Source organism: Brassica napus, chromosome C8, assembly GCF_020379485.1.
Source record: "Brassica napus cultivar Da-Ae chromosome C8, Da-Ae, whole genome shotgun sequence".
NCBI classification, from domain to species: Eukaryota; Viridiplantae; Streptophyta; class Magnoliopsida; order Brassicales; family Brassicaceae; genus Brassica; species Brassica napus.
In genome coordinates this window covers 45623289-45887907 of record NC_063451.1, presented here as the reverse complement: position 1 = coordinate 45887907, position 264619 = coordinate 45623289, and the positions used below count along the sequence as shown (strand labels likewise).

General features: G+C 35.5%; 48 protein-coding genes, 4 long non-coding RNA genes, 1 other non-coding gene and 3 pseudogenes across 86 annotated transcripts; 22 read left to right on the top strand and 34 right to left on the bottom strand.

The window, feature by feature from the left end:
• Positions 1 to 1866: 1866 nt before the first annotated feature.
• Positions 1867 to 3344, top strand: LOC106413895. Its single transcript, XM_013854630.3, has 5 exons — positions 1867 to 2017; positions 2226 to 2410; positions 2503 to 2554; positions 2703 to 2789; positions 2967 to 3344. The coding sequence occupies exons 1-5, from the start codon at positions 1939 to 1941 to the stop codon at positions 3236 to 3238; spliced, it is 675 nt and encodes a 224-aa protein (XP_013710084.1). The 5' UTR covers positions 1867 to 1938; the 3' UTR covers positions 3239 to 3344.
• A 2383-nt stretch (positions 3345 to 5727) lies between these two features.
• Positions 5728 to 7508, top strand: LOC106413851. 2 transcript variants are annotated; one of them, XR_001282687.3, is made up of 4 exons: positions 5728 to 5817; positions 5906 to 6059; positions 6229 to 6284; positions 6993 to 7508. It is a non-coding gene; the product is annotated as an uncharacterized LOC106413851 (long non-coding RNA). The 2 variants fall into 2 exon arrangements; XR_001282686.3 differs by having other exon boundaries at positions 5796 to 6059.
• Positions 7509 to 10227: 2719 nt separating this feature from the next.
• Positions 10228 to 13107, top strand: LOC106411706 (transmembrane 9 superfamily member 2). Its single transcript, XM_013852513.3, has 7 exons — positions 10228 to 10485; positions 10673 to 10713; positions 10937 to 11522; positions 11592 to 11729; positions 11814 to 11970; positions 12052 to 12536; positions 12620 to 13107. Exons 1-7 carry the CDS (start codon positions 10343 to 10345, stop codon positions 12837 to 12839), a joined length of 1770 nt encoding a protein of 589 aa, XP_013707967.1. The 5' UTR covers positions 10228 to 10342; the 3' UTR covers positions 12840 to 13107.
• Positions 13108 to 13261: 154 nt separating this feature from the next.
• LOC106411707 (WEB family protein At5g16730, chloroplastic-like) lies at positions 13262 to 13975 on the top strand. Its single transcript, XM_013852514.2, has one exon. It carries the CDS (start codon positions 13262 to 13264, stop codon positions 13973 to 13975), a length of 714 nt encoding a protein of 237 aa, XP_013707968.1.
• A 602-nt stretch (positions 13976 to 14577) lies between these two features.
• On the top strand, positions 14578 to 16266 carry LOC106411648 (protein BASIC PENTACYSTEINE2-like). 3 transcript variants are annotated; one of them, XM_048765268.1, is made up of 3 exons: positions 14748 to 14880; positions 15201 to 16053; positions 16087 to 16266. In XM_048765268.1, the coding sequence occupies exons 1-2, from the start codon at positions 14866 to 14868 to the stop codon at positions 16047 to 16049; spliced, it is 864 nt and encodes a 287-aa protein (XP_048621225.1). In that variant the 5' UTR covers positions 14748 to 14865; the 3' UTR covers positions 16050 to 16053; positions 16087 to 16266. The 3 variants fall into 3 exon arrangements, with proteins under 3 accessions (XP_013707903.1, XP_048621225.1, XP_013707901.1); XM_013852449.3 differs by having other exon boundaries at positions 14578 to 14803; positions 15201 to 16266; XM_013852447.3 differs by having other exon boundaries at positions 15201 to 16266.
• A 1069-nt stretch (positions 16267 to 17335) lies between these two features.
• Positions 17336 to 18359, top strand: LOC106413975 (zinc-finger homeodomain protein 14). The gene has a single exon (XM_013854693.3). The coding sequence runs from the start codon at positions 17714 to 17716 to the stop codon at positions 18230 to 18232; it is 519 nt and encodes a 172-aa protein (XP_013710147.1). The 5' UTR covers positions 17336 to 17713; the 3' UTR covers positions 18233 to 18359.
• Positions 18360 to 19059: 700 nt separating this feature from the next.
• LOC106416126 (65-kDa microtubule-associated protein 7-like) lies at positions 19060 to 22688 on the bottom strand. 5 transcript variants are annotated; one of them, XM_013856962.3, is made up of 12 exons: positions 22494 to 22688; positions 22224 to 22398; positions 21570 to 21800; positions 21233 to 21493; positions 20942 to 21157; positions 20718 to 20873; positions 20488 to 20647; positions 20257 to 20408; positions 20097 to 20184; positions 19951 to 20024; positions 19792 to 19866; positions 19060 to 19714 (listed from the first exon to the last, which is right to left on the bottom strand). In XM_013856962.3, the coding sequence occupies exons 2-12, from the start codon at positions 22299 to 22301 to the stop codon at positions 19382 to 19384; spliced, it is 1824 nt and encodes a 607-aa protein (XP_013712416.1). In that variant the 5' UTR covers positions 22302 to 22398; positions 22494 to 22688; the 3' UTR covers positions 19060 to 19381. The 5 variants fall into 5 exon arrangements, with proteins under 5 accessions (XP_013712416.1, XP_022564095.1, XP_013712415.1 ...); XM_022708374.2 differs by having other exon boundaries at positions 21597 to 21800; XM_013856961.3 differs by having other exon boundaries at positions 22224 to 22401; positions 22494 to 22652.
• Positions 22689 to 25781: 3093 nt separating this feature from the next.
• LOC106412302 (RNA demethylase ALKBH10B-like) lies at positions 25782 to 28484 on the bottom strand. 6 transcript variants are annotated; one of them, XM_022707483.2, is made up of 8 exons: positions 28357 to 28484; positions 27530 to 28085; positions 27269 to 27372; positions 27071 to 27188; positions 26877 to 26994; positions 26697 to 26811; positions 26469 to 26623; positions 25782 to 26389 (listed from the first exon to the last, which is right to left on the bottom strand). In XM_022707483.2, exons 2-8 carry the CDS (start codon positions 27996 to 27998, stop codon positions 25984 to 25986), a joined length of 1485 nt encoding a protein of 494 aa, XP_022563204.1. In that variant the 5' UTR covers positions 27999 to 28085; positions 28357 to 28484; the 3' UTR covers positions 25782 to 25983. The 6 variants fall into 6 exon arrangements, with proteins under 6 accessions (XP_022563204.1, XP_022563202.1, XP_013708673.1 ...); XM_022707481.2 differs by having other exon boundaries at positions 28277 to 28472; XM_013853219.3 differs by having other exon boundaries at positions 26697 to 26809; positions 26881 to 26994; positions 28277 to 28472.
• A 1749-nt stretch (positions 28485 to 30233) lies between these two features.
• Positions 30234 to 32249, bottom strand: LOC106411770 (probable xyloglucan endotransglucosylase/hydrolase protein 28). The gene is made up of 4 exons (XM_013852589.3): positions 31890 to 32249; positions 31691 to 31791; positions 31329 to 31537; positions 30234 to 30891 (listed from the first exon to the last, which is right to left on the bottom strand). Exons 1-4 carry the CDS (start codon positions 32071 to 32073, stop codon positions 30399 to 30401), a joined length of 987 nt encoding a protein of 328 aa, XP_013708043.2. The 5' UTR covers positions 32074 to 32249; the 3' UTR covers positions 30234 to 30398.
• An 8232-nt stretch (positions 32250 to 40481) lies between these two features.
• LOC106414163 (probable transmembrane ascorbate ferrireductase 3) lies at positions 40482 to 41871 on the top strand. Its single transcript, XM_013854872.3, has 4 exons — positions 40482 to 40761; positions 40877 to 40925; positions 41093 to 41292; positions 41379 to 41871. The coding sequence occupies exons 1-4, from the start codon at positions 40597 to 40599 to the stop codon at positions 41637 to 41639; spliced, it is 675 nt and encodes a 224-aa protein (XP_013710326.1). The 5' UTR covers positions 40482 to 40596; the 3' UTR covers positions 41640 to 41871.
• A 588-nt stretch (positions 41872 to 42459) lies between these two features.
• LOC106414440 (cyclin-SDS-like) lies at positions 42460 to 45016 on the bottom strand. The gene is made up of 7 exons (XM_048765265.1): positions 44172 to 45016; positions 43910 to 44077; positions 43640 to 43806; positions 43287 to 43415; positions 43007 to 43187; positions 42868 to 42912; positions 42460 to 42772 (listed from the first exon to the last, which is right to left on the bottom strand). The coding sequence occupies exons 1-7, from the start codon at positions 44952 to 44954 to the stop codon at positions 42746 to 42748; spliced, it is 1500 nt and encodes a 499-aa protein (XP_048621222.1). The 5' UTR covers positions 44955 to 45016; the 3' UTR covers positions 42460 to 42745.
• A 2649-nt stretch (positions 45017 to 47665) lies between these two features.
• LOC106434668 (protein KNATM) lies at positions 47666 to 48649 on the bottom strand. Its single transcript, XM_013875528.3, has 3 exons — positions 48380 to 48649; positions 48154 to 48279; positions 47666 to 47967 (listed from the first exon to the last, which is right to left on the bottom strand). The coding sequence occupies exons 1-3, from the start codon at positions 48530 to 48532 to the stop codon at positions 47839 to 47841; spliced, it is 408 nt and encodes a 135-aa protein (XP_013730982.2). The 5' UTR covers positions 48533 to 48649; the 3' UTR covers positions 47666 to 47838.
• A 4479-nt stretch (positions 48650 to 53128) lies between these two features.
• LOC106411816 (MACPF domain-containing protein At1g14780-like) lies at positions 53129 to 57390 on the top strand. Its single transcript, XM_048765264.1, has 8 exons — positions 53129 to 53458; positions 53541 to 53785; positions 54243 to 54456; positions 54543 to 54617; positions 54700 to 54883; positions 54983 to 55152; positions 55277 to 55341; positions 56628 to 57390. The coding sequence occupies exons 1-8, from the start codon at positions 53195 to 53197 to the stop codon at positions 57295 to 57297; spliced, it is 1887 nt and encodes a 628-aa protein (XP_048621221.1). The 5' UTR covers positions 53129 to 53194; the 3' UTR covers positions 57298 to 57390.
• Positions 57391 to 58477: 1087 nt separating this feature from the next.
• LOC106411769 (CRAL-TRIO domain-containing protein YKL091C-like) lies at positions 58478 to 60645 on the bottom strand. Its single transcript, XM_013852588.3, has 6 exons — positions 60414 to 60645; positions 60044 to 60299; positions 59755 to 59791; positions 59548 to 59665; positions 58878 to 58988; positions 58478 to 58782 (listed from the first exon to the last, which is right to left on the bottom strand). Exons 1-6 carry the CDS (start codon positions 60483 to 60485, stop codon positions 58648 to 58650), a joined length of 729 nt encoding a protein of 242 aa, XP_013708042.2. The 5' UTR covers positions 60486 to 60645; the 3' UTR covers positions 58478 to 58647.
• Positions 60646 to 60920: 275 nt separating this feature from the next.
• Positions 60921 to 62620, bottom strand: LOC106411767 (CRAL-TRIO domain-containing protein YKL091C-like). Its single transcript, XM_013852586.3, has 6 exons — positions 62411 to 62620; positions 62062 to 62317; positions 61725 to 61761; positions 61519 to 61636; positions 61310 to 61420; positions 60921 to 61213 (listed from the first exon to the last, which is right to left on the bottom strand). Exons 1-6 carry the CDS (start codon positions 62483 to 62485, stop codon positions 61046 to 61048), a joined length of 765 nt encoding a protein of 254 aa, XP_013708040.2. The 5' UTR covers positions 62486 to 62620; the 3' UTR covers positions 60921 to 61045.
• A 545-nt stretch (positions 62621 to 63165) lies between these two features.
• Positions 63166 to 65033, bottom strand: LOC106411768 (CRAL-TRIO domain-containing protein YKL091C). The gene is made up of 6 exons (XM_013852587.3): positions 64605 to 65033; positions 64059 to 64317; positions 63950 to 63986; positions 63764 to 63881; positions 63572 to 63682; positions 63166 to 63480 (listed from the first exon to the last, which is right to left on the bottom strand). Exons 1-6 carry the CDS (start codon positions 64677 to 64679, stop codon positions 63343 to 63345), a joined length of 738 nt encoding a protein of 245 aa, XP_013708041.2. The 5' UTR covers positions 64680 to 65033; the 3' UTR covers positions 63166 to 63342.
• Positions 65034 to 65357: 324 nt separating this feature from the next.
• Positions 65358 to 69197, bottom strand: LOC106415953 (phragmoplastin DRP1C). The gene is made up of 16 exons (XM_013856766.3): positions 68903 to 69197; positions 68754 to 68817; positions 68527 to 68634; positions 68334 to 68435; positions 68179 to 68229; positions 68046 to 68107; positions 67780 to 67870; positions 67623 to 67687; positions 67351 to 67545; positions 67147 to 67266; positions 66990 to 67060; positions 66475 to 66700; positions 66336 to 66386; positions 66001 to 66241; positions 65790 to 65929; positions 65358 to 65707 (listed from the first exon to the last, which is right to left on the bottom strand). The coding sequence occupies exons 1-16, from the start codon at positions 69032 to 69034 to the stop codon at positions 65582 to 65584; spliced, it is 1845 nt and encodes a 614-aa protein (XP_013712220.2). The 5' UTR covers positions 69035 to 69197; the 3' UTR covers positions 65358 to 65581.
• Positions 69198 to 69670: 473 nt separating this feature from the next.
• LOC106434647 (microtubule-associated protein 70-4) lies at positions 69671 to 73464 on the bottom strand. The gene is made up of 11 exons (XM_022691458.2): positions 73041 to 73464; positions 72840 to 72925; positions 72466 to 72531; positions 72218 to 72388; positions 71952 to 72122; positions 71720 to 71875; positions 71493 to 71639; positions 71328 to 71399; positions 70379 to 70909; positions 70110 to 70303; positions 69671 to 70033 (listed from the first exon to the last, which is right to left on the bottom strand). Exons 1-11 carry the CDS (start codon positions 73222 to 73224, stop codon positions 69994 to 69996), a joined length of 1818 nt encoding a protein of 605 aa, XP_022547179.2. The 5' UTR covers positions 73225 to 73464; the 3' UTR covers positions 69671 to 69993.
• A 1428-nt stretch (positions 73465 to 74892) lies between these two features.
• Positions 74893 to 81184, bottom strand: LOC106415529 (nuclear pore complex protein NUP155-like). Its single transcript, XM_048765263.1, has 13 exons — positions 80744 to 81184; positions 80460 to 80629; positions 80264 to 80390; positions 79915 to 80177; positions 78210 to 79827; positions 77902 to 78114; positions 77561 to 77808; positions 77068 to 77428; positions 76652 to 76833; positions 76186 to 76537; positions 75877 to 76095; positions 75457 to 75785; positions 74893 to 75282 (listed from the first exon to the last, which is right to left on the bottom strand). The coding sequence occupies exons 1-13, from the start codon at positions 80900 to 80902 to the stop codon at positions 75174 to 75176; spliced, it is 4350 nt and encodes a 1449-aa protein (XP_048621220.1). The 5' UTR covers positions 80903 to 81184; the 3' UTR covers positions 74893 to 75173.
• Positions 81185 to 86250: 5066 nt separating this feature from the next.
• Positions 86251 to 88007, top strand: LOC106413811 (nudix hydrolase 18, mitochondrial). The gene is made up of 4 exons (XM_013854551.3): positions 86251 to 86982; positions 87052 to 87157; positions 87271 to 87354; positions 87453 to 88007. The coding sequence occupies exons 1-4, from the start codon at positions 86912 to 86914 to the stop codon at positions 87729 to 87731; spliced, it is 540 nt and encodes a 179-aa protein (XP_013710005.2). The 5' UTR covers positions 86251 to 86911; the 3' UTR covers positions 87732 to 88007.
• A 10230-nt stretch (positions 88008 to 98237) lies between these two features.
• LOC125591298 (protein PLANT CADMIUM RESISTANCE 2-like) lies at positions 98238 to 99549 on the bottom strand. The gene is made up of 4 exons (XM_048765261.1): positions 99284 to 99549; positions 98999 to 99070; positions 98678 to 98890; positions 98238 to 98561 (listed from the first exon to the last, which is right to left on the bottom strand). The coding sequence occupies exons 1-4, from the start codon at positions 99369 to 99371 to the stop codon at positions 98479 to 98481; spliced, it is 456 nt and encodes a 151-aa protein (XP_048621218.1). The 5' UTR covers positions 99372 to 99549; the 3' UTR covers positions 98238 to 98478.
• A 2035-nt stretch (positions 99550 to 101584) lies between these two features.
• LOC106412152 (protein PLANT CADMIUM RESISTANCE 2) lies at positions 101585 to 129632 on the bottom strand. Of its 2 annotated transcripts, none has more exons than XM_048765260.1 (4): positions 129478 to 129632; positions 102241 to 102312; positions 101909 to 102121; positions 101585 to 101826 (listed from the first exon to the last, which is right to left on the bottom strand). In XM_048765260.1, exons 1-4 carry the CDS (start codon positions 129563 to 129565, stop codon positions 101744 to 101746), a joined length of 456 nt encoding a protein of 151 aa, XP_048621217.1. In that variant the 5' UTR covers positions 129566 to 129632; the 3' UTR covers positions 101585 to 101743. The 2 variants fall into 2 exon arrangements, with proteins under 2 accessions (XP_048621217.1, XP_013708498.2); XM_013853044.3 differs by lacking the exon at positions 129478 to 129632 and adding an exon at positions 102508 to 102745.
• On the bottom strand, positions 108155 to 109379 carry LOC111212802 (annotated as a pseudogene).
• On the top strand, positions 108884 to 108983 carry LOC125592240. The gene has a single exon (XR_007328079.1). It is a non-coding gene; the product is annotated as a U6 spliceosomal RNA (small nuclear RNA).
• LOC111212801 (protein PLANT CADMIUM RESISTANCE 2-like) lies at positions 115317 to 116577 on the bottom strand. Its single transcript, XM_022714399.2, has 4 exons — positions 116351 to 116577; positions 116053 to 116124; positions 115748 to 115960; positions 115317 to 115625 (listed from the first exon to the last, which is right to left on the bottom strand). The coding sequence occupies exons 1-4, from the start codon at positions 116427 to 116429 to the stop codon at positions 115546 to 115548; spliced, it is 444 nt and encodes a 147-aa protein (XP_022570120.2). The 5' UTR covers positions 116430 to 116577; the 3' UTR covers positions 115317 to 115545.
• On the top strand, positions 120415 to 122897 carry LOC125591297. The gene is made up of 2 exons (XR_007327248.1): positions 120415 to 122434; positions 122529 to 122897. It is a non-coding gene; the product is annotated as an uncharacterized LOC125591297 (long non-coding RNA).
• Positions 129633 to 132272: 2640 nt separating the features above from the next.
• Positions 132273 to 133535, bottom strand: LOC125591295 (protein PLANT CADMIUM RESISTANCE 2-like). The gene is made up of 4 exons (XM_048765259.1): positions 133276 to 133535; positions 132977 to 133048; positions 132666 to 132878; positions 132273 to 132559 (listed from the first exon to the last, which is right to left on the bottom strand). Exons 1-4 carry the CDS (start codon positions 133364 to 133366, stop codon positions 132480 to 132482), a joined length of 456 nt encoding a protein of 151 aa, XP_048621216.1. The 5' UTR covers positions 133367 to 133535; the 3' UTR covers positions 132273 to 132479.
• An 11558-nt stretch (positions 133536 to 145093) lies between these two features.
• LOC125591294 lies at positions 145094 to 146052 on the bottom strand. The gene is made up of 3 exons (XR_007327247.1): positions 145372 to 146052; positions 145228 to 145295; positions 145094 to 145152 (listed from the first exon to the last, which is right to left on the bottom strand). It is a non-coding gene; the product is annotated as an uncharacterized LOC125591294 (long non-coding RNA).
• A 4532-nt stretch (positions 146053 to 150584) lies between these two features.
• On the bottom strand, positions 150585 to 151226 carry LOC106414559 (MLP-like protein 328). Its single transcript, XM_013855194.3, has 2 exons — positions 150982 to 151226; positions 150585 to 150900 (listed from the first exon to the last, which is right to left on the bottom strand). The coding sequence occupies exons 1-2, from the start codon at positions 151157 to 151159 to the stop codon at positions 150620 to 150622; spliced, it is 459 nt and encodes a 152-aa protein (XP_013710648.2). The 5' UTR covers positions 151160 to 151226; the 3' UTR covers positions 150585 to 150619.
• Positions 151227 to 154174: 2948 nt separating this feature from the next.
• LOC106375922 lies at positions 154175 to 156434 on the bottom strand (annotated as a pseudogene).
• A 4902-nt stretch (positions 156435 to 161336) lies between these two features.
• Positions 161337 to 162776, bottom strand: LOC106413280. Its single transcript, XM_013854080.2, has one exon. It carries the CDS (start codon positions 162698 to 162700, stop codon positions 161342 to 161344), a length of 1359 nt encoding a protein of 452 aa, XP_013709534.2. The 5' UTR covers positions 162701 to 162776; the 3' UTR covers positions 161337 to 161341.
• Positions 162777 to 163079: 303 nt separating this feature from the next.
• LOC106413587 (WUSCHEL-related homeobox 6-like) lies at positions 163080 to 165203 on the top strand. Its single transcript, XM_013854336.3, has 3 exons — positions 163080 to 163870; positions 163980 to 164053; positions 164318 to 165203. The coding sequence occupies exons 1-3, from the start codon at positions 163501 to 163503 to the stop codon at positions 164651 to 164653; spliced, it is 780 nt and encodes a 259-aa protein (XP_013709790.2). The 5' UTR covers positions 163080 to 163500; the 3' UTR covers positions 164654 to 165203.
• A 1099-nt stretch (positions 165204 to 166302) lies between these two features.
• On the bottom strand, positions 166303 to 169638 carry LOC106412419 (O-fucosyltransferase 4). Of its 2 annotated transcripts, XM_013853340.3 has the most exons (11): positions 169088 to 169638; positions 168883 to 168952; positions 168687 to 168754; positions 168505 to 168593; positions 168224 to 168421; positions 167923 to 168127; positions 167673 to 167840; positions 167368 to 167535; positions 167097 to 167287; positions 166831 to 167011; positions 166303 to 166579 (listed from the first exon to the last, which is right to left on the bottom strand). In XM_013853340.3, exons 1-10 carry the CDS (start codon positions 169439 to 169441, stop codon positions 166861 to 166863), a joined length of 1662 nt encoding a protein of 553 aa, XP_013708794.2. In that variant the 5' UTR covers positions 169442 to 169638; the 3' UTR covers positions 166303 to 166579; positions 166831 to 166860. The 2 variants fall into 2 exon arrangements, with proteins under 2 accessions (XP_013708794.2, XP_048621214.1); XM_048765257.1 differs by lacking the exon at positions 166303 to 166579 and having other exon boundaries at positions 166593 to 167011.
• Positions 169639 to 169788: 150 nt separating this feature from the next.
• On the bottom strand, positions 169789 to 170725 carry LOC106364544 (10 kDa chaperonin-like). The gene is made up of 3 exons (XM_048765258.1): positions 170523 to 170725; positions 170294 to 170433; positions 169789 to 170053 (listed from the first exon to the last, which is right to left on the bottom strand). Exons 1-3 carry the CDS (start codon positions 170625 to 170627, stop codon positions 170002 to 170004), a joined length of 297 nt encoding a protein of 98 aa, XP_048621215.1. The 5' UTR covers positions 170628 to 170725; the 3' UTR covers positions 169789 to 170001.
• A 267-nt stretch (positions 170726 to 170992) lies between these two features.
• On the bottom strand, positions 170993 to 172180 carry LOC106364545. Its single transcript, XM_013804094.3, has 4 exons — positions 171888 to 172180; positions 171677 to 171758; positions 171436 to 171552; positions 170993 to 171231 (listed from the first exon to the last, which is right to left on the bottom strand). The coding sequence occupies exons 1-4, from the start codon at positions 172004 to 172006 to the stop codon at positions 171181 to 171183; spliced, it is 369 nt and encodes a 122-aa protein (XP_013659548.2). The 5' UTR covers positions 172007 to 172180; the 3' UTR covers positions 170993 to 171180.
• A 1083-nt stretch (positions 172181 to 173263) lies between these two features.
• On the top strand, positions 173264 to 174824 carry LOC106411884 (serine carboxypeptidase-like 50). The gene has a single exon (XM_013852739.3). It carries the CDS (start codon positions 173324 to 173326, stop codon positions 174677 to 174679), a length of 1356 nt encoding a protein of 451 aa, XP_013708193.2. The 5' UTR covers positions 173264 to 173323; the 3' UTR covers positions 174680 to 174824.
• A 197-nt stretch (positions 174825 to 175021) lies between these two features.
• On the bottom strand, positions 175022 to 178072 carry LOC106411813 (sulfhydryl oxidase 1). Its single transcript, XM_013852647.3, has 11 exons — positions 177653 to 178072; positions 177427 to 177451; positions 177254 to 177346; positions 176957 to 177138; positions 176744 to 176813; positions 176575 to 176643; positions 176412 to 176488; positions 176187 to 176325; positions 176075 to 176115; positions 175842 to 175988; positions 175022 to 175754 (listed from the first exon to the last, which is right to left on the bottom strand). The coding sequence occupies exons 1-11, from the start codon at positions 177871 to 177873 to the stop codon at positions 175217 to 175219; spliced, it is 1602 nt and encodes a 533-aa protein (XP_013708101.2). The 5' UTR covers positions 177874 to 178072; the 3' UTR covers positions 175022 to 175216.
• Positions 178073 to 178783: 711 nt separating this feature from the next.
• BNAC08G39090D lies at positions 178784 to 181175 on the top strand. The gene is made up of 6 exons (XM_013852392.3): positions 178784 to 179401; positions 179485 to 179717; positions 179783 to 179990; positions 180376 to 180461; positions 180546 to 180637; positions 180785 to 181175. The coding sequence occupies exons 1-6, from the start codon at positions 179228 to 179230 to the stop codon at positions 181009 to 181011; spliced, it is 1020 nt and encodes a 339-aa protein (XP_013707846.2). The 5' UTR covers positions 178784 to 179227; the 3' UTR covers positions 181012 to 181175.
• Positions 181151 to 182675, bottom strand: LOC106411602 (putative glutamine amidotransferase GAT1_2.1). The gene has a single exon (XM_013852391.3). It carries the CDS (start codon positions 182383 to 182385, stop codon positions 181225 to 181227), a length of 1161 nt encoding a protein of 386 aa, XP_013707845.2. The 5' UTR covers positions 182386 to 182675; the 3' UTR covers positions 181151 to 181224.
• Positions 182676 to 183599: 924 nt separating this feature from the next.
• LOC106411761 lies at positions 183600 to 186524 on the bottom strand. The gene is made up of 9 exons (XM_013852581.3): positions 186164 to 186524; positions 186019 to 186096; positions 185237 to 185896; positions 185046 to 185148; positions 184868 to 184968; positions 184620 to 184794; positions 184342 to 184512; positions 184073 to 184173; positions 183600 to 183964 (listed from the first exon to the last, which is right to left on the bottom strand). The coding sequence occupies exons 1-9, from the start codon at positions 186416 to 186418 to the stop codon at positions 183905 to 183907; spliced, it is 1704 nt and encodes a 567-aa protein (XP_013708035.2). The 5' UTR covers positions 186419 to 186524; the 3' UTR covers positions 183600 to 183904.
• A 1868-nt stretch (positions 186525 to 188392) lies between these two features.
• Positions 188393 to 190564, top strand: LOC106412189 (lipid phosphate phosphatase 2). 2 transcript variants are annotated; one of them, XM_048765256.1, is made up of 8 exons: positions 188393 to 188595; positions 188812 to 189055; positions 189144 to 189231; positions 189316 to 189425; positions 189514 to 189607; positions 189696 to 189884; positions 189971 to 190030; positions 190121 to 190564. In XM_048765256.1, exons 2-8 carry the CDS (start codon positions 188840 to 188842, stop codon positions 190309 to 190311), a joined length of 948 nt encoding a protein of 315 aa, XP_048621213.1. In that variant the 5' UTR covers positions 188393 to 188595; positions 188812 to 188839; the 3' UTR covers positions 190312 to 190564. The 2 variants fall into 2 exon arrangements, with proteins under 2 accessions (XP_048621213.1, XP_048621212.1); XM_048765255.1 differs by having other exon boundaries at positions 188396 to 188595; positions 188834 to 189055.
• A 2030-nt stretch (positions 190565 to 192594) lies between these two features.
• Positions 192595 to 192712, bottom strand: LOC125592052 (annotated as a pseudogene).
• Positions 192713 to 194380: 1668 nt separating this feature from the next.
• On the bottom strand, positions 194381 to 195275 carry LOC106415916 (E3 ubiquitin-protein ligase RHA2A). The gene has a single exon (XM_013856728.3). It carries the CDS (start codon positions 195110 to 195112, stop codon positions 194645 to 194647), a length of 468 nt encoding a protein of 155 aa, XP_013712182.2. The 5' UTR covers positions 195113 to 195275; the 3' UTR covers positions 194381 to 194644.
• Positions 195276 to 199795: 4520 nt separating this feature from the next.
• LOC106412180 (CDP-diacylglycerol--serine O-phosphatidyltransferase 1) lies at positions 199796 to 202560 on the top strand. Of its 2 annotated transcripts, none has more exons than XM_048765253.1 (12): positions 199796 to 200028; positions 200248 to 200401; positions 200504 to 200569; positions 200653 to 200712; positions 200782 to 200872; positions 200979 to 201033; positions 201103 to 201182; positions 201293 to 201409; positions 201499 to 201583; positions 201663 to 202008; positions 202081 to 202169; positions 202248 to 202560. In XM_048765253.1, exons 2-12 carry the CDS (start codon positions 200265 to 200267, stop codon positions 202373 to 202375), a joined length of 1254 nt encoding a protein of 417 aa, XP_048621210.1. In that variant the 5' UTR covers positions 199796 to 200028; positions 200248 to 200264; the 3' UTR covers positions 202376 to 202560. The 2 variants fall into 2 exon arrangements, with proteins under 2 accessions (XP_048621210.1, XP_048621211.1); XM_048765254.1 differs by lacking the exon at positions 199796 to 200028 and adding an exon at positions 200048 to 200188 and having other exon boundaries at positions 200290 to 200401.
• Positions 202561 to 205719: 3159 nt separating this feature from the next.
• LOC106415316 (cytochrome b-c1 complex subunit 6-1, mitochondrial) lies at positions 205720 to 206991 on the top strand. Its single transcript, XM_013855979.3, has 5 exons — positions 205720 to 205849; positions 205967 to 205996; positions 206360 to 206444; positions 206567 to 206656; positions 206741 to 206991. Coding segments are annotated over exons 2-5 (210 nt in total). The 5' UTR covers positions 205720 to 205849; positions 205967 to 205994; the 3' UTR covers positions 206774 to 206991.
• A 77-nt stretch (positions 206992 to 207068) lies between these two features.
• Positions 207069 to 211212, bottom strand: LOC106415315 (vacuolar-sorting protein BRO1). Its single transcript, XM_013855978.3, has 8 exons — positions 210457 to 211212; positions 209109 to 210059; positions 208844 to 208933; positions 208695 to 208763; positions 208455 to 208595; positions 208203 to 208251; positions 207902 to 208005; positions 207069 to 207741 (listed from the first exon to the last, which is right to left on the bottom strand). The coding sequence occupies exons 1-8, from the start codon at positions 211123 to 211125 to the stop codon at positions 207262 to 207264; spliced, it is 2553 nt and encodes an 850-aa protein (XP_013711432.2). The 5' UTR covers positions 211126 to 211212; the 3' UTR covers positions 207069 to 207261.
• Positions 211213 to 215119: 3907 nt separating this feature from the next.
• Positions 215120 to 218842, bottom strand: LOC106371359. Its single transcript, XM_048765252.1, has 9 exons — positions 218202 to 218842; positions 217101 to 217374; positions 216819 to 216933; positions 216613 to 216737; positions 216406 to 216487; positions 216202 to 216313; positions 215961 to 216124; positions 215758 to 215878; positions 215120 to 215693 (listed from the first exon to the last, which is right to left on the bottom strand). The coding sequence occupies exons 1-9, from the start codon at positions 218388 to 218390 to the stop codon at positions 215352 to 215354; spliced, it is 1524 nt and encodes a 507-aa protein (XP_048621209.1). The 5' UTR covers positions 218391 to 218842; the 3' UTR covers positions 215120 to 215351.
• A 1664-nt stretch (positions 218843 to 220506) lies between these two features.
• LOC106415642 (protein DETOXIFICATION 12) lies at positions 220507 to 222932 on the top strand. Its single transcript, XM_013856399.3, has 7 exons — positions 220507 to 220834; positions 221067 to 221611; positions 221690 to 221776; positions 221854 to 221910; positions 221985 to 222223; positions 222413 to 222618; positions 222711 to 222932. The coding sequence occupies exons 1-7, from the start codon at positions 220574 to 220576 to the stop codon at positions 222744 to 222746; spliced, it is 1431 nt and encodes a 476-aa protein (XP_013711853.2). The 5' UTR covers positions 220507 to 220573; the 3' UTR covers positions 222747 to 222932.
• LOC106415643 (pinin-like) lies at positions 222906 to 225545 on the bottom strand. Its single transcript, XM_048765251.1, has 10 exons — positions 225395 to 225545; positions 225219 to 225317; positions 225077 to 225142; positions 224834 to 224986; positions 224650 to 224766; positions 224475 to 224546; positions 224074 to 224157; positions 223877 to 223977; positions 223531 to 223615; positions 222906 to 223462 (listed from the first exon to the last, which is right to left on the bottom strand). Exons 1-10 carry the CDS (start codon positions 225470 to 225472, stop codon positions 223082 to 223084), a joined length of 1236 nt encoding a protein of 411 aa, XP_048621208.1. The 5' UTR covers positions 225473 to 225545; the 3' UTR covers positions 222906 to 223081.
• Positions 225546 to 225713: 168 nt separating this feature from the next.
• LOC106415055 lies at positions 225714 to 230887 on the top strand. Of its 3 annotated transcripts, none has more exons than XM_048765249.1 (15): positions 225714 to 226148; positions 226272 to 226665; positions 226744 to 226921; positions 227022 to 227161; positions 227236 to 228259; positions 228341 to 228441; positions 228523 to 228667; positions 229109 to 229177; positions 229251 to 229296; positions 229416 to 229660; positions 229796 to 229875; positions 229971 to 230106; positions 230250 to 230376; positions 230476 to 230558; positions 230650 to 230887. In XM_048765249.1, exons 1-15 carry the CDS (start codon positions 226055 to 226057, stop codon positions 230782 to 230784), a joined length of 2997 nt encoding a protein of 998 aa, XP_048621206.1. In that variant the 5' UTR covers positions 225714 to 226054; the 3' UTR covers positions 230785 to 230887. The 3 variants fall into 3 exon arrangements, with proteins under 3 accessions (XP_048621206.1, XP_048621205.1, XP_048621204.1); XM_048765248.1 differs by having other exon boundaries at positions 229401 to 229660; XM_048765247.1 differs by having other exon boundaries at positions 225715 to 226148; positions 229374 to 229660.
• On the top strand, positions 230851 to 232002 carry LOC106415057. Its single transcript, XM_013855673.3, has one exon. The coding sequence runs from the start codon at positions 231236 to 231238 to the stop codon at positions 231791 to 231793; it is 558 nt and encodes a 185-aa protein (XP_013711127.2). The 5' UTR covers positions 230851 to 231235; the 3' UTR covers positions 231794 to 232002.
• A 115-nt stretch (positions 232003 to 232117) lies between these two features.
• On the bottom strand, positions 232118 to 233477 carry LOC106415058. Its single transcript, XR_001282968.3, has 4 exons — positions 233323 to 233477; positions 233171 to 233226; positions 232911 to 232952; positions 232118 to 232351 (listed from the first exon to the last, which is right to left on the bottom strand). It is a non-coding gene; the product is annotated as an uncharacterized LOC106415058 (long non-coding RNA).
• Positions 233478 to 235129: 1652 nt separating this feature from the next.
• LOC125592035 (glutathione S-transferase T3-like) lies at positions 235130 to 235585 on the top strand. Its single transcript, XM_048767029.1, has one exon. The coding sequence runs from the start codon at positions 235130 to 235132 to the stop codon at positions 235583 to 235585; it is 456 nt and encodes a 151-aa protein (XP_048622986.1).
• A 3892-nt stretch (positions 235586 to 239477) lies between these two features.
• LOC106413584 (zinc finger BED domain-containing protein DAYSLEEPER-like) lies at positions 239478 to 241214 on the bottom strand. The gene has a single exon (XM_013854333.2). The coding sequence runs from the start codon at positions 241212 to 241214 to the stop codon at positions 239478 to 239480; it is 1737 nt and encodes a 578-aa protein (XP_013709787.1).
• Positions 241215 to 241654: 440 nt separating this feature from the next.
• On the bottom strand, positions 241655 to 251148 carry BNAC08G38930D (methyl-CpG-binding domain-containing protein 10). Of its 16 annotated transcripts, none has more exons than XM_048765243.1 (7): positions 250900 to 251146; positions 250716 to 250746; positions 248677 to 248683; positions 245094 to 245328; positions 244935 to 245025; positions 244770 to 244839; positions 244474 to 244689 (listed from the first exon to the last, which is right to left on the bottom strand). In XM_048765243.1, the coding sequence occupies exons 2-7, from the start codon at positions 250718 to 250720 to the stop codon at positions 244636 to 244638; spliced, it is 462 nt and encodes a 153-aa protein (XP_048621200.1). In that variant the 5' UTR covers positions 250721 to 250746; positions 250900 to 251146; the 3' UTR covers positions 244474 to 244635. The 16 variants fall into 16 exon arrangements, with proteins under 16 accessions (XP_048621195.1, XP_048621196.1, XP_048621197.1 ...); XM_048765242.1 differs by having other exon boundaries at positions 250716 to 250776; positions 250900 to 251145; XM_048765241.1 differs by having other exon boundaries at positions 250716 to 250785; positions 250900 to 251144.
• A 9859-nt stretch (positions 251149 to 261007) lies between these two features.
• Positions 261008 to 262267, top strand: LOC106414792 (ethylene-responsive transcription factor WIN1). The gene is made up of 2 exons (XM_013855372.3): positions 261008 to 261451; positions 261690 to 262267. Exons 1-2 carry the CDS (start codon positions 261372 to 261374, stop codon positions 262180 to 262182), a joined length of 573 nt encoding a protein of 190 aa, XP_013710826.1. The 5' UTR covers positions 261008 to 261371; the 3' UTR covers positions 262183 to 262267.
• The last annotated feature ends 2352 nt before the right edge of the window (positions 262268 to 264619 follow it).

Here is a 264619-nt window from a genome sequence, read left to right as displayed (position 1 = left end):
CCATTATTCAGTCCCCCATTTACCTAACCCCACTCAAATTTCAAAATGTTAATGTCCATCGTTTTCCATTTTTGTTTTATACATTGGTCAATGTCGATTTGTTTTTTTAATGACCCTGCATATACTTCATTTTGTACACTATGCAAACGATATGCATCGTCATAGTTTCAATTATTCAATTTAATATACTTTTTTGTTTAAGGCAATCTGATATACTGACCAAAGCGTTTACAACATAAGCCATGTTCGTTTCATAGTCGCCGCGTACGGCGGCTGCGTCAAAAAAATGCTCTGTAACAGAGACAAAAATAACAAATTCGGAGACGCAGAAAACCCAAAGTAGTGGCTAATACATTGTCAGAGACGCAGAAACTTCGACGCTGATGACACTGCTTTATTCTGCGTCCGTTATATTGGCTAGTAGTTGCTGCAGTGACTGGAAATCAGTGAATCGTGCTTCACAACTGCTGTGTGTTTCTGTCATTAATGACTTAATTTTTTGACGCAACCGCCGGAGTCAGCGTCGAAGAAACGAACAAGGCTATGGTAGTTTCTGGAAAACATGGTAATTTGTATAAGCATTACCATTATGTCAATTTAATCCTGCTTAAATGTGGTATACATATTGCATGGAAAGGTAAATACATACCATATTGTTCAGTATTCAGTCTAGCAAACATAATTTTGGACCAAATGATCAGTCTCTACAAATTATACACCTGTACATATCTAAAAGCACACTTACTTGTCTAGTTGTTTTCAGCATGCATATATGTACGTTTGTAATATTTTGGTTTTGTAGTCTATGAAATGATTATTTTGGTCAAATGAAATGATTTTATATCATTCGATTTCATAGCAATGAATGAGTTTGACTGAAGATCACATATATATACAGTGGGGGAGCTAGCATGTCTTAGGTGGGTCAAATGACCCATGTGATTTTTTGTAAAAAAAATTTTACATGTATTTCTTACGGAAAATATGAAGAATTTAGCTTATTGACCATGGTAAAACATATGTTTTATATCTATTTGACTTCTGTAAAAGATTTTTCTCCCTCCGCCACTGTGTATATATATATAACACTGATGAGTGATAAGGAGTGATAAAGACGTAATACAACCATTATTGTTACCCCATAAAAGCATCCCTATTAGAGGATGCAAAGAGAGGTTCACACGGTTTCCAAGAAAAAAAATTAATATAATAACTTGTTTTTTATGAACCTATATCACTTGAGCTTGCTGGGATAAATCTTTATAACACTGTTCGCAGACTCCACTGACACGTGACGGTCCGCGATTGGTTAGTTTATTAATTTTAAATAAAAAAAATCAAACGAATAAAAAAAAATTATAATAATCAAAAATTGATTTTGGGAATCGAAATTCGGAGAGTTCACCAATGGAGGTGCTCTAACACTAACTCTGGGGTTTATATTAAATTACAACAAAACAACATGGCAGACTACGTAGACTTCATTTTTTTGAAAAATAGACTCACTTATTTTTTTTTGGAAAAATAGACTTCATTTTTAATGCTTTTTACTTGTTGATTTTGATGATTGTAGAATTCTTAAAACAATGCGGTTTAATGGGAAACAGTATAGTATAGCAAAATGATAATTTCACCATCTCACGAATAAACAATAATATTATATTATTTTGGCTGATATTAATCTTCATGACACACCATCCAACCATTATTGTTATTTGTCTTTTCTTTAGAGTTGACCGTGTTGAGTACTAAATTTGATTTCTTCTAAATTTCTTCAGTGCTTTTACTTTTCTCTTTTTGTTTTCCACCACGTCGTTTTATTCATTTTATTTAATTTTCACCTTTTTATTCACAACCCATCAAGATAAATAGGCAGCCACATGATAGCCCCTTAAATCAACACACTCACAATCAATCAACTATATTAGAAAAAAAACAATGAGTGAGCTTTTCTACTCTCTCCCCACTTGGGATCTCCATAACCTTGGATCATTCTTCAACCAAAACTTCAGTTTAGGTATATTCAAACGCACACATAAATCTTAATGTACGCATACATGCATTTTTATAGACATGATTTATGCTGAGTTTGTTGATATATAAACGAGGGTGGCTTCAAGCAGACGATAGTGCATTCTTTTTGTTGAAATGTTAATATATTGTACTGATAATTCAAGGGATTCATATAATGATGCGACGTATTTGGCTGTGCAATGTACTTGTAGATTCATGTGGCCACATTGATGGATCGCCGGGGAATATTTTACATTCGCCGGAGGACGATATTATCGGCGACGTTTCCACCGGCTATCTCGAAGACGCGCTCATCGAATTCAGTGTGAAAAGCAAACGGAGACGTCTTTCGTTCAACGCTGAGGACAAACCAACTAACCACTTTGACAATCACCAGGTTTACATAATTACTTCGTTTTTTTCGGTAGTCATTTACGTAATTGTTCAATAATTTTCTTAAACTTTTTTTTTTTAAATATAATTGTGCAGAATAATTGGGGTATGTCTGAGACTTATAGTTGCACGAGTAGTCAGTTTGCAGGTGAGACCTACTTTATTATTGTCATCGATATAATATATATATATATATATATATATATTAATTATTTATATTTAATATTATTATTAATATTACTTTATTTGTGATCGTTCATAATCTTCATGAATGAAATTTCTTATATATTGAGCAGATGAATCTCCAAATTCATCCATCAATATTTGTTCAGAGGCCTCAAATCACTCGAAACACTCCTTCGAGCCATCTACGTCCAATTCAAGTACGTATGCTTTATTTCCTTCCGAAATTATGGTAGCATGCATATGAAATCAGATTGTTTTTCTTGTTTGCGTTAGTCGGATTTAAGTTTATATTTAGCTGTAAGCTGTATACATTAATACTATAATATCTTTGTGTTAATTTTTATATATATACTAATCTAACACATGTGTTACAGAGGAAAATCTCTATGACAAGAAGAAGAGAGTGGTGTATCCATTTGGAGTGGTGAAACCAGGTGGTCGAGAAGAAGATGTAACCCTAAATGACATAAATAAGAGGATTCTCATGCCATCGGCTCGGCCAGTTCGGCATCCCGTTGGAGCCTTTGCCTGCCGTCCGTGTCTTTCTGCTCATGGACCGGGTCTCTCAGGCAAAGCCGTGGTTGCTTTCACGAAGATACACACATTAGGGAAGGGTACAATTACCATAATAAGAACTAAGGGGTGAGACGTAATTAGACTGGGTCGTTATAGTGTGTACGCAAGATGACGTGACAAGAATAAAAGACATGTTAAACCTGTTTTATTAATAAAGAAAAAGATGTTTTCAATAATCGAATTAGATTTTTCTTTTTCAGTATTTGTTTATTTGAATTATTGCAGATTTTAGTATAAAGTATCATTTAGGAACTTATCAACCAAAAATTTGAATCACAAAGAATATCGTTTTGGTTTATTATGTTCTTGCATGTTCGTACTTTTTGTTCTTTACTCTTTTTCCTCTTAGCAACCCCTTTGTTCTTAAAGAAACATTCAGTAGAGACTAGCAAATAAATAAACGAAGCGTGAAGAAGAATAAATAATAAAGAATAAAAAGCAAAAAGGGAAGAATGTGCTGAAAAGCAAGTAAACAACAACTGAAAAGAGAATGAGAAAATGTAGTACATTATCATGAAATTTTCGTAGGTGGTTGTAACGATTTTTTAAAAACTTTCTTACTATGTTAAATATTTGAGTAGGTTTACCATATAGTAAGTACAGCATGGCATAGGTAAATTCTGAATTAAAAGAAATGTTATACTTATTGACGAACAAATTTTAAATCTGTATAAATTTGATGGTTTTTATTAAACTAGTATATCGAGAATCTAAAAATAAACAAATAGTGAGATACACAACAAATCATTTTTTAACGATGGATAATTATGCTATTACAAACTATGAAATATTACGGACGATTTTACATATAACTTATTTTACGAAGATTCACGTCTAAATGTGTCACCTAAACTGTCCTATGAGACTCACACTTGACAGTACTCTTTGCGGCATGATGCAAATCTCTTGTAAACATTTTGTCCATGAATTCACATAATTTCAGATACTATAGGATTCGAAACCCAAATCTTTTAGTGTAGAAATATTAATGTATCTTTAGTTAGATCACTGGATCAAGGGCTTCCGTAAATCGGTTTGTTTATGGAAATTTGAATTTGAATTACCCTATTAATTCAGATATTATGCAAAAATGTTAAAATGAAACCAAATCCAACCTTTTAACTATTTTATGATATCAATGTCTTCATGGGCCCGATATGTCGTAGGCCCAGCTAGATTTGCACACAGTCAGATACATGAGGTCATGTTTATGTAATGTGACGTTGGTCGGCATGAGTTTATACGGCAAAAAAAAAGAAAAAAAAAAGCTGTTTCCCCCCTCTAGCAGTCGTAACAGGAAGTAGGCTTGGGCATTTTTACCTCAACCCGAAGTATCTACCTAAACCCGAACCGGAAAAACCGAAACCGAATCCGAAGTGTTATACAAAAATATCCGAATGGGACTTATGAGCTTAGTACTTTGGTGTTTGGTTATAACCCGAACCGAACCGAAATCCTAACTAGGATCCGAAGATATCCGAAATTAGTTAAATATGTTAATGTTTTCATATATTTTAAGATGATTTAGATATTTTAGAATATTCAAAATATTTTTTTAGTTTGTTTTAATTGCTATTTTGAATACTTTTTAGTTAATTTGGATAGTTTAAATAATTTTTAATTAGATTTGTAAACAGTTTATATATTTTGGAAAAAAAAATTTGTCAATTTTTGAGATTTAAAAAATATATTTTTGGACGATTTTAAACATTGGTTACATCTGATCCGAACCGAACCCGGAAGAAACCGAACCGAACCCGATCCGATATTTAGTAAAACCCGAATGGTACTTCTGAGCATAACACCGAAAATCCAAAAATCCGAATCACCCGGACCGAAACCGAACGGTCCACCGAACGCCCAGGCCTAACAGGAAGTCTTTAGCATGTGCCAAAATAAACACATATTCAGGTGGTAAATGACGTGGATTAGTTAATAGTATAATTTAATGCTCTATTTGTTAGAATAGCTGAAACTAAATGGAACATTAGTTGCAAATTTACTGGTCATCACCATTGTTTTTCCTCTACAAAGGACCAACCTAGCTTTTGACCTTAGTGGGTTGGGTCCATTTAGGCAGACCACTAGCTAAAATTAACAATGATGAAAAAACAATAGTAGTTTGCATGTTCATCTTTCTCCAAATATTTGTAATAATAAAAGTTTACAGTGTTTGACCAAAAAAAAAAAAGTTTACAGTGTAAATCAACTGGACAATTTAAAAAACTTTGTAAGTTTCACTAATTTATGATGAAACAGATGAATTTCAAAATCAAACGTGTGAAATGTTACTAGCAATGTATTTAGAAACCCGTTTAGAGTAACAATTTTCACCTTGAACATTGGATTTTGTATTACACATTTTAAATCTTTAAGTCTTGTTAATCATGATCTGATTAAACACACATTTTTGAGCAAGACGTTTTGTTAAGGTCTGGTTAAACATAGGCCGCCTAATATCTATAGGTTTGGTATTGGCTTATATCAAATGTAAACTTGTGGATTTTCTGATTTTCCTTTTGCCTTGTTCGTAAATGGGTCTAACCAATTACAGTGGACCAAAATTAAAAGCCCAACCTGAAAACGGCTTTCGCTCAGAAAAGTCAATAACGACTGTTCTCGCGGCGGAGCTGTTCCTTACCGGCTCAGGTACGGTGTTTCTTATCTATTTTTCTCTCTCTCATTAATCATTATGTCAAGACGAACTCTGAAGTATGATCTCTTTCTTTCCGAGCAGCTCAGATCCTTATCACGCCTTATACAGATGGTACAAATCTTCAACTGCTTCTGAGGGTGAAGGAGATGATGATGCAAAACCCTACCCTACCTTCAGGCTCAATTTAGGGTTCCTCCTAAGCCTCTATAACCTCCTGAGCCTGTGAAGAAGAAAGGTTGTTACTGACTTAAGTTTGTTTTGGATTTGCAGCTAGTTCTAGGCAACGTTTTGGCTCTGTAATCTTAAGAAAAAAACTCTCTTTTACGATGTGATCTGTTGTTTTGTCTTTGCCTGGATCATGTTTTTTTCTTACTATGGTTAAGTTTATTGTGCCTTCTCTGTAGGTACTTTATGAGGATGCTGTTTTGCCTTTTTCTCTACGGGCTCATCATTGTCGCAGGTACACAATTAGAATATAGATAGCTGAAACATTGAGAACCTTTTAGGATTTAAAGTTTAAATATAAGCTTTCTTGTTTGTTTGCACTAGTTTGGTATAACTACGTCATGTCTCTGTTTCAAGTCCTTGGGATAAAGTTTATTGGATAAAACCTCCTATTCTCATTTGCATTTCTTACTTTTACAAAAAACATTTGAAGTTTTAAACGGTAACTGAAAAATGTTTTTTCATTTAAAAGATGCGAATTTTTTTTTTCATAATATTTGCATAAATTGCGTTTGAAACAATGGATACCTAAGACTAATGAAATCACACACACCACATTAGCATTGATTTGCCAGAAAGCTCTCAGAATCATATGCTCTTGCTTTAACCATGGTACTAATTTTGCTTGCTTCACTTTAGTCACTCAAAAACGTTAGACTTTATTGAACAACGTTACAATGATAGATGATAAATCTTTGAAACAATATGAGGAAAGAGCAGACGCTTGGACTTTCTTCTATTTTGAGATTTACGACCGACCACACAAAAATAAACACTAGAGTGGCTTATTCATGAACTATTACAACATTGTAAAACGCCCTCTGGATGACTCTGAACCCATCTTGTGGGTCTCTTTGACTCTTGGCTATCAAGTTCAAAAAGAAAAAACTGAATAAGAGAGTTGGGTTTCATTCTTATTTGTTTTTTATTTATTTGATCCTAGTGTTTGATGACATCAAGAGAATGTGTGACAGCAGAAGATGATCGGAGACGAGACTGGCTAGTTTTCCGGGAAGAGAAACAAAGACAAGTAAAGAAAGCAGCTCTCAGAACTCTTCGAAGGACTTCTCCTCTCCTTGGGACTAGACTTGCTTCTCTTGCACCCATTTCTTTCTCTTTCTTGCTCGGTTTATTCTGGTTTGGTTTGTTTTAGTTACTTTAGTATTGGAGCTGATGATCTGTCTGCAAGCTGGAACTGCCGACTTGTGTCTATATAGGTGAAGCGTTGGAGAGACAATACAAGACCGCGTGGAAAATCTCAAGACGCGTTGTTGGCTCGTTCTTCGTTTCATTGAAATTCATTTTCATTTGTAAATTGACATATTTTGGATTTATATTTGTTGCATATAAGGGAATAATATAGGTTTAGTTTTCGAAAGTTTTAGTACTGTTTAGAGTTTGAAGTGGTCAGGACTTTCTTTCTTTGGTACCAAGTTAACGCGTTTTCTGCTTAGGGGAACGACCTGGTTTTAGTTTTGTTATTATTTTTTCCTTATCCTAATTACACTATAGCTTTCAATTTTTCTTTAAACAAAATATTTGAGTTTTTAGAGTGGAAATAATATGGATTATGAACTTTTACCAAGGGTTGTAGATTTACGGACAAAAGCGTAGGTTCTGAAACTAAGTCTCCTCTGATTCTGACAAGAAATTTAAAGTTATCTTAGTTACTTAAATCTTGAGCTGCCACGGAAGGTTTGATGAATCTGTATAGTCCATGGCAAACTCCTAGGCTAATATTGCTCAGAGAGCTCTCATTAAACCATTCGTGGCAATCAAATCGTTTTACAGTTGGAAGTTTCAGTGAAGGAGGATTTCTCAGGAGCTTCTTATAGTCTAAGAGACAAAAAAGATAAAGCATATAGTAGCATATAACATTAAGGGACAATATAATCCAGAATTGGTGGGTAAGAGTACAAAGATAGCATCTTTACGATGAGAACCATCTTCCAACCTTCTCAACTTTCAAGGTTTTGATATATTCCCAAAGTCATCACTGTCAAAATTACAGAAATCCTAGCCCACACATGAGCCTGTACATGATAGAATAATTCGTACGCCCCAGACGAGTTTTGAGCAATAAATTTGATTATGAAACTCCAGTCAGAGCTATTCCCCATCACCATGATAGTAAACATAATAGTTTAGATGATTGGCAGCAAAGATTAACATGATTACCCGTCATTCTATCGAGAGATTTAGAAGATCAACCCAAATTCAATGGTAAAAATTAAGGATATACTAGATTTTCTAAGTGCGGGTTTATTTTTGAAATTAAATAAATTTTTCTTATATAATTTCTATATAATATAATGTATAGGTTTGGGTACATTTATCCGGGTGCACCGAACCGTACCAAACTAAAAAAAAAATCCAAAATTAAGCTGAATTTCATAAATAACCAAGCATATCATATATCTTTGGAACCGAAAAATAGAAACCGAACTAAGGACCAAATGAGTACTTAAATTTTTAAAATACAAATTATATACCTTTTAACATAACTAAACCATTAACAAAATTTATACTATTAATAAAACTATACGTGGTAATGATCACGTCATATGTAAACATGTTTGAATAATCACATATTCATGGAGATTTACTGTTAAAGTGATTATATAATAGATTATGGGAGAATAATAAATGAGTTCATTTAAATTATGTAAAGTATTTATATAGTTAGAGAAATATAAGGTAAGATCAAATAAACAGTTAAGTCTAATGAAATGGTTCAACGAGCTTGTTTAAGTAGATTTTTTAGCACTTCTTCTCTTTTAATAGTATAAATATCAATATTAGAATAGAAAACTTATCATTATCTATAATGTATTATTCCATATTAGTTTAACAAATTAAGTTTATTCATTTCAATATAAGTCTATGCATATTGTAATCTATTTTCCATGAGAGTCGATAATTCTTCTTCTTTATACTCGCATCAGTGTTAGAGGCAAGATCAAAATCCTAGTGGGTAAAATAAATTTTCTATAGTTTGGTGTTCTTTTTTAAAGAAACAAAATGTTGGGAAAGAAAGAAAGTCACAAAACTTCCTCTTCCTAACGTGAAGTCGAGCTCTTCATGAGGTTATACCAATTTTAATGATTTTTCTATCACCTTCACAATCACTGATCATATGGCCAGGTTCATAGCACTTTATATCATCAATTTTTATTGGCTATAGACATTCCAGCCTTAAATCAAATTTTTGTATGCACTAGTAATCTAAAATTCTAATTAGTTTGTGAGTCGAGTTCCAATTATAACATCAACTGTAGTTTATGAAATCAATTGATAATTCCCTAAATCAACATCCACATCCACATCCACATCAAACGTTGAAATGTTTTTGAAAATTCTAAAATCTAATTGAGAAACTACTCACATATAAAATAATCAAAACACAAGACTAAAAGTGCTCCAAGCAACATAAATGTTTTCCAACACCACTTATATGGAAAAGTGGGCTACAAGAGCATGACATAATTACAACTTAGTGGATAGTCATTGGTCACGGTCCGCATATCCAAAACAAACGCATATCTTCAAAGAGATCAAAAGATTCAAAACTCTAGGGGCAGCAAGCAGAACCATTTGTCCAAAACATCTCTAACAAATGATGTAGACAATCAAGAGCAAGGTCTTAAAACACAAACAAGTAGCTCAAACCACTTACTTTAGGAAAGTTCAACGCCACACAGAAGGTATAATTTGTTTTTGTAGTTACTTGCATGGCTTTATGATTAATGGATTCATTAGAAAGGTAGAAACGTTGTAACTTCTCACTGGTTCATTAGTTGGATATTTTTCTTTATCATATAACATCAACGGTCATCCTTCATCTTCCGTACAAATATGTATAAAACAGCTACATCTATTCTATCAAAATGATTAGGATATTTGCATGTTGACACACCAATATTTATTTACTCACTAATTGAAAATAGGCTTGGCAGAATAATTTGGCGCAAAAGAAAGGTTTGGCAGAATAATAAATGGTCCCACCTGTGAGTTGAGTGAAGTGTAATTATCTTTCCAAGTGCTTAATAATTTCTCTCTAATCGTTTATAACTGTTAAATTGTTTTAGATGTTACAAAATAAATTTAGGAAAGCTTACAAAGTTATGAACATTAACTATTTTATCTTTTTTTTTTTTTTAATTCCTAATTAAATAAAGGGGTAAAATGTTTAAAAAAAAAATTAAGCTGACTCGAGTTTAATCCAAGAGAAGTGTGGTATATAAACGAAACATCGCCGTTCAGATCTCACGATTTGGGAGGGAGCAAAACGCAATGACGATGCTGCTCCTTCTACTCGGAGCCCTAATCTTATCCGACGCCGGCTACGTCAGATCCGACTCCTCGGACCACCGTTACAAGGAAGGAGACATCGTTCCTCTCTACGCCAACAAGGTCGGCCCATTTCACAATCCAAGGTAAACCAAAATCTCAACTCCAGATCTGAGATCGGTGAAAATTGATCGTTGATTACACAATGCGATTGATTTGTAAAAAAAGCTTGCGAGTGCATTACATTGTTGGAAACGTTCTCGTGTGTGTGTGTGTGTGTGTGTGATGGATCTGTGTTTAGATTTTGAATACTGATCCGATGGTGATTTGCAGTGAGACGTATCGCTATTTTGATCTTCCCTTCTGTGTTCCAGGTACTCTACTAGATTGATGATGATGATGATGATGATTATTATTAGATCATATCCCGGTTATGTATTGAACCGTTGGTTTAGCTTCCCTTTACTAAACCAATGTAATATATATACGAAACCATGTAACTAACTTTTAGCTAAGAAGCTTTAATTGAAAACATTCAATAATGATAACACAATTTGTTTCTGTTTTAATTTGAGCCAATTGATTTTTGGTTTCTAGAGGGTGTGAAAGAGAAGAAGGAAGCTCTAGGCGAGGTTCTGAACGGTGATCGTCTCGTTAGCGCACCGTACAAGCTCAACTTCAGAGATGAAAAGGACTCTGAGGTATACTGCAAAAAGAAGCTAAGCAAAGAAGAGGTGAAACACTTCCGCAAAGCTGTTGAGAAAGACTACTACTTCCAGATGTACTACGATGATCTCCCTATCTGGGGATTCATCGGCAAGGTTGACAAAGATATCAAATCTGATCCGAGCGAGTACAAGTATTTTTTGTATAAGCACATCCAGTTTGAGATTCTGTATAACAAGGACCGTGTGATCGAGATCAGTGCTAGGATGGATCCGCATTCTCTTGTTGATCTCAGTGAGGATAAGGAAGTGGATGCGGAGTTTATGTATAGTGTGAAGTGGAAGGAGACCGAGACTCCGTTTGAGAAGAGGATGGAGAAGTACTCTATGTCTTCTTCTCTTCCGCATCACTTGGAGATCCACTGGTTCTCCATTATTAACTCGTGTGTTACTGTCTTGCTTTTGACTGGGTTCCTTGCAACTATATTGATGCGAGTCCTCAAGAACGATTTCATGAAGTAAGTCGCTGCACTTCATGGTCGGCTAGTTTACATTTACTTTGTCTAAGTTTTATGTTTTTCCTGTAGGTATGCTCAAGACGAGGAAGCTGCTGATGATCAAGAAGAAACTGGATGGAAGTACATTCATGGTGATGTGTTTAGGTTCCCAACGCACAACTCTTTGTTTGCCGCTTCACTCGGGAGTGGTACCCAATTGTTTACACTGTAAGTCTCTCATAACTCTACTTACACTATATCTTCACTCTGACTAACCGTAGCTTTTTCTCATTGTTCCTCCACGCCCATCAGAACCATATTCATCTTCATGCTTGCTCTTGTTGGAGTGTTCTACCCATACAACAGAGGAGCACTCTTTACCGCTTTGGTGGTCATCTACGCTCTAACTTCAGGAATCGCCGGATACACATCCGCCTCTTTCTACTGCCAACTCGAAGGAAAAAGCTGGGTAAACATTTATACATAAAACCCTTTTCTCAAATCATCTTATACATAAACTAAAACTCATTCTTCCTTCACATTATTGCAGGTGAGAAACTTGTTACTCACTGGATGCCTCTTCTGCGGCCCTTTATTCCTAACCTTCTGCTTCCTCAACACCGTAGCCATAACCTACACAGCAACCGCAGCATTACCCTTTGGAACCATTGTTGTAATCGCCCTTATATGGACTCTAGTCACATCGCCTTTGCTCGTGTTAGGTGGCATCGCCGGTAAAAACAGCAAAGCGGAGTTCCAAGCGCCGTGCCGCACGACCAAATACCCCCGCGAGATTCCGCCGCTCCCTTGGTACAGAAGCGCCGTTCCTCAGATGGCCATGGCTGGTTTTCTTCCTTTCAGTGCCATCTACATCGAGCTTTACTACATTTTCGCTAGTGTGTGGGGTCACAGGATCTACACCATCTACAGCATCCTCTTCATCGTGTTCATCATCCTCATCATCGTCACTGCTTTTATAACCGTGGCGTTGACTTACTTTCAACTTGCTGCTGAAGATCACCAGTGGTGGTGGAGGTTCGTTAAACACTTGTCCATCATCTCTCTACTATTTTAAGAGAACTTGAGCCTGATTCTATAAACAAATTTCGATTTTGCAGATCATTCCTTTGCGGTGGATCTACGGGTTTGTTTATCTACGCATACTGCTTATACTACTACTACGCACGATCTGACATGTCTGGTTTCATGCAAACCTCGTTTTTCTTCGGGTACATGGCTTGCATTTGCTACGGATTCTTCTTAATGCTCGGGACTGTTGGCTTCCGTGCAGCCCTCCTCTTCGTCCGTCACATCTACCGATCGATCAAATGCGAGTAAGAAGTCTATCTTCTTACACTAGTTTCTTCTTCTGCCTCCTTAAGAATTTTGCTAGAACAAAGAAAGACAAAGAGATAGGTTGTTAGAACGAAGAGAGAGACACAATACATTGTTTGATTATAGTCTAAAGAAGCATCTCTTCTTCTCATTAAGAGGTTTTACTTTAGGGTGAGTCTCTCGCTTCTATATATATATTTTACAGATTGTAAAAGACGATCAACACTGCTTCATTGTATTGTATCTAATAAAATGTCAGAACACTTACCTACTCGCTGTTGTGTGTTTTGATCTCTTAAGAGTCTCTTGCTCTGTATGCACAGTGGCATATGGGCTTTATATTTCGGCCCAATTATAAAAAGTTCATAGAATAAATAGAACCTCTTCAACCCTAGAGTTTGAGATTTCTTTTGGATCAAGCAACAATGGATCTCCCGCGAGACGTGGAGACGACCAATCACTCTTTAGAGATTCCGATCACCATGGATGCTCTCCAGAAGAAACTCTTCGCGGCTCAAGGGTCTCAGCTTCGTCTATATGAACAGTACATGTCTTCGGTTTCAAGATTGAAGAAGAAAGATCAAGTCATCGACCTCGTTAGATCTGAGGCGAGTATCAACGCGCAGGCTCTGAAGAAACTCGATGAAGAGGATCAGATACTGAGAGGTGAGTACGATGATTTGGTGAATCAGTGCAATGATTTGAAAAGAGAATGCTTCATTTATCAACTAGATCTTGAAGCATCGAAGCGTTCTGGGAACAAATCAGAACAAAGGGCCAGGGAAGCAGATTCTCGGGCTCGAGTTCTTGAGCAAGAACTGAAACACGTGTATTCTATAATTAAGAAGCATGAATCTTTAGTTGATTCAGTTTTGGCAACGATCGTTAGTGAAGACGAGACTAAGTTGAGCAAATGGGATCAGAAACCGTCAATGCAAAAGGCTGCGTCTTTGGTTTCATTGGTGACAGAGATGCACAACGAAAAACACTTTCTCACCTTGAAGCTGGATAGAGCGGAGCAAGAAGTGAAACGTGTGAGGGAGCAAAACAGAGAGCTGAAGAAAGAGAACCTCAAGTTGTCGAAGCAGGGTAGGATGAGTCATCTTACTTCCAAGAAGAGAAAAGAGAAAGACGCCTAGGAACGATGAACAGTCGAGGATCTATTGATGGATAATCTCAGGTAGTGATGAAACCATTTTTACAGTTTATGTCTATTTGAATTTGAATTTGATTGAATAGAATGTTGTGAGGGACAAGCTCTGACTATGATCAATGCAAGTGTATAGAATATGGGAATGAAACAGATGCAACTCGGTAGTTTTTAAAAGGGTATGTCTCAGTTTGGAAACACAGAACATAGAAATTATATATATTACCAAAATGTTCGTGCTTTACACAACTACAATTGGAAATGTTTTTTTATAAATAGTAAACATGTTATATCCACGATCCATACGTAACAAAAGATTATAGTAAGAATAATATTCATTCAATAAATGTACAAGTCTCCTCTTCCATCGTAATCTCCTTTTAATCAAATGATCTCATTGCCTTTAAAAAAATGGTAATGAAAAGATGTCTAAGAAAGACTTTAATGTGTGTGGGCTTTGGTTTTTGTCTTCTTCTCAAATGGCTTTCCTTATCTTTTATGTTCCTTCACAGACCAAACATAAAAATAGTCTGAAAGAAGCCTTTTAGGATATTTATTTTAGAAACAGATATAATTTTTAATTAGAAAATGTTTCAATTTTAGGGTTCTCTTCTGTTCCACTCAAAAATAAAAACCCTTTCCCTTTCTTCAGATCTCTTTTTTTTTTTTCCCCTCTTCTTATCGTATCATCTCTCTCCTCTCTCTTCAATCTCTTTCCCCAATCTCTCTCTCAGGTTTCTCTCTCCTCTCTCTCCAGAAGGGAAAAAAAAATTCCCTTAAAGAAACCCGCTTGTTTGTTTAACCAAATCTCTCTCATGTAAGCTTTCTCTCTCCTAATCCATTACCATCTATCATGTCTCTCTCTCTTTTGAATTTACAATGGGACCTTTCTGTGTACTGTTGCCCCCTCTCTTTTTCTTTATATATATACAGTTTCATTAGATTTTGGTTGTTGAAATACTCGATCCATGTCTAGTTTCCTTAGATCTAGCTCTGGATTCTCCAGATCTATAATCTCTATATTGTATCTGCATGTTAGTGTCCACAAGATCTAATATGTTTTTACCTATTGGTATAAGAAATGTTAATTTTGCTGTGCTGCATTCCGACACGAACAGGAAAGAAATTGAGCTTCTGTTCTGTCTGAATTTGGATCTGAATCTGTTTTATTTTATTTGAAACATTTTAAATATTACTTTTTTTTTTTTTTGTAGATCTTTGCGATGGATGACGATGGGTTTCGCAATTGGGGTTACTACGAACCAGCGGCTGCTACATCGTTCAAAGGTAACCTCGGTTTGCAACTAATGCCAACCATCGATCGCAACACTAAACCGTTTCTACCCGGTCGAGATCCTAATCTAATGATCGGCCAAACCGGTTCATACCACCACCACCAGCACCACCCTGAGCCTCACATGAGCTACAATTGGATTAACCAACACAAAGACAAGTTCTTCAACATGTTACCCGTCACAACCACTCCTAATTACGGAAATGTCCTCCCCCAAACTTCCTCATCCCCATCGATGCACATGAATCTCCACCATCACCATCATCAAACCGAGGAACACCCGGTTAAATGCGAACCGGACATTGTCGAGTCCAAGAAGAGGAAGCCTAATTCAAAAGCTGGTGGGGCCCCAACAAAGGCGAAGAAGCCTCGTAAACCAAAAGAGGAGAACGGTGACAGCAACAACGCTAACGTTTCGCGAGTCAAACCGGCTAAGAAAAGCTTCGACCTGGTTATCAACGGAGTGAACATGGACATTTCCGGTTTACCCGTACCGGTCTGCACCTGCACTGGAGCTCCTCAGCAATGCTACCGTTGGGGATGCGGAGGTTGGCAATCTGCGTGTTGCACCACGAACATATCGATGCATCCGTTGCCGATGAGTACTAAGCGGCGTGGGGCGAGGATCTCGGGGAGGAAGATGAGTCAAGGCGCGTTTAAGAAGGTTCTTGAGAAACTTGCTTCTGATGGGTTTAACTTTGGGAGCCCGATTGATCTTAAGAGCCATTGGGCAAGACATGGGACTAACAAGTTCGTCACCATCAGATGATTAGTTATCGTTACTTTGCTTTACTTTTTGTTGGGAGTCTGTTTGTTTGTTTGTCTGAGAGGAAGAAAGCGACTTAGAAAATCTGCAGGGAAGTTTGAATTCTTCTTTTTTGTATTTTTTTCCCTTCCTTCTGTTATCGTTATAAACATTTCACTGACTTGTAATAGTAAGTTGTAACAGATAATTCTTTTCAATTAAATGTTTTCTCAGATTACTATTAATCGTGCAACAATTTGTACTAGTCGTTGAATTTGTTCTCATTAACAATCCAAATTTAATTAATACTAATACAGAGAATAAACATGATTAGAGACAATTATTTAGACAAACAGAGTAGTAAGTAATGCATGTGGGTTGAAATCTATTACTACCAAGTACTAAGTAATACGTGTGGTTTGAAATCGGGGTGGGAGTTTAAGACAAGAAAAGATAAGAGAGAGAGAAGTCTGTTTATGATTTTTTTTTTTTTGTATATTTGGTTAGACTATCTATATTCTATAGGGTGTGATTGTTATCATTTAACTGTAAACTAACCACTTCGTTTGCTAATTACACAAATGAAAAGTAGGTGCAACAAACATGCGGTCTAGATATTCAACTTGTGGGTCACACAATTGCTTGAAAACTCATAACCGGTTTTGCTAAACATCTAAGAAAAATAAAGCTTTTCGGCTCTTTTCCTTACAAATGAAATCTGAATGGTTAAGATCAACTCATCTTTGCTCTTTTACGTATCAATAGTGTGACTAGTGGCATTTAGTTGAAATCTTTGCTTCTTTTTGTTTCTCAATGTATTTAGAAAACATGTGACTAGTGTTTACAATATTTTAAAAGTTTAAACTATAAATATTCTGGTTATCATATTTAGAATACATGTGACCACTCAGTCCAATCCAACCTCATGATATTATTCATTACTAATAGATTAATCTTTTTCTTGATTTGCTTAATTTAATTAATCTTATTGCTATAAAACAATTCACTTATAGATTTGTTCATAAGTAGTTTTCTTTAGATGCCAAAAATGAAGAAGGTATTTTCATTTATTAACACAACTGTTTTAAAAAAATTACATAGAAAAAAGTTTCCGAATTTATAAAAAAATTGTTTTTTTCAAAAATCCTCACTAAATTGTTTTAGGTCTCTAGTATCTCTCGTGGACAGCCCTGACTGTTTTAAGTCAACAAGTCTACTACACATTTGTTGGTTACTACTAGTTTCTCTAATCTATTGCTTTGTTATTAGCTATCAAAAAACCATTTCACCACACTAGTTAAAACTTGGCTTATAACCTGTTTCTGAACAATAATTATGGGTAAATGACAACTCTACGAGCTAAAAGTCAAGATATGAAATCAATTTTGAAAATTATTGGACGTAAGAAAAAAGCAAAAGCCAGTAAAACAGTTCAGAAAGTAGAGGTTTCACATTTATTATGACACCTAATAAAAACATGTAAGTACGAAATCTTAAGACAGTAATTGTAACAATAGTTTTGCCTTTTTGTAACTCCCTTTTTTTTTTGTTCACTCCTTTTTGTAACTCCCAACTCTACTTTCTGACACAAACAGCATATCATATCTTAACCCAAACCAAAGCCTAAAACCAAGTTTATTTACTCAAACTCTCAGAACAACTATTAGAGAGAAAAAAAGAAACAAGAGATGCAGAGTTCTTGTCTCTACAAAGAATGCATGCGCAACCACGCGGCCAAGCTCGGCTCTTACGCCGTCGATGGCTGCCGCGAGTACTCTCAACCATCCACCGGAGATCTCTGCGCCGCCTGTGGTTGCCACCGGAGCTACCACCGTCGCATTGAAGTACAACCTTCTGGTCAAGTTACTCGCGCGCGGTTCCCTTTCACGAGCTTGAGGCGCGTGAAGCAGCTGGCGAGGCTGAAATGGAAAGCAGCTGCGGAGGACAGAGAAGAGCAAGAAGAGCAGGAGGAGGAGGACACAGAGGAGACTTCTACGGAAGAGAGGATGACGGTAAAGCGTCGGAGGAAGTCGAAATTCACGGCGGAGCAAAGAGAGGCGATGAGAGATTACGCAGCGAAGCTGGGATGGACGTTGAAGGATAAGAGAGCGGTTAGAGAAGAGATAAGTATCTTCTGCGAAAGGATTGGTGTTACTCGTTATCTTTTCAAGACTTGGGTTAACAATAACAAAAAGTTTTATCACTAATCATTAACTAAATCCTTAGTTAAAAGTAGCATAATTCTAGTTCCATTTCATTTTCACTCCTAATGTTATTCTTCTTGTCATCCTTAATGTTCTTCTTATTTTTAATGCAATAATCTTGTTACTATTACTAGGGGTTTATTGCGTGTATTTTTATTTAATGATGTCCTTAATTAGTACTGGCTTCACTCCTTAATTGTCTTTATTAATCCTACTTTTACGTCGGTGGGTTTTGAGTTTTGACAAGACAACTAGCTGACGCTTAATTTGTGGCCACTACTGCTAACCAATCAGAATATTATGCGAAAATAATTTTTAAGTAGTTGAAATGCACCGTGGACTATAAATACATGTCTTTGCTTTTTTGAACAAAAATACATAATTATTTGTTTTCACAACGAATTATTACTGCATATCTAATTTAAAAATTTTGTAATCGAATAATGAAAAGACAATTGGTTACGGAAATAACTCAACACTGAATTTGTCTCTTTATTTTGAGATTTTGTTACTAAAAATTATAATGACGTAATCAAAGTCAATAAAACTTGTAATAGTTCCTTTTAGAAAATAATACAAATAAATTATATAATATTCGTAAACCCATATTAGTTGACTAAAAAGAAAGTAATCTACAAAAAAGAACATCTCAACTCGTCTATGGGCCCAGAAGGACTATATATTGTTATTGGGCATTTCAATACCGATAAGAGCTTTTTGGAGAAAGCTCGTTGAGTGATTTTTCAAATTGAAAAGTCTCTGACAAACCTCAAACAGAAGGGAAACCACTACATAGTCAAAACCAAGAGAAGAAGATGACCATTGCTCTGTAATCAAACAAACAATATCTCTCAATACCTGCATCTGGTGAGCAAACAAAGAGCACCATATACACACACACACATTACACAAATTCACCAACACACCAAAAAGAAAAGACAATCTTGAAGCTATAAGAACATAACATCCATCAGTTTCTACTCTTCTACTATTAATATCCTAAAGTCAGTCACAAAAAGTCAACTCAAAGTGTCACACACACACACACACACACATAACGGTCATTAATATGTCAACAAATTACACCTCCTTCTGATCACATTCATCTCTAACCTCCCAACTCCTACTCCGTTAACTGCTTCAAACAGACACTCAGTTATGTAAGGGCGAATCTGGTTCAGAGTAAGTGTATGTAGAAGCAGAATCTTCCTTTGGTATAGCCACAAAGTTCAAAGGAGCTGTTGATAGTTTCCTCACTTCCTTGAAATATCCATTCTGGCCATGATGACCTGAGTAAGATCTTGGGGTCATCATAACGTCGCTATTTGCTCCTCCTGCTGAGTTTCTGCGAGGTGTAGGAGGCATAGATACATTCCCACTGTAACCATTGACCTTTCTTATGCTGTTGCTTCTTCTTGGACTCGGTTTTGATCCATAAATGGATTCCCTCCGGTTTAATGACAGATCCTGCATCTTCTTCTGATCCTGCAAAAGAAATAACAAGCTCGTTTTAACGCATGCAAGCCGTATTGCAAACCTTTAAAGAGAGCATTATGACAAACCCTGTAACGTTTCTTTTCCTCTTCCTGTTGTTTCCTTGTCAGTTTGTAATCTTCAAGTATGGATACCAATCGAACCTGTAGGAAAACCATAGTCAAAAGGAGTGAGCTTTCAAAAATCTAAGAATGTGTCTACTACTTTAATGTTTACTTTTTACTTACACCATCGTATAGAAATGACTTCTGTGTTTGTTCCTCCCATAAAAGTGTTTTCTTGATGAGATTGTCAACCATTGCTACAGAAAAACAATAAACATAAGCTAAAGATCTCATGTGAATGTAGTGGACAAGACTCACAAGAAACATACATGGAATCTTGTTTACTGTAACCCTAGCTCGTTCAGCATGCTTTAGGTTTACATGTCCTCCTCTTCCAGCGCTGTATCGGTTCTCATCCTGAAACCAAACAAGGCATTACTCACTTACACACCATTCAACGAACCCATTCTCGGCCAGTTTTCTTCTTACCTGGTTGTATTCTTCTAACCAGTTCTCCTCTTCACAAGCAGATAGCCAACGGTCAATCCTATCAATAATCTCTTTCCGGCTCTGTGCCTCTTCTTTGATTCTGTTTATCTGCGCTTCGATGTTAGCAAGAAGCTCTGAAGGGTCCACTAACCCTGAAGAAACGTCAGGATCATCAGCAAGAGAACCAGTTGTGAGGATAACATAAAACTCTGATTAGTATTTTTTTTTTACCAGAGTCAATCAAAGCAGTTGATTTCTCAAGAGATGTGCTTGTGTCAGGTTCAATGTGAGCCAATCTGCAAAGATTCTCCAACTCAGACCTTCTTTTCATCACCAGCTCCTTCATTCTACTAGATTTCAGCTTGTTGAAACGGTCTACTTCTGCAGACACCTAATAATACAATTGGTTGAGACTAATGACACTTAAAGTTGGTAAAAAGAAAAGAGTTTTTTGTTGTTACCTGTTCAATTGTTTCAGTAGAAAGGATGTTTGGCTCTGTGACATCAGATTCAGATGATCTCACAACACAACTGACTCTTGCAAATCTCATTCTATCTTCCTGAGGTGTGTCCATTAGATTCCATAGCTCCAAAAGTGACTCCACCACATCCTTCAACTGCAACACAAAAGGTTAAAATCCTAAACCATAACCATTGAGATTGAAGACATGTTTTACTATCTAACATTTTGAAAGCGGAGTCTCCTCTCAGTTTTCAGCTTTTCAATCATTTGCTGTAAACCATCCAACGTCTCATCGCTAATGTTAGTAGACTGCTCGTGGTTAGTCCTATGTAAACTCGGGTGAACCTCGCTAACAGTCTGACAAAAGTCAACTCCAAGAACACCGCATAGAGCGTGCACCTCGTTCACATAATCCAACACCTTGTTTAAACGATCCGCCTGCAATTAAAAAACAAAGAACAAATGAGTATTTCATCTTCTTATGTATTCATGAGAAACAATCTTCTTCCTCACCTTCTCCTTCTGAAGCGAGCGGAGATGTGTTTGATACTCGTTAAGCTTCCTTAGAGTCAAGTCTTGATCATCATCAAGAGTCAAAGAATCAATCATGGCTTTGTTGTAACCAGAGATCTCGCCGCTCATCTTCTCAATCTGCGCCTTTACATCCACAAACTGCTTCACTCTCTCATCTTTCTGCAACCTCAAATCCTCAAGTAGAGGCCTCACATAAGCAAGCTTTTCTTTCAATGATTTTGAAGAACCTTTCTCTTTGATCTGCAACAACCAAAAATAAATAAATAAAAACTTTCCAAGATAGAAGTTAACATTCAGAAACTAGGTGCACACATACCGGTGAGTGGATGTTTAGGACACCAACCGGTGAGTGGATGTTTAAGACACCAAGAGCAGCCATTATAGAAGCAACCTCAGCTTCAATTGATACAAGTGATTGATGAAGCTGTGCCTTGGAGTTTGCAGCCTCGTCTACTTTTCTTCTGTAGATTTCTAGACATTCCTTCTCCAACTCCATTAGCATCCGGTCTTTCTCAGCATCACTCTCACCAATATCAACCCATATCTTCTGCTCCATACCCAAAAAAAAACAAAATTTACCATTAAACCCATCAAAATAACATTTCTAACAGATTACATGTAGAAGAAAAAAGGTGAAGACTTTATCATGTAATTTGAATACTACACAAAAACCCAAATTCTAGAACGAGAGACAAAGTTCACAGTAACCCCTTAAACCTAAAAAGGAGAAGACTTTATCCTATAGAAAAAAAAAAAAAACAGAGTTGTTCTGTGAATCATCGTTTTCAAGAACCCTAAATGTAGAAGAAAAGGTGAAGACTCTATCCTATAATTTGAATACTACACAAAAAACCCAAATCCAAAAACGAGAGATAAAGTTCACAGTAACCCTTTAAACCTAAAAAGGAGAAGACTTTATCCTATAGTGACCGTTATCAAGAAGAAGAGAGAGAGAGGTTGAAGAAGAGACCTGAAGCTCTTGAAGCAGAGCATTACAAGTAGTGTTTGTACGGAAAAAGAGACTCGTAGGGCTTCCAATCTCAAGCATTTCACCGAGTTTTTGCTTCTCCCTCTCGCTTATTTTCTCTCAACAGTTAGAATCTTGAACCAGAACAGAGAGAGAGCAGTGCTTGTGAGAACAATGGCTACTTAAAAAAATCAAAGAAACAACACAACTCAGCAGAGTTAACAAGTATCAGATCTGAAGCTCTTAACATAGAAAAAAAGCTTTTCTCATTACTTTTGCAGAGAGGAGAAAGATTGATCAGCGAAGCATAGAATTCCGAGCTAAAGTTGCAAGAAAAGAGAGGAGAGATCATGTTGAAGAATATATAAAGAAAGAAGTTTTTTTTTCTTTAATGAGAAAAAAAACTGAGCTTCTTTTTGTCATATTACATAAATGTTGTTTTTTTTTGGCCGTTACTTAAAATGTTACTTATTTAATATCCTGTTATGTTACATGGAAAAAATACGATACTATTAAAGGCGAGCTAATTAGGGAAAAAGGAATGAGATTTGGCTTCTTTATTAATATGCATATCGTAGTGTATAGTGTCATCATAATATATAATATGCCAGTCGTGGACCAACCAACCAATATGTATTAACTATTAAGTTAGTTTATACATCATATGATTAAAGTGATTTAAATTGTAAACTAGTTGATTTTCTAAGCAAAACAATTGCAATGAATAGACTAATACCGACATTGCAATGAAGCTTTTATCATGAGAAGAAAAAGTTAAAGCACTTGCAAACATAAATTCTTCTTTTTTTTGGTGTATGGAGCTTTGCATTAATGTAAAGTTGTAATGTTTTTTTTACAAGAAAAATACGCCAAAGTGGGGCCTAATCAAAAGGAGGATGTGGTGGTGGCCAATGTCACACCACTCCACTAGTTTCCATTAAGAAGTTGAAAATCTTATTCTCTTTATTAAATCATCATAAAGTTCGAATCCTATCCAAACCTTTCATTATTGCGCTCCACAACTACTAATCAAATATGCAATTATTATGACACTATTTATTTATATTCTGATATTTATGTGTGTATCTTAACCCATACTTAACCATAACCATACAAAACATAACAGATCAGTGTACGGAGAAGTCAATTTCCAATAAATTAAGGTGGGTGCTGATTAAAAAAAGAAGTCAAAATCATTTTGGTTAACAGCAAAAAAGGCGACCAGTACTGGTAAACATTGAATTATTAGCCGATAGTTTAAGTTCTAACCACTCCATATACGAATTAATAAGTTTCATGCAAAGTTGTACAATAATATTGTCTTGGCGCATCAATGATAAACAAACAATATATAAAGATCAACAATGGAGTTTTTAGTTAAAAAAAAACAAGATTGACAATGGAGTAGTCATATAAAAGATTGTGTTTGTCTCCTGTTCCATGAAGGTTGTTAAAATCTAAACATATTTAATTCTAGGAACACATTTGTTTTTATTTCCTATGGCTCGCTGAACTTTAATTATTTTTCGGATGTGCGATAAAAAAATACTCCCTCTGTTTTTTAATGTTGCATATTCTAGATTTTTCACACATTTTAATAAAACACATTAAATTTGCATATTTTTTGTGTTTATCTTTGCTTCATAATTTTAAACCAATAACAATTCAGTAAATGCAATTAAGTTTTTTAAAATTTGCAATTAGTTAATAAAACATGTCTTGAAAATGTAAAAAATTGATCTTTTTAAAACAAATTTTTTTCCTAGAATATGTAATATTAAGGAACAGAGAGAGTACTAAGTAATAATTGGTTCATGAATATAATTTCAATTTGCATATGTGTTGATGATTTGCATTTTATATATGATTATTACACAGATCAATAAAACACACACGCAAAAATGACATATATCATCTGAGAACTTGCATGGATTCTGCATCAAGAAAATAACAAGGGATTGATGAAAGATTGTGTTCTCTAATTTGTTTTGAAGGGTTAAGATAAGTTAAAACTAAAATGGGCGTGTGGTCGACCCCACATGTCTGGATACTAATTGCTTATATCATACTTCCTCTGTTTTTTTAAAATGGATGTTCTATAAAAATATTTTATTTCCAAAAGATGTATTTTTCATGTTTTCAAACTATATTTTGTCAACTAATAATGAAAAATTGTGTGTTTCAAAAATATTAATTACATTTCTTTTAATTCTATTGGTTTAAAAATATAAGAAATATAAAGTTACAAAAAACTATGCATTAATAACTAAGTTTTAATATGATTTCTTAATAAGTGTGAAAATCCTAGAACATTTATCTTTAAAAAATAGAGGGAGTATATTATATAGATCCAACTAATACAAGAAGTTAAAGATGTAATCATGTAAATGAGAATTGAAAAAAAAATTATTAGTGGAAAGAGAAAAGGATAAAATGTGATCATCACAAAAGGCAGAAGGGGTTGTTTGATTAGAGAAAGATATGAATATATGCCTCATTTCTCAAATGGCTCCTCCTCCTCCACTTCCTTTATTGCTATTTGTCTCTGTTTACACTTGTTTTGATTTCATACAATTTTTTTTTGGTAAACAGATTGATTTCATATAATAGTAGGAAGATTGGTGACAAACTAATGATCATTATTATACAATTCTAGATATTTAAGAAGACCACAAACCAATGCCCTTGAGAAATAATGGATTACATTCCTATATCAAAACTTCTATCAACGAAAACTATGCAAAACAAATTCATGTTGTACTTTACATGGTCCAACTTATAGATATGTAGATCTCTACTCGCCAATTCACTACGAGAAGAATTCTCTTGAATATCATTGAGTAGCTGACACAAGTCACACTAACATTCACAGAGTAATCACCACACGTGTAACTTGAAAAGAGCTTACGTTTTGTTAACGTAAAGGCACAATTCACAAACAGCACATGGATCTAATATATAGTCATATATTGCATCGAGGAGGAGGAGGAGGAAGAGGTTGTTGAATAAAATGATTTAGGCAATTACATCAGCAAACCCAGTACTGTTTCAATTATTTTTCGTTAGGTGAATACAATATATGTGTGAATACAGCTAGAGAACTCCAAGAAGCTAATTGGTCAAAACTTTTGACTCAAAGATAATGCTGACCAAACTTCAGAAACTGACAAAAGACATGTCTCTATCTGTACCGTCCGGTTTGAGACTTTCTTAACCGGATTGATGTTACAGTAGAGGTACTGTCTAGGACCACCATTGATTCAATGGAGATTCAAGGGTCACATAAGTCAACCTTGCAGACTGCATCATACTGTAATAGTTAGTAAGGAACTGGCAAAATTATGTCTGTTTTTTTAGACTCCTTTATGCCTATTCTTTTTAGTAGTCTGAAGCCCAACTTACTAAACTACTAGAGGAACTGGACTAAGCCAGCAACAAGCCCAAACATATGATTACTGTAGATGAAAACGATAAGACATAATATGTGGTTACAGAAAATGGCATGAATACAATTCTATTTTGTGGATGAGTAGTTATTGACAAGTATAGTTCACAAGCACGTTTGATTGTAAAGTTGATAACTAAGTGATTTCAGAGAGAAGAAAACGTCAAAACATGTAAATTTCGCTCGTTCTCTTTTTTCCTAATAAACAATTTTCTGAAGCAGCAAACAAAAAAAACAAAAAGAGATAACGTTTCATAGCATTAGCCGCTTTTTTTTTATAGTTTAAAAACTGCAGCTCCAAGTTTGTCTCTCTGCTCTCTATATCTTTCCTTCTGCACAGTTGTTTCCATTGCTGTCGTTGGATCTCTCTGTGGAGCCTAGTACAACCTGTTCTTGGGCTGAACCTGGTGGGAGGAACACACCAGTGCCAGGGACAGGCACTCTTGGCTGAGGTGGTGGCAGTAGCCAGCTCGTTCCCGCAGGTATGACACCACCTTGGAACGGCATTGGAGTGGCAAGCGGAGGAGAAGGTCCTTTGAATATAGTCTGCACACTGTTGTGATGATTATGCGGCGATCTGCTTGGCGGTGGACTCCAGTTAGTTCCTCCTATAGAGTTTCTCGGCTGAGATTTGGTGAAAGTGATGAGAATCCTCTTCTTTGGGATCGAGTGAACAGCAAACTTGGCAAGACCTGCGGATTTGCCTTCCACCAGAAGAAGAGATCTGTTCAAAACACCAAATGTAATTGATCATAAACGGAGTGAAAGATCAAAACTTTGCAAAACTTGAGAGTGAAAGTTACCCGGGAGTGAGAGACAGCTTGAGAGAGCCCTTGTAGTCTCCCGGATAATCAGAGACAATGACTCTTCCAAATGTGAAATCACATTCAGACAAGGACAAGACCCCAACCGGTCGTCCAAACCAGGGAACAAACATATGAGGCTGAGAGTGATCTCCCTATAGTTTCAGAACAAGACTTGCACTTAGTTATAAGAAAACAGATTAATTAGTTAAGAAAGACTAATTTAACCTCGTTGAAGAAATCAATGATGCATGCGTCTGGTTTCACAGGTATGATTTGCTTTGAGACCAAACGTTCAATGATGTCTGTAAGAAACGATGGGATTGGCTCTATTCTTCTATCTGCATTAAAAACTCATATCTCATGTTAACCTATACACAGAAGCTACAAGCATTCTTAACAGAGAACTTGCCTTTGATACTCTCATCATCATCAGGCATTGTATCAGCTATAGGGAGACCGAGCTGGATCATCTCGCGTCCATGTCCTCTATTTGGACGTTTATAACTCACATATGCCTCACCTGCTTTTGATCATGAAACTAACGGTTTCAAGACCTGAGATTCAAATCATTAGAAGAGTGTATAAAAAAAGATTCTTACTTTGGAGTTGACCTCTTCTTCCAGCGTTTCTCAGATTGTTTGCAATAGAAACCAATTGAGAAACTTCATTGGAATCAACCATTTTCTCATATAGCTTCAATCCTTCAACAACATTAACCTACACACAAACAAAAAAAAAAACAGAATTATTAGGTGTAAAGTATTAAAAAAATATTGAAGAAGATCCAAGTTACACACCAGTTTTGCTTCATACATCTCTTCAACAACAAAAGTCTTTGCTATGCTTGCAGGACACTCTTTATCTTTCTCTTCCTGTTTTTGCTCAGAACTGAGATTATTATCTGAAAGAAAGAAAGAAAACAACACATAATCAGAAGGTCTAGTATCAGTAAAGAGTCTATGGCTTCCACTATTAACATGTTCCACAGCCAAAAAAACTTTACTTTTCTTACAAGCAAGCAAGCTAAGAAGCCAACACAAAGAGACTATTTACATTACCTATCTTCTCCTCAGCAACAGACAACGCCTTATCATCACTTGCTACCTTAGTCTCACTGTTGTTTCTCACCATAGACTCAGCTCCTCCTCCTCCTCTGTAACCACCACCACCATGATGATGCTTGTTAAATCCAGGCCCTGATCTCCTCCCTCCAAACTCATCAGAACTGTAATAATGCCTTTGCTGAGGCCTTCCCTGTTGCTGCCGCCGCTTCAGAGCAGCTTGATGCAGAGAGTGAGAGATGTCAGCGATCGAGTAAAACTGCTGCATATAAAGAACTTGAGACCAGCTTGCTTGACGGTGTTGGATTGCTGAGACAACGGATTCGTATTCGTTTTGATCTCCGGCAGCCACTAGATGTTGGCAGAGGGAGTCGATGATGGCGTTGGCTGCGGCGAACTCCCCACGAATCCACGAGATAAACCCGTCTCGCCCGTCGGGGATCCAGTTACCCGGTGGCATTGCCATTTTGGTGGTAAGTGGTAACAATAAAGTTTGATTCTTTATTGGTTTTTTGATGTCAAAACACAAAGGCAAAGGTTACTTCAAACAGATCTGCAGAAACAGAGGAAAGATAATGAGATAGAAATTCAAGGAGATGTTATTGTAAATAGTTTAAAGATGTCAACTTTAACGTGATTCAGATAAAACCCAGGAAGAAAGTTGGTGAATTTCGGATTTAAAATATTAAAAAAAAATTAAAAAACGAATTATAGAATTTAAAAAAAAATGTAAGAGAGAATGACCATTAAAAATGTGAAGGTTTTTATTATGAGGCGAAACAGAACAGATCTGATAAAAAACAAAAAAAAAACAGAATGTTCACGTCGTGACGGTGAAGCCGAGTAAAGAGGTGTAATCTAGTTAAAAGTGATGATGTTTAAAGTGTTAAGGGGAAGCTTCGTAAAAGGCAAGAGTAGAGACAGATCTTAGGGTTTTTTTTAGGACAAGAAGTGATAAGTTTAGCTTAGTTAATAGTAATACGCATGCGTTTTAACAGAGTCTAAAACGGTGGCTTACTACTCGGATGACTTCACATCTCTCTCTCAATGAGTCTCAATCTCATTTTTTCTTCATTCATGAAATTTTTGTTGCAAATTGATAGTTCGGTCGTCGATAATAATTTCCAGAGATTACATTCACATTAGTGAGTTAAGGTACGTTTTGTGCAATTCATAGTTGGAACGAAATCGAGATTCCGCATCTTTTTAAAAGATGCTGATTATAAGTTGATTTATCTTCGTCTGTCTAGATGTTTAAACACAAGATTATCACGTCACCTTTAGCTTTATCTAATGGGCCTAATGACCCGATATGTCATATGATAAGATTCACATGTGGATCAAACATGGGCCTACAAGATAGATTCTAGATTTTGTTTTATTTTCTTGCAACAGACAGATTGTAGGCTTTGTTGGAACTTAGAAGTTATGTCCCTTTGAAATGGAAACACACACTCCCAAAAAGAACTTTCGTCACTTGTTTAATTATATGAGATTTGTCTTATGGTTGTTTCCAACTTTCATTATGTAAAATGAAACTTTAGATAATTCGGATCAGTATAATTAAACATATATACTTTGTGAAAGATGAGTCAGCTGAGTATGACTAGTAATCCAATCTTATTCTTACACTAATTACGGAATTTTTCTGCTTTCTTTACTAAAGTCGTTGATTAATTAATGGGATGTTTGTATATAACCGCGTCCACATATAATAAGACGACACGTATAGATATCATTGTTGTTGACGTTTTATCTTACTCTTATTTTATGTGATCCTATAACCAAAAGTTCCAGGACACTGAGTTAAAGCAAAGATATACTCCTTCGTTTCCAAATTCATCGAGTTTTAAGATTGTGTACAACTATTAAGAAATTTATTTTTTATTTTAAAAATATAATATAAAACTTATTTAACCAATCACAAAACAGACTATAAAATATCATTGGCTACGCCGTTTTTGATAAAGTTAAAAAGTACAGTAAAGTATACGAAAACATCACCTATTTTGAAACATCAAAAACTTTTTAAAACATTATATATTTAGAAACAGATATAATATATCATATTGGCTCAATGGACATCTTCACCAGGATTCAGGAAGATGCCATATGGAGACACCACTTGTTAAAACTTACAAAGTACACGACATGATATTCGACAAATATATACGATCTTTTTCTCGAACAATTTAAAGTTTGTCATAGATTATCTTCAAGGTGCAATTTGTTTTCGCCCAAGTGCTCCATGTTTCTACACTGAAAAATAAGTGTAGCTCCGAAAACATCGCACGAAAGTCACCTTGAAATGACACTGTTGATGACACATTGTGTATATGTGAATGAGCTGAAATGTGCAATGTGGTCACCTCACGTAAAATAGACAGTAAAGTCAATAATGTATGCTGGCAGGACCAAAAAGTCAGTAATATTTATTGGAGACATTGAAATACTTGTACAAGATAAACAAACGTACTCATTTTTGTTGAAAACCAAGAATTATGAGGACGTACATGCATAATTCATATGAAGAATGAGAATAGCTTATGAAAACAAAAATTGATATCTTATATTCCATCTGCTAATTTTATGAATATTCATGTTTGATTATTTATTGCCACTTTCTCCAGTTTGACATTGTATTCCTAAATTTATAGTTTACAAATAAACAATTCTATTAATTTATTCGTGACAAATAAAATATTCAAAATATTTTTATTATTATGTTTCACGACAATTTTTAGTGGGGGTAAATAAAAATATCTCAGTACTGTCAATCCATCGCTCAGTCCATAATTCATATTCCTATTCAAGATAGAAAATGCCAAAAAGAACCCCTCTAGCTAAAATAACGCACACCACCAAATCATATCGACTGGCGGCTCTTGCTCCGGTGCTTCCCGTGACCGTGACGGTGAGGGATCCCACCGAACGTTACCGGATCATTGACCCTAAGACGCTTAGCCTCCTCCGGGTTCACCACACACTCCGGCAAAGCCACCTTGTACCTCGTACGGTCATAACAATACGAATAAGTCATGTGTTTCCGCCGCAAGCTGTCCATTTTCTTCCTCTGAGACTCTGTTATCTCCGACGCTAGCCGGAAATCCTCTGCGGCTCCGTCTTGGCAGCTCAGAACCTTCTCGATAGGGTCAACGGCGCAGCCGTGGAGGATCAAATCTGTGAACTGAGCAACGTAAGGGGCAAATTTGTAATTTACACCGTACTTGCCACCGTTTGTCGCCCATTTGGAACCATCCCATATGGTTGCGTATAAAGACATAGGCTTCGCCGGGAAGTCACCGCCCATTGACGCCGTACGTTTGACCTCTCTGATCGGAATATTGTCTACATAAAATCTGCCATAAAGAAAAAAAATAAGAATCTGATTCATACTTTGAAAATTATCTTAAAAATATGACATTTTTGGTTACAAGATTCCAGGTTTTAGTGGACTGGATTAAGATTCTCTCTTCCAAAAATACTCTGTTTAGTCTCTGATATTGTCAGGAACGAAAGCTGTAAAGCACAAAAGTTTCTAGAACAAGAAACCAAACTCCACTGGCTTTACGTATAAAGTTGAATGAAACAAAAAAAAAATTAATTCATCACATAAAACCCATTTGGCTTTCTTTTAATAGAAACATCAAGTGACGGTTAAAGAGCCTGGTAGATCATTAAAAGACTCATAAAAGCCCAAAACTATCAAGTGACTTGGTTAACTTTTCTAAGCTGAACCAGAGACTTAAGAGGATGATTAACTAGTAATTAAAATTGGGTTTGTTTATAAACTTACATGATGTGAGAGTGAGACCACATGATACTGTACTGGTGAAAATCTTCTGTTGGGTCGAACCAAAGATTGTATCTTTCTTCTCTGCCCAAATGCGTGCTTCCGTTGCCATATATGTTGGTCTGAATCCTCCATTCTTTGCCTCTGATGTTCCCGAGAAACTCAAAATCAATCTCGTCATGATTCTTCTCATATATGTCCCCATTTGACAGCTGATAATGAGAAACATGCATAAACACACACACAAAAAAAAAAGATTTAGCCCTTGTATTCCTTATCTAATCCCATTGAAATAGTGAAACAAAGTCTTCAAGAAATATGTTTAATTAATTAGTAAAAGAAATAGAGATTAGATTTATGCTTACATAGAAGGCAATAACAACTCCTGCAGAGTAATCTGCTGGCAATTTGATAGAAGAACTGAAGAACCCATGTAAGTAAATATCATTTGAGACAAACCCTGAGCCTGTAAAATTGATTACAGGTCAACATAACACTAAGTAAAAATAATTTTACAAAAAAAACAGAAACAAAAAAGACCCAAGAGGGACCAAGAAGACAAACCGGTTCTCTCATCAAGTATTAACCGGACAGATTTTCCGTCTCTGTTAACAATCATATTCTGGTCACCGAATAGATGTGTGTAACCTTCGTCGAACTGTATAAGAGGAAGCTTTTGCAGAGCAAATCCGGAGACTAAACCGGTGAAGAGTGACATGAAAACTAAAAATCGAGCTACAAACCCCATTTTCTTGAAGATTAATTTCAACTGTGTATAGTATTACGAGAGAGAAAAGGGGTGAATAGATATAAATGGATAGCTGAGCGTGTTGAGGACGAGCTATGGAGGTGTGTTGAGAAAGAGAAAGAGAGAAATAGCATGCATACCAAGATATCGACTGCAGAGTACGTCTGGCTATAAATGGTTCACATTTCTAAGAATTTAAGTTTTTATTATAATGTCAACTTACTTCATAATTACTTTTAAATTTAGTACACTGAATTAATAGTACGTGTTTACAACAACAACAAAACGAACAGAAAACAAAAAAAAATTGGTAGTACATTGGACTGAAAGAATCTTGAAACATGAATGTAAGCAAATATAATCAACTTAATAACTAAGCAGATTTTTTTATTACAAGATCAATTTAATCACAGAAAAATTGATTAACAATTTAATTATTAGTTATATAATTGAAAAATGTATATAATCACGTTGAAATTTAGGAGATCATAAAGAAAAGAACAAAAGATATATAAAAGACGGAGAGATGCTGACAAAAAATAGCAATAAAGCACAAGGTGCTTTGGTGCTTACACATGTGTCCCGCCCGACAAATAGTCACAGGTAGACTCACTCACACCTCAAAATTATTTTATTTTCAGAGCAAAGAAAGAAAATTTATACAGATGAAATGCTACAAATACTGTAGTATACGTATTTGTTTCAATCATTACAACATTTTTAGTATCAATTATAATTTTCCTATAAAATACTAAGATAAAACAGGAGTTAAAAGGGTTAAAAAATTGTGAAGGGAACAAAAAGCAGAAAATAATTAGAAACCAAGAGTATTTCTCGTTTATATTTACCATAACATAATCCAATATTATTTTTTATGGATAGAAATAGCACACTTGAGAACAAAAGGGGTCCCATTTAAAGAAAAAGTTGGTTCGACGCTTTACGATAATAAAAACAAATAAAAAGCCAATTTGATTAGCCTCCCCATTTGCCGTCCCGTTACATTCCCGACATTACCAAGTGATTGAATATTTTAAGATTTGCCCTTAATAAAGAAATCAATCGGCGATCGAAGGAGAATCGCGTAAACCAATCGCCAAAATAGTTGAAAACGCACCTGTGAGTCTGTGACTTGACGGTAGCATCATGGAGCAGTGGCCAAGATGTAACGTTTGTCACGGCGGAGAAAAGCCAATTAATGCCTGAAAATTGCCGGTTGTTTTGAGACAAGCGCTAGCGAAGTAATTGCAACTTTGATTAACTACAAGAGCTATGGTGGTATCAAAAGCATATATTCATAATATACTGCAAAGTTAAATCTATTAAAACAACGTTCTAGCTAGACTTCTAGTTACACATATGCTATCAAAACCAGCGAGTCAACCACACAAGCTTGATCGATTGGTATATCAGATTTGGAAAGGTGCTAAGCACTCCATATTCGAAAACGGAACATACAAAATTCAGATTTATTCGTTTATGACATGAATATCTAATTTCCATTATGATTAACCGGATCTATTTGGCATTGATAGACAAATCTCCCAAAGACTAGTCGGTTGGGCCTCGGTCCGTCAGATACCTCTGAATTATTAAAGAAGCAGACTAATTTATGGTGATATATTTAATTGGTAGAAGCATCTTAAATACTCATAATCAAGATTCAAGACTATAAAATTCTCATACATTTGATTGTTTTATATTCAAGCATAAAATTAAGGGAACTAGACCTTCCAAACTGTAGAGTACATAACTTTGACTTTGTATAATGGATACACTACATGTCTACACAAGTACGCATAATGATGGGGGGAGGGTGATATTTTTTGGTGAATGATGAGTAATTTGATCGGCTTGTGACTCTGACGTTGTATAAGTCTGGCTTAAATTTTGTTACGTAAGTGCTGACGTATACAAATTTACTTCAGGTCAGCATCAAGTAGCCGTTGGTCCTTGGCATAGTCTCACAGCTAAACTACTCTCTGCAACGCAATTTACGGCAACATTGACGCCGTTAATACTCCTCTGTAGATGAATATAAGTGTTTGTCAGCTGAGATGGGTCCATGCATAAATAAACCAATTTACAATATCATTGTTATGTATAGTACTATATGTTTGGTAGGTACATAAATAACATTTTGTTTGTTTTTAAAGTTAACTTTGGGAACTTACAACGGTCATCATCCCAACAAGTATGCTGGGAGCAAATTAGCGAATAACACAGTTTTCTGCTAACGTGAGAGTAGTAATGCACGTGAGCTAATGGAAGATCCCAATGAGAATCAGTGCATGAAATATTCACGTGCGATATTTTCCTCCCAATGCATATCCGTAATTATTTTGTTGCTGGACCAACGGCTAAGATCCGAGATTTGGTTTTGTGCATTAACCCAAAAAATTAGCCGAGTAAATGGTAACCAATCATGTCTGATTCGCTTAGCAATATAAAGACTTGTGAGGGCAACAAACTGGTGATATGATTTCATCTACAAGAGGCTTCTTGTCAAGGACCCATTTGGAATTGAAATTATACTCGAAAGCTTATAAAGGCCATACAATTATATCAAAGCCCAATATTTAACATATCGTCACTATGAAACAAATATTAATCATTGTTTACAAAAAATATTATCCTTAGTTTTCCTTCTCCGTACATTAACAGATTAACTCATATGGTCAGATGTCATTTAAATAATTAATTGACAAATACTCGATTTGTTGAGAAAAATAATATCTTCTCCATCTAAATTTGACCATGGATGCTTTGATATAATTATGCTATTTGAATGATTATGTAATTTATGTTAATCATATATTCAAAGAAACGATATACAATGAGGTAAAACAAATTAAATTAGAGGGAGACTCTGACCATGGACTCTTTGATATAACTATGCTATTTACTGAATGAATTCAATTGAAAAACTATCATAATACAATTCTCTGATCATACATTGAAAGAAACATACTTCGGGTCAAAGGATTAAGATTTTATCGCAAAAACATTTAAACGATATTTTGCGAGGTTAGTCATACTTTTGAATCGTTCAAAGTATATAATATTTGGTCACGATAGTTGACCATAAATTGACATTTTAAAAAATAAAATACATGTCGGTCTATATATTGACCAAAAGTTTTCTCGAGTCAAAAAGAAATTTCTAATTTTCCTGGTTTCGGCGAACCAGAGATTAACTGCGTGTAAATTGAGTTATAGGATGAGTCCTAGGTTTTAGTTGGAGATTCCTGGTTAAAGTAAACTGTTATTAGCTAAAATATCTAGAGTCAATTGGCCGAAAATACCCAAAATAAATCAAAATTAGCAAAATACCCATTTGCATGAAAAATCCTGCTTCCTATAGTATTTTGAGTTTGTTTTACCGAAAATGCTTTTGCTTCTTTGGCACCTCTCCTAATAAAGTACAGACTATAATATCTTTCTGATATGTGCTAGAGATGTTGTAGGTCCCTCTTCACGTGTAGGTGTGCCACCAGATGAATCTTAAACCACAATAACCTTTTTGATATTCACGTTTCACCGTAGATGGTTCTGAGATATTTGATCGTAATATTAAATAGTGTAATCCCATATCCCAAGTTAGTAGTTAAGGTTTAATATAATGTGTAGAGGCTAACTATATACATGGGAGTTACCCTGCGAATATAGATACAAATGTGACATATAATGACATGAGTAATTGTTAACATAGTAAATAGATGTTACAAAAGTTATTAGAGATTTGTGAAAATGTACGAGATTTGTTAATTGATACTTAGAAATTATGATATATATAACCCTCTATAGAAAGCTGGTATATGTGAACACGTTAATTTTTGTTGTAACATGCGTTAGACAAACAGATTCTACGTGGACGAAGATTTTAATGGAAAACTAGGGATTAAGGGGCATAAAATGTGTTTTAACAGCTGGCCTAAAATGTATCAGCCGAAAACTACATATTTGTAACAGATCACAAACTATGTACCGATATCAACTAACATTATAAATATCACCCACCATATCATGTCATATATTCGATTGATTATCTGCTACGTTTTATATTAGATGCATAGCTTATTTGTTATCCCGTTAACATGTGAGCCATTTACGAAAAATTGCCTCCAAAATATATTTAGTATTTCCATAAATATATTAGTTGCTATTTGGTCGTACATATATTAAAAAAAATACATCAACACAATAACATTATATACTACAAATACTTACTTGTTATAAAAGAGTACATAAATTGACTTCTACACATATTAATAACTGCTAAATCTAAGTTTAACATGTAACTAAGTAGATATCGTTACCACAATAGATCACTACAAAAATTATGTCCATTTTAGTTAAGTTAAAGCTTACTGAAAAGGTTAACATCTTAATTATACTAGTAGCGTCTATAAAAGAGATTCTTGCACATAATGCAGTCTGACGAGAAAGAACCTGACCCAAATTAGCACTAAGAAAAATAGCCAATACGGTTTCTTGGATGGGAGATGAGTCAACAGTTGTTCTCTTCACGATGGTTGCATAGCTTTTTCTTTTGAGTTACCTCCTCTGATTCCTTCTACGGTACCAAAGCAGAACATTCACCTCTTTATGCATCAATGATTTCTCTATTGTGACAATGATTTCAAAATTTTAAGATTTTTTCTTGAATTTTCACTACCTTTACGAAATACAAGAGCAAATGTGAAAATTTTGAAAAATGAACGAAATAAAAGAGGAAAAGAGAAAGAGAGAGAGAGAGAGGAGATATACGTCTAGCAATGCATAGAGATATGAGTCTGACATCGTATCTAAGACTAGGCTAATAGGATGGTACATGGATAGGGATAATCTCGGGTTTTAGAAATGTTAATAGTGGTTGGGGTAGTTGGCTAATTATGGGTTTTTGTGGGTATAGAGACCCTAATTTCTCAAATATCTAAACGCCTGTGACATATCCACTTGATTGGCGCATTAGTCACATATATATAGGCCTGTGATTTAAGTTTCATCTTCCCATTGATTGGACAAAAAAGGACGGTGATGTGGAGTCAATACGTACAAAGTTTTAGTTTGGAATTTAATATAGAGTGAGTTACCTTATAAGGCACTTTTGTCACTTTCTTTACATCATAAGACACATTGTGTTTGAGGAGCACTTTCTCCGTTTCCTAGGCGATTTATGGACTCTTTTGTCTTCCCAAGCAGAATAAACTAGTTGGACTTGTGGTTGTGATAATAAAGTAAATTAACTAGGACGTGAGTTAATGCTTGTGTTAGTGGATGAAATTTTTCTTTTAAAACTTTTTTTGGTTATTTATTTTATTACTGTTTATACCACCTAATGTTTTTAATTGATTTTATTTTCAATTGTAAGATAAATAAAATAAATAGAATTATTATAATAATCTATTTATAAGATTTTCTATCTTTTAACATCCATTTCATATATATTTATTAACATTTACGTAAAACAAATATGTGGACATGGACATAGTAAATGGATATGTGGACATGGACTAAATCTGTGGACATGGACATGGATTAAATTTGTGGACATGGACGAAATCTGTTGATAAAAATTTGTAGACGAAAGCGTTTTCATTACTTAAGAGAAAGAACAAAGGTCTTGAGGCAACGACTCAAACCAAACTAAAGGACAAAATGTGAAAGACAAACACCACTAGGTGTCAGCATCAACTCTCGAGCTTTATGACCTCTTAGACTCTCCTCAAGGATCCTGTCATGTAGCCAACAAAAACTTTCAGAAGTTATACGATTGGTAACATTGTTGGTAGGTGACACTGTCTGCATTTTCTTTGCCACACCACACATACATGATACCACAAACGAGACACAAAACACAGTAAAATACAGTGACATAGAAACACAAAGATGATGACATATACAAAGACGAAACAACAACCGAACATCAAATTAGACAAAACAAAAACAAAGAAATCAACCATGCGTGTTTCAAAACCAAACAATACAATACAATGATATCAACCAAAAGATAGTTCATATTTTCATGGAGAAAATGCACACAACACATCAAACAAACTAAACTCAAACCCCGTTTTCCTCAATTTTTCAGAACATCAATTTCTCAGAACACAAAATGACGAGTGAAGAAAACAAAAAAGAATCTTACCACGATTTCGAGAAACAGAGACAATCAACGAACTCAGTCCACCTTTTGCTTGTCTCAAACTCTCAAATCCTTCTTGATTTCCTCCCCACTTCTCAACTTCCTCATGATTTCATCTCAAACTTTTCGTTTATGGTTTGTGTTATTGAACGGAATTTCCAAAACAAAACAAAACAAAACAAATCAATTTGGGAGTGTATTTGAGGAGAGAACTTCGACAATTACGCGCCGTATATCAGATTAATGTTTACCTTTGCTATGGAAATTGGTTTCATCAGTAGGAACTAAGCTGAATCCAATCAAGACACAACACAATAGAGAGATTCGTCCAAGGGAGAACCACAGAACCAGACTGTCGTACATATATATCTCGGTGGAGGATTCTCGAGAGTTCCCAAGTCCGTGTAGATGAGATTACACAATCAAACTCGCGGTGGACCTCTGTTTCACGTTGTTCTATGGAGAAATTGAAGATGAAGAAGAAGAGGGTTCACAGAATTAGGGTTAGTAATCGAAGGGACCGTCAAATTGGGGAAAGTAAATCTGAATCTGAAAAAGTAAAGTTAGAGAGAGAATATAGGTTGGTTTTTGAAAACTCAAAAATCAGAAACTGATTAATCGGTTTTTTTTTTAAAGAAGGGAAAGTGACAGCTTAGTTAAGAAGGGTTGAGGGCATATAGGACATTGCACAAAGAGAAAGTGTGCTTCCAGCAACAAGTGACCTATTGTATAATTTGAAAGACAAAAAGTGTTTTAAATTGTAAAAAATTCTTTAATATATCTAAACCAAACTAATACTCGGCTAAAATTCTGGTTCAATTCAATTATCTTATCCTAATTAACTTCTATTGTTTGTGCCCAATCCTTAGCCGTTTTGTTATATAAACCATCAAATTTTCATTATTATCTGGAAAACGACTTCTATATTTTGGTTGCGGATGCTTGCCTTGCCTCAACCTTAGTTGAAACTTGAATCCATCTATATATTTTACAATTTATATAAGATTTATTACACCGTTCTTTATGCTCAAAAATCGATCACTAGCCCTTGTTTCTTCCATCTTTTAACTCTTCCCTACCTCTCTCGCATTTTAAGAATAAACATATTGCTTTTATTAGACGTAGTAACTGGACCCATCTCTTTCCTCTATTTTCCGTCTTGGGGCTCTCTCTTTATACAACTTAAAGATCAATAATTTCTTACATAAAATAATTAAGGTTGGTTCTAGAAAAAGGCAACAGAAGGTAGGGCCAAAGTGAGTTAGATAGATGAGATTAGAATCAAACGTACGAAAAAATCCAAAAGTGTGTAACCTTAGCTGTTTTCGTTGAGAAACCCCATTCATTTTTATTCCTAACCCTTATACGCAAGCAATTCATTCGTTCACCAATATCTTGCATGACCAAGTTGTACTAATTTTAAAATTCTATAAATAAGTGATACTCTTAAACTAATAACAAAGTCGAGCTAAGTTATGTTTTTGGTCATAGTTAATTAGTTATAGGTCACCGAACGATTCAGTTCATCAAAACAAATATGCATGTATATGTAACATCTCGAGTTGTGATATATGAAAAAGGTTTAAGAGAATTGATTTGGTTTCACCAAAGTTGACTTATCTTTTCCGGAGCACATCCTGAAAGAACTCTAGAGTTAAGCGTGCTTGATCAGGAGTAGTGAAAGGATGAGTGACCTATCGGGAAGTGACTCGCGATAGCGTGCGAGTGAGGCCAAAGCACGGGAAAAGGTCGGGTGGTGATTACAGGATCAGTAAACAATGATTTCGAGTCTTGGAAAAATTAACGGACCGATCGCTGGAACGGGATGAGCCCACGGACCGAGAGAGCGGGCGAGGGCGGTGCATTACCCGTGGGCAGTCGAGGCGTTACAGTATAAGTCTTATATATTAGATTTTTGTTTTTAACTAGGGGAAGTTTGGGGTTTGGACCTAATCTCCCCTAACCCGGAACCAGGGCTGGTCCTGAATAGAAGCAAGTGAATCATGTCCTTCAAGGCCGGCGAGACATATTTAGTTTAGGGGCCAAGAATAACCAAGAATGTTCCTAGCTCTAATGATATTGATGAACATAAATGTCTTCCGGTGATATTATAAGTTAGATTTATATATGGCCTAAACACTTGCATATGATTTTATGTTTCATAATTTGATTAAAGGCAGTCCTATTTATATATTGTTTTGGGTTGTTTTCACACATCAATTATATTAGTATAAATAACCCTTTAAGATATCATCCGTAGTACACGACAGAACCGATACGCAATACATAATCTAGCACATTCTCTTCTCTCCTGTTCTCTCTCAATATTGCTTGACTCATCATCGTGTTTAGCAAGAGAACCAAACTAAAATCAGATGGACGTCTCAGCAGATCGAACACCTTTTAAGCGTCACTCGTCGCTTTCAACGCTTGTGGCTCACTTCTTTGGCATATTAGCCGTTGTTCTAATGCTCATATGGCTTCTCCATTACCGCGAAGGCATCGAGTATGGCTCGGACAATCCCCTTAAGATTTTAAATGTAAGTTTGTGTGTGTATAAATATATACTTCAAACCGTTCGGTCATGTTTTAACTAGTTTGTCATTTTTTCTAATTACTCTTTTTGGTTCGGAAATGGTTGATATATATATATAGGTGCACCCATTTCTCATGTACTGTGGATTTCTCTTCCTCGTCGGCCAAGGTAATTCAATCACGACTTAAACAAATAACAAAAAAAAAAAAGATTAAATGGTAGTTTTCTTCCATATACATAATATAACCAATAAAATGATTTAGGTTTCCAAAAAATTACATTCGTGATTATGCATGAATTAATTATAAAAACAACAATTGACAATGATTGTGCAGCGATGATGACGTACAAAACGGCATATGCCTCGCACCAAGTACAGAAAATGGTTCACGGTGGGCTTCACTTAATAGGATTAGTTCTAGGTATTGTCGGAATCTCCGCTGCCTTTAGATTCCACGACAAACTAAACCTTAAAGACATGGTATCTCTTCACTCCTGGATCGGCCTCACCACTTTCATCCTCCTCGGCCTCCAGGTTAATTTCAGTTCATAGACATGGATTTCAACGTTAATTAAACCATCGCTTTGTTGAAAATTTGTGGTGGTGATGTAACTTTACAGTGGCTACTTGGTGCATTCACATTCCTTGCGCCACAATCTTCATCAGGGGCAAGAGCAAGGATGATGCCGTGGCACGTCTTAGGTGGTCGGGCTCTATTTTATATGGGTATCGTCGCAGCACTTACCGGACTCATGCAGAGAGCCACGATGCTTGGTCAGAGCACAAACGCTGAGTCACGTCTCATTAACTTCACCGGCTTAGCCATTCTTCTCTTTGGCGTTTCTGTCGACTTCTCCGTCGCTCTTGGCCGTTATGGTTGACGGATTCCTATATTAGCCTACCGTTAAATTGATTTTTATGCATTGTATCATTGAATGAGTTCTTGTTTGATTGTTTGTTTTGGTGTGTAAATGTGATTGGGAGATATCTAATTGGCCCCTGAGAGTGTGATTGTTTTGATATTTTGATTCTAAATTTTACTTTTGTATGTTTTTTGCTTTGTTGTTATTTCATCTTTGATGCTTACTAAAAGTCATTATTTGCATATTTTAATTGTAGTGATATATTCCCACGTCAGAAAGCCATTTAAACGGTCCGGAAAACTTCATGCCATTACCTTTTCAATTGTCTATAGTTTTATTATCTTTCTCAAACGAATATCTTTTAAAATGTCTAAAATGATAACCCAAAATGTGTTGAGTGGTATATGTTTTAATGAAACTAGAGAAATAACAATTTAAACTTTTATATGCAAGCTCTTATCTGAAATTTTAATGTTAAGACTTAAGAGTGAATGAATTCTGCGAAGTTCACATTGAACAGAATCTCAAGCTACTAGTGTAGAAGATATAAACAAGAGATTATGTGAAATGATGTATTCCATAGAATTGTCAAATTTTCCGCCAGAATTCAAACATTGGAATATCATTCCGATGGCAACAATCAGCAATTATGTCATCATTTCAAATCGTAGTTGTACCAAAAACCATATTTTATAATCGTACAGTCCTTCCAATTATATGTTTTATTTATTTTCAGACGCTAGGTTATTTATCTTATAGAGACACAAAAAATTGATCTTCTAACCAATATACAAAATGACAGTGATTACTGAAAATATAAGAAGTCTTTCACACCTTATTAAAGAAGAAATAGGAAAAAAGGTTTTAATAAAATGAGATTGTAATTTATTGGACAAAATAAGCAATGAATGTGTGTGGCAGCACAAATGTGGCCTGATAATTGGTATTAGTAATGCAGAGACAAGAGCTAATTAAGTCCAGAGACTAAGCATATAAATCTGTAGAGGCATTGGCTTGTTATATACCTTATAAATGTTTGTTGTGTAAATGGTAATAATAACCTGTGAGTTCGTATTGGAGTATACTGTATTTGGTTTTTGGTGTAACCTGTTCCTGTCGATTGCTTACTGCTCAAGCAACCATTCCAGGCTCTGTATATAGAAACACAAATGTAAACATATATCCATTAACTCTTTTAGTGGAGAAAAGGAAGTATGATACGATGGGAGCGGTGTTGAAAAAATACCTTTACGCATTCAGGCAGGTCGTTATCTTTTGTTCTAACATGAACCTGCAGAGAGAGAGAGATGGAGGTTTGGATTGTGAATGTTCTGTATGTTCTTTGAGATCAAAAAGTCTTTAAGTAGTGATGAAGAGTTTGGTACCTTTATGACTCGTTGGTAGGCTGAGATTTTGTTGTGTTCACTGCAGGCGAGAACTACAAGCCCGGCTGCGACAGTTGAGGGCCAAAAACAGAGTTGAGTGTGATCGGATAGTGAGGTTATGGCCAAGGATCTCGCTTTCTTTCCAACTTCTGGATTGGCTCGTGCAGCTTTTAGGTAAAACCTGAGATGTATCAATGATAATTATATGTATATTTCATTGTGTGTATGTGTGTGTCTTGCAACAGAAAATAATCAAATATTCAGTAATAAAGGATTTTACCATAAGAAGTTAAAGATTGTGGGCGAGAAGCATTTGAAGTTGAGAACTTCTTGAACCAGCCACTCCATTGCCACCACTTCATGCCGGCTGTACTTTAGGTTCTGGATGTAGAAGTTCCTTCTCCGGATGCTAATCAAATGGAGAAAGTATCAGGTGAGGAGCTAAAGAAAATTGAACTATTGATATGTCATATGTGTGTGTGCAGAAGCTTTTGGGAAACAGATTCCAATATTTGACACACGTGACCATATAAGATTTGTATATGGAAACCATATAGTCATCTTCTTATTGAGACCATTTTACCTAATGAACACTAGAAGTCAGAATAATGAAAGATGGAACATGGTTTGTACCTATTGTAAGGTTGGTTTTCTTCAATTCTGGTGGCTAGAGTAAGACTCGCAATCCCGACTAGTACTAGGGTCCTCTCGTTCTTGAAGGTTCCTTTGCTCAGGAAACGATCCAGCAGACTAACTCCAAGAAACAACGTCTCTGGCTGAAGCTCCATTGCAGAACATTGCTGCGTATAGTCAGTGAGAAGACAAATCAGCAAAACAGAAGAACACCATACATACATTTAGAATCGTTCTTTATTAGACGGTTCAATCAAATAAATGTTCAACCTCCACAATCCATTGAACCATGATCAAGCGTAGCTGAGGGATGAAATCAGCATGATCCATCCTGGAGCAGTAAGCTTTAGCGCAGTCACGCAGATGCGCATGGCTTCTCTCTCTTTCTCTAAGCCTTTGATAGCTTTCCTCAATCTCTTCATCTTCAAACCTTAACAGCTAAAACAATAATCGAGTGATGGTTTCAAGCAATTAACAACACATTCAAGCTGTAATCAATAGCAAGAGATATGAGAAAGCATTATACGCTTACGTCAGACTGAGTTTCACGGCTTTGTTCATGGAGAGAAGATTCGAGATCGTTAGGGATCGTGGATCTACAGAACTGTTCCTTGAACGCGAGGTACAGAGAGCGAGTATGTGAAACAGGAGAATCAGAGCTAGATCTCTCCGAGAAGTCGCTGCCAGAGTCGGAAAAAACTGAAGAAGTGTAATCCGATGAGTACTGTGAAAATATCTCCGACGACTCATCCTCTTCGTCTGAGAACGTCTCTGCGCAAGCGAGATCGGAGACGAATCCGATTGTCTCAAGCTCCGCCTTCGCCTCCACGTGTCCGCTCGGTTTGGAGATTTCGGTTTCTTCGTAATCGCCTCCTCCTCCTCCGGTTACGCTTCCGAACTTGGAGCAAGACTCTACTCCCGATACGACGTCGCTCTCCTTATTCTCGGCAAACGTCACGTCGGATCGTGTGAAGGACGATTCGCTTACTTCGATCTCGTCTCCCTCCTTCTCCTTGGTTAGCTTAGAGTATGACCTCGTGATCCTCCGAAACTTCGGATCAGCAGGTCCAGAAACTTCTTCTTCCTCTTCGATTCGAATCTTCTTCAGCTTCGAGCTCTCCTCGACTCTGCTGGAACCGCATGAGACATTGTCGTCGACTGCAGAAAGCAAATTGGAGCAGGAGTCGACGGAAGCAGCGGATAGTGGAGAGATCAGAGCTCTCTTCCGGATCGAACTCATCGACGGAAGGTTCTTCGCGGCGAACGGCGTCGCCCCAGCCTTACGCTTTGAATTCCTCGACGCCATCACCTTCATCGACAAAACTTCTCCGATGAAAATTTCAAATTCGAATTTGAAAATGGATACTCGTTTTGGTTTGTTAGAGTGGGATGCAGTTATAGTGAGAGACGTGGTGATGGTGGAGAGTGAGAGAGGTTCTTATACGCTGCGGGTAGGTCCACGTGAACGTCCTTTTCTTTCTTGTTTTATTGGTCGCAAATCGCATTCTTTGGGACGCTTGTCTTCTTTGACAATCTAGATCAGCGTTTGCGTTTGAGTTTATACACTTTGTTTCTTCTCAATGGCTGAAAACATGCGTTTTGATAATTACTTCGACTGGTTGATATTTTTCAATTAGTTTCTCACTTTTATCAGCATACCCTCTAATCATTTTTCTTGGGTCACGTTCACATGCAGGTAATCGTAGCCAGAAACATAATCTGAGCATAATGTAGGAAATGAATTTCATTTTCTTAAAAATATTCCAAAATATCTTCCATCTTTTGAGATGAAACTACTGAACCGGCCTATTGCCACAAGCCGCAGAATTAGTTTTTATATGTTAGTTAAACTTGGGCCGCAAAGGAACTAAATTTTGAGTTATATATTTAAATTATTTCCTTCTAAGATGGAGTAACTCCAGTTCTACTCCATAATAGAGAACTTTTAAATGTTCTAATAGTTTTTTTTTTTTTTTTTTTTGCTTAACCAGGTGGGGTTCAAGCCTTCAGCCCTAATCCCCCTAGGCCCGAAGCCAGCCTTTGTCTGTACCATTACGGTCCTGGACACTCTTCCCCGTCTGAAACTCGAACTCGTGACCTTTCAGACCGGAGCCTGAGGTGTTACCAGTTGAGCTATCTCGTCCAGGTGATGTTCTAATAGTTTAACAAGTTTACATTATTATTTCCATATTAAAATTAAATTTCACTTTAGTTTTGCTCCATTTAAAAAATGATAAATAAAACAAAAAATTACTTTTTATGGAGTAATCCAAACTTTATTTTGAAATAAAATAAAAAAATGAAGGTGGATTGAAAATTTTCTGGAGCTATTTTATTCCGATCCAACTTTAAAAAAAAAAATTAATATCCAAAAGATTTGGATTAGAGTTTAGCATATGAACAAAACTTAATTACAAAATCTCCCTCCACTTTAATATTGGGATATATGTTCATAAATCATACTTGCTTTTTTTTTTTTTTTGAACACACATAAATCATACTTACTTAGTAGTCTAATGGTATTGCACAGATCCATATGTAACAGATGAAGGACACTGATTTAATCAGGTCAAGCCTATATTAATGTAGTCCCAATCTCTCCCTTTGACAAATTGTAATATTTTCCTAGTTAAACTATTCTTTTTAACAGAAATAAGTAATGGTGGAGAGTGAGGGAGGTTCCTTGTATTATTGTGTATTTATTTACCCAGAAATAAGTAATGCAACAACCGTTAATTACTTTGTTTTAACTTTTAAGACACATAAATAGCCGCATGTACAGCCCCTAACTTCTCTAAACTCTCTCCACTAAAAGCTTGAAACCCTAACTCCGGTCCGGCGCTCGCCGGTACCGGAGGTCGTCCTTCTCAACCCTTCCTCCTTTTCCTTTTGCCTTTCCTTTCTTCTGTTTGGCTTCTCCATGGCCGATATGCATGTTGTTCTGAGTCTGTCGATGCTGCGTCGAGTTTCAATCGAACAAAGACGGGTTCATTCGGCGTTTTTTGGAAGAACGGCGAGGCTACGGAGCAACAGAGGTGGAAAGGTCGGCTTTTAGGGCTGGATTGAGAACTAGATCTGGGTTTTCCTTTTTCCAGATCTAGGGTTTCTCTTCCTCGGCGGCGGCGCGTGACTCAGTGGGGAGCATCTTCCGGCTCGTTTTCACCTTCCTGCGACGGTGAGAGGCCGGAGGATCGACGTGACGGCAGCTGAAGATGGTCATGTTTCTCGGTTCTCGGGAACAGCGTGACGCAGAACCTTGTTTTGTCAGAGTGGTCAGCTGATGAAGCGAGTTCTGTAGCTGGTTCGCGGTGAGGCTCAGCTTCCCAATGTCGGCGACGGTTCCTCCACCTTGTCGACAGCTGAGCCCACACCATTGGAAGCTTGATTCTTGAAGACTGTACCAGTTTCGATGCTTCCGCCAAGGCCCGACTTTTATTTTCCCCAGCACGGATTGTTTCCGTTGGCTGGCGATGGAGTGAGGCATGGTCGCTGGTGAAGCTACTCCGGTCAAGAATGCATCGCTTCGGTGTTGAGGTGTTGGTCCGAGTACTGAACTCATATCTCTTGGTGACTGGCACTTGGTTTTATTAGGATAATCTTGATTAGGAATAGCTAATATCCGGGCTTATGTTTTTCACTGCTGTGGTAGAATGTTAGGGGTTGAAGAGACAGCTCTTTGTCTGTGACAGAGCTTGTTCTCATTGGGTTTAATTACATCAAAGTATAAGATTCAGTAGTCTATGATCCAATCTAGTGATCTTCTGATGGTACTGAATCACTTTGTATGTAAAAGTGGTTGAAATCCTTGTGGTTAAAAATCACGTAATCCCCCAATTGGTAAATGAAAAGTTGATGTTGAGCCAAAAAAAAAAAAAAAAAATAGCCGCATGCATCCTAATGGTTTATGCGCATTGTCTAAGTCTTGGAAGAAGAAAACGTCAACAGTTTGTCTTTGTTTATAAGGAGTATTGTATAATTTACTATACTTTTCCATAAACTTTTATTTTTCTTAAATGCAAAGCAGGAGGGCGTAATATATATCGTTCATTTTCTCAGATTGTGATTGCCGTTAATCGATTCTACAATAGCGTTTCTGAAAACGCAGCACAATAAAACACGAGTACACTAAATTTTACAATTTGGAAAATGCGTTTTGACATAATTAATAGCACCGAAAGAGTTGTCATGTTTCCCCCTTATTAAGGGGGTGGTGATGAGAGAACATTGTCGTTTAGCTGAGTGTACACCGCATCTACAAAACGGTGCGCTTCGATAAGAGGCTTCTCCATGGCTTCCTTCAGCTCCAGTAGAGTCGAGCAATACGCTTCCTATAGGTGAATAATATTAGTTATATATCATTAATTTTTCTTCAACAAAATTCAATTAATTGGAGATATAGGTGAAATTTTAAGAAAGATGCAAAAACGACATGTAAAAATGTTGTTTGTTGTGAAATATATTTTGGCGGAAATTGTTTTAATTTATAGAAATAATATAAAAAGGAGAAGAATAACCATGAATTGATCAAGGTCTGAAGAGGTAGCTTCGAGGGAAGAATCAGGGTCGAGAGAGAGTTTGGTTAGGTCAAGATCATCCGCTGTGTTCATAATCTCAGGTAAGTCAAAGTCGCCGGAACACACCTGCAGGTTGTTGTGGATCCCGATATGTTAGAGATTAAATCAATTATTTTAACAAAGCAAAATAGTTTAAGAAAAGAGATATAGAGATAGAGAACTGGACCTTTAAACAGCTGAGATGCGATTGAAGAAGAAGTCCATACAGAGGGTGGCTTGAGATTCTCTTCTTAAGAATCTCGTCTTCTTCTTTTGTAATCTTATCAATATCCTGTTTGATGTTTTCTAAAAAACTGTTCTCACCTTTCTTCACCTCCATGTTTCAATCGTCTATCACATAAGCTCTACAAGCCCACATCATTTATAGAGTATAGAGCCATGTAACCTATTTGGGAAGCTAGGGTTTTAAGATTACTTTTTGGTCTGTTTGTCGGTCTATGAGACTCTTATTTCTGTTACAAATATTTATTGTACATATATATAATATTCATATAATATGATTACATCAGTCACTGGTCAACGGTAACACCATACGGTCAACATATCACATATATACATTGATATATTAAGCTGTTGTTGGTATTCATATTAAGAAAAAATAACTATATGGCCATTTTATTTATTAAAAATGAATACTCTCACAATTAACTGTCATTTATATATATGAAGATAATAATTAATCAAGAAAATAGGGTGGAAATAAAAAGGAGTGATGAAGCGAAAGGAGAGGGAAGAGTGGAGGAACAGTGGAGGCAGAAAAGGGTAAAGCATTATTGTGTTATTGCTTACGAAAGCACTTTGAGTCAGACTGTCGATAAATAGAGTTATGCACAAGTCTCATTGCTTCTATTTTTGTTTCCATCGTGTTGCCTAATAATATTTGCAAATGAATTATGTGTATATAGAATTCTATATTAAAAACGAAAGGAAATAAGAAAATGTTTGTATAATTTATTTTATTTGCAAGTAATTTTAAAATGCAATTGAACGAATATTTGGACAAATAACTTGTCTATACACGATTATATATTTTATATATAGTTAGTTTATATGATAAACATGAAAAATATGGGCACATGCATCTCTAAATCCATGCATCTGCATATTACAAGCTTATGACTACTACATAATTAATAAATGATCTGAAATTTACAATAATCTGTACTTTGATGGCTATTTGGTATGCTTTTGTATACTAACATAAAAACGCTATAAATAATGATAGAAACAATAAAACAGCACATAACGAAATGTTGATTAGATATATTGACCTCTTGATATATCCTTTAACAGCAAAAGAGATAGCTAGAAAAGAAGGTCGTCTTGATATCGTAGTCCGATGATCTAGGAGTGATTATATTCGTGAGTTACTGGGACTGATCTTAACATATTTGCAAAATCTTGAATATTTGGAGGAGAGAGAGCAACAAAGCTGGAAAGAGAAAAGAGAATCAAAAGAGTAAACAGTGAGAAGATCATAAATAGGAACATAACTGTTGTACCAATGGGACAGTTCCATTTTTGATGAGTTATGTATTTGCCAGTTTCGGTGCCCCAAACCCTATTATTGATCTCTGGATAACGACCTTTCGTGCTATCCACTTTAGTCTTTTCTTTGAACACATTGAAAAATAAGTAAATTAATCCCATCCACAATTATCACAACCATAAGATCTTACGTTACCTCATTTATTGAAATCTTGATCAAAGCTGAAAACCAAAATTAATTTCCATACAGTCTTACGTTACTTCATAGATTATTTTTTTTGGTGTAATTCTTTTTTGGGGTAAAACTTCATTGATTATTTATCTTTTGTTAAAAAAGGTTACTTCATTTGTAATGGGCTACGCTCCAAAAAACTAAACCTCTGGTTTCTTGATTTATGCTGAAGACGACTACTATCTCCATACAAAATACAAAATAGTTCTAATTTTGACACCAAAAAGATATGTAGCTATTAGGTATCAATCAATCCTTAATATTTTAATAACTGGAAAAAAAATTTGAGATACATATTTGTATGAATGTTTTTAGAAGACAGAAGAAGAATAACAAAGGTAAAACTGAACATAATATACCGAGAAGCTTGGTTTAATAGTTACAACTGTTGGATTATCTATAGAAGATGTTTAAGGGGTCCTAATTTCAAGCCCTGTCAGAAGGTATTTTCTCCAAAAAATGTTTTTAATGGTTTGAACATCGTGCTCTATGAAGATGTATGGCATCACCAGAACGGGATCTGGATATAGCCGCATAAAATATTGAGAGACTTACACCAAAAAAAAAAATATTGACAGACCCCCAAAAATTTTAGAGTTTTTTACATAAGGATATGACCCAAATTACAAAATAAAAGATTGTTAAAGTTTTAAAGAAATGTTTATAGCTCCCAAAATTAAATCTCATATCTGGCCTAGACATAACAAATACCAATCATGCTTGTAGTTCTGATACTGGAATCTAACATTTGATAAACAAAAGACTACAATCCGAAACCCATCAACACATCCTAATTCTACTACTGCTAGTCAAAAGAATGTATAGGTCTTTCAGAATTGCTCCTCTGAGAACATCGGTGTTGCTGAAAGACAAATCAAACTCAACTCTTTCCTATGAACTAGAAGCAACACCAATACCCCTAGAATCATTCTTACTCATCCCATGTTCATCAAATCTGAAGCACAAGAGATTTCCTGATATAACACCTTGCTCCCAACACACACGTATTTAATACACCATAATCATTAATTGGGCCGTAAAAGGCCTTGCATGTTAAGTTAAATTCCAATCAGTATTATTATATGAAAAGGCCTGGCCCACTAGTTGGAGTTGGTTCTGCATGCAAATTAAACTAAAACAAAAAAACGAACAACTAAAGACGCGTCGTCGCGAAAGCTGGCGTTCACACAGACGCTACACGTAAAATTAGATAATGAGAGCAATCTTATGGGATAGTATCATAAAATGGGTTCTAATAAGTTCTAACAAATAGTATTTTAATATAATTTAAGTTTACTGTTGCAAAAAGAATTGGACTAATTAGAAAATAACAAGGTATATATGGTAATATGGTATTATATGAGTATTTCATAAGAGACTCCTTCTCATTTATGAAAGAATTTTTACAGTTTTTAATGTTGAAATACTCTTTGAGAACCTCCCATTAGAGGTGTTTGGATTGAGATCATGTCCGGGGACGGACTCACATAAAAGATTGTGACCACTTGACATCACAAATATAATATTTGTGTTCACTAGTTTGACAGATATATGTATAATTGGTTGAAAAGGGTATAATGAACCCCCAAATCTGGGTTCGATAACCCTCTATGACCTTTTTATAATTTTGTACCCCTCGTCACTGATCATATCATCAATCTTAATGATAGATAGTTGCACCTTTTTGTGTGTCAATTGTATGTATCCATCCTTATACCTTAAAACAAACCACCAAACCCCATTCTCACTCAACCACTTATTAAAATGGTACAAAAACCCAAATAATATCGAGTAGAGAGGTAACTAGTTGCAGATCTAATGTGAACTTTTTTGTCACTATACCGACATAATAACATGTATCCCTTCTGCGTGTACGCAAATCTGTATAGTCACATCAGCTAAATGGTGTGTGTGTGAAGACAAAACTGGTTAAGTAATTAAGAAGAATAAGAGGCAACTTCTTATGTTTGTTCTGTAGATGTTTTAATTACGTAAGAAAGTGACGTTGGACATTGCTATCCAATTTCATAAAAAATCAGTCAAACAAGTTTCGAAATAGAGTCATGTTCATATTACATTCAGTGTTATCAGTAGCATTGGGGTACTGGTACTAGCACGGGTTAATTGACCGTACAGACTACTTCTCCCCCGAACGAATATAATTTATATAATTGATATTCACAATTGAGATAAACGGTTATTGCGTTTAAGTACAGTTTACCAATATTCATAACATTTATAGAATGATCAAATCTCGCATATGGAACCTAGAATATAGACGACGAAATACAGAGGAAAAAATGGCAAATACTACAGTAAAGAGAAGAAAAGCTTATTTGATTAGTTGTGAAGCTCTTATGCAAATTGTTAAATATAAACCGATATAGGTTTGACTTGTGGTATGACATTTGAAACATTATTGTTCTTGAGACGCGGGTTCAATGGTCAAAGCTTTTTGTTTTGTTTATTTAATGGAACTATAACAACAAAACATTTTTTTTTATATATTTAAAATTACCAAGTACTAGTTCAAATTTAAATAAAATGTATTACAGTCATTTTTTGGGTCAAAGTATTACAGTCAATAAAATCATATTTAGTAATCCCTCCGTTTCAGATTACTTGTCGTTATAGGGTAACAATTTTGTTTCAAAATAAGTGTTGTTTTATAATTTCAATTCAAAATTTATTGATTTTATATTTTAATATATTTTTTAATTGGTTGAAACGTGGTTCGATGTATTGGTAATGATGTTTTTATCTAGTAAATATACAAAATTAAATGTTTTTTTAATCTGTGTGCCGAAGTCTAAAACGACGAGTAATTCGAAAGGGAGCGAATATACACTTTCTATATTTGATCCCCATGATTTATTAGTCATCATGACCAACCAAACAAATAGCAAAATTTGCAAAATAAAAGTAACTTTACTAATCAGGGGATTCGGATAATAAATATACATTTAAATCAAATGTAACGCATACCAAAATCATGATAATGTTTATTAAAATACACCGGTGCAATTAATCTATTTACGTGTTCCTCCGAAGACTTCACAAGCGGCGCTGTTAACCGTCGGTTTCATACTTTAATCAAAGTATCACGTTCTTCTCTTCTGTTCAAGATTATATATATACTAATAATTAAGTTGATGATTAATCAACATTACAAGCTATAAAACATTATTTAGTTTATATATGTATTCCTCATTTCCCACAAAAGAATCGCTGCTTTAACTACCACATCCACAGGAAACAAAGATGAACAGAGCCGGCGGCGGCGGAGATGTGGTAGAAACGGTGGTTAAGAGTCTTGGCAGAGGGCTCGATATAACGGCGGATTTCCGGTTAAAATACTGCAAAGACGGAGACGGCGGTGATGACAGGTTGGTTGTCCTCGACGAAACTCAAAACAGAGAACTGCATGTTCCTGGCTTCGGAGCTATTCAGAATGTCTCCGCCGATATTAACTGCGACAAAGGAGAACGTACTCGGTTTCGTTCGGACATTCTTGACTTCAACAAGGTCCTTCTCAATTAAATCATTTTTACTATTAGTTTATAGCATAGATGTTTTATACGTGTGTGTGTTCTGTTTTGCAAAACAGATGTCGGAATATTTTAATAAGAGGTCATCGGTGACCGGAAAAATACCGTCGGGGAATTTCAACGCGACGTTCGGGTTTCAAAGCGGGTCATGGGCCACTGACGCCGCAAACGTCAAATCTTTAGGTCTCGACGCGTCTATCATAACGCTATTTAATCTACACATCCACAATCCCAATCGTTTGCGTCTCACTGATCGCGTTCGAAACGCTGTTCCGTCTTACTGGGACCCGCAGTTACTAGCCAGGTATTATAATTCGTTTTTTTCTTTCTTTCTAATCTTTCATTTAATGAATTACTTGTGTGGCATTACATTACAGCATAATCATCAAAGTTTTTTTTCAAATTTTCCAATTCTTTGACTAATTCTATGTTATCATTTAATAATGTGGAATATTTCTGTATTTCTCCAATATTTTTTTCTACTTAACTACTAAAATCAATCGTCAACGATTTCAACTATGAACGTACCAAAAAATCAGGAATAAACTTGATTTTCTAGACACTATTTAATTGAACCGGAGTTGAAAAAATAATATAAACTTAGAATAACTGTAAACTGAAGAACTGAATGTTATTTGCAAAGACTTTGAAACAATAATGTAAACTATAGCCACCAAAATTGATTTTATAGTCTTATTATATAACACGTAATATTTTGTCAATATTATCGTAATATAAAAATAAACATTTTAAATGGACAGGTTTATAGAGAAATATGGAACACACGTAATAACTGGGGTAAGCGTAGGAGGACAAGATGTTGTTGTTGTGAGACAAGACAAATCTTCCGATCTCGACACTGACCTCCTCCGTCACCATCTCTACGATCTCGGCGACCAATTGTTCACCGGAACTTGTCTTCTTTCTTCACACCGGCCTAACAAGGCCAATCACCACTCACAGTTTCAGCCCAAGGTCAGCTCAGTTTAACTTAAGCTGATAAAACCAACTTAAGCACAACATATTTCATTTGTGTTCACAACTAGAGTTCAATGTTGCAGTTTCCGGAGGCGTTCAATGTATTTGATGACAAACAAACCGTTGCTTTCAATAATTTTTCGATAAACTCCAAAGATGTAAGTAAGTTTCATATAATCTAAAACAACAAATAGTATAATGTAACATTCTCATCACTAGAAAAACAATTTACATTTTCAGGGGATAACGGTTATATGCGCGAAAAGAGGAGGTGATGGACGAGCAAAGAGCCATAGCGAATGGCTAATAACAGTCCCGGACATGCCAGACGCGATCAATTTCAACTTTATTCCGATCACATCACTACTCAAAGACGTTCCTGGCTGTGGTCTTCTATCTCATGCCATGTCTCTCTACCTCAGATGTAATTTCTTTCACTTATCTACTCTAATCTTAGTAGTTGACTATTGAAGGGAGTAGTAAGGTCAATGATCGAAGGTGTTAAATTTGGTAATTTTGACAGACAAGCCGCCGTTGATGGACGTACAGTACTTTTTGGAGTTTTCTGGGCCTAGAACGTGGGCTCCGATTCATAACGACCTTCCGTTTGGAGCAGCGCCAAATATGGCTTCGGCGTATCCGTCACTTCACATCAACTTCTTGGGTCCAAAACTATACGTTAACACCACTCCTGTACGTTTAGCACATCTATAATTCTTGCTTGCATTTTTTTATTTTCTTCACTGTCACTTACACGTACATGTAAAAGTATTACGTTTTACTAAGTTTTGAGTTTTTAAAATCTTTTCGGTTTTAGGTGACTAGTGAGAAGAACCCAGTCACAGGAATGCGATTTTTCCTCGAAGGCAAGAAATGCAATAGGTAAAAGTCTACCAAAGCAAGATATTTGTTATAACTTATAAGAACTAACTATAACTTCTTAGCTATAAAAAACAGAGCTAGCCAGTTAGGCATGTTTGTGTTCAAAAAAAAAAAAAAAAAAAAAAAAGCCAGTTAGGCATGAAAAGAATATGGCTCAAAGCTAAATAACACTTTGCTAGCCAAGGAGATATGGCTTAATAGTCTAGAATGAAAAGAAAAAACTATATAGGGAAATTTCTTAGATAGTATAAAAAATTTATAACAAAAATAGCATACAAAAAAATCAGTTAGAGGATAACCTTAAATTAATCCAAACCTCAAACCATTATTTTAAGCTCACCCTTTAAATAATAAATTCTAAATTTCTATCACTAAACTCAAACACAAATATAATTTTTTTTTCTTTTTTTTAACGACAAGCATAGCTTCTTTAATGATTTGATGAAATATAATCCTCATGGAGGATTTGAGTTATGTTTACAGGAACATAATTAATAGAGTTGAAATTAGTAGTAGATCGATGAAATTGTTTAGCCAAAAAATCTGCTGTTTTATTGTCTTCTTTTGGTATCCATCTGAATGAAGCATCTTCAAATTTCTCCTTCCAGCCTTGAATTTCTCGTATCCAATTGTGCATATGAAAGTTTCTCTTTGAGGTAGTCAGTAGTTCATGAACTTGTATATTATCTCCTTCAAACACTACTTTTCAGTGACCTTTACCCCATGTGTGTTGCATTGCTTAGGAGTGCCTGTAGCCCTGTTTCTAAACTTCCGGATCCAAATACTTCACGTTTACTTTGACCTCCACCGATGAATATGCCTTGATCAGTTCTAAATATCCATCCTGCCGTTGACATGTTAAGACACCTACTTCCATCATAATTGATCTTCACATAACTCTGTATTGGCTTCTGCCATTGTGAGTATCGTCTTACCATTCCAGTTGGACTTACTCCACAATTCTCTTTATTCTTATACAATACCAACATCCATTCTTGTGCTTCCTGTTTAGCATGTTTGAGGTCCATTTGCCAACTAGATTGCTGCCGCCCATAGACTACTTGATTTCTACTCTTCCAGATCCTCCAAAGAATCCATATTGGCTTTTTAACTTTTAATAATTGTTATTTAAAGAATTGTTCAATTGTGTGCTATTTCTCGAATAAAAAAGTTTTAGTGTTGTCTTATATATGATACTTCTCTTTCATAATTTGTGTACAAATGCGGTTTTTAATAAAGTTTATCTATATACGTAACACAATAATAATGAATTTTCTGTACATCAGGCTGGCTATACACTTGCAACACCTAGAGAACACGAGGACAACGGTTAATGAAAAGATCACCGACGATCACATATGGAGAGGCTCCGACGAAATCTCCGACAGCAACCGGTACTTCGAACCTTTAAACGGTAAAAAGTTCTCACACGTGTGTACAGCTCCAGTGAAGTACGACCCAAACTGGATCACAACAACAACAACAACCAGCAAAAACTCAAACAACGTCGCTTACATAGTCACCGGAGCACAGCTAGAAGTGAAGAAACACGGCTCAAAATCCGTTCTCCATCTCCGTCTCCGTTTCACCGGAGTCTCTGATCACAAAGTCGTTCAGAAGGAATGGGTCCATGGACCAGGGACTTCGAAAAAATCGGGTATCTTCTCAACAATGAGCTTACCGTTGACTAGTGGGAGTGTTCATCATAATATGGTTGATAACAAGGACAAAAACGAGGTCGTTTTGGATTCCGGTGTCTTCCCCAGAGGACCTCCTGTGCCGGCGAATAACAAGATTGTGAAGTTCGTGGATCTTTCGCAGTTATGTAGAGGACCTCAACATAGTCCTGGTCATTGGTTAGTCACTGGAGCTAGGCTTTACTTGGAAAAAGGGAAACTTAACTTGCACGTCAAGTTTGGTCTACTACATCGCCAACGCTTTCTTGCCTCTTCTTGAAAAAAATAGCATTATTTTTTTTGTATACAGTGACTTTTTTTATTATTTCTTCCTAAATTGCGACATATAAATGGAGATTTCTTGATTTATTCAGAGATAAAGTTCACGATTGAGAAATAACAAAATTGGTCAAATATGGGAACATAAGAACTTCCACAGCAAAAATGAGACAAGTCCTTGGCTCAAATCTGATCATGCAGAATCAGAGTAGCATCTCAGCGATCTGAACAGCATTTAGAGCAGCGCCTATTTGATCTCCACAAACAAATATGTCCAGCCTGAAAAATTCACAAAAGTTATTATAAGCCATTATTAACCAAATGAAAAAAAAAAAACACATTTGGTTGTCCAAATTCAAGACACAAGAGAGTGTGTGAAACTTTTTACTTACCCGAAATTGCCATCTTGAGACACATCTCGCCTGATCCTACCAACCGCAACATCGTCTTTGTTAGAGACATCAAGTGGAGTAGGGAAGGTGTTTGAAGAGCGGTCGTCTATAATATAAACTCCAGGTGCTTTCTTCAACAGCTCCCTTGCTGTGTTCTGTTATAATACACAACATCATAAGATTCTTTTTTTGTCGCTCAAGAAGAATCACAACTGCCTCAAGAACTATCCAAGCCTACTAACACTGATTACATCTATTTCTAGGGGTACATTCATTAGGAAACTTAAAGCAACCCATTCTTCAAGAACTACTAACAAATATTTAGTAGAAAATGTGTATTATTATAATTATTACCTCATCGAGAGGATTCTCAAACTGGAGATTCACACTCTCTGCATGAGCACGCATTAGCGGAACACGTATACACGTCGCTGTTACTTTCACTTCTGTGTCATTCTGCGAAGACCAAGAAAGGGTAAAGGGCCTCTCTCTTTAACACAACCAAACATTTGAACAAAAAAGATACACAGTGAAAAGAACACAAAGTAAACACTCGCCCAGATCTTCCTCGTCGCCATTGTCGCCGCCGGGAGAAGTGAGAGTGGGTTAGGAGGCGGCGACGATAGACAAACGGTAGTGACTTTATAAGAACTTCAAAAACCAAAACAATACGCTTTTTAAATCGACGAATTTAAGAACGACATGCGTTTTGCACCTTAAAACAATAAACAGCAGGTTGTTTGAAAGTGGTAATCAAAAGCGATCCTTCACTGGAGATTTGAGTATATATTTGCACAACTTTCTCATGTGTTTCATTGCTTCTCTAAAGAAAGTTTTGTTAATAGTCATTACAGAATAAGAACAACTAAATGGTACAGAGATTAATAATAAGGATTAATGCAGTGTTTAGTGTCACAGTAGTCAAACATTATTAATTTATTATTGTTTGTTCTTAACATTTATGTAGACGTCTGAGGAAGAACATCTTGGATTAGTGTGAGCTTAGCTTGGCCACCATATTCTTCCGGCAAGGCATCTACTCCGATCTCTTCCTTGAACTTTCTCTCTTCTTCTTCGTCCGTTACTATCACAATCTGTAAAAGTGCAAACCAAAAACCAATGGTCTTGAGGTTTGCTCAAGAACCTGTGGAGAGAGAGAGGTAGATCATGAGAAGTTTAAAGAACATACTTTTTCCTGAGTAGCTTTCTCTAGAAAACGGCAGATGAATCTCCAAACGGTCAAGAAGAATCCAGGCATATGCAAGATGTAGCATTTTGCAAGGCGTTCGGGGTAGTAAGACTGGAGAAACATGTTCAAAAGATTAAAAGAAGATGAGACATGTTCTGTGGTTGTGAAATAATATATGCATTGGCGTTCGGTTGATTCAGATTTTTGAATTTTTGAGACATTTCAGTCAGGTAAATTTCCGGCCGGGTTTAATTCAATTTCATCGGGTTTTGGTTTCCGGTTTTGGTTTGGATTATAATCAATGTCTAAAAGCGCCCATAAATCTTAAAAAAACTAATAAAATTAACAAAAAAATATTCAAAATCTATAAGTTATTCAAAATTCTAATACAAAACTATTTAAACTACCTTAACTAACTAAAAATATGCGAAAAACACAAATTACAAAAATCTCTAAAATACTATAAAATATCTAAATTATCTTAACTTGATATGTTTAAAGATTTTATCTAATTCTGGATTTTCGGATCCTAGTTTGGATTGTACCTGAACCCGAACGTACCTCCCCGGGTATTTCTTTATAACAGTTTGGTTTCGGTTCGGGTAAGGTTTAAAACGCCTAGGCATATGAAGCACATTATTGAGAGAGATAAAGAGGATGATATGCTTACTTGTAAGAATTGAAAGCCGGTGATAAATCCACGAGCATCAAGATTCTTGTATGTAATGTTTGACAGATCAATAACGGCTACTAACTTCTCATCTCCTACTTCTTTGCCTTTGATGCCACTGAAACAAAAAAAAAGTGTATAATACAGTCTAGTAACCTGAATACCAGCGTTTTGAAATGTTTTGGGTTTCAGTGATGTATAAAATACCTTGCTATTGTTTTGTCTAGCACATGAACAACAAACTCTGCAACACCACCAAACACATGAAAGATTAGTCCATTGATACTTATATTCTCAAGAATCTACTAAAAAACCACACATAATATGGACTCAGCAACTTTACACTATTTGCATCTGTAGTCAAGTGGATCACATGGATTTAAATGGAACTAACATGAAAGCTTACATTGAAGTTTCCAAACAGAATACTTATATACTCAATGACTAGTTTATATTCAGTGAAAGTCAAAGTCTTAATAGAGTGAGATGTAATTACTCTTGAAGGTAACTGGATCCTTGGCAGGGAAATGCTTGGAGACCTGACAAATTACCAAAGGTTGTCCAGATTTAGTAAGACCCTGAAGATAGATCCTTTTGAATTCCAATTCATCCTTCACTTCTGAGTCTGGGATCCCATTTGGAGGGACCATGGAGGCTCTCCATTTTTGCCAATCCACAAACATCTTTGCTGCCTTGTCTGGATTCATTGACCTTGCAACCAAGAACCTCATCAATGTCGGCACTTCATATCCCTTCAGAGGAAACAACAAAAACCACAACAGAGAAAAACTAATCAGACACAGACAGAGTTTTAACATAGTAGAACCAAAAGATACAACTTGTAAAGCGTATCTGATTTGATTTACCTCTGTGGAAGAAGAGAGTTTCTCGACCGATTTTCTCAACTGGGTCAAAGCAAGTTCTTGGCTTTCCTCCATAATCTTTAGCTCTCAGGTCCTCAGAACTCAAAAGGCTTGCGAAGAGATTGGAGAGAGGGAGAGAAAGATAGTCTTTGATGTACACTTTGCGCACAGATAATAAAGTAAGTTGAAGAAAGTAAAGAGTCCAGAAAAAAAAAATTAGTAAAGAGTCCAGAAACAGTCCGAATGGATTGTGTACTTGTGTCTTTACGTTACGGTAGCAAAATTAGACAGGTGGATGTTGAAACTCTTGTCTCTCTTTTGACTTTTGTTTTTATTACCTCATGACTACTAAATACCTTATCTTACAATGTGTAATAGTGTTGCTCAAAAAAAAAAAACAATGTGTTTTAGTTGCTACTTCTGGAAAGTTTAAAAAGGTTGCGACTTTATAAGAACTTCAAAACCAAAAACAGCAAGAATGTTTTTTAAAGTGGGAAGCAAAACAGATCGTTTACCAGATTTGAGTATATTAGCACAACTTTCTCACGTGTTTCATTGCTTCTCTAACGAAAGTTTTGTTATAGTCATTACATAGTATAAACCAACAAAGCAGTACAGTAACTGATCCTTAAGAGTTAAACATTATCATTGTTTGTTGTTAACATTTGGGGAGCTGTCTGAGGAAGAAGAACATCTTGGATTAGTGTGAGCTTAGCTCTACCACCATATTCTTCCGGCAATGCATCTAGTCCGATCTCCTCCTTGAACTTTCTCTCTTCTTCTCCCTCCGTTACTATCACAATCTATACAACGACAAAAACAAAGACTAATGTTCTTGAGATTTGCTCAAGAACCTGTGGAGGTACTATTACATCACGAGAGTATTAAAGATCTCAAACCTTTTCCTTAGTTGCTTTGTCTAGAAAACGGCAAACAAATCTCCAAACGGTCAAGAAGAATCCAGGCATGTGCAAGATGTAGCATTTTGCTAGGCGTTCCGGGTAGTAAGACTAGAGAAACATTTTCAATTTAAAATAAATAAATATATGAGACTCTTTTTGTGTTGATGTGTAATCTACATTATTGAGAGAGATAAAGAGATGTTTACTTGTAAGAATTGAAAGCCAGTGATTAGTCCACGAGCATCAAGGTTCTTGTATGTAATGTTTGAAAGATCGATAACGGCTACTAACTTCTCATCTCCTACTTCTTTGCCTTTGATGCCACTGAAATTACAAAAAAAGTGTGTAATACAATCAAGAAACATGAATGTTAGCGTTTTGAAATGTTTTGGTTCCAGTGATGTCTACACACCTTGCTATTGTTTTGTCTAGCACATGAACAACAAACTCTGCAACACCAAACACATGAAAGATTAGTCCATATATACCTTTTTTTTTTGTTTTATTGAACATCAGCCCATAGAGTCTAATCTCAATGCTCCACTAAAAGAAAATACATAATATTGACTAAAAAGCTTTAAACTTCCCATCTGTAGTCAACTGGATCACAGGGATGAAAATGAAACTACTCAATAACAAAAGAACATGAAAGCTTACGTGGAGGATCACAAACAGAACATGTATCTACTAAATGAACAGTTTACATTTAGTGAAAGTCAAAAGTCTTGAATAGAGTGAGAGATGATTACTCTTGAAGATAACTTGATCCTTAGCAGGGAAATGCTTAGAGGTTATGACAAGAACCATAGGGTGTCCTGATTTGGTTGGACCCTGAAGACAGACTTTTCTGAAATCCAGTTCATCCTTCACTTCTGAGTCTGTGATCCCATTTGGAGGAACCAAGGATGCTCTCCATTTCTGCCAATCCACAAACATCTTTGCTGCCTTGTTTGGATTCATTGATCTTGCAACCAAGAACCTCATCAATGTGGGTGCTTCATATCCCTTCAAAGGAAACAACATGACAAAAACAACACAGGAATCAGATTTTCTGATGTGAATGCCTTTTACTAAACTTCCTCTACTGTTAAGGTTTACCTCTGTGGAAGAAGAGAGTTTCTCGACCGATTTTCTCAACTGGGTCAAGGCAAGTTCTTCTTGGCTTTCCTCCATTATCTTTGGCTCTGAGCTCCTCAGAACTGGAAAAGGCTTGCGAAGAGATGATAGAGAGTGAGAGAAAGAGAGAGTCTTTGATGTTGATGTACACCTGCCCAACAGATTATAAAGAACCTTTCTCAAAAAAAAAAAAAAAAAACAGATTATAATGAATGAGAGAAAGCTAGATATGTGGCCCGTGCACATGCACACGCAAAAGTCGGTTTAAAAAAAGTAAAAGAGCTTTGATGATATTGACGTTGACAGAAACCCGGAAACCATCAAAAAGTCCAGAAAAAGATAAAATGATTTGTGTACTTTGTGTCTTAACGGCACCGAAAATAGACAGGTGGATGTTGAAACTCTCGTCATCTCTTTAACTTCTGTTATTAATTACCTCACCACTACACAGCTGTGAGGATATCCCATGATTTTACTACTACTACTCCATCTGTTTCGATTTAATTATCGTTTTGGAGAAAAAATTTCGTTTCAAAATAAGTATCGTTTTATAGTTTCAATGTAAAATTTATTATTAAGATTCTCTACTTTATTTTTCTATTGGTTGAAATGTGTTTAAGTGTATAGGTAATTGTGTTTTTCTTTTAAAAATATACAAAATCATATGTTTTATTAATCTGTGTGCGTAAAACTAGAACAATAATTAAAATGAAATGGAGGGAGTACTAAATACCGAATCTCACAAATTGGGATCTCTCAATTAGATGTGTTTAGTTGCTTCTTATGGAAGGTTAAAGTAGTTGAAAAGTTGTAATAACAAAAGTTTTGTTCTAATCATGAAAGCGCCAAGATTTATGGTGTTAAATGCTCCCAAAAGAAATAAAGAGCGAAGCATTAGTGTTTGGTGTTAGCATTCATGGAGCAGCCAGAGGAAGAAGAACATCTTGGAATGCTGTTAGCTTAGCTCGTCCACCATATTCTTCAGGCAAGGCATCTAGTCCTACTTCCTCTTCTAGTCTTTGCTGTTCTTCAGCATCCGTTACTATTACAATCTAGTCAATGAAAGGTAATGCGTTTGAGATTTGCTTAAGAACCTGTCGAGATAGATAGATAGATACATCACGAGAATATTAAAGATCAAACCTTCTCTTTAGTTGCTTTGTCTAGAAAACGGCAGACAAATCTCCAAAGTGTCACGAAAATTCCAGGCATATGCAAGATGTAGCATTTTGAGAGGCGTTCCGGGTAGTAAGCCTGTAGATTAGTTTATTATATAAACTTGCAAAGAAGTGATCTGCGTTTTCTAGAAGAAAAAAGAGGAGATGATTTGATTACTTGTAAGATTTGAAAGCCGGTTATAGTTCCACGAGCGTCAAGGTTCTTGTATGTAATGTTTTGCAGATCAATAAGGCATGCCACCTTTTCATCTCCTACTTCTTTTCCTTGGATGGCACTGTACCAAAGAGCCTTGTCAGGTAAACGAAATCAAAAGGATATATGCTTTATAGTTTTGGTTTCAACCTTGCAATAGATTTGTCTAGCACATGAACAAGGAACTCTGCAACACAAAAGAATCTTGAGAACAATCAAGATTTGGAACAAGTGATAGGTTATAGAAGTTGGTGATTACTTTTGAAAGGAAGTTGATCCTTGGACGGAAAATGCTTGGAGACCTTGCAAACTACCAGAGGTTGTCCTGATTTGGTTGGACCCTGAAGAAACATCTTTCTTGTTTCCAGTTCATCCTTCACTTCTGAATCTGGGATGCATCCGGGGGGAGGTATCATGGAGGCTCTCCACTTTTGCCAGTCTACAAACATCTTTGCTGCCTTGTTTGGGTTCATTGATCTTGCAATCAGGAACCTCATCAATGTCGGTTTCTCATATCCCTTTCAGAGTAAACAACAAAACAACCGGTGGATCAGATTTTCTGATTTTTGAATGCTTTCTACTAAACTTTTTGCAATGCAAAGGTTTCTGATGTGAACCATTAGGGAGACAGTGAGACAAGACACACGCCCTAAGAGTGTAGACCAGAAAGCTCATGGAAACAAATCTCAGAGCTTTCTCAACTTCTAAACTACATATTGTCAGTGAAACCAACCTTAAGAAGATAACCAAACGGCCAAAAGATTCAACTTCGTAATATGAAACTAAAGCATTTACTTTGATTTACCTCTGTGGAAGAAGAGAGTTTCTCGACTGATTTTCTTAACTGGGTCAAGGCAAGTTCTTCTTGGCTTTCCTCCATGATCTCTGCCTCTCAAATCCTCAAAACTCAAAAAAGCTTGCGCACAGGGGAGAAAATGGCGAGATAAAGAGAGAGACTTCGTGAAAAAGGTCAACTGAAGAAAGTAACAGGAGGACAAACACCAGAAACAGAACAGACAAATGATTGACAGCTGGAAGTTGAAGCTCGTATTTTAAGCATTACAAGTACAAACTCAGCTGTGATGATGATTCCATGACTTTGCTCCTACATTTAACATTCCAGATCTTAAGGATTACTTAATGTAAGTTTGAATTTGTCTTCTAGTCTATTTTCAAACGAACCATGTGAAGAATGCTCATTAGTTAAATCATTACGGATTTGATACGTTGCAAGAGATTTTAGCTAATTATTAGTTCACTCCTTTAAAATAATACTTAGCAACCACATGCATAATCACACATGTAGAACGGTTGAACTAATAATATATAATCTGAAATAAATATCTACAATTTTAAAATAGTTAGATTTGTAAACATACACATTTTTGTGTTATAAGAGTCTACATTGGTTTCTGTTATCAGGTAGACAGTAAGTGGCAGTAGCCAGATGTGGAGAGACCTTCAGAATACAAACACGCGGCTCAAATTCTTTCCTTATCTTAAAGTGTTGTTCATAGTTCAATCATCCTTTTGTCTTAACATTGTAAAGAGTGCCAGAGACATCAAATACGACTCAACCGTTCTAAAACAGTATTCAAGAATCATAAATACAAACCAAAAAAGTGGGAAACAAATATTAGCGGCAAAAGAAAATACGAGTTATCGTCTGTATGCGTGTGCAGCAATGGATAGGAGGTTAGAACTTCCAACATAAGTGCCCACACGAGCAAAGCAATTAAAAGATATAAAGAATATTTCTTAGGAAACCTTTTTGATCACACCTTACTTCCAAGCCACAGCATCGATGTCGTCTCTAGCTTGTTTGTAAAGGTCGAGCCGTTTGGCTAATGTTCCTCTTCGTTCCATCAGCTGTGGGTCTTCGTCCAACATCGCCCCCAGCTTCTCCTTCTGCACCCATTTTTTTATTTGATCAGTGACCATCACTCTTTTATATTGATTCAGATATTCTATAGTTTAGCAAATTACTTACCTCTTTCCTGCCGACTTGAGCGTAGAAGAAGTTGAGGAGCGATCTCTTAGCTTCTCTAACTTGGCAGTAAACAACAGCTTTGGGGAGAGAGATTCTTAGTGTGTCGCAGACCATGTTTATGTATGCACTCACGTTGGATCCTGAGTTATATTCAAAGTCAACACACATTTGATATGTCTCATTCATTCATCGTGAGGTAAGCGACACGTACCGATCTTTCTGAAGTGACTGTCGGAGTATATGTCTGCGTTTGGCTGTGGGGCATTCCTCGGGTTTGGTTTCTCTTTCTCCGGTTCCATGTGAAGTTTTCTGAAGAACTCAACAGTGAGGTAGCTGGATTCCATGTCCACCAGACGCAGAACTGTTTTCCTGCTTTCGTCTCTGAATCTTTCAAGAGCTTCATTTGCAGCTGCTGCTATATCGCTTGCTAGAGTTGGGAATCGCTTCAGCTCCTGAAAGAGAAAACAAAAACACAATGGCATTTTAGGGTTGAAATAGAACGTAAAGAGCTAGGAGAAGTTCTCACAACAGAAGGACTCTTCTCACCTCTGTTTCTGAAATTGACTTTCTGACCAGCTCTTTCAATACAAAATGCACCTATGGAGATATCAAACATGAGTCAAAGATCTGTCAATATATTGGAATCTAACAGGTAACTGAATCTAACAAAGGTTCAGAAGCATACTGCATCGACAGTGGCTTCAGCTGGTCCTTTGAAATAGCTAATGGATCCATCAATGAGCCTTCTGTATCCTTGTTCAGGAGCAATAAGATGTGGCTGATAACCATCTGCTTCCGAAACAACCTTCTGAACATTTTTGGTTGAGAGATGTCGATCAAACGGAAGTTTCTTCAAGGCTGCTGGTAATTGATGGTCAAAAACTCCATAAATTCGGTCTCCACCAGGTCGTCTGGTACAAACAACATAATATATATGAGAACACCGACTTCGCCAGACTTGCACAGTTGCACTGTGAAATAGTTAGAAGCACTTTTTGGCAAACATTATACTAAAACTGCACATCCTTCGTCTGGAAACTAAGAGGTTAAACAAGTACGGACTGAATTATTTTAAGGTGGTTTATAACTATTGGAGAGCCACGGTTTGCAAACCATTCATAGACTCCAAATTGATACGTAATTTACTTTTACAGACATAAGAATTCATGAGCTATACGACTAAATAACAAAATCACTTACCCTCCATCCAAGTGCTCCTTAAAGACACGATCAAATGCTCTACAAAGTTCCAAAATTGTATAAAGCTGGGCCTGAATAACAGCAAAAAAATGGTGAATTATCCATTCGAGTCTGAGGCAACTCTGAATAGTGATCACATCATGGTTTAAGATATTACCCCTGAATCTACGGCAATAGGTCTCCCAATCCTATCCAGCTCTGCATTGATCTCATCGATGCTTTTGTTGATCAAAGCAACAATACTGGGAATTTTCTGCCTGATGACAGTCTCCAAGTGCTGTCAGAGAGGAAAAGAACAAGTTGGACGCAAGTAAATCACTATGCATTCGGTGAAATCGGGGCTAGTAAATCATAAGGGTACCTGAGACAAGAGTTTTGCTAGATATTCTGATCCCATCCTACTGGCTAAGTGCCCGTATTCAGGACTTGTCTCAAAATATTCACGCTCCTTCCTCCGCGCAGCAATCATATCGACCCTCTTATTGATATCAGCCTGTGAACGATTCACAATTCCCACCCAGGGATGTTGCAAACGGTATGCCCTTCCCTCAAGAACCTTCATCAAATACCGAGAGGAGGTGTCAAATTAATTGATTAATTTGAGACCCTTCAGGAGTAAAGAAAGATCCTTACATCTAGACAATCTGTTCCTTTATCCATGATATCAAGCTTGGTTGCCACCCCAAAAGTCCGTTCACCTACGGATAATATAGTTAAAAATTTTAGAAATGTTGTGGAGAGTAAAAAGTAACTAATTATTAGCTACTATAAGACTACATCTAGATAGTACCTGTAGGATCAACTTCTTTAGCAAGTTTTATAGCGTCTGATGTAGCAATGTCTTGATTAGCTGGAGAAATAGCCAATATAATGCAATTTGGCTGCAGAAAGAACAGCTCATAGGATAAGCTTCCAGAGTTAACATTATAGAATATTATGAACCTTCCGAATCACTTTAGTACGTGTGCGATGCATGCTTCAATTCAACTTGGTTTGAAAAAAATGACGAGAGCTTTAAAACCTTCTAATCAATAGCTAAGATTAAAACTGACTGACCTTCTCAACATAAGAGCGGACCATATTTTCAATGTCAGCGACGATACTTTCCGGTTGTCCCTCTAAAAGAGTAACATCCATGTCAGTGAATTGTTTAAGCAAGAAACAATGATATGACGTATCACAGTCTTACCTACAGCAACCTTGGTCAAACCCGGAAGATCTATGAGCGTCAGATTAACAACTGCAGAGAGAAAGTGTAAAGTGAGATATCAAGATATCTAACTCATCGCTGCTAGTACCAACAATAAGGCAGTGCAACATGAAAAATAGGTCTAAAGCACAAACCATTAGGCGAATATATGCTCAGCTGAATTGGGATGTTTGAGATTGCTTTGGACTTCCCAGTCATACGATCAGTTTCATCCTCGATTTCCTTTCGCACAGCAGCTGCAAAAACAGAATAATATTTATCAACCAAACCTACCGTTCTGAATCTCATAAAGGAGCAATGCTCCAATGAAAGATTCAATGAACCTACCAAAATCAGTAAACTTCTTCCTAGGAGCATGAAGAAACTCAGCATACTCGGTTGTTCCGTCCTCGGTCTTATGAAGCTGCAACACCAATGGCCTCCTAGTAACAATACCTAATCAATCAAATGTAACCTAATCAAATGCGCACGTCAAGTCGATATAATAAACAGAACAATCAGTCAATCATTAACGAAGAGCTAGTGTGTAGATTCTTCTCAATGGAAAATTTTACCAGATCCACGAGGCAGAAAGTCTCTCCCCACGACACTTTCGAGAACTGAAGACTTTCCGGAACTCTGATTTCAAAAACGTTAACACCGTTAAAGCGAGATCGGATCTAATATACGAAAATCTCTACGTGTGTAGAGGAAGAGATCAAACCTGGCCACCGACGACGGCGACGGTTGGGAGAGCTTCCCAGAGCGACATTCCTTCGCCGCCGTGATCTCCGAGGACAGTGCACGCCCTCTGGATTTTGTTAATCAGACCTATCAAACTTTTCATCGTCGCCATTTTCTTTTCCCTGGAACGGATCGAAGATTCAGCGAAACCTCGCACCGACGCTTGGATCCAGATCGAACGGAAGCTAGGAGAGGTTATCGGACGGTGGATTTGAAATCTCTTGAGGCGGTAGGGAGGTTGATGAATCTGGGAAAGAACCAATGGAGCAGAGCACGTTAATGGAAAACACAATTTCAAATGGGAAAAGTGGGCCCTACTTATGCAAATATAGAATACTTTTGGGCCAAAAGTGAAAATAATATTTAATTCCATGTCGTGGAATACGCGTGCCGGTCCATGATACGGAGCCGGTTTAATTCATGTGGTTTTTGTTCGGTTAAGTTGTGATCATCTCTCTTTTTGCTTACCAAAATATTTGACTAACATAACTAAGGGACAAACAATCACACACTAGGAGCTTAAAATGTTACATAATACAAAAGCAACAAAATAAGAAACCGTTTTTTTCACACCTAACCAAACCGTTTTTTTCCTTTATATGCTTTCAAATCCAATGGTTCATCAATTTGACAACAATAGAGAACAATCGGTTACTGATCGAAATGCTTGGGGGAGTAAGCTTGTTATTGTGTGCTCTTTCAGATATATAAATACTTTTAGGCCAAAACTGAAAATAATATCAAATCCCACGTCCCGGGATATGCGTACCGGTTCATAATACGAAGCCGGTTTAATTGATGTGGATTTGTTTGGTTAAGTTGTGATCATCTCTCTTTTTTGCCAGATTATGTTACCAAATATTTCACTAAGGGACAAACAATCACACTAAAAGCTTAAAATATTACATAATACAAAGCCTACCTCTCCTATACCAACTTAAACTACAACAAAAACCAGTTTTCACAACTAACCAAACCGGTATTTTCCTTTACATGCTTTCACATCCGATGGTTCACCAATTTGGTACAAGAAACCGGTTATTGACTGAGTTGCTTGAGGGAATCAGAGTGTTATTGTGTGCTCCTTGTCATCCCAATTCGTCCGGACATTCTGCAAAAGATCAAAATGTGTGCACAAAGTGACATACTTGTTGGATATGATATTTGTATAAAGCTCATAGTATAACCTTCCAGAAAGCAGTTGAGCAGTGTTAGAAGATCCTTTAGTGATGGAGGAGAGGCGTCTGGTTTTACTATCTTGTTGTCCTTTATCCACGCGCATGGCAGCAACTTCTTTCCCCATTACAGCTACTTCTCTTCGCATCTTCTTTGCCTCAACTTCCATCGCCTTTGTTAATGTTTCAACCTTCTTCGCCAACATCTAAACACACACACAGACCAAATCTTTAAGGCTTTACTACCACATAACATTACATTTAAAGGCTGTGAAGGCAACCTCAATAGCTTCATCCTTGTCTCTTAGGCTTTGATCTTTCTCATGAGCAGCTTTCCTTAATGTTATCACCTCTTTCTGCAGAAAATCGTATAAAACACCTGGGACACTATCATTATCTGTCGACTTTTCATCTGATTCTTCCCCTTTTACTGAGCTACCCGACTCAACTCTGCTAGCTCCTTCAGAAGACTGGTGGTTCAGAGAAAAATTTGATCCTGGTCTACTCATTAGCACTTTGTTTCTATCCAATGATCTGGTTCCCCCATCGAATGATACAGATGTTCCTTTAGCATGCTTCAATACAGTGCTCGCACTAGCAGTCAATGATCTGGACTGAGAACTTGGTGTTCTCTTGGTCAAAGAGCCGTTTGATGAATATTTTGGACTCGTCTCGGTTCCGGTTCCACCAAGGGATTGTCTTCGAGAAGGCCCATTGCTTGAACTTCTAACACCAGGTGTGCCTCTGTTGCCGTTGCTTGTAGGCCTCTTTAGACTCTCTTCTAACACTCTTAGCCGCAGAAGGAATTTCTCCTAAGAAAGGCAAAATTAGCAACAGCAATTAAAGGCCATCTAAAAAAGCTAGAGATGTGCATATATGATTCTACCTAGGCCTAGGATTTTAACCCGAACTGAAATTTTTGGTTAGCTGCGTTAGGAGTCAGGAGTTCGGTTCGATTCGGTTGGTTTTTGTTTAAGTTTGGTTTTCGGTATGCAGTTTAGGAAAATTATAACCAAACCATACCATACCAAAAACCCGAAATGAACTAACCAAACTAACCCGAAATTAACCTAACTCATCCAAAGTTTTACCGAAATCAAAAACTTCGGTAGGATTTTCAAAAATCAAACTAACCCACTACTGAACGGTTAACTCGGTAAGATTTATTTCGAACCGAGTTAACAGAATCGAACTACCTGAACTAACCGAACCAGCATGACTAAATTCTACCTTCAGCTGAGCTTCAGATTTTGCAGCTCGGTCAGCTATGGAAAGTTTGTCACGTAGTTGCTGCATTTCTCCCTGTCCAAACAGAATTAGGAAACGGCAATAGTTTTAGTTAACCACCAACACAGCTCGTAGGAGCATGAGAAGTACGGGAACGAAAAACAAGACCTGTAGGAATCTCCGTTCTTCAAGCCACTGCCTTACAGGCATCACTTGGTCATTAGAATCTTTCCACTCGTTTGCTACTACAGTAGCAACTCTGTTTGCATTAACCTTAGCACGAGCCAGTTCCCGTTCAAGAATCTTTCTCTCTTCCTATAAGAAAAATACCAAAAAGACACAATCACAACGAGACTAGAGTAAGAACAAGTTACTGTGGCAGTATAGAAGCCTACATTCATTTCTTGAAATTTCCTCTGGTAATCTCTCACTGCATTAGCGGCTGCACCACCAGCAAGAACAGCTTCTTCCAACTCCCTCACACTCTGCATAAGCTTCTCAACTTCTGCAACCTTCTGTCTGTGCATCTTGTCTATGATTCTATTCTCTTCCTAATGTATCAACAAATAAGACCACCACGTCTTAAGCAAAGGGAAGAGATCTCTAATCTGGTGTTCTAAGACATACCTGACAAATTTCGATTTGTTTCATCAATTCTTGGTTCTTGTTCTGAAGATCATCAACCATTGAGGCCTTTGCCAATGCAGACTGAACCGTCCTTTCGGCGTCAAGCAAAGCTGCTTCCTTTGATTTGGTAAGGCGGTCAAGTGATTTGTTGTCGTCTTGGAGATTAGCAATCTACCCAATAATCAGATGAGAATGCTGTTTAAAATGTCTCTTCATGACTTATTGAAACAAAAGCTACTACGAAGATATTTCAGAAAGGAGTATACTTCTTGTCTTGCGAGCTTGAGTTCAGCCTCTAAAGGAGCAAGGATAGCTTCAATAGGAGGCATGTCGTCATCCTTTTGAGCAGCATGGACCCTGCGAAGAGAGGCTTCTGCTGCAAACTGAGCTGCCGTGGAAGCCTTCTTTTCTTCATTTATTTTCTTGATCTCAAGGTTCTGTCACAACACAGAACATCATTAGACACAAAATCAAGAGCAATCAAATGAAAATAGAGAGATAATAAATAACATACTTTACTCTCAAGAAGGTTTTCAATCAGCTTGAGTTTAGCTGACATCTTTCCCAACTCTTCAGTGAGCTTCAACATTTAAATTAGTCAGCAGAGAGGTGAGTGTAAAGAGGTAAGTTATATAAAATTAAAAAAAAAAAAAAACTCAAAATCTAAATAAGCTCTGTAGGGGATGGTTGTGGTGAATAAGATAAATCAAACTGAACTAAGATCACATACAAGCAATATTAATGACTGACCAAAGAAACTAATACCAGATATTATGCAATGCCACACAAGGTCTAAGGAGATGAAGTAAGTATTATTCAAATCAAGAAACCGAAAAAAGTTGGGAGCTTTAGTGTAACTGAAGCTTAATAAATAAGGGATAAACGAACCTCTTCAACAGCCTTCTCACGTTGTCTTTCAGACAACTTCAATGCTTTGATCTCTGCTTGGGCTTCAGATAACTCTCTCTCCTTATCTGTAGACCACCATGTCAATGCTTTAAAACAAGAATGACACGCACGCACGTTGATGGAACACAAAGTAGTAAACCTTTCACAGGTCAAATCCTCATTAAAAACGTAATCTTGTACCTCTGACTTCGTTCTCCAGACGATTTAGCTCAATTCTTACGGGATCAGAGCCGTGGAGTAAGGTTATGAGCTCGTTATGCGCGTCACAGCTCGGCCTCATTGGCCTCCGTCGAGGCAAGCCCTTGCTTCCTCCTCCTTCCCGATAAGAAGCCAATGAAGGTGAGATATACCCTCTTCCCTCCATTTTTATTCGATCTCAATCCTCACTCCTCACCAAAGTTTCTTAATTAATTTAACCAAAGGCTAAAAGTTCTAAGACACTACACACCACAGAGAATCAACTAGGATACCCATTGGCTCATAAAAATCAATACTTTACATAAAAAAGAAACGCAATTACAAACAAAGCAGAGAGCAAAATCCATACTTTTAGAATCGCCAAAGAGAGAACATTTTTGGTTATTAGTAGTTTTGTAGAGTGAAGGCTAGAGATAGAGATTTAAATGAGATTTAAGGATATTGCTTGATAACGATAGAGAGAGAGATGATTAATCAATCACTAGTGTAGTTTAATGGCGTCTTCGTCTTTGATTTTTAACGCGCCTTTTATAATTGTGTCTGTTTTAGCGCCAAATATTTGTTTTCTTTCTATTTTCATAATCAAATGTTATATCTCATAACTGCTTGTAAAATTAGATAACTCATAAACACTGGTGTTCGTATGATAATATGGTTAATTACATTGAAGGGATTAGGGGGACCATCTGAATTTATATTGTATGTGTTGTCAGATTATATTAGGGACCATCCCTTATTTTTTGCCCAAACATGTACGCCAAATGTTACAAATCACTAGAGGACCATGTCTTCATCATTCCAATGACTTAACACTCCTATTCAAGTTTGAGATTGCTTTTTGAAGCTTATGTAACGTTCTTCTTTTGTCTCACTAATTTCAGGGGACTGAGCAAGAATTCAATTCCTTAAATATTTGAATTTACTCTATGCATATGCAGTATTGTGATTATGACAAGAAAGTGACTGATCAAAACTTTTTTGTTTGTGCAAACTGAAAAAAACACCCTCGTAAAATCATAAATTGTAGTATAAGAAACTGGTTTTCCTTAAGTTTTACATTATTAGTAGTATTATTTTTAGATACGAGTGTATATAATGAAGAGAGAAATCAATGTAGGGAGGGAACAAGAATCTCTGAGCTTTAATGAACCGAACATGTCCCCAAGTCCGGACCACGGTCAATTCAACTAATCTCAAATTTGGAGCTGTTTGTTTACATTATCTTAGTTGTTTCATTACATTATCCATCTAAACGCATTTCATTTCCTTTACGTTTCCCTTTTACAATCCATTGGTCCCCATAATATTTTCATTAAAAAAATTCAGTAACAGTTACGGTTTCAAAATCTGACCAGTCTACATTATTCAACTTAAACTGTAACACACAGACAATTTTATATCTGCAGCACAGAAATATCCAACTGTAACACACAGCCAATTTTATATCTGCAACACAGAAATATCCAAAGAGTGCACACACATCTCTATAAACGATAATACAAAATTAATATCTAAAAACACTTGACGTAAACACTGTTTTCTTCTTATTGTTAATGTTGTTGTCCTCGAGACGAGAGGATGATAAAAGGTCAAGCAAGGTAGGGGAAGCAAAAGCTGCCAACAAAATTCGACTTTGATTCTATGAAAATGTGTGAAATGGAATCCAACGTCGAGAAGCACGAATGGTCTTAGTCGAAAATTTCATGTAAAGTATACTATTTCATTTTAACAAGTGCAAATGTTTGCAACTTGCAAAGAAAAGTGATTGTTTTCTCAAATATCAACTTGTTTTCTCATCCATCATGTTGAGGTTTGTTAAGTTTTAGCGCACATATACCATAAACTAACCAAATACCTTTAATCCTCATTACTTGTTTTCTCAAATATCAACTTGGTTTGAATATAACAGCAGTTACATAATACAAAGAAATGACGCACAATGCCTCATTATCTAAGAGCAACTAACAGTATTATTCTTTTCATATCTTTTGATTCTCTCTGAAGACTAAAGAAGGGGAGATTTTCCCAAGAGTGTGATTTAATAAAGCTGCTAAAAACTCCCTATAAGGTGAAGAAAACTGATGCAAATTAAAAGAGAAGAAGAGTGATGGTGGATCAGAAGGAGAATGGAGTAATGAGAGACTCGTCAAGTTCTTTGAAACCTGCGTATACACTCTCCGTCTTCGTCGGTGGTAGCGTCAGTCTCCTAACCTCCGTCATGTATCTGTTCAGTATCCCAAAAGACATAAGAATTACATTTACGTTTATACCCAAGACTATATAATATATGATTTGGTTACAGTTCAATCAGAATATTTGATTTGGTTACAGTTCAATCAGATATATTTCCTAAAACCGAATAGCTAAAGCTTACTTAAGATGACAAAGAGAAACTTGCCTGTTTGCGGCGTTTGCGATCTTATCACGGACCCCTTGGTTACGAACGGCTTTGTTCTCATGCGCAAACGAGCCACCTAATATCATCAAAGAAGACCTGGTTGGACTCTGTCCCATTCTGTCTGACAACACAGACATTGCCCATTCAAGTAGCACCACCAGAACCGAACGAAGGAGCCGGATTCTTAGATTCGGCGATGGTACAATGGCTGCATTTGATAATAAACGGTCATAAGCGTTGAGAACAGGCTCAGCTGCGCCTTTGCAGGCGGCTAGTAGAGCTCTAGCTATGTCTTCATCCCCAACCATTTCATTCCTCTCTGCTCTCTCCTGTAAAAAATTGTCAGTAACTTCTATTCAAAAATCAGCTCATAACCTGATGAAAAGAACCAAACGAACAGAACGAGTAGGAGGAGATTACAAGTGCAGCTTTCTCGAGGTGAAGGCACAAAACATCGAGCGGTAAAACAACTCCATCACCAGGATATATGTGAGATCCGACTCTCTTGAGAACTGAACAGGCTTCAGCTATCCCGCCTTGTGAAAGAGCTTGCTCCATGAGTCTAGACCATGTTTCCTTTATGATGCTTGAATCAGCATCACCAGAATAGTTGGCAAAGTAGAGCATTTCCAGACAAATCTGCATATATGAGAAAAGCAAACATTCAACATATGGAGAGCCTTCACAGAGAGTCAAAGACACTAGCACATACGATGGTTTAGGACTTACCTCCCAGAGCTCAAACGGGACAGCATATTCATTATACAACTGCGTTATCTTTTTAAGTTCCAAGGAGAGCTCCATGGCCTTTTCATTTGCCGCATTTGCTAAGCTGGAATCGTCACTAGAATCACCATCAAGTTCATTCTGGTCAGAGTCCTGCATGGCAACAGAGGACTCGAAACTGGAAGCAATAGCTTCAAGTTTGTCTCTAATCTTTATTTGGAACTGGAGAACTGCGAGTTTTCCTTCGAGCAGATCAAGCAACCCACTGTCAGAAGCACCTTGGGCAGAACCTACTAAACCATCACTGTTACTTGCATTCTTGGCCTGTAAAACTGCGAGGCTAAGGTATTGTCGCCTAAAATTCACAAAGCAGCAAACCATTATAGATTGAAAAGGAAGAGAGAGTAAAACAATCAATGTAATTTGTGAATTAGGAGAAAGTTTTCAAGACAACATAAAAGACAGATACCTTTGTTCAAGAGTAGGACTGTCCCCTGGAATAATTGTGTGCCGTTCTGCAAGCCTTAAAAACACATGAGCAGCAAGCACATGCTGTCTCTTCGACACGTAGTATTTCGCAAGCAGATCAAAGTATTTTGCTTGATCAGATGAAATCTGTGTCCCTGATGATCCAGACGAAACGGCACCGACCTATAGCATAAGAAGAAATGAATAATTTTTCAAAAAATGATGCAGTGTCTACCACTAAACCTTATTTGTTTTATGTTTTGCAGTTGGTAGCCGACTGAGGCTCCTAGTTTTCAGCTATGGAGGTTTTTAGGTAAGAGGTAGACAATATTTTAAGATTCATCGCTATGTCTTATTTATTGACAAATTTCCATAGAAATCCTGACCATAAGATTTGAAATAGTTTAAAGGATTAACCTCTGATGCAGGACTGCCAGCATTCTTGAGAAAAGGTACCAAATCTGGACCTCCATACTCTAGCAGCTCGTTTTCAAGACCTAGTTCTACCATGGCCGTGTACAGATACTCCCGGAAGGCTCTGTCAGTTGATTGCACACCAAGATGAACGATTTGGGATATATATTGTCTACGTGAAGCCTCCTCGAGCATGGAACTAACTAGAGATCGCAAGGCATTGGCGATTATTTCGTAGCATTGTTTCCGCTGGGCAAGAGCATGCTCTCTAATGGAACCATCAATCTGGTCATTGAAAGCATCGCCGTCAGGATCCAGGGCTTGGGCCTTCTGCAAAGGCAAGCAGACAACAGCTTCATAGAACCTGTAGAAAATTATTCATAATTCTTGAAATTCGTTTCAGAAAGGTATAAGGGATTCAACTTTTTTTGAGTGTCATCAAGAATAAAAGCTAACCAACCAATTGTGTAGACATTTACTTGAATGAAAAACTAACCTCAATTCCTCAAAACGTTTGCAGACAGTTCTGAGATCTGCGGATCCAGGGACTTTACTCAAGAAACTGAACGCCTCTCTAGCAACATTCTGTTTCTCCTCAGCATCTGACGCTAACGCAGCTCTTTCAAGGCGTTCAACAGCTAAGAAGAATTTGTAATCAGACTCCTTGAAGTAACTTGGGCAACCTTCACGTAGTCGTCCACTTATATCATCAACTGTTCCCCTGCCATCTAAGCCAGTATAATACTGGGGCACCAATAGTAGCAGATTTAAGTTAAGACATTCAAAACAATTAGTAAGAGGACCCTCACGTTAATTTTAAATTACAAAGTGAGGTACCTCCATCACGGCAGATATGAGTCTTGTTGCGATTTGGTCACCCTCTTCAGAGCACACTAACTGATGAAATGTCAACTGAACCAAAGCTTGCTTTAAGTTTGCGTCAAGCCCCTGAACTAATCTAGCAACGTGATGTTGAGAAAGAAGTTGCAGCAGGAAAAGGGCTTCTGCAGATCTGAGAAGCAACTGCCTAATACACTCCATCGCCCTTACCTGCAGGAGGGAAAGACTAATTAATCCCTTCCTAAAAGGACCACCTGAGGAGAAAGAAAGTAACACTAGATTTTGAAGAATTCGACAAATCTTACCTCCGTGGCAGCCAATTCAGCAGGACTATATGGCAACCGTTGTCTTTTATTTGCGGACTCACCTCCATTAGAATATGCTCCAAACAAGTTCCTAACCATATTCCTTTCAGTAGCTCCCAACTCTGAACCAGTACCATACAAAATAGAGCCAGTTACACCTCCTAACCCAGCAACATATCCATAAAGCCCTCTTCTCTGGTTCCTTCTAGATCTTAAGAATCTCTCCAACGATCGAATCTTGCTTTCCAGCACATGCATAGCACTTGCAGAAAGACGACAAATCACCAGTCCGTCCGAAGACATGGCATCAGAACTGGGTTTTTTAGACATTACAGAAAGTTCCCATATGGGGAAAAGTAGTCTTGAAGTACAAAGGCAGAGCCCATCGTGAGCGCCTGAGAATATTGGCTCGGCTTCTTGAACAACTTGGCCCATGCTGAAACCTCCAGTTGCTGTCCTAGTGTTTGACAATCCAGTACTGCCATCAAACTGTGGCATTCCTACAAGTCTAGGATCCTCAAAAGCCTCAGCCGCTTTATCGGCAACAGTGTTACTAATTAAATCTTCAAAATTAATTATGCGGGAAGCCAACATCAAGCACATTGCAGCGGCTTCACCTGCTCCAAAGCGAGTGAAAAAATCTTCCAAAAGAGACCGTGGAGAGTTGGATTCTAGAAGCCTTCTCAATATATCAACAGGTCTATTAAAGATCAGTTCCATCATACCCATGGTGGTAAAAACGACTATCTTTCTTCTTGGCAAAATATGCTGGGTTGAAAGATCACCTCTGGCCCAGAGTTTTCCACAAGCCTTTTCATAAGACTCTCCGGAGACTTCAACTCCACAGTATTCAAGTTCTGAATATAATGACTGAACAGTAGCGACAGTATCGGGTGATGGGAGCACATCTGCTACAAAAAGCATACGGCCTTCAATGGGAAGAGAGGACACAACTTCCCGTAGTGCCCGAGAACTCCTTGAGCTTGACCCTGAAGTGCCGCCAACCTGAGAGTGAACACTTGGATCTCTGCTAACAACCAGAAGAGAAGACATAGCAGGTGGCGATGAATCTGAGAGGACAAGGGTTCCAACAGAATAATATGCTGTTTCAACCTTCATGGAGAGATCCTCAGTCTGAGTTCTACCAGCAAGAGATGCAGCTCCAAAACCAAGCCCAACACCAGCGCCCAATGGAGGAGATGGCCTAGTGGAAATGACTTTTAAGCAGTTTGGAGACTGGCGGTGGTTGCTGAACCCGCTGAAACTACTTCCACTCGGCGAGGTGGAGAGATACATCCTCCTACCATCAGATAAGGAAGCAACAAGGTGCAACCACTTGGACTCCAGCATGGACAACGGTGAAATGCTGACTATGGTTGGCTTGTTAGATCGACCTGCCGCTGTCGACTGTCGATTCCCTTGGCTCACATCCTTCTGGTTTAACATATTCCTTTCTTCAGCAACCATCTTGAGAGGGCCTTCCCCGTTTGGCCCAAAAACATACGCTTGAAGCTTCATCTCTTCAGTGCGGGCGTACAAGATTTGCCTTTCATTATCAACAACCATCTCCACAACAGGATCCACAGCCCCAAACTTGAATACATTCGGCACAACCCACCTATAATCGGCAGAATTGAAGATAAAAGTTTTAAGAACGATCAGAAAGGACAGAAAGAATGTCAAAAAAGGAAGAGGATATGCGTACCTCGAGATAATACTACCAACACCAGCAGTAAGGCAGACTTTACGACAACGTTTATTCCATCCCGAGCCAGTAGTATATAGAAGCTCATATATGTGCCCATCACGCCCAGCCATGAAAATGCGCCCTTTACTAGTACACGTAACGCATGTCATCGCCACTCCATCAGATGAAATCGTATAGTCAGGCAGAGGCTGTACTGAAATTTCAGCATAAGGATCTCTTCCATCAGGTCCTTCAGTGCAGCAAACTCCCACAAGAACCAACTGATGACAAGCAACAACTTTTTCCTTCAGAAAAAAAATTATAGACAATACACAAAACTAAAGAAAGAAAAACTGAATAGCTTCACCTCAACAGGAGTTGCCAACACCAAAAGATACTGAATAGCTTCAACGAAAACTCCTGGTCTACATTTAGCTAAACCAACCGCGCAAATAGCCTGGTCCTCCCCGCTATACTCAGGGCATTGCCCATCCCTAATTGACAGAGCAAACAACTATGTAAAAAAGGCATCTCTGTTAACTAAATTTTTAAAAAAGCCAAACCTTTTGTCGAAACGCCAGAGAAAGAGAGAGTTATCAACGGATGCCCAAGCCCGTCGAATCTCTGGGAAGATCCCACATAAAGCCGTCCCTTCACCACCTGCTGTATTGTACCTTTCAATAAGCACAGAAGGGAGCTCCCAAGTATCACCCACCTCTATCAACGGTGGCCACTGCATCATAAAAAAAAAGGAGAAACCTTTTCGATTGTAATTGCTCGATTTCATCTAATTCCCTTCGAATTCGAGAACCCAAATAAGCTAATTGCTTCAAAATAAGGTAGTAACCTCTCTGGGATGAGTGGAGTAGGGATGACTAGCGTATCTGGAAGCTTCGAGAGCCTCTTCTAGATCGAGCTGAGACGCGGCTTCTCGGCCAATGCGGTCGCCAATGCAGAGTCCCGCGTTCGTCACATCCCGCATCACAATCTCCTCGTCTTGCGACATCTTTAATCGGGGTAATGAAACAACAACAACAACAACAGAAACCAAAACCCTAGATCGATTTTAGCTCCTTCGCGAAACAAAGAGAGCGGGAGCAGGAGAAAGGTTCGAACTTTATGTTCTGAAGAGAGGGGAGAAGGAGGAAGAAAGTGTCTGCGAGCAAGCAAAAGCCCACAGTAAAAAGAAAAAAAACAGGGTTTATAATATGTACGGAGAGTTTCGCCTTTCCTTTTCTCCGGCGACTTTCTCCGGTCGAACTTTTTGTTGTTATCCGGGTCGGGTCAATTTCCTTTTTCAATTAACACTATTTCTAACTACGTGTTTTAATTAAACTCGTCACCGAGGCATTGTTGACGCGTAAAATCTGAGAATTTAGGAAGTCAGTGTATTTAATTGGCAACGAAAATTAATTGGTCTAATAAATGGATATCTAAAATTGTTCATGTATTTTATTATCAATTAAAAATTAGTCCAACAATATTGAATATAAAACTTTTTAAAATTGTTTGTGTATTTTAAAAAAAAATTATTGATACTACGAAATTATTTACTTCTATGTTGATAAATTAATAAATTTTTATGTTTATTCAACATATCCCAAAGACGCAAAATATAATGGCGGACAAACTGGTATAAGGTGCTAGAAATTGGCCTTCTGCTATGGTTTATGTTGATTCAGTTCTTCCAAAGTGGTTTTCGGATTAGAAATCTGCTTAGTTTCGTTTTACCTTTTGTTGTAAAAGAAAAAAAAAATCAACAATGTTGAAACTAATAGAACTTTTCAAAATTGTTCATGTATTATTAAAAAAAAAAATCCCATTTCAAGCTGTCCCATGAGGGAGTTTAGGTGTTACTTATATTTCAATAAACGTGAATAATGCAGAATTGTTGGTTGGAAAAAAATTTCTTATCTATTGATTTTAACCTTGCTGATATTTACTTCTCTCTATCCTTTTCAGGTTTAGTTTAGAAGAATATTATCATAAAATGTTGTGCACTATTCTGTTGAGAAGTATGATTAAAGGGTAAAATACCATGTCATCCAATCAGGGAGTGTCTCAATGCCCGCTTAATTGCGAACTAGATTTTGATCCGCGCCTGGAAAGCGCGGAATTGTTGGATTATATTTAATACAAAGTTTTTTTTTTTTTTTTTGACAGCAAAAAAAAAAAAAAAAAAAAAAAAAAAAAAAAAAAAAAAAAAAAAAAAAAACTTTGTATTAAAAAAAAACTTTGTATTAAACTTTGTATTAACAGCTATATAATCTACAAATTAGTTTGTTTGAAATTTTATATGTAGACTTTTACGTAAGTTTCTTTTCGACATGAGAATTGTATCCGGATCAAAAAAAACAACCGAATTGACCCAAAATTATAGGTTTAGTTCAGGACCAGAGAAGATAACCTATTGAATTTTTTTTGACCCGCATGTCTTTGTTTGAGTCCGGGTCTTACCCTAGATCTCATCATAAATATGTGTTTATTAGGTATATTTGGATATTTCGAATATGTTTCCGGTATTATGGATATTGTTTTTAAGTTTTTGGTTTACGATTAGAGTTTTGATTTCAGGTAAATTTTTTAAATTAAAAAAAAAAAGGGTATTTGGATAAAATTTTGGGTATTTTTTAGTTCATCGTGTCAGATTTTGAATAAGATTTTAAATTTTTAGGTATTTGAATTTTTTTTGTATTTGTTTGGAGTTTCAAATACTTTTCGTGTTTTGGATATTTTTCAGATTTTTTATATATTTCGAATTCTTTTAGGATCTTAAATACCCAAACAGATGTAGACCCATTACGTCCATATCAAGTCCAACAACCTTTTAATATAGATTTTTAACGTTATTGTACAAAAAAATGGTTGATGAAATATTTTTCTGAGTAAATGTATCATAAGAAATAATATTAAGATCTGTTAAAAATATTTAAAATATTGTATGTTTAGAATGATTAATGTATTATCAGAAAATTAATAAATAGTTATATATAACTCCAATAACTTTTTTATATTAGATTTTTTTAAACTATTTCCCTTTTAATAGTATTGATTCGTTTTAAGTGAAAAGTATATAAAAGTATAATATCTAAACAAATAATTTTCAAAATCTTGAATAATCAATACTGATATCGTGAAGTCGAGTTAGTTTCAATAGAACCAATGAATTTCTTCATTTTTGTGAAGGTAACATGAATATTTAGAAAAATCATTTTTAAATATGAAAATATTATCAAACTATAGACGGTTGAAAGTTTAGTATATGATATGAGATTTTAGTAGGAAAGTTTATATATGATATGATTACTTTATTATAAACGAAAGAGAAAGATAGAATGTACACATATATGTCTTGTAATTTATCTTGCTTTAAATCATATATTATATGATAAAAGTGATAATATAAAACATTAGTTTCAATGCTTTTACGATTAAAAATCAAAATGATAAATATAGTAATAGTAATGATTAGGATTTATGAGTGAGATTTAAATAAATAAAAAAATTGACTAAATTATTGTTAGATAAATATATGGTAACATATTGTTAGTATAAATTTAAGGTAAGACAAAAAAATAATGACTTAAATGAAATGGTCCAAACAACTTTTATAGGTAGATTTTTTCAGACTCCTTCCCTTTTAATAGTATTGATGAAAGTATGTTTAGTCCTCTATGCATCACATTTACAACAGGTAGGGATGACAATCAAGGACCTGGACCGCGGGTCTGGCCCGTAAAGGCTTGCTGCGGGGCGGGATTGGGCCTCCATTTGTTAAGCCCGCAAAATTGCGGTCCTCGCGGGACGGGTTCAAAGCGAGACGGGTCGAAAGCGGGACGGGTCGAAAACGGGACGGGTCGAAAGTGGGATGGGCTTAACCTGCGGGATTTTAAAGGCCCGCAACCCTAAGTCCCCATTTCTGCTTTCGCCTAAAACATTGAGAGAGAGAGAGAGAGAGAGAGAAGGCGATTCGACTTTATGTAGCTCTGGTGATGGTGGTTTCAGGGTCGATGATGCTTCCGGTCTCCCAAGCGCCTTCGATCTGCACTTGTGGACCTTCTTCAAGTCATCATAAGATGTTTGAAAACTCATTTTCCACCGAAGAAGAAGATCTAGTTCCCGCAATGGGTTCTTCATAGTTTTGCCTATATGTATTTGTTCACACTATCATACATTTTGAAGTTTTAGGTTTCAATATATCTTTAACTCACTTCTATTATTCTTATTTGCAGAAGATGAAGTTGATGGTGAAGAAGAGAAATTTCTATCTTTTTGTCGCTTGTTGGTGATAAAGATGAAGAATAAGAAGTGTGATTGGTGTTTTCTTTTTATTTATTTTTGGGATTAGCATCTTTGATTTGGTGTTGGTTTTATATAATTTTGGATTCAGAAAACTAAAGCATTTGTTATAAACTTATGAGTTATAATATTTGGATTCAGCAACTAAAGTATTGTTTATTTTTAAAATGTTTGAAGGCTAACAAAAGTAAATAAACTAGTGTTTTGATCCAACTAAAATCTTCAACTAACAAGTGTATTGTCTTATCCAATTCAATCATCGACTAAACTCACTCGTCATGAAACTGATAAAGCGCCTTGAATCATATCTTGAAGCGTTCATGAGTCATATGTTCGTTTGTAATTCTATGTCCCGCCGGCTGATCCGCAAAGGCCTACATGTTTTGCGGTACGGTTTTGGTCAGCCATTTTAAGGACCGTAGCCCGCGCGGGGCTGGCCCGCCGTGACCCGCTCGAAGACGAGCCCGCTGCGGTACGGGACGGGACGGATCAACCTGTTTGACATTCCTAACAACAGGTACTCGTCTTTAATTTCCAGTCCCTCTTTTGATATAATTACCTTTTTCGTTCTATTTTCAGATCATCAAAAATAGTAAATACAACAAGATTAAGCTAGTGAAGGAGTTTGATTCTCGACTATTTTTATTGCTATTCGGGTGAGAGTGGGAGGTACGAAGATGTATTAGAGGGAAGGTAATAGCTAAGAATAAGGAGTTGAGAATTTTGAGTTATATGATCTAACAAAATTAACTTTCTTCCATGTTTGTACAACAACTTATCAGGAACCATTCGAATACTCTCATCCCGCCGTAGTTTAAATACAAAATAAGCATATGTTATAATCTTTTGTCAAAACCTAGATTGTAATCATCGTTGATCAATATATTTCTTTGTTCTTATTAATTTTGTGTGTAGACACTTGGAAATGTTTCATATGATTGGACGTTTCCTGTGCACACAACATTCACATTTGGTAATTCTGACAAAAAAAATAATAGTTGAACATAGATGCATCTAGCTAGGTACAATGATACACAAACGAATCCAACTACATACCTATCCATATTTTATTCGTCTAGGTACAATGGCACGGCACTGGTAGTAGTAACCAAACATGATTATGATTATAGTTGAATGATTCAACTTTAATCCTTTAAACTTTCAAGATGATAAATCCTATTAGTGATGGACCTAACTCACACCCAAAAGCTATCTCATGAGTGGAGGATTGTCCATACACGTATATATTGCCCAAAGATTACATCATTAAACGATGTAGGACATCTAATAGCCCCTCTCGAGATATGGATGGGAACGGTCCAATCGGAAACAGCCCAAGTCCAACATCTCAGAAATACCACATCAAGATGGGCCATTTTTATAAGCTACATAGGTAGACAACTATTTATATGGGAAATCATCTACTGGGTTTAACCATGAGCTCTAATACCATATTAGTGATGGGCCTAACTCACACCCAAAAGTTAACTCATGAGTGGAGGATTGCCCATACACATATTATATTGCCCAAAGATTACATCATTAAACGATGTGGGACATCTAATAAATCCTTCAATCACTAAACTACTATGAGTTTGTTAAATGATAAATTGTTATTAGTTTGCAAATTTTCGAATAAATTGTAATATATAAACGAAGCTGGCCAAATTTTGGAAAGTGACATTTTGCACTTTTCAGGATTTAGTGAAACCATTGTTCCATGTCGGTAGTTTCGATCTTTCCCATGGGCTATGGACACAGACTCAGACTTAGTGGCATACGCGGAAAATGAGAGATTGCGATCAGAACACGTCCCTCGAGGGTGCATGGGGCATTGGGGCTTGATGCACGTGACGTCGTCCCGCCGCGTAAACATTAACCAGCCGCGTATGGATAGCGACTTTTATATATTTTGTTTTCTTTATTCATATATAATAGAGTCCCACCTAAACCTGGAACAAGAAACTGCGGAGAAATTACATGCGGATGACTACTCACTACTCTCCAATTACTATAACTGTTTTTATATGCCTTACTCTCTTGCTACGTAACTATGTGGCCCGCCATTATTTACGTACGTTTCATTATTTTACATCTATTAATATATCGAGATGAGTCGACATATTTGTTGGCTCCTTCCTGTTCACATTCGTTTACTCAGTTTGGTTCAGTTAGCTTTTTCTTTGATGTCCATCAAATATCTCGAGCAATATGTAAATATTGAACCAGATTTAAGCACAAAAATGTAGATATAGAATAGTGGACTCTCGTTTTGAAAACAATGAAGTGCATTTCTTCAGTGATCATTAACGTTTTCACTAAAACATATATAGTTGATGATGTGAGATAACGTAATTCACCATTCATATTTTTTTGTGCACTGCTTTATTTTATAATTAATTATTACACCAAATTAAACTTAAAATTACCAAATACGATGGGAACAATAGAAAAAGGGAAAAAAAAATCGACCGTTTATCTATAAGAAGGATGAGCCATACGAGGCAGAGACAACGGTTTTTGTCTCATCTCAATCTTTTCTGCACTCAACCATCATATTTCATATCTCCTATCCACTCATTTTCTATAATTAACACTTAAAAGACTTTGTAACTTCGATCTCCGAACCGACTAAACATTCGTGGGTTCTTCTTTCTTGTGAAGATTCATCTTCAGTCCAAACAAAACCGTGATCACTCGTCTTTTGTACACATAAATGGTGTGTGTGGTCTCTCGTACGGGCCGTCAGTACCAAAGATACAACAAGGGACGCCGTCAGGTCGTAGGGTATGTATCTCGGATTTGATTTCCATGTGATTTAAGTGTCTGAAATTTGAAATTTGGGTGAAACTTTAGGTGTATTCCGTATAGACTCAAAACTTCAAGCGATGGCATAGTTAGCGATGAATTTGAAGTTTTGGTTATCTCATCACAAAAAGGTCATGCTCTAATGTTCCCAAAGGTACTAACTCTATGTACCACCACCAACTAAACTAAACAAAAAAAAAAGCCCTAGCTTTTGATTATTAGTCTTATGGAAATATTAACTATTCCATTACTCTGGAATAATGTCAGGGTGGTTGGGAGCTTGATGAGTCTATAGAAGAAGCTGCTTCAAGAGAGTCTCTGGAAGAAGCTGGAGTTATTGGAGACGTTGAGGTATATACTTGAAACTGATCTTATGGTACCGTTTTGACCTTATTTTACTTGGATTTAGCTTCAAAGTTTTAAAAGTATGTGTGTTGGTATTTGAGCAGAGACAACTTGGAAAATGGGATTTTTTGAGCAAAAGCAGAGGAACATTCTATGAAGGACTAATGTTCCCAATGTTTGTGAAAGAAGAGCTTGAGCTTTGGCCTGAACAACATCTTCGTCAAAGAATGTGGATGAAAGTAGATGAAGCAAGAGAAGCTTGTAGAGACTGGTGGATGAAAGAAGCTCTAGATGTTTTGGTTCACAGGCTTTCTTCATCACCACCATCAGTAATGAAGCCTATGGAAGAAGACAAGACAGTTCCATTGATCTCTATCTGCTGAAAAGAAAACTAATCTGATGTGCGCTTCATCACTTTTAGGTTAATCTTTGTATATAAACATCTTACGCCAGAGCAACGAAAAGCTTGTAGATTTTTAGGTGTGTGGAGCTAGACTAGATAATGTGATCTCGTGGGGGATTTTAGGTGTTTTGTGATTGTTGTTATAATGCTTGTGTGTTTTAATATTCAGAAAATCACTAATCACAATAAAACTATCTGAAATGAATTGCAATATAATTATATAGTTCAAATTTTAAAATAAATGTCAATAATCATACTCCTTCCGTTTAATTTTAATTGTAATTTTAGGTTTATGCCCATAAATTAAAAAAAAATATTAAATTTTGCATATTCTCAAAATAAAAACATCACTACTATACACATAATCAATAGAAAACTAATTTGAAAAATATTGTTAATAAATTTTGCATTTAAATTTTAAAACGACATTTGTTTTGAAACAAAATTTACTTTACAGCGACAATTAAACTGAAAAGGATAGAACATATATGTAACTTATAATTCTAATTTTATGAACAGACAAAAAAAATATTATAAAAATATAATGATTTTGATAATTAAAAGATTATCTAATAATTATTTATTAAAATTCTATCTATTCTATTAAAATAGAAGTCACAACTTTACTTCATGTGTGATTTTTAAATTGGACAATTTCAAACAAGTTTATTAATTGCATATTATTGTTATCTTCATTATATCCCAACAATATCCTTATTCATTTTAATATCCTCATCAATGATTAAATAATTCTTACTCAACACAAATCTAATTATTTCAGAGGTAGCATTTTATATATTTAGACTCTCAATTTATTATCTTATTGATTATACCAAATGGTATTAATCGAATCTTCCGGTGGAAGCTATGACATTTGATATGAACATTTATTTGAAAATATGACATTAAAGAACATTTGTTACACCATTTTTCTTTCTCGGGCTGTACCATGTGATATTTGATATGCAATATACTTTTAATATTGTTGTACTATTATTGACAATTACTTGCAATCATACTCTTCATATGTTAATCGATTTTATTATTTAGCCAAATAATTAAATTGATAGTATTTTATTGTACTTACTAAAAATAAACTATTCAAAGAAATTTTTATAAAAGTAATCATTTTTAATGATTATTTTCCTGTTTTTATAAGATGTTACCAAACAATATATATTTGAGATATTTTTCAAATCCTAACTACTATCATTATTTTATTTTTAATTTATAATGTATATATTTTTCCAAACAATATCTAGGATAAGAATATTGACTACTGTTATTTAATATTTCGACAATGTCTTAAACATTGTTTGGTAACATTTTAAATACAACATTTAGACCAATATTAATATCAATACCTTCTCTCTTTTTCGTTTTCTGTCAATGTTATGACATGTGAATTAATATTGGCATCCACCGTTAAAAAACTAAAATAGAAACAACCTCATTTTGGGATAAAGCAAAACTAATCTATTCAATTAATATCTTGACATCTAACATTCACATAATCAATTCGTGATCACTAACGAAATTATTTCAAAATTATAATTAAACAATACTAACCAATAAAATAACAACAAATATTTATAATTGCACAATATAATACTTTAAGCATAAACCAACATATTTCATAAATATATCATATACATAATTTTAAAAAAATTTAAAATAGTTTATTGTTTGCAAAGCCTAAAATGAAAATAGTTTCATTTTAAAGAATACATACTAAGTATATATTTTTATATATGTTCACTTTAAAAATAATTTTAAATATTTTATTAATTGATAAATATTCATTTTAAAATATAGACATAAATGTATTAACTTTTTAATGAGGATAGATATATGCTAAATAATTTAAATATCAATATAATGTACTTAAATATATTTCTTTATAAAAATCCAAAATAAATTTATAGTTCATAGTTTAGATTTGCATTGATGAAATTTAGGTGATGCATAATTATACTAACTAAATTCTAAATTTTGCAATAAAAATCTCAACTTTAATATTAATATAATTTTCAGATACACAGTTCTTGTTTAAAAAGTTTTAGATGTTTGCTTCGTATAACTTTACTCTGGAACATATAACATATATTTGGCAAACTATTATAGACGTATAAACAATTAAACATACACAAGTATACTAAATAATTATATTTATAAACAAATACAAGTGAAAATGGTCCATATAGTAAAATATGATCAAATGACAAATAGCTTATGTAATGTATTATTCATATGTTCAAACATGGGAAATTGTCGATCATTTATAAATGTTACTATGTTAAAATGAAAAAAAATCTGCGCGGTTGCACGGATCAAGACCTAATTTTTAGTTAAAACAGATATATAGACCAAGCCTTGTTCTAAAACGCGGCGCCGAGGACCGATTATCCGACGAGTAAACGTGATGCGGCTCCAGTCCGTGGCGATTTGCTATCAATCGGATAGTTAGGCTGTATAATACAAAAAATGTTTGTTTTTTGCGATTTTGAGGTTCAATATCGATTAATATTGACAAATCTATAGTCTTGATGTGTAAACAACAACTAAAACGCACAAAAAATTAAGTATGCATGAAGAAAATCCATGGCGGCCGTGAAAAAAAAGTTGAAGAATCGTCAAAACTCTAATACGAAGACGAAGAAGTAATTACGAAACTGCCACTCATTCAAGAAAATATAAAAACAAGCAAAACTGACAATGTTGTGTGTCGAACCTGGAACCATTGTGTTATCAATCAAAGATTATACCACCAAACCACTCGTAACTTTTGCAAATTGTTTCATAAACTATTTTTTGTATATACATTTATTTTAAAAATAAAATAAAATTTTAAAATTAATCTCCGATTAAAATCCAATTTTCTCGTTAGGCGGTAGGTCCAACCCGAACGCACACGTAAAGCCTAGTTTCCGAACAAGGATACCAAGTAATCGGTAACATTGGATTAGAACTTATAATGATGGTAGTACTAACACGAAGAACATGGTGGTGACATCATTGATGATGGTTTGATTAGACGTGATAAAGAAACTTGATGAATCATCCCTTGAATTTTGGCCTAATATTTTTTGTTTTATTTTCTGGGAAACTTCCGTTCACAATTGTAAACTAGTAACCTGTATTTTCCACCTACTTCTAACTGTCATCGGCCAATGACATTGATTAACATTAATTCTATACTGTTAAAGCAAATCTCTGCTAAAATTCTGCCTCTGTTTTACAAGTTAACCAGATAGTAACTCGCGCTTTACGCAGAATAAAATATCTATATTATAATTATGTATAACAAAAAGTATATTTTAAGCGATAGTTAGATAGAACTAAATGTATGATTGTTATCAGGGGTGAAGTCAGAGACTTTTTATAAAAGTTTCACTAATATTAAAATTTAATATATGGTGTTTGCAAATTTGAGAAGAAGCTTTTTAGCCAAAAAAAAAGTTTGAGAAGAAGTTTTGGAAAATATTTTTTTTATATTTCGTCCATCACGTTGTAGTAGTTATGGAGTTAAGGGTTTAACAAATAAAATCAAAAAAGGTGGATCAATAACATATTATAAGCAAAACAATATTGTATGAAATAAAAAAAGTATAGCTCATTTAAATTCAGAAAACATAGTTGCATAATAAAATAAATTGAAGGTTATTTAACCCTCTAAATTGTAAATGTTGTTCCAGATGCAGCCAGCACGTGAGACTTGCTGGTAGTTCGTTCCTGGAAGTTTCTTCTCATCTTCAAGGTCGTCTAATGTAGAACTCTCATGGCCGCGAAAGTGGTGACCCTCGCATGCTTATATTGTTTGCTCGAAAAGACTAATACACTAAGATGAGACGATTTACAGTGATTCAGTCTCCTCGAAACAGAGATCACCTTATCAAGCAGTAACAAAACCGAGTACGACACATTTATCTAGAAATAGATTTTCAACGTTCTCTTTCAGCAATGAGAGACAGTTCTCAAGAACGTGAGTGATCTGCTAAATGCATGAAAGCAGGTATGGAAGGGTTCTTTTATTAACACTTAGCATCATACTAAATTTTTCATCGCTTTGTCTTCTCTACGGATCTGTCGACTTAATGGCGATAGATCAGATGGGTTACCGTTTTTAACAGAAACATACAGAGAAATAAGGAATCTTTATTGATGCTATGATTATATTGAGAAGATTGATAAATCAACTAATCGAACTCGAAGCTGAAGGTTTATCACGTAAAAGTGTTCGTCGAGAAAAGTATAGATGGTATGAAGTTCTTTTAAAAGAATGTTAGTGTGAACACATTAAATTCACAGTTTTGGTGAGAAACATTCTCCGCATGACACCTAAACGTTTTACTAAATAAAAGCTTCTAGTGAAACCACGTCACTACGTCACATTCTTTGCCAATAAAATAGGTAAGTTTTATAAGTGTTACTCTTTTAATATATAGGGGATTACAAAGGGACGCCACTCATTAATAATCTCATTTTCTTTTAAATTAAAAAATGAAACTCGCCAAACAATTTGATTTAACACAAATGTACTATTGATGTTGGGCCGTCGTTCCAGGCCCAATTTCTGTCTACTCCAAACGATTACAAAATTATATTCCATGTAACATGTTACAAATCGTCTATGTAGCTAACTATACAAACCCTATTTTTTTGCTAAAAGATTAACTATACAAACCCTATTTTTTTGCTAAAAGATTAACTATACAAACCCTATTTCACTAGCTTTACTTGAAAGTAACAATCCCTAGACTATGATATAACAAAAATTTATTAGATTAACGTAGGTTTTCCAAGTAATCTTACAAGCGTATGACATTACAGTTATTAAAAATAATTTTGTAATGGATACTGAAAATATCTAATTCTTCCAACTATATTACCAGTTATTTAGTTAATAAAATCTGTTTTAGCATTAGTAAATATTTAAACTTTTTTAAAAAATATACTTTTAAACAAAGATGGATACTTAAACTATCTAATTCTTATAACCTCGTGATCAAACAATATCAGTACTACAAAACTAACTAAACGATTACTTAGATTTTAGCATATATGGAAAACAAAATATCTTTTAAATATCATTACTCACACTATTAATTAATTTATCTTTATTAAAGTAGAAGTACTTTAATCTTTTGTTTGACAACATAAATAGCAGTTAAAAAATATATATAACGTTGTTTGGAAACATGAATAACAATATATTAAAAAAAAAAGTAATTGGTTTATGTTATCAAGAAAAATTGAAAATTCATTATATTATGAAAACTATATATATGAGCCAACTTTAAAATATACGAAAATGACTGGCCCAATCTAACTACCAAACAACATATTTGTCTAAATAATCATAAAACAAAATTTAAATTTTATATAAATATTTCAAATCAAAATATTAATTTAAAATTGATTCATATCAAAAAATATTTCAAAAATATACATATATTCAAAAATTGATTTTACTAAAATGTTTTTTTTATAACCCTTAAAAAATGTTTAAAATATATTTAAGAAAAATACAATACAAAGCAATTTCAAACACCAACATAAATTATTATTTTTATATTTCATATTAAGTTTTAAAAATATAATATATATGATTATTTATATGATGGTACGTATAAAATACTATTAATTATATGATTACTTATATGATGGTAGGTAAAAAACACGATTAATTATATGATGACACATATATGATATTTAATAGTGACATAAAAAAATAAATAACAACATATTTTTGTAATATTATATCTTCTATCTTATTAAAGTAGAAGTACTTTTGAGAATGTTTGTAAATAAGAATAACATAATTTAAAATAAATATAATGTTGTTTGAAAATATGAATAGCAGTATATTAAAAAAAAATGGACTTATGTTATTAAAAAAAATTGAAATCCATTATATTTTTATAAATTATCTGTTTGGACCAGATTTAAAATATATACGAAAATGACTCAATCTAATTTTTTTTTGTGCAACTGGTCCAATCTAATTAACTAAAAACATATTGTCTAAATTAATCATTAAACAAAATTCAAAACAAAAATTGATTCAAAAATATACATGTATTCAAACATTGATTTTTACTAATGTATTTTCCAATAACCATTATAAAATTGTTTTCAATATATATAAAAGTTGCAATACAAAGGAACTAATAGATTAGTATTCCTTTATTCGTATTACAAATACAATAATTGTTAAACAATAATATATAACGGAGCCATAATTTTTAAAATCCAACAATTACAAATTAGTTATGAATTTTAAATGTTGTTATAAATTAAAGCAATTATCCGTGCGGACGCACGGGTGAAGATCTAGTGAAAATTTAAAAGTTGACACTATTAATAAGTCTGTCTCTTTGAGTTAATCAGCGGTTTGGTTATTATCAATTGTGGAACACTCGGATGTTCCGCGTCTTAGATGTCATTAGCTTTGTCGCGGTACACAGGAAAATATACATATCATCAGTTGGAAACACGCCATCCACAGTTTCCAATCTTTGTGAATGATGCAAATTTTAGATACACAAAACTATTAACTTTCGTCATCAACATGTATAGTATTTGATTTTGGATAAAACGAAAATTCGACCATTTAGGTCCGCTGTTCTTTGTCGACAGCTTACTAATAATTAAAGCCGGTCCAAAGTCATATGCGCTGAAATCATATAAAATATGCTTAAGAAATTTAAGTATTAAATGCCGGTAAAATGTATTCTCACATGCTCTTATTAATTCTCGTATACTCTTTTTCTTAATCTTAATAAACATAGTTAAAATCTAAATTGTCTCCTCTATCTAAACCAGTCTGTCATACTTCATTTTTTTTTCTCTCTCTTTTTCTCTCTTGCTGTCAAATTTACCATGACACAGATCAATCCAATTCTGCCATCATTCCTGTTAATCCACTCTTAAAGAATTAAAAGTTTAAACTTCAGACTCGGCCGTCATCCCTCTTACGTATTGTTGTGTTGTAGCTTAAATCCGATTAAATCTTCTAAACTATCCAAAGTCTATCCACCATATATGTCGTATTTGTAAATTGGACATTTGAGATCGATTGTATAATTTAATATAACTACATATGGTATAATTGTATAACTTGGTATAACTAGATTGATAAAACTATATAATCTGATGTAATTAGATAAGTAAAACTGTATAACTTGGTATAACCATAATGATAAAACTCTATAATTTGGTATAACTTGATTGTTATCTCTTCAATTTTTTTAAGAGACGATGGGATCTTCTTTCCACACATATACATTTTGGTTATGAAGGATACGATTAAAGACCACTTGTTCATTATACCATTTAAGAAGTCATTCATAGAAAAAAGCTTATTTGACGTTTGTAGATAAGATACGCATGAAGATTACAATTAATGAATATACAACAAAGCTGGATTTGATTATACTCTTTTAGAAGTGAAACCTCAGTGGCAATCATTATCCCAAAGTATTTCTCAAAAAAGAACCTAAGTATGCTATTTAAAATAGTGAAGGATTTATCAACGAAAAATATAAACAAACTTGTAAAATAAAAGGCAGATTTAATTAAAATACTAGATTTTGACCCGCGCTTCGAAAGCGCATGTTTTATGGATTATATACGAAGTTGGGTATGAGATAGTATTTTAAGTATATTGTGTATTATTATGTTATAAAGTCGTATTATATCGAATACATAAATTTGTTTAAAATTATATAACTTATGAATAAGTTTATTCCAGATTTTTTATATACATTCTTATGTAACTCTTTCTTAAGTATGAAAATTTTACTCAAATTTGAAAAACGAACCAAACCAATACGAAATATAGATTGAGGTTCGGGACTCGGAAAAAAGTATCTATTAGATTTTTTTGGACCTGCGGGTCTCTGTTGGACTCCGGGTACCCAAAGTACCCAAAAATTTTTGTTCATATTATGTATATTTGAGTAATTCATATATGTTCTCAGTATAAAAATATTATTGTAAATTTTGGATTCGCGTTTTCTGTTATAGTTTCAGATTTTGGGTAAAATTTCAAATTTTAAAAATATATTTAAAATATTGGATATTTTTGGTTCTCAGGTAAGATTTTGGTCTTTTAGATATTTAGTTATTTCTGGTATTTGTTTGATTTTGGGTATTTTCGTGTTTTGATTTTTTGGCTTTTTGGATTCTTTAGATCTTTTTGTCATAAATACTCGAACCGAGCTAGACTCATTATGTAGCCAAATTACATAGTAAATTTTATAGATACTTGAATTATTGACTCAAACTGACCTGAAACTAAAAGGAACCGATATGAACAAAAAAAAAATTCAAATACCTAGTTGGATAAATGCCCAAGACCCAAAGAACTTGGACCTGAAAGAAACCAATTTATATTTGACCCGGAGACCCGAATGCCCAAATCTAACATTTCATTATATTTTTGTGCATTTTTTAAAAGTTACATTTGTTCAGTCGATGAAACTTAAGATTTATTTGAGATATTTTTGGCTAATTTAATAGTATAGATTTGTAGGTTTTTTGTTGAGCAGTAAAAAAAAGATTTGTTGGGTTTTTGATAATTTTAAACTTATCTTAAATACTAAATTGTTATTTATCAATAAAATAAAATTAACATAATATATAATTTTTAAACTTATCTTAATTATAAAGTTAATGAGACATATTTAGAGAAGAGTATAATAAAATGTACGTGATATTATATTTTCGTGAACCAAATTTATGTGGTCATATCCTCTATATATTATTTGTGAAACATTACAACTTCTTTTTGTAGCCACGTGTCATCACTAGAATTATTCTAAGAATAATTAGAGAAATATGTTGGTCCATCTAATTATATAATAAGCTTTTTCTTAAACTAACCATAAATTCATTATTAATGTCATTTATTATTTCTTTAAATAAAGATTACGGAATTGCCTAATGTGGCTAAAGTATATATGACAATTAATGATTTTGAATAATAAAGATCTGATAAAAAATAATGTATCTTGTATCAAATTTGTTTAATTTTAAACTATTAAAATAATTTAAAAAAAATCACAATAACCATATTATAAAAATTTAGATTTTTCTGTATATGTTATATTTTGAATTTTAAAAAACGACTTTAAATTACTAAAACTGTTAAAAGTCTCACATTCAAATTTTGCGATCCATTGTTTAAAATTTTTGTTATGACAAAATACAAATGATTACAAAATCATATAAATAAAAGTCTAATTTAATTAATCATTAAGATTTAAAATATATATGTATATATATCATTCTAAATTAAACTATAAACCATATTGAATAAATAAATATTTTAATTTCAAATTTTACTTTGAATAAATTTTTTTGATAAAAGTTTTGAACTAACATTGATAATTGTTTTTTATAAATTGTCTGTATTAATAAAATTGATTTATACGTTTGCATTAATTTAATTATATATGTAATAGTTACTGACTTTTAATTATTCAATATATATTTATTATTTTATAATATGTAAGAACATATAATACATAAAATAATTTTTATATATAATGTTTATTCCGCGCAAGGCGCTGATTTTAATCTAGTATATATATGGTATAATCTTTTCGTTTACAAAAAGATACGAGTCCAATAAATAAAGAGTTATTCTTGGGTTCACTCCCTAGGGTGAACCTCTAGATTCACCAACCAATATAATTTCATTATTTCAGATTCGATATCTTTTAAAAAAAGAAACAAAATATTATCAAGTTATATTATGTTTTTAAAATAAAAAGTAAAAAAAAATATAGCAGCTACAGAAAAAAAAATTAAAAAAATATTTTTAACGTCGTCAGCAAAATACTAAACCCTAAATCCTAATCCCTAAATCCTAATCTCTAAACCCTAAATCCTAAACCCTAAACCCTTGGGTAAACCTAAACCTTTGGGTAAACCCTAAACCCTTGGATAAACTCTAAACCCTTGGGTAAACCCTAAACCCTTGGATAAATCCTAAACTCTAAATAAAAACACTAAACCCTAAAACTCTAAACCCTAAATCCTAAATCCTAAACCCTTGAGTGTTTTCGTGTTTAGTGATTTTGATTTAGAGTTTAAGATTTATCTTAGAGTTTAAGATTTATCCTAGAGTTTAGGGTTTACCCAAGGGTTTAGGATTTAGGGTTTAGGGATTAGGATTTAGGGTTTAATGTTTTACTGACGATGTTAAAAATATTTTTTTTGTAATTATTACTATTTTTTTTTATTTCTTTTTACCGTTTAATTTTAAAAAGATAATATAATTTGACAATATTTTGTTTCTTTTTTAAAAGATATCGAATAAGAAATAACACAATCCTATTGGTTGGTGAACCTAGAAGTTCACCCTAGAGGGTGAACCCAAGAATAAGTCATAAATAAAACATTTGACTAAATGATTTTCGGAGAAATATAAGATAACTTATTGTTTGTACAAATCAAACTAAGACCATCCAATCTCACATTTACAATCTCGACCAAATCAAGTCAAAGACGTATATATAGTGGCATTAAAGTTGACTACTCCAACTAGTATATCAGTAGACCGAATATTGTACAAAAGTACAAATAGATACAACCATTTTCTTAACAAACACTTTTTTACAAAAGCACTTAATAACAAACATATTAGACAAACGCACGCAGACGATTAAACCTCGTTTTATTGAATTGACTTAGATGAATTACATATGAAGGAATAAATCTTAGCGGGTCATGCCGCCTTGGAAGACTGGAGCACCCATCGCCACGCCTTGGTTCTGCTGCCTCTGTACGTTCCCACTCCATCCTAAATTACCAAATTAACTTTTAACGAATGCGAATATATATAGATATAACTGAGATTAGCACAAATAAATTAATGACAACCCAAAAAAGGAAAACAGATATAAAAGAAACCAATACCAAGATCCATATTGAAACCGCGGTTCTTGAGTTCACGGTATTGTTGGGTGAGAGCACAGAGCTCGCAGAAGAAATGTTTAAGGCAGTCTCCACAATCATTGCCTCCAATATTGTATTGAGCTCTCATCTTTCCACGATAGAAACACGAGTATATACATCCACAACCCGTGAAACAACTTATCAACGTGTATAGTGCTCCAGCTGTACCGCACGCTGAAATTTCCAGAACAAAAATTTATTTATCGCTATTGCTTGCTGCGATATATATAATATATATATATATATTGTTAGATGGATTAAGACTTAAGTAACTAAACTTACTGGTTGATCCTTGATCTACAATCTCAGCGACTTGGCCAAATGTAATACATGGACACCAACATGTGATACAACCTGTTTTCATTCATTTTTGCAAATTAATAATAAGTTTTCTTGGTCCCTTTTCCATAAATAGAGGATCAGATGATAAAGAAAAAAAAAGATATTAATATAAACTGTAGATTGATGACAAGTATTAACATTAATTATTCATTATCTTTTATATGTATAATTATATATGTGAAAAGCTATAGAAATTAATAAATAAATATGGAGTTATTTAATTACAATTTTTGCAGTCGGAGAAGCAATCACAGAATCCTGTGGACCATTCTCCTTCAGCTTGAGGCTTAGCATGAAGGTGTTGAGCTTCCATCGCGAGATAGAGAGAAAGAGAAAGAAACTAGTATATTTTAAACAGAACAATATGTTTAAGACTTTAAGGTGTGTTTGATCAGAAACTAACGTAATGCTTGTATTTATAAGAACATTAATCTCTTAACTTGGCAGAGCCTCTATTATTTTTGACCAAAAAATAACAAGTTACTTATCTTTGAATTAGTACCCACCGCCGTTACTTAATATTATTTTCCTTGACTTTTACTTTTCTTTTTAGGTTTTGTTTTGAGGAATATTTTATTTTTAATGGACGACGATAACACATTTGTAACTGTGTTTTCATTAAACTATAAAACAGTGTTTTCATTAACTTTCAAGAGGGAAAAATAGATGTATGACTGATTCCCAAAACATATTTTAGAGCAATATGTTTAAGTCTAAATGAAACCAAACCACTTAAACCAAATCCTGAAAGAAGTAAAAACCAAAATGTTCACCCCTATTCTTGGACGTTAAAGTGTCTGACCTCTAAAAACGCGTGGTGTGATTGTTTAGTTGAATTGAGACGACGGTATTTCACTCTTAATTGCTTTATTTTATACTAATCACATTGGAAAAGAAAGAAAGAAAATACTCTTAATTACTTTATTTTTTTTTCTTTTTCGATATTAATGTTCATCATTTCTACCTTATTATTCTGAAATACTACCAATCGCACCCATAGTGTTGAAGAGAAATAGTTGTATGTCTATAAAAGAGTTGTATATACTCTACATGTTCCCGAAAGTAAAATTTTCTAAAATGTTCACGCTTATTAAGAATTCAATAAATGTTTATAATTTAATTTTTCTTTTAATTTATTATACACTTTCCAATAACTTTTCACCAATGAAATTTAATCAATTCAAATATTTTTATTTAATATTTTTTAAAAGTATAAAAAAATACCTTAAACATATAGAAAATATATCTTTGTGGAACAAGTAAAAAATCTAAACATCTTACTTTCGGAAACAGAGAGAGTATATTTTATCAACGCCAAGTGGGTCCAGGAAAAAGGTGGGATGTAAACAAATGAACTCTAACATCAAATATAACAAGTTACTAGATTAAGATCCACGCCTTGCGCGGAATAAACATTATATATATATATATATATATTATTTTATGTATTATATGTTCTTAGATATTATGAAATAATAAATATATATTGAATAATTAAAAGTCAGTAACTATTACATATATAATTAAATTGGTGCGAACGTATAAATCAATTTTATTAATCCAAACATTTTTAAAATTTTTTTTGATAGGATATGTAATTAAATTTAAATGATATTAACATACATAGTATATTTTTAATATTAATGTCTATTTTTTTTTTTAAATGATGCTTTCTACTCATATGTTTTTTTTATCATGTGTATTTTTAATAGTAAAAACTTTTAATTACTGATAACAAAATTTTCATTGTGGGATTAATAATTTTAGTAATTGATAATTTAAAAAAAATTATCAATGTTAGTTCAAAACTTTTATCAAAAAAATTAAGTAAATTTTGAAACTAAAATATTTATTTATTCAATATGGTTTATAGTTTAATTTAGAATGATATATATACATACATATTTTAAATCTTAATGATTAATTAAATTAGACTTTTATTTATATGATTTTGTAATCATTTGTATTTTGTCATAACAAAAATTTTAAACCATGGATCACAAAATTTGAATGTGAGACTTTGAACAGTTTTAGTAATTTATAGTCATTTTTTAAAATTCAAAATATAAAATATACAGAAAAATCTAAATTTTTATAATATGGTTATTGTCTTTTTTTTTTAAATTATTTTAATAGTTTTAAATTAAACAAATTTGATAGAAGATACATTTTTTTTATCAAATCTTTATTATTCAAAATCATTAATTGTCATATATACTTTATCCACATTAGGCAATTCCGTAATCTTTATTTAAGAAAATAATAAATGACATTAATAATGAATTTACGATTAGTTTAATAAAAAGTTTATTATATAATTAGATGAACCAACATATTTCTCTAATAATTCTAAGAATCATCCTATTGATGACATGTGACTACAAAAAGATGTTGTAATGTTTCACAAATAATATACAGAGGATTGGAATATTCGAAGTAGACGATTTATTTTTGACAACAGTAGACGAGTCAGTCCACATTTACAGTCTCGACCAAACCAAGTCAAATACGTATGTGTATATAATATGATGAAAGTTGACTTGTCCAAATGTCATATCTTTGACCGAATATTACACAAATATATAATCACTTTCAGTTCATAATTCACGAGCATATTACAGAAACACACAGAGGACTAAACCTCGTTTATTATAAAACCGAATAAATTACATTAAAGAATTAGTCTTAACGGTTCATGCCACCTTGAAAGACAGGAGCACCCATCGCGGCGCCTTGGTTCTGCTGCCTCTGTACGTTCCCCGCCCATCCTAAAATACCAAACAAAATTTTAAGGAATGCGAATATATATTTTGAGATTACAAAAAATATGCATAAGAGAAATCAATGTACCAAGATCCATATTGAAACCGCGGTTCTTGAGTTCACGGTATTGTTGGGTCAGAGCACAGAGCTCGCAGAAGAAATGTTTTAGGCAGTCTCCACAATCACTGCCTTCGATATTGTATTGAGCTCTCATCTTTCCACGATAGAAACACGAGTATATACATGCGCAACCCGTTACTGCGTTTATTAACGCGTATAGTGCTCCAGCCGTGCCACACGCTGAAATTTTCAAAACCACAATTTATTTAGCCCTATCGCTTGCTGCCTTTCTTTATATTTGACAATATTATGTATATATATCTTGTTATATGGTTTAAGACTTAAGTAGTTAAGCTTACTGGTTGATCCTTGATCTACAATCTCAGCGACTTGGCCAAATGTAATACATGGACACCAGCATGTGATACAACCTGTTCATTCATTTTTGCAAGATTAGTAACAAGTTTTGTTGGTCATTTTTCCAGGTGACGAAGAAAAAAAGAAGTATAAACTGTAGACTTAATTATAACAACCATAACATTAGTTATTTATTAATTTTTATATGTATTATTATATAAGTGAAAATATATAGAAATTAATAAATAAAACCGGAGTTATTTTATTACAGTTTTTGCAGTCGGAGAAGCAATCACAGAATCCTGTGGACCATTCTCCTTCGGCTTGAGGCTTGCCATGAAGGTGTTGAGCTTCCATCGCGACAGATAGAGAGAGAGAGAGAAAAAAAGAAACTAACTTTTAAACAAAACAAGATGTTTAAGGTCTTTGATCACAAACGAAGGATGTGCTTGTATTTATAAGAACATGAAAGTCCATTATCTTCTTTCTCAAAAAAAAAAAGTCCATTATCTTTTTACTCGGTAGAACCTTTACTACATTTGACCAAAAAATTAGACAAGGTTTGCCTATCTTCGAATTTCCTTGAAAGTACCCACCGACACTATTTAAATATTTCCTTCACTTTTAGTTTTACCTTTTCTGTTAGAGCATGCGCAACGGTGAGACTCATTGGAGTCCTTAGCGACAAAGACATTTCGGATTAATCCTGGATATTTTGGATTTAAAAAAAAAAAAAAAAAATGACCATTCACGGACCGCCACGTAGTCGTAGGGACCCGCAAATAGTGCAAAGATTCACTAAAAAAGATTCTTATTTAGGAATTTTAAGGGTTGAATCCTTAGCTTTTGGTAGGTCCACTGATTATTTAATTATTTTTTTCCTAAAGACTCCCACCTAAAGATTCCCGTTGCGCATGATCTTAGAGTTTTGTTTCTAATGAATCTATTTTATTTTTATGGACGATAATGACACATAAGTATAGAGAATTCGGCCAAAAAAAACCTTAACTTTGCACGAATTGCCAAAAGAAACATGAATTTTTGGGCTGACCAAAAAAACACCAAACTTTCATTGACTTTAGAATTAATTAACAATGTTTTCGCTGACTTGCCAATTTAGCACGCCGTCAATAAATTTAACAGAAATATTTGACGTCGTTTATTGTTGGCGCTAAGTGAAACGACGTCGTTTTCAAATGAGATGAAACGACGTCGTTTTACATGATTTGAAATTAAAAATATGTAGAACCCTGGATTCGAACACAGGTTGTTTGGTCAAATGGCAAGGTAAATTTTTTTTACCACTAGGCTAGTGGAACTATCAATGTACTTACTAACATGTTTACTTTTATTTGGTATTGATTGAATATAAAAATATCCTCAAAAAACTTAAAAAGATCTTTAAAATTCCAAAAAATTGAAAAATAAGAAATTTTTTATAAAATCAATTTTGAAATTAAAATTGAAAATAAATTTTATTTTTCTTTTTAAAAAAATAAAAACTCTTCCAAAATTTTCTATAAAATTAAAACGAACTTTAAATTCCAAAAAAATGAAAAAAATAAATAAATTTTTTATAAATTAATTTTGAAATTAAAATTGAAAATAAATTTTTATTTTTCTTTAAAAATATAAAATTTTATATTTCTTAAAAAAAAAATCTCCCAAAATTTTCATAAAATTAATTTTGAATTAAAATTAAAATATTTTTTTTCTTTAAAAAGTCAAAAAGTTTCCAAAATTTTCATTTTTTAAAAAAAATCCAAATTTTTAAAAAATTATAATAAAATGCAAAAAATTAAAGTTACAATTATCAACTTTTTATGTGTGTATAATTAATTTCAACTTTTAGCAAATGTATTAAAAAAATTGAAAATTTTGGAAGATTTTTTATTTTATGAAAAGAAAAAATTTTATTTTATTTTCTATTTTAATTTCAAAATTAATTTTATAAAAAAATTCTTTATTTTTTCAATTTTTTGGAATTTTAAAGATCTTTTTAAGTTTTTAGAAAATTTTGGAAGAGTTTTTTTTTTTTTTTTAATTAAAATTTTATTTTTTAAAAAGAAAAATAATTTTTTTTATAAAATCTTCTTTATTTTTTATTTTTTTGGAATTTTAAAGATCTTATTAAGTTTTTAGAGAATTTTTTATATTTAATATGTATCAAATAAAAGTAAACATGCAAGTAAGTACATTGAAAGTGTGAGTAGCCTAGTGGTAAAATACCTTGCCATTTGACCAACCAACCTGGGTTCGAATCGAGGGGTCTACATATTTTTCATTTCAAATCATATAAAACGACGTCGTTTCATCTCATTTGAAAACGACGTATTAGTGTTTTTTTGGTCAGCTCAAAAGTTCATGTTTCTTTTGGCAATTCGTACAAAGTTGAGGTTTTTTTTGGGCGAATTCTCCATAAATATATAACAAGTTTTCATCAAAAGGCGAAATAATAGTTCGCTTTGTGCTCACCACATGGCTGCGTAAAGCCCTTTTGATGGTTTCCATCTTTTGGTCTGAAATTCTCTCTAAAGGTGTACATCGTTTGATTGGTCATCTGAATCTGTGATGGCATGGGCTACATCTGTCCCCCACAACTGAATAATCAATCTCTATGCCCTTTTTCAAAAAAAAAAAAAAGTTTTCATAAAAAAAAACATAAAACAGTATTTTCATCATTTTTCAAGAGATAACAGAAAAGATAGTTGTATGACTCTGATTCTGACGTCGCCCAAACTACTCTTTTTTAAAAAAAATTAAATATGCTCTCAAGGTAGCTAACACTAGCTAATAGAAAAACTTCATTATTTGATTTAGTATTATTATTATACATGGAGATCGAATGATATTGATCACCTTAAACTTCTTTTAACCCAGCCATTGTATTTAACTATTTATTAAAGTACTTAAAGTCTTTCATCTAAACAGTGAACACCATTCGAAAAAATTAAGACTTTTCTAATTGATTTAGGTTATATGTCTTACTAATTCAGACTGACAAAAATAATATTTCTATACTATTATTATTTCGCCTACACATATATATTAAGTCTCACTCTTTTCTAACTTTTTTTTCCGGCAAGTTCATATGTTAAAAATCACAAAAACATTAAAATTATGCCCTTAAAGAAAAGGGTTGTGGGAGAACTAGTGAAAGTTTATGTCCCAAAATCAGTCAAGATAATTATGATAAATAATTATTAAAATTGTCAAAACAATGTGTGTTAATTAATTTAAATAAAAAAATCATTCAAATCGACGGAAATATCAATAATATCTCTAGTTGCAATCACGACCAAATCACATAGAAGTATACTCATTGTCATATCATTTACCACATATTTCTTACAAAAATATTTTATTTGATTATGACAAAATTATTAGAATTTGTAAAACAAAGTGTGTTAACTTATTGAACTAAGAAAGAAAATATTAAATTCCAAAAATAATGATTCAAATCGACGGAAATATCAATATTATCTCTAGTTACAATCACGACCAAATCATATAGAATTATAATGGCACGCAATTGACCATTCCCATTCTCGTATCATTTACCAAATATATATATATATATATATATATATATATATATATATATACATATTTAATTTGATACTAGTATAATTCTTATTTCATATTCCAGGTTTATATCTAAGAAAATGACAATTCTCTCAAATATATTTTTTTAAGTTTTTGTCACAAAAATACATTCAAAAAAGAAAATGACCAAAATAATCCATTTTTATTTTGAAAATTTTAATATTTATTTTTTATTTTTAAAAATTTGAAACCCTATCCCCAAAAACTCCACACCTTAACTCTAAACCCTAAGTCTAGATTAGTTATCCCCTTTAACAAAACTTATTTTAGTCATTTTCTTCATTGAATGTTATTTTTTTGACAAAAACATAAAAATGGCTATCATAGAAAATTTCTCTTAAAAAAAATCCAGGTCCCAACCATTATTTTGAAAATTAGTAAATTACTGGTCGGTTAAAAATAAACTAAAAACACAAGAATGTTAAACCAAACTCAGCTTTATATATTATATTAGTCAAAGTAAATAAGAATATTGATATATGTATAATTATATTGTGAAATACTTCCTATAATAATTGAATAAACACTCAAGAAGACCAACTATGTTGACAAACAAAACATTAATATGTAATGTATATTTGAGGAAATTTTAATTTAAACAAAGTTATAATTCTTTAAAACTCTTGAAAAATTAAAAGTAAATAAAGTAAATTTTAAATTTTCATAAATATAAGGTACTTGTTGTAAAAAAAATGTTTTGAAAATATTCTTTTTTGAAAGTTATTCTTACAACTGGATGATAACAATAAATATTTAGTAAAAATAAAAACAAAGAAATACTAAATTTTCAACTTAAATAACAAATACAAGTTATTTTTGCAACTGAATGATAAGAATAAAAATAAAAATATCACGAAATCACGTTAACAAACAAATATAAATCAAATTTATTGTTATTGTTTATATATTTCTTTTAGTCTTTTAATACTAAAATAAATTTAATAATTTTTAAAAATATGCCATGACATATTACGTTTATAAACAAATATAAATCAATTTTTGTTATTTTGTATAAAACTATTTATAATATTTTAGTATAATGATAAATCTAATTATGATATGTGTATATATAATACTAATTATAAAAATAAATAAATAAGAAATAAAGATATAGATATAGATAAACACAAAATAAATACATGGAATTATCTTCTTCTTTTTTCAAAAACGTTTTCCATTTATTTTTGAGATATTTTTATAATATTAGTTTGTAATCAGTTAAATAATGAATTATAAAGTTTATTGATTAGATATTAAAACTTTAATTAGTCAAATTAAAATTAAATTTTTTTAAAGACTAACCCTAAAATCAAGGAAAACATGACAAATAAGTAAATTCACTTCTCAAATAATAGTATATATATATCCACAGTTACATACACATTTTATTTTTTAAGTGACAGTTAGGCACACATACTATATAAACTTTGAACAAAACTTAGGTTAACCTCTAAGGTGAACCTTTAAATTCACCTCACATCTTATTACCAATCAAAATACCATATAGATTAATAATAAAACACATTATTTAAAAAAAAAAATTAAAATAATTGAAAAAAAATAATGACGTTCATTTTAATGACGCTAACGCCGTAACTAAACCCTAAATATTAAATTCTAAACTCTAAACCCTAAAATTTAAATCTAAACCCTAAATTCTAAACTCAAACTCTAAACCCTAAACCCTAAATCCAAACCCTATATCTTAAACCCAAATCCTAAACTCTAAACGCAAACCGTAAACCCTAAACCCAAACCCTAGACCTTAAACTCAAACCCTAGATCATAAACCCAAACCTAAACTCTAAACCCAAACCTTAAACCCTAAAGAAACAACATCAATATTAACCCAAACCTTTAGGATATAGGATTTGGATTTAGGGTTTACGATTTGAGTTTAGGGTCTAGGGATTAGGTTTGGATATATGGTTTGAGTTTAGAGCGTAAGATTTGGGTTTAGGATATAGAGTTTGGGTTTAGGGTTTACGGTTTGGATTTAGGGTTTAATTTGGGTTTAGGATATAAGGCTTTGGGTTTAGGGTTTAGGGTTTAGAGTTTGAGTTTAGAATTTAGGGTTTAGGGTTTAGATTTAAAATTTAGGGTTTAGTTAATGGCGTTAGCATTATTAAAATTGACGTTATTTTTTTTTTTCAATTATTTCGGATTTTTTAAAATAAAATTAATCTATTTTATTATTAATCTAACTGAGAGAAGTGAATTTAAAGGTTCACCCAGGGGTGAACCTAAGTCTTGTCTATAAACTTTCATAGAATCCGTATCATACACAAGAGACGAAGGAAAAACAAAAAAGTACAAACCGTACCACCGCCATTTATTTTCAAGACGACGATATTAAGAAAGAAAGTTCAGAGGAGAGGAAAACAAAATATAAAAGTTACGAAAATACAATTCATCTCATCATGCCGCCCTGCACAACCGGGGCACCCATTGCAACGCCGCCATTTTGACGTTCAACGTTTCCGTGCCATCCTGACACGTTAGTTGTTTGTATTAAAACAGAGTGATTTTGTTTCAACAAAGAGAAATAGTAGCAGATAAGTTATTATATATTGAATCTTTGAATAAAAATTAATAAACAAAAATAAAATACTACCAAGGGCTACATCAAAACCACGGTTAATTGGTGAGCTCGCGATAGGCTTGAGTTAAGGCACAAAGCTCACAGAAGAAATGTTTGAGACAATCTCCACATTCGCTACCCTTAAGATTGTATTGTTTTCTCATCTTAGTTCGGTAAAAGCACGAGTAGATGCACCCACATCCCGTGAACCACGCTAGTAACATATACAACGCACCAGTCGTACCACATGCTGAAATTTATTTTTATGTTAGATAAACTGGTATTGGTTTTTGATTAAAAAACTAAAAACGATTGCGGTTTTGTCGGTCGATAATTTGATAAGAGCAGAAACTTACAAGATGAACCTTGGTCTACAATCTCTGCGATTTGGCCAAAGGTAACGCAAGGACACCAGAATGTCATACAACCTGCAACAATTACCTAAATTCCATTATTATGTTCTTCGGGGACATCCAATAAAATTCTAATGATATAAAGAAAATTAGTATGGTCCCTGTGCAAGGATGACAAGCACAAATCGATTCCATTATTCTTTTTGAGAAAATCATTTGTGTAAAATGATAGATTTGTAATCTAAAAATTTGATAAAAATGTATATAGTCTAATTACGTATAAATCTATATGAGATACTATATGTGGATCGTACATATATATTGTGCTGAATAACTTTGCGATTGTTCGCATGATTTTAAATTTGTTGAAAATTGGAAAAAATAGTTTACAGTTGGAACAATCCGAGAAGCAATCGCAGAAACCGGTGGACCATTCACCGTCAGCTTGAGGTTTGCCTTCAACTTCCATCACTCTATCGTTCTGTTACTTCTTCGCTGTGTTACTTTATGCCTAGTAGCGATGATATTTATGGGGTTTATATTATTTTCAGTTAGGTATAAGAAAAACAAATTGGCAATAATGCAAAAGGTACCGGTACACGTCGCCTTCTCTGCGTGACTACGTCTGAAGCTTCTCATAAAACTATATTTAAAATTTAAAATTATCCTTTCGAATTAGACCACCTTTAATGAAAATCTCTCACATGGGGGATTCTTCAATAAAATAAAAAGCCAATTAAATATTATTAAATATTTAATATAGTCTTCATAATTTGAGATACATAAACCAATATTAAATAATATTTAAGTAGCTTCTTATTTTGTTAATTGTCAGAAAATCTGGTGAGAAATTTCCAATAAAAGTTCCAAATATTTAGGTTGTTTTTAGAGACCTGATGCTAATTAAGTTTTTTTTAACACTTTGTAATTCATTCAAAAACTATTCTTACAACGTAAGTGCAACCAATCAAAAACAAAAACTCAAAAAAAAAACACCAGTAGGCACCTATAAATGATCCCACAAATGTGGGAAAGAGTAACTGAAAGACCCGAAGGAGGTGATGCTAAGTTAATACTATTGTAACGTTCCACGGCTTTCGGATTCATCGTTAACAGTTCTTTTTAGTTTTGGAGTCGTATCGTTAACAGTTCTGTTTATGTATCAGTACGATATATACAAGATTAATGGCAAGAATTGAAATCAGTAAGATCTACCATGTAAATATAAGATGTTTTTTTATTTGTTAATATTTCAAGTTGCTTTTTGTTTTTGATACTTTAGTAGTGCAAGGCCACTGTGAATCTGTGATCTAAGTATTGAGCTGCCATATAAGACTATTATTGTAAGAACCAAATTTAAGGATGAATTTCAAATCAGTTCTGGATCTCAGCCGTCCGTTTTCCTCCGGAACCAACAACAACCAGCGACCTAAATTTCATCCGTACGAGCTGCAACACAACGCTATACCCAGACGTGTGTTTCACGTCGTTAGCTTTCTACGCTTCTGCCGTACAAAATAATCCGGCGAGGCTCGCTAACGGGGTTTCCCTTTCCTGCGCTAAATACAGGGCAGCTTATCTTTCAAACTTTCATGCATCGCAGCCTCAGCCTCAGCTTCCGTCCACGACTGCGTCTCCCACGTCGGAAACGCGTGCCGTGGAGCAGATGTGTGCCTCCCTACGGCAACCCCGAGAGATGAATCACCGTCGTATGGAGTAACGTGCAAACGTGGATGAGTGCGGCGTTGAGGACAAGTAAGGATGGCAAATTGTTTAAAAACCGAATGTCCCGCCCCATTTGTCTGCTACAAAGTGGATGCGGGTCAAGATCTTTTGATATGGATCAGATGCATGTTGTATATTTTAAATGCGAAAACGGATTTGAGTCAACCAATTTAAGACCGCATATATTCTCCAACTCACCAAATTTATATATATATATTTTTTAAAAATATATATTATCTAAATTTTAATTATCACAATATAAACATACTAAATATAATCCTTTAATATTTCTAAAATTAGTTTTATCTTTTATAATATTATTAAAAGAAATTTTTAATTAAAAGATATATATATATATATATAATTTTATTATAATTATTATGACTCGTATGTAATGTGTGGATAATCCGTAAACTCAAGTAGAGCCAAACACTGATTTACTTGATTTTATCCATAGGTTATAGCGTTACTTACACAAATAAAAAAAATCGAAAAGAAATCACCAACTCACTGCGGAGCGAGTTAAGCAGGGCGGATTTGATATGTTTCCCAACCAACAGATCATTATGGATGTTTAAATGATGGTTTGTAGACACTAGAAACAAATCCGACTGGTTGGGTTTTGTTGAATTTGGAATCTTGCAAATTAAAATCCGTGAGATGATTAGAAACATACCGAGTCGGACCCCCAGTTTTGTCAGTTTGTGGCCCACTTCAAATCTTTACGAGGGTCTTGTCATTTTTTTATCACAGGAGATGCCAATGTACAAATTTACACTTTTTTTTTTATTTTTGTTATTTAAAATGTGAATTTTTATAGAGATAATATATGATCTTTTTTTTTTTTGAACACGATAATTAATTAATTAGAACTCCAACCAAAACTAGTTGGGGAAAGCAGAGTACATAGCAGATTTGGCTAAGGTATCAGCCATAGAGTTTTGTGATCGCGGAATGAAACTAAAAGAAATGCGAGAAAAACGATAAGATAGAGCCTCGATGTCCCGAATGATTCCGTAGATATCCGCCGAGTGATACTTCGAGGAGAGGGCATTGATGAGTGCCTGACAGTCTGACTTGATGCAGATTAAAGTGATTCCAGCGTCGAGGGCGTGGAGGAGGGCTGACCGGATGGCGAGTGCTTCAGCCATCGGAGGTGATGAGATGTGTTCAAACATACGGGTGCCTTGTAGAGTGATAGTCTTCTCAGGTGTTAGGATATACCAGCCACACCCTGCTCTGTTCGTGGACGAGTGCCAGGCTGCGTCAGTGAAGCAGGCCGGTTCAGTGGTGATCGTGAGTGTCGGTGGTAAGCGAGGATTCCGTGCGATAGGAGGATCAATGCCTGGTAGTTGCGCTGCATTCCATTCCCGGGCGTTAGCAATGGCTTTGGAGAGAATATCAGTAGGTTCAAAGTTCCTGTTCTCGAAGATAAGGTAGTTCCTTGCTGTCCAAATTGCCCAGCAAATCCATGGGAAGATCGTTTCTTTGATTCCTAATGGCGGAAGGTTGATGTAGTTCGCTGACTCCAGAAAAATTGTTGCAAGAGTAGATGTATCTGTCAGTATGAACTCGTTTCTCCAGATACTTGCTGACCAGATTCGACGTGTGAACGCACAGTGGAGGAAGATGTGATCCGCCGTCTCTAGTTCACCACAGCGTCTACAAGAAATGTTGGTAAGCATTCCCCGTTTTGCTAGATTTTCTCCCAGCGGCAGGGCTCCATGGAATATCTTCCATAAGAATAGATGAAGCTTTGGGGAGGTCTTGCCGGTCCAGATGCCTTTGTTTAAAGCTTGCTCCGTAGATAATATATGATCTATTAAAACAGAAACATGACCTATTGATATAGATGTTGTCCAACTATTTTAATACAATTATTAAAATCTCTTATTAATCATTTAAAAGAAATATTATACAAAGAATAAACACAAATTTAAAATTAAAAAAAAATGTAAAACAAAAAATATACCCGTCATTTAAGGACGAGTCAGAATATAGTATGTTTATAAAAGAAAACATGGTAGGTTGACAAGAAAAGAAAGAAAACATGGTATTAATATCAAATATAATAGACTAAAGAAATCATCATTCTCGCTTCATATATAATTTGGTTTGGGTAAGTTTGAATAAATAAATGGTTGGTTGTATAATATATTTCATCATCAAATTGGTCAAACAATTCGCGGGCGATACAATCATATTGTTTTGGTCGTCATCTGTTAGTAACATCATCCTTAAAAATCATGCCACGAAAGTTGTTGATTTTATATGTTGCGGATGAAGCAAACCAGATAAGACACATGGAAGAGCATCTCTAACCAAAGACCTTATTTGAAAATTTGAGAATTGATTTCTTCAACCATGAATCTTTAAAAAAAATTATAAAAAATTATTTATTTACAATATAATTTTTGGCATTAACAAAATTTACTAATAATGATTAAACTTAACAAACACATATAAAACATACATTTAATATATTATACAACACATAATTTTATAATATTATATAATAAAAATTATATATATAATAAAATAGCACACATATACATAAATTTTAGAAAGTTACATATAAAATACTAATATTTTTGGTGTTTTGGTGTCATAATTTTTTTGTCATCTCCAACCACAACACCAAATATTACACCAAATATTACACTAAAAGTAATATTATATATTATTTAATGTTTTGAGTTATAATAATATTTATATTTTTATTATTTTAATTGATAAATTAATTTTTTTATCACATTTAGATATTATGTTTGTTAAAATTTGCAATTTTATGTTTATAAAAATTATTTACATTTATATTTTTGGGTTTAACAATATAATACCTTTTATGTATTTATTTTATATAAAATATTATATTAAAAACTACAAACTATTAATTATCAAAGGCACATAAGAAAATAATATATTTATTTTAATAAAATTTGTATTAGTTAGTAATACAAGTTTAACTATATTATAAAATATATCAATATTTTAAAATAAAATATATTACAATATAAAGTAAATGATAATGATCATTTAGTTATTTTTTACTTGAAAATAAAATAAAATATAAAAATATCATAACAATATAAAAATGATAATAATCAATTAGTGATTTCTTATTTGATAGTAAAATAATTTGAAAACAAATAATACAGTATATTTATGTTTAGTTACAATTAAACTAATTAAAATAAATAATTGAACTATAAAATTAAATGAAAAATAATAAAATATGTATATTAAATATTTGGTGTGATGAATAGTATTACACCAAATTTGATGTAACACTATTCATTTTACACCAAATTTGGTGGGATTATGTCATTTTTAGTGTCCAATTGAAGATAAGAATACACCAAATTTGGTGTTTTGGTGTCCCTTTGGAGTTTGGCATTATCTTGTAAATTTTGCAATGACCCAAATTAAAGCATAATATATCAAATTTATATAGATTCATTCGGTATTTCTACCAACAAAGAAAATATTGTGCTTTGGTGGTTCTTCCGAGGGCTAACTTCGAGGCATCGCTCAGATCTGGTCAGATCTGCTTTCAATGGAGGACGATTGTGCTTTGGTGGTGGTACTCCGGTCATCGTCGATTCCTCCGGCGTCTGTTAGATGGTGTCAAAGACAGGTTTCCTCGTTCTCGGTTGGAGGGCTCTCGTCCCTGAGATCTCTACTTCAGATTCATCGTTGTTTTTCGCTACCAATGAGAAACTGAAGTATCAAGAGTCGATTTTGGGTCTCCAGCGAGTTCCCTGGCGGTGATGGTGACTCTCTGTTAGTGGTTTTTCCTTGTACGTGGATGCATGGCTCCTTGTGGCTAGAAGGTGTTGCTGTCAAGCTTATGAGGAGGGCTGAGCTCTTCTTCTCATCTTAACCGGAGGTGGCAGTCTGGTGAACTGATTAGATTGAGCTTCCTTGTTCGATTTTTGGTCAGGCTCTGGTTCTCAGTGTCTGTCACTCGTGCGGATCAATGTGGTCTTAGGTTGTTGTAGTCTACCTTCGTCCTCACTCCCGGTGACAGCGAGTGTCGCTAGCATCTCTGCAGTAAGGGTTTTAGTGCTTTGGTTCTTGCCCTGTGGTGTTAGCTCCTTTATCGTGCAGGGTCTGGTGGAAGTGGCGGGTTTATCATCCATTAGTCTATCCAAATAAGAGCGGTTGTGGGATTGATGTTGGGGTGTTGGTGGTTCCGGTGAGGGTCTTACGGGTTGTTGGAGTTTCCTGATACCTTTGAACTTCAGGAGGGAGGAGCAGAGGTGGCTGTTTGCGGTGATTGGTGTCTGGGGCTTCGACAGGCTCTGGTTCGTCGGTTTTCACCACTTTGGTGCGGCCCCATTGTCGTCTGCTGCGAGCTCCGAGTTCTTGCTGGTGTCTTTGCTCTCTGTTGGTGGCAGGGCTTCGTGGTGAGGTCATGTTTTGGAGGCGAGTGCCTGGGCAAGACAATATTACCGGCTCGTGACTCATGTTATAACTGATGCCTTACTATGGAATTCTGATCTTGCGTGTTGCGTACTCTAGGCAACTCTCACAAGTTCTCTCGAGTGCTCTCTCCTTCGTCTTTTGGTGTCCGTCTTCAATCGTGTTTTTCTTTACTGTATTTTGTTGTTGTTTAGTAGTTTCATTTCGGTGTTTGTATTCTCTGCTACTAGTATCTCGTTGTACCTTCTGTCACAATCTCAAAAACTAGTAATACAATCTTGACATGTTTACCAAAAAAAAAAAAACAAAGAACATATTTAACTACGACTACTTTTACTTAATGAGTATTCATTTTCTAATTAACAAAGTTACAAAAATGCATGAGGAATCATTAAACGAAACTATTACAAAATACTTTACTTATCCACAATTACATACACATTTATTTATTAAATGACAGTTACGCACACGTACTATATAAACTTTCATAAAATCCATATCAAACCCAAGAGACGAAGAAAAGAAACACAAAACCCCATTTATTTTCAAGACAACGATATTAAGAAAGAAAGTTCAGAGGAGAAGAAAACAAAATATAAAAGTTACGCAAATATAATTCATCTCATCATGCCGCCCTGCACAACCGGGGCACCCATTGCAACGCCGACATTTTGACGTTCAGCGTTTCCTTGCCATCCTAACAAGTTAATTGTTTATATTAAAACAGAGTGAGTTTGGTTCAACAAAGCGAAATAATAGTACGGAAATTATTGTATTTGAAGCTTTGATTAAAGATTAATAAACAAAATAAAATAATACCAAGGGGTACATCGAAACCACGGTTGGTGAGCTCGCGATAGGCTTGAGTTAAGGCACAACGCTCACAGCAGAAATGTTTGAAACAATCTCCACATTCGCTACCCTTAAGGTTGTATTGTTTTCTCATTTTAGTTCGGTAATGGCACGAGTAGATGAATCCACAGCCCGTGAACCACGTTAGTAACATGTACAACGCACCAGCCGCACAGCATGCTGAAATTTATTTTCTGTTAAATAAACTGATTTTGTTTTTGATTAAGAAAACAAAAACGATTGCCGTTTTGTCGATAAGATTAGAAACTTACAAGTGGAACCTTTGTCTACAATCTCTGCGATTCGGCCAACGGTAACGCAAGGACACCAACATGTCATACAACCTGCAACAGTTAATCCTAAATTCCATTATTATTTTAGATAATCAATTTTGGGCTCAAAATGATAGATTTGTAATATAAATTTTGATAAAACATCTATACAGTATAATAACTTATAAGTCTATATGAGATACTATATATGGATCGTGTATATATATGGTGCTGAATTTAAGTAAGCGATTATTTACAGAATTTCATAATTATTGAAAAATTGAAAAGAATAGTTTACAGTTGGAGCAATCCGAGCAGGAATCACAGAAACCGGTGGACCATTCACCCTCAGCTTGAGGTTTGCCTTTAACTTCCATCACTCTTATCGTTCTGTTACTTCTTCGCTCTGTTACTTTATGATGCCTAGTAGTGATGATATTTATAGGGTTGATATTTTTTTCTCCTTATTATTACATATGGGGTTTGATATTATTTTCAGTTCTAAGAAAACAAAATGGTAAGAATGCAAAAGGGTACATAACAGATGACATAGCCTTCTAAGACCATGATTAAACCGGGATTCTTAGAGTGAGGTTCTTATCGGAAGTTAAGAAACTAAACATGATAAAACTATATTTTAAAATTTTAATTATTCTTTCAAATCATAGAACACCTTCAATCAAAATCTCTCACATGGATTCTAGACAATTAATACAAGAAAAAAATAACTAAATATTATTAAGTATCCCTTCGTTTTTAATATATATGACATTTACATAGATTAAAAAAATTAATTTCTTACATTTTCTAAATAAAAGACATCATTAGTTATCAAACTAATCACAGTTCAACAAATAATAAAATAGAATGTAACATTGTTGGGGAAAAAAACTAGGATGTAACATAGACCGTATGTTACATGAGAATGTTACATACATCCTAGTTCACCAGCCACTTGTTTTCATCTCTATCGGTAATCAATAACAGCGTGTTGACTGGGTGGCAGAATGCTGATGAAGTCGCCCTTAGCATTTTTAGACCATATATAAAGGTTCCAATTCGTTACGTGGAAAATAAATAAAAATAAAAATCTATTATTATAAAGAAGAGTTTACTCCCTCCTGGTTGCGCCACGTAGGATGCAACGTCAGAAAGTCAGCTCCTGACGGCGCTACACGTGTCCCAGGGAAACAAAACTTAGCATTTCATTTAATTGTGAAACACCTTCTTTGTGGGCTACGTGATGTTTATGTTTGGGCCTGAAGTGAAAGCTATTGGGCTCCGCATCAGTCGGCGTCATCCTTTCTTCCTCCTCTTGAATCCTCGGCCGAAACTTCTCCATTCTAAGTCATGCTTCTGTTCATCTTCCAAACGAAAAAAATCTAGAAACGTTACGGAGTTAGGCTCAGTTGAAGCGTCGTCTTCAATGCACTCATTAACCATTGGTCTCTACTCCTCACACTGATCTACCTTTGAAAGCACCTCCCTCCCACAACAAGAAAACACGCGAAATCCGACGGCCATACTCCGATGAAATTCCGACGAAAACCGTCGTCGGAAATATCTGGTCGGAAAAAAAAAGTTCGTCGGAAATTCATCACAAATTCTGACGAAATTCCGACGGACAATATTCCGACGGATATTCCGACAACAAGATTCATCGGAAGTGTTTCGTCGGTAATTGGTCGGAATATATTTTCGACAGAAGTCGTCGTCGGAAAAATGTCCGACAAAATTCTGACGATGATGTTACTCCGATATTCCGACGACACCTGAATCCATCGGAATTTCCGGGAGCCCAGATCCGTCGGAGTGCGTTGGAAAACTCCGACGGGCTATTTCGTTGGAAATTTCCGACGCAACATGTTCGTCGGAAATTTCCATGGAAACATGTTCGTCGGACTTTTCCGACGCAATTTGCCGTCGGAAATTTCCGACGGAAATGGTTTCGTAGGAATCTTTATTGTTTTACTATTTCGAATAATTTAATTATTTTATTTGTAAATAAATGTGTAATTTAGAATTTTTTTATTTATAAATCAATAAAAACTGAAATTAAAAATAATATTATACAAAAACGTTTTACATAAATTAAAAAAAACATTTTCAAGTTTTAAAACAAAAAAACTAAAATTCATCTCGGAACAAACGCTTCATCTTGTCAATGATCTCGTTGTTGGTCTTCTTCTGATCCGCCAATTCCGCAAGAATTATAGCGTTCTGCGTCTCCAACGCTTCAATCCGCTCATCCTTGTTCTGCAGCTGCTCCATGATCATGGGATCTGTGTATGGAATTTGTGAAAAAGAAGGACACGAAGACGCACGACGAGCCAAATCGACCAAACGTCATTTCTTCTTTGGAACCGTCTATATAAAAACAAATTAAATATTAGTAATCAAATTAAAATAATAATGAAAAGAAAATTAAAAAGTTACATGTTCCACTATTTTGTTGATTTGAAGTCGGCAAAGGTTGGTGGAAGCTGCCGTAGAATCGTCAACAGAGTTCATCGGCTGAGAAGCTAGGAGTTCTGCTTTTTTGGTTTGCACCAACTCTATGACATCTCTGATGAGGGGATCCTGAATTTCGCATGTCTTCTTGTTAGTATATGCTTCCCTCATGACATCAACATAATCAACAGGATTACCGCCATTTGCTTCAACCTAAACACAAAATTAATCAATAAATATGTAAAAATATTTTAAAAAATATATTTTAAATATATAGAACTTACAAGCTGATCCTCCTTAGAAAACATACTGCAAGCCCCGAGGTTGTGGACAAAAACACCTTTCCCGCCACGATCACTGTTGCGGTTGGCTGAGTTTTTGGCGGACTTTTCCTTAGTCTCCTGCTTCCCCCAATGCACCTGCAAGTCCTCCCAAACTTTGGTGTTGATATTCTTCGGTATCTTGCCCTTGAGCCATAGTTGCTTCCACTCATAGATCTGGTTCGTATAAGACTCCGCGACCTTCTCGTGGAAGGCCTGACGAACAGATTCGGTATGCCCAGACTCCCAATTGAATTGTTGCTACAAAAAACCGAAATTAGTAAATATATATAAAATATTAAAAGTAAATTTTTTTTTAGAAAATTAAAAGATTACCGCAAAATTACGGAACCATATCTCCTTTTCGTCGGAAGGCATCACACTGTAGGTCTTGTATCCTTTGCGGAGCATCGAATACATCATTACATTAATGCATGCGGTAATGCCGTTGTGCGACTTGTTAAACCTTTAAAAAAAAATCAAAAATTAAGTTAAAAAATGACAAAAAAACAAAGATTATGTTAAAAATAAAGAAGAGAAAAATTACCACGTAGTATATCCTCGTGGTTGGGGATGGAGCATCTTGAGATGCTCTCAACCTGGTTGTCGAACCAACGTCTCAACTGGCATGACACCGGGCTCATATCGAGTAGCTGGATCCTGAGGTGGAGCTGCATGAGGAGGAATCGAATTTTGCTCCTGCGATGATTCCGATACATGGGAACTACTCCCTAAATGAACTCGCTTCCGAGGTATGGGACGACGCTGTGCCGCTGGTGGTCTATCAGAACCGTCAGACCTACAAAATAAAATTCGTCAAAATTAGTCATATATATAAAATGTTTTATATTATAAATGGTTATAATTCTTAAAATCTAAATATAACTTAAAAAATGTTTCTAATTTTGTAACAAGTTCTTATATACATATATTTTAATAATAGTAAAATGCTTTATATCATTTAAATGTTTATAATCCCAAAAAAATAATAAGTTTTATAAAAATGTTTAAAACTTTGTAAAAACGTTTATGTATATTAAAAAAATATATAATTAAAACGTTTTATATATATTAAAAATTATAAAAACGTTTTATAAATATATTTCACATATACAAAACGTTTATGTAAATAAAAAAAAATATATAATAATAATTCTAAAAATCTAATTATAACTTTTGCCAAAAATTAAAACGTTTTAAATATATTAATAATTATAAAAACGTTTTATCAAAATATTTAACATATAGAAAACGTTTATGTATATCAAAAATATATATAATTATAATTCCAAAACTCTAATTATAATTTTTACCAAAAATTAAAACGTTTTATATATATTAAAAATTATAAAAACGTTTTATAAAAATATTTAACATATAAACCCTAAAATCTACAAATCTAAAATTTTCAATCTACATATAAACCACAAGCTAAAACCAAATCTAACAACATATAACTCCTAAAACTATCAATTCTATCCTAAATCTTTAGATTCAAAACCTATAATCCACAAATCTAACATTCCAAACCTAAAAGCATATAATCTAAAGAGGGATTCAAAGACTTACATGATTGGGGAAGAGATTTGGAGGAGTTGAGTCGGAATCTGCGGTTTGTGACAGAAAGAGGAGGGAGAACCGCGGAGAAAATGAGGAAGAAGAGAACGAAATGAGGGAGAATAAGAAGGGTGGGTTTATATATTAAAAATAAACCGACAGACAGTTTCCGTCGGAATTTCGTCGGAATTTAGTTGGTACTTTCGACGGAATTCCGACTTGGTACTTTCGACGAAATTCCGACGGATCCGAGAAATATGACTTTGGAGGTTTGAAAACAACAATGTTATGAGCACATACAAATCTTTGATAGTATGTAAATGATTTACAAGAAGTTTAACTGAAATATTTAATTGTTTCACACACTGTAAAATGTTCATCGGAATTTCGTCGGACGTGCGTCGGATTTCTAAAACGGTCAAATTTCTCTGTCGGAATCCGAACGGTCAAAATGGCCGTCGGAATATTTTTGTCGGTAATCCATCGGAGCTCTTAATGGTCAAAATATCCGTCGGAATTTCGTCGGATATTTCTGACGACCCTATATTCGTCGATTTGGCGTCGGAAATTTCCGACGAAAAACCGACGAACACACAAATATATGGTTCGTCGGTTTCTCGTCGGAATTTCGTCAGAAGAAACCGACGAAAGTGGCGTCCGTCAGAATGGCCGTTGGATTGTAGTGTGTTTTCTTGTAGTGTCCCTTTACTTTCCTTTTCAGAATCTTCCACTATATCCCGTGAAATTCATCACTCTAATAGTCTCAATCTTGAGCTTCCTAAAACAATAGCCAGGTCTATCCTTATCCTTTCCACATCACAATTATATGCCCGTCAATGTTTCCTAAAGCTCTAGATCTATCGTCGCGACCTCTCCTATCGTTTTCTTCAGCGACGTCTTTTCAGGAGTAAGCGCAGAGAAGATGAGAAATCATCTCTTTCCAAAGGTCATCAATGTTGATATATGATTTCAGCCTCGAAGAACAAAGATTTATCATCTTCCTTTGATTTTTCTTTTCTTCTACTTTCAGTGATTTCCATACCTCCTCATTTGTTAAGCAAATTTATGATTTTTCGTAGCCCATTATTGGCCTTTTATATGCATGATCAATCTGGACTAATGGGTTTACTGGTAAGCTATCTTACCTTCCCTTTTATTTTCAGTGTAAAGAAACAAAGCTGAACCTGTTGATTCAGAGTTAAACATGTATATGTGTGTGAAATTTTGATTTGATGGTCGCTGGATGGGAGGTGATTGGGGATATCAGCTTTCTCAGAGGAAGACAACATATTCTGAAGGTGCTGATTACAGAGTTAAGGAAGACAAAAATATTCTCACTCGCTTTCTCTAACGATTGTCTTTTCTAAACCCCCAAAATCATGTTTGAGAATTTCTGCTTCCATCCCAGTGTGGATGTCTATGACAATATTTGCTTTGATATTCTTCAGGTATAAAACAATCATTTTGCTTCTACTACTACTTGTGTTTAACTAGTTAATCTCAAGCTACCATATATCAAAGAAGCTATATAACTTTAAAGGAAACAGAAAAAAATGTTTTACATTTTTTGTATGATAAATGGTCATCCGTTTGATGCATAAATGTTCTACTTGAGGCATGTATGCACAAAGTGACAGAAGAGTCGGCAAAACGTGGAGCCGTTTGGTCTGAAAAGTGGCCAGAGTAGAGATTGTTCATCAGTGGTTGGATTCTAAGGAAGACACATATGGAAATCAGCACAAGAGGATTTCACAGCAGACATGAATGTTGAGAAACTATTGTTTCAGAGTCATACTTCAAGGGTGTAGGAATTGAGTGGTGGTATGTGAGAAACGTTATGGATTGAGAGCTGTATATGGAGGGTAAGTACTGAAAAAAAATCTTTCACCAATACAAAATTGGCTCCATTTATCTATTACTAAATGATATATCTCTCTTTCTGGCTTTCAGTTATATTGCTGCATTGAAGAATCTGAGACTCTGTGTGATTAATGTACTTTCCTCAAACTTACGACCTTCATGATGATTCATCTATTCTCTGCACTGAAGAAGAGGTATGTATATATACAGCACTCTCACATATATGCATCTCTATTGCCTTTTTTTTATTTATGAATGCAAAATCTGATGTGTAAACAAAACCCTTAGGTGCAGCTTGGTGTCTGTAATGGCTGAAGTGAACCGAATTCTTAGACCACAAGGAACATTTATAGTAAGTGATGACATGGAAAAGATAGGAGAAATTCAGAAGATGGTGGAATCATTGAAATGAAATGTAATAATGACACATTCCAGATATGGAGAAGGAGTGATGATCTCTGTTCAGAAGTCATGGTAGCGTCCTACAGAGGTCGAGACCATTACATCGGCGATAGCAAGTGAAAGAGAATTGGTTTAATAAAGTTTTATGAGAATGTTTCTTTTATGATCACGTTGATTGTTTACATTGTACTAGTATAAGACATGCGCCTTGCGCATGGTGAGTTTATTTGTATATATTATCGATAGTTTCTTTTATATATTTGATCATTTTATTTATATATATAAAATATTTTTTTTGTTATTATATAATTTCTTTCCGATGGATCGGATCAATTTTTATTAAAAATAATGGAACAAAACTGTAATTAATACATCATGGGTTGATCGGATGGGACATTAAACAAATTATGACATAAAAACCTTATTTTTTCTATCGAACACATTCTTTAAAAAATGAACAGTATTGTTTTCACAGTTGAATTATTTTGACTTTTATCTTCCATATGGTTTTGAAAGCTTTCAAATCAACCATCGAATTGATACATGTCATTTTAATGTTTTTAGTCGTATACTTAAGGAAAACTTACATTTTTGTAATTTAAAGTCGTTTTAAAAAAATTCAAAATATAGCATATAAGAAAAAATCTAACATATAAGAAAAATCTAACATATAAGGTGTCTTCATTTTTGTATTTTAAAGTCGCTAAAAAAATATAACATATAAGGTTTTCTCATTTTTTTAATTTAAAATCATTTTAAAAAATTCAAAATATAACATATAAGAAAAAATCTAATTTTTTAATTATATGGTTAATGTGATTGTTTATTTTTTTTAATAATATAAAATTTAAAAAAATGAAGAAGAATGCAAAAATTGTTATCAAATCTTTATTATTCATAATCATTAATTGTCATATATATGTAAATCATATTAGGTAATTTCGTAGCTTTTATTTAGGGAAAGAATACACACTTCTTATATTTTAGGTTAATATAATGTTCTCTAGTGGACATTAAACAAATTATGACATAAAAACCTTATTTTTTTTCCTCGGACACATTCTTGAAAAAGTGAACAGTATTGTTTTCACAGTTGAATTATTTTGACATTTATCTTACATATGGTTTTAAAAGCTTTCAAATCAACCATCGAACTGATACATGTCATTTTAATGTTTTTAATCGTATACTTAAGGAAAACTTACATTTTTGTAATTTAAAGTCGTTTTAAAAAATTCAAAATATAACATATAAGAAAAAATATAACATATAAGAAAAATATAACATATAAGATGTCCTCATTTTTGTATTTTAAAGTCGTTTTAAAAAAATATAACATATAAGGTTTCCTCATTTTTGTAATTTAAAGTCATTTTAAAAAAATCAAAATATAACATATAAGAAAAAATCAAAATTTTTTATTATATGGTTAATGTGATTGTTTATTTTTTTAATAATATAAAATTAAAAAAATGAAGAAGGATGCAAAAATTGTTATCAAATCTTTATTATTCATAATCATTAATTGTCATATATATGTAAATCATATTAGGTAATTCTGTAGCTTTTATTTAAGGAAAAAAATACACACTTCTTATATTTTAGGTTAATATAATGTTCTCTAGTGGACATTAAACAAATTATGACATAAAAACCTTATTTTTTCTATCGAACACTTTCTTGAGAAAAATGAACAGTATTGTTTCCACAGTTAAATTATTTTGACTTTTATCTTCCATATGGTTTTGAAAGATTTCAAATCAACCATCAAATTGATACATGTCATTTTAATGTTTTTAGTCGTATATTTAAGGAAAACTTACATTTTTGTAATTTAATGTCGTTTTAAAAAAATTCAAAATATAACATATAAAAAAATTCTAACATATAAGAAAAATATAACATATAAGGTGTCCTCTTTTTTGTATTTTAAAGTCGTTTTAAAAAAAAAAAAACATATAAGGTTTCCTCATTTTTGTAATTTAAAGTCATTTTAAGAAATTCAAAATATAACATATAAGAAAAAATCTAATTTTTTTATTATATGGTTAATGTGATTGTTTAATTTTTTTTAATAATATAAATTTAAACAAAAATGAAGAAGGATGCAAAAATTGTTATCAAATCTTTATTATTCATAATCATTAATTGTCATATATATGTAAATCATATTAGGTAATTCCGTAGCTTTTATTTAAGGAAAGAATACACACTTCCTATATTTTAGGTTAATATAATGTTTTTCTCTAGTGTTATATACTTATGAAATAAAGTGACACCATTAGATTAAATTATACTTTATACTAGGATAAGACCCGCGCCTTGCGCGAAATTAAGTTATTATTTTTATTATATTTTGGAGAATGAAACAATAGTTTGGCTTCATTTGGATTAGGGGTGTTCAATCCAGATATCGGGTTGGTTTCGATTCGGTTCGGTTTTTTTCGGTATTTTGGTTAGTAAAATATAACTACTATTCTAAATCCATATTTACTTTGACTTTAGTCTTTCACATACTTTTGAAAGATTTCAACTGGACAACTAAATTGATCAGCCAATCTTGTTGCTTTATATTTTATGATCATTTGTAACTTATTATAACAAAAAAAATAATCTATTGATCACAAAATTTTCAGAGTGAGAATCTTCAAATTTCTAATAATATATAGACGTTTTGAAAAATTCAAAATATAACATATAAGAAAAAATATAAATGTTTTTATTATATATTTAATGTGATTTTTTTAATATCTTTTAATAATATAAAATTAAAAAAAGAACTAAGATACCAAAATTGTTATCAAATATTTATTATTCATAGTAATTAATTTTCATATATACGTTAATCATATTAGGTAATTTCGTAGCTTCTAATTAAGGAAAGTGCAAAAACAATATTTGGTAGATTATTTATCAATTCGAATATTCGATAGTTAGTTTAATAAAAAATATAATGTAAGTTAAGATGGACCAACCTATTTTTTTAAGAATAGTATATTTTATATAGTCATTTATTAAATGAGAATTTATAATCATACACTTCTATGATCATTCATATCGTTTTATAACTGAATATTTAAATCATCGATAACAAAATTTTCAATGTGAAATTTTTAATAAGTTTATAATTTATAAATGTTTTTGAAAATTCATTGAAAGTTTTAATATTAAAATATTTATGTAATCTTATGGTATATATTTTAATCTATATATATATATATATATATATGTTTTATTATTAAATGATATTTTTTACTCATATGGTTTTAAAATCATGTGTATCTTCTTATAATATTAAATAAAAGTTCATATTAATACAATTTTATGATAATTTGTAACTTATTATGAGAAAAAAAATAATCTATTGATCACAAAATTTTAAGAGTGGTGATCTTCAAATTTCTAATAATTTATAGACGTTTTGAATAATTCAAAATATAACATATAAAAAAAATATAAATGTTTTTATTATATATTTAATGTGATTTTTAATATCTTTTAATAATATAAAATTTTTAAAAAGAACTAAGATACAAAAATTGTTATCAAATATTTGTTATTCATAATAATTAATTTTCACATATATGTTAATCATATTAGGTAATTTCGTAGCTTTTATTTAAGGAAAGTGCAAAACATTTTTTGGTACGTTATTTATCAATTCGATAGTTAGTTTAATAAAAAGTGTAATATAAGTTAAGATGTACCAACCTATTTTTCTAAGAATAGTATATTTTATATAGTTATTTATTAAATAAGAATTTATAATCATACGGTTCTATGATCATTCATATCATTTTATAACAAAATATTTAAATCATCGATAACAAAGTTTTCAATCTGAAATCTTTAATAAGTTTATAATTTATAAATGTTCTTGAAAATTCATTGAAACTTTTAATATTAAAATATTTATGTAATCATATGGTATATAGTGTTTAATCTATATATATATATATTTATTTATTTTATTATTAAATGATATTTTTTACTCATATGGTTTTAAAATCATGTGTATCTTCTTATAATAAAAATGTTAAACCATTGATCATTAATTTTTAACATAATAATTTTAATAGTTTTAGTCATTTATTGTCGTTTTTAAAAATTCAAAATATAACATATACGAAAAAATCTAAATTTTACTTTTATAGCTAATTTGATTGTTTAATTTATTTTAATAATATAAAATTAAACAAAAAATGATGGAGGAGATATAAATTGTTATCAAATCTTTATTATTAAAATCATTAATTGTCATATATATATTAGTCATTTATGGTAATTCCGTAGGTTTGATTTAAGGAAAGAAAATAACATATCATATCATTATATCATATAGTTTGACCAACTTATGTATCTAACAACATATAAAAATCGAATGTGGACCTACTTATTTTTCAATTGAATGTAATTGACTATCTAATTGAGTGACACCTATGCATTGAGACCTATTTTAATTAATACAAAATTGAGGTTATATCTTTTCAAATGTTCCTCAATTAATATATAGGGGATTAGATGCTCTAGAATTCTTTGAAATGAAATTTAGAAGGCATTTAGAATGCCACCTAGGATTTGAGGTTTTTTTAATTAATACAAAATTAAGGTTCTAATTTTTCAAATGCTTCTCAATTAATATATAGGAGATTAGGCCAATATGTGTATCCTTTTTTGCATTGATGAAGATTGTATACAAGACATTGTCCCTATAATGTAAGCTTTCATAAGTTTTTTATTCGGTCCTAAACACCCGTGGAATATTTACTACTGCAGCAAACTTATATAGACTTTCTATTTGAACTATAGGTATATGATGAGCTCATGTTAATTACATCACCAAAGAACTCTCAATAGAAAAATAAACTAGAGCAAAAAGAATTATTAAATTAAAAAAAAAATTGTAACAAATTTAAAATATAACTTATTAAATTCAATAACAAAATATAGTAAAATTGTTACTATAAGAAATAACTTATAAAATAAAGTCAATGTAAATTCTTATACCGAAAATTAATCAATAAATGTTATATTAAAAATTATAATTAGTTATTCAGATAACATGGTTTTGTTTGGTGTCCAAATATAATAGCATATACAAAATTCAAATAAATATCTATATTTTTAAGTAGTAACAATTGATATTAGGTTTTCATGCTATCGATGAATTACCTACTTTCTTTTAGTTACTGTAAAAAAAAGTAGGTAATTCATGGCGGTTAAACTCAATCTCCATGTTATATTTATTATGTTTATATATATATATATATATATAAACATAATAAATATAGACACGTTTTCATTGATAATCACAACAATTATATCAGAAAATTTAGTCACTTAACGAAACTAACTTTGTGTCTTTTACAGTAAACGAGTTCAACAAAAAACAATGATAAATATTTAAAAAGAAATTATAAAATAACATTCCATAAATTAATTAGAATAAAATAATTTAAACTAAAAACAAATGTTAAGCAAAATATAATAGAGAAACTTCCCGCGCATGGAATATGATGAGTCCATGTAAATATTACATAACCATTATAAAAATAGGAGATCTCCATTATACAAATGTACTATTTGTATTGACAATTGATAGAATTAGAGAGATGGAGATGCTCTTAACACGAAACAATTTGGTTTTGGTTCGTACTCCATTATATGTTCGTTTCAGTTTCAAATGTAGTTTGTTAAGAAATTGTACAATCAGTTATAGTGATGTTCTTCCTTTAGTCAATAATGTTTGGCAATAAAAATATTTAACTGATAACATGGAGATTCATTATATCGACACAAAATAATGAAAAATAAATAATATATATAGTAGAAAGTCTATAAATTAATAATCAGCAAATGAATAGACGCAATAATTGATAAATTTTACTGATCTTGAATTGGACATATGTAAAATATAACTTAATTCGATAAAATAGTAATAACATAACTTTTGTATAAACATAAACAAATCATCTTTAAAAAAAACGAATTCATCTTTTTTTTTTTAATTTCACTACTCTGATGTTTTCATTGAACTACAAATAAAAGATATTTATATACTATCATCAAATTCAACACACATTATATATCAAATAACTTAATTAAGTAGATAAAATTTAACTAACATATAGTATCGTAAAGTTAATTTTTTTTGGAAGACAGAAACAACTATTGTAAACAAGCAAAATATATTTTATCACATATAAATCTCTCACCTAAAACTTTTTAAAAGACGAAAAATCATTACCATACACATTTCTTGCAAATGAAAACCTAAAAAATAAATCACAAAATCATTAAAAAAAAATAATAACCTAGATCACAAGTAAGGCATATCCTGCCCGTAGGGCGGGCCGACCCTAGTGTTAAATAAAATGATGAAATTAATCATCCAAACCAAGACTACGTTGCATAATGATAGTCTTAGTTTGTTTATATATTAGTAGATATACATAATACATATAGGGATGACAATCAAGGACCTGGACCGCGGGCCTGTCCCGTAAAGGCTTGCTGCGGGGCAGGATTGGGCTTCGATATTGTATTGATCTACAATCTCAGCGACTTGGCCAAATGTAATACATGGACACCAGCATGTGATACAACCTGTTCATTCATTTTTGCAAGATTAGTAATAATTAAGTTTTGTTGGTCATTTTTTCGCTTAACAGAGTATCAGGTGCTAAACTGTAGATTGTTAACAACCATAACATTTTTTTTTTTGAAAACTGGCCTGATAAACAACCATAACATTATCTATTTATTATCTTTTTATATGTATATATAATTGAAAAGCTAGAAAATTTAATAAACAAAACCGGAGTTATTTTATTACAGTTTTTGCAGTCGGAGAAGCAATCACAGAAACCGGTAGACCATTCTCCTTCAGCTTGAGGTTTGCCATGAAGGTGTTCAGCTTCCATCGCGACAGAGAGAGAGGGAAGAAACTATTTTTTAAAACAGAAGAATATGTTTAAGGTCTTTGATCAGAAACGAATGATGATGCTTGTATTTATAAGAAGTTAAGAACATTAACGTCCATCTATATTATTAAAAGAGAAGTATCCATTTAAAAATGTTTTTATTTTATTAATTAAATTTCCTTTTTTTTTCTTGTCTTTTTCAGTTGCATTTATGAAATATCCTAAAACGAATAAAACTGTCTAATTTATTATTTGTCTTTTCAGTTACATTAACGAAATATGCTTAAATGAATTTAAACTTCCTATTTTATTGTTTGTCTTTTTCAGTTACCTTAATGAAATATCCTTAAATAAATTTGGACATAATGTCATTTAATCAACCAAAAAAACTCATGAGTTATCCTTACGTGCATAATTTTAATAATGGAGATTTTTAAAAATGTGCATCATTAAAATGTTACCTAAAACATGCAGCACTAATATATAACATGCATCAATAAAACTAGAATTTGACTCACACAATTGTACGGATATTATTTTCAGTTGATTAAATTTAAAAATAATTATTTATTCAAAAAAATTTAAGAATGACTATGTTTTTAAAAATTATATGGTATTATTTGCTCATAACTCATTTGTCATTTGATAAATTGTTAGAAATTTTTTTTTAGCATAATATAACTCATTTGTCATTTGCTAAATTTATGGTTTTTATTTATATTTTTTATTATTTAATTATAATATTTTCATTTTATATTTGAAAGATAAATGAATTTTCTTTCAAACAATATTTTTGTAAATGTATTTTTTTAAAAATAATCAATTAAAATTATTATTATCATTGAATATCATTATTTTTGACATAATTTGAGTTTTCGTTTACATCAAAACTTATCATATTTTAGGATAATTTTAATTTAAAATGTAATTTTCATATTTTTCAAACAAATTCTAAAACTATTTTTTAAATATTTTGTTATAATTGTTAAAAAAATATTGAGTTGCATTTCAAATAAAAAGGTAAAGATATTCAAAATATTCTAATTAAAATATGCAAAATTTAATATAGTTTTAAGGAAATGGTCAAAATAAAAAAAATTACACATAAAATAATCATGATTTTTATTAACTGGGCGGATCATTATTTATATGATATCGCACACGAAAGAAAAATTTATGTTTTTAAAATTATCTAATTAACTCTATACTCATTTTTTTATATGATATCAGACATTCGTAAAAAAATAGATAGTTTAAGATGCAAAAAAAAAATATTTACTTAATGAATATAATATGAACGAATATTACAAATACATCATTTAATAAAATAAATTATTAAAAACTGAAAATTTATACCCGCACGCGCGGATCAGGGTCTAGTTATCTTTTAACTCGGCAGAACCTCTATTATTTTTTGGCGAAAAATTAAGGAAGCTTCTTAGTCTTTGAGTTTCCTTGAAATTACCCACCGCCATTACTTAATACTTCCCCTTTTTCGTATTAAATGTCACGGAGATTAAAAAAAAATTATACAATAATCTAATATACCATTATTAATTTAATACATGATTAATTAAATAAAAATGGTTTAAATAAAAATTTATTGGTTAATCAAAAGAGTAAAAAAAAAATTAATGTATAAAATTGCATTAGAATTGTAGAATGACATTTATTTTGAAAAAAAAAAATTAAGAATGATACTTATTACTCCACCAGTCCTTTTGCAAAATAGTAGCTACTGTTCTAACAAGACAAAATATATATGATATAAATTATTAAAATTTCGAACTATAGACTACTGTATATTGAAGTTTACTGGTCGATGTATTATTCAGATGGTCAATAAATTCAGAAAACATTCATTCTGTCCTAAATGATCTTCTTTTTATCGCCAAAGTTACACCAATTGTGTCGTGTTAAATTTTGCAATGACCAATATACTTTCTGAAACTTAATGCAATCACATTTCTGAAACTATATTTGAAAAGTGATTTTGCCACATGTCTTCTCTACAATCAATTTCACAAAACAAATATGACATGACTACTGAAATTGATGACATGGCTTCCGAAAAAATATGACATGGATAATTTTATTTAATATATTGATTTATATTTTTGGCAAACTTATTAGAATATGGTAATAATTCATATATTACATTTAATATTGATATTTATTTTTTGTAAACTTTTTAAAAATATGGTAATAGTCCATACATCATCTATAAAATAAATATATTCATATATAACATTTCAAATTTTGAAATATTATTACTTTTGTATAATTATACAATTTGTATTACCAAAACTTTCAAAAATTTCTACAATTTAAAAAAAAATATATCTAATCGTAAGATCATTAGTTTCTTATATATCTAAAAATATTATAAATATTGTTTAGGCTAAATTTTTGATAATTATACAATTTTATAATATTTTATTAGTTTTATACAAATTGATTTAACATATATCAAATCTGTATTAAATATTAATAAGAAAATAGTAAAATCTATAATATTTAATAAATTTTATTTTTAATTATAAATTAGATTAAAGAAATTATTTACTGCACATGGTGCAGGAAAACACCTAGTGACCAATAATTAAATAGATTCATTCAGTATTTATACCAAGAAATAAAACTATTTAACTACAAATATTTTTCCTTAATTAGTAGTATTCATTTTCTAACAAATAAATGCATGAAGAATTATTAAATAAAACCTTTATATATCCACAGTTATACACACACATGACACATACTATATAAACTTTTACAAATCCGTACAAACACAAGAGTGAAAGGAGAAAAAAAAAAACACAAACAGAATAACCACATTTGTTTTGAAGACATCAATATCATGAAAAGAAAATTCAGAGAGGAAAACAAAATATAAAAGTTCTGCAAATACAATTCATCTCCTCATGCCGCCCTCCACAACCGGGGCACCCATTGCAACGCCGGCATTGTGACGTGCAACGTTTCCGTCCCACCCTAACAAGTTAGTTGTTTATATTAAAACAGACTGATTTTGGTTCAACAAAGCGAAATAGTAGCATATAAGTTATTATAAAGATTGATAAACAAAATAAAATAATACCGAGGGGTACATCAAAACCGCGCTTGGTGAGCTCGCGATAGGTTTGAGTTAAGGCACAAAGTTCACAGAAGAAATGTTTGAGATAATCTCCACATTCGCTACCCTTGAGATTGTATTGTTTTCTCATTTTAGTTCGGTATTTGCACGAGATGCAGGCACTTCCAAAGACTGTATACATCGATAGCATGTACACCGCACCAGTCGCACAGCATGCTGAAATTTATTTTCTGTTAAATAAACTGATTTTTGTTTTTGATTAATAAAAAAAACAAAAAACGATTGCGGTTTTGTCGATAAGATTAGAAACTTACAAGAGGAACCCTGGTCTACTATCTCTGCGATTCGGCCAACGGTAATGCAAGGACACCAACATGTCAAACAACCTGCAACAATTAATCCTAAATTCGATTATTATTTTCAGAAGATAATCAATTTTCTCAAAATGATAGATTTGTAATCTAAAATTGTGATAAACATGTATACAGTATAATAACTTATAAATCTATATAAGATACAATATATGGATCGTGTATATATAGTGTGCTGAATTTTAAGTATGCAATTATTTACAGGATTTCATATTTATTGAAAATTGGAAAGAATAGTTTACAGCTGGAGCAATCCGAGCAGCAACCGCAGAAACCGGTGGACCATTCACCGTCAGCTTGAGGTTTGCCTTTTACTTCCATCACTCTACCCATCGCTCTATCGTTCTGTTAATTCTTCGCTCCGTTATTGTATGATGCCTAGGCTAATAGTGATGATATTTATAGGTTGCATTCTTTTTCTCATCAAATACGGGGTTGATATTTTTTTCAGTTCTACGAAAACAAAATGGTAAGAATACAAAAGGGGTCGGAACATCTTGACCCATGGTAAAGACGGGCTCCTTCCTATATCCAGGTTGCGAGTTCGAATCCTGCTAGAGGGAACTATTTCATGATGTTTCTGGACACTCTACACGGATATGGGCCTATGATTTAGGATCCATTTGCATATCCGGAGAGAGGGTCTATCCGTGAACTGTATCTTCCCTTACAGATTAGTCTGGGTCCTTCCATAGACTCGGGATACCCCTGAGTTAAAAAAAAAGAAAAAAAAAGGGTACATACACATCGCCTTCTCTATGTGACTACGTCTGAAGCTTCTCCGCATGATAAAACTATATTTTAAAGTTTTAATTTTAATCACTCTTTAAAATCTTAGACAATCTTCAACGAAAATCTCTCACATGGATTCTAAACAATTAATACAATAAAAAGTAATTAAATAGTATTAAATATTTAGTATAGCTTTCTGAATTTGAGATACATAAACCAACACTAAATAATATTAAGTTATATTTTTATTTAAAAAATAGAAATTGTTAAAAATACTACAAGTTAAGTACCACTTTCCAAAAACACCACCAATTAAAAAATATACTAACATTTGAGTTTAGACTTTAATTTTTTTATAAATATTTAGGGTTTAGTATTAAAGAGTTGGAGTTGGGTTAATAAATGTTTTATAAATATTTAAAAAATATTAGGGGAATTTCATGTTTACCACTTTCATGGTACCATTATTCATCTTTACCACTACTAAAGGGACGTTTTCAAAAATATATTTTTCATTAAGTGGCAAAAGACTCTTATACACACGTTCTCTATATATATAATGAATAATTATTTAAATAAAAAATATAACTTAATATTATGTTTGAAACTATACTTTTTCAAATTCAAATTTTTTTATAATTTTTTCGGATTTTTTTTATTTTGTTTTTCAAAATTTCTATTTGAAAATCAAAATTTATGTTTGAAACTATTTTTTAAATTTTTAATATTTTTTAAGTATTTATTTATATATTTATTAGAATCTTATATTTCACATTCTAAAAACCTTATCTCACCTCTCAACTTTAAACCCTAAGTCTATTTCACTAAAAATGAGGATAAAAATAGTTAGTGTAACATGAAAAATGGTACTATGAATGTAGTATTTGTGGCAATTTTCGAAAAAAAAATAGGTTAGTGTTATTTTATTATAAATTTAGGGTATTTGTTAAAATAGTCATTTAATAATGGTAAATTTGAAAAATGACATCAAATTTATGGTAGAATTAAAATTGTGAAATTTTCGATAAAAATGTTTTTAGAGATGTGACTTTAAATTAATACTCTCATAATTTCCGCGGCTTTCGGATTCGTCGTTAATAGTCCTAAGTTTTGGAGTTATGTATGAAAAAAAAAAACTTGTCAGTTTGAGAAAAATCAGTTTATGTAACTTCAAGATATATATATATACACACACACTAAATGGTGTCTCATTTTGATCTACAATATTTCGAGGATTATTATATGTATAGTTAACATATGCAAATTTTTATTATATGTATGTGAAACTAAGTGTTTCGTCCATACGAATATTATAATTTTACGAATACTTACACTATAAATACATAGATCATCATCATAATTAATTATTTTTATGTTCTTAATAATTTATATGTTCCCCAACTCTTTTTTTCCTTTTCCGTTTTATTTCTGAAATTATGAAAATAATCACATATCAAACATGCAATAAAATAGAGTAAAATAGTAAACCTTTGTCTTTTAACCCTCATTACCTCTTCAAAAAAATTTTCTAAACCACCAATATGTATAAAACTACAAAAAGTTCAAAAACTTAAAATCCAAAATAAAAAGTAAGTAAAATAAATATAAATAAAAAATAAAGGTTAAAAATAACTTAGAAAAAAACTTAAAAGAGAAGAAAATTGAGATAATAATACTATTTTTTTATGGAGAAATTTTATGTTTACCACTTTCATGGTACCATTTTTCATATTTACCACCACTAAATGGACATTTTCAAAAATACATTCTTCATTAAGTGGCAAAAAACTCTTATAACTTTGTTATCTATATATATATTAAATCATTATTTAAATTAAAAAAAATATTTTTTAATGTTTTCGAATTATACTTTTTCAAATTCGAATTTTTTTCGAATTTTTCTTTTTATTTGTTTTTTTTTATTTTTTCAAATTTCTTTTTGAAAATCAAAAATTATGTTTGAAAATGTTTTTTTTAATTTTTTTTATATTTTTAAGTAATTATTTATATATTTATTAGAATCCTAAATTTCACGTTCCAAAAACCTTACCTCACCCCTCAACTGTAAACCTAAGTCAAGATTAGTTAACACTAGGGGTATAAGCGTCTTTACTTTTCATTAAAATTGAGGGTAAAGTGATTAATGTAAACATGAAAATTGGTATTTGTGATAATTTCCCTTCTTTTATTTAGGGCATGACTGGTATAAGCGCAGCGGTTGCGGGAGTTTGCGGATGCAGGTGGTTGCGGTTTTAAACGGTTCTAAGAGATTTTTACGACTGGTACTGCCGTTAGAAATTGGTGCGTTTTCAGGATACTTATGACTGGTTAACCACCAAATATAAGGGCGATTAAATGATAAATTAACAATATTTACAATTTATATAATTATAAAATATCAAACATCATAATATGATAATATTATAATATCATAATATCAAACATCATAATATCATAATAAATATAAAAATTATGTTTATAAAATTATATTTATAATATAAATTAAAATATAATAGATATATTTTAGTATTTATTTTATTTCAATTTGAAATTTTTGTTTTTATTTTTGTATTTATATTGTTTTAGAAAAAAAAAATTTACCCTCCCGCAACCGCAAACGCTAGTTGGAACCAGCTTTTGAATTTAAGAGGTTCAAATCAGTTTAAAGCAGTTTAGAGCGGTTTAAATGATTGTTGAAAAACGCTAACAACTACTACAAACCGTAAAAGTTACGTTTACGGATGGTACCGGAGAAACCAGTCATGCCCTTAATCAGAAAAGTTATATCACACAGACTTATCTTACTATTTCAATTTATTTTTTATAAAAAAAATAGGTGATGGTCATCATTAGATAATATCAAACACCATTTGGTAATATCAAACAAAACATTGTTATCATATGTATTTCTTCTTTTTCCTGACAATTTTTATTTTATTTTTTCCTTTTATAATTTTTATTATAATTAATTCATGATCAACTAAATAATAAATAAATATAATAATTTATTAAGAGTATCAATGACATTAACCGCTCTAACTTTTAACGTGAGACCTAAGAAATAAAAAGTCATTTCACAAATAATATTATAGATTGATTTGTATTTATATACCATATTTATGTATATGTAGAGAGATTTACCTATGTTATATAGAAATTTTAATAGTTTAATGGAGTATATATTGTATATATATCAAAAATGTATTATTATAAAAAAGAAAAATTTTTATTGGGAAGATGAATAATAATGCTTTAGAGAAATTGCTTTCCAAAACCATGAAATAAAATAAAAATTAGATTTGACTGTAAAATTTTAAAAAGTCAACCAAAATTTAATTGTTTTGATTTTATTTAATTTTATTGCTGTAGAGAGAATTGAAGCTCTCTAAAACACTCACCACCTTCACCAATCGTCCCCAAAGAATGTTATGTCAAAAGACATGTGAAATTTAAAGTAGACGAGTTAAATTAATTACGCACACAAAAGCGAAGTAAGTGTATCAATAATCTGATAGGCCATCGTTTGTCTCTATCGGTATAAAACGTGGACCGTATGTTCACCAGCCACTTGTTTCTATGTCTATCGGTAATCGGTAATCGGTAATCGGTAATCGGTAATCGGTAATCGGTAATCGGTAATCGGTAATCGGTAACAGCGTGTTGACTGGATAGGAGAATGCTGATGGAGTCGTCCTTAGCATAATGATGACCATATATAGGTTCCAATTCGTTATGTGGAAAATAAATAAATATGTAAAATAAAATGATAAAATTAATCATCCAAACCAAAACAACGTTGCATAATGATAATTTTATTTTGTTTATATATTAGTAGATAGATAATCTATATTATAATGATTGAGTTTTTGCTCTCTCCTCAGCGCGCCACGTCAGCGTTTTGTAGATCCAACTTTTAAAAAGTGTGAAAAACTGTCAAGGCTATGGCTCGAACCCGGGTTATTGAGATTTAAACACCAACATTTATACCACTAAACTAAATGATACTTTGTACATTGATGGCCGAAACTAATATATATTTATGAAGGTCGGAAACTCTTGCTTCTTCGGTTTTCTTTGTGGGTCGGGCCTACAAGTGTATTATGAGTTTCATTTTTAAATGAGTTTCATTTTTAATGAAAAAAGCAACAATTATAGTTTTTCCATATTGTAAATTGTCTTCGTTTAACATGAGTTAGAGTTCTTTTCATCATTGTCTCATACAAGTCTGAGTTACAGAGTTGCGCCGTGTGTATGTTCGTAATCTATTTTTCACCAGTGAACTCTTCATCTCCCCATCTTAAATCGCTTGATCATAAATGTTCTTGATTTGTAGCCCTTCTGTAAACCCTATATATATGATTCTCATCTTTGATGAACCCAGTCTGCATCTCCACAAAACTCATTGATTCCTCTTAGTTTTAACCATCTTCTAAAACATGTCTCTCTCTGCCTTTCCAGTTCCTCAAACCGGCGTTCCAGGCATCCGTCACTTAACCTTCGAGTCTCTCCGTCTTGGTCGTAGCAGTCAGAGCATAGTCTCAAACCTCCTCGCTTCTGGGATTCCCTGAAGTTCAAGAAAGACAGTGAGTTTATGGGAATCACGGTTCTCTTCCTTGATGAAAAGGTAAGTTAATCTTTGATTTATCACACTTATTTAATATAATTGTTTTTAATTAATTTCCTGATTTTTTGTTGAATAATATTATTTGCAGATTCCGTGATTCATGAGTTTATTCCCGTCGGACGTGCTAATCATTACATGCAATCTTTGAAATCTGGTTTCATTGTGAAAGTCGATCGATTTGAGTTTGCTAGGTGCTCAAGCATGTACAAGATAACTGACCATCCATTCTTCATTTGTTTCATCTCACCAACTATTATTGATGAAGTCATCACGAGTGCTCCTGAGATCAATCTCCAGTCATAATTAGACGGTTCAACAATTTGCAAGTGATTGCGAACACAAACCTAGAACTCCCAAGTATAATATCATATTGCATCTGAGTTTATATTATGTTTCGATATCATAACTGATATTTAAACTCGCAGATGTGGTTAGGCAAATCTGTTCTATCCAGGGCTCTGACCTTACCAAAGAAACAACTCGAGTCGTTATCCGTCTCCTCATTGATCCGTAAGAAACAATCAACACACAATTCCCTTTATATTATTATCTATATTGTGCTAACATCAATAATCAAAAATATTTCCTACCCAAAATATGTGGTCGTCTATTTATCTCTCTTACTTATCAAACTAATTTTACACAAACCTTTATTTTACAACTTAAAAGAAACCACAACAACCCAAACAATCAAAACACCAAAAACTAGAATTCCAAAAGAGACGAATCATTAATGACCACCTCTCTTTTTTGTTTAATCTTAGAAATAAACTTCAAAACAAATATACCAAACCAATCATTTCAACTAAAATTCAACGACACATACATCGAGTCAGCTAAACAAATACACACTACACGGCCAGCTATTTAACAATTTACAAACTTACTTTCGTAACGAAGAAGACGAAGACGACAACCAAGATCAGTGAAATTACCTAAACAAAAAAGGAGAGTAAGTTACGAATTCTGATAAATACAACTAACAATGATTTTTGTTTACATATTACCCATCAAATAAAAGATAAACAAACACATGCACATCAGGAGATACAAGAGTCAATCCCAACAGACACAAAGGCGGCAACAACATCTCCACCTGCTCACTCATCTTGTCTTATAAAAATAGCTTAAATGCCCAATGTCAAGAGGCCAATGTTATTGTGTTCTTATGAGAAATACATAAATCCGTTTAAAACCCATTAAGACCCAAATACTCAGAACTGTCACTCATTTTATAGTTATTTCTACAAGTTTCAAGTATTTGTTTTAAAGGTCCGGTAAGAGCAACAAGTTTAAAAATAAAATAAAAACATATAACAATAATAATAAGGATAATAAAAATTATTACTTAATACACACAACTAAACTGTAGAAAAAATATCCAGAAACAAAAGGTACTTTCAACAATTTTAATATAATTTATGTTCTCTCAACAGTACAAAAAAACAAATTAAAAAGACAAACAAACAATAAGTCTCAGTGACACAACAAACAACATCACGAACTATATCAATCACATTACTAACACAGTTTAGTCATTCATAAATAGAGAACAATGCATACACAATTCATCATCACAACTCTAACCCTATAACAATAAAAAAACTTGAAAAACAACTCAAAACGCAAAAAAAAAAAAAAAACGCAAATTCACAACTATAATAACCCTAGCAAATATTGAGATGAAACAAGAACTCTGTCCACAACTCCGCGCTTGCGTGGAGGCAATGCCCCTAGTACATACAAAGATTAAAGAATGGCAAAACTTGAGATCAGTTAGATCCACCATATATATGTTAGAAGTTTTTTTTTGGTTATTGCACCAAAAAAAGTTTTTTTTGGGTTAATTATTGAGCCGCCATATAAGATTATTATTGTAAGAATCAAATTTAAGGATGAATTTTCAAATCAGTTCTGGATCTATCGGCCACTGCCATAGGTTCGAAAGCCCAACTTAAGTTTGGACCACACTTGTTTTTTCTTTTATATTTGGCAGCAACCACAATAATCAGCCATGTGATGTATATTTTTGGTATATGTTCGAAGTTGCTATCACTTCATTAACACAACCTGGAAAAGAGATGATTCAATAAATTAATTAAACTTGACTTAGGAATATTCTAGGAGAGGACGTTCGGTTTTTGGTTCGATTTTCTTTTTTCTTTTGTTTTTTTTCCTTCTGTTTTTTTTTGGGTTTTCGGTTCTTAAGATATAGAATCCGTTTGATTATTTATCAAAATCGTTCATGTTTTGGTTTGGTAAGGAACCGGTTAATAACCAATATTTTTGGTATAATTTGATTCTGATTTTTTGGATAATTTTGGATATTTCGGTTAATTTCGGTCTCCGTTTAGTATGCCATATTAAAATATTTGCATAAATATCAACTATCTTAGATTGATAGAAATAAATATTGAGCATATTTAACTATCGAGTAATTGGGATTTGCTTAGGTTATTCGGATACAAAAATATTCAGGTAATTAGATTTTTTGTATAATTAGGATAATTAAAATATTCCAGATAAAAAATATCTAGATATTTTTTTTGTAATTCGGTTTAGAAGTATTATTTTTATAATATGTTACAATTATAAAACTAAATATAATTAATATCTAAGATATTTTAGATTTGGATACCAATTCGATTTTTGCTTTGGTTCTAATTTGGTTTTAGTTTTTCGATTTTAAAATTTTAACTATGTTCTTCAATAAATGTTTTATTATATATATATATATATATATATATATATATATTATTTGGAAAGAATATAAAGAAAAATGAAACTAAAATTAAAAATAAAGAAGGATTTAATAATGAAAATTTGATATACTATTTTTATTTCATTAAGAATATCATTGTAATTAATCATCTTAAGAATTAATGTGAGCGCGACACCTTCGAAAGTGACTTCTCAAATAATATTATAGAGATAAGTACAAACAAAATATTAGATTGTTTGTTTTCTATTCATAATGGAGTCTATCTCTATTTTCTTAATACTTTAAATATTTGATAATACTTAGTAACATTATATCTAAAACTCATCTAAATTTTATGATACATATCTCATATAAAAATTATATAATACTAGGGTTGGTCCGCGCTACGCGCGAGATCTTAACTATATGTTATTTCCGTTTGAGCAAAATTGTTAAATCATTGTTTGTTAGGATATTGTTTTGTCTCTTACTAATTCTATTGTTACATTATTTTTTGGGATATTATAAATAAATGGTATAATTCATATACTTTATTTAAACTGGAACATATTATGGGAGTGTGTTCAATAATAAAATGAAGTTCAACGTTATTGCATATTATAATTTTGACAGAAGATTTGATTATTCGGCGATTAAGATAACCTTTTATTGCATGCAGTTCATAATACTGTAGTTAAAAACTTGAAGATTCAAGTCTTGATAGCGGCTCTCTTTACATTGGAGCATGTAGATTCAATTTGAGTTAGAGACTGGCTGCATTGTGTAGGCCCGTTAGAGTCATTAGGCTATTACATTTGTTTAGGTCGCATTGTATGGGCTTGACAAATGTGTGTGGCGCTCTCTTAGTAGCCAAGCATGTTGGAGTTCTTCGTTTTTTTGTTCTGGTGGTTGTGATTAATATCTTGTTTGCCAAGCAATTTGTGAGTTTTATATTATTTTTCTTCAGCCGCGGGAATGTCCATGTGGACGCGGATTGCTGCAACGTCTTGTTCTATAAGACTGTTTTTGTATAGATGTTTTTAAGAGCAATTTACAAATATTTTATTTGTGGTATATTTTATATTAGATATGATTTAATAAGGTATAGTTTAAGAGGGTCAGAAGTTTTCTATCTATATATATTATTATCTAAGAAGTAATTTTGGTGATTTGTAATCTTATCCATGATTTTAGTCTTAGTCAATAATTTTCATAAATATTTTATTTATATATTTTAATAATAAAAAGTTTCAGAAACATGATAACTACAATATTTTAGCAATAAAAACATTTGATATTATCTTACTTATTATTATAAAAAAATTCCATTTGATTTTAGAGGAGTCAATGATTTTAATAAAAAGATTAATGATAATTATATATTAGGTAATAAACAGTTTAAAGAAAAATATGACAATTATCATCTACACAGCTAATTGATATTATCTTATTAATATTACAAAGCGTCTTTCTTATATGTGATGAAAATATTATATCTATAACTTTGGTATCAAGAAGTTATATATTTTTAGATTTTGTTAATATAAGCTTATCGATAGCATATACCATTTATTGTTTTAATTTATTAATGTTTAGTTTTTTTAAAACATGTTTTCTAACGATTGTAATTTTTGCTAATATGTGTTAGCACAAAAGCTCGTGTTTATGTTCTACCGATACCAAAGCAATACTCGATTACATGTCGTATGAGAAACATACAAAAAAAAAACTTGTAAAGAAAAAAGTTGAATATTTTTAAAATAACAGATTTCCTAAAAAATTCAAAAAATTGGTGGAAATATTTATTTACTGTAAATCAAACTTAAAAAAAAAACAGTTATATATATTTTTGTTGTTATTTGGAAATAACATCTTTTTTATAAAATTTTAAAATTAAGATAATTTTTTTTATAATTAAATAGTATTAATTAGACAAAAACATCTGTATAAAGATGTAAAAATATTTTTAATATGTGAGTTTTATAAATTTTAACTCAATAATAAGCATATATATTGATAAAAACTTTGTCATATATATATAATTTGATGTAGGGTTGGGCAAATAAACCGAACCCGAAAACCCGAACCGAATCCGATCCGATAAAAATGAATCCGAACCGATCCGAACCCGGCATAAATACCGAACGGATCTTGTTTTTTGGTATTTCGGGTTATTGGTATTATCCGAACCGAACCCGAACCTAAATGGATATCCGATAGAACCTGAAACATTCAAAATTTCCAAAAATAACTTGTGCCAAACATGATCTCAATTCCTAATATGTATTCAAAAGATATTGAACATCTAAAATAATTACCTATTATATGAAGATTGATGGTTGAAGGTGGCGGTTGAAGGTTGAAGTTTTTAGATTTTGGTTTTGTTTTCATTGAATAATGTTTTTTATTTCATGAGAACTTGGTTTTCGTTTTATGCTTTCATTTATTTGGTTTTCTTTCGATCAATAACTATGTTTACCTTTCATTTGATTTTGAATGATCACATTTGATGTTCCTTTCTTTTTTTTTGAACCAATTTTATTTATATTTTGGTTACAAAATATGTACAAATCAAGTATTTTAAAACCGAATAACCGATTTTACTTATTTTTTGGTTACGAAGTAGATATAAATCAGGTACATTTAAACCGAAGAACCGATTGGGACCCGAATCCGAAAGTACATCGGGTTGTACCGGTTCTTTGAAGATTTACTAACCCCGACCCGAACCCGAATCCGAAACTACATCGGGTTGTACCGGTTCTTTGAAGATTTACTAACCCCGACCCGAACCCGATAGAACCAGAACCGGTCCCGAACAGAATTTTCATATAATCCAAATGGGGCTGATTTTGATAAACCCGAAAAACAGAAAACCCGATTGGAATAAACCGAAACCCTATTGAGGCCCCGAATGCCCATGTCTAATTTGATGTTTGATTTAAAATTTTCAAAAATATTTGAATTAATAAGATATAAACTAATAAATATCTGATAGACATTCATATGTTTGCATAAATTTAAACCACTCGTACAAACGTTGAAGTCAAACAGAATTTATAAGATGGTTCAGATGTTTGAATTTAAACGTTACCAGATGGCACATATATTTTAAAAAGTGAAGTTAACATTAAGGATAACACATATTGATGCCAAAAGCATTATTCAAACAGAAAATAGTGCGTAGAAAAACTTAATGATCTTCGCCTATGCGATGCGTGTCTTCTTGGCAACCTTGGAAGTTGCTGTTGCGGGAGGCTTATTGGTGACACCAGTTGAAGTAGTTCCTATAGTCGGTGCTTCCTCACAGTCGTCGCCATCAGTGTCCACCTTAGTAGGCCCTGAGATATTCCCAGGCATATCACCGCCATGATCATCGTTACCATCCTGTTAAGACTGTCACTCTTCATTATTTCCATATACTACAGAGACCAGAATGGAATATAATTTAAAACGTACATGGGCAACAAATTCAGGGAGTGGCAGACGGTCACGTTAGTTCAAGATGCGTGATATAGTGAAGGTTTGGTGATTGGTAGTGAAATTGTAGCTGCTTACTCTGACGTGGAAGGTGCAAGTCTTGCCAGCCATCTGTGCAATAAAAGGGGTAGCTGTGTGCTCTGGATTCTCTCCCTCTCCAGCCTATGTGTCCAATTAATGAATTGCAAATGAATAAATCAATAATTTGAGGCTAATGATGTGTTACGGTAGGCACGTACCAAAAGATGCAGCTTCAAAAGCTCGGATGTTATGTAACTTTTGCATTTCTCCATCGAAACCAACAAATAGACTTTCAGCAGTCTCAGCAACAATAGTCATCTCCACACGATACATAAGATAAACTGTTTAAAATGTATGTTGGTTGCTGATGTGTCTATGGGACCTCATTCTAATGTAATAAGAAGATCAAGTAGTTGCAGGGTCCAACATACCGAAGGACACCAATGGCGTTGGTGTTATTGCAGGTTGCGCAAGTAAAGGATGAGACCGTCCGCTGAAGCTTCATAGCACCAGCCTTTGTCCATGTTAAATCCAGTGCCCGGTGCAGACAAATTCAACCTCCTACATTTTACATTAACAGAATCACAAACAGAGTTCTAAAAATGTAAAATACAATCATACGAAAGATTATTGTACAGCCTGGCGCTGGGCAATGAGGATAAACTCGTTTAGTTCAGCTATGGTCACAGTCTCAGCGATAATGTCTGAAAAGGATTAACATTTTAAGATCTTAAAGGTTGCAATGTTGAGCCTGTGACAAATTGCTAGTAAGTGGATTACCTGGAAGCTGGGTATTTGTGTTGGCTAGGCCAAGCAAGTGTTCTTCTGGAATTGGGGAAAACGTTTCGGTTAACCAGTCAAAAGTGGTTGAAGCATGACACTGTCCATGAGCTCGCCACCTTTCTTCACATTACATGCTGTTTTGGCTGAGGTTGCCATCGAAGAGGAGCATGTCAAAACGTAGGTGGAGGTCGTGGTTAGATTGATTTTTTTTTTTTTTTTTTTGAACACATGTGGTTAGATTGAATTAATAAGGGATTTAACATGAAGAATCTGTAAAAGGGACCGTTTCGGTGATGGAGAAGGTCAGAGTCTGACCCTGCCCATTTAGGCCCGTTTATTGTCAAGTCCGTTTAGACCTGTTACCCGTTTAAACTCGTTTAATGTTAGCTCATTTATGTTGATAGTATCCGTTTAGCCCGTTTAATTTTTTTTTTTGTGAATTCTATTTTTTGTCAATAATCTTTTGTCATATCTCTATATGATTTCTAATAGTTTTATTTGATTTTAAAACTTATACTAAATAGAAATTCCAATTAAAGCAAAATTTGAAAAAAAAACTTTACTTTTATTAAATATTAATCAGTTCATAATATCATATACAACATCAACAAATTTTAGTAGGTTTTAAACACAATTATAACCTAAATTTTTTTCTAGAAAAAAAAACACAATCTATATATATTTGTTTTGTAACACAAACTATATATAATATAACTATTTTCTTTCAAAACAAAATTATATAAAAAATTATTTTTTGAAAAAAATAATCTTTAATATAATATTTTTTTTAAAAAAAACTCTTAAACGGGCTTAAACGGGTACCCGTTTATTTAGCGGGTATACTCGTTAACGAGACAGACCCAAACGGGCGGACCCGTATAAACCCGTTTATTTTTATATCATAATAAACGGGTCACGGGTCTGCCCGCCCATTTTAACATCTCTAGGTCAGACGTCGCGATCGAACGAAGAACAAAGACGAACTTTAAACTTCTGTGACAGCGTGAAGCGAATATTAGAGTCGACTGGTTTGTTCAAGGCCCAAAAAAATAGCAAAGCCCACACAAAATAATGAGACACGTGGCGACCTGTCCTTGACCTAGTTTCTTAAGTGGCAGGAGGAGACGATAACACGTGGCGACTTATCCTTGACCTATTTTCTTAGGTGGCAAGAGGAGAAGATAATCAATGTCTTCTTTATATTAATAGATAGATAGATAACAAAAATATGAAAGTTAAATTTATAAAATGTAATTATATAAATTGTAAATAAGCTATTTTATTATTGTGCAAAGTAAAATATATTTTAAAAATGTATAAATGTAAAAAACAATTATCATAAATTAATAAAATATCATAGTCCCGTCATTATTAGTTTATAGGTGTTTTACTATACATATTTATGTTATTTTAGTACTTAATTACTAATTAGCATTCTGTTCTTTTTAGTTTTACAATTTCAGTGGGTTTAGTTATAAAGAAGCTTTGTTTTTATTCTCCCTTTTCAATTACATAGCTGAAAATTTGCAAACATTTTATACCTAAACCAATAGATTTGTAGTTAATCATCTTGAGTGAGACTAGGTTACAATATATTGTATGGGGTTTTCTCTTTGGTTACTTTTGATAAGTTATGCAAAAATAAAAATAAAATTTTTTTTGGAAAGCCATAACAATATAAATCTTAAAGGGCAAATCTATTTATATAAAATATAGTTTGCTCACTTATGGTACTGCCACCTCAGCATCCAGCTAGGAAAATCGTTTAACTAGGAGATGCCACGTGTCCGATGACTCTCGACGCATGGTTCGACTTTAGTCTTTGATGAGTTTCTTTCTTGGGCTTCATTTTCCTTCACAGCCTAACACAACCATCTCTACTTTAAAGACTTCATCTTCTCCGCTACCTCGACTCCTCGCCATGGCATTCCGCGACTCCTCCTGTCATCTTTGTCGCGGCTCCGGTTGATCTCTGGTGGTCCAACCGCGATTGACTCCCTCCATTGTCGTGATCAAGCATCCTTTGCGGCGTGAGCCCACGTTCATCGTATCACCACCGTGACCTCCTAAGCTTGCAACCAAAAGCTACAGTATCTCCTAGCTCCCAAAGTCGTCGATCTCACCTCCAATCGTTGAAGCCTTACGCAATCAGACTTTTGTCGTACTGAAGATATTACAGAGGAGGGAAAGTCTAATCTGTTCTTCCGCCGTTTTTTTGGATTTTGGGAATGTTGATGTTATCTGTGCTTTGGATGTTTCCAGAAACCACCTATTTTCTTAAACCCAAGACGTAACCTATCCCCCCCCCCCACTTTCCTGCAATTAGGTAACTGTTATTAATGTATCATTCAATCAAACCAGTCCTGTACTCTCAACGATCCGTCTTCCCTGCATTCGTCACCCATTTCATTCAGTGTATATATGAACCTGAAATGAGACCTCCTCATAACTCAGTGTTTATTTATGTGAGATGATTTAGATTTTGATTTTGTTGGGTGATTTTGTTTCAGTTTGTTCTTTTATTAATTATCAAAATTTTAATTTGACAACTTTTTTTGCGGGAGATAGATTCTGATTTTGTTTGTTGATTTTATTTCAGTTTATTCATGTATTGATCATCAACATCAAAGAGCTTTCTCCTGCTGCTTGGATAAGAACATGGTTTTAAACAGTATACAAAGCTCAAATGCAGGCGAGTCCTAGGGAATACTATCAGGAAGTGATCCAAAACTTTCACAAACAAGAAGAGAAGGCTTGCCATTTGCACCTAAAGCACAAGAGCTTGCGGGTACTAGGTCATGCCCTGGGATATTACTATTACATGAAAACAAAGTAGCGGAGCTCTTGCAGCAGGGATATCATCTTCTGAGGAGATTAATGGTAGCTTTTCGAGTCATTTAGATTTTACTTTGTCTTCTGCTCCATTACCAGACAAGCCAGCTTCGCAGATGGCCAAGATAATAGTACAATGTCAATAGAGCAAGATGGAGAGTGACACTGGGTTGGCGGTGGATAGCAACAGAGCAATCGGCATTGAGCTGATGGAGCAAGCGACGGAGAGAGTGACTGGACAGCCATGGAACAAGCGACAGAGAGTGTGATGAGAGATAGCAAAGACAATTGCTGAAGTTCAAGCTGTCATAGGGGAAGTCAATAACAATGACAGGAGGGTGTGTTTATACCAACTGCAATCTTTTTTGGTTTGTTTTTGTACGAAAGGGAAATGAAGGATTGTGTTTGAGTTTTTGTTTTGAAAAAATTAGGTTCGTGCTTACAAAGTTTCTGTCAATGGAGGAATGAAAGTTGCGGTGGAGGAGGCTGACATGACTGCATAGCTTTTCATGAGGCTGTTGTTGAGTTTTGATGGCATCGAACCAGAAGGGAAAGCTATAGTACAACGATAAGGCAAAGGTTAGTGTTTCTTCTCCTCCATTCTGCATTTGTCTGCATCATAAACTATGTTTACACAACATTGGTGAACAGTCCACTACCAGCTAAACTGTCTAAACTGAAAAAAGTCAACTATACATTACACATCTCTTTTTACAGTCTTTTTCTTCTACACACAATTTTTTCAACCCAGTTTGATATGATGTTGGATATGGTTTCTTCTAGAAAATATAATTTCTGTTAGGGCATAGTTTGTAACAGATGTTGAATCTGCAGTTTTGAATAAGATACTCTTGGATCTTGCGTAAAGGAAGTGTTGTTGTTTACCTTGCGGCAACATTCGTTAGGGTTAGTAACATCAACAGTCACGTGCAGATTTTTTTTTTTTTGCCGGCTACCCATGTGAGTTAGATTAAGTGGTGGCTGACGAGCCGATTCTCCGAGAAGCATCTTCGTCTGTCACGTGCAGATCTTTCTTTTGGTTAATTTATACGAATCTGTACTTTTCTTATAAGATGATTTTGTTTTGTATAAGGAGCTGTTGGTTTAAAACCCCACCACAAAAAGCAGAAGAAAATTTTTGGTTGGAGAATGGCAAATTATGTTTGTTTGTAATTATTTTCTTTTGAATTCATTTTTCTTCTTTATCATGTTTTTATTATGTTTTTACCTTTTAATTGTACCATCGATGGAAAGAAATATAAAAATGCATTAATAAAATATTTTAGTTTATTTTTTACAGAGATAAATTTAATATTAATTATCTGTAAACAGAAATAATAATTTAAATTAATAATATAAATGATATAATTATTAGGCTCACTTTTAAAATTAATTTAAATAAATTTGACTTCATTTATTATAAATGATATATATATATATATATATATATATATATATATATATATATCTAAAACACATTGTTTTAACTGATTATAATAATAACATCATTTTAAGAAACATATATAAATAGTAACATCAATTAATGAAGAAAGAATAAAAAGACTCAATGAATATAACAAGGACAATTCTCTGAAATAAAATCATTTTAAGTTTGTTGTCACAAAAGAGTTCCCAAAACATGAAAATAACGAAAAATAAATTTTATCAAATATCAAAAAAAAAATTATACTCTAAATATATAAATACAAATAAATAAAATAATAAAAACGTAAAAAATAAAATAAAATTTATAGTTTCCAAAAATTATTTTAAATGTTTTATTTTTTCATATTTTTTTGAAATTCAAAAATACTTTTTGAAATAATTTTTAAATATTTTAATTAAAAATTTTAAAAAATTTTAAAGCTCACTACCAAATTTCCAACCCGTAACTCTAAATTATAATTCTAGATTATTTAACCCATTTAGTATAAATGTATATTTACCTTTTTAATGAAATATTTCAATCTATAAATTTTTTATGTTATGACAATGGTAAAAATACATTAATTATATGATTGTGATATATTAATTTTGAAAGTACATTAACTTCAAAATACATTAATTAATTTTAAAATTTTCTGTAGTGAGAAAAAGTTAGTAGCAGACCATTGTGATTTCTTTTTATTAATCACATGAATACAACACTGAAATAAAATAACTAAAATGTGACGTGTAAGGCTAAAAGTTTTAAAATAGAATTATCATAAATTACATCTTATAAAAATTTAAATCTCAACTTACAAAATAATATCCTAGTGATATATATAAGAAAAGGGATTTGATAGAATAATTAAGGTTTACCACGAAAGATAGATACAAGACCGCCACTATTATCAGCTACAAATGTACAAGAGAGAAGGAACTAGGCGGATGATTATGTGCGAGGGCCAAACACAAAGAGGACACAAATTTAAACCTTCTTCTCAACCTTGAGAATATGGTCGTCCATGTCAGCAGCCATGTTCGTGACGAACTTCATGTAGTTGATGGGCTCTGGAGAGTCTTCGTAGCGCTTCTCCCACATCATAGTGACTTTGCAGACGCAGCCTTGCTCAGTCTTGGGGATGAACTGGAAGATGACGTCGTACACCTTAAGCTGCTCCATCACGTGACCCTCAAGCCCTCTAAACGTCACTGCCATCTTGTCGTCGTCAAACTCTCTCTTCTCCTTGAAAACCTCTTGCTTTCCATCTTAATTAATACACACACGATACTAATTTTAACAGAAACCCTAGAAAGTTACATACATAGAGGAAAAGGTAAACTGTGGACCGCATGTATAGTTCCAGGACTTGATGGCGCCGTGGGAGTCCCAGTCTCCTTCGTGGACCTTGACACCTTGGATATGATGGCCGACGGCGTCCGGGAAGAGGTGGTTTTCACTCCACCTCTTGTAGTGATTCTTCGCAGACCCTTTAAGAGGAACCTCTGTCACGTATGTTCCTGACATCGCCACGATGAAGCTTGTATGAAGCTTTTGATTATTCTTCCTTGGGAGCGTGTGTATGTCAATTGTTTTGGTTATTGTTTTGGTTAATGCACAAAAGAAAGAATCGTCCTTCGTTTATATACATAAACTCGTCACAACGTTACAAGAAACCAGATATACAACTTTTTTAATAACCAAATATACATATAAAAACTAGCGAAAATTGTTTTTTTAGAACAAAAAAATGATAACTATGTCCTTTTAGACTAATCTCATATATTTTATGTCCCATTAGACTAATTATTTTCAAAATGGCAATAATGCCCTTAAAATTGTAATTTTAAAATATAATAAATAATGAGTTCGATCAAGCGGGATCGATCGATCCGAAATTACAAGGTCGAAAGGATCGATCGATCCTGATCATTATGCACAACAAAAAAAGCGTGGGGCATATACTAATCGACCTGCTCCATTTCACTCGATCGGCAAAGGTCGATTTCATACAGATCGACCGATCTCGAATTATAGACCGATCGATCCCGTGCCCAGGTAAGTATTCCAAAGCGATTTCCTGGTTTTCTTCGGTTATATCCGGTTTGATTCCCACTTGATTTGAACCGACCAAACACGATTTCAACTCTTTAAACTCGATTTCTTTGCGACGAAATTTCTCATCTCCTTCACAAACCAAGGGGGAAAAAATCAAAGTTTCAAGTTCATAAACCCTAACTCACTCAATTTCACACTGATTTGGTAGAAATAATGTGAAAACTTTGTGAACAATCAATGGAATATATAAGACAGCGTGAGAAGAAGGTTACCACGTTTTTTTCGTTTTTTTTTTAAATCGATTTTTTTTCAAAATATGAAAGTGAATATTGCCAAATATTTTGTTTCCGTATTTTTAGGAACTGATTTTTTATCCGTAGAATACAGCTAATTTGTATAAATCGGTTTCTACAGGTTTTTAGAATTATAGTAATGTGTAGATTTTGATTTCTACGTGTTTTAGATTTACAGTAAATCTGTAGAAGACGGTTTCTACATGTTTTAGATTTATATTAATGTGTAGATTTTGATTTCTAAAGATTTTAGATCGGTAGGTTAAGCGCGGAATGTGTATTTTAAATATTTTTAGAATACTCTTATTTACGTAGATCACGTATTCTAAACATTGTAGATGCAATGAAAAAAATAGATTTCGTTTTCTACTTCGTAGAAAGTCATTTCTACTTTATTTAGAACATAATCTGAAAATTATGATTTAAACATTTTTAGAACTGAAAAAAATACCACTAAGTTCATATAGGTATTTTATTAATAGCTTACTATTTTTTCAATTTTTTTTGTTTGTAAAACTATTTATTAGATTTATTTTCAAAAATATTAAAAGATATTATAGGCAAAAATGACACAAAATAGATATTAGTGTAAAAGGACATAGTTATTATTTTTTGTTCTAAAGAAACAATTTTCCCTAAAAACTATAAATATATTTTATCACTAAATGTTAGATATAATTGATAATGTATTTGTTTGTCTTTTACCTATAAATTTTATACGTTACTACAAAAACAAATGTAACGTTCGAACTTTAAGGGAAGAAAATGGGAGAAAGATTTGAACCTTTCGTCAAAAAAAAATGGGAGAAAGACAAGAAGAAAAGTAGGTGGATCTTCGACGGTTTTAGGGTTTTAATGATTCTCAACGTCATTGTCGTATTGGTGATCCACGCGTATGGTCTATGTATCATCATCTCCACTACTTACTCTAGATTTTTTGCCACCTTTTACCTTGCGTAATTTTGTGTTATGTATTGTTTCCAAGTTCTTACAAGTTATATATACATATAAATTAGTCAATTAATTAATAATTCTAAAACAACAGTATTAAATTGTATTCAATATATAAACTATGACAAATGACTTCTCACAAGATTTTGATTTTTGAAAAAATTATAAGAAAAACTAAATATAGAAATTCAGTGAACTCGTTGGATGGTTTTTTTCATTGGAACTTTTATATATAATACATATTTTAAGAGCTCCAACGGAAGAACCACCCTCGTTGGAGCTGTTCTTGGGTGGGGTCAACATGCAAACACATGTATGGATTCATGTATACTTTTGGACTACTTCGTTCGGCAATTATTTTTAAGCAAGTTTGGGCTCAAATCAGATCGCGGTACCCTGATTGACATTTGTATCCAATATGACAGACATTTAAATATACTAACAACCTGTCAACCATACACATAAATAAATGTTGGATATGCAACAACATGATGATAAAAGGAAATAAACGTATACTTGCAAGTCGTGAGGCAACTATAGTACTATGCTGAAATGAATTATGGAATCAAGAAAAGGTCATAAAAACGGAGCAAGAAGATGTGAAACGTAAACATGGAGACAAATATTAAAATTTGCAGATGAGAATCATGAGATCAAGGTTAATTGAAAAGGTTGCAATTGATGTCCAGAGACTTTATGATAGATAACTTAAGTTAAGGTGCACCTGGATTACAAATTTTTCGACTAAAATTGTATAAAATTGTATAAAAAACAAATTTCATTTCAATGGTTTCATGTGGAATATATGAAAAAAATAGAATGTAATTATAAAACATTCATGATTAAAAAGTTCATGAATGAGATGAAATTAAATTCTATTTTTACTCCATAATTTTTTTTATTCCATTCATTTGCTTCCTATTTGTTTTAATTTCATTCATTCATTATATTCATAAAATTGATAAGCAATTACCACTTCAGATTTTGAACGGTTTAACTAAAAGAAAAAAACAATAAGATGAAAGGTTGATAAACCAGCGGCCTTGGGCTAGTGGTACTTGAGGGGAAAACCCCCAATACGGTACCCGCAGTTCGAGTCCCGCTGGCCATCCGGGCTATGGTTAAATCCCAAGAATACGTGGAGTGCCGTGGACCTCGCGGGAATAGTCGGTTGACCACGATCGCCGGAAACCCGCGGTTACCTAAAAAAAAATAATAATAATAAAAAATGAAAGGTTGATAACTAAAAAGGTTGCACTTAGCTTAGAATTTGATACAGTTTAACTAAAAGAACAGAACAATAAGCAACTTCAAAACTTGAGATGAAAGTTTCATTTAGTAAAAAGAACAAAACGATAAACAACTTCAAAAATTGAGATGAAAGTCTTCTTGACAAAAGAAAAAGAAAAAGAAAAAAAAAGAGATGAAAGTTTTCATTTATTTAAAAGAAAAAAAGGCCCAAAAGTCTGATGATAAATTGCGGTATAGTCCGTGTTAAGTCCAAGACTAGGATGGTTTAATTCTTAATGACGCTGAATCCACCGTCGACGAGGAGGTTATGTCCACTAACGTAAGCAGAGTCATCAGAGGCGAGAAACAAAGCAGCTTCCGCAACATGTCGAGCCTTGAGCACAATGCCCTTGAGATTTGCTGCTTCGCTAAAGATCTCCTCTAACTCACTCGCCTCCATCTTGATCTTGTAACCCTCGCACACCAACGGCGTCGCCACCCAAACGGCGCAACTCCGTTGACTCTGATCCCATGTTTCCCCAAGTCACCAGCAGCTGATCTTATCAAACCCACGAGCGCATGTTTCGACGCCGTGTACCCGTGCGGCACCACCGTCCCCGCGATCACCGACGCGACGCTTGTGGTGCACACTATTGACCCACGTGTCTTTTTCTCCACCATGGCACGTGCCACGTGCTTTATAAACGCCGCCGCGCCACGGACGTTAATTAACGGCCATGACTCTGTCGAACGCCTCGAGGTTTAGGTCGCGGATGTCTAGCAGCGGCTCTGGTACGCCGGCATTGCTGAATAGAACGTCTATCCTGCCGTGTTTCTCGACCGTGAACTTAACGGGGCTTTCGACTTCAGTCTCCTTTCGGACATCACAGTGGAAGTAGCTGACTTTGTCTTCTCCAATCGAAACGGTAACGTTTCGACCGAGTTCATCTTTCACGTCCGTGATCACCACTCGAGCACCGTGTTCTGTGAACAGCCTCGCTGCTTCGGCGCCTATCCCGCTCGCTCCGCCTGTTATTACTACAATTTTTCCCTCCAACCTGCTACATATTATTAACCAACTATTAAATCATATATATATATATATATGACTAACTCTATCTATATATTACAGACATAATGTTGATGCAAGAGATGAAGAACATACCTGCGTCCCGACGACATTGGTGAGGCACTTCAAACTCAAAGGATGAATGTAACATTTCATATCAGCTATGGAATCCAATTTATACATCATGATTTGATGTATAGATCATGTCCAAATGGCCAATTTGCACCCTTTTAAACTCTTATTTTTAAGTTTTATTATTGTCAAGACAGTAAATCCTATAGACTGCTTCAATGACAGTAAGAGCACCGTTAACCTAGAAACCACAAATGGGTCTCTTATTTTTTTTTAATGCTTTTTAATTGTAAAAGTGAATTAAGAGACTGGATTAAGAGACCCAAAAATTTACGTGCTCCAATGCAAGTCTCTTAACTAAGGGTTCTTAAAAAAAAAAAAAATTTAATTGAACACCAAATTTTTTTAATGGCCACACAAACAAGCTTCACATTCATATTCTCAAATCTGAATGATTGATTTAAAAGGATATAGATAGATTGTACCTCTGGTAGTTATATTCTAAGATGGTTGAGCAAAGATATGTATTTGGGACTTCTTGACTGCAACTTCGAAGCGAATTTTCTTGGAGTTGTTTCACTGAGATTTGCACCAGCGATATCATGATTCCCATGGTAATAGTTTCTGATACCGTGATGGGTCTCACACAGCTTCGAGAACAGGAACATTCTCTCTTATCAGACAGTCAAACTGATGAACGCTATAACTCTTTTTGTTTGCGAATCACAAGTCACTCCCTTCCAGTTACACGGATCTGGATCCTCTGGTCTCTACTGACTGATGACACCATCAGATTTAGAAACTCCACTTCTAAAACTCACAAGCGCCTCACCTAGAGAAGAAAGGACCAAAGATTTATTATATTTTTTTGTCAAACACAAACTATGGAAGAGATTTTAAGGAAACAAATCGATGTACCATCAGGACTAAGCGCGTCATTAACAATCGTCAGTGCACAAAGAAATGTGATAAAAAGAAGCCTTGAGCAGCAGCTGTTCCTCACACAGATGCCCATGGCAGCGTTCAAGCATAGTGATTGCCAATCATCTGAAATAACAACCTCCAGAATCTTCTCCTCGTATCATATACTCAGTGATGCTCTTTCTATCTTGAATAAAAAAAAGAGGCTCCTGAGGATAAAAGAAACTTCTATCATTAGATTGTAGAACAATAACAAGCAGAGCCACCTCTTTCAGTAACACTCAATCAAAACAAGATTGTGGAAAATTTCAAAATTAGCCAATGGTGTGGTCATTAAAAGACTTGACATGCCTGTTTTTCTTAATTCAATATTGTGACACCGAGTTTGGATCTGCGGATAATACAGAGAAGAAGACATTAGAATCAAACCCATAATGAGATTTACATAGCACATAATAAACCCATAATTAAAAGTCTTGGGGGTACAAGTGAATCGTTGTAAAGCTCAAGACTTTATCATCTAATCAAAGATTCAAAGAACACAAGTTGAAATAGACTCAGGATCCAATGAAATTTGGCTATACCCATTTGATAATTCGATCGGAGAATTGAAATCTCTCCACAGTATTTAAGACAAATCATATACATAACTCAATAAGCCAAGAAAAAGGTTGTCGATTTCAAAGTTTAAAATAAAAAATTCCAAATCTCTGAGTTCTTACGGAGAAGAATAGAGTGGAGAGGAGATAGAACTGTAACTGTGTATTGAATGAGACTTTAGAAAAAACCTTAAAACCTTGTCATCTTTGGCAGCGCCGAGCATATGAAGAAGCTCGGAAGGAGACGACGCGGGGAAGCTACGATCAATCGAGAGAGAAAGAGAGAGACAAGACGATTTCGTCGACACCTGTCTCTAAGCAACGTCTCTTGCGGAGCTTGAACAAGAGACGTCTCTTCCTCCTTTTCTATTTCTGTTTTTTTTTTTTTTTTTTTTATCTTCAAACTAGATAATATAATCTTCATGGAGAAGATTAGTAATACAAGAAGGAACATAGAAGTTAAATTGAAAACTACAATTGTCTGGTAGTCTTGCTTTAGCCAATCTATCTGCCACCTTATTAGCTTCTCTTCCTGTCCATGTAAACTTGATCTCTGTAAACTTCTTAGCCCACCAATGAATTTCCCTTGTCCAATTATAAGCGCTAAATTGCAGCTTCCGATTGTTAAGAACATCAATAACTTTTTTATTATCACTTTCCATATGTAACTTCCGATATCCCTGCATCCAGCAATGTTGAATAGCCATTAAAACCGCTTGTAATTCGCTTTCATAAGCATTCTCAACATGTTGGCCAATTGCTTGTGCAGATCCTTGATAAACTCCTTTCTCATCTCTTAAAACCCAACCAGCTACACTAGCACTATTGTTGCTTACGAAAGAACCATCAGTATTACACTTAATCCACCCCATCAAAAGTCGCTGCCACTTGTTCATTCTTGTTTGTGTAGTTCGTTGTTGTCTTTGTTGTAACGGGAATATAGAATCCTGATTTGTTGTTCCTTTCCATTCCTGAGCATCCAACTTAGCGTATTGAAGAGATTGTCTCCACTCAATTTGTTTACGTTGGAAAACCAGAATATTGCGAGATTTCCATAATCTCCATAGAATCCATAGGGGCAAGTCTTTAAAATGTTCCAAACTGGGAGCAGAGCAAATGGAAAGACAAGCTTCAATTTTTTCTTCAAAGGTCGTCGATGAACTGTTGATAGTAGTATTAGAAATACCCGAAGCCCGCCACACACATTAAGCGTATTGGCAGTCAAAGAACAAGTGCTTCTCTGTTTCAACATGTAGACCACACCTTTTACACTGATCATCTCTTGTAATATGCCTACGTCGTAAGTTATCTCCGACAGCCAAACTCCTAGAGAGGAGCTTCCACATAAAATATTGTATTTTCGGTGGAGTCTTTGTCTTCCAAATCTCTTGCTTAAGAGGAACATGCCCATAGGTAGGTTGAATAGGATGTGGTATTGGTAAATGAGTTCCCAACCAGTAACCAGACTTGACCGTATAAAGACCGTCATCATTGTAGTGCCATCCAACTAGATCCTGTATAGCCATTCTGCTAATTTTTATTTTCAGGATGCGATCAATATCATCTTATATTACTGCGTCTCGCAGTTTTTGGATATCCCATCCAGTACCATTTGTATCAAAGAACTGATTAACTTTCATTTCAGTTACAGTGCCAGCTCTTGGTATTGGAGATCGTGAAGGATGATCAGGAATCCATGGGTCGGACCACATATTGATCAAAGAACCATCCCCAATAATGTATCTCATACCTTTCGTTATCAACTCTTTTCCATAGAGGATTGACTTCCAAGCATACGACGACTTTTTCTTCAGAGTTGCACTTAATATACATCCATCCGGGAAGTATCTTGCCTTTAACACTCTCGCCATCAAACATGTTGGGTTTTGAAGTATACGCCAAACTTGTTTACCCAATAAAGCTTGATTAAAAACTTCCAGATCTCTAAAACCAAGCCCTCCTTCACGTTTTGGTGTACAAACCCTCTTCCAAGCATAACAATGCATTCCTTTATTCTCACCCGATCCCCACCAGAACCTAGCCAGTATTCCATTAATCGCCTCACAGACCTCCTTAGGTAATCTGAAGATGTTCATGGAGTAGATTGGCATAGATAACGCCACTGCCTTAAGCAAGACCTCCTTTCCTCCAGGCGAGAGATGTCTTTGTTTCCAACCTTGGGTGATTGCTTTCACTTTCTCAATGACGTAAGTGAACATTTCACTTTTCTTACTTCCAAACTGTTCAGGCAACCCAAGATATTTACCTATACCACCCTCATTATGTATTCCCAGTAGATTTCTCATTATAGTTCTGACATCCACTCTCACTTTATGGCCGAAGATGATAGATGACTTACTTAGATTGATAGATTGTCCAGACACCGCTTCATATTGGCCAAAAATTTCCTTTAACTTCTTTGCAGCTCTATCATTTTGCCAATGAGAAAAATAAAGAATCATCTGCAAATAATAGATGATTAACTGCTGGAGCCTGCATTGCAATCTTCATCCCCAACAGTGAACGATCAACCATTGCTTTATTCATCATGTGCGAAAGAACTTCTGCACAGAGGATAAAAAGATAAGGAGATAATGGATCTCCTTGTCTTATCCCACGTTCAGGAACTATATACCCTTCTGGTGAGCCGTTAATAAGAACAGAGAAACTAACAGAAGATACACAAGACATTATCCATCTGATGAACTTACTGTCAAAACCCATATGTATCATTGATGTTTCCAAAAAATTCCATTCCATTCTGTCATACGCTTTAGCTATATCAGTTTTAACAGCCATGTAGGAAGTAGCTTGTCGTTTCCTTGCATTTAGACTATGGAACATTTCATGAGCAACTGTTATATTATCAGAGATCAATCTACCCGGTATAAAAGCATTCTGATTCTCTGATATAATACCCCCAAGATGAGGTTTCAGACGATTAACCAACACCTTAGAGATAAGTTTGTAAGACACATTGCACAAAGCAATTGGACGGAATTCAGTCATGCCCGTCGGTGGGTATATCTTAGGGATCAGACACAGGTTAGTGTGGTTGTGCTGACGATCAAACTGGCCATCAAATAATTCATGTATTTCCTGCATGATTTCTTCTTTTAAATCCTCCCAGAAACGCTGGTAGAAGACCGCAGAAAATCCATCAGGCCCTGGAGCTCGATGTGGTCCCATATCAAATAAAGCATTCCTCACCTCCTCCTCAGTACATGGGCGAGTAAGATCAATATTCATCTCTTCTGGTACACGTGTTTGAAATCCACTAAACACGTCCATTAGCAGACTCTCATTAACCGGGGTCGACGTAAATATATTCTGAAAATACCGTTCTGCAACTTGAGCAACCTCCTTCTGTCCTCTATGAATGACTCCATTGTGATCTTGAATAGAATGTAGAGTATTCTTTATACGCTTAGCCTTCGTTACAGCATGGAAAAACGTGTATTACGATCTCCTGCTCGTAACCACATGACTCTACTTTTTTGCTTCCAAAAAATCTCCTCTTCCAAATAGGCCTGATTGAGTTCTTCTTTCAGTTCAGCTCTCTCCTGCTGAGTCCTAGTATCAGAGACCATCGCTTGATCGAGTCGTCTACGCAGAAACCCAATTTTGTCTTCAGCATTACTACGATTATGTCTCTTCCACACAGAAATGTGCTGTCTACATCTACTCAACGTTTGAGCTAAAGGAATCCGTAAGAGCTGCATCTGTCATGTTCCTTTCCATCCATGTTTAACAGTATCATGAAAACCATCTTTATCGATCATGCTACTATCAAAACGGAATACACGTCGCGGCTCTACCTGCTCCGTCTCAATATATGTTACCAACGGTCTGTGATCAGATTCCCCAATCTCCAAAAACTCTGTCTGAGAAGCTGGAAATTTATCAAACCATGTACTAGTTGCCATTGTGCGATCCAAGCAACATTGCACTCTATGATTGCCTCTCTGCCCAATCCATGAAAATTTGTTCCCCAGCGTTTGCAAGTCTTGAAACCCACAAGTGCGTCTCATGTCCCTGAAATCTTGAAAGGAAGCTTTCGGCCTTATTCTTCCTCCTATCTTCTCATGATTGCCAACAATTTCATTAAAGTCTCCTAGTGTAAACCACGGTTCATTCCGTCTTGTCAGACCACATCGCATCAATCTCTCCCATGTATGATGTCTAAAAGCAGGATTAGGATGCCCATAGACGAAAGACAAGTAGAAAGAAACTTCATTACTGATAACCTTACAATCGATTAGATTACAGGACTGACTTAAAACAGAAACCTGTACATACTGCTTCCAATAAACCACTAAGCCACCACCTACACCAACTGGTGTTACAATACTAGAAAAAGGAAATCCTAACTGCGCACCAACGTCACGAACATAGTCATCTTGCTGCTTAGTTTCTGATAGACATATGATGTCCGGGAGATACATACGATTGATCTCCTTCAGGCGTCGAACTGTCAAGTCAATGCCCAAACCCCGACAGTTCCAGCAGATTGTCTTCATGGCGGCAGTGGTGGTTCTGGGCCCACCGCGCCTCCTTCCTTTGGTGTGTCCTCCGAGGGGACATCAGCAGCATCATTGTTAATACTCCTCTGTGGTATTGTCTGTGTACCTTCATTCTTCTTGCGTCTTGTGTATCTCTTCGTGCTAGATTCACCTTGTTCCAGATTTGTAAATATGCTTACATTCTCATTAGCAGCCTCCATCCTAGCTTTCCTCTTCAGAGCTTCACGGGTATCCGGACGTTCTCCAACCGCAGACAGAGGATTAAACATTTCATTCATATTGTACTCCTCCGAAAACATTGTTGGCATTGCATTACCATACCAGAGCGCATCATCTTCCTCTGCAATCTCCTCCACTTGGATCTCATTATCCATATTCTCATCTACAGCAGCATCCAGACCACCTACGTTTTCTTCTTGTTGATCAGCCTCCACAATCTCTTCAATGATTAAACCTTGTGGTGGCGCAGGATCTTCCTCCAGATTATCATCCTCACTCCCAGAATCATCTGCACCTCCATTATCAGGACCTCCATTCTGGATGAGACAAGCACCAGAATCATGAGTCAACATTCCACATGTCTCACAGAAACCACGCAGTCTTTCATACGTAAGCCTGAGCATAGTGTTAACCCCTGCTTCAAATTGAAATTGCCTTTGAAACCTTAGAGGCTCATCAACATTCCAATTGACTCTAACCCTTGCAAACTTTCTCCTCACCGTAGTGTCGCTGTTGTAATCAACTTCCATGTACATTCCTAGTGCCCTTCCAATGTGAATAACAACATCTTGACTCATGTATTGAAAGGGAATGCCACGGATTTGAATCCACAACGGTATAAAGTTGAGCATCAGTGGGTTAAAAAGTGGAGACCAGCGTTCCATAATCAGCATACGATCAGAAAAGGCCCATGGACCTCGGCGAAGCACCATCTCCAGCGATTCCTCCGTAGGGAAGACAAATTGGAATCGACGACCCTCAGTTAGTCTTCCTTGTATGCCATCTTGGCCCCAAATAAGCGGGAGATTTGCAATGATTGAGCGGATATTTTGTCGCCTAGGCATGACCGGTCTTCCAATCAAGATGAATCGGTTCTCAGCAACAGCTTCATTAAGGACGTGAACAGGGAGTTGAACTGGAGGATCATTAGCACCCAAATTGAGGTTCTGCAAACCCCTTCGGATGTTGTCCGCCATGAGAATCCAATGATCGAAAATTCTCCAAAAGAAATGAATTAATTGAAGAAATTCAGAGGAAAGTGATGAAATCAAAAGCATAGAAGCATAAGCTTTATATATCAAACTTCGGGCTAGTTGAAAAACCGTTTCATCACAATCGTGGGCATCAATCATGGGGATTACATTCGAAAGATGGACTAGTGGAAAATCCCATACCCCTCCATCTCCGAGAACATCGGGAGTAACAATCAGAAAAGGGGAGATCAACCGGAAAAATAACGGTTTTTTGTTTAGGGTTGCAATCGCCTTTTCAGTCGCCTTTTTCCTCTCTCTCATTTTTTCTGTCTTTTTTTATTTTGCAATAAAAAGTAAATTTCGTTTATTCTTATTTTCTTTTTAATCACATTTTGTCTAAGAGACCATCGCTAAATACCGCGATAATGGTGCTCTAAATGCACCCGAATCTTTCTAACAAAAATAAAAAATAAAAATTTGGACAGCTTTGCTAAAAACATGGTTATAAATACTTTTTTTTTAACTAATTTTAACATGGTTATAAATACTTTTCAGTCATAAATATGAATTATATGTATTTCTCTTATATTCATAATTCATATAACACACTGACATTAAATTGAAACTGAAAAAAAAAGGAAACAAAAGCATGTTAGCATATATATCTACTAATAACCTTTGATCATTCCATAGGACCATAGCCATATCCAAAGAACTCCAAAACCTCAAAGAAGATTTTATTTTCTTCCCTAAAAAATCAGCGTGGAAAGTTAGAGCATGGGCTACAACAAAGATCTAACTTCTCACTCTCTTGCTCATCACTGTACTAAAAAACCCTAACTCATATATATACTTATGTACACTTTGGGTCTACTAGATAATGCTTTTCTGTCTATAAACTATTTTTATCAATGTGTAAATGATATATGATTTGCTTGGATTAATACGTTTCAGGCAACATGGACGACATCAGAAATGATGAGCAGATCATAACCGGATCCGCAGGAGAACCCAAAGAGAGGGAAAAATACATGCACTCACGGTGGAATCCGACGCCTGAGCAGACGATGGTGCTTGAAGAGGTTTACAGCAGCGGAACACGGACGCCGACGACACAACAGATCCAAGAGATTGCATCTAAGCTCCAAAAGTATGGGAGAATTGAAGGAAAGAACGTTTTCTACTGGTTCCAAAACCATAAGTCAAGGGAGAGGCTGAAACGACGCCGTGGTGATCAACAAGGAGTTACTACTATTAGTAACGTTCATGAAGAAACTCTACGCAAGGACAACGTCATTGTAGATACGGCAAACAAGGATTCATCATCAGGTAATTAATCTCAGTTTCAACCTTTTTGAGTTTCATCAGACATTAATTTAAACACGAGGGTTATTGAGTAAGTGTTGAACTATTAATTCCGTCCTATATCAATAATTAGTCTCGAGAAGGAGAGGTGATCATCGAGTTATTCACACAAGTACTTATTTATCTCCTTCACCCACACATCCACAGGTAATTTATTCATCTATTTTAGTTCTGTTAGTTGCATAGAAATGTTATAATTTACATATACAAACGTCTGCATTTATGTTTTATGTTAATATACACATGTGTGGAAAAATAGTCAGACATTGCATGGAAAGATTTCTATCATGTTATGTTGGGAACAATAACGAAAAAAGTATCACTTTCTCATAAACATTCGGTCTCTTTATTCCAAGTTGATGAAATAACCTCAATATATACCTAACTTTATTTGCTTTTTTATCTCATCAGAAAAACTCTATTGATGATGGGAAGCGGGAAGAATATAAGAGGGGGTTAGAGGAAGAAAAGGAAACAACTTCCCAAAATCAGATACATCCAAGCAACAGTTCAGACTTTAACTACCATCTGATAACTGCTTCTAAACCAAGTCAAGAAGAAGAGCAGCAGTACAAGCTGAATGATGATGAAGAAGAAGAAGAAGAAACAAGGAAAAGCCGAACGCTAGATCTCTTTCCGGTTATAGAGAACCAAGAGATAATCGGTTTTGAAGAGAAGAACACAAAACCAAACCAGTTGTACTGCAACTACTGTTATTATTACGAGTTCATGCCTCTGATGAACTGAAGCCAAAACCCATGTGGGTCGGTTGGATTTATTTAATGAAGATTTTGTAGCTTTGTGTGAAAAAGGGTTAAGTAATGTGTCTGAAGGGAAGTGTGAGAGAGAGAAAAGAGGTTGTAGATGGAGACGTGTAGTAAATGTTGGGTGTATTATAACCCGAATGTGAAGCTTGGAGCATTTTAAGGTTTGGAGCTGAGACTGTGTCTTAAAGCTTCGATGTTTCGTTGTCTGTGTAAGGAATTTATATAAGTTTTAAATGCGTGTTCGAGTTATTATACGTCGGTTTCTTGTTCAACAAGCTGTCTTTTTCTTCTTCTTCTGCAGTTTATCTGTGACTGTGTCGGAAAGAGCGTGATATGGAGATGGCATTAGAATTAGATACACTGTAAAATTTCCCGCTGAATTAACAAGACCTATTAGACGGCATTTCTAGATCACTTATATATTATCTCAGAAGCATTGCAACATTTTTTTGTAGCCAAATATCATCACTAGAATGATTTTTAAAATCCTTAGAGAAATAAGTTGGTATATCTAAATATATAATGAGTTTTTTATTAAACCACAATAAATACATTATTAATGTGCTTCATTGTTTCCTTAAATAAGATTACGGAATTGCCTAATGTGGCTAAAGTATATATGACAATTAATGATCTTAAATAATAAGGATTTGATAAAAATAAGTGTATTATAATTATATTTGTTTAACTTTAAGCTATTAAAATAAAATAAACAATAATAGTAACCATATAATAAAAATTAAAAAAAATTATTTATATATTATATTTTGAATTTTTAAAAACAAGTATAAATTACTAAAACTGTTAAAAGTTTCACATTCAATTTTTGTGATCTATGATTTAAAACTTTTGTTATTACATGATACAAATAATTAAAAAATAATATAAGTTGAAAGTCTCATTTAATAAGTATCAAAAATAAAAGATATATAAATATATGTATCATTTTAAATTAAACTATATGTCATATAAAAATACATAAATAACTTAATTTTGAAATTTACTTTGAACATTTTTTTGATAAATTTTTTGAAAAAATATTGACAACTTAATTTTTTTAAATATTATAAATTACTTAGACCATTAACTCCACAGTGAAAATTTTGTTATCACTAATTTAAACTTTTTGCTATAACAGATACAAATGATAAAAAAAAGAGCGAAAAGCATCATCCAATAAATATTAATATTAAAATATACCATATATATGTTACTATCATTTAAATTTAATTATACATCATATCAAATAGAAAAAATATTTTTTAGATTTATAAAATTTATTTATATGTTCGCACCAATTTAATTATATAAGTAGTAGATAATGACTTTTTAATTATTCAATATATATTTATTATTTCATAATATGTTATAAACATATAATATATAAAATAATTTATATATATAATGTTCATTCCGTGCAAGGCGTGGGTCTTAACGTAGTATTTATTAAAATTTAACAGTTTATTTTAAATAGAGGATCTTTAGGGTTTGTCCACTACCTCTTTGCTGTCCATAGAAGCAAGAGATTTTGAAAAGGTGAGTAGAATACAAAAGTATTCACCAAATTTATACAAAGCATGTATGTAAATGTGCTTAGAAAGCTATTATGTGACATCCAGTGAAATTAACTTTTGGAGAAAGTAGTGGATTTCATTCACTTAAAGTGTTTCAAATGAAAGCGCAAGTGATTCTCAAAGTACACTGACTTCACAAAGTTATATTGTTTATGTCCAAAGCTATATCTGAATATTCCAGATTATACAGATTCGAATTCAATAGTAAGACATTCTCAAACAACAAGGGATCAGTGTCTAGAAAGAAGGTGAACCTTGAAAAGCAGCGACGCAAATGGACACTAGCCAGATTTTACAGAAACACCACATTCACTTGGAAGAACCATAAGAATCTACATTCAGAAGAATTTAAAAGCTCATTCAAAGAATTTATAAGAGATGAAAAAAAGGAACCCGTCAGTTAATGTACAAAACTTTTTGGACAGGTTTCTTCTACCCTAACTCATTTAGTACATCAACTTCAACTTGTCAAAAAAAATCTCACCCATGGAGAATTCTTAGGAGGGCCGCCCCTCTCTCTATCGCTCTGTTTGGATGTAGCAAACTAAAAGAATTTACCAATACAATGAATTAAATAATGTACCAGATTCCATAATCTCTGGCAACAATGTGGTCATGTGGTGGTTGCCGTGGTTTTGTTCTTGCGGCACATACAGTCAGGGCAAGGGAATATGTAAATGGAGTCACTCGCTCGTTTCAGCTTAAATCCCTTGGAGTCGCTATGAGACCTCATGTTTAGCATTTGATGTTTAAAGCTTCTCCATCTGCAGGTGAATTCAGAAACAACCATTGAGGGACCAACCAGAAACTAAAAACGAAAAAGCAATGTATTTAGGTAAGCATCGTTACCCCAACTTGGGATTGTCAAAGAGTACGGCTAACTTTCTCTTGTCAGGCCGAATCGTCTTTGAATGTCCTCCAAACAAGTACCTCCGATGCCCCATGAGGAAATGAGGGAAGTTTCCTCCTTGTGTTGTCACAAATACCTCACTGTGGAGACACACTGTGTAATCTAGTGCAGCCATTCTCGAGGAAAAGTTCTGAACGCAAAAAGTCAGAAGTGATTGATTCATCACGTGGATAAGCAAACAATGAAAGATCATGGAAACCAGAAGAATACCTTAAAAGGAGCAAGTTCTTCCTCAGAAGCAAGCATCTCCTTCGTCTGTAGATTAGGGAACATCTCGAGTAGTGGAGTCATAGTTCTATTTGCACCATATATCGGCCCAGAGGCCAGGTATATATATGTGCTTTTGTTGAATCCCATTCCTCTAAGCATCAAACCCACCTGATAGGTGTACAAGGAAGCCAACAGGAACAAGCTACTCTACTTACATCATTGCTCACAAGAGTTTGCACTTTGCACAACTACTCTGATTACTCCAGTTGGATGAACGTAATACGAAGAGATATGTTTATGCTTACCTCTAAAGGAGTCAAAGGGCATTTCCCATTGAGTCTAATAGCTCCGGGTCGTATCACGCGGCCAGGTTTTGTGAATTTCCCTTTCCATCCCCGTTCTCTAGCCGCAATCATATCTTTTTTTTCTTGGTTGCCACCATCAAATACACAACAAGAGAAAGCTACCATATCCTGCAAACACACAGATCTGTTTTTTCAGTATGTGTACAGCCATATGATATAATGAAGCGTTTCTCCTTCACAGGTAACAAACCTCTTCAAAACGAAGATGCACAGAAACGTACTTCCCGGCGTTGTTTGCACTAAGCTCTTTCATTTTCTTAACCAGTGTTTTTCCTTGAGTCAGTATGGGTTTTGCAAATCGCAAAGCGACATTATTGGCCAAACATCGAAATCTCTGGACAGGTCTTGGAGCATCAAACGAAAGTCTATTTGCAAATGGGGAAATTCTTATGACCCTATGCCATGGAAAAAGACAACAAATACTTCAAAAACCTGTGTCCTTAAACAGAATCAAATATCCTTTTACAAGTTCAGAACAGAGTGTGACTCACTTTTCTTCAAGTAGCTTTGGCAGGACTGAATCCCGGTAATAGTGAGTGGGCGCCCATGCTTTAACTCTGAAGTTGTATACTTTGGTCAAGTTATAGTCAAAACGCTCCATTAAGTACTCAGGAACTGTATCAACCACCCGCACATCATTTGCTAAGGTGCTGACAAAGTATTCTTCATCGTATATATCCCCAAATTTACTGCATGAAAAACACCCTGTCAGAAAGTAGAAAAGGGGACGGCTTTGCTGAATTTACAGCACCAAGAGAAGATCAGAAAAAACCTCGGATCTTTCCATATGCTGTGATAATGAAAGTTGGGAATCACAAGAGTCGCATTAAGGTAGCCTGCCACAGCAACCGCATTGCATATCTAAGCAGAGACAAGTCAACAACTTTAAGGCAAGAAAGGTAAAGTAAAACAAATCAAATCTACTGTGAGATAGCAAAGATAGACAAACTGTACCGAAGTCCGCTGCTGATTCAAACCTCCATTTGCCTCAATGAATATGAAACCATTCGACTCAGGCAAAACTACAATTCTCAACAAGAAACAAACAAACAAAAAAAACTCAGTGACACTGTTCCTTATACAGATTATTCATCAAACTGACTATTAACTTATTGCATAAGACGATAACAACGAAAGCTATATGATATACCTCCATTGGACTTGTTGACGCATGGCTTCCACTCCACACCTTTATAAGAACGTTTCCAAATTGTTGATATCTAGAAATGAATACAGTTCATAGAATGATTGAGCTCACAAGCACCGAATCAACTAAGAAAACATCCAACATTCCCACATTGAGATATGAATAACAGAATCAAACAATATGTGGATACAACGGAGGCAAACCTCACCGCATCAGTCGTGGCATTATCAGCGTCCATCGCCGCTTGCAGCTTAGCGTAAACCTGCGGGCTTCTATAAACGGATCCGGGAGCCGGGCGGCGATTGATGAAGGGACCGGGATCAAACGACGCCGTGCGCATGTGAAAGAGCATACAGAAGATGTAGATGAGAGGAGCGAAGAGTAGAATCCCCTGACGACGGAGAAGAAGCGATAAGAGGATCCACGAGACGCGGTGAGGGAGGTTCCGATTCGGCTGTAGGAAGGATTTTGAACGGCTACGGCAGAGAAGAGAAGGTGTAGAATGGCTGCTCCCCGGGAGATGAATTTGAATAGATGAATCTCTCTCCACCTGGGGAATCATTGTTTCCCTCCTCCTCCTTCGTCAAGGCGCTACGCCGTGAGGATAATACATTGTTTGCATTGCGTAGATTAACACCGGTGAAGTTATCGGAGAGTTTTATTTGTATATTTATTGTACACTCGTGCGACGGTGGAACCGTGATCCCGTTCACATGCACTTCGCACTTTCTTTGGATTCTTCTGTGATTTTAAGTTACTTCTATGAACCCTTTTCTTATTTATTTCGAAAAGAATGCACCCGTTTACGTTTATAGACATTTGTATAATTAGAAGAGGCAATGATCCACAACTAGACTACACAAAGACAACCCAAGTATAAAGATGTTGATGCTGGTATAGAAGAATCAATCCCCTCAAATGAGCTTTTATTCGATCACCAGATTACGGAAAAACCACAAAGATTTGGAATAACAAGATGCATGATTTATGATTGATGTCCAAATTTCAGTTACAATCAACAAAGTCCAACCTCATATAAAAAGATAAAAAAATGACTCTTGTTTTCAACCATAAGACAAACGCAAACAAGGACGCTCGTGTTTGTGTTGAGCATTCTCAATCTCAATCCTCGTGCAATGTTCCCAAGACGTCCTCATCACGGAAGAGATGGTACCTACGTCCATCACCAACACAAACAAAAGTTCCTTACTTTGAATCCAATTCTACATTTGTAATTGTAAATTCAAAACATGAATTATTATGGTGTTGAAATAGCAATGATGATTATCTAATTGAGTTCTCAGACATTCCCTAATCAACCATATCTAATTATCTAACTGAGCTACCGTAATCATTTTGACATTCATCACATATTCTCAGGAAGCATCTACAGTGATAAGGAAGTGTGACTTACTCTTTCTCGCCGAGCTTGACCTGAGTACCGCCGTACTCTGGAAGAAGAACGGTGTCGCCTTCCTTGACAGAGACCGGAATCAATTTCCCATCTTTGTCCCTTGAACCAGGTCCCACTGCTATCACCTTGCCCGAGTTCAACTGTAATCAACCGGAAACGCTTTTCAGATCTTACAAATGCCAAATCAAAAAAGATCAGATCGTAAAAAAAAGATGATGAAAGGCGTTACCGAGGAGGCTTTCTCTGGGAGGAGGATGCCGCTCTCGGTTTTAGCAGGCTGGATGACTCTCTGCACCAGGATGCGGTTGAACGTTGGGACCAGACGCTTCATCATTTCTCAATCGGTGGTGAGTGCGAATTCTAGGGTTCTCTGAGTTTTTAATTGGGGGAGACGGAATGTTCTAGGTCGTAGGGTTTAGAGTGACACATTAAAAGGCCAAGGGTTTAGATTTTATTCGCACGTATTGGGCCCTAGAAATATCTTGCTAATTATTTAATGGGCCTAATCTGTTTATAGTGTCTACTATATGCACTATTCCCCCTTCCTTTCTGTGCTTCAACTGAATGAATATAAGTAAAAGATTCAGTCTACGTCTAATAAGTTCAAAAAGCGCAAATGATAGAGGCTTATTGGCCACATTGTTTGTCGCAGCTCGCTAAGCCTACAGTGTTTACTTGCTTTTTGCTTTGTACATCATATCAAGGTCTGATCTTATGTGTTTATTACATTCATTGTCTACACCAGAACATGTTCTTATATTTCTTGGTGGTAACCTCAAATACCATCGCCTTACAAATTCGGAAAAAGAGTAAAGAAGGAAGTTCCAATAACAAGATTAGGTACACAGATTGAAAAAGGAGAGCTGTCTTGCAAGTCATCAACGACTCTAGCCACTTCCATCAAGTTGGCCTTGTGAAAGAAGGTGAGCCATGTATTGCTGCATTTACAAACAAACGAACTCAGCACTTGGTTTTATATTTCATAGCTAACCCACATGGTTCAAAACAAACATTTCTATCAACATATAGCACACCAGAAAGTCCCTAGTATTTACGGAAACTGACCTTCAATCACACAATATCTAGTGACTATGTTAAGAAACCAAATTTAAGATGATAGAGAGAGATTGAAGGAAACTTACAGAGTGGTAAACGTATGGAGACTTTCCCTGGCGCTCAAAATGCTTAGCCATTATGCAGAACTCGACAGGACCCCAATCCTCAGATTCATAGCAATTCCCAAGCGCCGCTTTGTACAGCTTTTAACACCAAAACCCGTTTTCATCAGTTCCAAACAAATATGTAATACAGAGAACAAATCAGCTGTGTCAACTCTAAAGAACACAAGTCAAATGTCTCTGTGAAGAGACAACAAGGGCTAACCTTAGCTGTGTCGGTAAGAAGTTCGGTACCCGCAGGGTAAGACGCATAAAACTGATCTCCCCTGGAGAATCCTGCTCTTGTTCTACAAATCATTCGAATCCGTGCGTTAAATTCAACAACACCAGACGCTAAAGTGATGAAATAGTTCCAAAACCAGAAGGAAAGAACAAGAAAAATGAGAACCGAGGAGAAACTTTGAAGGATGTATTACGTGTTGTTTGTGTAGAAGAATGTGAGGGCTGCAGTGAAGCAGTAGAATCCAGCGTAAGAGACAACCCGTCTTAGCTTCTGGATCTTTATAATCTCATTGCAAACATCCAAGATCATCATCTTCGTCGTGGAAGATCCAGCTCACTCAAACCGAGTAAGAATCAGAAGAAAGCTGTGGAAACTCTCTCAGGTATTGTATCGAACACCTTGTGATCGCTTTACCAAAACATGAGCACCTCTTCCGGACAATAATGAACCTCTCGCGAAAGATGCAATTGGGAAGCAAATGGTTAAAACATCAATGAGGCCCTCTATTATCCACCTTCTTTTGGGCCGAGCTGAGATATTTTCTTTTATCTTGGGCTAATACAATTTGCGGTATAAAACTATGAAAAGCATCCCTAATATAAAATTATGTATTGATTGATTCATGTTTGTGCAAATAGTTTTTTTTTTTCTTTTTTGAAAGAATCAATTAGGTTGGTAACCACTAAACCACATCTTGATTATTAAAACCAATACAAGTTGCAGTATAAGAATAAAAGCCTCCCTAAATTACAATTATGTAATGATCGCATCTTGATTATTAAAACCAACTAGTTTCTGAAATGATGGGTATATTTTTTGTTTTACTTTATTTTTAAAATTTTAATTTCCATATTTATTTATTTTTTTTGTAATGATATTTATATTTTTTTTATAATCATATTTGTGTTAATTGTTTTTAATTATTACTAATAAATACATAAATATACTTAAATTCGAAATTTGTTGCGATATTTTGTATTTGATAATCATTTTGTATGTTTCATAAAATAACCCGTAGATAATCTTAATAGTAAAAACATCAAATTGTTATCATATATAATAACTTTAGTTAACCTTCACCTTTCCATTAACATTAATCTGTCACATATTTAAACAACTTCTTAATGTATATATTTTATCTTTATTTCAAATCATAACTGTTGCCATATATAATAACTTCTAGAAAAGTGGATTCCACCTTTTGTGGAAATAAGATCGATGATAGTATTAAAAAGCAGTAAGAAATGTAATGAAATATATATTGATTGAAGTATTTATTAAGATAATCATTTATATGCAGTTATAAAATAATTAGTTGAACACAACATTTATTAATAGGTTATGATCCTGTTTTAATAGTATTGATACATTTTGCAGTATAAGAATAAAAGCATCTCTAAACTATAATTATGTAATGATTTATTTATGTTTATTCAATTAGGTTGGTAATCACAACTTGATTAATAAATCCAAAAGTAGTGTTTTTTTTTACTGGTAAGAGCTTTAAAACCAAAAGTAGTGTTGCTAATGCTAGCCACGTTACATTGGTTAGGAGACAAAACACAAAAGTATGTTTCGCAGTCAAATGATACAAAACGATCTTTACGTAAAGCCACGAGGTAGTGGCGAATGGTGATAATGAAGCACGTCCCTACAGTCTTCTTTTTTCTCTCCACTCTCCTCCTTCTCGTGTCCGTCGAATCTCTACGGCCACCACTGTTTCCCGATGAAGCTCTCCCTACTAAATCCGGTTACCTTCCGGTTAAACCCGCCCCAGGCTCCTCCATGTTCTACGCCTTCTACGAAGCCCAAAAGCCAACCACTCCTCTTCCCAACGACACTCCCCTCCTCGTTTGGCTCCAAGGTGGGCCAGGCTGCTCTTCCATGATCGGCAACTTCTACGAGCTCGGCCCTTGGCGCGTGCTTTCAAACGCCACCAATCTCGAACCCAACCCTGGCGCCTGGAACCGCCTCTTCGGTCTACTTTTCTTGGATAGCCCCATCGGAACCGGGTTCAGCATCGCCGCTTCGAAACAAGACATACCAAGAAATCAAAAACAGGTGGCAGAGCAACTCTACGCAGCCCTCGCGGAGTTCATCGAGCAAAACCCGGGTTTTGAAAACCGGCCGGTTTACATAACCGGCGAGAGCTACGCTGGAAAATACGTTCCGGCCATCGGATACTACATCCTTAAAGAAAAGCCCAACGGGAAAGTGAATCTAATGGGCCTCGCCATCGGAAACGGGCTGACCGACCCGGTGATCCAGATCCGGACCCACGCGGTCAACGCCTACTACTCGGGTTTGGTCAACGCGAAACAGAGAGAGGCGCTGGAGAAAGCTCAAGAGACATCCGTAGCTCTCGCGAAGGCTCAGAAATGGCGCGAAGCAACGGAAGCTAGAACCGAGCTACTGACGCTACTCCGCAACATGACGGGACTCGCGACGCTCTACAACCAAGCGCGGATGATCCCGTACAGGACGGACCTCGTGGTGGATCTCATGAACCTTAGAGAGGCGAAAAAGGTTTTGGGAGTGAGCGAAACGGTGCGTTTTGAGGAATGCAGCGATGAGGTGGACGAGGCTTTACGTGGAGACGTGATGAAGAGCGTGAAGTTCATGGTGGAGTACGCGTTGGAGAGAACCGACGTGTTGTTGTACCAAGGTATGCTGGATCTTAGAGACGGCGTCGTTTCGACGGAGGAGTGGGTGAAGACTATGAAGTGGTCGGGGTTGGGTGCGTTTTTGAAGGCGGAGAGGAGGGTGTGGAAGGACGGGGAAGGTGATCTCGCGGGTTATGTTCAGAGGTGGGGGAATTTGACGCAGGTGGCGGTTTCGGGAGCAGGGCATCTTGTTCCGACAGACAAGGCTGTTAACTCGAGGGATATGATCGAAGGTTGGGTTTTGGGGAAAGGTTTGTTCGGTGGTGGTGGTGGTGATGTTGTGAAACAAACGTTATCGTCTAGCTTTTTAGCATCTTCGTGAATTTTAAATTTGGAATGATCCAAAATAAGATTTTGGATTGTACTAGCTGTGTAGTAGTGTGTTGTGTCTGAATAAGAGTCTGATTGAAACTGTACTTTAGAAATATGTTTTGTATGGTCAACTGATTAAACTGATTTCAAATTCAGTGTTTTCTGAAATTTCCGTAAACCATAGTATACATACCAAAAAATAACTGAATTTGGAAACAAGAACTAAAACATATTTTTCATTAGGGCTGGGCAAAATATGTGAACCCGAACTGAAATTATTGATTAAATGCCGAATGGATCTAAAATTTTATTCCGGAACCGGCACAAAAAGACCCATATACACAAATAGGAGTTGAAGGAGAAATTCTGTTTTGAGTTGACATATATAGATATAAAAGGGACTACTGTATATTCCAAAATTGGAGAGAATAATCTATACAATCTGTAAAAAAAAAGTTACAACATAAACAAAGCTCAACATCATCTCCAGCTAATTCCTCTGCCTGAATGATTACAAAATATGAGCTTTTCCTTCTTTAAATTTACTTCATCTCTCCTTTTCCCTCTCGCTTTCACTGTTACTGAACGTGTTCATCACCAAATAGTTACTACTATATCTCCTTAGATAATGCGGATTGTGGTGATGTTTCCGGTTCTTCTGCTGTGTCCTCCAGTAGCAGGCCAGCGCCCCAAATGCGCAGCTAGCAAGCGCTATAGCCAATGCAGCTCCCACCGGCACAACTAGTGCGTTGGTCGGCACCGCCATTTCTTCAGCAGCTGCAACGACCACCTCCTCCTTACTCACACCACCAGCACTCTTTTTCTTGTAAGAAGACACCAGTTTCTCTCCGTAGTACTCCTTCAAGAACTTGTAGACTTCGTCATGATCCCAGTCGATGTTATTCCCCGTGCTCGTAAGATAACACGATGAGCAAAGCTGCTTTGGTGGCCATATCATCTTAGGGAACTTAGGGTCTCCTGTTCCAAGAGACTCTTCGTCCTTCTTGAGTCTCTCGTTGACCTTGTTGTGTGTGCTCCACAGCCACAAGACGACATCACGCGCCTTTTTAAACGGAGTTTTCACGCTGCTCAGTGAAAACAACACATAAAAGCTGTTAGATGAGAGAAAGGATGTGATAATATCTACCTTGGGGATGGATCTCTCTCTTTACCTTAAGCACATGTCGTGAAAATGGCGGCGGCATTCATCACACATGAAGAAGTTGTTAATGAAATCACAAAGGGCTGTGAATGCAAACTGACTTTCTCCATCCTCTATCCTCACAGAGAGTGAATGCATCAAAATCCATAATCCGCAGCTACAGCAAAAAACCATTTTAAAAGAGGCTCAAATACTCTGCTTCAATCCAAAGGTTCTATCAACAAGGACTGATTAAAACACTACCTGAATCCCCTAGTTTCATTCTTGCTGCCACGGCAAAACATCTGACAATATGATTTAAGAATCAGACTTCTCTGTGTTTAAAGCAGTAAAGAAAGTTGTTAGGATCACTCACGAAATAGCCACGAGGAAGATCATTTCCACATATATGGAAGTTTCGTAGAGTATTGTTCACTCCAGAATCATAAGAGCATTCGCCTGCCGGGCACAAATCATCAAAGTTCATGAGAATCTCAGCACTTCCCTTACGACACCTGTAGACATTTTCAGTACTTGATTAGGCGTGAGAGAGAAGAGTGAGCAGAGAAACGTAAATGGAGATTTGAAGATGATATCTTACCTTTTTGAAGGATGATGTGGCACCAAAAGCTGGAGAAACCTGATAAACGAAGCGCCGGTTTCAGAAGACTTGATTGCCTGTGGACATTCACTACTCATCAACAAGGCTGAAGGAGATTATATTATACATATGCATATAAATAAATCAAAAAGAGTAGCTCTACCTTGAGTGACAAAATGATATCAAAAGCTTCTTCAGTTGCCTCCTCGATGTCAAACACGGCCTGAGAAATCTGTGATTATATCAACAACCATCTCTGTTTACTTATTCTTTTCAATTAAACCAAATGCTACAAATATAGCAAAGTGGAGGCCGAACACATTCTGAGAAACCTGTTCGTAGTCAGATATATTAGGCAAGAGGTGGTCCTTTCCAAGTTTCTGATCATCCAAGCCATAAGAGCTGCACAAAGTTGAGCAGAAAACAAGTTTGAGTGCGATGTAACCACAGGGATTTTCATAATTAGCCAACATAGAGAGAAGTAAATTGCTGAATCCTAGCACAATAGATATGACTTCAATTTAAATGGTAGACATAAGGTTTACCTGCCAAGCTGCTTGTTAATCCAGCTCAACAAAAGATCAGCAGTGCGCCATTCCTCGACCACAATGATCTCACTTTTCTCTTGTTTAGGTTCCCAGCTGCCGCCAACAAACTTTCGAGGAGGGCCCCAGAAGAGCATTGGATAACGTTTGATGGAGAATTTATCACAGAGCTTAATATTTATCTGTTCTGCCAGAAAAGTTATAAAAGAATAATTAGAAGTAAAAGAGAAACAGAGAGTATAAAAGTTATTGATACACGCTGTCCCTATAAAACCAAGGAAGATGGGGGGCAAGTACCTTTGCTGCACAATCAACTCTGGTCATCAAAACGGTACCAGGATGTACTGCCTCTGCTCCATTGAAGAGCCTAGCGACTTTCTCATAGTGAGGCTGCAAAGAGTCACACAGTTTCAAAGCATTGAATACAAACAGCGTCTGACAAAGAGGGGACAATGAATGGCGCTGTTTACCTTGTAGTTTCTACATGCAGGACACCTTGAATCATCATCAATGTAACCAGACAAAAACAATGGTCAATGTCGGAACGGCACAAACAAGATTTTTAGCATTCATTTTACATTCAATTTTAAAACACGTAAAGTTGAACTTTTTCTTGATAAATCCAAGGACTTGGAGCATTTCTAAACGAAAGATTGAAACTTTTTTTTCCAGATTGATTCTAGAGAGAAGACTGACCAGTGAGCGAAGAACTCCAACACGGCATACTTGGCGGGGGTGTCTTGGAAAACTGAATCAAAGTTGGTCGCGTTCAACTCCACTGCGTTATCTTTATGATCGGAGATCCCGTTACTACCGATGTCCCGGAGAATCGAGCGCGATCCCGGGGAAAACGACGTGGTAGCATCAGCTTCAAGGCTCACCAAACTCACAAGCAAAAACAGGTGTATCAGAGACATCAAATCCAGTAGAGTATAAACAAATGGTAAGCTGATCCGAAAGCTGGAGGCTTTAAATTAATCTTCCTTTTGTTTTGAAGTTTCAGAGTGAAGATCTAAGAGCGACGGAGATTCCCTCCTTCCGTTGAGAGAAAATCGAAGGTCTCTGTTTTGACACGACGTCGTACAGCGTTTTGACCGGCGTCGATAGTTGTTCTCCGACTACTTTTCCTAATGGGCTTCGTTTGTACTGTTGTTGGCCCATTACTAATTACTCACTGTCCTAAATAAAGGTCCGTCTACGAAGCGGAGATAGGCGTTTGTCCACGCGCTGTTGAGCTAGAGGACAAATAGAAAGTGAGTGAGCAACGGCTGAGTCAGCAATGATCTTAGAAAATCGACAAAGTGACTCCAACCACAAGTCAACACCATCTGTCTTGATCACAAGGACACACAACAACACACCTCACACATTAACATACTCAACTTTACATCATCGCCACTTCTCTTGCATTATCAATTGTTTTTTGTCAGAAAATGACAATAGAATGTATCGATCATGTGCACATCCTCTACCTCTAATAATGGTACGGTTATTACAAGAAAATAAAATGAAAACTGTAATAACAGGGTCCACGTGCATGAATTCATTTTCTGATATCTTGAGAAGTGGCAACATGTATTGCATTTGTTATATACTTTCTTTCATCATGCAAATTTCCCACTTCTTTTTTTTTCTTCCAAAAAACATAACTAAACCAATAATTCCACTTGTCAACAGTGTAAAATTATTTTTGGACATATTCAAATAATTTTTTTTTTTAAAGAAAAATTACTAAACAGTGTTTTCTACGAAAAAAAATGTCACATAATTTTGTTTAGAAATAAGAGTGGTTTGGGGGTGTATTATTGATAACAGAGAAATAAGGATGAAGAAGTAACTACTCATAGTATAACAGGGTTCAAATTATGCAAAAAACATAACACTGAAAGTGTTTCTTTTATTTATTTATATTCTCTGTTTCTCTCTCTTCTTGTAAGAATCAAAATCTTCTTTCTCCCTCATTATTAGCTTCAATCATTCTGAAAAAGTAAAAACTCCTCAACTTCTCAGTTCTCATTTCTCATTTCTATACTCTCTCCTCGTCCTCGTTGCCGTTTTGATTCTTACGCTGATCTTCACCTTCTTAGTTGAACTCCACTTCGGTTTTTCTCAAACTGACTTGGTACAGAAGCTGAATCGAGTACACGACTAGTGTGGGACACAAGTGTTTCTGTCTAATCGATCAACAAGATCAGAAAACAGTTGTCGTCATATTCGTTTTAATCCATTCATCATCTGACTGCTTTGCCGTTTGTAGCTAAAAAAAAAGAGATGTTGGGAGCTGGGTTTCATTTGACTAAGCTACAGAGAGCTCAGAGCGACGTCTCTCACGGCAGATCGATTAACACCAAAGACCTCCACGCTTCTGCCGCATCATCATCAAATAATGTGGAACGGTTCTTGGAGTCGGTCACACCATCTGTGCCTGCCCACTATCTTCCCAAGGTTTGTTTCAACACGTCAAACACTCAAAGTCACTACCTTTTAAAAAATAAAAATAAAGACTAGAACTTTTTGTTTACACGCAGAGGATGGTCAAAGAAAGGAGAGGCAGTGATGTTGTTGAGTTGCAGCAGCCTCCTCCTTACTTTGTTCTTGGTGATGTATGGGAATCTTTTGCAGAGTGGAGTGCTTACGGCACTGGAGTTCCTCTCTCTTTGAATAACAACAACAGTTATTATAAAGATCGTGTCTTTCAATACTACGCTCCTTCTCTCTCTGCCATCCAACTCTATGCTGATTCTCATCCCTTAAGCTCAAGGTACCCAATCAAGTGTTCTTGAACCTCTGCTTCTAGTCTATAACTCAAGTCTTGTCCTACTGCAGGCGGCTAAGTGAGGAGAGCGACAGCGATTTCAAGGATTCAAGCAGTGAAGGAAGCAGCAGTGAGTCAGAAAGAGGACTCTCTTCAAGAAAGGAGCATCTGGAGGACTCGTCTAGTGATGATGGGCAGCCTTTAAGCTCTCAAGGTCGTTTGATATTTGAGTATCTTGAACGTGATCTTCCTTACATCCGTGAACCCTTTGCCGACAAGGTTTTTCTCTGTTTTAACTCTGTATATCAAGTTAGCAACGCATGTGTACAAGTTAATTAAAGATCATATAGTTTTAGAAAGCAGGTTAAGTGTGTTTTAAACTAAACTATTAACTTCTCATGGTTTTGAAATAAATTTTAGTATGATTGCTACACGGCAGTTAGGTACTGATAGATCCTTTTATTGATGAGTTTAGGTTTCGAAAGCAAACAGTTGAAATAACATCAAATATTTATTGTATGAACGTAATGCTATTATATTCAACAACTCTTCTCAATTGTAATTAGGACTATCAAGTGACTGTACAATGTTCAACTACTTAACTTCTCCAGGTCTCAAGTACACCTCTTATGGTAGCTGTCTTATTAAGTTGTTTCCATTGCAGATGTGTGACCTTGCCTCTAGCTTTCCTGAGCTGAAGACGCTGAGAAGCTGTGATTTACTACCTTCAAGCTGGTTCTCTGTGGCATGGTATTCTTCTTTGTCCCATGTGCACATGCTTTAATCCTTGGTGCCCCCCTCGTGTCTCTTATAATCCATTACTACACTTTGTAGGTACCCAATTTACAAAATACCCACAGGACCAACACTCAAGGATCTCGATGCTTGCTTCTTGACTTATCATTCCCTTCACACACCCTTTCAAGGTAAGACTGGTGCTCAGCATTCATATATCAGATCACTAGTGTAAACCATTTCTTAGGTACATCAACCAGCAATTCGTTTAATTAGTGTAGCCATGGTAATATGTTAATTATTATGAGGTGGTGACTATCTATCTTCGGTTCTAGCAGGTGCAGGCGTTACAACACAGTCTATGTGTGAGGTGCAGCCAAGGGAGAGTGTTGAGAAGACAATGCTTCATGTCTTTGGCCTCGCCACATACAAGTTGAGAGGTTCTGTATGGACGAGTACCAAAGGCTCTGGTCACCAGCTTGTGAACTCCCTTTTCAAAGCCGCAGACAATTGGCTGAGGTTGCGTCATGTCAACCATCCTGATTTCATCTTCTTCTGCCGGTGATGATACCAATTATACGATGATGATGATGGTGATGAAAAATGATGTATGATGTCACTTTAAGTAAACTCGTTAGGGTGCTTGTTTATGTTTTTGGGTTTGATCATCAAAATTTGATGTGAACCATGCTCAAGTTGTAATGTAAACAGAAAACTAATTTTCATTTATATGTAAACATGTTTTTACAATAAAAGCTAACAGTTGAGGAAAGAGGTCTCAGTAGTCACTATCTGCTGGTTCCAACAGCTTCCTCTTGATGGCATCAGAGCAAAGACGAGCCATCATACGGTGGAACGAAAGCAGATCAGACAACCGCTCCGCGGACAGCTTGTCCATCGCTCTCTCTTGCTCCTCTTTCCTCTTCATCCTCTTCATATACACACACGAGTTCCTCACCGTAGCTCCCATCTGCTTCAGCCTGTTCTCTTGTTGCTTGCTTAGAACCGTGTTCGCCTCTAAAACCTCAGCTCCTGAGAAGCTTTTGACTAGCGTCTTTTTCTTCTTCACCTCCATCACAATCTCTGCTGCATCAAGTTGCTTCTTATGAAACGCTGTCACAGCTTTCACAAACTCCTTGTAAACAGAAACACATCCTTCATAATCAAACTCATCGTCAGAGCTTCTCATCCTCTCGGGATGAAACTGCAGACCCATCAGAAACCGACCTTCCTCCGGATCATACCGACTCCGATCGTAAAACCCTTCTATCAAACCATCAGGAGCGTACGCCATAGGCGCAAAACGCTCTGCGAGTCTCTTCACACCTTGATGATGATACGAATTCACCATGATCTGATCCATCTCGTCGAACCATTTGCGCAACGGCGTCTCCTCCACGAGACTAGCCTCGTGTCTATGCTCATCGTAGTTATCATAGTCTATATGCTTCGTCGTAGTTCCAACTTCTTTATCAATGTCTTGGTACAGAGTTCCTCCCGCTGCTACGTTAAGGATCTGAGAGCCACGACAGATGCCTAAAAACGGAATGTTTCTTTCGAGACAGAGTTTGGCTAGACTCAGCTCGATGCTGTCTTTCTCTCTGTCGATTGTCGTGTCACTTGCGTGCAAGCTCCCGATCTCATCCATGTCCTCCTGAGAGAGTCCAGGCAGCTCTTTGTCTGCGTAGAGAGAAGAGTCGACGTCTTCTCCCTCGCAGAGAAGGACGCCGTGGATAGGCTCGAAGCTCCGGAGCATAGAGTGGATCCCGCTTACACGTGGGACGATCACAGGGACGGCGCCGTGTGAGACGATGAGGTCGAGATGGTACTCTCCCACGAAGTCCACGTGCTTGTTCTTGCGTAGAGTCCGACGAGAGACGACGAGGACTCTGGGGAGAGTCTTGGACGAGGACGAGAGATCATTAGCGACAACCACCATCCTTGAACTGTTTATGTTTTAATAAGCTTTGTCTGTTTATGTCTTTATTTATATGTTTACAAGTCTTAGTTGTCTCTGTTATTTATAGATAGGAAAGGTGGCGTCGAGTCGCAGCGTACATGCAATGCATATACACATAAGCTGACGTACACACTCCTCCCTTCTGTAACATCATCATCTTTATCTGTATGTTTTCTTGGTCAAACCGTTTACGATGAGATGATGGCTAGGACTTTGCTGGATATACCAAGATTAATTATTCTTCCTTTTTTTGTTAGGTTGGTTGATTAAAAAACGTTCCATTTATATATCTTAATGACAAATAAACATGGATCTGATAAGGGTTTTAGATATGAATTATGACTCAGTGACTTGTAACAATATTAGGCAGGTATAGCTTATCTGCCTTTACTATTTTTTATATATATATGGGTATGTATACATGCATGCATGTCTTCCGAATTTGGAAAGTGTTGAACTAAAATCATGAATATCACGTTCTGTTTAAAATCATCCTAATCAAACTCCAATTTGTCAATTGGCCTTGAGTCACTCCTACGTGGAAGATAAACGTCAAACAAATCCGTATTAATCGAAAATATAAATGGAAGGATCTCCACTGTTGTCGTAGTTAAAAACGCCCATCGCATGTTGGATACAGCGTTAAAATGTCAATATACAGCTTAGAACCGACATGATCTTCAGTTTCGAGTTCTTAAATAGAACCAGCCATGTTTGTGTTTACTTCCATGTTGTGTGTTTGCATGTTTGCTCAAACATATATAAATATAACAGTTAAAAAGTTAAAACTATTAACAGTATTGACGACCGACTTTACCATTGATACTTTCTTATGAGAGTTGTAGGATCCAAGGAATCGCAAGAGAAAATATAAACCATAATACTGTATACTTTGATTTACATGAACCATTATTTTTATTTTTGCTCAATGACTGCAAGATAGAGAATTCAATGAACTGAAGTGCCGACGAAGATATAGAACTCAGTATGGTCTTGCAAGATGGAAGAAAGACAAATATCTTTCAAGAGACCGATTCAGTTTTATCATTACATCATGCATCCCACGCCTTACTGAAAAGTAGGGATGTGTTGTCTGTGGATCCAAGATAGATTCATAATATACATGTAAACCCATATCTACATACAGTTCCTCTCATGGACTTAACTTAAGCCCTCCAAAAGAAGCGGTGCGGTACAAGGGAAGGGAACACACCCATTCTTCTAAAGACAACTTTTCAAATGAACAGCTCGTCGCCATAACAAAACAAAAGGGAAATCATTACAGTAGACATGAGCTTCAAGCATCTTTATTCGAGATGCTTTTCCTAATTTACAAGTGTATTGACTTGGGAAAAAAGCCTCCTAAGCTAAATTTACAGTTTTGCCGTAACACTAAATGTACATGTATTTAAACGAAAATGACATCCTTATTAACAGGCACTTCTGATGCAACGCCTACATGCATCCTTATTATCATGCCAGGAACAGAAGTTTCACTTTATGCAGAATCATGGTGGCTAAGAAACTCAGTTATGCAAGGATAGACTTGCTCCACTGCCTGCAGTGAGAGATTATCAGAGAAATTGACTTTAGAAAGTAAACAAGCACGCACATAATATGTCACTGAACAAAGTTCCAACATGGGAGACCTATAAATGCAACTTACCAGTCGTCCTCCAACCAAATCATAGTGTGCATAATGTGGTCCGTCTGGTTCTCCAAGTAACTTATAGGTGACCAGGTTCTCAGGGAACAGCTTCACAGTGTCTGCCATATTCACAAGCAATTGCAATGGTGAGAAAGCATAATGCATGTTTGTGCATATGAATCAACTATGTATTAAGCAGTTTAACATTTAATTTTGTCATCTGTGGAAAAGTATCATGTAGCTATTCATCTATGCACAAGTTCACAGCAAACATCAATCCAGTCTACCTTCTACAGCTAGAGGGGGACATATCAAGTCCCGATCACCCGCAAGAGCTAAGACAGGGACAGTGGTACTAGAAAGATGATCCTTGTAGTAAAATTCACCACTACGATCTCGTAAACCTCCTTCTCGAAAGGCTGTTGTCAGCTGAATAAGAAGCTTTGCAGGTATGGTACCTACAAGGTTTGCAAAACAAAGAGAAACCCTCAATATCACACCACAAAAGAAAACAAGAAATAGAGTATCTGTACATACTTCAACGTGATCAAACATCAGTACTTACAGAAGTTATTCAAGACGAGCTTCTCTAACTGCTCAGGGTGCATCATATCCGTCGATGATATCAAATCGTTAAGCCAAGATAATACGTATGGAGGCCGTGACGATAGAGGATACGCTGCTGCCAACAGAGCCCCCAAAGGAACAACTGGAACACTCAGAGCTTGCGCAGGATCAGCCTACACAAGAAGTGTCAAGTAAGTATACCACAGAAGAATCCAACGCAGAGTGATAAAAGCAAAATTTACGTACAAGAGGTATGAGCAATTTGAGAGCAGAATCTGAAGTTGTGTAATCTAACGATGAAGCCAAAGTTGCCACAGCTGCCAGACAAGGCTCTCGTCCCTCAAAAGCTAAGCAAACGAAATAAAATAAAATGAGTAGCGACTTATCTAATAAAAACCCACTATAAAAATGAATATTAACTTACCACAACGTGACAGCATTGCATAGAGTAAGATACCACCCATGGAGTGCCCAATAGCAAACAGCTTACCGTCCTTAGGCTTACATTGCGCTCTTACATACTCAATCTACGTCAAACCCAAAAAAAAACAAAACACCAGTTCAGTACATGTTATGTGAAAAGTGAAAACATAGTAAGATCAATGTTAGCCTCACCGCGGCAGGGACATCCTCTTCAAGGTAGTTATCAAAATCCCAGTCATACTTAACGATCAAATCCAGCTGCTTCTGAAAATCCTCAATAGTCGAAGTGAGACGCTCTTGTAAATCAATCAACTGAGGAGAGACAGACTTCTGACCGTCGTCGAGAAGATTCACAAGGCGCTGAGTCAACTCCCTGATCTGGTTACCGAGTCCTGAGTTCTGCCTCGACTCGATCAAACTCAAAAGCTTTGATCTTATCTCATTAAACCGCTCGTACAGCCGCGAGTCTTCTAACAGCATAGCGATCTTGTCAAACAGCTTAGCGGACATGAACACTGACTGGCCTTCGCTGAGAAAACCGGAGAGTCTTTCTGATAAACGCATGAACGTTGCGGTTAGCCTCGCCACGATCTTGGACTCGTCCCAAGCGGAGGCTGAGGAGGCTTCACCAACAACGGAAACATCCGAAGCTGGTGGTGCGGTGTCAGCAATCTCAGTAACCTGAGCTTCTTTGGCTGCAGCTTTAGCGGTGGACTGTATCTGGTGAGACAACTCATGAGCTGAATCCTCAACGTCCTTGAGATCAGATACTCTCGTACTCAGCCCTGCTCCACGAACCTCGAGAATCCACGTCTCGAATCCCTGACCAGACATGTGTCTCGCAAAAGAGCACTGCAATTTACATCAAACTGTGTTGGAAAATCACGTAAAGGTAGAAACTTTAAGAAAAACAGAGTCAAATCACGTAAAGGTAGAAACTTTATGAAAAACGGAGTCAAATCAAAAACATTTACACCGGGAGATAGATCATATCCGATGGCGTTAGTTCCTACTCCAGACAAGAGCAAGAGCGGATGATTCCTCGTGGGCGCCTGTAAAGGAGAAGACTTTATCAGAGGAAACAACAGAGGATACAGAGAGAAGGGTGAAGAGGGAAACCTGAGGAGGAGGGAAGTAGCGCCAGAGAGCGAGGCGCCAGTCGCTGTTGGGAACAGAGACGTAGTGAAGCTCGTCGGCGGTGCAGAGCGGCGGCTTCGTGGGGAGCTTGACTGAGGAAGAGAAGGCTCTCGGGAGAAACAGCTTCGTTGCGCCGTGACGGAACGAAGAAGTGGCGGTGAAGAAATGGACGGAGGAAGACGCCCGGCGAAGAGCAGAGCGGGTCGCCAAGGGAAGTTGCGGAGGAATCGTCGCCATCGAGTGGAGATTTGGAGAATGGTGGCTCTCGGTGCAGACCGGAACTTTAAGGCAGATGTTCTCATGTCCGGTACACGTGGAGTGACGACCGGTGGTGATTGATGGAAGATGTTAACTTTCTTCTCTTGACCGCAAAATCTTTGGGCCCGCCAAATGGCAAACCCAATTTCAAAATTTGATTGTGTTACCGTGGGCCTTTTGGTGAACAAGAAAGTTAAAGTGTCTCGTTGTATTTTTAATTTTTATTCATCTTTTCTTTTTTTTCACTGTTATTTTATTAAACTGGAAAAAAGCCCAACCGAGCTCATTCCAACATAACAAAGAGACCAAATGCCCAACAAACGGGCAACCCTGTACAAAACCGCTCTGAACCTTAAACCCAAAACGAAAACCCGTTGAGGAAAGAACTGACAGCTTACCCACCGTGTGTACGAACGTCCAGCATCCTGAGACACGTGTCAAAGCGAGAGTCAGCCATCTTCTACCGGCGCTGCAAAGGAGAGGCGACGGACTTCCGCCGTCAGCGGAACTGAAGCCGATGAAGAAAGATGCTCAGACAGAGCCTTCTTCACGGTTAGTCAAATCGCTCCCGAACCAACGTTTCCAAAAGATTCAATCGTCTTCAATCGTCCCTCAACCATCGATCTTCCTACATGCAAATCAGACATCTTTTATGATTTGAGTAAGCTCGGAGATGAATCGACTCTTGATAAGGAAGGAAGAGACAGACGAGGCCGAGGAAAGAGAGTCGATTGGAAAGGAGAAGAACGAAACGCCGGTCAAACGAAACTGGGATAACCCCGATGAAAAGCCGCCGTCGACACCAAGGAGGCGAGACGCGGAGTCAAAAACCGGCGACACGGATCTGAGGAAGACACCGCATCCCAGAGTCAAAAGCCAGCAGTTCTCCTCCGAAGAAGAAAGCGATAACGCCGGAGACGAAAGCCGGCCAAAATAACCGAACCCGGAGAACAATCTCACTCTCAAACAACTCTAACCTCTCTGAAAGATATGTGATTGATAAGAGAGGAAGAGATCGAGAGAGAACTCTCTCTCTCTAGGAGAAGAGAGTTTTTTTTATGTTATACTTACATGTCCTTATTTTTATTCATCTTGATGAAGTTAAACAAAAGAGTATTCTTTGAAGAACCAAAAATCCCAATATAAATCATTAGTTAAATGCTCGATACGGTTCGATTGATGGAAGATGCGAGACAGAGGAATAACCTCCATACGGTTCGAGACGGACTGTTCAGATTTAGTGGACATGACAACAGACCCAGTGGATTGGCCAGCATTTGCGACAGAAATTGAGGTGTTCCAGAGGTTACAGGAAAACTTGAGGATGTGAATCTGTCTCATATTCCTCGGAGTAAGAATGGCCGGACAAACGCGCTAGCAAAAGAAGCAAGAACGAGAGGCTATGCTTTTTCTCATATAGATCAGACCCGGACAGATAGGAGATGCTCTTCGGAGAATCGGCTCGTCTGTTCTCCACTTGATCTAGTTTAGATGGGTAGACGACAAAAAAAAAAAAAACATTAGTTAAATGAAACTAATCATGAATTTTACTAATTTATTTGTATGATTAAATCATTCTAAAATATAAATATTATCTTTAAAAGAAAATATATTAATCATCAAATTAATTTTGATATAAAAATTAATCTTAAAATACATTAAAAATTTGATATATATATCCATCATATTTTTATTTGTACAAATTTTTACTCAGTTTGTTAACCAGTTTTAAAAATAATATTAGATTTGAGAAATATGTGTAAGATTGGAACTTTTAAATAAACCAAAAAAAAAACTTACAAGTAAAGAAAACTTTATTTTCTTCTTATTAATTTATATTTTATTTATTTCCATTACTTACAAAAAAAACAGAGCATGATTGGATCCAATTCAAATTTTAAAAACTCACAACAAGACATGAGTAGTCTCTCTATTATTTCTGAAAAAAAAAACAAAGGCACAATAAAGGTAAAGCAGAAGTAGCTTTTTCTTTATGGACCAAACCCTTCATCTTTCCCTTTCCTTTGAGTTTCCCCGAGAGAAACTCCTCAGAGATTCTCCGTTACCCGCTTCCTCCATTCCTATTCACGCAACACACAGTGAGTAGATACGTTTTCCCCTGCTGCGCTTATCATCATCATCTCTAACGCCAAAAGGTACACTCATCGTCTTCTCTCTTATCACCGATATGTTCTTGAGACGCAAGTTATAGTGGAATTGAGCTATCCTCCTGGTGTTTTATGTTTGTTGGTGAAACTTGAAAGCTCGATTGAGTTCGAGAAAACTTTCCATTTTTACCAAAGTTTCCTAATTTAGTAACTTTCTGCGAAACCCCTGTTCTGAAAACTGTCTTCATGGACCAATGTATGAAGTGCTTCTCTTGTGGGTTTATAGATAAGCATGCCCGAAATTCAGTTAGGTGCTCACACGATAAGATCCCATGGAGTCGCGGTGGCAAGGTTCCACATGCATGACTGGCTTATCCTTGTGCTGCTTATAGTTATTGAAGTTGTTTTGAATGTAATCGAACCCTTTCACCGTTTTGTTGGAGAGGATATGCTCACTGATCTCAGATACCCTCTTCAAGACAACACAGTTCCTTTCTGGGCTGTCCCGGTAATAAGTTATTTGTGAATTTTCTTGTTCAAGAGTATCACTCTTTGGGGCATATATTCTTATTACTCTGTTCTTTATATGTGAACAGTTGATAGCAGTTGTGCTCCCATTTGCTGTCATTTCTGTTTACTACTTCATCAGAAGAGATGTTTATGACCTTCATCATGCAATATTAGGTACCTCTTTCAGTGCTTTTTTTTTTTTTTTTCAGATTCTTTCCAGCTCCTGATTTTTTAAGGTGTGTTCATGTGTCTTCACAGGTTTGTTGTTCTCTGTACTCATAACCGGTGTCATAACCGATGCTATTAAGGACGCTGTAGGCCGGCCTCGTCCTGACTTCTTTTGGCGTTGTTTCCCTGATGGTAGAGGGGTAAGCATCTCATCACTGCTCTTATTAACACCCTGGATCATCTCTATCTAGCTGATTGAATTGTTGTGATTCTTTATAAAATTTGTAGTTCTTTCACAATGTCACAAGGGATGTTCTGTGTACTGGAGATAAAGACGTGGTCAAAGAAGGACACAAGAGCTTCCCTAGCGGCCACACGTCTTGTAAGTTGTTATTTTTGGACTTCTTGTGCCATGATTCATAGGATGGCACGTTGCATATACAAAGACTACGTACTCATGTAACATGCAGGGTCGTTTGCTGGGCTAGGCTTTCTAGCGTTGTACTTGTCTGGGAAAATCAGAGTGTTTGACCAGAGAGGGCATGTGGCAAAGCTCTGCATTGTGTTCCTACCTCTACTGGTTGCAGCTTTGGTTGGTGTATCACGAGTTGATGACTATTGGCATCACTGGCAAGATGTGTTTGGTGGAGCTATCATAGGTTTGTTATATATTTTTATTCTCATGCACTCAAACATTACGTGGGAAACAAAACTGACGGAGGACTATCTTTCTTGCAATGTCTAGGATTAACGGTGGCCTCGTTTTGTTATCTACAATTCTTTCCACCTCCTTATGATCCAGACGGTGTGCGACTTAGTACCTTCTTTTCTTCAAATAAAGTCACTTTTAAGTTTGAGTAACGAACACTGATCTCTCTTGATGTATTGCTTACAGGTTGGGGACCTCATGCGTACTTTCAGATGCTGGCAGACTCCAGAAACGTTGTCCAAAACTCTGCAGGAATGAACAATCTAAGCGTGAGGCAAGCTGAGCTGCAGAATGTGTACGTTGATCAACAAGGGACTTCCATGGAGATATCTAGAAGCAACACGCGGGACACCACAAGAACGCTAGAGAGCTGTTAGAGTGTTTTGTAGTCGTTATTAGTCTTTTGGTGTGTGCTTCTGTTTGATATTCTTGGGTAGGCATCTAACTAAAAGGCCAAATAGCTCGCAGTTAAAAGAAAAACAGCCTCGGACCAATTAAATGGCCATTAGCTAAATAGAGGGAGTAGAGAGCCTAAAAGGGAGAGATATATATAAACGCTAGCAAGAGAGCTTGAAACACTGACTTGGTTAGTGTAAACAGCCTAATGCTCTGGCCAGCTTCTTGTGGACATTTTACAGTTTAAATCCTATAATCAAATGCTCAAAAAAAAAAATCCTATAATCAGATAATACATATAAGATTTTTTTTTTTTGAAAAAATGCTTAAATACATATAAGATTTATAGAAGTGATAAAATATATTCTTTTTTCTTTTCTCTTTTCTCTTTTCTCTTGTTCAATGGCATTTGGCGCCTACATTGCATGTTATTTTCTTCTTGTCCAAGGGTCATGCCAAAGGATATTTGTGGGGTTCGAGAGGCTCATGCGCCCCTTACAATATGACCCCAGGCCATTTGGCCTTTTCCTTGATTTTAGGATATCATTATTTTCTTATTTCATAATTCATACCGTTTTCTCTCTGAGTATCCAATGATTGTTTTTTCTCTCTCTATATGGCCATATTAACGAAAAATAGTAAAATATGAGCCTGTTTCTTTAGGCTTTTGATGACTTTGTCCAATGAGAGTTGCAGTCTACGTCTTGGATTCCTCTCAAAAGTCATTCTTTTTCACCCCTTTTACTTTTACCTTTGTTGAATTATGCAAAATGACAAAATCTATACAACTTTGTTATACCTCGACAGAAATTAATTGTATAATTAATGTATACTGAATTTGGATTATTGTGTGTTAGTTATTTGTTTAAATTGAGCTGCATATATGGACTAGAAACTGATCAGAGATGAGTTTGTTGGAGAGTTGTAATTTCACCATTCTTGTATAATTTATTGAAGGACATTTGGTAACAATCCAAAGCGTATAAATCATTACTGAGAAACTGTTAGTCTTTTTCATCTTAAAAATATACTTTCGTTTTTGATGGAGATCACTATCATATGAAAGTAGAGACCATTTATGCCTGATTTTTATTATCATTTTGAAATCTAAAAGTGTAATATATTAATGTATGAATGGATGATTATGGCTTAAAGCAAGCCATTTGACTTCTGTCAGTTACTAATAGGAAAAGAAGTGGTTTGTGTTGTATATGCTCAAATATTACATTTATCATTATTTGGATCATCTAAAGTAAAGAAGTTAATGTGTTTCAAAAAAAAAAGTAAAGAAGTTAATAGGGGACAAAGAAACTGATATTCACTCTAGAAAAAAGTAAGACAGATAAATGACGCAGAAAGTGGCGTTGTGATTATGTAATACAGTCTAATCTGAGTAGTGCGATCTGTGAACGGCCAAGATTGAAGGAGCACGTGAGAGTGATCCCACTTACGGTGTAAAATGGGAATATTACGTACGTAAGAGTGGAGTGTCAACGTAAACAGATGTAAAGGTGTTAACTTTTTGTCTATTAAGTCACTAAAGAGTCCATCAGATGTTTGACAAAAACTCAAAAGAAAAGTTTGCGACACGATGAAATTTGAGTCCCACCTCTGGACTAACACCATGTGCACGTCTTCTCTTCTGTTTTTGTTTCTTGTATCTTTTTATTGCTTTTCAAAAATGTTAATGTGATTATATACTCAGAGAGGCTACAAGACCATGAGTTTTAATTTAATATATACTTTGAGATGAACTGGTGAATCTACAACATGGTCAGCTCTGCGAATCAGTGGAACTAAGACGGGTTGGGATTTGGAAGACGGTGATAATGTGCATTGGACGATGAATGAGAATCCCAAATAGCACACAAACACACACACATGGTGTCAATATTAAAGAGAACGTACGGCGACACGATGGCCAAATAAGGAAGGCCCATTTATTTGTCTGCTTATAACCTAACAAGCAACTGTATATTCATTGTTCTCGGCATTTTTGTTTTGTTTCTATATGCAACACCAACTTCTTTTTAACAAAAGAAACTAACATTAAGAAGAAACGTATGTGGTATAAACAAAAAGATAAAGAGAGCATATGGTATAGTGAGGACTGAGGAAAAGAAGGAAGGTGCACAACACTCCAGGCCAAAGACTATTCCACTATCTCTCCATCTACGTGCCTTTCTATGCATCGCTTCCTGATGAGTATTTCACTATATTAACCTACTCTTGTTTTTTTTTTTATGAACAAACTTTTTTTAAAGAAGGTGCAACACGAGAATTTCCCGAGAAGTATCCATCATAGTTCTAATCTCGCCCAAACACGCTTAACTGCGGAGTTCTGATGGGATCCGGTGCATTAGTGCTGGTACGATGGCACCCACCTACGCTTGTTATCTATACTAATTTCGAACAACCATGCTTCTTCTTAAAATTGTATAAAGGGTTTTAGGGAAAACATACCCAATAGGCTCGAAGATCAACGTTATTTAGAGTTGTTCACATCCCCCAAAAATTTTTAAAATTTACTGTTACCCCTCAACTTCAATCTAATCTCCAAATCATACTTCAAATTGTGCAATCACGTGTATATAATTGCTAATAAACAATCATGATACATTTTTATATATGGAAAAAAGGAGGGACATAACCTCCTTGACCCTTTATATAAGACCCCCTCATCATTCCATCCTTTTGCACATTTCCTATTATATCAATCTTCTTCTTCTTCTTTAAGTTGTTGCTTTTATATGACCAAGTCTTTTCTTTTAGAGGTCAACTATGGTGTCAAGCCAAGAAGACGACGGTCGAAGCAAAGTTATGGAAGGTGTTTTATATATGAAACAATAACATTTGTGAGAAAGATGGGCTTTGCAATATTCTACGCTCTTTCATAAGAAAAGAAAGTCTAGGGAGAGCGAGATTATTGCATTGCGCTGCTTGTTGCTGGGGAATCGAAGGTTACTGGTCCGATTTTTTTTCCTTAACCCGAAGAAAATCATTCTTATTATATCTCTCTTACTCTTATAGTGTTTCGTACGTGTGTGCGTTTCAATCTACGAAATTCTTATGTTATTTTGCTGTTATGTTTTTTTTTTCACACTGCTATGTTATGAAATGAAGAGTGTTCTTGTAGCGACCATATAATTATATAAAAAAACTTAGGTTAAATTTTTAAAAGAGTAGCAGCTTAGTATCAAATGGATAATATAATATGCTGAATATTAAGAAATTAAAATGTATTTAATTGTCTCTTCAGTTCTGTTTAACTCAACTAAAAACACTTATAGGACGTTTTCAGCTGGTAAGACTGATGATAATACAAATTTATTGAAGACCATTCAGTGGTCTTTGCAACTAGCACGTTTGTGGATTTTCTATATCTATATTCTCGATCAGGATTCCAACTGATGGTAAATTCTTCATTGTCAAAGCTATGACAGTTTTCTTAGGTATTAACATCATTGAGCGTTGAGAAACATCAATGGAGCAAAGTTACCACCTCCAAATACAACATTATCCTCTGTAAACTTTACTGCGGTCATCATGGAACCATATCTATTTTACCTGTCCATGCGAGGCATCATCAAGTTTTATTGATCTATTAATTCCTTCTCTCCAATTGAGCTCTGTGTCAGTCATGCACAACAATCAGAGGAGAAATCATACATGATAAATATCCGTTGTACCATTAGAGTTAGAGGTAATGCAATCCTCCTATTTAGGACTACTCACTCTAGGGTAAGGATTTGGGGTTTTGTTGGGTCAAATAACTCTGTTCATGCTATATAACATAAGAGTTTAATTTTGCTATAATGTGACCTTTACTTCTTCCATGAGTCCATCACTCCACTCAAAAGTTGTTTGCAACTCTTTTAAGTTATTGCTTGTTTGTTACTTTGTTATAATGCTTCTACTTAAATCTTACTCAGTTGGATGATGTCGTTTCTTAACCATGCTTAACTGAATGATTCTTTGAATAAACTAATTGAATGATTAGTAAGACTTGAAAGGTCTACATTAAATTCAAGTGCTGGTCTGGTTAACATATGATTCTGATTCCGGCTCCTTTAGGTTTTTGCATATCGATCATTGAACAATTTTAAGGTACATCAAACAGGCTTCTATATACATTATGGTCTATGTTCAGGTGTTACAAATCCATGCGACAAAACCTCAAAAAAAAAAAAACAAAAGAAAATCGAGAAAATAAGGGCGCGCGTGGTCTAATAGACCAGTCAGCCACTGTAATCTCTCCGACTTTTTTTTTCAGATGGGTGAATCACCGCCGTTGATCTCGAGCGCACGCGTGAATCAGTGGGGAGCGAGACACGAGATCAGATCCCTTCCCACGCGCCGCTGCGTTTTGGAGACGCAACCATCGGCGACCAAAGCAGATCTACAAAGCGGACATGTGAAATTGAGACAGTGAAGCCATCCCTCCAAGCACCGCTTGTGGAACACATGTCGACACTCCAGCTTCCTCACCTCTTCTCCCTCCCGCAGCTTCGACAGACACACCACGCAATCGGAACCGCCGCCTTCGCCTCCGCACCGGTACGAGAAGAGCCGGTTCAGGCTCAGCTGATCGGCGAGGACGATGATGTTGGCGAGTCCCGAGGCTATGATGGAGGAGGAGTCGTCGACGGTGAGATTGGAATCGGGATCGCAGGGACGGTGGAGGAAGGAGCGGAGCCGGCCGAGGAATACGGCGAGGAGAGAGAGGAGCATCAGAGGGATCGAGTCGGAAGAGACGTCACTGAGCTGACCTTGTAGCCCCATCTTCTTCTTCTTCTTCTTAGATTACTCTCCCTCTCTCTCTCTCTCTCTCTCTGTTTTCTCTCTCTTTATATAGCGGCGGTCTTTGATTAACGGTTAAATTAACTTATCAAACTACTCCTTTAATTATTTTCCATTTGTTTTGTTCATCACTAATCGCAATTATTAAAAATAAAAAGTAGTACTCCCTCTGTTTCTTTTATTATACTGTATGACCTTTTAGAGTTACGTAATAAACTAAGAAGAAATTATTTTCTTATATTTTTCATACAAAACCATCATTTGATATTCACATTATCTCATATCAATCAATAATAAAATAGATTTTATAATATATATAATCAAACAACATTAAAAATTTAATAAATGTTATATTAAAAATTGAAAATTTCATCTAATTTGGAACAATTTTGTTTTTTTAAAACGTCAAAATACTTTTCTATAATATTGATTTTTAAAATTTTAATACACAGTAAAATACACAAATTAAACTAAACTACGGGGCAAATGATTTGATTCATGTAAAGTGTAAACTCATTCTAAAAAAATTGAATCAATACAAAGATTTTTTATGTTATTGTGACATTTTTAATCATTTTTCTTATCACTTCGTTGATTATCTACGTAAAATAAATATAGTTAGAAATACCAAGTTTGATCAAAAAAAAAAGTTAGAAATACCAAGTATTTTATACATGTGATTTGGCATTTGAATGAGATTTTATACAAACCAACGTCATAGAAAATGTTGTTCTGTAAAAACTTCTGCAACAATCTTAAGAAGATTTCAGATATATAATTAAACTATTAATGAAAAGATTAAGTACTTGTTAGTTTGTTTACCATAAATTTCAGTAGTTTCGCAATTAGAAAAATATTAAACTATAAAGTGAAATAGAATAGTACTTATTAGTAGGCGGTGACTGAAAGTAACTCTTGGACCAACTTATTATTTTCTAAGATGATGCTCTTATTTGTTGAACTGATGAAGATTTCGCACGATCCTCGCAAACTTGTTGTCTCCCCACCTTCAGTATTTTATACGTTTTGGAACCTCAATAATCATATCGATTCTACGTTTTCTCTCTTAAAAATATGTTCCAGTAACCATAAAAATGTTATAGCGGACCAAACAACATCAACCTTCGAAAAAATAAAATTTACGACTGTACTTGTAAACTGGTCATAATGCACTTCTAAAGCTAAGATACAACTTTTTATTATATACTTGAAAATAGTGAATTTGATGATTTTATAATAAATATTTCCAGCTTTTACTTTATTATATTTTGATTTAAGTAATAGATAGTCAAACTAAAGTGTGTAATCACAGCTAAAAATGTTGAGTTTATCAAGGGTTTATAAAATTAGTGTAAAGTGCGCGTATAGCTTGAATCGACCATTTCTTTCATTTTATAATTAATGAAACTCAAAGCAAAAACATGATCATAACGAAGGAAACTTAAACAAAAGGGTGAATGATAAGGTACCATTACTGATGTATTAGAGAAAAAAAATAGAATTACAAGTTTAGGTTTAGAAATAAAGTAAAGAAAGTGGGAGTAAAAAAGTATAGGTTTTCGCCGTCCAAAAGATCTTGGCAATCCACCGACTGATTAAAAAGGGCACAAGTTGGGATTAAGAAAAACTTAATTAGCACAATAATTAAGCAATGAACAAAACCGTACCCATTGGTATAGTAGATGATAACGAAATGCTATGGGGTTAAAAAAAACTCCAAAAAGGGAAGGCTTAAATGCAAGTGACGAAAATGATGTATTGTCTTTTATATCATCATTATCAAGGGTAGTCGGTGATTACCATCTCCAATTAGATGAGCATTGTGTGGTGACAAAAAACCATAATAATAATAATAATAGAGTAATAATCTACGAAAGATCATCTCTCATTTTTCATATTTGGACAAGACGCAGGTGATGTAGAGGCCATTCATTTCAAGCATGACGTGGCCGAAGGGAAACCATACAAGTTTAACAAATAATGGTGTAGGAATAAGGCAAGTCGCAGTCATAGTTGAAGCAATCAGACCGATCTCTATTGAATCATAATTGGGCCTAAAACACTTACGATATAGGCGTGACCAAATTATATATGGTTTTTATAACTTCATGGCCCATTTCATTATAGTTATCATCACATTCTTGGGAAGAAGAACAAGTGAAAGGGTTCATTTCTCAGTTTCTATGAATTAGTTACACTTTTACCGTTCATGATTGGTTGGTGCTTCTAAAAATTCCTACAGTGACTAAAGATATATGTGGTGTTACATGATTTGATTGATTTTAAAAACATTTCTTAAACTTGAGATGGTATGTACGCCTACCGTTTGGCATGGATGTTCGCGATATACGTGGACGTCCACCACATATATGGTCGTACGTAACTTGTAGTCTTGTAGGTATTTTAATTTTATTGATATGCGTTTACTAATTATACATTATTGTCCTGTAAACCTTTTTTTGGTTTTTAGTGAATTTTGGGTAAATCTTTAAAAATAATATTTTTCCAAATAAATTGTAAGTTCGTGTTTAGGAATTATAAAAGGAGAATTAGGTTTCAGAAAATGCCACATTACCAAATAGATAAAAGGAAAGAAAAGGGATCACATGCATGATAGTTAGATCTAACAAGAAGCAATTGGTGGTTAATATAAGCATTTTGAAGCATCGATGGACATCTTCTGATGACCTGAAAGCATCAAGTTAGAACATATGTCACTGGTGGCGATCACTTATACTATATTGTGGATTTGTTTGTGGTACTTCTCGTCACACTATATTGTATTCACTGGATTTGCAAGTGAAAATGAAAATTTTCAAGTTTGACACCCATTCTTCAAGAGAGTAAAAACATTTGATTTCGTATTTTTTTCTGAGCTTTGAGTGATCAGAAAACTCTGAAACATATTATATTGCAACTATATTAAAGAATAGCAAACAGAAAATATCTAAACTCTCGGGGTTGGTTGTATTAATAGCCATTAGGAGGAGCATGTGGTGGATCAGTCATATGCACAGAATAGAAACCATAATTAAAGTCATCCGGACAGATGAGAAACAAGAATGGACCACACTTGCTCCGCTTGTCTTCATATGCTAACACTTATACTTGAGACTGACTATTTTGAGGTTGTCCTTCCTCACATCATTTCTAGATGTAGACCACACTTCTCTCTCCCTCTCCCTCTCCCTCATTCTACCCCCGTTTACAATTTTACATGAGATTAGCTAGTTCTTCTTGAGTTTACTAGTATAACTCTTATGGTGAAAACAATTAATTGATAGGCTTACCAGTAGCACTTTACTCATAATTTCACTTCTTACATGTACTTTATTATGGAAGCATTATCACACTATTATTGGTGTCAATCGATATAGTATAATGTTGTGATGATTTTCCTTTCAAAAAAATGTTGTGATGATAATATATTTGTAGAGCTGTAATGCTTCTTATTCTGGTAATCATTACTATCGCAATGATTTCGAATATCATCAAATCAATATTCATAAACCCTCTATCTCATAGTAATTTACTTTGACCCTAATCATTATCTCTCTCTCTCTCTCTCAACCTTCTATTAATTTACCCGTGATTTACCCTTCATTTGAATTCCAAGAAATCCATCTTGTGACAGCTTTTTGTTACTATTATTTAGTTATTATTACTAATGAAAAGGTTTAAAAAAAGGAAAAGAGGGGTAATGTTGTGGGAAGTGACCACAAGTGGTGTCTCCATCTGCATGGTCTTTTTATAGGAATGAGCTGTTTATCTTTGTTTCTATTCACATTTAATTTTTCAAGTTTTCCTTGGTGCTTTCGGAAAAATATTGTTCTCAGTACTTGTGTAATCATCTTAACGAAGAGGCAGATGGATTAGTTCCCTTGTCTACATTTGTACGTTCATGAAAGGATGTATGGTAAGACGTAAGAGTAATGGTGATGAATTTGAGCACAGAGATATGTCTTTATCAACTGCACAATTCTCTCTTAAATTTCATTTCACACTATGACTTTCCTTTCCCACCTTTTAATTTCATTCTTTGTCAATGAATAAAAAGAAATGACTATATATATATAGTAATTAGGGTTGTTATTCTCCTTTGTACTTTTGGGAATAGCTGTCAAATCAATTACCTAAATAAGAATATTAATATATTTCGCAAATGATGTGTGTGTGTGTGTGTTTAAGTGTATTTTGGTTGCAATGAAACGATCACTTGAGAGTTATTGCAATTTTATCATTCCAAAACCATAAATTGTGGCGTATTTTTTTTATGTGGATGACAACGAGAATTTTTGGCGTTTTTCTTTCTAGATCATAATGTTATTTAATTGATTCTGCTGCATTTGGTTATTTATGTACTACTACAAATGAATATTTATGATGTGGGTTTGGCGCACTGTACAAAGAAGTCTCTCTCTCTTTGACACTTTTCAGTACACAAAAACTATTTTTGGTCCATTATTAATAAATTCATATTTTTTTCCATTTAATATATTAAAGTAATGAAATCAAAACTAAAATATTGTTTATAAATTTATAATAAAAAAAATCTAAAATATTAATTTGGTGAAATAAAATGTAAAACGGATGGAGAGTAATTGTTATATTGGTAAAAAAAAAAAAAGAATTAAATGCGAATAAGACCGAAGAAATGCGACATGATGATAATAATCGTTTGAAGAGAGTTATTATTATTACCTCCTGGTGATAATATTAAATATCGTAAAGACAAAACAACAGAGAATAAAATTGAAGAAGAAAGAAGGAAGGACGAAGAGGTGGTGGTGATTCAGGGAAAAACCAAAAAAAAAAGGGGAAATCGTCGGAGATAGAGAAAGCAGAGTCGTTTTCAGATCGTGAAGCTCAAAACAGAGAAGAAAGCATATCTTCTTCAGGTATCCTCCCAATCTCTTCTTTTTTTTTTTTTTTTTTTTTTTGTATTTGTTTTGATTATTTGTTTTTTGTGTTACTTGAATCATATGATTGATGAGTGCCCTGCCCTTTACCACTGCAAAGTCAGAGCCTTTTTATGTCTCTCTCTGCTTGTTGTACCTTGTACTACCCTCCTCTGCCTCTTTTCACCTCATCTCTTCTCTCTGTACTTTTCTCACAAGGTGGTTTGATTTTACCCATGGAACCCAATGGCTACATGAAAGAAACAAAGAGAATGAATGGTGGTGTTGCTGAAAGCGAGCTTGATCCATGGACTGCATGGGCTTACAAGCCTCGCACTATCTCCCTTCTCCTTATTGGCGCTTGCCTTCTCATGTGACTCCCCCTCTTTCCCTCCTTTGCTTTGCTTTTCTTCTCCTCTCTGTGTCACACACAATCCTCATGTTTGTTTTTATTTTTATTTTTGAATTGAGTTAGTTGGGAAAGTGGAGCTCTTGATCCTGACAGCACTACTTCTGATGATATTGTCACATCTGTTAAAAGGTTCTCTCTTTCTCTCTCTTTTTCTATGTTTTTTCTTTTTTCATTTGAATCTATTATTACTTAACTCTATTCTATGTTTCTAGGGGAGTGTGGGCTATGATTGCTGTCTTTCTTGCTTACTCTCTGCTCCAGGCTCCTTCAACGTAATCACCTCATCTACTTTCTCTTGCTTCCTCTTGTGCTGCCTCTGTCTTTAACCAAGTTTTTTGCAGGGTTTTAATCAGGCCACATCCTGCAATCTGGCGCCTAGTTCATGGATTAGCCGTCATTTACTTAGTTTCACTTACTTTTTTGCTCTTCCAGGTTTCACTTTTCTCCTCTCTCTACGCCAGTGATCATAGTAGCTCTCTTCTGTGTTCTCGATTTTAGTGAGCAAACTCTAATAGTTACTTTCTTTGCTTCCTTCCAGAGACGTGATGATGCTAGGCAGTTCATGAAGTTTCTCCACCCTGACCTTGGAATAGGTAATATTTTTCAGAGCAGCTTGCTTTATATGAGGGACCGTTCTTATTAGAGTTTGGTCATGTTTGCAGAACTTCCTGAGAGATCATACGGTGCTGATTGCCGTATTTATGTGGCTGATCACCCAACAAACAGGTTTAAAAATCTTTATGTATGGTATCTTCTCTCTACAACTCCCCTTCTTAGTTTTTTTCTTAGCATCTGCGTCTCATGTTGGTTGGCATAACTAAACGCTTTTGCATTGAATAACTATTTTCACAGGACACAGTGTTTGACGAGTTTTTCTTGGCGCACATCTTTGGATGGTGGGGAAAAGCAATCCTGATCAGGAACCAGCCTCTTCTGTGGGTGCTCTCGATTGGTTTTGAGTTGTTAGAGGTTGGTCTTCGTTCCCTTATGTGCTTAGAGGTTTCAAGTTGATAAATATAATGATAAAGCTTCCCCTGTATATTCTCTATGTTCACCAGCTTACTTTTCGGCACATGTTACCAAATTTCAACGAGTGCTGGTGGGACAGCATTGTTCTTGATATCTTGATATGCAACTGGTTTGGTATGATTCTTAACCCACCTTCACCTTCTATATGTCATGCTTATGTAGAGAGCTGAGTAATGTTTTATAATGGTGGTAGGTATCTGGGCAGGAATGCACACAGTACGCTACTTTGATGGAAAAACATACGAGTGGGTTGGCATTAGCCGCCAGCCTAACATTATTGGCAAGGTGAAAAGGACACTAGGGCAGTTCACACCAGCTCATTGGGACAAAGACGAGTGGCATCCGCTGCAGGGACCTTGGCGTTTTATTCAAGTACTCACTCTTTGCATCATCTTCTTAACGGTGGAGCTGAACACATTCTTTCTCAAGTTCAGCCTGTGGATCCCTCCTCGAAACCCAGTGATTCTCTATAGGCTGATCTTGTGGTGGCTCATAGCGATTCCAACTATACGGGAATACAATTCATATCTCCAAGACAGGTAATAGCTTTTAGCCACTGTGATTGCGTTTAGTTAACATAAGGTTTGATAGGTTGTTTTGGTTGTTGGCAGGAAACCTGTGAAAAAGGTGGGATCATTCTGTTGGCTATCAACAGGGATATGCATAGTAGAACTTCTCATCTGCATCAAGTTTGGAACTGGTAAGTTGTTGCTTATTTCTTATGGTTACTTAGTGTGTGAGAGTGTAAACTTGGTTGTTTTGGTGAATACAAAAACAGGATTGTATCCAACAGAGATGCCATTGTGGGTAGTGACACTTTGGGGAAGTGTGGGACTTGGACTTGTGGCCTTTTTGCTTGGTTGGACATGGAAGATACAGAGGACCTTAGAGAGAAAGAGACGCTAAGCTCATCATCATTGTTGCAGCAGAGGTGAGACAGATAAATGCCATTGTAGGGGTTTTGGTTATTTTGTAAATAGAGGGAGAAGAAAGAACAATGTAAATGCAATTTTTTTCTTTTAGGGATTAGTTGTGTGATATTTTACATTACAGAGCTTCTTATCAATTCTTTTAAATAGCTTTCATTTATCTTTGTTCTCTTCTGCCCACTCAAAAACTGACCAAGTCACTAACAAAGATGTTGGTTTAGAAACTTTGAACGGTAAACATGTTAACGACATTAACATCATTAATGTTGATTTGGTTACCCTACTCACATTTCTTCTGCTTTTTGAGATATTTTTTTCCTATTTTGCTGTCATCTTTTACATTGCATTTACGACATTATTAATGCTATTATCATTGAAGGTATGTGCTGCCATCAACTCAATAACTAGAAGTACAGTTTTAATATGCTAATAGATTTTGATCCGCGTTTGGAAAACGCAGGTTGTTTTTGATTTATTTTTAATAATTATGAAATTTGGGTTTTGAATCTTATAATTGTGTTTTTATGTTTATAGGTTTGTCGATGTTTTATTTTGTAGAAGTGAGTTTTTTTGAATTTATAAGCGAAAATGATATATATGCTTAATCGATAGCGCTGTTATTTAATATTAACAAAAGAGTTATCTAATCTTTTTTTTTTTGAAACACAACATATTTCATTCATAAAACTTAGCCAACTACAAAGATATAAGCAACATCTAAAAGTAGATGTGTGATCCTACTGGATACATTCAATACAAGGCAAGAGAAAGATAGAGACACAAGCTTTGACAAGCTTGATAACAAGTCAAAAGAAAGTTCAAAGGTGCCACATACAAGTAAGCTCCAAGAGAGATTACATCGTCCTTCAAGTTCTTCAACGGGAATAGTCACCGTATATTGTGACGTTGAATGGTCCATAACCTCGATGCTCATCGAAATGAGTATCGTTGTGCCTTCCAGTCCCAAACGAACCATCACATAAGGCAACAAACGGTAAGGAAATCGACAATGATCATTGACTACATAGCCAAAGAAAGAGTCCTTCTCACGAAGAGGGATTTTGGTGGAAGTTGTCACTCCTACGAAGTGGAGGATGGTGAAAAGTGGTCTCTCATGGCCCCGGCATGAGGAAGTTTGGCTAGCCTTTCTTAAGAAAAGTGCTAAGGGACTACAATCTCCAAGCTTTGATAGACTCCAACTTACTGACATAAATTTCTTGGTATTTGCTCTTGTTGGAGTTGAACTTTGATGGTGTGTTATGCTTGAACATTTTGGAAAACCTCCAAAGATTGCACCAAGGATTAGAGTATATCCTTATGATCCTAACATTTGTAGCTTCACCCAGACTGAAAGAGGATTGAGCTTGAAGATGGATTCCTTGAAGACAATAACTGAGATCAGGCCGAAACTTTTCGCAGCTTCAACATTACCGTGTTGGAGCCAAGAGGGTTTATCTGAAACAGAGTTGAGCCTCCGGTCAATGAAGTCTAACCAGCTTAAAGAGAATGAGCAATCGTCAGTGTGTAGAGCTGCAGGAGGTGTTCGCGGTGGGAGTCCCCAGCCGTCAAAACTTGCTTGCAGTGATATAAGTGAAACCCCACAAACACCGATGACCAGATATGCATCTGAAATCAGGGCAATAGAACAAGGCATAGAGGGAAAACAAGTGAGTACCTTGAACCCAACGATACGGCCGGAGAGATACAGATTCAGTTCAAACCACCAGGATAAGTATGGATCCCCACACACACAAGTAGTCAAAAGTAGATCTGAAACAGGCGTAGTTAGTAGCGGCTGAAGAGGGTTACAGGTGAGAGACAGGATCCAGAGGGCTTTGGCTTGGTAGCAGCGACGACGAGCGAAGCCATCCACGACGGAGAGAACCACAAAACCAAACGCCTCGAGAGATCCGTGAAGCAAAGTAGCATACAAAGGAAAAACAGGAGAGAAGAGAGCAGAGCATGGCGAGAAGAAGCGACGCCGGCGAGCTGTGGAGCTGCCGGCGTCGGGAACCATATCTGATTTTAGGGCTTCGATAAGTGTGCCTGAGAGCGTCTCCTTTTTTTTTTTGATTTAAAACATTCTTGGGTATTTACAAGAGTTATCTAATCAAATCAAAAAGTTATCGTATAAAACATATGAATTCAACATATTATGTATTTAAATGTTAAGGTATAAATTGGACTTCCGTTTACAAATTATGATATATGGGTTTCAGACAATCTAATTTTAATTGGGTTTCGGTTAACAAACTCTGGTTTATATAAATAGACAAATAATAATAAAAAATTGTGCATGTGTGGCTAAGATTCGATATTAATATGTACAGAAAACATGGGTCTAATAAAGAAGAAGTATTGAGTATATTATTGTTAGAAAAATATATGGTAACATATTGTTAGTATAAATCTAAGGTAAAACTACAATATTAGTAATCTAATGAAATAGTGTAATAATCTTTTTTTTTTTTTGATCAACCCGTGTAATAATGTTTTTTAAATAGATTTTTTAGGACTTTTTTAAACTTACATACGTATGTCAAACACAAACATGATATAACGAAATTAATATATCACCAACAGTGTCAGTCTGTATGAGAAACTAGATTTTTTAGGATTTTTTCCCTTTTTAACAGCATTGATTCAAAGTTGTACGTAGGTATATCAAACACAAACATGATACAACGACATTAATATATCACCAACAGTGTCAAGACTGTCTGAGATAAATGCAATCAAGTCTCTTACCTCCCTAGTCCCTATTATTCTGTATTATCATCATTCAATCAACATTTTATTTAAATTTTGTTAAGAAAATGAAAAAAAGGAGATATATTGGTGGATAAATATTAGATTGTGTGACGTGCCGTCCAACATCTCACATGTGCTTTAGACACAATATTGACCATGTTTCAGCAGTTTTCCAACATCATATTCTTATTTTATTACAACTTCCTTAAAAGCCAAAAAGATGCTGTCAGAAGAATTTTTTAAAAAATATGGATATGTGTGACGAATGATGAAAAATAATACATTCTATAAAGTTTTTTAAAAAAATCACTATTTATGAAGAATAATAATTTTTTCTTATTTTTTTCACTTTTTTTTTGTAGAAAATTAAAGAACAAAATTATTTCTTGTTAAATTTGATAAAAAACTATTTCTTTTTATTTCTGTTATTTTATTTTCGTATATTCATTTTCTATTTGTTGCTCTGGTTTTCCAAATGGTTCACCGGTCGGGCCTAGATCTCGGGAGATTCTGCTCCTTCTCGAATCTATAATGGGCTTTATACTTATCCAGTAAATGGGCCTTTAGTTTCAACTTTTTGGGGCCAAGAAACATGTCGGAAACGCAATGAAATGAATCTAGAGAAGACTGACTTCAACAAAACAACAAGGTTCCGTAGGGTTCCTCCTTCGTGTCTCGAACTACTCTCCATTCCGACCAGGTATCATCGCTAATCCCTTTTCTAATTCAGTGGATCTTATTTCCTTTTAATGATATCATTCCACCGCAAACAAATCTTATATATATTCTGACATTCAATCTCATCTCTGTCTTGCAGGTTACAGCTTCCGATTTGACTTTCAGACATGTAAGCTCATACCTTAAACTCGATGCCGTTCTTTTATATTTTTTTTTTTACCATTCTCCACATCATGCTGAGTAGATAGATGATCTCCTGTATGTCTCTGAATCTCTAGTCTGTAATATTTAGATTGTACCCAATCGCGTATAGTGATCGGTCCGTTTTTGTCTTCCGTATGTTATAAGTTTAGCTTGCTGATTGAGATGTTGCCTTAGTATATTTTTAGGCCACAATTCTCCGTTTGATAATCACATTAATGTATTAGTTGATGAGTTTCAATCGAGAATAAGATTCTTCTGTGCTATCATACGGGTTTTGTTATGGGGATGATGTGAATTGTTTTTTCTTTTGTTTTTTTGATAATTTCAGGGCAGAAGATGAAGTTGTTGATCCAAAGAAGTACCTTGAGGAATCTTGCAAACCAAAATGTGTGAAGCCACTACTCGAATATCAGGTAAACTGGCCGGGAAACTGTTTGTTTGTGAATCATGTAATAAGTTTGACATAGTTCCATGTGTGTGTGAAGATCGTTGTTTGCTGATATATAAGTCTTTTCTTTTTTTTTGTGGTTGCTAGGCGTGTGTGAAGAGAATCCAAGGCGATGACTCTGGCCACAAGCATTGCACTGGCCAGTACTTCGACTACTGGCATTGTATTGACAAATGTGTAAGTATTTGCTTTGCTCTTCACATCTTCTTCTTCTTCTACATTATGTATACTGAGATGAAAACTGTGATTTTGGATCTTCAGGTTGCACCAAAGCTGTTTGCAAAACTAAAATGATTAAAAAGCCAAGGTGGAGACGAAAATGTCTTGATTCTGCTTCATGTGGTTTGAAATTGAAAGGATGTATAAAACGCAGTGAATGTTGAACAACTTTTTTTTTCATAACTGCAAACCTCAATATTGCCAAATGGCTCTGCTCCTCTTCTTTGTTTCTATGTTTCTATACCGCAGACATTGTTATTTTGCTCTCTCATCATGCCTAATAACTTCAAGAATTTGCCTCTCTTTGAACAAATCAAATTATTAGGCTTCGAGTTTCAATAAAGGTAGATTTTCACGATTATCACAACGATTAGTCTAAACGCATCTACCAGCTTCAACCAATATATAAAATACATGTATGTATAAATGTGATTTACATAACTTCCTTCCATCATATCGTCTTTACTTTGTATTGAGAACTCAAAGAATTTGTCACTTATCAAGCAAAATTCAAGTATCCACCGTGAACAATAACCTCAAGTTTATTGCTTCCAAGGTACAGTTCACTGCCTGTAGTATCCACCGCCTTGGTGAGGAGGCGGGTACGGGTTCTGAGCAGTATAAGGAGGCCGAGGCTGCTGTCCCTGAGGATCATAGTACGGGCCTTGTTGCCACGATGGATAAGGCTGTTGCGGGGCCTGGGGAGGGTATGGTTGTGGTGGCGCCTGGCTATGAGGCGTGTGGTATGGTGGTGGAGGACCATAGGGTGGGATAGTGTAGCCAGGTCGTGGTTGTTGCTCTGCCGGCATATAGTAAGGTGCTTGTGGGTGTGGGTGAGGATGAGATGCGTTCTGAGTTTCTGGTGGAGGCGGCGAACTTGAAGCCGTTCGCTGATGCACAGATGGGTATGGACCGGAGCTTCTATGATCCTGAAAACTCAGACCAGACATCTGTCGTTGCACATCTTCAATCATTTCTCGGCACTGGATGCTCCTTGTCATCACAAAATCACTGCACTGCTGCTTCACATTCGTGATTGCATCCTGTTAAGCCAACAAAGACTGTGTCTCAGATTGCAGGAAAGCTATTTTGCATCTCCAATGGAGTGTAACAATCAAATTTTAAGAGCATCCAAGACAAGTGGAATAATGTAGACGCTTTGACAGTGAAGAGCTTGCAACTATATTAAGAAAAGAAACTCACTTGAAGAGTGACATAGAACTTCAAGCCCTCGTTGACGTTCTCCTTGATCTCTCGGTACTTGGATATAGCCGCTTGAATCTGCTTGTAGCACTTCTCTCTGGATGCTGAAGAACAAGGAATCACATAAAACAATTACGTGGGAGCTAAATAACTGACATACAGAATGTAAACCGGTTTTTATCATGGATACCTGGATGGCACATCAGCCACCATGTAGAATGTTAATCACAAACTCTTTGTATCATCATATACTTATTAGAACATTTATAGAGTTCATGCAAGACAGAAGCTGCTTGCTCACCTTTATAATCTTCAAGATTGAAAAGAGTTGAGAACTCTTCATTTTGAGCCTATAACCAAGGAAAGAAACCCATTATGAGTAGTCAGTTTCTACTAGCAGTAAAACATGACCATTTCAGTCCCAGTAAAAACTAGCACACTAAATATTCTTCGACAGTGAATGCCATCACCATACGTTCTTTGGTTATCACAAAAAGGACCAAAACCATAGTGAAAAGTGAAGTGCTGCTAGAAGAATGGACAAAAGAGGTACCTGAATTTGCATTAATAATTGTTCTTGAACTTCAATGTTTTGTGAAATATCTTGACAGATGTGATCATACTTTGACATCTCTTTCCTGAACATATCTTCATAGGAGCCGGTTGACGTCATCAGCTTTGGCAGTATGTCATCCTAAAACAAAGTATCATGTAAAAGCCTAATAAGTCTTCGACTCCAGTATCAAAGAATAACCAAGAAAGAAAATGATGAAAAATCTATTAAAATGTTCACTTTTCTCTTCATCTCTTTGAGCATGTCTTCAAGACCAGCTCGCTGAGCACCTAAATTTTCCAGTTGCCTCTGTGCAAAAGGAAATAAAATTGTTAAAATACTGATTCGTGAAAGTATATACTGCAGCTTCCGAAAGAAATAGGGAATACCAGACTCTGCTTCAGATTTCCCACTATAGTATCCTCTGTTGCATCCAGCGACATCATTGGCCTAGCTAGAGTTGGGACGGCAGCTTCTATCTGATGATCAAAATAGAAAAGCAAAACATTTAAAAATCACATTTGAGGGGGCTATACCGGACCCGAGTGCGTGGTTTGAATAACACCGAGAGACACTAAGAGACAACTTCTGGCAGCATTTTGAGCCTCAACAAGAGAAATAAACTAGCTTGTACAAGAAATTGGAAATACATACCGGCCGTCGATCAAGAATGGACATGAGGGCAGAGTTCTCTCTCACCGATCGCTCAATCTTCACATCACTTTCTCCAGCCTGTTTCAAATTGGCTGCAAACCGATTTAATCTATCCTGCAAATTCTTTGTCAACGTGCTAGACTGAGGCCTAGTCCACCTAGTCCCAAATTGGCTTCTGAATTGAGCGTCTTCAGTTGCTTCTTTCTGCAAAAGCTCTTCGGTTTGCACCAACAGTTCCTGATTAACCCTCTTCAAATCTCTAAGCTGCTGAAGTTCACCTTCCAAGCCAGCTGGACCGCCACTGATCTGAACAGCCTCTACATCGTCTTTAAGATCAGCAGGAAGAGTCGAATTACCATCCACAGCAAGAATAGAATCTGGAAGGTCCATTTCCTTGAGCCTAACTCGAGTTAGTTCACTTGCTTGCTGTAATCTCTCCGCTTGAGTCCTAATTACATCATCAACCATCTCGGTGTATCTAGAGAGAGCCTTCGCACTGCTGTCTGGAACAAGGATACCAAACATCTTCTCCTTGCTTGCATCCAATATCTCAGTCATGTTCATCGGCTTAACCATTGAGAAGGTAGGAAGCGGAGGCAAAGAAGCAGGAGAAGGAACTCTCATGAGATACACTCTATCATTTTCCTTCACAGCTCTATCCAAATTGCAATTAATGCTCGCCTCTAATTTGTTCATCGCTTCTACAAGCTGCGCAGGAGCTCCCCTTGAAGACTTCTTAGCTTCTGCCAAACGGCTAGCTCCGCTCCTCAGCCGAGCTATCTCTTCCGCAATCTCCTCTTTCTCGTGCAACTCCATTCCATACCTGTAACAAGCTTCACTATAGAACAGTGCTGCTTTCATCTGCACATGAGATATCCAGCCTTTCTCAAAATGATCCTTCAACGGTGAAACGACTAAAGCAGCCAAAGCTTCCTCGTAGTATATGCCAGCCTGAACACAAGTAAACAAGAAGCGCAAATTCAATCTACACTATCACACCAAACAACAAGGCCTGGGATTTTGAACCGAACTTCTAACCAAAAATTCGGTTCGATTCGGTAGGTTTTCTCGGTTTTCTGTTCGGCAATCGATTAATTTGGTTTCCATATTAAAAAATAATAATATCAAACCATACAAAAAACCCGAACCGGACTAAACAAATTAACCAAAATAAAAAACTTCGGTAGGATTCTCAACTATTGTAACTGAATACCGAACCGAACTTTCAGGTTAATTCGGTAAAAACTTATGTTGAACCGAACTAACCCGAACCGAATAAACCGAACTAACCGAGCATGCCTACCAACAACAGATGCTTCACCAAAAGAGATGGATGCTCTACACGAACCTGACTAGCAATCTTAGCGGAAACACCAGGAGTGCTTCCTTTAGCAATAGTATTCTCAAACACGCATTCCTGAGCCTGCGCACACATCAACCGCTCCAACATCCCCACGCACTCCACCCTCACATCCACCGTGGTGCTACTCTGCCCAATCATCGCCTTAGTAGCCTCATTATCCCTCGCCCACGCGAACGCCCCCGCCGCCGCAATAAACGCATGCGAAGCCTGACGGCGCCCCTCCACGGTGGTGCGATCACACCCCAGCGCAATCTGACTGTAACTAGCGCCGAGATTGAATAGCACGGCGGCTTTCTCCAGATGAATGTTCTGCTGCGAGGCCTTCTGCTTCTGCTTGAAGGCGTCGTACCACAGGAACGAGACGGCGTTGACGTGGTGCTGATCGGGGGAGATCGGGAACCGCGTCTCCACGAGGCAGAGGGCCTTGTAGTAGGAGACGAGAAGGTCGCGCCGTGCGGAGGGGGATGGATCGGGGACGCGTTCTACGTCGGAGCGGAGTTGCTTGAGGGTTTCGAGATCGTCTTCTATGAGCTGGGCTTCGCGCTCGGAGTAGGTGAAGGTGACGTAGTTGCGGAGGGGGCGGTAGAGATCGAGTGAGGAAGTTTTCTTCTCGTGGATGGCGAGCATTAGGTTAGAGAGCGCCGATGAAGCCATGGCGGATTGTGAAATCCACTTTGATCGCTCTTTCTGATATATATTTTTTTTTCTCGTCAGGTTTTGGTTTCTTTGATCCTTATTGATTAAGGATTGATCGTGTAGGAGACGGCGTGTGTTTTTTATGGAAACGGCACGCAGTCTAACTCTGTAATTTTTTGGATAAATTTGTTGCTCATACTTCATACACATCTTTCTTTTAAATTCACTAGGTCCGTTCCCGGGCTACGCCCGGGTTATTTGTTTGTGAAAATGTTGAACCAAAATATCATATTAAATTTTGGTGTTGATTGTATGGACGCAATAAGTGTTGAGGTGGTTGTTGTGTCCTCCACTCCAATCTCCACCAAATAAAACTAAAACAACAGTAGCTCAGTGGATGACATAACGTTAGCTAAAGTTAATTGCGAAATCGTTTAATTACATAACCCGAAAAAGTGACCTTTCTAGACATGGGTTTCATAAAGTTGGAGTCTTAAAATAATATTTGATATCTTCGCATAGCCTTTTAGATTAAGATTCCATCATGTTAAATCTTGATACATAGCATATAAAATAGTGATTATTAGTACAATTTTTGTAGGTGCTCTACATTATAATAAATTAGCAATCAGGGCAATATGATCTTGGAGTGTGACGGTTGTTAGCACCTGATCCTCGATAATCGTTAACATAAATTTTAGAGTTTTGTCCTGAATTTATGTATATAACATAAATTCTCTTATTTCAAAAGGTCGGAGTCTTATTTCGAATAAATTCAGCAAAAGAAAAAGTATTCCAATAACCTATTTAATATATAAACACCCAATTTTCAAAAAACGAAGCATACTTAATAATATTTTTTAAACGTGTAATTGTTGAAAACTTACAGTTGAATATCGTTTCAGAATATTATTTTAATATATATGTTGGTAAAATTTTTATTGTAATAAACGAATTTGGAGTTTTGTAATATTACATAAATTAAAGGTCTTTAAAATCTATTTGAAATTTCATCATCTATTATTCTTTCTTCTTGCTCAATCACATCTAGACATCGCCTTTTTTAAGTATTATATAGAAGTAGGGTTTTAAAGGAAAGGAATCATAAAACAATTTTATATGAAAATAAATCTAGGTATCAAATTTGTGAGAGAGAGAATAATAATCCGAATGATGCATGAAATAGGGTCACTCCGTGCTGCATGTTTTTGCGTAATCCCTTATTCGCCTTTTGAAATGCTTTATGTAATCAATTGATTTGTTGAAGTAGAAAATTGTTGCTGGTGTTGAACGGAGTATAAGTTTGCCTGCAAAATATTGGATATTATTCTTATGCTGTTAAATAAAAAAATTATATATGTATGATTTTTTGATGTGTTATATAGAATTATTTACCTTGGATTAGTTTAGGAATTAAGCTTGTGACGATCATAACTTTAAATTTTCTATCTTTCTTACTTTATAGGATGCTAAAATCTGCTGCTTGCTTGTCGCACAATATGAGTTTGACGATCGTTGACCTGAGATAGAGATGTGGTATGAAGATAATAATTATTCTGTTGTTAACTATTGTGTTAAACTAACCTGTTCAGCCGTAGGCCAATCGTGGCATCAATATTGAGTTCCGGGTGGTGAGGTTTTATTTTTTGTATTATGACTATCTGTCCGACGACATCTGCACATTTATTTTAGAATAAATATACATATTTGTTTAATTAATACTGGGATGACATATTTACCTGGTAAGTGTGTGGGCAAAATGGCCAACCGCAATAGATTTCTGTATTTCTGAGGAGATAAACTGTGAACTGGAAATATCGGACAATCGAGTGTAACATTCAATGCTATTGTCTTTTGGTTGATCTGAATATTGTAAGGCAGTTGGGTGAGTTTCCGTTGTCGGGAATTATGTATGACAGAAAATCTCGAGAACTCATATGTATCTCCTTCGGTTAAGTTTTTTGGATCATCTGGCTGAATGTCTCCGGTGACCCGACCTTCTAATAGTTGTCCCTGGGTGTGATCAAATTTTGGTGTGCCAATCCAATTAAGTAAGCAGTGAGTTATTTAAATCAAATATGGTGGATTGGAAAACATATATATATATATATATATATATAGAAGTTTAGAAAAGGCTTACGTGGTGGTCGTAGCACAGGAAGCCGATGGAAGTTCGAGTATTATCTATTTGGTGTTTTTTGATGTCCCAAACATTTCTTATACATACTATGATAGGACGCACTGAAACCCCTTCTTGAAGTTCGTGGATTCTTTGGGGAATGTGTTGCATTGAAGATGTCACTAAAAAACATTCGATTTAAAAATTGTAATAAGGTACATGAATTTCTAACTATATTTATTACACACATGGATTTAAAAAGGCATTCGCCTACGGCCCCCAAATTTTGTAAAATATTTAGGGCCCCTAATTACAAAAAAAAAAAATTACTTGATATTTAATGTATTTTTTTAGTTAGATTTTTATTATTATTTGATTCTAAATTTGACTTGTGTTTAAAATAACTAATTTGTGATCAATTTTACAATATTTTATATAAAACTATAAAGATTCTATTTCAAATTAACTATAAATATTTGATCCATATTTGTCTTCTTTGTATATATTATGAGTTAAATTTATTTTATATATTTATAGAATTTGATTAAAAATTTATAATATTTTGAATATATAGTTTATTGTATTTAATTTAAATGCTAATATTAAAATTTTTAACAGCGACCAACATTTCAATCCAAAACGCTAAAAATTTATAGTTTGGTTTTTAGTTTATAAAAATTTAGAAAATGTTAAGGTAATATATCAAAACTTTTTAGTGTTATATATATATATATATATGTTTTTTCAAAAAAAAAAACTTTATATAATTCGAATTTAAATAAAAATATTTTCAAAAAAAAAAATCATGTAAAATTTATTTAACTCGCCTCGGGCCTCCAAAAACCTTCGCACGGCACTGAAACACAGTATTTGTATATTACTTTTGATGTAAGTTAAATATATATATATATATATAACTTTCAAGTCCTTAAAACTCAAACTAAAAAAAAACTCGAGACATATCGCTGTGAAGACTGGGAAACTAATATATATACTATTTTCGTGAAAAATTGAAATTAACATTCGTGATATTTAAGTATATATATAATTAAAGCTTGTCTGTATAGACGAAGCAACTTAGCATACAATATACTGGTTTTTTACAAAACGTGATTTACATAGCCACTATATATCATTGACTATAGAATCATCCCTTCTATTCATAAGGAATAATTCCAACGTAGTAAAAAACGTAAAAAATTATAAGGATGACATTGTATTATTTATTTAGTCTTATAAAACGTTCTGGATAGTTCTTATATAAAAAATTTGAATTATAATGTTGCTTTGCAACTTTCTATGCCGAATGAGTAGAACTGCCATCCAAACCAACTTGTGGTTAAATATAGTTTGGATATTCATACTCATTGGTAAAAAATAATTATAAACGCTACGGGATGCTTCTAATTTTCTTTTGTTTAAGAGAATCATGCAGGGATTTGGTATTTACCTGACACTTCAATGGGCTGATTATTGGGGAGGCTATCCATACCGGTAAAACAGAGATCCGCACCACCAACTTGTTCCAGACGAATATTGCTTGGAAGTGTAGAAGAAACAGATGAGGTCTTTGTCTTTCTCGAGTCTCCTTCTTTCTAACGCAAGTGAATAATTGGGAGAGTTTGATTTTCTGTCTTTTTTCCTTCCTAAGGATCATAAGTAATATGGGATTATAATGTCCGAAGCAAACTTTCTTAAGGAGAATTTATTACTTTCCTATTTAGCTTGGTTTTAACATAAATATAGGATCATAAGGAATATGGGATTTTAAGAAATTTCATAAATGTAAAATATTCTAAAATCTTCATGCTGTGTGATATGCGTGTGTGATGGCTACGTGGAGTTCAAATTGTGTATGGATTATGGAAATAAATAAGTCTAGCAAGATATTGATGAGGCCAAATCAGTTGGTGTATATAAAGGAATTTAAACATGAAAACAATTGATCTGAGTAAACTATATAGGAAGGATAGTTTAATCGATTAAAATCCAAAGTTTGAAATGAAAAGAAACAAAGCAAAGTGTTGTTAAAAACCAAAATAGTACCAAACTGAAGCAAACTTGCAAAAACCAACATAGTACTTGAAGTTCAATGCAAAGACTTAAGAATTATCGAACTGAATCATTATTTCTCACACCTTGCCCGTTTGACTTTCTCTGGATCAACACTGTCAAACGTTCTCTTACTCTCTTCATCTGCAGAATCTCCACGGCTTTTTGAAGGCCCACACACTTCACTTCCAGTCTGCACTGCTTCCATGGATGTTGCAGCAATAGCGTTATCAACGGAGCCTTTTGTGGGTGATGATGTCTCCGGAGGGAGGATCTTGGTCACAGTGATTGCTCGGGTGTTGCCAGAGAAGTTGTGGTCTGTAACTTTTACACAGAACTTATGGGTCTGTCCGACTATGCTGATCAGAGCTTCCGGGACAGGCACTTCATGGTCAGGACCTTTGTCTTTATTGGCCTTGCATTCAAAAACAGTAATGTGAGTTTCAATCATTTGAGAGTATAAACTGATAGATATATACCTCAAAGTAGCTGCTGACCAACTCAGATGCATGCCTCCCAGTCAACTGAAAACCAGCATCACCAAGCAGGACAAAGAAACCTTGTTCACTGCTGTCATAGACCGAAATCTTTGCACGGTACCTGTTATGTAAGTTTTAGAAGTCAATAATCCAAAAACTATATAAGAGAGAGTGTAATTGATTATCGATGCCAATGAACTTACTGTGCAACTCCAGCTGTGGTATCCTTCACACATCTTGGGTTCGTGCAAATCAATGAATTTGCGCCTTTGGTAGCCTTACTATGACACCCAGTGCATGCAATATAGTACCAAGCAGATCCATGAACCACATCATCAATCGTGGCAGTGCACTCAAAAAAGGCATCCTGCAACAGTTCAAAAGCATTTGATATAAACATAGAAGCGTTTAAAAATTGCATGTAACATTTAGCTTTGTATTTACCTTTGCAGATTCCAGAGTCATGTAGGAGAAGATGTCAGATATGGTCATCGTCTCCCGCTTAGTGACCACCTCTGCACTAACCTGCTTAGCAATCTCTGGGTTCGAGGAGAGCCTAACAATTAATAGAAATCATAAATTCAGTCAATAACTTCAATTTGAATAAATGTGTGCTCAACATAAACTTATATAGACAGTGTTACATACCACGCGAAGTAATCAATTGTTGGTTGCACATCATAGTCCATGAAAACCCGTGTGGGAGACATAGAACTCAGTGCCAGGTTACCTGTAAAATGACGGAAGAAGGATTAAAGATGATAAGAGTGTAAAGTTAGAAGGCGATTTTAAAGAACAAAACGTTTGTAGAATGTTTAATCAGTCAAACGCGAAACCAAAGGGATAAATAAGTACCTCCGAGACGTTTAGTGTTAACAGCTGTGACCAAAAGAACTGTGGGAGTGTTTTCATAGGACTTAAACTTCTTGCAGAAGTCCGTTGCTGCCTGGTCCCAGAGGTAAAGCTTCATAACAGGTCCTCTGGAAAATAATATCTTAGGGACTTAAGAACCTTATGAACTAAAGAGATATGGTTTATCAAAAAAAGAAGAACACACTTACTCATGTGATTGCACGTGAACCATAATGTGCCGAGTGGTAGCGAGCTTCGCTTCATCAATGGTGGGACGCTCGGTAAGAGCCTGTCCATCAACCAGCTTCATGTGGCCAAGAACATCTATAACATTTATCATCAAGAACATAACTCAGATGTCTAATCATTTAAAAAAAAAGAAACACTTGAACTAATCACATAACTGAACAAAATTCTACAATTCTTTATCAAACAGGAAGATAGGCCAAAACAACATCAAAATATAAATATAGTAAAATTAGAATTCTTACCGTAGAGGTCACCTTTGAGATCACAGTTGGCCTCAAAATCCTCATACGAATGCATCCTGAAACGGTCTTCATCAAAAGGGATTGGAATGTCGTGAAGAACCGACAACTCAGAGTTCCATGCGAAGGACACGGTTGCGATATGATCAGCAACCCGATACATCGGTTTGTTCTTCGATCCGTAGAAGTTGATGAGTTCGTAAACTGAACCTCGCTTCATCTCAGGCAGGTATTTCTTAATACGACCTGGTGGGATGAATCCTTGAATGACAGTTCCCTATTGTCGGAAAAATAATAAGAAAAACACAAAATCAGAATCAAACCTCGGATTTAAACAAATACGATCCCAAACCTTAATAACTAACTAAACAACCATATAAACAAATGACAAAATCAAACTACAAATTCTTATTAACGTTTAAAGAAACGTGAAAGCATAGCTCAAAGTTAAATTAACTTCATTCTAACATTACTAATGAACGCAGACACGAATCGCACGGTCCAGTAACAATTAATATAGTCGGGAAAGAATAACAAAACTAAAAACGTGAAACAAACCTCAAGATTTAAACAAATACAATACCAGGAAAACGCCAAAACCAAATTTTAAAGTTTTTTAATCCTAACTAATTAACCCTAGATTCACCTTCCAAGTTTAAAGAACCGGCAAAATCACTGTTAAAAATTTTTATTAACTAACTAAACACCCATATAAACAAATGACAAAATCAAACTACAAATTCTTATTAACGTTTAAAGAAACGTGAAAGCATAGCTCAAAGTTAAATTAACTCCGTTCTAACATTACTAATGAACGCAGACACGGATCGCACGGTCCAGTAACAATTAATATAGTCGGGAAAGAATAACAAAACTAAAAACGTGAAACAAACCTCAAGATTTAAACAAAAAAAATACCAGGAAAACGTCAAAACCAAATTTTAAAGTTTTTTTATCATAACTAATTAACCCTAGATTCACCTTCCAAGTTTAAAGAACCGGCAAAATCACTGTTAAAAATTTAATTAACTAATCAAACATAACTAATGCACCCTAACACACATCGATCTCAAGGTCTAGGAACTATTTATAGAATTGACGTACCTGCTCGTCGATGAGAAGCATTTCCAGACCAATAAGGGTCTTCTTCACCGGGTTCTGAGCCTCCCAGAAATGGATGAGTCGGAATCGCAACCGGGTTTCATGGGGACCGAGAGAGACATCTCTGAAGAACATCACTGATTCGTCAGACTCGGAAGACGCAGGAGACTTTCCATTTCGTTTCATCGCCATATCTTGAGATCTGAGTTTTTCTAGGGTTTTGCATTCTACGGAGAAGGAAGATCAATTATATAAGAGGAGGAAAAGAGGGAGGTGAAAAGAAATCATAATGAAGGGGTATTGATTGATCGAAACGGAACTATTGATAGCTTAGGATTGAATCGATGGAATCTACGGTTCTCTTTTTGATCGAAGAACACGAAGCGGTAATGGTGAGGAGAAGCTTCTCGTTTAGATGTCGGCTCACCTAAATGATTCTCCTCGCGATACACAAAAAACACAAAGAAGCCCGAATCAAACTTAAAGCCCAAAGAGAAATCAGAAGCCCACGAAATCTCTTACTCGACTTCGGGCAAAAGGCAAACCCGAGTCTGACGTGTAAAAAAAAAAGAACCTGATTGGCCAAATAAAAAATCCGACGTGGATAGCCTGTATGCTCTTCTTATTTTGCTTTTAGTAGTGTTAGATTTAAATACCATTTCTAATCTAAAATATTTATAAACTTCTCTGTAATTTTTCGCATATACGATTTTGTTGTTGGTATATGTAGGAACTAGGTCCGGTAACTTTCTGTAGAAATTTGGAGTCATTAATTAAGCAGGGTCAATCATCAAGAATGTAGTGGTGACAAACAAACAACACATTATTGTTAATCTTTAAGGGGACTACAAAAAAACCTATGTGTTTAATGAATTAGAAGGGACTCGAAAGAATTTGGTAGCAAATAAACCACTAACGGTATGAACTATGATTTTTTTTTTTTTTTTTTATGAACTATGATATTACAAAGAACTGTGTCAAAAGTTTTTGAGCATCTTGTCACTTGAGAGTTGAGACTCCATCCGCTACAAGCGTTGATGTTAGCTCCTTCAACACCATATCAAACAAACGATAAAGTTACAAATCATCTTTTCACGTAAACATATATGCTCCCAGTGCATACCTCGGCCATTTGTCTTTGTCCGCACAGAACCACTCCCGTGGCAGCAGGATCTGAAACTAGTTTAGACCTTGCAAAAGCAGTAACCAAACGTCTAAACCAAATACAAGAAAGACACTAACTTTGAAAGCGTTGGATATGGATTGTAATATGCACTGAAACATTCTAGACCATACTTGGACTACTGAATATCAGCTAAGAAGAGGAGCGATCAAACTTGAAGTAAAAGACTCTACTTTAGCTGTAGTAGGAGAGTGTGTGTACAAAGCCCAGACCTAAGATGTGGAAAAGCGATTCCGCCGCAGATTCTATAAGAGGGAGAGGCGCTGGTGTCCAGAGGGTGGCGTTTTGGCGAACTGCTGCGGCTGAGACGACGGAGGCGAAGCGGTTATTGCGGAGATGGCGCGTAAGTTGGGGACGGCGCAGGATAAACATGGGAGAGAGGCGGTGGCTAAATTGCGCATGGGTGGAATAATGAATCGACGTGTTTAAATCTGCGCATGGGTGAAAGAAGTGATCGATATGTTTTAGTCCTCTGTTTTGTACGTGGACGCTCAAGATGTCGTTTACTATCTTTTTACCCGGCCACGTAGACGACCAAGATGTCGTTTACTATGATACTAGTATCTTCTTACCCAGCTACTTGTGTACTGATAATACTAAAAAGGTTTACTACCATAAAGCGAAGTGACGATATAATCAACAACTTTGAATAGTAGCAACTTTTTTTAGCCGGCAGTGGAAAAAGATTCCAATAAAAATTTACCAGCTTCATAATAACACTACAGTGATTGGAAAAAGAAGAAATTAGTAGGGAAAAAGAGTGTGAAAACTGAAAAGTAATGGGAAAGGTCAAAACAGCGTTTCTGACTAGGAGAAACACCAGTTTGAAGTCGCAACAAAACATTACAAATAAACGCAAGAACATGTATGAATGAATGATTTGATGATCATTAACTATAGAAATGTGACATTCATTTCAACATAGAATGAAAAAATAAATTCTGAATCCCCGCAAAACGACATATCTGACAATTAAATTAAATTCAATACATTACATACGACGATGACAATACATAATTAATTGTAGTTGAGGAAAAACGATCGAACAAGGAAAAGTCGTTGGGATCTAGTCGCAACTTAAATTGCTTATTTATTGGACTCGCAAAACATTAGTTGAATCGAGACATGCAGCTAAGTCTTTATAACATTCTAACAAAAATCTCTCTCGCCGGCTAGCTTGTTAGCAGTCGCCATGGAGAACAGCGGCAATGATAGCTTGCTGTTGCCGGGAGACAGAGTCGAGAAAGGGACATGGAGAGATCTGCGAGAGGGATCATACACCGAAGAGCTCAAGCGGATCATCTTCTTCGCCGCTCCTATGGCGGCTGTGGTCATCGCTCAGTTCACGTTACAGGTCATATCAATGGTGATGGTTGGTCACCTTGGAAACCTCGCTCTCGCTAGCGCTTCCTTAGCTTCTTCCTTCTGCAACGTTACTGGCTTCAGCTTTATCGTATGTTTTCTCCTTTACTCTTAGCATTTCCTTGACCAGGGGAGATCATGAGCATATTCGTCTACAGCCTTCAAAGTATTAGTGGTTAATATGTATATATTATTAACTTCCAAATGATGAAGAAAAATATATATTTAATAATTGTTTTAATCCCCCCCAAAAATTTCAGGACCGGCCCTGCCATCAACACTTGATTAATGTTACTCTCTTTTGTTTTTGTGTGTGATGCTAGATAGGAATGTCAACTGCCTTAGATACCCTGAGTGGTCAAGCTTATGGAGCTAAGCTATACAGGAAACTAGGCCTTCAGACATACACAGCTATGTTCTGTCTTACACTAGTCTGTTTCCCTCTCTCTATCATCTGGTTCAACATGGAGAAGCTTCTTGTCTTCCTTGGCCAAGACCACTCCATTGCACACGAAGCCGGTAGATATGCTGCATGGCTCATCCCTGGACTCTTCTCCTACGCCGTTCTACAGCCTCTCACTCACTACTTCCAGAACCAGAGCATGATCAGACCTCTCCTCATTACCTCTAGTTTTGTGTTCTGTCTCCACGTTCCTTTATGCTGGCTTCTTGTTTACAAGTCAGGGCTTGGCTTTCTTGGAGGAGCCTTGGCTATGGGTTTGTCGAACTGGCTCTATGCCATTCTTCTCGGATCTATTATGTTCTTCTCCTCTGCCTGTTCTGAGACACGTGCGCCTCTTTCAATGGAGATATTCAACGGCATTGGAGAGTTCTTTAGATATGCTCTTCCTTCTGCTGCTATGGTTTGGTACTTACATCTTTCTTTGTGCCTTTCAACTTCTCTATTGCCTGTACATTTTTTTTAAACCTCTTTAATGGGTTGCAGCTTAGAGTGGTGGTCATATGAACTCATGATATTATTATCTGGTCTCTTACCCAACCCAGAGCTGGAGACTTCTGTCCTCTCTGTCTGGTAACTATCTACATTTCATTTTCTTGTCAAAAGTCTTGAATCTGCCAAAATATAATATATATTCAATCTATGGGCAGTCTCCAAACAATTTCAACAATCTATTCAATACCACTTGCCATCGCTGCTGCAGCAAGGTTAGATCTTTAGTCATTATCAATACTTGAGTCATATGGTTTCATGTTTCATAAGTGGATGTTTTATTGTGCAGCACAAGAATCTCAAACGAACTAGGTGCTGGAAACTATAGAGCAGCACATATTGTGGTCTACGCAGCAACGTCCTTTGCAGTAATGGAATCAGTGGTAGTGAGTTTGTGTCTCTTACTTGGAAGGAATGTTTTCGGGTATGTTTTCAGCAGTGACAAGGCAACCGTCGACTATGTTGCAAAGTTGGCTCCATTGGTCTCTATCTCTATCATACTAGACAGTTTACAAGGGGTTCTCTCAGGTCCTATTTCTTTACTACAAATACAGATTTATTGTCAACACTTGTGCAACTGCCAAGTGCTTCTCGTCTTATAATTTGCTTATGGATCTCTCAACAGAGGTCCAAGTCTTCATGTCTAGTCATGTTAAAGCCATCTCAAAGTTATATTCATCTCTGCCACTTCTAACAGTTGTTTAAAATGGTTAGCAGGTATTGCAAGGGGATGTGGATGGCAACATATAGGAGCTTACATCAATTTAGGATCTTTCTATCTCTGGGGGATACCCTTTGCAGCAATGTTAGCCTTTTGGGTTAATCTGAAAGGTGTTGGTCTTTGGGTTGGAATACAAACTGGTTCCCTTCTGCAAACGTTTCTGCTAACACTTGTCACTGGCTGCACAAACTGGGAAAACCAGGTTCGTTTTCGTTTCTTATTGTCCCTTCTTCATAACTTGTCCCTTGTGAAATAGACATAAATATTCATTTGGATGCCTTGTCTGAACTCTAGGCCCTTGAAGCGAGAAAGCGTATGGCTTTGGCGTAAGGGTAACGTAACGAGCCATGCATCTAAAGATTACAGGGGCCATATGTTCAACCGGTTACACCATTGTGGTAGCAGATTTGGACTATTGTTGCAATAATACTGCCTCTTTATTTTTTACAGTAATAATGAATAAATTGTAGTATACCTGCGAAAATTATATCACATGGCAAAATCCTTCACATTCAATAACACACTCCAGCATAGATTTTTCAAGTTTCCCCAGCTAACAACCCTCTGAAATAGATTTTCTCAGTCGTTTTCTAACTCATAAACTCCCGCAAGGTGCACTATAAGTAACAAGCATCAAGAACAAACACACTAACATCTTTGACAATTTAAAGTGTAATGTCGCCTTCCACTGCTTCTGCAGTATCAGTGGCCACTTCCTTGACGTTTCCATCTCCTCCCTCTTGCAGTAAATCATCTATTGTTATATCATCCTCCCCACCACTGATATCCTCTACTTCATCTTCTTCATCTTCTCCTCCAGCTCCAGGTATCTTCCTTTTCTTTGGCCCGTGCTCCATCCTGTGCGTCTCTAACTCCTTATCCATTGTCTCCTGCAAATTCATAGCCTCGTTGTTTGCTTTCCGCGCCTTCCTTGCGTTTTGCCACCTTTCCAGCTCTTTCTCAACACTACCCAGATATCGCTCTTCTATCTCCTTTTGATACTCACTCACCTCTTGTCTCTTGGCTGCCTTCCATTCTAAGAAAGCCTGCGCCCATCACCAATCACATAGCATGTATGCCGTACGTAACCTTCATTTAAATAACTACACCTTACCTGCTCTTTGCGTTGCTCTGTCTCAGTTGTATCTTCTTCCAAAGGCTTCGTTGGTGCATAGTATATCTGTGGCTCTGATTTGGTCCTGAAACAGCCGTCCACATGCAATCAAATGCAAAGAATGTCAACAGAAACCTATATATCAGCTCGCGATTTCTACCTATGGCCTTGCACATCGACATGAGCATGCACGTGAAGGGAAACTTATCTTTGCTTCTATTAAATTGTGAATATGCACACTTTGGACCGAAATTAAAAATAACCTGCAAATATAATTACAAAGAGAACTCATCATTAAGACTCATGATGCTAAGAAATAAGAGTACTATGGAAACAAAAACACTACCTTATAAAATTGCTAAGTTTTTTCTTCTGCTCACACCACCGAAGGAATAGCAGTTCCAACTCTTTCTGTTCTGCTTTAGCAGCAACACGGGCTCGAAGCGTCTGATTCACCAGTTAAATTGTATCTCAGAACACTAGCACACATGTATGCCTTTTGGAATATATATAAAAGAAAATAAATCGTTGGTGGTTGCTTACAAGATCTCTTCTCCTCTTTTCAGTCAGATTTTCACGCTCTTGCAGCCTCAGTCGCTCACTTTCTTCTCGAGCCTTTTGCTCAGCCTATACGAGTAGGAGGGACACGGAGAAGTGAAGATATAAGCGCACTCCTAAATGGACTTATAATGATACCTTACACCTAACATCTTTCTTAGCAACATTACTAATATCTTCAAATTAAAGGTCAAGAAGACTCAATTCCAAAAGATATGATTTATGCTACTCTCAAGTTAAAAGAAACTGGAGGAAGATGTTGTCTTGGGATAGAAGATGAATATAATGACGTCCAAGTACAATAAAATGATGTTTCCCTCGATAAACAGCTAGCTTCTACGGATTTTAAGTTAAACAAGCCAAGTGAACATGAAGTGTGTTCTTACCTTCTGTAGAGCAGCAGACCGTCGAGCATAGGCATCTGTTCCAGAAAGCTGTTTATCTTCTTTTCTGAACCTCTGCAGAAGGGAAAGGAATGGTATGACATGAAACAAACTAGTCCATGAGTGACTAAAGAACATGAGCAAGAGAGATACGTCCACGTATTCTGTCAACAAATACCTCCAAAGTCCCTAGAAGATTCCCCAGCATTCTTCTGTTTCTCTTAACCAGATTAGGATCCTCATTCTTAGGTAATTGCCTTGGTGCAGGCTCAGGCAATGCTATAGCTTCATAACCCTGAATAAGAACATAGCGAGAGTCAAGAGACGCACTTTTGTAAAAAGAGTTTGTGGGTATTGATTACCTTCTTAATCCCTCTTTGTTCCGCATCCCTCTGAGACCAACTCCCACGATGCTGACCACCATCTAGCTTCTTGTCCCTTTGATCAGAGTTCCCATTTTCACCAGCTGAAACATGTGTTTCGTTCCCATCATTACTAACATCTTCACCATCGACCTGAGTTTCCTAATAAAAATTAAAACTTCTTACGATCTGTTAACGAGACTGCATTACTACTTTCTGAACAAGAGAGAGTCTTTCAGATACCTTAACAACGGCGGAAGACAATCTCCGTTTAGCAGGAGGCTCGTCTTCCACATCATTCCTCTCCGCCTACAAAATCAAAGACAACCTATTAACACATCTCAAAGAAGAGAACCATATGAATGCTGAAGGAAAGTGAAATTACCGGTCGACGAAAACCTCTACGAGCTTGGTTGCGAGGGGGAGCAGCACCAGAGAGTCCTCCTCGGCGGAGTCCACGAGGGTCACGAAGCCTCTCAGTAATCTAATTACGATACAGAATCTCATTGACACGGAGACTTATAACTAAGAATGAGACTGAATTGGAGATGATGATAGTACCTCACGTTGCTGACGGCGAAGCTCATTGATCTCACGTCGTAGCTCTTCGGCGGTCTTCTCCACGACGGTGTCTCCCATCGTCACACCTGCAAAGACGTTCACTCGAAACGAAACCGTTTTAACAAAGTATTTGAAGAGACGAAATATTTTATATGGGCTTTAAAACCGTAGTTTCGGCCTTTTAGAAGACGGTTAAATCCGGTAAAGCCGAACCGAACCAAACCGAAGTTCACTGAAATTAACGAAACAGCCAAGGGTTTTGGAGAACCAGGGTTCGACACTCAGCGAGAGCATATGGACTCGGTTGCCAATTGTAACATTTGATTAATCGCAAAACACCCACTCGAGAGAGAGAGAGAGAGAGAGAGAGAGAGAATAATCAAAGATCTCACATTCCCGGGAACTTTCGCCGTCGAAACGTACCAAGTCGTCACTGAGGGAGACTCCATTACCGCTGCTCGACTATATAATCCCCTAGGCTTCGATTATATCTCCTTCTCCTTCCTTTCTCCAGTCATCGAATCAGAATCATCCCATCTTTCTACAATCCGGCCGTATTCGAAAATCGCTTCCTAATTTCCCCGGCTTGGGGATGAGACCTTACTTTCTTCCCTACTCCGCTGAGAGAGAATAGAGAACCAAAGGAGGTCTGATTCAGCTATGAGCAGCCAGGTTCGGGACCTGGTAGAGGAAGCCAAGAAGCGGATCGTGATACTGGTGATATGCGTCGTCGGACTCTCATACCTCCTCTCTCGTAAGTTCGATCGTTCTCAATTTGATCAACACTATTGAAATTGATTACGTGTTTAGAACTCGATGAGCTTTAGGGTTTATGATTTTAGGTTATTACTGATTTTGTTTTAATACGTTTTTGCAGTGACGAGTTCATCGGTTTGGGTCAACCTCCCTGCAGCTGCGTGCTTGATCGTCCTCCTTCGTTACTTCTCATTCGACGTCGAAATGAAAAGAAAGGCTGCAGCTTACAACAGCAAACCTTCTTCACTGAGTGGACCGTCTCTAAGTAAGCCTCCAGAGCTTCCTAAAGCAGCTCCACGGTCTGACTGGAGAAGCAAAGTTAACTCACAGGTGGTTGAGGACGCATTGGATCGCTTCACTCGCCACCTCGTTTCGGAATGGGTGCTTGATCTCTGGTACTCCCGCTTAACACCAGATAAGCAAGGTCCTGAGGAGCTGGTGTTTATTATTAACCATGTTCTCGGGGAACTTTCGCGGCGGTTTAGGAACGTTAATCTCATTGATCTGTTGACAAGGTTTGTTCTTTTTAGTGTCTTTTGAGTATTTTCTTATGATTGCGGTTTCAAGGAACTAAAGCTGTCTGATTGATTCAGGGATATAATTGATATTATATGTCGTCATGTGGAGCTTTTCCGTGAGTGTCAAGCAAAGATTGAGAGAAAAGGAAGAAGAAGCCTCAGTTTCGAAGAGAGAGACTCAGAACTAAGACGTGTGATGGCCACAAATGATAAATTGCACCCTGCCTTATTCTCTCCTGAATCTGAGCATAAGGTTCTTTGCAGTCTTAAGTGGCGACGAGCTGTTATGTAGAGTTTTACGTTGAATGTTACACCCTATCAGGTTGTTATAGTATGCTCTCTTTTTTTTGTAGGTTTTGCAGCATATAATGGACAGACTCATTTCACTAACGTTTAGGCCAGAGGATATGCACTGTGCTTTTTTCCATTATACCGTGAGGGAGCTTCTTGCTTGCTGTGTGATGCGACCAGTCATTAATTTAGCCAATCCTCGGTATGTTATTACCTCTTTCGACCACATTTGGTTCCTCTTGTATTCACCACCGTGATTTTCAAATTCTCTTCCAGGTTCATTAATGAGAGGATTGAAGCTGCTGTGATATCAAGGACAAATACTAATGGCGGATCTAGTGCTGCAAAAGAGACTTCTCAATCTGAAGATCTCTCGGAAGTTTCTCATGATCATTTTTCGAGATACCTGGACCCCTCTGTCACAGGTGTTGAGCTTGTACAACTGAAAAATGAACAGCAGAAAAGGAAAAATGCTACAAATAAACAGCATGTAGCAGATTTGGCCAAAGATCCATTGCTTTCAATGGACACTCGATCTTCCCGATCGTGGGAGTCCCTCCCCTTAACTTCCAAAATAGTTGATGATAGTAAATATCTTCAAGGGCATCGAGGAGGAGAGGGATGGGGTGACGTATTAGAGAAGATGTCACAAAGGAAAACTGAGACCCTTTCTCCAGAGCATCTTGAAAGCGTGTGGGCAAAAGGAAGAAATTATAAAAAGAAGGAAGGTGAGAGGGTGCCCCCGAGACTTTCTATCAAGGAATCGTGCAACGATGGTGATAATGCACGGCCTAAAAACTTCAATGAAAACACTGTGAATGCAAGAGGATCCAGTCAGCCTAAGGTAGTAGACAGTCACTTATCAAGTTATTCCTCTGCTGAAGAGGACGAGGAAACAAACAGTAGTCATTCTTCTACATCTGAGGACGAGGAAACGGTAACAGGTCTAAACAGTCCTGGGACTCGAGTCTGGGATGGTCGAACGAACAAAAATCCTAGTGTGTCACGGATACACCATCCACTTGAAAATTCTGGTCGTCGTTTCAAACAGACCAGTAAAGGGCATGAACGTTATGAGAAAACATCCAGGCATCGGTCTAGCAGGAAGAGATCCAAACGTTCTGGACTCATTCAAGGCGATGATGATAGCGATGATTCTGAACATGATTCTTTGGCGAGATCATATAGTGGCATCTCTGCAACATCGTCTGCATCATACAATTCAGTGGCGGAAGGTGACCTTCTCAGTGCCCCTAGAAGTTCATTGTTGGTTGATTCCTTTGCCAAGTTGAGATGTGAGGTACAGTTAAACAGCCAGTTGCAGACAATGATGTTTTGTATGCTGGCTCATATGATGGATGCATTTAGGTTCTTTTCGCAGGTTATGGGTGCCAATATTGTGAAGAGTAGTTCTAAGATGTTTGCCGTGTATTCAATTTCCGTCACAGATGATAGTAATCATAGCTGGTCTATCAAAAGAAGGTGATAGAATATTACTGTTACGGATCTGATGATGGTGCTTTATTTAGATTTTTTTTAATATTTACTTCTCTGAACTTTCAGATTTCGACATTTTGAAGAGCTTCACCAGCGGCTTAAAGTGTTTCCCGAGTACAATCTTTATTTACCGCCGAAGCATTTCCTATCAACAGGCGTAGACATACCTGTTATACACGAGCGATGTGTACTGCTTGATACCTATCTCAAGGTCAAATATCATGTCTCTTGTTTCTAGTCTGTGCTGGTGCTTTGTATAAGGATTTGTTTTGTTTGTTAAATGAATTCTGTTTTTAAGAGTAGGTTGACTGTGAATTAGGGTTTGTGTTTTCATGTTCTGGTAGTTACTTTGGGATTTTTGAGAAGCTAGTGCTGAATCTTTTTATGCATATAACATCATTATGGACTACTGCCTGTAATTTAGACAGAAATAGAGTCTGGCCTGCTTTGATGTACGGAAGATGTGTACTTATGTATTTGATCTGCTCAAGTAACTAGTGCTGGTAGTTCTTATGCTTGAAGCTTTGTACATAGTTGTTTCTCAAATGCCTTCTGTTCTTCCACGTTAACTAACATGAGATTGAAAAGCTTTAAATAAAATTGTTTCCCAGTTTTTCTTAATCTGCAAATTATCCTTCTCTACTTTGCTCAGAAGCTTTTGCAACTACCAAGAATTTCAGGATCAATTGAAGTGTGGGACTTCCTTAGTGTGGATTCCCAGGTAGGTTATCTTCCTCTGGCTCAAAATCACTAGTGCTTACAAATTTTAATGCTAAAATGCTGCTGCGGTGCAGACTTATGCCTTCTCAAGTTCTTTCTCTATCATTGAGACGCTCACGGGTGGGTAATTCACAACACAATGGGAATTTTCGTTAACTCGTTTGCTATTATTTATTGTCACTAGTAAATTGTTTCAGTTAAACCTGCCCGTAAGACATCTACAGTTTCTACAAGTATAGCTAATATGACCGAGGCGGCGCCAGCTCCTCTTCCTTCGAGAGAAAACCTGAGTTCAGAGAATGGGAAATCGGGTCAACATGTGAGGAATAACGTTATGGTGGATGATCTGAAGTCAAAAGTGAAAGCTCCTGGAAATGATCATACGAAGACGTCTGATGCAGATGTGAGAAAAAGCAAAGAGAACGGCGGGCTTAAAGTGGGTAATCAAGCTGAGGCAATGGCCTTCCCCGGCCTGCCCACAGAGGTATATATTTAACATCCACACCTAGCGTATGCCTGACATTTTTGTATCTGATGATTCTGCCTTTTGCATTGTGGGAAACCATGAGGCCAGTGCCTATAGTTGTATTGTGCTTGCTATAACCCGTCTTTCTTGCAGTGGGTTCCTCCAAAGCTAACATTGCCCCTACTAGACTTGGTAGATGTTGTCTTACAGCTCCAGGAGGGTGGGTGGATCAGGTACATCATTTTATAACCAGGGGCCGTACTGTTTGTTTCTTTCTCAGTCAAGAAATTGAAGTGGTTTTGATCATTTACTTTTGTACATTTCCAAGGCGGAAAGCTTTTTGGGTTGCCAAACAGATACTTCAACTCGGGATGGGCGATGCATTAGACGATTGGGTACTCGAGAAAATTCGTCTTTTGCGGCGGGGAACTGTAGTTGCTTCTGGAATTCAGCGGGTTGAACAGGTGAGAAAAGCTCTTTCTTTTGCACAGTCACAGTGAACAATGGAAAAAAGTATTGCCTAACAGTGACATATATGATATCCCTGGCCTTGTTGTATTTTACTTCAACTTGAGATTTGAAAGAGATATCTGGTATGATCTCTCAGATACTATGGCCGGATGGGATATTTATGACAAAACATCCAAAAAGAAAGCAACAATCCAGTACTTCTGACGAGGAGCAGCAACAAGAAGCAGAGAGACGAGCCAAGTTTGTTCATGAATTAATGATTGGTAAGGATCTTCTTGTCCATCTGATACTTCTTGAAATCAATGATATCTAAGCTTTATTGAATTAACATAAAATGTTTGAATATAACCCTGAGCGTACAGAAAAAGCCCCAGCGACTATAGTGAGCCTTGTGGGTCAAAACGAGTATAAACAATGTGCGGAAGACCTCTACTTCTTCCTTCAGGTAAATATTCCTCCAGTTTTGCCTTGCTTTTTGGTTGTGAGAGCTCAAGCTCAAGTACTGGGTTTGATTGTTTGAACATTGTTTGTTTCAGTCATCAGTGTGTCTAAAGCAATTAGCATTTGACCTCCTGGAGCTGTTGCTACTCTCTGCGTTTCCGGAAATGGAGAAGGCTTTCAAACAGTTGCGTGACGAAAAACACCTCTTTGGTCAATACACACCAAACTGATACCTAGATTCTGCTTTGTAACTCCTCTGTATATTACGTGGAGTTTTGCTAGATTTGTGTAAACAGTAAGCATTTCAATGAATCAATCATATACCATCAAAAATAGTCTACAAAACCAAGAAGGAAAACAAATGGCAAAACTCAAACTGAATCCTTTGCATTGAGCTAACGGCAGCCTTGTTAGCTTAATGGGCTTGGTTCTGTTTAGTGGTGGCAACGAGGATAAGTAGGGGACCATTTTGAACATTGCTTATCAATGCGCTGAATGATTCCTTACCAGTAAAAGTGGACACATATCAAGATGACACCTTCTTTAATTCTTGACTGACATATCAATATCAGCTTCCTTCTTCAGCTACTACATTCCATTGAATGAATGATATTGTTTGGTTTTGAGTGAAATAAATATAGCTATTGTCCAAAAGGATTGGCATGAGAGACAAAAGATAAGATGATGAAACCCACAGCCAAATCAATTGAGAGAGTTGGTCGTTTCTTAAGGAAAAGCCTTGGGAGCATCAAGTCCACTATCTGCTTTGGTAAACACCACACCTTACCTAAAATCAACAACACTCCACTCTTGAGCCCCTTCTCGTGCAGTCTACACCGCAGCTGTCCACAAGATTCCCAAACTGAAGAAACCTACAGCGTTTTCTCTTCTGAGAGCACAGCTGTTGCAGAAACCAGAGATGAGAGTCTCATCAACAAGGTCCGACACAAAAAGAAACCGAAGAAGAAGAAGGTTGCAGAGCCAATGGAGGAGGCTAAGAGAAGAGGTGAGATGCTGGCGCAAAAGATGAAAGATTTCAACATGGTGGATCTCAGAGACGTGGAGCACGCTTCGGATGTACAGGAAGCTCTTCGATGCTACTCAAGCATTAGAAGCCCTGTGTACCTTGACATTGTTGACAATTTCTTCACTGACATGTACTACGAGTTCTCTGATCCGCTCACTACTACTTCCAGTATCAAGGGCTCAAGAAGAAAAGCAGGCTCTTTCAGGCTCTAAGACCCCTCTCGATCAGCTTAAAAGCTACGGTGAAGCTATTTCGTTTAGAATATGCACTTCCTAAGACGTGTTGTTATCCATTACGCCACTCAAAAATTTCACTTACTAGTTACATGTTTGTATAAAAAGAAACCTGCACGTTCAGTTACTTGTTACTACCTCATCTTATAGAGTCTTCATGTTATCAATGCAACATATGTTGTCTTCAATTTATGTCAGTTTCTAAGATTGGACCAAACTGAATCTTGAATCAGGAGATGGAGAACTATGGCAGAACTTGATTTTTAAATAGAAAATGATCTTTATTTTCTCCTTTTTTTTTTCCTTTATAAAATGAAATAAGTGTCGAAAGCAAACATATGTTATGGGAGAGACGCAAAGTCACTCTCCTACAGACAAGTTACACAACACACGAGTATCTGTTATAACTTGATAAAATAAGCACTGTCAAAAACAGGCTTCATGGATTATAAGGGATCATTTCTTGCCACTCTTCTTAAGACCGGAGCCTCCAAAAGATCCCTTCTGCGATGCCTTGGCTCTTAATTCTTTAAGTGCCTGTTTTATCATTCCCGTTAAAAAAAAAAAAAAAGGGTCAGACTTTCAATAAAGAACGATCCCTGTCTGACCTTCTCATGCGAAAGAGAGGCTAAAAAAGTATTTTGGCATCATTGGGTCGGAACAAAATGAAGTAAGCATCTTTATTTTGGCATCACTGGGTCGAAACACAGTGAAGTAAGCATCGTAATTGCGAGTCAGTGTTTACATTTTCATCAAATTATCGTTGAAGTAATCGTCCCAGCCAATATCATTTCCATCTTTATTGCTGGTTATCTAAACCAGCAACCAATAAACAAACCGACCCCATCATGTTGAAGTGACCAGGTATAATGTCATTACTAGTGATCAGATTTTGTCAAGGTGACCAAAGTGGCACTTTTATAGCCATTTAGAAAACACATCTCCCTAAAGTAGTGGCTCTCTCTAGTGTATAACATAAGAGTCTTTCCTTGAAAAAACGGAGCCAAAACAAAGAGGTAGTCTAACTAGATGCAAACTAAACATGAACAAGAGAGAGGAAGGAAACAAGGCAGAGAGTAAAAGTGGTGGAACTAACCTTTTCCTCGTCTTTCTTCTTCTGAAGGTTGGCCATATCGTGCTGCAGTACATGCCCAATCAACATTCAAGAAAATTAAAAGAAAGTCTATAAACATTGATATTAAGATTTGCAGGCAAAAAACAGAGCTTATATAAGATGATTAGACCAGAGCATGATTATTATGTGTTGTTTGTAGTTTCGAGAATTGATTCGAGTCAGTAGCAGACAGCAGTAACATCGGTTCATTCTAGGTCAAAAAGAATACGTAGAGTCATCACCTCATCGTATTCCTTCTTATCAGCTTTTGGCTGCTTCAAAGGTTTCGCCTTTCCTCCTGTTTTTACAACGGGGAACGATTAAGCAGATAGCAAACGAATCAAATGATAATGAATCGAATATCATAAGAGGGTAAGAACACTAATTGATTTACCTTGCTTGGACGACATGACGGATTTGTCGAGCTAGGGTTAGATGCTGATCTCAGAATTGGGGAAAAAGCAACTCTTGAGTTTCAGACGACGGATCTCTTTGTGTTCGATAAAATTATATATATCGAGTTCGTAGTAACGACGCAACCCATTAAATGGGCTCCAATTTATTATGACCCAATAAAAAGCCCATTAAACATTTGAGGGCCGCTCACCCACTACATATTGACTAATTAGTAATTACCAAATACCTAAATCTTAAAACAGCGTTATTATCCTCGTTTTAACTTTTAACCTTCTGTTTTAAATTTTTTTGTTGTTCCTATCAACGACATTCAGAGTTATAGGCTATAAGATGTGAGTTTTTTTTTTCTGTTCCTATCAAAACCGTTTACAAACCAACTAAAAATGCTGATTTTTTGTATGTTTAAATTGACTGTTGATGGTTTCATGAGGTATAACCAAACCAGATGGAGGATTAGTTAGGACGACCATTTAGGAGAGTATTCCGAATTTCCGAGACATCCTGTGCTGTCACTAAAGGAAATCTATTTCATGGAAACTTGTAAGAGCATCCGCATCGCGGTTAATTTGGGCCGTCTCTTTATTTTTTTTCGATTAAAAAAATATAAAAAAAGGAAGAAAGCGGAGGAGACGAGTGCTTCGTTGGCTCGTGAAGAAACGTCTGTTGGTGGACGCGTGTCAACAAGGGAGTGGGTGGAAGTTCGGTTTCGCGTTAAACGCGTTTGAAACTTGACTCTCTCTCTCTCTCTCTCTCTCTCTCTCTCTCTCGAATCCTCTCGGCTTGGCGATTTCTATGGCGAATCTGTCTCTCTCTCTCTCAAATCCTCGCGACTCGTTCTGATCGGTTGTTATGTGTTGGTTCTCGTCAAATCTGGGGCACGGTGGGTCTCCTCGACGGCGAAGGAGCTTTCCCGCGGTGGCTCGGCTCTAATCGAAAGGTAGTGATAGGAGATCATATTGTTTTTGATCATGCATGTGATCGATTATTGTTTAACTTGTTATGATCGGCTTATTTACTTTATATTTTATTTGTTCGGTTCGAATTGGCGAGCTATGTGGCGACGGAGCTCTCCTCGACAAGGCCGTCTCTGTCCTCGTCAGCGACGGAGCTCTCCTCGACGGCACCGTCTCTGTCCTCGACGGTGATGAAGCTGTCTCTCGGTGGTGACAGAGCTCTCTCACTTTTCTTCTCCTCGAATCAAAGGTCAAGTTTCTGTTGTTCCTCAAAGTCTTAAATATTTTAAATTTTCATGGATCAAATTGAATTTATTAGTAAGATTGATTCAATATAGATGGATTGATCTAACTTGATTTGTTAAAAGTTACTGATGAAATCGTTTTTAATAAGTTCTGAGTAGTACTTTGCTTGTTTGTGTTCCTCAAAGTCATTGATGAAGTTTTTACGTCTTGTTTGTGTGTTTGTGTCAGAGTGCGTGGCTCGAAGGTACAAGAAGAAGGAACCGCGAACTAGAGGAGTGCAAAGCAGAACAATACAGGTAAATGTCTACTCCTTTCGAATTTATTGAGTGCTTTAATGTTGAGTTAGGTAGTTAATGGTTGGGTTAGTAATAAATAGGTGTAATGGCTAGGTTGATGGTTAGATAGAAAACGTGATGAAGTGTGATGAATGTGTTTGGTTGATGTCAAGTCCATTTAATAGTTTCTTCCCTTTAAAATAGCGTTCTTTGCTTTCTCTCTTCTGGCATCAACATTGCTTCTTCTTGTCTTCCTTCTATCTGTTGTACTCTCTTCTTTTTTTCCTTTCTTTCTGTGACATTCTTGGGGATGGATTCCAATCCATACCGGCATGGTAGTAACTTTGTTGATCTCCTTACGAGTCAACAAAGCGTCTTTAGTTTAGTTGAAGAAACTGTCCCTGAAGACACTCCTGCTGAGCGTAAGAAACGCCGGATGTGGACGCCTGTAGAAGATATGGTGCTCATCAGCTACTGGCTCAACACAAGCAAGGATCCAGTAGTGGGAAATGAGCACCGGTCTGGGGCATTCTGGAATAGGATCGTCGCTTACTTTGCGGCAAGTCCCAAGGTTGCAGCCACTGAACACCGAGAATCAACTCATTGCAAGCAGCGTTGGCACAAGATCAATGATCAAGTCAACAAGTTCTGTGGGGCTTTCGAAGCAGCAACCAGAGAGAAGACAAGTGGGCAAAATGAGAATGATGTTCTCAACAGAGCTCATGAAATCTTCTTCACCAACCACCGAAAAAAAAATTATTCTTGAGCACGCTTGGAAGGAGCTTCGGAATGATCAAAAATGGTGTGCCACTGCTACATCTAAAAACGAAGGAAGCGGTAAAAGGAGGAAGTTAGACGAGGGTTCACAGTCTGAGACTTCACACGCTGTTGAGGAGGAGCGCCCCCCCGGGTGTTAAGGCAGCAAAAGGGAAGAACAAGAATGTCAAGTGGGAGGAAAGGCTGTCACAGTTTCAGACTATGTGGGAAATAAAACAAAAAGACTTGATCTCCAAGGACAGGCTATCAAGAAATCGGATACTTGACCGTTTACTTGCAAAGCAAGAGCCCTTAGATGATGTCGAAAATGCTGTTGTGAAAAAGCTCCTAGCTGAGTTGTTAAACTAGTTTAAGTATGGGTTTAAGAGTTTGTGTTGAACTAGCTTAGTTGAACTAGTTTAAGTATGGGTTTAAGTTTGGGTTTAAGTCTTTGTTCACGTTGATTTTATCTTGTTGTTGTTCCTCTGTTGTATGTTGGTAACGTGATAATATAAAAACGTGTTGTTCCTTTGTTGTATGTTGGTAACGTGATAATATAAAAACGTGTTGTTGTTTCACTTGTTGTTGTTGTTTCACTTGTTGTTGTTGTTTCACGTGTTTCACTTGTTGTTGTTTCACGTGAATTTATGATGTTCTTTCTTTCTTGGAAGATTAGAGCATGGAGTCACGGAGGGTGAGTGAAGAGAAGACAAGAGAGATAGTGAGTCACGGACACACATGTGAAGACAAGAGAGTTCGTAGAGAGTTGTATCACATTTTGTCTTGTATTATTTTGTAGCATAACTCATGTCACGGACACAAGTTTTCAAAGGGTGTATAAATGAAACTTTATAAACACAAGTTCTCAAGTTATTTCAAACTTTCATATCAAGTCCACTTATCTCTCTCAAGTTATTTCAAACTTCTTCTATCTCTTTTATAAACACTTCAACACTTAATCAATTTATTCCTTCACGTTAAACTCTTAATCACTCTCTATATAAACTCTTTTTAATCACATTAATGGCTTCTTCTTCTTCTCACAACACTTTCGATGACGCTTTTGATGATACATTTGATGATACATTTGATGAGCTATTTGATCAACATTTTGATCAAGCATTTGAGGATTTCACCATTCAAGCAAATCAAGAAGAACGAAGAAAAAAAAGAAAAAAACGAGCTTATATTGAAAGACATCGTGAAGAAGGGCATAATCGTTTATGGAACGATTATTTCAGTCAAACTCCAACGTATCCTCCTTTATTATTCCGGCGACGTTTTAGAATGAACAAGCCATTGTTCATGAACATTGTGGATCGACTCTCCAACGAAGTTCAATATTTTCGGGAAACAAAAGATGGTCTCGGAAGGAACAGTCTCTCTCCACTTCAAAAGTGTACCGCCGCCATTCGTGTCTTGGCATATGGTTCTGCAGCTGATACCGTCGACGAATACCTCCGGCTCGGTGAAACAACAACTCAGTTATGTGTAGAAAATTTTGTCGAAGGAATAATAAATTTGTTCGGCGAAGAATACCTAAGAAAACCAACACCAGCTGATCTTCAACGTCTACTTGATATTGGAGAGTATCGTGGCTTTCCCGGGATGATAGGAAGCATCGATTGCATGCATTGGGAGTGGAAGAATTGTCCCACCGCTTGGAAAGGGCAATATGCTCATGGTTCGGGTAAACCAACAATCGTTTTAGAGGCGGTTGCTTCATATGATCTCTGGATATGGCATGCGTTTTTTAGACCTCCAGGTACATTAAATAATATCAATGTTCTTGATCGTTCACCAGTTTTTGATGACATAATAAATGGTCAAGCTCAGAATGTCACTTTCTCTGTCAACGGACATCAGTATAATATGACTTACTATCTCACTGATGATATTTATCCGAAATGGTCAACTTTTATCCAATCTATTCGTATACCACAAGGGCCGCAAGCAGTTTTATTTGCTCAGCATCAAGAAGCTGCCCGAAAAGATGTAGAGCGGGCTTTTGGAGTCTTGCAAGCTCGCTTTGGCATTGTTAAAAATCCAGCGAGGAGTTGGGATAAAGTCAAAATTGGGAAGATTATGAGAGCATGTATCATACTCCATAATATGATCGTCGAAAACGAAAGAGACGGTTACACTCAATTTGATGTTCGAGGGTTCCAACAAGGAGAAGACCAAGGAAGTTCACATGTTGATCTCACGTATTCTACAGATATCCCTTCAAATATCGCAAATATGATGGGTGTTCGAACAAGAATTCGTGATACACAAAAGCATCAACAACTGAAAGATGATTTGGTTGAACACATATGGCGTAGATTTGGAGGTGGTGAAGACAACAATTGATCTCTGATGCTTATTTCAAATAATTCTCGTTCATTTTAATAATCTTTGTTTTCATGTTTTTAATTTAAAATCTATGTTTAATATGTTGTCTTTTATTTACTAATAAATATAAGTTTTTAAATAAATATTCAATATTATTTAATTTTCAAGAACTCCAAAACTAGAGACTTGCAATGCAGATATTAAAATCTCAAGGTTCTTGACAAAGTTTCTTTAACACCTTTATGTCTTAAATATTATTAATTTTATCTCAAGAGACCCTTAATAGGGTTATGGGATAAGGATGCTCTAAGAGGTTTTGGCATAAGTATATGAAAACTTGAGCAGAAACGGGGAAGTTTATAGTAATTTATGAGACTGTATCAGGATCTAGCATCAATTCAATCAAAAGGTATATATATTTTGCTTTCAGATATCAAAACTAATGGAAGGAATCTGAAAAAGGAAACGGAGTTAAAACCTTAAGATTGTCACAATGTTTGGTTTTTAAACCATTGCTTGGTGCACAAGAGAGCTTCCATAGTTACACAGCATGTGAAATATGAATCTATTTACAGGCAATTTTTATTATTATTTCAGAAGTTGTAGTTTTTCCACAGTAAGGATTAGGTAGATAACTACCATTCGTCCATTCCATTGTACCTAACATATTACTAATGGACCATTGGGACTCTCTAGCACTTCAAAAGACTTGTAGGTAACAACCATATTCAATCTTGATATTATATAAACTAAAGTACATGTACAACATATACGTTGCAATAACAAAGCTCAAAACCAAAATGCCTCCTCCTCCTCCTAATCGCCATCCTCCACCACCGCATCATGACCCTCCTCTTACTCCACCTTTCTTCCTGCACCCACCGCATCCAGAGCCTCACCCTCCTCCCCCACATCGCCATCCTTCACCTATCTACCACCCACCGCCACCAAGACAACCGCATCCAGGGCCTCTCCCTCCTCCTCCACCGCCTCCAAGACAACCGCATCCAGGGCCTCTCCCTCCTCCTCCAGGACCTCCACCTCCCTCAGCTACCTTGATTCCAAGACCCTTCGGTCCGCAGCATCCACCTGGACCACCATATTAATAGCCATGCATGACTTCTTCCTCTAGTTAAGTATGAGTGTAGCAAAATATATTTTGCTGGTTTATGGGAGACGTACGTACATGGTGTCGCAATAAGCTTTTATTGTATAGCCGTATAGAAGTAGCCATTTACCTAATCAAGAATTTGTTTCAAGTTGTTAAAGTCCTCCGAAGAAAGTAGGAGGCAGTTGTTTTATGTTAAAGGCTATTTAAGAGCCGGCTAATTAATCAATAAAGAATAAGCTAATATGCTTTTCGTTCTCATCATCTCATTCTTAGCTTTGTTACAACATCTTTCCGTTTATGTAACATAGAAATGCATGGTTATAGTCATTCATGAGAAACTGAATCAGGATATAAGGCATCATCAATGCAATCAAAAGGAAAATAGTGATAAATTCAGATATAAAAACTAATGAACAAATCTAACAAAAGGAAACAGAGTTAAAACCTCACAAGATTGTCATAATGTTTCTGGGTTTTTGAGCCAATCCTTGGTGCACAAGAGAGCTTCCAAGGTTCCACTAGAAAGAGAGGTTCTATAACTGTCCATCTCTTTCACTTCCGTGTCAAACACGGAATCAGGTGAGACGGTGCTGCAAGGAATGGGTAGAATATCTGCAGCTATCTTAGAGAGGATAGGGTAGTTAGTGCTGTTGACCCTCCACCAGCTCAGAACGTCAAAGTCTTCTGACCCTACAACCAACGTTTCACCTAAGTATCGGTTCAGCTCCGTGAGGAAAATCTCAAAGTCTGACAAAGAGTCTCCAATTGTCACTAGAGTAGTCCCTTCCTGGAGAAGCACATCACCCATGTGGTCTTGCTTCTCTACCTTATGATGTCCCTCATGTTGATGTGACTCTGTGGTTTGCTCTACTTGTGGACTTGTCTCAGGTTCTTGAGCCACCTCCATATTAGCATCCATCAGGTTTTGTTCACCGTAGCTAATGTACAGATCATGGACAGCATCACTAACAGTCTTGATCCATTTTTCAGCATCTTCTTCACCATACAACTCAGTGAAGTTATCCTTAATAATCTCCATCTTGCACCGAGGATCCATGACCACAGCAACCGCCAAAACCAAGAAGCATCCTCTCCAGTACAGATCAAACTTCTCCCACAACGAGTTTGCAAGGTTTCCAACATCCAAGTCTTCTACACACATAGCTGCATGGCTCAGCTTTAGCTGAAGTTTAATCATCTCATGGTACAACTCGTTTGCTGTCAAATGCTTTGGCCTTGTCAAGACGTTACCCGCTTGGAAAATAACCTTCAAGCACAAGCAAAGACCATCAATCTTTCTCCAATCTTGAGGAGATATTGATGATATTTTGTAATCAGGATAGCATGTTTCCAAACAAGACAAGAGTTGTCTGTGTTCATAACCAGCCAACAACATGTTGTAACTTGTGTCCCATCTGGTTTTGTTGTCAACGTTAAGATCTTTGTACTGATCATCAGTTGGAAAGAGTTTCTTCAGTCCATCAAACTTGTCTCCACAAGCTTCATTCGTCTTAATAAACTTGATGCTGTCTCTGACTTTCTTTATCAACTGCTCATCCCCAAGTGCTTCTTGAGCCATACTGCTTAGAATCTTAGCATAGCATTCCCCCATTAACAACTGACCGTTCAACACATGCTGGTTCTTGACAGACAAGAAACCTCTGAGATTATCAATGCAGTTTTTGTTTACAGTGATGCTTGAAACCTTCCCTTCCAGTTTCCATTCAGACAAGCAAGCTTTGAGAGGTTGGTTCAACGCAGAATCTGAATCAGGAGAAGCAACTACGGATACATTCAGAAGGAGTTGAGTTAAGTGCCAGTCTTGATCAACAAAGTGTCCGGACACAAAGGCATAACCCACTGATTGCTTTGATGACCAGACATCTACTGTAAGGTTAACTCCCCCTGGAATCTTTGCAATGATGTCTGAAAGTTTCTGCTTTTGTGACAAGAACATTAAGACACAATCATCATGAATGGTGTCTAACCTTGGGATACTGAACTGGGGACGAAGAGCCTTCAAGAAACCAGCAAAATGGTCGACCACACGAAGAGGGTAATCATGCATGATGATCATCTTTGACATCTCATGGTTGCAGTGGTCTTGATCAAGAGGGACATTGGCAGAAGAACTCTGACGTTTCTTGGGAGGTGGTAGCTGATCGGTCTCGGTGGTGAAGTGATCCCACACCATGGAAAGCTTGATTTGGTTTATTTTACAAAGAATGATTCAAAATATTTTAATATCAATAGAAGTCAGTACAAACATAACTTGGGAGAAGAGAAACTAAGAAGATATGCAATAATTGATAACTGATACACAAAAAAGTAAATGTGGATGCTAGAAATTAGGGAATGATTATAATCTCATCAGTTTCTTTTATTTAAAACGTTTTAAATTTTTTAAACTTTAACAAATTGGTAAAAATACAATGAAAGAAACCCATTTAGTGTTAGAAAAAGGTTACAGAAAATTTACTGCTTCTTGTACTCAGGAGACCCAAAAGGCATCTGCCAGAAGTGCGTATACTATGTAATCTTCTGCTTTGCTTTTTTTACTTGGCTATCACTTTTCACGAGTCCTTTTTAAGTTTTTTTTGCTGGTAAAATCATATTCATATATAGATGGGATGATGAGAAAAGAAACAGACTGAATGCCTAACATTAAAAACTCAGCAGCGAGTACAGAGAGTCTAATGATAATGGACTGAACTACATAGACATTAGTTCTCTACCAGCACATAAAAAAACAACAACAACAACCACTCATAATAATCTTTAATGCTACAAATGAAAAAACCTCAAATCAAACAACAACAAACTCTTTCCTTGTGCCTGCCTCGTCCCCCTCGGTCCACTCGATTATTGTTGCTGCAGCTTCTGTCTTCTTCTCAACAGCTTCTTCTGTTCCATTCACCTTATTAGCTTCAGCGTCTGCATCAAGCTTGGGCTCACCATCTGTCTTCTTCTCCTCAGCTTCTTTGGTTTCATTCCCCTTATCAGCTTCTGCATCCGCAGCAAGCTTAGGCTCACCAGAAGTCAGCTCCTTGTTCTCAGTCTCTTCCTCAGCAGCCTTCTCCTCTTCATTCACCTCAGAAACAGCTTCCACTGGTTCTTTCATCTCGGTGTCCTTGAGGTCTTCAACCTTGGGAGGTTCTTCAGCGGTTCCTCCACTCTCAGCCTTCTTCACCGCCTCAGAGGTATACACTTCCATAGGCTCTTTCTCGTCCGCCACAACTTCTCCCTCCTTCTCAGCCTCAGCCTTCTCACCCTCTTTGTTCTCCTTCACAGCAGACTCTTCCGCCTCTCCGTTCTTGTCAGCTTCCACATTCTCCTCAGCAACAACCTCCCCTTCTTGCGCCTCTTCGTTTTTCTCAGCAGAAGCAGCCCCTTTACCCCCCTTCTTAGAGAGAGAAGAGCGTCTCCTCTTCTTGGGAGGCTCTTTCTCATCAGGAGTGGGCGTTGGTGTAGCCTTCACCATCTGGCTGATCCTGGAAGATCGCCTCGGAGACTCCCCATTAGTCCAATCAAACTCAGAGATGACAGGGCTCCCAGGGTGAGCCTTGAGGTACTTCTCAAGCTGCTTGCGTGAGCTGATCCTTTCACCAGTTGGAGCTACGAACACGATCTTTGTCTTCCTCGGTGAACCTGCTAGCTCCGGATAAAACTGCAACAAACAAACAAGCTAACATAAGCAACAAAAAAAAAAAAAAAAACATAAGCAAGCAGGCAACACATGAACTCCCCAGACAATCTATAGAAAAGCCCCAACCAATTTGTAGGGTTTATGTCTTAAACAGAGAGCATTTTCATCAGAAACCCTAATTTAAAAAATCCCTAAGCATTTAATTAGAAAATTTCCACAGAGAATTGAACATAAAGATCCCAAACCTTCATTAAAAGTCCCCCCCAAATCGAACATAAACCCTAATTTAATTTCTTTTAAAAAATCGTAAGCATTTAATTCTGGAATTGAGCATAAAAGATCACAAAACCAACCTCGAAACTTGTTATTACATTAAATTCCCCAAATCGAACATAAACACTAGAACATGAGGACACAACAGAAACTTACTCAAAAGGGAAAGCAGAACAGACAAAAACACAACTTTTTACACAGACATCAAATTTTAAAGAAAATTAAAAAAGTAATTACAGCAGAAATGTGAAGAAAAAAGAGGAGAAAGAAGAAGATAGATAGATACCAGTTTCTTCCATGAAGAAGGGGCTGGTAGCTCAATGGACACCATCTCGTCTGTGTGCGTCATCTTCTCTCTCTCTCTCTCTTCAACCTGACACACACAACAGACTCTCACACACTTGTCTTTTTAAAGCAAAATTATGGGTCTTCCTTTCCTTTTACTGGTAGTAAGAGATGATGCAAAGAACAACCGTTGTGATCCAAATGGATATGTATGTTTGCGTGTCTCTCCTGTTTCAGTCTTTTTTTTGAAAGATTATATTCTATGTTTGTATTATTTTTTCTTTTTCTAATTATTTCATTCTTCTTCTGTCTAGATTTGTTTCCTTTCTCCACGTAAATTCACACTGTGTGGTGGGGCCATGTTATAGTTCAATGACAGACCTCTTTGAGGCAAACACGTGTCCTATTTTCTCTTCGGTGGATAAGGATGGAATCTGTTTTCCCGCTTCTGATTCACAGCGAATATTCTTTTCCTCTGTTTAATCGCAGTCTATACTATAAAAGCCCAAGCTAATGGGCCCTAATACTTAACCTTGGGCATTTTAACCTGGACCCGAAAATACCCAATCCAAAACCGAATCAAAAATTTACAAGTACATTTTATGTCTAAACTTAAAATGAACCGGAACCAAAAAGATCTGATCCGAATAGACTCGGACCCGAAAAAAACCGATATTCAGACCCGATCCGATAAGAACCAATTTGTACCGATTTAAAAACATATATATCAAAAACCTATGATTTTTCCGTGTTCTATTTTATTATTTAGTTGAAAATCTTTTGTTAACAACATTTGTTATTATTTTGTAATATTTTTTAAACAATATAAAGCTTTAAAATATAAAATTTAGTGTTTAAAAATATTTTATTTTAATTATTAATAGCTTCATTTAAGTTATTTTGTAAAATTTTAGATATATATGACAAATATCGACTAAATTTAATGGAATTTAGTATGTCATGTCTTTTTCAGATCCTAAATATCCGAACCTGAACCGGATCCGATATGGACCCCAAAAAATTACGGATTTAATTATAGACTCGAACCAATCCGGACCCGAAAAAAACTGACCTAAATCCGAATCGAAAATTTCTAAGTATTTACTGGGTCCAAATGGTTAGGACTCGAAGGACCCGGAACCGGAAGAAACTGGCCCGAACCCGACACAAACGCCCGGACCTAACACAAAGTCATGTCTTACACTTGAGATACTGATTGTTCAAATCCAGACATCATTACACTGAAAGATGGTACAACAACAAAAATTTCTCATTTACTGATGAACATTCCCGGTTTTCTCCAACAATTCCAAATGAAATGGTACAACAAGGGACTTCATAAACCAAACAAATACAAAATAATCAGACTAGTGTGTGTGTGTGTGTGTGTATGTCTTTCAAGTCTTGTTCATCAGTCATATAGACCATCTTGTTCCCAAACCTCCACTAGAAAATCCATCATCTCCTGTTTTTGCATCAGTAGCAATACAATCAGTCCACCGAGATTCTCCCTTAACGCCAGAGAGTCTAATTAAGTACACTTACATTGAGAGGAATGGGTTGGGGAAATAACTTGTTGCTCGCCAGCAAGTTATCATAAGATGCTGAGTTCCAACTGCATACAATAAACATATAAAATGTTTAAACATCTTCAGTCTTTTAGCTTTGGCTTTTTAAGGAAACAAAAGTGTGTAATGAAGGGCCATTCACTTTATCTTGGCTCCTTGCTTGCGTTCCCGTGGATTACTGGCTCTTTCCTTACCCATCCAACGCTCCCGTGTCTGATTCCAAAGAAGAAGACCTGCAACACACACACACACACACTTCATATTCCTGCCATGAATCCACAGATCCGCAAAGGGAAAGTACCTTGGTTAACAAACTCAGGAGGTGCATTTAAGTTCCTAGCCCCAGACTGAGAATCAAAAGTCTGGTTAGATGATGAGATGCTCCCCTGAGAAGGGAAGGTGATGTTGTCCATATCAACCGTGCTTGTTGACCAAAAATCCTCAGAGACGTTTGGTTTCTTTTGAGCTATAAAAGGTGGAGGAGGAGGGTCCTTCAAAGTCTCAGTTGCTCTGCTGCGTTCTCTGTAGCAAGCCACTGTTAGAACTGAGAAGTATATTGAATAAGATCCGCCCAACCACCCTCTCTTAGCTCCTCATAATGGAGTCTAAGCCAATTACAAACTCTCTAGATCCAGCCCAAGGCCAACCAACTAACTGCCCCCATTATTCTCCTTGGGTCCTCTTATATATTCAAGGCCCAAGTACAATCCATACTCAAACGACTTACTCAACTGCTCGCTTTAATTCTTCCTCTTTCCCTTCCTTCTCCTTCTCTTCTCCCCTGTTCCTCTTCCTCACGTAAACCCTCCGCATCATATCAATACCCCCGTTCACGAGTTTCAGCTTGTCCTCAAGTGAAAACGAAGGAAACTGATGTTTAACTTCTCTAGCGCGCAACCAAGATGTCTCATGCGTAGGAAGATGACTCCACCTGACCAACACTTCCAAATATCCCTCCTCATCATAACGAGTATCCAAAATATCTTCTGGTTCAATACGCACTTCATCAGTTCCATCCAACACCGGTGGAAGCTCTGTAACAACCGTAGCGTCACCAATCACCGGTTTAAGCTGTGACACATGGAAAACCGGGTGAATGCGTGAAGACTCTGGCAACTTCAATTTATAAGCCACCTTGCCCACTCGTGCCACAACTTCGAACGGCCCATAATACCTTGCTGCCAGTTTCTGAAACAATCTCCTACTCACTGAATGTTGACGATAAGGTCTCAGCTTCAGAAAAACCATTGAGCCAACTTCGAACTCCAAATCACGTCGATGCTTATCCGCATTGTTCTTCATCAATTCCTGTGCTCTCACGAGATTATCTTTAATAGTCTCTAACAAACGATCTCGCTCCTGAAACGCAGCCTCAACCTCAAAGTTCAATGACGACCCAGCCTCATGCGCTACCAACTGTGGAGGGTCTCTGCCGTACACGAGTTTGAACGGAGTACACTTCAAGGCCGTATGATACGCTGTATTATACCATAGTTCTGCCCATAAGAGAAACTTTGACCAAGTCTTAGGGTGAGTGGAGGCAAAACAGCGTAAGTAAGTCTCCAAGCATCTGTTTAACACCTCCGTTTGGCCATCGGATTGGGGGTGAAACGCTGTGCTAAAACGCAATCGTGTGCCTGATAAACGAAAGCACTCCTTCCAGAACTTGCTAAGGAAAATCCTGTCACGATCCGAGATGATTGATTTTGGAAACCCATGCAAACGAATAACCTCTTTTGTAAACTTGTCAGCGACGTCAACAGCGGTAAAAGGATGTTTCAGAACCATGAAATGGCCATATTTACTGAGGCGATCCACTACCACCAGAATGACGTTCACTCCTTGTGATGTTGGCAATCCTTCGATAAAATCCATCGCAACATCCTCCCATATACGAACTGGAATGTCGATTGGTTGCAGCAAGCCCGCAGGAGATAGAGTAGAAGTCTTGTGTGTCTGACACACTGTACACGCTGCCACATACTCCTGTATTCTTTTTCTCATCTTTGACCAATAGAAGATAGCTCGAACCCGCTGCAGAGTTCGTAAAACACCTGCATGCCCTCCCATCAGACTGTCATGGCATTCTTGAAGAATGAGAGATATCTGTGACGAGTCTGCAGGTATGACCATGGCGTTCTTATAGAACAGACGACCATTGACCACTGTAAAGCCATTCTTCACTGCCTCCTTATCCAACACTTTTCGTATCGTCTCCTGAATCTCTCTATTTTCCTCCACTTCTCTGTACAATTCTTGCAGCTGTAAAGACGACGGAACTGTTAAAGCCATCAAGTCGATCTGCACTCTCTCAATCCCTGAATACTCAATTCTAGAAAGACCATCTGCCACCTTATTTTCACTTCCAACCTTATACTCAATATCAAACTCATAACCCAAGATCCTCGTTAACCAACGCTGATAATCCAAGGTTATCTCCCGCTGCTCAAGGAGATACTTAAGGCTCTGTTGATCCGTTCTGACAACAAACCGTCTACCCAAGAGATAATGGCGCCATTTCTGAATTGCCAGCACAATAGCCATTAGCTCTCTTTCATATATCGGCTTCTGTTGCTCCTTAGCCGTCAATCCTTTACTGAAGTAAGCAATAGGGTGCTGGTTCTGCATCAATACTGCCCCAAGACCAAAACCAGACGCGTCTGATTCCACTACGAACATCTGTGAAAAATCTGGTAATGCTAACACCGGAGCTGTTATCATTGCGTGTTTCAACTTAGCAAACGCACTCTGTGTTAACTCAGACCACATAAATTGCTCCTTCTTCAGTAACTCTGTGAGAGGTCTCGCAATAGAACCATAGTATTGCACAAACTTCCTATAGTAGCCCGTTAATCCCAAAAATCCTCTCAACGCTTTCACTGTTGTTGGGGAGGGCCACTGCTGCACTGCTGCTATCTTCTGATTGTCTGTTGAGACACCATCACGTGTAATCACATGTCCCAAATACTCGACTCTTCCTTGAGCAAATGCACACTTCTTTCTGTTAGCAAAAAGTTTTTGCTCCACAAACACATCCAAGACCAAACTCAAATGCTTCACATGCTCCTCCATGCTTGTACTATAGATGAGAATATCATCAAAAAACACTAGCACAAACTTCCTCAAGAAACTTCTGAATATATCATTCATCAGCGCTTGGAACGTGGCCGGGGCATTAGTAAGCCCGAAAGGCATTACTAGGAATTCAAAGTGACCATCATGTGTCCGGAAAGCAGTCTTTGCGACATCTTGCTCCTGCATCCTTATCTGATGATACCCGGCTCTAAGATCCAGCTTCGAAAAAACCGTAGCTCCATGCAATTCATCCAACAATTGGTCAATCATCGGAATTGGATATTTGTCTGGAACCGTCGCTCTATTCAAAGCTCTATAATCCACACAAAATCTGTGTGAATTATCCTTCTTTTTCACCAATAAGACAGGACTTGAGAAGGGACTCTGACTTGGCCGAATCAACCCTTCCTCCATCATCTCCTTAACCATCTTCTCCATGACCTCCTTATGTGCCTGAGGATACCTATAAGGCCTCACACTTACAGGTTTCGAATTGTCCTGCAGCACAATCGCATGTTCTCTACCCCTGACCGGAGGTAAACCCACTGGTTTCTGAAATACCTCCTCATATTCTTGTAATTTCTGAGCAATCATCAGCGGTAACTCGTCCTCGGAAACTTTTGATCCATCCACTGTTTTCAATTCTATCTCTGGAACTGTTTTGCTCTCTGAAACATTTACCGCAAACGTTTTGATGGAAACCCGTTGTTCGTGTAGTGTTGGATCACCAACTAAGGTTACTGGCACTCCGTGGTAAGTGAAAGACCATTCATTGCGTTCCCAATCCACCAAACATTTGCCCAAAGTTCGCAGCCACTGGACGCCCAATATGACATCAGCGTTTCCCAACTCCAGTACAATGAAATCAGCTTGGAACTTCATAGACGGTAACCTGAGTTCCACGTTTTTACAAATCCCCGAGCCATTGACCGAGATTCCTGTTCCCAATAGCACACTCAAGTTTGGATTTTGTGTGATAATGAGTTTATTCATCTTTGCTGCAGCTGGTGATATGAAATTATGAGTGGCTCCACTGTCAATCATCACCACCAACGAAGTTGCCTTCATAACCCCACGCAGCTTGGTAGTGCGGGAAGAAGATAATCCCAGAAAAGAATTCAAGGATAGTTCCATCATTGATGCTTCCGTGTCTTCAACCTCTTCCTCAACTTCAATCAATGACTGATCCAAAATCTCCATTTCAATGCCATTTATAACCGTCAAAACCTGAAGAGCTCGATTGGGACACACATGTTGCCTTGACCACTTGTCATCACACGTAAAACAGAGCCCCAAACGCTTCTTTTCAGCTATCTGAGCTTCAGTCAAACGTAGCTGCGGTTTCTGCCCTCCAATCTCGTTCTGTTTCGGTTGTTGAGGTTTAAAAGTCCACCCTGAACTGCCCTTGGAAGACGCGTATGATTTTGTCGACGCTGCCTTGAAACTGTCTTTCTTCTCTGCTTGTCTCTCTCGACAAACTACTTTATAGAGCACACTGTCCTCCATTTGATACGTTGACGAAATCATCTCATCCAAATCCACTGGTTTGCACATATTAACTACTTCCCTCATCTCCGGTTTCAGGCCATTCATAAAAATTCCCTCCAGTTGTGTATCTGTCAAGCCAGTTACTTGTGTAGAAAGATCTTCAAAGGCGTGGATATACTGAGCTGCCGTTCCCGTCTGCTTGACTGCAAAGAACGGCTGACTGGGATCTCTGAACTTCTCTTTACTAAACCGCGACACCAGCTTCTGTTTAAACTCAATCCAACTTCGAAAACCTCTTCGATGCATTTCACTATTGAACCAGCTCAGAACGTCACCTGCTAAACTCACTGAAACTACCTCCAGCTTAGCTCTGTCATCGTAACCGCCAATCCTGAAAAAACGTTCAGCTAGTGCAAACCAAGCATACGCATCCACACCATCAAACACAGGCAATTCCACACGTTTCAACATTCGCTCGCGACTACCAACTATAGTGGTTCGATCATTCGCATCCTCATTCCTACTACTACGGCCAGGTTCCAAGGTGGAATTATGTACCTGATAGTTAGGATGACGATACGGTGGGGGCGATTCATCGGAAACATCAATCGATTTTGAAAGTTTCTTCTCCAATCGATCGCACATCTTCTGGTAACATGCTTCGATCTTCGCCTCCAGCGTCTCTTCGATTCGCGATTCCATCGCCTTCGCATTCTTCTCTAACTCATGAAACGACTCAGCGAATCGCCGATTCGTATCAACCTGCGACGACGTATGATCGCGTAACGTCATCGCGAGTGACTCCATCGTCAACGGATGATCCGATTGATTCTCGCTGGTTTGTCTCGTGTTCTTCATCCCCGATCTCGCGAAGTTCCGTTCTCCAGAACGCTCACCGTCACCAATTTGTTAGAACTGAGAAGTATATTGAATAAGATCCGCCCAACCACCCTCTCTTAGCTCCTCATAATGGAGTCTAAGCCAATTACAAACTCTCTAGATCCAGCCCAAGGCCAACCAACTAACTGCCCCCATTATTCTCCTTGGGTCCTCTTATATATTCAAGGCCCAAGTACAATCCATACTCAAACGACTTACTCAACTGCTCGCTTTAATTCTTCCTCTTTCCCTTCCTTCTCCTTCTCTTCTCCCCTGTTCCTCTTCCTCACGTAAACCCTCCGCATCATATCAGCCACACAGCCACTGCTCTGTTACAAAACCCACACGACCACCTCTCATCATCTCTGATTATTAGTTTCAAAACAGATTCTCTATCTACCAATCTTAATTAGGGTGAATCAATCAAACACCTATAGACTATGCATAAGGCCAAAAACAGAAACTGGGAGGAGAATCTCACCCCATTGATTGACCTAGGAGCTCCAATAGATCTGCAAGCTCGAGACTTTCAATGATAACACCTAAGATGACTTTAACATGTTTACCAAAAAAAAAAAAAAAAAAAAAAATACCTAAGATGATCCAAAGAAGAAAGAATCAAATATGTCTAATCCAAAATCTATGAATGAGCAAAAATAACTTACCTCTTCTTTGGGTTACAATAAAGTCGTTTCCTTTTTTCACAAAATCGGCAGCTTCTTCACGAAGAAGAAGAAGAAGAAGAAGAAGAAGAAGGGCTCCCCTCCTCTGCCCTTTACGTTTTCCCTTTTTACTTTCGCTTTGAAATGATTGCTTGACCAGGGCAAAGTTATATTATTCATCCCTCCTCCTAACACTAAGGGTATTCTTGTCATTTTCCATAACCCAACAAAGATCAAGAACTTGCAAATTTTACATAATTGAAGAAGGAATCTAAATAGACAGAGTATCTAACAATACTAAAAGCACAATAATCTCAAAATCTAAGGTGTCCACCTAGGATTATTAATTCCAGCCAATGATAGTGCTTCATTCCTCCGCATCACCATCGGTTTTGACGACCTATATCTAATAATATGAGAGTTTTTCTCCTTCTTCTAAAAGTGTCCACGTCTGGAGGTTCTAAAATCATACGGGCCCACCAAGAATGATAAGTGAAGACTGCATCGGTCATCTTCTTCAACCTCGGAAGTTCAACCATCCATCTCCCCTCTTACATCCTCTCGATCGATACGAATCCATTAATGCTCGCTATTAAGTTTGACTCTTCCAATTTCACTATATATGGACGTTTTAAGGTTCGTCTCCCAACTATTATAAAGATATGGAAAATCTCATCTGCAGCCCTAACCACAAAACGCTAAAGCAACATATCGTCAAAGCAACATGCTCAATACAAATATTAATTTCCTATTTCTGTCATGCTTCTATTTATTTTGTCGCCATTCCAAGCTCGAGATCTTATGGCTATCTCTTCTATCAAACTTGATGGATTGTCACTAATATTGGCCACAATAGCCGGTGGCGGATACGTTTCCGACGTCGTAAGGATGCCACCATACATTTGCTCTGTTTTCCCTTATCCATTGTGTCTTCAGGCCATCATCAAATTTTAACTTTTGTTTTACCTATTTTGTATCTTATTATTTTGGTTAAGTCTAATTTTGTATCTTATTATTTTGGTTAAGTCTATTCTGTAGCTAAATATAGATTATCATAAGGTTTTATTAGCGCTATCATCATTGAAGGCTAGCTCCACAAGGTACATGTAATTTGTGGTCTTGAGTGATTCTTACAGATAGTAGGTTAAGGTGTTTCTGGGTTTTGTTTACGGTACCTGACGTTGTTAACGAAGTGGTCGCATGACTTTGAACCCACCAATGCTGTGTCCCTCTTCTAACAGATGCCAATAGTGGTTAGAGAGACTGGGATGAAACCCGATCATGGAACCTCTTTAGAATAATAAGATGAGATATTAATCGAGTGTTAGGAGTGAGCCATTAATACTAGAAGATAAAGGTTGAGAAAGAGAAACTTTAACCCCGAGAAGAAGGACGATCCCAAGAACTCAGGCCCAGCAAAGACAAACACAGACGTAGAGTATGATAGCTATGAATTTGCAGGCGTAACATGTTGTTTCAGGATCCATGTATTAAGTTTAAGATTACGCTTCCAAAATAAGAGAAAAATGCAAGGACCCCATGCTATATGTCACGTGCAACTTCACCAAGTGGTCTAGATATCATTGACAGCTAGAGAAAGAATGGATGCAAGACTTATATTTCAAAGATCTGCCATCACAAAAGTAATTAGTACTACTATTACAATACATAAGAAACTGGAAACACACACAAAATTATGTGTTCGTGAGAATACATAAGTACTGCTGTCTGTATGTGAGAAACCAAGAAAAATGGACACTGAACAGCTTATATTCTAATTGAAAATAAAATATTAAATGCATGGGTTGAGGAAGAAAAAAGATGAAATGAATTGGAAAATGGAGGTTCACATAAGAAGATCATTGAAAGAATGATGTTTCTTTCACAATATTTAATTACGCAGGCAGTGTAACAACAATTAAACCATTGCAAACGTATAGGAATCTGGAAAAAAATATTTAAAAACAAACAGCTACGCATGAACACAAATCAGTTTAGAGAAACGACTTGGGCGACCGTCGGACGAACATTTCAAAACATCAAATACGTGGAAAATGATATATACGAGAAGAAATTCAATAAGACCATTTGATATGACTACTCCACCTGTACAGTCAAAACAAAACTTAACAGAAACATGAGTTCGAAACATGGAATATGCTATGAAGACAAAATGAAGAAATAACAAAAGTGGTCAGGAGATTTGGTCAATGTCACAGAGTAAAGAACCACAAACGTACAATTAACATCGACTGTAGTTTCTATGGGAGAGTGGCCTTTACTGCGAAAAAATAATATTGGGAGATATGACAATGCACGATGCTAAACAAAAAAATAAACCGTAGAGGATAAAAGACCAAAGTCCATGAGTGAAAATAATAAGATCAAAGGTCTAGATATAAGGAAATGAGCTACAGTCGTCGGAGATCAAAATAACTACACAAATAGAAAATAGCACAACTAAAACAATATGCCCAGAATATAGAACGCGCAACTAATGAGAAAAGATAAGAAAAACCTGTCCCCGCGCAAGCACAGAATAAAAGGAGAATATAATTCTCAGATAGGCTGTCCAAAGTTGCCACGTCATTTCATTTATTTTTTCGTAAAAAATGGAAAAAAAAATGCAAAGGAAATGATCGAACTCGGGTTAGTATGACATAAATATATGGCAATATATGGCAGTTACCATTAAGCATTGAAATTTTCTTGGACGCATATACAACAATCACTAAGTATGAAATCACAAACTCTTATGTACAGTTACAATAATATGAATTCAACTTTCAAGACTCCGATACTTTGTTTTGTAAAAAACAAAAGTAAGTGACTAAGCTAATATATTCTTTGAAAGTGTGAGAACATTGACAAATATGAAAAAGTATAGATTTTTGTTTTTGTGACTAAGTTAAGAATTTTATAAAAGTAAATTTAACATATAAATTTTTGTGACAAATATGAAAAAGCATAAATGTTTTTACAATTTTGACAAAACAACTCAAAACATAGTTCTTTAATATCTTAATAAAATATTATTTAAGGATGCAATAATTAAATATATCAATTCAATAATTTTGTAGTTTATAGACAAAACAATAACACAACAAAATTTTGAAACATTTGTTTAACCTATCGATTTCTTTTCATGAGAATCCAACTAAACAAGATAAAAAACAATTAGATTTAAAAATATTTAATTACCTTTTTATTCAATTTTGATTAATTTTAAATTGTAATAATGTATCTTTTTGAAGTTACAAAAAAATAATGTTCTTTCTTTATTATACTAGCACTATATATAAATTCTATATACACAAATAAATATAATATAACAACATAAGCTTGCTTTCCCCGATTCATATGAAAACTCTTTAAGTTATCCACCAAAGCAAATTAATTAAATCAATCAAAATGTTAGAATACAACAAATTAATATATAATTTTATTTTAAATTAAATTATTTAAAAAGTGTATTTTCATTAAAAACAAAATAATAATAAGTAAAACTGATTTGATGGTAATTTTATGATATATATATATATATATATATGAAGCTTAATAATAGAAGTTTAATATTCAAAAAAAAAATCATAAATACAAAAAACTCTAAAAATTAACAAAAAGTAATAATAAAAATTAAACTATGATATCATTTGAAAACTTCTTAGATAATATTAATAAAATATTTAAGCGATAATTTGACAAATTTGATTTTTTTTTACCAGCCAAAAGTTTATTATTAATTAGCATCAATTATTTCAAGATGTTTAAGAAATGATAGACAAAAAAATAGGATGTACATAAATGATATATGAACTATGAATAGTAATTAGTAAAGTTGGCTTAGATAACACATCTACACATACATTTCCAGTCATTTTTTATGCCTAAATTCAATTTCTTCAGAGCAGTTATTCCACAAAGAGATCGTATGAGATATTGTTTTGATATTCAGATTTGTTTCTTGACTGTTAAGAAGATTGATAACAATAAAAATGTCTCCTTTGAATATGATATGTCTATAACCGAGTCCCCAACATGAGACAAGTTTGTTTAAAAAGTAAATAATTTCATTTTTATTATATTATATAATAAATATATATTATTTACTGATAATAAAAATATAATTATTCATCTATCACTAATATCTATGCAAATATGTAAATCAAGTACAACAATCAAACAACATAATGAGTTTCACAAAGAAAATTTTAAAAATATATTTATGTTATGTAGTCTTATTTTATATTATTTAAATAATATAATACAATATTATACATTATCTTTTAGAATTAAGAAATACATATAATATCTTATCCGCGCGTAGCGCGGTTAAAAAATCTAGTGTCTTGTAATTATGTAGAACAGTGTGTTTTGTCTGAACAGATAATTAAAAACTCAAAAAATAATTGTGTGGGTTTTCCATGCCTTCTCCATTGTCATAATTCAAACGTTACATACAGCTTGTACTCAGAATGTATCATTGTATGAATAAATAAAATAAGCTGGAATAAAAATCAAGCATAGGATTAAAAAAATTGGATAACCATTTTTTTGTAAGAGAAGAATACATTTGCATAGAGTTAGGATTCGTTTTTTTTTTGTGTAGATTAGATGTCAACTCTAAGTGTCATGATGGATGGATGGCTTATCAAGAGGCTCTTTGGAGAGGAAGATTGAAAAACTCACTTGCAACAGCAGCAGCCACATTTCTTCCATCTGTAGCAGCAACATAAGTAACATCTGCACTTTGAAAACCCTGAAAACAAACAAGACCATATGGAACAACCCTTGTTATTATTCTTTTTCTCCTTCTTGTTCTTTATCGTCTTCTTGTTCTTTTTCTCGCTGATAGGAAGGGATGTAGATTGAGCTTTGGTAGGCGGCGGCTGCGCTTGGTACAACTGAGCAAAACTGGTAGGGTATGAGTAAGTCGAAGGAGTCGGTGATAAAGACATTTCTGGATGAATGTTGTTAGTCTCCTCTGATGTGGTCTTTTTCTTTTTCACCACTTGAGTCATCTCCTCTTCTGCATCCTCAGGCTTGACTTTTAAAGAAGGCGAGTACGCTAAGAACTCACCGGGCATCAAAACATCTCCAGGCATTAGATTGCTTTGACGAAACCCTTCGTAGTTGGACATTCTCAGACTAAACAACGACTCGTCGCTCCAGTTCACATCCTTAGCCTTCTTTCCGAACACGGATGCCGGGATTCTCTCGGGGTCGTAAGGCGACCCTGGTCGGAACTTGGAGGGAGGGGAGGGAGCAGGCTGCATCGTGACGTGAGTCAGACACGACATTTCGGAGCCTGATCGTGAAGAAGCTTTCAAAAGTTTCCCACGAGATGTTGGGGATGTAGCTTCTATGTTTAGCTCTATCGCAGCAGCATCATCGTCAGAGGAGGCACAAGAGGAAGAGAAAGAAGAGAAGGAGAGAGATGATGACGTTAGGAAGATTTCCCTCGCCGGTTTGGAACCTGTTGGACCAGTCATTTATTTATATACCCACGAAACGTGTTGTGGGGTGAACACTAACTCTTGGTTGGTGCCTCTTGAGTACTACGACCTATGACGAGCGACGGAATCAACTTTTATCTTTTGTTGTTGAATCGGAAACAAAGAGAACATTTTATGGAGAAGGTTTTTGAAAAGTAAAAAAAGGAAAGATCGGGCACCAAAACCAAACAAACACCTTTCAATTTAGTAAATCGATAGACAGTTGATTGGTTCAGTAACAGAAGAAAGAAACGGTCATTGTTTTTTGTTTTTGTTTTTACCTCAGAGGCTGTTAAAGTGCCAATTGCTGTTAAACCTAACTTATCCATATTCGGGTGTGTAACGTGTACTTGTATGGATAATGTTATGGCCCAAATTAGGCCCATATTAGTTTTATCTTCCCAGTTTCTTCAGTTTGTTTATCTGGATGTGAGTTACATGAGCGACCACCACGTAAAATTTTCCGTTAGGAATCTTTTCTCCCACTGGAGCATTTGGTACACTTCTTTGCCTTTTTGTTGAAACACCATTGTTTGGCCGCTTGTCAAATATGTTCCTCATTCTTTTGACGTTTCAGAAAATTCAACCACGTGATTTTCGTGGTTATATATAAAATAACAATATAATCCGGGTAAAAATTAGAGAAAATTTGGAGAAATACTTTTACATGAGATTATATTTTGAAAACTACACTATCTTTTTATTTCTTTAAAACTACACTTATTCATAAGTGAAATGACTAAATTGACCAAATCTAATGTTTATATTATATAACATTTAATATTCTATTTTAATCTAAAGCAGAAATATGTGGTTAAAAAATAAAATTCAAAAATAAAATATAACAACGATAGAAATGGAACCCAGAGAGAAAATATAAGAAGCAAATGGTGCATTGATGTATATTTTCTTTTTCTACTACAATTTGTTATTTACAGTATTTTTCTTCTTTGACTAGATTCTAGAGAAGAAGTGATCTTATATGGCCTTTGTAAATCTAGAGCACATTATAAATCTAGCAGTTATAATTTCTTAACATACTTTTTCATTGTTCTTAAAAAATGTGTGTGGTTCAACCCATTCATCCTTCAATGCCGTAAGGATACCAAGAATAACAACACGGACATTTTTTTTAATTTCAAAACGTTTATTTACCACAAACACAGATAATAATATTTTCCAAGTTTAATTTTTAGTTATATACTTCCTAAATTAATAGTATGATTATAAAAAGTTACTAATTAAAACAAGGATAAAAACGTTTTATTACATGTAAGAAAGTCTAGTTTTCAAAAAGAAAAAAAAAAACAAGTGTATTGTTGGAATTACAAATCACAAATAAGATAGGTCTTACTTCCCAAAATTTCAGCTGAGGGATTCACCAGCTCTGAAAATTCTAAGTATTGTATTAATTACAGTATGTTCAATATACTGCATCACTCAATAAATAACTACACAAGTCGACAACAAAGTTTTTTTTTTTATAGAAGGCATATATAATTGGAAAAGAAATCACATGCAAGATCCCAAAAATACAAGAATTAATGAACGGGTAGCGGACTCATGAAAGTGGGGACCCTATATGATAACCACTAACCAGCCACGCATAACCATATTAGCACCCCTGTTAGGAATTACGCTAGGCGTTAGTCGGGCGGCAACTTCGGGCCTAGCGAGTTACTAAAAAATCGGGGATTAAGCAGGGTATACGCGGAGCCTAGTTTTTAAGCTTTTTACAGGTGCATTTCGATATAATGTATAATTATATAATTAATCAATTTAAATTTGGTTAGATAACTAATTTGTAAATGTGGCGTAGTGGACAATAAAGAGATTTGGTTTCAATTCATTCCGACTTCGAATTGTGTTTTGTTCATTTTTGTTCTTTTTATATTTTTTTTTTGTCTTTAATGGATGATAGACTTGTAAATAAGTCTTCTTCTTCCTCAAATATTTATTACAGTTTCTACGCATCTGTAAATTTCTTCGACCTATCCTCTCTCTATTGCCCAAACGCAGTGTGAACACCGTAATCTGGTATTACGGTGGTCAGAGCTAGCTCGGATGTGAGATTAAGATCTGAAATGCTAGATTTTTGAGATTGGGTTGACTCGGTTCGGAGCTATTACTCGGCGCTTTTTCCTATTCTACGGTAAAGGCGGAAGAAACTCGTCGCACCGCCTCAAGCCTCCGATTTGCCCCTCTTCGCGGCGGTGAGTCTCCGATCACCATATAGTCGGACGCGTAATCGCCAAGACGGCTGCGTTTTAGAACATTGATTAGCACCAAGAAACCAAAAATGTATAATACTATAGTATCTACATTTAAATATAAGCATACATTACGTTAAAGATGTTTGCTCAAAAAATCAAACGAAATAGATATCAGACTAGTGTTCTGTCCCGTACTAAGTACGGGTAAAAAATTCCTTAAATTTGATATCAAAATTAAGATGAATTTAGCGTACTTAGTGTTCTGTACCGTACTACTACTACTACATATGGTAAAGAATTTATTAAAATATAAGATACAATGAAGATCAATACTTGTGAGGAAAATACAACTTAAAGCTAGTTTGTAATAAGAATTTGAATCGAAATTATGAAAAAGCAAAGATAGAACTGTAAAGTTTGTAGAATCTATTACCTTCTCTACTGGACGGGATTTCTTTATGATACATAGTGCCTACAAAAAAGATTGGGACATAACTGAATTTATAATATCCCTTCACTTGCAAACAGTGTTCTCATTTTGCTTATAATATTGATCCCATGCTACGCATGAAAGTTATTTTGCTTACAAATAAAAACAAAGTTTATTTATTTATAATCAAAAGTGACATGTATAGATATTTCGAGAACAGAGGTTTCAATAAAATCATTGACAAATTTGATTGTTTTAATGATGCAGTAGAGTGGAAAAATTAATTTCTTTATCATTGCATGCGTATTAGACATCTGAAAATCACAAATTATGTATTGCAAAGACTGCAATAATACAAAAATATAGTTGCAAAAATATACCTCTGTTAATTTTGTCATAGAATTTAATTACCCCTTCATATGGGTTTTGCCATCTCCAAGACTTCGTGTTACTCTTGCTCCTATGACCATACATAAATCAATTTTCTTATCGAATATCTAAAACATTAAAAAAATAGAAAAAAGTATCAAAGTAAACTATACTAACCACATTATCTTTAAAGATGTTTTCAATCCACATTTTGATGTAAAACCTATTGTACAGTAGGAAAACAATGTGTCTTTATGGAAACGCAAATTTTTTTTTTAAATGTAAACAAAAAAAAAACTTTCCCAGTTACCACGTTTGCATCAGCGTCTGTATGTTTTATATCTTCCTCTTCTTTCATGTTTTTTCTCCTATAGTCTCTTTGATCCAATTGAACCTCCAGCAATTCATATCCACCAATCCACTCTTTCAGAAACCTTCTTAAAGCATGTAATGCCCCGCTGAAGCTAACAAATATATACAAAGAAGGGAGATAGTGTCACTGGAAAATATGGGTTGCTGAAATCTGATTAGATATAAATTGTACTATGCATTAGATCGAAACATTCCATATGGCTCCAATTATGAATTAGAATATTGAAATGAAAAAAGAATCATAGGCGTTTAGTATTCTTTGTTTTCGATCAGTTTGGAATCGGAGAGATTTTAAAGTAATGAAAAAAAGATCATGGACAAAGAAGAAGGGTCATTGGTGTTGCACAAACAAAAAGGGTCATTCGTCGTCGTGTGGCTTGTTTAAAAAAACTGTTATATGGTTTCTGTTTTTTCTCTTGTCAGCTTTATTTTGTTTAAATTATTTTTCTTAATTTTTTTTTAAAAGATTCCCCGTGACATTATCTGATGATTCGTCAGGCGACTTGCGCTTTAATATATAAAAGATTAACAACTAAACAGCCTTAATTCGGACACAACCCAACAGTTAGGGCTCAGGCACAAGCTATTGTAATCAGTTGAATATCTTTCACAAAATCTTCTACTAATTGCTCCATAAACATATTGTATATGGACCACCCTTTCTTTATTTTTGTCCTTCTTTTACTTTTAACTTGTTCTTGTGATGTATATCGCATATTCGCATGTGTTATATTTGATCGTGAGTGAACAACCACTTTTCCCGGCGCTTGTTATATAATATTAAGTTTACTCACACTTACGGCCTAACTGAGGCTTATAACGATCGATATATGTGCCAAATAAAAAAACGATCGATATATAACATTTAGGTATTAATATTTACATTAAGATGCAGAGAATTTCATGTATGTACATATGACTGGAATATGTTGTTGCTAATTTTGGACGATGGTTAGTGTTGGTTGTTAACAGACATACAAGTATGTAATAAAACATTAATACATAATGATGTTTGGTCTTAGTTGCCGCTGCACCTTAATCTTAAAAATTTGCAAATAATGGTGAACACAAAAGGCATACGTACGTATGAAGTTGTATACAAATATAAGCAAGCATCAAATTAAACGGAGAGAGGCGTAGTACGTACCTAGCTATATATATATATGTGATGTGGACAATTGATTAGGATGTACGTAGCTATGCTAAAAACAATGTACACGGCCATGTGATGCTCTTTATAACTTGTGCATTTTCTACATATATATACGACCCAACCTTTGATCAAAAAAAAAAAAAATACGACCCAACCTTTGAAATGTAAAATCGTTTACCCTTATATCTCTTAACATTAGCAATCACTCGGTACCAACAACTCCAACTAAATTCTCACACGCTCTCTCTCTCTCTTATAGAATTTCGAGAGTGCGTAAAATGTAATAAGAGTAAGAACAAGTACAACCCTTTTCATCCACCAAAATTTAACCTATGTATATAAATATACAACATTACCATTTACCAAACTTTCATCATGCATATAATACTCGTCATCAAGAATTCCTACTCTTCTCTCTGACAGAGAACACAAAGTAAGTAAGAATGGTACAGACGAAGAAGTTCAGAGGTGTCAGGCAGCGCCATTGGGGTTCATGGGTCGCTGAGATTCGTCATCCTCTCTTGTACCATTCTTCTTTCTTTACCATTTTTTCTGCGTTGTTCATTTATTTCCCCTTTCTGATGCATTCAAGTACATAACCAAACACACACACTCAAACATATATATTACATGCTTTCCTCTCTTTAGTTAGCATATGAACTCCGTTTTAGTATCTCTGTAGTTTTAGCTTCTTATATTTGGTTAACTTACTGCTTATAATACGGACTAAATTCTATAATATGCATGATAAATGGAGAAAGGAAAAGGAGGATTTGGCTGGGGACGTTTGAGACTGCGGAGGAGTCAGCAAGAGCCTACGACGAGGCCGCCGTTTTAATTAGCGGCCGCAACGCCAATACCAACTTCCCCCTGAAGAACAACAGCACCATAGACACGTCTGAGAGCAAAACCGACACTTCAGCCTCTGCATCTTCATCACTCTCTTCCATCCTCAGCGCCAAACTGAGGAAATGCTGCAAGTCTTCTTCTCCATCACTCACCTGCCTCCGTCTTGACACGACCAGCTCCCACATTGGTGTTTGGCAGAAACGCGCCGGTTCCAAGTCTGATTCCAGTTGGGTCATGACGGTGGAGCTTGGCCCCGCTGGCCCCTCCCATGAGCCTACTAGAAAAGCTTCACTAGACGATGTTGGTCTGGCCACTGAGGTTGGCGGCGGCGAAGAAGAAGGTACAATGGACGAGGAAGAGAAGGTTGCTTTGCAAATGATAGAGGAGCTTCTCAATACAAACTAAATAATAGTATTTGCTTATATGTAATATAAACATATTGTATTGCTGATTTACAGCCATAATTATCAATTATACCCTAATGTTTATATATCGTGTTTATATTTACATGTGTTATATATTGTATCCTCATTTTTATGTCCAATAAAGCATATTAGTATTTGTAACTACAGTCCAGGAACCCTTTTCCTTTAATTTGCATTCTCTGGTACTCTTATAATTACTTTTCTATAAAATAAAAGTAAAATGATGTTACATAGTACATAACAAATTTATTACAAGAGTACGTACATGCAATTTATAGCAAAGTGAATATGTCTCCTGGTTAAATCAGACAGTACACTTTCTAATAAAACTTGTATGTGAGATAAACTACGTCTATATATATATATATATATATTTTTTTTTTTTTGTAACACTACGTCTATATATATATATATATAGGGCTGTTAATGAGTTTGTCTTCCTTCATTGGTTTAAGGGCCAATAATACAGGGAAATTGGATAGTTGGTTAATTTGGGTTTGTTGATGTATCATGTATCCCCACATACACATGCATTTAGATTTTAGTTATTTAGTAGTCTTTTTTTTTTTTGTAACAAGTTATTTAGTACTTTAGTAGTATAATTTTGTTTTTTTTGCCCGCATGATGAGACTTGACAGTAAACAATTAATGAAGACAATTCAAATGATAATTGATTCCCACTCCCAGGAATCTATCCCAACAGAAACTCGGATGAAGATATCTGTTAATTTTAACCTAGCTGATGATCTTATAATATATTTTTTTGGATTAAAATGATTTTATAATATAAATGCAACATCAAATGTTATTTTATAGCCGAGAAGTTTTCTAGTTCTAGTTTTATAGCCTAGATTCCACAGTACGAGTGTACGACATTACATATTGAATCTTTATAAGATAACTGGACCATCAAAATGAATCATGAGTTCAAGATGAGTAATGATGGTAGCTTTATAAACTGCAATATCTGTATTGTAGGGAGAAGATCGATATTTTCGCGTGAGCTGTAAAAAAGATGCTTACCACAAACAAAATAACTATTCATCTAGCCTCTATAAATTACAAAACGTTCATTGTCTAACCAAGAGAGGAAAGTGCATTAACTAAACCAAAGGAATTTGATTATAGACGTAGCTTTCATTTGCGTTTTATTTCTGCAAATAATTTATAAAACATGCGCCAACATCAGCACGTACGTATTATCTTTTATATATAGAGTATCTTTTATATATAGAGTATCTTTTATATATAGAATATCTATCAACGTCTTATTGTGACCTTGAGAATCAAGGACTATATGATTGAATCCTTAAACCTTCCAAATCAACGACCGATCTCTGTTTGTTTGTCTAACCAAATGAGTACGCTTCATCGATCATAAGCAAACTTTTCTTGGATAACCAATCATATTGAAGCTTAGAGGTATATATGGCAACGTTTTGATTGAACTTTTAAGTGTTGTAATACAAACGGGAAAATTGGGGACGAATTAATTAACTTGATTAGGTTTTTAACGAATACATCAATTAACTTTATCATGACTAGGCCTAAGACTTTTATCCGAGATCCGGATTCGATCCGAATCCGATCCGAAAATCCGGATATCCAGAGGGGCCGAATCCGGATCCGGATAGTAAAATGTTGGATCCGTCAAAGCCGAATCCGGATCCGGATATCTTAATTTTTTAGTCCGGATATCCGGATCCGTAAGTTTTATTAATAAATATTTCAAAAATAGTAATACTTATATATAAAAATTAATTTTATTTAATATATTTTCATTTTTATAATAGTATATATAAATTTTATGTAAATTTTGTAATATTATACATAGAAATAATTAAAAACATTATATATATTTTTATTTTTAAATTATTGTTAATATTTTATATATATTAATATTATTTTTTATTTATATTAAAGATCCAAATCCGGATCCGGATATCCGCCGGATATTACAATTTTTACAAGGATATCCGACACCCGGATATCCGAGAACCTCGGATCCGGATAAGGATAGTAAAATTATGGATCCGCCGGATAAGGATCCGGATCCGCATACCTTAAAATTGTCCGGATATCCGATCCGTCCCAGGCCTAATCATGAGGCATAGAAAAAAAAGAAGTGTTTAACGAATTGATAAAGTTAGGATTCTTTAACTTTTAAATAGTACAAAGTCATAACAATTAGGTTACTGCTTCCACTTCAACAGTAGCTTGTTGGTACTTGTTTGTGCTCATCTTTATGACTTGTCCTCTTTTCACTTTAAACTTGCACTTAACCATAGCATACCAAATAATAAAACATTTTTTTCCTTTTCCCAAACTCACGAGTTTGTTATTAGTTATCAGAGAAGAAAATGGTTATAAGTTTATAACATACATACAAGCAGTGTGAAATGAATATAATGAAGGTA

Bases quoted from the DNA above. Each gene is read 5' to 3' on its own strand.
- LOC106413895 (XM_013854630.3), top strand. From the start codon at position 1,939: ATGAGTGAGCTTTTCTACTCTCTCCCCACTTGGGATCTCCATAACCTT. The intron at 2,411-2,502 runs GTTTACATAATT...ATAATTGTGCAG, and splicing joins ACCACTTTGACAATCACCAG to AATAATTGGGGTATGTCTGA. The intron at 2,555-2,702 runs GTGAGACCTACT...TATATTGAGCAG, and splicing joins CACGAGTAGTCAGTTTGCAG to ATGAATCTCCAAATTCATCC.
- LOC106411706 (XM_013852513.3), top strand. From the start codon at position 10,343: ATGACGATGCTGCTCCTTCTACTCGGAGCCCTAATCTTATCCGACGCC. The intron at 10,714-10,936 runs GTACTCTACTAG...TTTGGTTTCTAG, and splicing joins TCTTCCCTTCTGTGTTCCAG to AGGGTGTGAAAGAGAAGAAG. The intron at 11,971-12,051 runs GTAAACATTTAT...ACATTATTGCAG, and splicing joins AACTCGAAGGAAAAAGCTGG to GTGAGAAACTTGTTACTCAC.
- LOC106411707 (XM_013852514.2), top strand. From the start codon at position 13,262: ATGGATCTCCCGCGAGACGTGGAGACGACCAATCACTCTTTAGAGATT.
- LOC106413975 (XM_013854693.3), top strand. From the start codon at position 17,714: ATGCAGAGTTCTTGTCTCTACAAAGAATGCATGCGCAACCACGCGGCC.
- LOC106416126 (XM_013856962.3), bottom strand. From the start codon at position 22,301: ATGCTTGAGATTGGAAGCCCTACGAGTCTCTTTTTCCGTACAAACACT. The intron at 20,874-20,941 runs GTTAGATAGTAA...TTTGTGTTGCAG, and splicing joins GGAGACTCCGCTTTCAAAAT to TTGAAGGATGTGGTGGAGTC. The intron at 19,715-19,791 runs GTTTGTCATAAT...TTTCTTTTGCAG, and splicing joins AGGAAAAGAAACGTTACAGG to GATCAGAAGAAGATGCAGGA.
- LOC106412302 (XM_022707483.2), bottom strand. From the start codon at position 27,998: ATGGCAATGCCACCGGGTAACTGGATCCCCGACGGGCGAGACGGGTTT. The intron at 26,995-27,070 runs GTAAGAATCTTT...CATGATCAAAAG, and splicing joins AAGAAGAGGTCAACTCCAAA to CAGGTGAGGCATATGTGAGT. The intron at 26,390-26,468 runs GTAACTTTCACT...TGTTTTGAACAG, and splicing joins AAGCTGTCTCTCACTCCCGG to ATCTCTTCTTCTGGTGGAAG.
- LOC106411770 (XM_013852589.3), bottom strand. From the start codon at position 32,073: ATGGGGTTTGTAGCTCGATTTTTAGTTTTCATGTCACTCTTCACCGGT. The intron at 31,792-31,889 runs GTTTGTCTTCTT...TCAATTTTACAG, and splicing joins AATACTTGATGAGAGAACCG to GCTCAGGGTTTGTCTCAAAT. The intron at 31,538-31,690 runs GTAAGCATAAAT...TCTCATTATCAG, and splicing joins GAGTTGTTATTGCCTTCTAT to CTGTCAAATGGGGACATATA.
- LOC106414163 (XM_013854872.3), top strand. From the start codon at position 40,597: ATGGACGTCTCAGCAGATCGAACACCTTTTAAGCGTCACTCGTCGCTT. The intron at 40,762-40,876 runs GTAAGTTTGTGT...ATATATATATAG, and splicing joins ATCCCCTTAAGATTTTAAAT to GTGCACCCATTTCTCATGTA. The intron at 41,293-41,378 runs GTTAATTTCAGT...GTAACTTTACAG, and splicing joins TCATCCTCCTCGGCCTCCAG to TGGCTACTTGGTGCATTCAC.
- LOC106414440 (XM_048765265.1), bottom strand. From the start codon at position 44,954: ATGAAGGTGATGGCGTCGAGGAATTCAAAGCGTAAGGCTGGGGCGACG. The intron at 43,188-43,286 runs GTAAAATCCTTT...GATACATCTCAG, and splicing joins ACAATCTTTAACTTCTTATG to GTTTTACCTAAAAGCTGCAC. The intron at 42,773-42,867 runs GTATTTTTTCAA...TTCTATATACAG, and splicing joins ACCTGCCTGAATGCGTAAAG to AGCCTGGAATGGTTGCTTGA.
- LOC106434668 (XM_013875528.3), bottom strand. From the start codon at position 48,532: ATGGAGGTGAAGAAAGGTGAGAACAGTTTTTTAGAAAACATCAAACAG. The intron at 48,280-48,379 runs GTCCAGTTCTCT...AACAACCTGCAG, and splicing joins CGCATCTCAGCTGTTTAAAG to GTGTGTTCCGGCGACTTTGA. The intron at 47,968-48,153 runs GTTATTCTTCTC...ATTCACCTATAG, and splicing joins CAGACCTTGATCAATTCATG to GAAGCGTATTGCTCGACTCT.
- LOC106411816 (XM_048765264.1), top strand. From the start codon at position 53,195: ATGAACAGAGCCGGCGGCGGCGGAGATGTGGTAGAAACGGTGGTTAAG. The intron at 53,786-54,242 runs GTATTATAATTC...TTAAATGGACAG, and splicing joins GACCCGCAGTTACTAGCCAG to GTTTATAGAGAAATATGGAA. The intron at 54,618-54,699 runs GTAAGTAAGTTT...TTACATTTTCAG, and splicing joins TTTCGATAAACTCCAAAGAT to GGGATAACGGTTATATGCGC.
- LOC106411769 (XM_013852588.3), bottom strand. From the start codon at position 60,485: ATGGAGGAAAGCCAAGAACTTGCTTTGACCCAGTTGAGAAAATCGGTC. The intron at 59,792-60,043 runs GTAATTACATCT...GTGGTGTTGCAG, and splicing joins GGATCCAGTTACCTTCAAGA to AGTTTGTTGTTCATGTGCTA. The intron at 58,989-59,547 runs GTAAGCATATCA...ATGTTTCTCCAG, and splicing joins CCGGCTTTCAATTCTTACAA to TCTTACTACCCCGAACGCCT.
- LOC106411767 (XM_013852586.3), bottom strand. From the start codon at position 62,485: ATGGAGGAAAGCCAAGAAGAACTTGCCTTGACCCAGTTGAGAAAATCG. The intron at 62,318-62,410 runs GTAAACCTTAAC...TTTCCTTTGAAG, and splicing joins AACTCTCTTCTTCCACAGAG to GGATATGAAGCACCCACATT. The intron at 61,637-61,724 runs GTGTGTAGACAT...TTGTAATTTCAG, and splicing joins CTAGACAAAACAATAGCAAG to TGGCATCAAAGGCAAAGAAG.
- LOC106411768 (XM_013852587.3), bottom strand. From the start codon at position 64,679: ATGGAGGAAAGCCAAGAAGAACTTGCCTTGACCCAGTTAAGAAAATCA. The intron at 63,987-64,058 runs GTAATCACCAAC...TTTGTGTTGCAG, and splicing joins GGATCAACTTCCTTTCAAAA to AGTTCCTTGTTCATGTGCTA. The intron at 63,882-63,949 runs GTTGAAACCAAA...TCTTTGGTACAG, and splicing joins CTAGACAAATCTATTGCAAG to TGCCATCCAAGGAAAAGAAG.
- LOC106415953 (XM_013856766.3), bottom strand. From the start codon at position 69,034: ATGGCGACGATGAAAAGTTTGATAGGTCTGATTAACAAAATCCAGAGG. The intron at 68,108-68,178 runs GTAAGACTGTGA...TTACTCTTTTAG, and splicing joins TTTGACCAAGGTTGCTGTAG to AGGGACAACCGGAAAGTATC. The intron at 67,688-67,779 runs GTACTATCTAGA...TATTATCCGTAG, and splicing joins TAAAGAAGTTGATCCTACAG to GTGAACGGACTTTTGGGGTG.
- LOC106434647 (XM_022691458.2), bottom strand. From the start codon at position 73,224: ATGGAGGGAAGAGGGTATATCTCACCTTCATTGGCTTCTTATCGGGAA. The intron at 70,910-71,327 runs GTAGAATTTAGT...TGCCTTTCTTAG, and splicing joins AATCTGAAGCTCAGCTGAAG to GAGAAATTCCTTCTGCGGCT. The intron at 70,034-70,109 runs GTTATACTATGA...GATCTTTTGCAG, and splicing joins GCTCAACTGCTTTCTGGAAG to AATGTCCGGACGAATTGGGA.
- LOC106415529 (XM_048765263.1), bottom strand. From the start codon at position 80,902: ATGTCGCAAGACGAGGAGATTGTGATGCGGGATGTGACGAACGCGGGA. The intron at 77,429-77,560 runs GTTAGTTTTTCA...AATTTTCTACAG, and splicing joins AAACGTTTTGAGGAATTGAG to GTTCTATGAAGCTGTTGTCT. The intron at 76,834-77,067 runs GTTAATCCTTTA...CTTATGCTATAG, and splicing joins CTGGCAGTCCTGCATCAGAG to GTCGGTGCCGTTTCGTCTGG.
- LOC106413811 (XM_013854551.3), top strand. From the start codon at position 86,912: ATGGTGTGTGTGGTCTCTCGTACGGGCCGTCAGTACCAAAGATACAAC. The intron at 86,983-87,051 runs GTATGTATCTCG...GTGAAACTTTAG, and splicing joins GGACGCCGTCAGGTCGTAGG to GTGTATTCCGTATAGACTCA. The intron at 87,355-87,452 runs GTATATACTTGA...GTATTTGAGCAG, and splicing joins GAGTTATTGGAGACGTTGAG to AGACAACTTGGAAAATGGGA.
- LOC125591298 (XM_048765261.1), bottom strand. From the start codon at position 99,371: ATGGAAGCTCAACACCTTCATGCTAAGCCTCAAGCTGAAGGAGAATGG. The intron at 99,071-99,283 runs GTAATTAAATAA...GAATGAAAACAG, and splicing joins CTTCTCCGACTGCAAAAATT to GTTGTATCACATGTTGGTGT. The intron at 98,891-98,998 runs GTAAGTTTAGTT...TGGAAATTTCAG, and splicing joins TGTAGATCAAGGATCAACCA to CGTGCGGTACAGCTGGAGCA.
- LOC111212801 (XM_022714399.2), bottom strand. From the start codon at position 116,429: ATGGAAGTTAAAGGCAAACCTCAAGCTGAGGGTGAATGGTCCACCGGT. The intron at 116,125-116,350 runs GTAAACTATTCT...TAACTGTTGCAG, and splicing joins CTGCTCGGATTGCTCCAACT to GTTGTATGACATGTTGGTGT. The intron at 115,961-116,052 runs GTAAGTTTCTAA...AATAAATTTCAG, and splicing joins TGTAGACAAAGGTTCCACTT to CATGCTGTGCGGCTGGTGCG.
- LOC106412152 (XM_048765260.1), bottom strand. From the start codon at position 129,565: ATGGAAGCTGAACACCTTCATGGCAAACCTCAAGCTGAAGGAGAATGG. The intron at 102,122-102,240 runs GTAAGCTTAACT...TGAAAATTTCAG, and splicing joins TGTAGATCAAGGATCAACCA to CGTGTGGCACGGCTGGAGCA. The intron at 101,827-101,908 runs GTACATTGATTT...TTGGTATTTTAG, and splicing joins CGGTTTCAATATGGATCTTG to GATGGGCGGGGAACGTACAG.
- LOC125591295 (XM_048765259.1), bottom strand. From the start codon at position 133,366: ATGGGTAGAGTGATGGAAGTAAAAGGCAAACCTCAAGCTGACGGTGAA. The intron at 133,049-133,275 runs GTAAACTATTCT...TAATTGTTGCAG, and splicing joins CTGCTCGGATTGCTCCAGCT to GTTGTTTGACATGTTGGTGT. The intron at 132,560-132,665 runs GTATTATTTTAT...CTAACTTGTTAG, and splicing joins CGGTTTTGATGTACCCCTCG to GGTGGGACGGAAACGTTGCA.
- LOC106414559 (XM_013855194.3), bottom strand. From the start codon at position 151,159: ATGTCAGGAACATACGTGACAGAGGTTCCTCTTAAAGGGTCTGCGAAG. The intron at 150,901-150,981 runs GTCCACAGTTTA...GTATTAATTAAG, and splicing joins GTCCTGGAACTATACATGCG to ATGGAAAGCAAGAGGTTTTC.
- LOC106413280 (XM_013854080.2), bottom strand. From the start codon at position 162,700: ATGATTGATGCCCACGATTGTGATGAAACGGTTTTTCAACTAGCCCGA.
- LOC106413587 (XM_013854336.3), top strand. From the start codon at position 163,501: ATGGACGACATCAGAAATGATGAGCAGATCATAACCGGATCCGCAGGA. The intron at 163,871-163,979 runs GTAATTAATCTC...ATCAATAATTAG, and splicing joins AAACAAGGATTCATCATCAG to TCTCGAGAAGGAGAGGTGAT. The intron at 164,054-164,317 runs GTAATTTATTCA...TTATCTCATCAG, and splicing joins CTTCACCCACACATCCACAG to AAAAACTCTATTGATGATGG.
- LOC106412419 (XM_013853340.3), bottom strand. From the start codon at position 169,441: ATGATTCCCCAGGTGGAGAGAGATTCATCTATTCAAATTCATCTCCCG. The intron at 168,953-169,087 runs GTGAGGTTTGCC...ATTCATTTCTAG, and splicing joins ATAATGCCACGACTGATGCG to ATATCAACAATTTGGAAACG. The intron at 168,755-168,882 runs GTATATCATATA...TGAGAATTGTAG, and splicing joins CGTCAACAAGTCCAATGGAG to TTTTGCCTGAGTCGAATGGT.
- LOC106364544 (XM_048765258.1), bottom strand. From the start codon at position 170,627: ATGATGAAGCGTCTGGTCCCAACGTTCAACCGCATCCTGGTGCAGAGA. The intron at 170,434-170,522 runs GTAACGCCTTTC...GGTTGATTACAG, and splicing joins TCCCAGAGAAAGCCTCCTCG to TTGAACTCGGGCAAGGTGAT. The intron at 170,054-170,293 runs GTAAGTCACACT...TGATGGACGTAG, and splicing joins GTCAAGCTCGGCGAGAAAGA to GTACCATCTCTTCCGTGATG.
- LOC106364545 (XM_013804094.3), bottom strand. From the start codon at position 172,006: ATGATGATCTTGGATGTTTGCAATGAGATTATAAAGATCCAGAAGCTA. The intron at 171,553-171,676 runs GTTAGCCCTTGT...TGGTGTTAAAAG, and splicing joins TTCTTACCGACACAGCTAAG to CTGTACAAAGCGGCGCTTGG. The intron at 171,232-171,435 runs GTAAGTTTCCTT...TTGTAAATGCAG, and splicing joins CTCCATACGTTTACCACTCT to CAATACATGGCTCACCTTCT.
- LOC106411884 (XM_013852739.3), top strand. From the start codon at position 173,324: ATGGTGATAATGAAGCACGTCCCTACAGTCTTCTTTTTTCTCTCCACT.
- LOC106411813 (XM_013852647.3), bottom strand. From the start codon at position 177,873: ATGTCTCTGATACACCTGTTTTTGCTTGTGAGTTTGGTGAGCCTTGAA. The intron at 176,644-176,743 runs GTTTCTCAGAAT...ATATAATCACAG, and splicing joins ATATATCTGACTACGAACAG to ATTTCTCAGGCCGTGTTTGA. The intron at 176,326-176,411 runs GTAAGATATCAT...AAATGTCTACAG, and splicing joins CCACATCATCCTTCAAAAAG to GTGTCGTAAGGGAAGTGCTG.
- BNAC08G39090D (XM_013852392.3), top strand. From the start codon at position 179,228: ATGTTGGGAGCTGGGTTTCATTTGACTAAGCTACAGAGAGCTCAGAGC. The intron at 179,718-179,782 runs GTACCCAATCAA...GTCCTACTGCAG, and splicing joins TCTCATCCCTTAAGCTCAAG to GCGGCTAAGTGAGGAGAGCG. The intron at 180,638-180,784 runs GTAAGACTGGTG...CGGTTCTAGCAG, and splicing joins CCTTCACACACCCTTTCAAG to GTGCAGGCGTTACAACACAG.
- LOC106411602 (XM_013852391.3), bottom strand. From the start codon at position 182,385: ATGGTGGTTGTCGCTAATGATCTCTCGTCCTCGTCCAAGACTCTCCCC.
- LOC106411761 (XM_013852581.3), bottom strand. From the start codon at position 186,418: ATGGCGACGATTCCTCCGCAACTTCCCTTGGCGACCCGCTCTGCTCTT. The intron at 185,897-186,018 runs GTAAATGTTTTT...TGTAAATTGCAG, and splicing joins GATATGATCTATCTCCCGGT to TGCTCTTTTGCGAGACACAT. The intron at 184,174-184,341 runs GTAGACTGGATT...TGAATATGGCAG, and splicing joins TCCCCCTCTAGCTGTAGAAG to ACACTGTGAAGCTGTTCCCT.
- LOC106412189 (XM_048765256.1), top strand. From the start codon at position 188,840: ATGCCCGAAATTCAGTTAGGTGCTCACACGATAAGATCCCATGGAGTC. The intron at 189,056-189,143 runs GTAATAAGTTAT...ATATGTGAACAG, and splicing joins TTCCTTTCTGGGCTGTCCCG to TTGATAGCAGTTGTGCTCCC. The intron at 189,426-189,513 runs GTAAGCATCTCA...TAAAATTTGTAG, and splicing joins GTTTCCCTGATGGTAGAGGG to TTCTTTCACAATGTCACAAG.
- LOC106415916 (XM_013856728.3), bottom strand. From the start codon at position 195,112: ATGGGGCTACAAGGTCAGCTCAGTGACGTCTCTTCCGACTCGATCCCT.
- LOC106412180 (XM_048765253.1), top strand. From the start codon at position 200,265: ATGGAACCCAATGGCTACATGAAAGAAACAAAGAGAATGAATGGTGGT. The intron at 200,713-200,781 runs GTAATCACCTCA...AGTTTTTTGCAG, and splicing joins CTGCTCCAGGCTCCTTCAAC to GGTTTTAATCAGGCCACATC. The intron at 200,873-200,978 runs GTTTCACTTTTC...GCTTCCTTCCAG, and splicing joins TTACTTTTTTGCTCTTCCAG to AGACGTGATGATGCTAGGCA.
- LOC106415316 (XM_013855979.3), top strand. The intron at 206,445-206,566 runs GTAAACTGGCCG...TGTGGTTGCTAG, and splicing joins AGCCACTACTCGAATATCAG to GCGTGTGTGAAGAGAATCCA. The intron at 206,657-206,740 runs GTAAGTATTTGC...TTGGATCTTCAG, and splicing joins GGCATTGTATTGACAAATGT to GTTGCACCAAAGCTGTTTGC.
- LOC106415315 (XM_013855978.3), bottom strand. From the start codon at position 211,125: ATGGCTTCATCGGCGCTCTCTAACCTAATGCTCGCCATCCACGAGAAG. The intron at 210,060-210,456 runs GTTCGTGTAGAG...ACTTGTGTTCAG, and splicing joins CCGCTAAGATTGCTAGTCAG to GCTGGCATATACTACGAGGA. The intron at 208,006-208,202 runs GTGAGCAAGCAG...CTTGTTCTTCAG, and splicing joins CAATCTTGAAGATTATAAAG to CATCCAGAGAGAAGTGCTAC.
- LOC106371359 (XM_048765252.1), bottom strand. From the start codon at position 218,390: ATGGCGATGAAACGAAATGGAAAGTCTCCTGCGTCTTCCGAGTCTGAC. The intron at 216,314-216,405 runs GTATGTAACACT...ATTAATTGTTAG, and splicing joins ACAATTGATTACTTCGCGTG to GCTCTCCTCGAACCCAGAGA. The intron at 216,125-216,201 runs GTAAATACAAAG...GAACTGTTGCAG, and splicing joins TGACTCTGGAATCTGCAAAG to GATGCCTTTTTTGAGTGCAC.
- LOC106415642 (XM_013856399.3), top strand. From the start codon at position 220,574: ATGGAGAACAGCGGCAATGATAGCTTGCTGTTGCCGGGAGACAGAGTC. The intron at 221,777-221,853 runs GTAACTATCTAC...ATCTATGGGCAG, and splicing joins ACTTCTGTCCTCTCTGTCTG to TCTCCAAACAATTTCAACAA. The intron at 222,619-222,710 runs GTTCGTTTTCGT...TCTGAACTCTAG, and splicing joins GCACAAACTGGGAAAACCAG to GCCCTTGAAGCGAGAAAGCG.
- LOC106415643 (XM_048765251.1), bottom strand. From the start codon at position 225,472: ATGGGAGACACCGTCGTGGAGAAGACCGCCGAAGAGCTACGACGTGAG. The intron at 224,987-225,076 runs GTATCTGAAAGA...TAGGAAACTCAG, and splicing joins TGTCTTCCGCCGTTGTTAAG to GTCGATGGTGAAGATGTTAG. The intron at 223,978-224,073 runs GTAAGCAACCAC...CTGGTGAATCAG, and splicing joins AAAAGAGGAGAAGAGATCTT to ACGCTTCGAGCCCGTGTTGC.
- LOC106415055 (XM_048765247.1), top strand. From the start codon at position 226,055: ATGAGCAGCCAGGTTCGGGACCTGGTAGAGGAAGCCAAGAAGCGGATC. The intron at 230,107-230,249 runs GTGAGAAAAGCT...ATGATCTCTCAG, and splicing joins GAATTCAGCGGGTTGAACAG to ATACTATGGCCGGATGGGAT. The intron at 230,559-230,649 runs GTAAATATTCCT...TGTTTGTTTCAG, and splicing joins ACCTCTACTTCTTCCTTCAG to TCATCAGTGTGTCTAAAGCA.
- LOC106415057 (XM_013855673.3), top strand. From the start codon at position 231,236: ATGATGAAACCCACAGCCAAATCAATTGAGAGAGTTGGTCGTTTCTTA.
- LOC125592035 (XM_048767029.1), top strand. From the start codon at position 235,130: ATGGATTCCAATCCATACCGGCATGGTAGTAACTTTGTTGATCTCCTT.
- LOC106413584 (XM_013854333.2), bottom strand. From the start codon at position 241,214: ATGGTGTGGGATCACTTCACCACCGAGACCGATCAGCTACCACCTCCC.
- BNAC08G38930D (XM_048765236.1), bottom strand. From the start codon at position 250,213: ATGAAGAACACGAGACAAACCAGCGAGAATCAATCGGATCATCCGTTG.
- LOC106414792 (XM_013855372.3), top strand. From the start codon at position 261,372: ATGGTACAGACGAAGAAGTTCAGAGGTGTCAGGCAGCGCCATTGGGGT. The intron at 261,452-261,689 runs GTACCATTCTTC...AAATGGAGAAAG, and splicing joins GAGATTCGTCATCCTCTCTT to GAAAAGGAGGATTTGGCTGG.